Genomic DNA, 266,175 nt, shown 5'->3' with positions numbered 1-266,175 from the left:
TAATTGTGAAGCATCACAGTAATTGCTATAATCATGCTAAAATCCAGTATCGAGACTTAAATCAAGTTTTATTACCTCAAGTTTTATTACATCCAAATTTCAAACGCTAGAGGGGACCAGGTTCAAGGACATTGCAATGAAACATGTATAGAATATATAGAAAACTGGGTGGGCCATCTGAAGTGCATTCCTGTGAGAATTTATGGTCACAACCTTTTAGGGAAGTCCTGACTAGGACTGGTCCACATACCAGGCCACAATAAATTTCGCTGGGTGTTGAGAGACTGACCATCTGTAGCAGAAGTCAGACCTTTGTTCCACTGCAAAGAAGTCAAGCATAGCTCACGGCGCAGAACATGCCATGAGAACTTCCTGACCTGTAGAGCAGCTTGTGACAGTCCTTAGGAACAGAAACATTAAAGAGTATTGTGCTTTCACTCTCACAGGGCACCTCCCTGGCTGCACACAGTGTTTTATTTCTTGCTGTGTCTTTTTTCAAGGGAGATGAGGGACTGGTAGAGGAGATGCTTGGACCACAAGTAAGTTATTGTGCCAAGAGTTCATCTTTGATGTATTTATTTCTGAGATGTCATCATGACTTGATATATCCTTTCTACAAAGTCTGCAATAAATTTGAAGTTCCTCTGACAATGTGACTAGTTGGATCAAAAGGCTTCTCTCCGTCAAATCTTGAATAGCCACTCAGATGTAATTGGAGGAACAAAAACGGTGGTGATTCGAAACACCCTCAACTCATTTCTAGTTCTCTTTGGCATGTTGAGCATTTTGGCAGGAACATATATATTTATTTTCTACATTTTATAGATGCACAGAAGCTTAAAATTTTACCTGAGGCTTCATTGCACAGATGATGAAAGGGAAGTTTGAAGACCGAAAAATGAAGTACTTGCCTTAAGGTCACATAATTAGTTAATGAAAAAATCAAAATCAAAACCTCAGCCTTCAGGTGTCAAATTGCAAGCTTTGTGAACCATTGTAAGGATTGCATTTTATCGTGGCATTTCTTAAGAAAAAAAAAAAACTGGTATTTTCTGTTCTGTTCTCTTCTAATTAATGATTTCCTTTTAAAACGTGCAGGTTGTGGACGATGAGATCGACTTCACAACCCACTACAAAGTCTGAGCTGGCGTTTTGGGAACACTGCTCTAGATCAGAGTTATTCACATGCCATCCTGGCCAGACACCAGATGAAAGGGGTGCTTTCTTATGACAGTGTGAAAAAATATTTTCCTTTGGAAGGTTACATTTCTACTGGCACTTTTCACAAGTGAATAGAAAGAATTTGTGACTCTTTGGTTTTCTTGGGGGGAGGGAATTAAATATGCATAAAAAGCAAACTGCAAATCTGTCGGGTATTTTCAAACTATATTTAAAATTCACTTCTCCACGAATTCTTTTCAGACCTACCTCATGAAGCTCTGATCCTCTCAACACTGATATACACTGTTGCAATACATTCATTCATCCTAAACCTCATTTTTATCCCCTTTCTTCTAGGAAAATTGCCTCCCCCCCAAAAAAAAAAAATCCCGTTGGCATCTGGAAAACTTTCCTCCTTCCTTATTCCCAAATCTGGAAGGGGTGAGGATGGAGACTCATGTATATAATGCTGAATTACAGAGCTTCTATCTATCCATGTCAAAATATATCATGGGAATACAACAACAACAAAAAATGTCAAAATCAAATGGTACAAAATGGAAATTGGGCTTTATTTTTTAAAATAAAGATTTTATTTATTTATTTATTTATTTTACTTATTTTTATTTTACGTTTTGATAATTTATCTTAATTAGATATATGTGACAGCAAAATGCATTTTGATTCACTGTACACAATTGCAGCATAACTTTTCATGTCTCTGGTTGTACTCAATGTAGTTTTATTTTATTTTTTAAAATCAGATTTCTAATGCAGTTTTTGAAACTTTTTAGCCCATGGGGAATACAGACCCATCTGGATTCAACCTCTCACTTTTCCTCCTTTTCAAATATCCTTCAGAGTCACACACCTCCAGCAAGGATCCCTTTGAAATTCATTTTGGTTTTTCTCAGCCACCAAGGCTGCAGGAGACCATGGTTGGGAGGAGCAGAAGGGAGACAAGACACACAGGAGCAAAAGACTTGAAGCCTCCTGGCACTGCAGAAAAATGCTATGCATGAGAGAATGAGCCTGAAGCAGGAGATTCTTTGAAAACCTCACAAAATCACCTCAGGCCTGATCTGTTTCCTTTCCCAGCTTGAGCTGCTGTTTCCTAAAGTGGTTTCACTTTCCTCCTTCTCCAAGAGGCGGCAGCAGAAAGGAGGGAGAGGAAAGGCAGAGGCCACCCGTTCATCTCAATGGCTGCCTCAGCCATACTCTGACAGCCGAGCTGATGGGAAAATTGCTCCTAATTAAATCACTTCATAAAAAAGACACCATTTTCCATCTGAATGCACTCTGCAGTTCTCACGGTGGGTAATTTGTTGTTTTTAATAAGCTGGAGAGATTGAATTCCAAGGTTGTAGCCGCTGACAGTCCACAAAAGCAGGGACCGGATTTTGGCAATGCCCTTGCTCTGTGGAGAGTTCTGAGGAAAGCTGACAAATGACAGTTCCTTGTGATAATCCTGTTTGCTGGAGACCTGGGGGCTGAGATTGGTCCTTCTTAATCTGTAGGTTTAGGATGATTCTGGGCCAACATGATCAAAACAGAAAAGAAATCCAGAAAAAGCCTTTTCTTAACTGAAAAATAGATAGGACAAGACTTTCCTTTTGCAGATCCCTCTGGGATGGGGCAAGAGGGTGCCCCATCAGCTGCATTTGAACAGAAGCATGTTCATCTCTCATCTTCATCCAGCTCGGATTTTAGGGCAACTGGAGATGCAAGGCTGATGGTTTGAGGCTGTGGGCTATGAAGTTTGACCAAGTTCATTCAGTTCAGTTCTGAAGGCATCCTGACTGTGTGAGCCTGGAGAGCATAGTAACCCCTCTCAGTCTCTTTTTCCTAGTCTATCAAGAAAGAATAATACCTACTTCTTGGGAGGTGGTGGCAAAGAGTAAAGATTATCATATTTGTGCAGTGTCTGGCAATAGAAACTACTCATTAAATGGCAGAGGGAGAGGGGTTTCCCCACTTTACCAGTGAAAAATTGGAGGATTAGTGATAAAGGAACTTGGCCAAGATCATAAAACCAGTGGGTCTGGGTTCTGCATGGCTCAAAATCCAGGCACTGCGGCTGCACGTTGGTGGTACAGAGACAGCACTTAAGTACATACAGTTTTATTGGCTTTGAGCTGAGAACTATTTCTGACATACTTGTGCAGGGCAGGCCAATCACGCAGCACACAAGATTCTACTCCTTGCAATATATCCTGGCCCAAACAATACCAATCCCATTTGGATCTTGGGCCAGTTTACTGAAGGATTCTATTGCTGAGAACTCCTGAGCCTATTTTTCTTGAATTCTGGAACATTTGATCTTTGGGCGTTTTTTTGTAGCCACAGTCTGTTCCTTCAGTTTTTTTTTTTTTTTTTTTTTCCTTTAGCAACTAAGGAAAGAGAGGGGGAAAAAGAGATTTCTCCCTTAATTTCCTGAGACCTTAAAGAATATTGGTGGTCCTGGCTCCCTGCCCTCTGATTTCTACTTCTCTCCCCAGTTTCCATTTTAGTTTGACCTCAGTGGAAAATTCCACTGTGGTCTTCTATGGACAAATGCAGACTCTTTTAATTATATTGAATCTACAGAGATCCATTTTATAGTCCTAATAGGGTCAGCCCCTGGTTCCTGTGACCGCTGGATGATCCATTCTGCGGGTATAGGGGTCCCTCAGGGAAGCTAATTGACAGCGGCCATCATCTGTCATGAATCATTTCTATTGTGCTGGAAAAAAGGAATTTATGACTTTGATCAATAATTCCCCTTAGGGCTCAGCATCCTCTGGCTCCCTTTCTTTTTGGCACTCTGAAGCAGCAACAGGGTTGTTTTTTTGTTTTGTTTTGTTTTTCTATTAGAAATAGATTCCTCCTTGGTACAGTTTCTCTGACGGCCTTCATTGAAAGAAACCAGAAACCGTTATAATTTGGGTTGTGTTCAGTTCTTTCTCCCTCACTTAGATTTCCTTTCTCTCTGCTTCCTGCCTCTTTTCTTTCCTCCCTTTTTCCATCCTGTTCATTCTCTTCATCACTTCTCTTGCTTTCCTACTCTCTCTCTCTCTCTCTTTTCCTCTACTTCACTATATATATATATATATATATATATATATATATATATATTTTTTTTTTTTTTTTTTTTTTAACCAGGGATAGAACCCAGGGGCACTTAACCACTGAACCACATCCCCAGCTTCCCCCCACCCCCACCCCCGCCACCTTTTTTTCTTCTTTCTTTGATAAACAAAAAGCAATACATAACAGAGTTTATTTATTGTGATTAGTAACTATTCATGAGTAAGAATCACAGGCCCTTTGGGGGGCATACTGACCTAGATGTATATAGATACCTAGATACGGAGCTATACATATTTATTTATTTATTTATGGGTTAGAATTGCTTGTATTTTATCCAAGATTTCCCCTATAGATTCCTGAGGGATGGATATTGGCCTCTGATTGTTTCTTCTCTTGTATGTTATCATCGTCAGACTTTGTCTGGAAAGGTAATGCAAGTCTCATAAAATGTTTAAAAGTGTACACGTCTTCCTGAAAACCATTTAGGTCTGCAGCATTTCTTCTTTCTTTCTTTGAAAAATTTGGATGTATTCATGTTTCTTTGTGGGCAATTTTGTTAAAATTAATTTGATTTATGCAATAAATTGAAGACATTCAGTTCTTCTATTTCTTGTGCAATCAGAGTTGGTACCCCCAGCTTTTAAGGAGCTCCTTCCATCTGTCTTGTGAATTTTGTTCGCATAAAGTGGCTCATAGCATTTCTTTACTATTCTGTAATGTCATAGGCTTAGTACTGATATTTTCGCTTTAATTTCCTATGTTTGTGACGTATTCTTTCTGTTTTTCTTGTCCACAGCCCTTTTTTATATTTTATTTGGAGACAGGGTCTTGCTGATTTGCTTAGGGCCTCACTAAGCTGCAGAAACTGGCTTTGAACTCATGATACTCCTGTCTCAGCCTCCCAAGCCATGGCATGTGCCACCACACCCAGCTCACCATTCTTCTTAATTCAAAGACTATCAATTAGGCATTCAATCAATCGTGATAGGTAACTGAGTATCCAAGAATGAAATGGTTCTCAAGGGACTCCGAGTTTATAACCAAATTAAAAACTTTCCTATATTGTTTTCTTTATTCCAATTTATATGAAAGCCTAAAAAAATTAGATATTACTTAGGGTCATTAAATATTTTCTTATGAAAACTCAAAAATTCTTTGAGAATTCTGGCTTCATTAGTCATTCACACATTAGTATGAACTAATTCAATAAGATTTCTTTCTATATATTTAGTTAGGAAACTGCTTTGGGGTTGTGGCTCAGTGGTAGAGTGCTCGCCTAGCATGTTCGAGGCCCTGGGTTCGATCCTCAGCCCCACATAAAAATAAATATGTAAAGGTATTGTGTCCAACTACAACTAAAATAATTTTTTTTTTAAAAAAAAGAAACTGCTTTGTAAAAATATGAATTCTGATTGGGGAAGGAGAAATAGGAAATTATAGGTTACAAAACATCATTTGGAGATTTGAAAGCCTCAGAGAAGCCCTCACAAAAGCATAAGAACAATGCTCATCATGAGAGATTCTTTTCACCCAAAGCTCATCAGATGCCTCTGTGACCTATCGTTTTCATTTAAAACAAGATTGTATCAGAGAATTTGGAGGCTTTATCATTTTTATTTCTCCAACCACAAAAATCTCTGATCTTACTCTCAGCTGCAAAATGTGGAATGTTTTACTGAATGTCTTCCTCACTAGATAGTGAGTCTATGAGATCAGTGGGCTATCTGTCTTGTTGATAATTTTGTCTTCGTTGCCTGGAACGATGCCTAATCCATACATAATAGTGCTGAATAGATATTTGATGAATGAATGAATCCATGAAGAGTCAGATACAAACTGCTACAGGAGCACAAAGGAAGGCGGAAATTAATCAGGTGGAAGGTTTGGCTTGGAAAAAGCTTCACTAAGAAGAGTTTTTCGGGAAGAGCTAGTGAACTATTTGCCTGGAGCTCAAAGACAACAGAGGAAGAAAATACCTTTGCTGAGAACCAATAGGAAACCTACCCAGTTGAAGCAATAACACTTCAAAAGAAGGAACAGTCTGACAATGAACTCTTCCTTGAACACAATGGAAAGTGTAGCGGGGTGCGCACCTGATGAACTGGTGGGTTGATTCCACTTCCCTTCTGAGCAGTGTAGGAACCCAGGAAAGCAGAGGTAACTTTAGGTTGAGAAGAGGTTCCCAAAGGAATTAACCAACTGTGGTCCTAGAGCCACAAGGCAGAGCCTCCCTCGAGGCCTCTGTGGACCATTGGAATTCTCCAATCCAGGACTCTTCTCCAAATGGGTTTTATAGGGTCATGTCTTTCCAAAGTGAGCAACAGGGTGATCATGCAGTCTCTTTTCAGGGAAGTCTGCCCAACACCCCAGGCGGCATGGGTGTGAGGATGGATTAGCCCCCAAACAGGGAGAAAAAGCAAAAGTCCCTTGGTGAGCCCATTTGGCCGAGGTTCCATGGTTACCACACATGACTGGCTGCATAAGCTAACCTAGTTTTCAGTTCCCCTACTGCTGGCAGGTGTGGTTAACTCAACAGTCCTGCATCCTCTGCTGCACATCACTCCCTTCCCCAACCTGAACCTAGGGTTGATTCCTTCCTGGTGTCCTTCCTATTTTCTTTGTCTCAGAAATAACGAGGAGTCATGAGCCTGCCATACATCACCCTAGCAGCAGAAAGTGGCGGTTTCTGATTAGTGGGATCCACAGGAGTAGCAAGAGGACCGCGACAATACTGGCTGCTCTGCTTGGCAGCCCTGTCATCCCTCAGAGACTGGCGTTCTGTCTGTGTCAACAAGAATCCGTCTGGGTATTATTCATGTAGCCGGACATAATGAATTCAGCTGTTTGCTAGTGCAGCAAATGGTTTTTTTTTTTTTTTCCAGTGATATTAGGATCAAGCTGAGTAATAGGATGTGTCCATACCCAAGTAATGTCCATTTATTAGCTTCAGTGGGAACACACTCATTAAGAAAATCACATTTCATGTGGCTCTGGAGCCGAGAGAACTGCTTGTTAAAAATTTCCACTCAAGCAACCTCGAGCTAAGGATTTGTATTCCAAAGAGCTGGACCTATTTTACCAAAAGCATATACTTGAGAAGTAGAAAAAAAAAATCCCACAAGCTCAATGAGCTCAAATGACTCTGCCTTATATAAAATCCCTGTGGGGAAGTTAACCTTAGTGGAGGAGAAAAGCTATAGGTCTACAGAGAGGGCAACCCAGGGGAAATGGCTGACACATGCTGTCTTTCAACATAATGTCAATTGGCTTTTTAAAATGGTAACATGAGGTTGACTTTAATTGCCTGTGAGGTTACACTGGGGACAAGAATAGGCTTCTAAGTCATCAAGAGGAACACCGACCTACTTGATTCCAGGGACTGGGGGCAGGTTCCTATAGTCCTCAGAATCTTCTCAGCAGCTCAACTATGACTAAAATATCACCATTTTAGATTCATTTCTTGGCTCGAGATGTGCTTCTTTCCAATGAAAGATACCACTAGGATGTGCCACACACATCAAGACTTTTGACTTTGTACCCACAATTTTATATTGTGGACCTGCCCAGCATTCTCCACAATGGATGATTTGAAATTCTTCCCTGTGAATGAGGTTTGATGGAAGGGAGAGTGAAAATTGGAAGGCTCTGGGATCTAGTGGAGGGGAAAGATAGGGAGTGAGACAGAGTTTCAGAAAGGTAAGAATAAGCGGGGCAAACCCGTCTCTTCCTTTTGCAGCATAGAGGTCCCAGGGTAGTCCTGAATGAGAGGCTGCTGAACAACTCTCTGTTCTTCCACGAGTCTGTCAAGCATGTCTCCCACAGAAAGAGGCCCCCTTGGCACTAACATGGCATTAGTAGCAGTCACTATTTTGTGACCTGGTGAAACTAACTGTCCATGTTCCCTGGCAGACAGGTAATGCTTTTAGTTCAGACCACCAGGTCAGAAGACTCCAGGGTCTCTTGCTAGGTGAGCACCTCTTTCAACCCATCTCCAGGGCTCCTAGTTCCCCTTCCATTGCAGATTCTCCTCCAGGCATCAGCTTGCATTTTTTGCCCTTCTCAGATGTTGCTCCCACCTACTCAACTTCTGGGGTCTCCTTTTTCTATAATTTCTGAGTGGGTTACCAGCTCATCAGCTGCGCTCATTCTTCCTTGCTTTTCTAAAAAACAAGCACAGACCTCCCCAGACCCCTACCCCCAGTTTTTAATCACTTGCCACCAGGGGAAATCAGCCAGGATGTTATAATAATGGGGTGAATACAACGTTTCCAGAATTTTGCTCCGTCCTTCTGGTCACTGGCCCTCTGTTATGGTTTGTATGTGAGGTGTCCCCCTGGAAGCTCACATGTGAGACCATGTAAGACAGTTTGCAGGACAAATGATTGGGTTATAGCCTTAGCCTAATCAGGGAGTTAATCCCTGATGGTATTAACTGAAGTGATAGGGTGTGGCTGGAGGGACTGGGGAATAGGGGCGTGGCTTTGGGTATATATTTTTATCTGGAGAGTGGAGTTTCTCTGCCTCCTGGTGTGAGCTGCTTTCCTCTGCCACAGTCTCCCTCCATGAGGTTCAGCCTCACCTTAAGCCCTGGGGAATGGACCTGGCCTTTTATGGACTAAGACCTCTAAGACCATGAGCCCTAGAGTAAACTTTTCCTCCTTACAGTTGTTCTGTTCAGATCCTTCAGTCACAGCAGCAAAAGAGCTGACTCAAACACCTCACCAGAGGCAAAGCAGGTGCCAGTGACCCGCTCTTGGACTTCCCAGAGCCATGAGTGTGCTACAGTTTGAGTCTGGAAGGTCCCCTGAAGGCCCATGTGCTCAAGGCTTAATCCCCAGCTTGGTGCATTTGGGAGGTGTGGAACCTTTAAGAGGCGGGGCCTAGTGGGAGGTTTTATGTCAGGGAAGAGGGAGACCTTGAAGGGGATATTGTAACCCAGATACTCTTCTTCTTCTTTCTTTGCTTCTTAGTCTCTCTGAGGTAAGTAGCTTACTCTACCACATACTCCCCACCCTGATGTTCTGCCTTATGATAATCCCAAATGGAATGGGTCCGCCCTACCATGGACTGGCCATTAACAGAAGTAAACATTGCCTTTTTTTGTACTAAGGATTGAATCCAGGGGTGCTCAATCACTGAGGCACATCCCCAGCCACCCCCTGCCTTTTATTTATTTTGAGACATTTGCTAAGTTTCTTAGGGCCTCAGTGAGACTGGCTTTGAACTTTCAATCCTCCTGTCTCAGCCTCTCGAGCCACTGGGATTACAGGCATGTGCCACCAGGCCTGGCAATATCTCCTCTTTTAAAACTGATTATTTCGGTATTTTGTTACAGTGAGGGAAAGTTGACTAACACAACCTCTTTCCTTTATTTCCAATTACCCAGTCTCAGGGATTCTGTTGTAGCAATAGAAATTAGAATAAGGCACTTCTCAAATGGCAGATGATTGCTGTCCTGATTAAAACTCTACTGTGTATACCCCTTTTCCCCAGTATACAACTCAAGCTTCTTACAATGGCCTGTGAGGTAGACCCACAAAGTGTCTCTGCCTAACTCCCCAACCTTTTCTCTGGTGAAACTGCCCACCTACCTTGTCCCATTTTCCCCTTTGCCATTTCTTAGGCCAGAACATTTCTTCATACCTCTGTGCCTTATTTGTGGTATGCTCTCTGCAACACAGAGCATATTGTCACCTTTATCAAAAGATGGCCAGTAACTCAGGACAATTCCAATACTATTTTGTTGGACTGGCATGATGAAGATAGGCTCACTCTTTATTTCTAATATAATAGAAATATATTTTATCACATCTAATATGGTTTAACTAGATAAGGAAGCAACTCTCTGGAGTCAGCATTCTCAACTTCAACTGCTAACTTATTACTTAACCCTTAGTTTCTTTATTTTAAATGTGGGCATAATAAGAATACCTACTTTATAAGTTTATTGTTAGAAATAAAGGCATTAACAGAGAGGTCTTATGTCTTCAAACAATGCTAGTGGACAGCAAGTGCTTACTAAATGTTGGCTTTTGGTGTCAACATTACTAATAATATTTATAGAATTTCATTTTCCCTATTAAGTCATCAGAAGGATTTTGACCCCATAACTGTTGCAGAGATGATCATGTGATTCAGCAGCCATGCCCACATTCTGATTGGTGATAGAAACTGACTGACCGGAGCATTCACCAAAGGAAGGCATACAACCCATTTCTCCCACCCACCCTGCTCTATATTTTGTAAAGTGAATCCATGACCTGATAGATATGGTTTTGTGTCAAGTACTTTGCTCCTATTTAGTCTTAAGGCCAGGATTTAGCCAGAATTCCAGGGTACCCCAAATCACTGCATGATCCCACCTCTGTAGGTAATAGTCTAGAAATGCTCTTCTGTTCCCATGATTTCATAGGATCCCTAAGGTGACCCCCTAAGGCTTTGGACAGACACTATCACATGCCTCTGAAAATACTTTAGCTGCTATCTTTTGGATGGATACTGAGAAAACACTTAAAAAACACTTTTTTGCTTTGTTTTATCTAAATCATTTGCTTTGGTGGTTTTATACAGATGTAGTCAGAGAGACCGAGAGAGAAGCATGGTAGGTAGACTTAATTCAAACCACTGAGCAGGAAAATTCTAGGGAATTTGGTCTGGTTTTATAAGGAGAACCATACCATATTTTTCAGCTGAACAGAAAGCAACTTCAAAGGGGAAAAAAAGGGAAGATAGAAAACAAATGAGACATCTCTTTCTTCAGAGAGGGTGAGTCGCTCACCCAGTGGTTTACAGGGGCTGTAGCATCTGTCACACTTCAGTGACAACCAAAATGCCTTGGAGATAAGGCAACAATTATGAGACCTGAGAAGAAATGAAAGCAAACCCAATGGTAGCCAAATAACACTGCCATCTATTAACAAATTATTACAGGCTGAAGCAGGCTTTAATGAGATTTTAACAAAAGAAATCTAGCCGCATTCCTCTGGGGCACAGAGATTTTTATTATGATGTGAATGATTAAGCGGAAAGAGTCCCTCCCTGGGAGCGCCAATAAAGAGGAAATGTGTGAGCCCTGCCACCCGCCTTGCCCAGCTCTGACTCTGCGAGAAAAGGACCCATGTAGTACTGTCCCAGAAGGTTTAGTTCAGTACATGGTCTGATGAGCCACACAAATCTTCAGGAAAATTGCATTAGATCTTTGTGTGGTGAATCCAATAATCCACTGTGCCTATGGTTATCCTAAAGGGCAGCATGAAATTCTCAAGAGATTCTAAGTCAGAAGGCACAGTGATAGCACTAATTTGGAGGAACAATGAGACTAGCTAGAGTCGAGAACTGTCTGCCTGTGATCTTGCCAAACCACTGGGGTTTCAGAAGAGAAGACGTTAAGAGTGTAATGTTCCTGGTTCAAGAGGGGAAAAAGAAAATAGGTTGCAGGAGGAGTAGGTCAGAGCGAGGGAGGAAAATAAGCAATCCAAGAAAGTTAGATGAACTAGGCCTCCTGCACAGATTGAATCTCCCTTTTTTATTCTCCTACCCCTTCCATCTAGCCACTAAATAAAAATGCGTAGGGAGTCAATAATATCAGGAGAAGATTTAAACATTTCAATACTAATGTTTCTGTCATACAGTAATTTGTTTTATTTGAAATATGAACCTTCAAAGCCTCATTAAGGGACTTTGAGAAATAACTAGGGTGATCCAAAAAGGCCTGGACTGTTAAATAGCAAAATACCTTAGAAGAGGGACACTGGATCTCCTTCTGGGAGGAGCATTAGGTCCCTATCTGCTGATGAGTCAGGGACATTGACACTCAGCAGCTGGGGCACAGTATAAGACTAGGTCACCTTTTGTGGCAGAATAACAGCCAGAATAGCTACCTACTGTGATGGTTATACTCCCCTTGAGATCAATGGCAGACACGGGCTGTTAAAATATTTAGTGTCTGATAATATATGATAAATGGGTAAGGAGTAGAGCAGCACTTCTCTTAATGGCTCACACTGCAGGAAAGCATTTAATAGAATTGAAGATGAATTTAAGATGACATAGAAGATAAATCTTAGGAACATACATCTTTGGGATAGAGAGTTCATTTTGTTAGAATATAGTGCTATTTTTATTGTTAGCTAACATTTATTAAGCATTAAGTGCCAGGTGCTCTTTTAAGTGTCTTACATATGTTAACTTAGTGCTTCTCATGTTCTCAGTGATTATGAACCCATATTTTTAAAAAATGTTCAATTTCATGAACAAATACTTTTGTAGAATGCAATAGATTAATTGTTAGAAAAGTGAAATTTTAAAAAAATGCAAAATTCAAGCTCAATTTTTATTACTATTTATCACTAGATTTAAGATATAAAATTACTTTGGCAAGTTGCTGTAAGTTCTCATGCAAGTTTCTAAATGCATACTCTTAATTGCTGTTACTTATCTCTCCATAGATCAGTAACAAACCTTCACGGACTAGCACAAGTATATGGGCCATATGTTCAAGAGTACTATATTATCTTATCTAGATCTCTTTAAATTTTCCAATGGTATAGTTAATTTGTCCCCTCTACAAATAAGGACACTGAGGCACAAAGTAGTTATCTTGCTACTGAGGCCAAATTAGAAGTTTTAGCAGTCAATTAGCTTTGCAAAGAGAAATTTTCTATTTTATGATCATAGAACGTTGTCCTACCCAGTCATTGTAAAATTAAGAGTAGCTTAAGAAAAGCAAGCTTTAATGAGAAAGCATAAATGGAGCATTATAACTCAGGATTTTGTAGAAAAATCGTGAAAAAATAGATAACACTTTAGTTTTATTCTTTTTGTTTTATTAAACAACATAGCCAAGTGTTGTAGACTGTGGCTTGGGAGCTGCCTGAGTTTATTTCTTGGCTTGGGCACCTACTTGCTTTGTAAGCTTGTAAGTTTCAACCTAAAAGAATCATTGGAAAGATTAACTGTGTTAATATATATATTTTTAAAATGCCTGTCACATAGTAGATGCTCCAAAGATGTGCTGTTTGCATATGAAAAGTAATCCATTGTGATACATTATAGTCCCTATACACTTTCATCTGTCATGGCCTAACCTCAGCTGAACAAGCCAACCCTTCCTGCCTTGACTATAGTCATTGTTGGAACTCAGCACTGCTGCAGGGGCCAATGCCAGACTGGAATACACAGCAGGGTTTTTGAATGGAGGCACTATTGACATTTCGAATAGGATAATTCTTTGTCTTGGGGGGCTGTTGCATGTACTATACAATAAAAGCATTCTTGACCTCCACCTACTAGATGCCCACATCATCCCTTTCCAGTTATGACAATTAAAAATGTCTTCAGTTATTGTCAAGTGTTCCCTGAGAGGCAAATTTGAGAACTACTGATAGAGCAAAAAGAGAATATTAATAATAGTTGCTTATATTTGTACAGCTTTTCAGTTTCAAAAGCTTTTTGCATATTTTAGTTAGGAAAAAGAAAAAAAGGGAAAGAATAAGAAAATTTCAGAAGAGGAATAAAGAAAAGAAAAAAAGGACAGGGGGAGGGGGAGGGAGGAAGGAGGGGCGGAGACAATGCAAAAACTAGAGAGATGGCCTGTACTGGCACAAGCCTGTAATCCCAGTGACTCAGGAGGCTGAAGCAGGAGAATTGAGAGTTCAAGGCCAGTCGTAGCAATTTAGCAAGGCCCTAAGTAACTTGGAGAGAACCTATCTCAAAATAAAACATTAAGAGGGCTGGGGATGGGCTCCGTGGTTAAGTACCACTGGGTTCAATCCCTGGTACTAAAAAAAAAAAAAAAAAAAAGTACAAAGAGATGAAGCAAGGCAGACACTCAGTAAACAAAGGAATGACCAAACAGGTGTATGAATTTGTGTGATCTCCTGTCAGTGCATCTCCATCTGCACGTCCCGCCAGCACCTTCTACTGGAAACTGAACTCAGCAGGTTTTCCCCAAAAGACATGTTTTGTCTTTGTGGCTCCAGTTTGTCACTGACCTCACCATTCACCCAGTAACCCAGATCTGCAAATATAAGAACTCTTAAAAAAGACACCCCTTTCCAATCTTCCTCAGTTCCCAACACATAATCAGTTATTAGATCTGCCAGTTCCACTCCTCCTGTCTTTCTCAGAGTTAGGGCCATGCATCCAGGGGATGGGTACACTGAAAGGGTCCTCAGCACATCATTCCCATTTTATTTTTATTTTTTATATGATGTGTTTTATTTTTAGGTATAATTTTAAGCTTTCCTCACAAAAAAGAATTTGTTAATGATAGTTCCTTTTTCCCACACTTTTTATTGGCCCTCATTCTGTCTTTGGCCAGCCCAACCTAGCATTAGCAAAGAATTCTGCTCAGCCAATTTAATGAGAATCCCCCCACCATTTGTATATGATCTCCCTTGATATCCAATCAAATTTCTCATCCCCACCTTTGATTTTTTTCCCATATTTTTATTAGTGTATTATAGTTGTACATAATGGTGGGATTTGTTATATATTCATATATATGCACAATCTGAGAGAAAACATATGACCCTTGACCTTCTGAGTTTGGCTTATTTTTCTTAATATGATGATTTCTAGTTTCATCCATTCTCCTTCAAATTTTAATTTCAATTTTATTAAATTGAAATTAATTTCAATTTTATTACGGCCAAATAAAGCTCCATTTGTGTGTGTGTGTGCGTGATATAAATATATATATTTATATCACATATATAAACATATACCACATTTTTTTTATCCGTTCATCCATTGATGGATACCTAGACTGATTTCATAGTTTGGCTATTGTGAATTGCTGTTGTAAACATGGGTATGCATATATCACTATAGTATGATGACTTTAATTCTTCAGGATAAATACTGAGGAGTGCTATAACTGGGACATGTGAGATAACTGGTTCCATACCTAGGCTTTTGAGGAAACTCCATACAGATTTTCAAAGTGGTTATAATAATTTATGATTCTACAAAAAGTGTAAAAGTGTTTATTTTCCTCCACATCCTCTCCAGCATTTATTATTATTTGTATTCTTGATGGCTGTCATTCTGACTGATGGATGCATCATTTCCATTCTATAGATGAGGAAACTTAAGCCCACAGAGGTCAGGAGTGGACCCGGGGCAGATTACTTAGTCTAGTTTCCCCGATTGTAAAATGGGGATGATACCATGTGATTTATGGAGTCGTGAGCTGGTACAGAGCTGATCTATCACAGTGTGCTTTTGGTGATTCTGCTCCTTCCTGTTTATCTTGTGTCAGTTAGTTAAGGGGCTGTTCTTCTTCACTTACCACCCCGTCTGCTGGATAAGGTTCCTCTTGTCTGTCCCTCACCTGTACCCAGTGCTTCTGCCCATTTGACCTCATCGTTCCATCCCTCTTACTACTTTCTCAATTCTTGGCTAGCCCTCAACACTAACTATCTAATACCTGTGAGAGCACCCTATATGGTCTTTTAAGCTCTAAGCTCTTTGTAGGCCAATCCATTTCACTTGTCACTGAAAGATTAATGTTCTAAAATGGCATTGAAATCAAGTTGTTCATTTAAAAAAAGTTTCACTAGTTTCCCAGTATATAATCTAAACTTCCTGTCTACCATTATTCATTCTCTCCCTTTCCTCCCCTCTCTTGGTCCATCAAACTTGTCTTCCTAATCACAATCCTGTCCTTCTTATCTATTATCAAACTAAAAATGCATTTTCTTTTGTATACCCCATGCTTCCCCACAAATTCTCTTTTCTCATGGGCATCTTCCTTCGCTAAAATCCACATGTCCTACTTCTACCCATCCCTCAAGGCCTATTTTATTGTTCATGAAGCTTATTTTTATATTCCTGGTTAATGTGTTCAAATCTCCCTCTTCTCTGTTCTCTCCATCTCCATCTACTATATGGAATTCATGCCTTTCCACCTTGTGTCATAAATACCCATGTACTTATTCAATATCTCCCGATGAACTGGAGGCCCTTCAAGACTCAATATGTACAGATTGATTTATCCTTGTACCTTCCATGGGGCTTACTATAATAAATATTTACCCGGTCCATATAGGCCATATAAATGATATTAACTCTCATACTTATTTATCCCCCATGAAACTCATATCCATTCACTCATTTACCTAACAAGATTACTAAAAACAAAACGAAAAACCCAAACTATAGAAACATGAAGAAAACATAAAGAGACGTGAAAAGTCTTGTGTCTAAGGAACAGCCTAGCATGTGTGCATGCATGTGTGTACATTTGTGTGTGTGCAAATGCATGTGTGATAGGATAATATAGGGATGTAGTGTTCTGAAGTCATGCAGGACTGGTTTCCAGTCCTGGCTCTAACACTTATTAGCTATGGTAGGAATAAAATAAATAATACACAGAATTAATTTACCAAAATGCAGATACATAGTAATTATTTTAATAGGTTTAGTTTGTTCAGATTTAGCATTTGGCAATAAGAGTATTATTAGAACAGCGGCTCTCTTACACACATGTGTACATGTAGATAGATCTACAGTTACCAACTAAGAATCCTCATTTTCAAATCTAGATAGTCATATTTTCAAGTCTTACTCTTTAGTCAGTACTTTTGTTTCCCGAATTAGCCTGCATATATTCTATCTCTTTCATTCTATTAGTGTCCATATGCATGGGAAAATTCTAGAGCTATTAATAACACCATTTATCAAGTTTCTACTATATGCTATCAATCTACTAACAACTCTTTAAAGCAGATTAGCTGGTCTCCATTTTACGTGTGAAGAAACAGACTCAAGGAGGGTAGTATTTTTCTAGTATTTTCCACATAGCCTACTCCAATTACCACACTTGCTACTTGCCTTAGATTGTGCTGGCGAAGCAATCTAAATGCCAGGCCAAGTTGAGAAACAATGATGTATTTGCTCTATCAATTTCTCAGAAATTTTGGGCTTAGAACACTCTGAAATATTGAAACAAAGTTGATTTAAATTGTTAAAGAGTAAACAACATTTCCAAGTGGAGGGAAACTTTATAATACTCTCCTGAGACTCCCACCTATTCCTACAGAGGTGGTGGCTTCCACCAGCTGCTTAAGTCGTCATTCTGTATTGCTTCCCCCAAAGATAGGAAACCTGATAGATTGCTTTTGTATTTGTTTGTTTGTTTGTTTGTTTGTTTATTTATTTATTTTAAGTGAGCAGTGCTATTGACCTCAAAAAGAGGACGAGGCCCTGTAGGTCACCCAGTCCAGGCTTTCCCATCTATCTTCTTTCTACATGAAGCAGAGCCCATTTCCTTTCTCTTGCCCATGCAACAAAGAAAATTGGGGCAACCCTGCTTGTGATGGGGTGGGTAACAAACCTTGTGGCAGTTTTCCTTAGTGAACTCAATGCAGAGTTTCCCACCCTCTTTCCACTTCTCTCTCTTCTTCCTGGGATGCTCAAGCCTGTTTCAGTCCCAGTTGCAGTGAGGAGGTGAGAGTCCCTACTTTGGCATCAGATTCAAGCAGTTTTTCTTTGGTCCAAGTGGCATCATAGGTCCCCACATCTTGGAGATTATTGGGCACTTGCCAAACCATTAATATAATGGTTATTTTTGTTCCCTTTTTGGATGATGGCTCTTATGTTTTATCTAACAGTAAGAATCTAGAGAGAAAAAGAAGGTTGTTTTAGGGCCAGAGCTTTTGGCTCCATCGCTAGGACAGGGACTTTCTGTGTCTTGGTCTGTTCTATAGCAAAGCTCACCTCATTTGCATAGATCAGCTAAGCTGCAAGCAGTGATTTTAAGCCATGTGCATAATTGTTATCAACAACCCTCAGAGATGGCCTGCCATTAGGAATCTCATTTTCTAGTTGACAAGGTAGGGTGGAGAAACTTTGGGTAATTTTTGTTTAGGGTACCAGAGTTCAAAGCGGAAAAACTGCTGATTCTAATTTTGTCAGACATAGCTCATGCAAGTTAACAAGTTAATTCTGACAGAAGCCAGTCTAGGCAGATTTACTTACATTCCTACATACCATCTTAAAAATAAAGTTCTAGCCCCACCCCCAGAACAAATGCTCTGTGGTTTGGACGAGCAAGGCCTCTCTTTCTGGGCCACAGTGTCCTCATCTGAACAATGCATTCTTTGATCCAGATCATCAATGACACCCCATCTGCTCCCATATTCTGTTTACACTCAGAAGTTTAGGTATTTGGACCTTGGTTGGCTTCAGGACATATTTTGGTGGTTCTGAGGGGTTTGGGGAGACGAGTGAATCTAGAGGAAAAATCCAATGAATAAAAAAGAAGAAACTTGCCAGATGCAAAGTGGGAGTTTATTCCAGGCGTATTAAATTATCATGAAACACATCCATCTACAGTTATTAAGAACAGGAAACACAGCTCTGCTTGCCTAAAACCCTCATTTCCGAAGCAATAACAAATTATTCATTTCCTTCCTAAGTTCTTTAGTCCTTGGGATAGTGAGCATCAGGAGTTTGACCATGTTATGATTTATTCTCATAAACTGTGATAAAGATGATACTAAATATTTTACATCAGTGATTTTGCTTTTAGTATAATAGCTTAGTACTTTGCCATAGGCTTTTCCCCCTCCCTAAACAGGACATGTATGTCCCAGATTTGCAATATTTTCATAAATAAATAGCAAAAGCACTCTCCTTTTATGCAAATATGTGTCAAAGATCACTGAAATTAGAAAGTTTTACTTTCTGAGCCATGTAAAAAAATAAGACTTTAAAACAAGCTGCATCACTGTTTAGCTGTGTATTCTGCTGCTGCATAATAAATTATCATAAACTCGGAGGCTTAAAGCAACATCCATTTAGTATCTTCCTGTTCTGTAGGTCAAAAGTCTGCTTGAGCTTTGCTGGATTCTCTAAACAGGATCTGACAAGGCCAAAATCAAGATGTTTCCAGATGGTTCTTTTCTGGAGGATTTGGGAAGAATCTGCTTCTAGTCCCATTCAGTCTGTTGGCAGAATTCTGCTCCTGTGGTTGTAGGACTGAGATCTCACTTCCCTGCTGGCTGTTGATGGGTAACTGCTCCTAGTTGCCTAAGTCCATTGACGTTCCTTATACCTTACATCCATCCAGTTGGCTCTGTTTCTTTGGAGAACCCTAAGTAATACACAACGCTTAAGAGGTTAGAAAGACATTGATAAGGTTGAAATGTGTACAAAGAGAAACAATGAAAAGTATAGATTACTCTCATATGAAAAGGAATGAACTCTCATGGATTTAGAAAGGATGGTGTGATCAAAGAAGGCTTTGTGAAATATGAATAGATAGAAAAGAAGTGGGGGTTTCAAATAGCAACCCGGGGTGCCGGGCAGAGAGTGCTGTGTTCTGGGAGCAAGGAGAAGAACAGGTCAGATGGAGTTCTAAGGGGAAGAGGGAAATGATGTTTAAAAGGCCACCTGGAGCCGGTCTGTGGAGAGGCCTGATAGGCCCTGAGCATCACTATGTACAGAACACAGATGCAGAGGACCTTAAAATTTCACCTTTTTAAACAAATATCATTAAATGCCTCCCTGTGACAGGCTAGAATTCATATCATTTTGTCCAGGCCTCTATCTAGCAGCAAGGAACCTGAGACATGGGGTAGCCATCCTCAGGTCACACAGGAAATCACGGGAGCAGTGTGTGATCTCAGGAGGCCTCCGTCAGGCCCTAGGCACATCTTCCTGCTTCCTGCTTCTCCAAGTTCATCTCCTGCTTCCTCCCACATGCCTGCTGAATCCCAACCACATTTTCTTTCTTGTTGTTCCTCAACCAAGCCAAGTTCACTTCTACTCAGAGTCATGACACTTGTTCTTTCTGGCCCAAAGGGCCCTGTCTTGGATTTTTGCACACCAAAGCTTCTCGTCTCAGATCTTGGCTCAGTAGCTGTCTTCTCAGAATGGCTTTCTCTAGGCTCAGGCTCCAACAGTGTCTCCTCCAAACCGGTCCCATTGCCCCAGTTTATTTTCTTTATAGTCATTCATCAATATCTGGTTTTATTATTATTTTACTTCTCTATTGTTTGTCTCCCCAACTAGAATGTAAGTCCCATGAATGCAGAATTTGTTCACTGATGTGATGTACTCACCACTTTCAACACAGCTTGAACAGTACATAAGGACATTAGGTTCTCTACCAATACCAATGGAATGTGGAATACAGACCTCAACTCATCTTGGTCAAGCGATTGAGAGGAGACAGAAATATATAAAGAGGCACTTTCATGAGGTAGACAGAGATACCTCCAGCAACAGACTCTGGTCCCATGGCCCTGCCTTTTGTCTTCTTTTACTTTTTCTCAAAGCAGATGCCTCCAGACTGCATTTTTGAGGCAATGGTTCTTACTGGATAAATATCACAAGTAGTATTTGGGTGTGGAGACAAGAGCTTGTAGAGTCTACAGCTACTTGGGAGGCTGAGATAGGAGGATCACTGGAGCCCAGGAGTTCAAGAATAGCCTGAGCAATGTAGATGAGATCCTGTTTCTTAAAAAAGAAACACATAATGTGTCTTCATTTTAAAAATCATGCGTAGTACCAACTTCAGCTGACCACTCAATTCCCCCTGATGACAGTTTCAATGTAAATCTTATACACCTCTCCCCATCATCCCCTCTCACCTGAGAAGCCGAAGGCCAGATGATGTGAATTCTCTCGGTTTCCCTCTTCCACACTTCAGTTCCCTATCCTTTATCCTCCAATTTTTCACTTTTCCCTTTCTGCCTTCAAAGAAGATGTACCTACTTCTATCTAAAGAGTTTCTTCTCTATGTTTATTTAATCCTTCCTCAATTGATCCTCTTATTGCCTCTGATCTACACTTGACATTGCCAGCCAACTATCATCAATAAGCCATATCTATACATATAACTCTCTCCATCTCACCCCTTCACTGGCTCCTCAAACTCAAATTCTTGAGCCTGGTCTTCAAGGCCCTCACAAGGACAAGGCCAGCTTAGCTCTTCAACCTTATTTCTATGCATCCTAGAGTTAAAGTGATGTCAAAGTATATAGTTATTTGCTTGCAATTTTAATGCAGTGAAGCTGTTGGCTTGCAGCGGTGACAATAAAAGACATTGGGCCACAGGGAATCTGGTAAAAAGGCACTCTGGCAGAGCAAATTTCACATCAGTTTTACTGCTTTCCACGACTGGTTAATCCACCCTGCAGAGTGTCTGAATCAGCAGGCTTCTTCTTCTAAGACCTTTCTGGCCGCCTACCTGTTTATGCGTGGGTGTGCGGCTGCACTGCAGGGTGCAGAGAGCCTTTTGTGACATCAGTCATCTTGGATTTCATATTTTCAATTATTTTATGCAACCTTAACCCTGCCAGATAGCTGGAAGCTGACTGAGTGATAGAGTTTGCATGATGAGATAAATTCATTCAATAAACATTCAGCAAACATTTATTAAGAATCCAATGTGCTGGGCATGGTGGCACTTGCCTGTAATCCCAGTGGCTGGGGAGGCTGAGGCAGGAAGATTATGTGTTCAAATCTAGCCTCAGCAACTTAGGGAGGCCCTAAGCAACTCAGCGAGACCCTGTCTCTAAATAAAGTATAAAAAAGGAATGGGAATGTAGCTCAGTGGTTAGGCACCCATGGGCTCAATCCCTATACTATAAATCAATCAATCAATCAATAAATCAACCAAACCAACCCAATGTATGCTACGTGGGGATGATCATAATATGTAGGGGGACAAAATCATGTAAACATTATTTTAAAAGACTATTTACTATAACACAGGTATTTGCAATGTGATACAAACTGAGGGAACCTAGAGGTCTTCTCTGACAGTCTGAAGAGGATAGAGAAGGCTTTGTGGGCAAGGGGACATGGAGGATGTGAAGAAGAAGCAAGGCTAGGAAGGTAGGTAAAATTTCCAGGTTTCATCTCTCTTACATAAAATTTGAGCAGTGTTTTAAAATGTCATGATAGAACACATTTCTCTTTTTTAACTTTTCATGTGTGTGTGTGTGTGTGTGTGTGTGTGGTGCTGGAGATTGAACCTAGGGTCTTGTGCATGCGAGGCAAGCACTGTACCGACTGAGCTATATCCCCAATGCTAGAACACATTTCTTAATGGCATTATCTAACCCATACCAAATGATAATTGTGTGCATTTTTGCTCCTTTGCCCTACTTTTTGGTTAAGGGTCAACTGAGGTTTGCAAACAGCAGCTGAAAGGATGGTCAAAATGTATTAGGATGGATTAGAGACTCCCATGTTGTGCTGAAGCTGGTGGACTTCTGAGCTGCAAAAATAAGCCCAAGTTACTCAGACTGGGAGAGAGAAGCAGAAGAGAACACAGTGGGGCAGAGGAGAGAGCCCAGAGCAAGCCTAAGGCTAGAGAATTTTGAGGCTGCTGGCTGTTGCCCAGAATTTTTTTTTTTTTAAAGCAGGTCCATCATGATGTTTCAGAAGAGCATATAATTTAAAACCCATAGGGCTTATAAATTACAAGGCTGTGATTAATTATGCAGCCAAAGAGTTAGAGGATGGGAACCTCCTGTTAGAGACTAGCTATATAACTCCCTATTTAGCACAGTGCCTGTTGGTTCATTTGCAGGATTCAGAACAAAACATAAGAATATACCAAACATGGCATTCTGGTCAAACCAGAGTGTGTGAAGTATTAAAGGACCCTTCATGGGATCAGTAGTAGCAGCCTCTAAGGTTATCATCTCAAGTCACAGAAATACACATCGCTAACTTCCTTCTATGAGTCAAAAGCAGCATGCATTTAAACTACTTTCAATAACTATTCTATATTTTTTTAAAAAACTGTATTAATTTACCTTGCCATCATCAAACTCACCACAACCTCAACTGCTTTTAGTAAAAGTAAGTTATTGAGTGAATAATTGATGATATAGTATATTTGAAATGGCACCTCAAATTGGTTTCAATACATGTTTTTGATTACTGGAGTTATCTGTTCAGGCTGGCACAGAGCTATTAGAAAGTTTTTATGGAGTTACAATATTATACAGATAAGGGCATTTCCATTTGAATAGGGTGTTTTCACCAATTTGAAGATTTCTCCTTTTCTTTCATCTCCCATAGAAATCAACATGGTATATAGTCACTGCGTTCTTTTAAATCTCTCAAAGACCTCTTACATCTATCTATAAAATTATTTTTATTCCCACAACCATTAGCATAGTTCATACACCATAAAGCTTATATCCTATGCTACTACAGTTGTCTCCCTGCCTTCAGGTTTCCCCATTGAAATAATCACAATTCATTTACTGAAGAACTACTATGAGCAAAGCAGACTGCTATGAGTTACACAGATATCAGTTCTCAAAACAACTCCATGAGACAGAAATTAACTCCATTTTACAGATGAGGAAAGTGAGACACAGAAAATTAAGATTAATTGTTGAGCTTACATAAACCAGTAAATGGAAGAGCAGAATTTTATCCTGAGTTTGACTGATTTCAAAAAACTGTGCCCTCATTTAAATACTCTGTAATCGATCTTCGAACCTGTCCTGTGCATTTCTGTACTTGTTATTAAGTCACTGTCTTCTAGCTCCAAACCCATCCCTGCTCTGGGTTGCTAGAGCTGGAACTTTGCAAACCACTTTCTGCTTTGCCACCTGATTCTTTGTTGGGCTCTGTTAACTGAGACATTAAAAGGAGAACCCTCAAACCTGGAGTGGGGAGAGGAGTTTCCTATCTGCTTTCTGTAGGTTTCCTGTCTGTGGAAGTTCACCTCTGTAGTACTTCTTCACTCCACCCGCACACCCTTCACCAAAACAGCAGCTAAATTTCTAATATTTGCAGAATAAGTTTCATCACATCCAGAGGCTCCAGACTCAGCCAGCTGGTGCCCCTTTTCAGAGGTTGGGTCTCAGCCCCACCAAGGCCCTTCCCACAAGTCTCTTCCTCATCTGAGTTTCACTCCTCAGAGTCACTCCTTTTCCTTTCTAGGATTTAATAATTCCAACATCCTCCTTTTGTCTTCTCAGCCCTAAGAGTAAACAGTAGTTTTCTCCTATTATAACTTCATAGTATCTTAGAGTTCTTTTTTACTCTTTCAGCTACCTAGTTTGACAACTCTAAACCTTGTTAAAAATTCTGGAAAGGCTGTTTCCAGGAGGTACTCACTGCAGGAAGCAAGTAAACCTAAGTGATGCAAGACAAAAAATATAGTAGATATTGTGCTTCTGCTCTCAGACGCCTTCTTAGGGGCCAGAGCGCCCATCTTCCAGCTGCTGGGAACATTAACTGCTGGTGACTCACAGCTGTGTCCCCATGGGGACACACCCTCAGTTTCATGGAATTATTTCACTCTTCAGGAGTGGCTCATGGACAGTAGTTAGCTGAATGAAGGGGTACACAAGTCAAACACACCTTCCTTAATCTGGGCTCCAGCCTTCCTATAGGATCAGCAGAAGTCTCAGGGGCTATCTCATGGTGGGCCACATTCTCCCTTGGCTCCCTTGAGGCATGTTCCCTAGAGCGCTCCCAATAAACCTCCTATAGGCTGTCCATCACTGTCCTCTCCTGGGCATCTCCAATATGACAACCAAAATTAGAGATGCCTGGCTCTAGGGTCTACAGAGATTGAGGTGGGCACCATGATTGAGCCTGGGGTAGTGGAGGGATAGTTCTGAGAAAGAAAAACAGAATTATAAGAACAGTCATAATTCCAATTTTCATAAACCCAAAGCAAAATAAAAACAGTATGCAGGACTATAATTCCTGAAAAATAGCCTAATTCAGAAACAATGTAGCTAACAAGACCCCAGGAGCATTCTCAGGATATTTTTGTTGTTATATATTTTCACTTACTTTTTAGCTTTAACAAGTCAAATTGCTTTAATACCCTGAGGCCGGTTCAGAATACATATGCCACACTGGCACTAAAAATCTGCATATCTTATTTCTTTTTCATTGCCTGTAATTCTATAAATAAAAAGGAAAATAACATGAAATTGCAACTTATGTTCATTCACATTATATAAAATTTAGCTTTTGTAGAGAAGGAAATGATTTAAATCATTAAAACCCTAAAAAATCTAATGAACAAAACAGTCATCTCCCATAACATTATTATCCTAAGAAGTTGCTACTTGAGTTTTCAAAAGCTTACTCATGGACTAATTTTCTTAGTCTGAAAACAAATTAAAGTATTCATAAATGCTATCAAAATTATATACTGTAGTTTTGAAGTAATAAGCAATTATTTTTTTTATGAAAGGAAATTTAGACGAAGAAAATAAAATATTCTTCAATTAATAGATTTGTTTATACCTCAAGCACTGAATAAAGCCTCCTAAGACATTTTAAGAGAAAATGTACTATTCTTGGCTTATTCTTAGTATCATTATAAGCTATAATTACATTTAGTTTTAGGGAAATAAAAGTTCATAACAACTAAATATCTGGATACTAGAAATTTGGTTATCTGAATAAATTCAAGATGAGAAATATTTAATTTATGCTTAAAATTAATGACTTATTGGGAAGAAGTTCAACTAAATCCTAGGTAGAGCAATGCTTTCTCATGCTTTATTTAACCTGATATGGTATTATTAGTTTTTTTTTTTTTTTAAAACAAGGCCTTAAAACAGTGCTGTGAAACAGTCTACTTTCTATGTTTTTATAAACTCTGTGTTTTGTTTGGCTATATTTTATGATATTGCTTATTTATACCATGGATTATAGTCCCTGACAGGTTTTCATTATACATTAGATCCTAAATATCCTTCTCATCACTGTTTCTTGATTTTCCACTTTTTCTTTTTTTTTTTAATATTTATTCTTAAGCTTTATGTGGATACAATATCTTTATTTTACATTTATGTGGTGCTGAGGATTGAACCTGGTGCCTTGTGCATGCTAGGTGAGCACTCTACCACTGAGCCACAACCCCAACCCTTGATTTTCTACTTTTTCATTCCTTCACATTTTCTCTTCTCAGTAACCTCTCATTTTCTTACCTTCCTGGATAGCATAGAAAAGAAGACACATTGAAGAGGGGATGAAGAGAGGCATGACAAGGAGCTGAGGTGGAGGCACTGTGGTCAGTGGGGGATTTTTCCTGCCATCCAATGTCTTCTCTAAAATTTAGAAAGAAACGGAAAGCAGCTAATCTATAATAATAAGCTAAGAAAAAATGAACACATATTAAGAGAACTTAATATTTTAACCAAGTTAAAACTAAATTTAAATACAAGCACAAGATTAAATACACACCTGTTAATAGTCTACATAGCAACTAGGCCTGGCTACTAATCAGTACATATTACTAATTGTCATTAATTCCATGACTCCGTGTTTAAGGCCCCCTGAGAATATTTTTGTGTGTATGTGCATTCATAAAGCTCTTCAGTCTACAATGGATTTGAGGAGACTTCACAGAATTCTACATATAATGAAGTAGGAAAGTTGAATTTAAAACAAAGGAAAACAACCAATATGCTGGCATTTGCTGGCATATCATTTAATCTCCTCTTCCCTCCTGCTAACTTCACCAGTCTTTTGTTTTGGTATGCATCCCTCTTGAGTAACAAGGAGAAAACTGACCCCACTTCCAAATATAGGAGTGGGTCCTGATATTGTAACTCAATCAGGGTCATGCCGTCAGTCTTGTGACAGTGAGCAGGAGTCCCCTGTTCAGGTGTGGATACAGGACACTGTAGCACTTTAAAAACTTAGCCCTCTAATTCTCCAGTACCCCTCCTAGTGAGAGGTAGAGTCTGTGTTTCCTTTCCTTGAATCTGGTCTTTTTCATTCTTAACCAGTGAAATATGGCAGGGTTAACATTTGTTAGTAGAAATATAAATGTAGTGGCTGGGGTTGTGGCTCAGTGGTAGAGCACTTGCCTAGCATGTGCGAGACTCTGGTTTCAATCCTCAGCACCACATAAAAATAAATAAAATAAAGATATTGTGTCCAACTAAAAAATAAATAAATAAATAAAAATATTTTTAAAAAGAAATATAAATGTAGTAGTAACTGAGCTGGCAGCTATAGAGGACCATCTTGGAAGTAAAGCTTCCAGTTGATTATTGAGTTAAATAAGTGATTATTGTTCTTTTAAATCAGTAAGTTGTAACATAGGTTCATAATGCAACAATTGGTAACCAGAACACTGGTCTTCAAACCCTTGTATGTGAACTTTTTTTTCTCTCCCTTAAGAAATTGGGACCTTTTATCCATGAAGAAATATAATGTCATAATTTCTTTTTTACTTGTCTTTATTTTCTCTTCATTCCCTCCTGCTTTCCCTCCCCGTTTCTCTCTTCATAGCATTCAGTTTTCCTTTTCAATAAAAATGAATAATCTTCAATTTGGGGCAATATCCTTGGTAATCTTTCTTCAATGATTTCCTCCCTTTCATTTTCTCTGTTCTTTCTTTCTGGAACTCCACATGAGACAAATGGATCTTTTACATTGATTTTCTAATTCTCTTTCCTTCTGTTCATTTTTTTTTCTTGTCTACTTATTGTCCAACCCTGATGCTGAATTTTTAATCTCAGCTAGCAGATATTTAACTTCCAAGAATTGTCTTATTCGTTGATTTTATGTTTTAAGTAGGATCCTATTATTTTTTTCCATGGTAAAATATTTCTCTTTTCTTTCTGGGAACATTAATCTTAAAGATTTCCTAAAAACATTTCTGCTTTCTAAGTCATTTGTATTGCTTTGAAGTTTCTTTTCTCTGTTTATTTAGAACTCTCTCTTATTTTGGAGGTATTTGAGTTTTCAGTGCTTTTTATTATAATTATTAGTGCATATAAATTGTACAAAATAATGGGTTTCTTTGTGACATTTTTACTTTGATTATATTCACCCTCCCTGCTACTCTCTCTTGCCCTCCTTTCCCCCTCCCCTGGTTCCCTTCCCCTTTCCTAATGGTTCCTTTACTACTTTCCTGTGGCCTTTTTATTTCTTTCTAGATCCACATGAGAAAATACACGAGATACTAGTCTTTCTGAGTATGACTTATTTCAATTAATAGAAAATGTTAAACTTTCTGTAAAGTTGGTAGTAATACTCTTTCTTTCACTTTTGGTTTTAGTGATTCGAGTCTTCTTTTTTCTTACTTTTTTTTTTTCTTGGTCAATATAGCTAAAGTTTTGTCCATTTGTTAAACTTTTCAAAGGTCTAGCTTTTCATTTCAATGTTTTTCTCATTATTTTCTTCTTTTTTGCATTGAATATTTTCTAATGAAGCATTTCAAGTTTTTAATGATAATTTTTCTATCTATCCACCTGTCTGTATTTTAATGGTTGTTACAGGGTTTATCATATTTATGTTAATCAGAATCATCTTCAGTTTTATAATAACAATTCTAATGAGACATAGAAATGTTATTTCTTTAAACTTCTATCTCCTTTCCCCTCTTTTTGTGGTATCAGTTATACATATTATACTTATAAATGTTATAATCCCAACAATACAATAATACAGTTACTATTTTATTACTTTTGTACCTTTTAAAGAAACTGAGAAAAAAGGAAAGCAAGTATATCTTTATAGATTTTGTTATTTCTTGTTTATCATTCCTGGTTCTCTTTATTTATTTCTGTAGATTTGAGTTACCATTTGGAATAATTTCCTTTGCCTAGTACACCTTTGTTCTGGCCCATCTCCTTTGGGCTATTAATAGAAAATATATTGCATTCTTTATATTTTACATGTCCAGTTATTTATTTTGTACTATACAGGTTTGTAAATAGGGGCATGTATTCATTGGGCATGTCTTTGAGCTGTAACAGTTTATCATTTTTCCTTTCTCATCTCTTTATTGCTTATTTATGTGTGCTTAAAAAGTAGTAGAGGAAAAGGAAGAGACCATAACTGATTCATAGCAGGCCTGGGGAAGATTCATTCCCAGCAAGAAGAGACTATGGAAGAAATGAGCAGGTCAAGTTATTTCAGCAATATTGTACAGAAATTATGAGCATATGGTTTTTTTCAGTCAATTAGACTGCTACTTCCTAGCTTAGTGACTCTGAGCAAGTAAGTTACTTTGTTTTTCTGAGCTGCCATTTTCTCATCAGTATAATAAGTATACCAATATTTATGTGGCATTGGGAATTAAAAAGGGTGTGATATATGCCATGTGTTCAGCAAATGATGATTATAGTCAATCCAGAAATAAAGATTGAATGCACAACTCCACAGATCCTAGAGATTACGCTGGTGGAAGCACTATGGCCATCAGCAAGGGTAATGACCCATGGTTATTCTGACTGTTGTTAGTAGGGCTACTTTACTCTTCAGGGAACAGGGATGTAGGGCCAATTAATATGATGTGAAACTTTTTTTAGATATTTTTATCCTTGTCTTAGAATACTGCTGAACATATTTGGAAGACAGATGGTCAAAATCCCCTGCGACTCCACAGTGGGGTAGTTTTTGTTCGTTATTTCTATGGAAAAATATTTTATTTGTAGGTCTTCTATTTATATGCATATTTGCTGGAGAACTGTGAAAGTTAGCAGAATGAGAAGAGGGAATACTTGGCAATAACATACTCCTTTGTTTTTCTTGGAGTCATAGTATAAGTTGCTTAGGAAAAAAGATAAAGATGTTCTTTGAGAGAAGAATCTTAATGAACTGATTGTGGTGTATGCTAATAGCAGATAACAGAGCATTCAGATAATCATGAAAATCTTTTTTAAAATATTTTTTTAGTGGTTGATGGACCTTTTTTAAATTCATTTATTTATATGTGGTGCTGAGAATTGAACCCAGAGACTCACACATGTGAGGCAAGCACTCTACCACTGAACCACAACCCCAGCCCAATCATGAAAATCTTTATGAACTAGAATGTACTTTGAGGATTGAACTCAGGGCCTTGTGCATGCAAGGCAAGCACTTTACCAACTGAGCTATATCCCCAGCCCCTAGAATGTACATTTATGATGTGTTTTGCAATGACCATTACTTAGCCCCCATATATTCTCTTCCTCATCTTCCCAGTGTTTTAAATAATTCCTTTTATAAAATGTATAGATTGTAATAAAGTAAGTTCATAGGCAAAACTTTCAGCAATATTAATATTTTAGAAAAAAATTATCAGGAAAAAAAACATAAAGAAAACTGGGAGGTGGCATGGTCTGCTAAAGTAGCTGATCTTAGCTCATAGGACCTATCATGTCCCCCATGGGGGTACAATCATGCAGAGTCCTTTCCCCAACAAAGCAAGAGGTACCCTTTTAAAAGGTACGGCTTGTTCCTCCCTTGGCTGCTAGGTTAATTACTAGGCTTAAATCCTGGCATGCCCAGCTGGAGACATACTATGCCTGAAAAGGGAGAAAAGAGATTATACCCCAAAGAAACAGGAAGAATTAGCTAACATGTACTGGCAGAAGCTAGGCTGGTAGATCAAAGAAGCAAGAAAATAAGACTGAATAAGCAAGGGTTCATTGAATCAGGGACACATCTCAGTGGGAGAAGGGGCAGCTCTTCCTAGTAACAAAAACTGCCTGTACTGGCATAAAAAGAGACTCGTAGATCAATGGATAGAAGACACAGAGACAAATCCACTCAGCTACAGTCATCGGATTTTGTACAAAGTTGCCAAAAATGTTGGAGAAGAGATAGTCTCTTTAATAAGTGGTAGTGGGAAAACTGGATATGTAGAAGAATGAGACTAGATCCTTATCTCAACATGTACAAAAGTCAACTCAAAATGGATCAAAGACCTAATAAAAGACCAGAAATTTTGCAACTGCTTATTAAAAGAAAATATAGGAGAAACACACCAACATATGGGCATAGGTAACGACTTTCTGAATAGGACTCTTATAGATCAGGAAATAAAACAAGCAATTAATAAATGAGATGGCATAAAATTTAAAAGTTTCTGTGCAGCAAACAGCAGAGTGAAAAGACAGCTTGCATAGTGGGAGAAGATCTTTGCCAGCTATTCTTCCAACATGAAGCCAAAAGGCCCATTAGACGATTATCTTGTACAGAGGGCCTAGAAGTCACCCCATTTATCAAACTATCAGGAATGTGCTAATGCTCTAGGCAGCAGCGCTGCTAGGATGGTCAGTGTTGGCTCTTCTCTATAGATTAGGGCTGATGGTAGGAGATGTGATCACAGAGCTGGGCACTTTAAGAGAAATGGGGATAATGGAGTCCTGAAACAAACAAGCCAGTTACTGATGCTCAGTTGCTAGAAGCCAGAGGAAAATAATTACGATATTGATTGGCAAATTTGTAGAAATAGCCAAGGGAACTTAATCTATAAGGGAGCTGTGGAGATCAAGTGAACATGGTGTCCCTAAGGGCAAAATAAATGGAAAGTCAACAAGGGTGCTGCTTCATCCAATTGAAAGAAAGCGAGAATGGATGGGTAGAAGGCTAAGTGCAATTTTCCCATTAAACAGTATAATGTTGGGCTGGGGTTGTGGCTCAGTGGTAGAGCACTTGCCTCACATGTGTGAGGCATTGGGTTTGATCCTCAGCACCACATAAAAATAAAATAAAATTATATATATATAGTTGTAATGCCTTGTTTAATTAAAAAAATCAGAAATTAAGCCAATTTTCAGGCCCTAAACTTATTACCTGAAAAGGCCAGGAAAAATATATAGTAAAGATTTCTCTATGGGGCTGGGGTTAAGGCTCAGTGGTAGAGTGCTTGCCTAGCATACATAAAGCACTGGGTTCAAACCTCCACACCACATAAAGATAAAATAAAGATATTAAAAAAGAGATTTCTCTAGATCTTCTCCAAAGGGACTTATAGCTATTTACTTAGCAAGGAGAATGTGCAACATTTTGAAGACTATTGGATATAGGAACTAAGTTAACGTGGAGACCTACAGAGTCATAGTGACCCTCCTGATATAATGGTGCCATATGAAGGGCCATCAGGATGCATCCAACATGGAACATCCACGGAGTACTAGAACAAGTAGACAAAACGATTTGGCCAGTTGACATTAGCTAGCCTTGATCAAGGTATCCCTGAACTGACACAAAAGATGTGGGAACAGAATGATCATAGCAATAGTGAGGTTGATGCATGAATTCGGTGGCATAGAGACCCACCTACTAAGGCCTATTGAAGTACTGTCATTTCTGAATATTCACCCAGTCAGCAACAGAGAACAACATCGAGTTTATACATGGCATCTTTCCTTGAGAAACCAATTTACCATTGTTTTTAAGGTTTCTCCTGTCCTGGAAGGGCTGGGATTTATTGGCACAGAAAATGTTACTTATTCTGGGTATGGCTTTGTCTTTCCACCACTAGGAAGCTTATGCAGTACCTTATTCCTAGGCATGGGATATCTCAGCGTTCCACTGTGGCCAGTGAAGGAGCTGCACAAAGGGATTAATAACTGGCCACATCATACCATACAGAAGCAGCTGGTCTGACACAGCATTTGAATGACTTGTTCAAGACAGTATTGAAGTGTCATCTTGGAAACATACTTTGCAAGGGTTGAGTGACATCCTGTGTGATGCAGTATATACAATTACAATGAATCAGATATTGATATATGGTTTAGAAAGCAAGGCATGGAAACATGAGTGGCTCCATTTACCATCATTTCCAGTGACCCATTGGGGCACATTGTGCTCCTTGTCCCTACAATTCTGAGGTGTGCAAGATCACTCTCAAAGTGGGAATGATCTTTTCAGGGTCCCATTGAATAACAAACTAAAAATTTCCACCTGGGCACTTTGGATTCCTTTACCTAGAATCAGCAGAATAGAAAAGGAATCAAAACCTTGTTAGAAGTAATTATCTTGTTCTCAGGAGGAGGTAAGGCTGCTGTTACATAATAAGGGCAGAAGATGTTTATATGAAATGTAGGGTATCCTCTGATTGCTTCTTTTTTTCATAGCTTTATTGAGGTAAATTTAAGTACAATAAAATGCACAAACTTGAAGTATGCAATTTGATAAGTTTTGACATATATGTAACTAATATAATCAATATAAAAAGCAATTTCATTACTTTTTTTAAAATTTGAAATCATACAGACTGTGTTTCCTGCAGGATTTATTATATTAGAAATCAATCACCTTAGGGAGAGGAGGGGGAATGGGGATAGGAATGATAGTAGAATTAATTGGACATTTTTACCCTATATATGCATATATGATTATGTGATCTGTGTAACCCTATATCATGTACAACCAGACAAATGAGAAGTTATACTTCATTTATGTATGATGTATCAAAATGTATTCTGTTGTCATGTATAACTAATTAAAACAAATTTTAAAAAGAAATCAATCACGTTAAGATATATAGAACCCCACCCCCGCATGTCAACTATTTAAAAATTAAATGGAACACTTATAAATATCTCACAGATCAAAGAAGAAAAGCACAAAAAAAGTAAATAAAAAGTGCTTAGAACTAAGTAATAATAAAAGCTTAAAATATGAGGATCTTTGGGATGAAACAGTACTCAGATGAACATTTATAACTTAAAGTACTTGTATCAGAAAGAAGCTAGAATAACAATCAAATTATTTTCAAATTATGTAGTAGGAAGGGAAAAAATAAGAGTAGGAGCAGAAATATATGAAATAGAGAAAAAATAATCAGCTAAAATGTGATAAAAATCAAACAAGTCTAACCAACAAAAAAGCAAGAACTCAAAAGTTAATATCAGTGAAAAGGGAGCTATCAAAATAAACCTACAGATGCTAAAAATATATTAAGATAATTGTATGCCAACATATGTGATAGCTTACATAACATGGTCTATATTAGAGAAGGATCTGTGTGCTGTGAGAAGAGAGTGTATTCAGTCATCAAAGGATGAAATATTCTATATATGTCTGTTAAGTCTAAATTATCATTTGTATTTTTCACTTCCATAGCTTTTTTATTTAGTTTTCTTTTGTGTGTGAATCTATCCAGTGGTTACAGAGGCATGTTAAAGTTATGCAGCATTATTGTATTATGGTATATTTGATTCTTGAAATTGAGAAGGGTTTGTTTAGTGTACATAGATGCTCCATTGTTTGTGGCATAAATGTTTACAATTGCCATGTCTTGTTGAGGTATAATTCCCTTAAGCAGTATAAAATGGACTTCTTTGTCCCTTCTGACTTACTTTGGCTTAAAATTCACTTTATCTGATGTGAGGATAGAAACCCCTGCTTGTTTACACAAGCCATATTTTTCCCCATTCTTTCACCTTCAGTCTATGGATGGTTTTGCCTACGAGGTGAGTTTCTTGGGGATAGCATATTGTTGGGTCTTGTTTTTTAATCCAATCTGCCAGTCTGTCTTTTGATTAATGAGTTTAGGCTACTAATGTCAAGGTTATTATTGAGATATGATTTGTATTCCCAGTCATTGGGGTTTATTTCTAGTTTTTAATTTGAATTAGTTTCTCCTTTGATTAACTTTGCCTTTTGTGTAGTTCCTCCCCTGGCTGATTTTCTTTCTTTTCTTTTTTTTTTTTTTTCATTTCACCTTCATGGACTATCTTGTTGAGAATGTTCTGTAGTGTAGGCTTTCTAGCCACAAATTCTTTTAACTTTTGTTTATTATGGAAGGTTTTTATTTCATCTTCAAATCTGAAGCTTAATTTTTCTGGATATAGGATTTTTGGTTGGCATCCATTTTCTTTCAGAGCTTAGTATGTTATTCCAGGACCTCCCTAGCTGTGAGAGGCTGGGTTGAGAAATCAGTTGAGATCCAAATTGGTTTTCCCTTATACATAGTCTGATATTTTCCTCTTGCAGCCTTTAAAATTCTATACTTCCTCTCTTTGTTAGGCATTTTCATTTTAATGTGCCTTGATGTGGGTCTGTTGTAATTTTGTACATTTGGGGTCCTGTAGACCTCTTGTATTTGATTTTCCATTTTATTCTTTAGGTTTGGGAAATTTTCTGATATTATTTCATTAAAAAGATTGTGCATTCCTTTGTACAAAAAAGTATCTCTGCACCTTCATCTATCCTAATTTAAATCTTAAATTTGGTCTTTTCATATTATCCCATAGTTCTTAGAAATTGATTGCTTCTTAATACTCTCTTAACCACTTGACCATTAACCCATGATTATGCATGAAAAAATGCAGCAACTCTGACTTGATTGAGGGGTCAGAGCTCAGAAACTTCAGAAATGAGGGTTTATCTAAGCCACCAGGTAACCCACTAAGACCTCCAGAAACGATAGCGCAGTGTGAGTAAAATTTAGAATGGGTAGTAGAGAAGGAAGAAAATGATTACCAGATGCAAGACTATAATCCATGGTAGAAAACAGTGCTGCAGTTTATCCCATTAATTTTCTTTCTTTCTTTCTTTCTTTCTTTCTTTCTTTCTTTCTTTCTTTCTTTCTTTCTTTCTTTCTTTCTTTTAAGAGAAAGAGAGAACTTTTTTAATATATATTTTTTAGTTTTCGGCAGACACAACATCTTTGTTGGTATGTGGTGCTGAGGATCGAACCAGGGCCGCACGCATGCCAGGTGAGCGCACTACCGCTTGAGCCACATCCCCAGCCCCCAGAACATCCCCAGCACCCCCATTAATTTTCTTCTAAGTGTCTCCTCAAAAAGGGAAGCTATGCTAGTTAGTTTTTCGTGGCTGTGTCACGATACCTAAGCAAATCACCTTAAAGGAGGGAAGATTTATTTTGGCTTACTTCATTCCTTTTAGGCCTGTGGCGAGGCAAAATATCATGGCAGAAGGGTGTGATGGAGGAAAGCTGCTCACATGGCAGACAGGAAGCAGAGATAAAGAAAGGGGCTGGGGACAGGATATAGTTTCCAAAGCACAGCTCTGAGAATCTAATTCCTTCAACTAGTTTCCATGTACAGTTTCTATCACTTTCCAGTAGTCAATTCAGCTCTGAATCCCTCAAAGGATTAAGATACATTGATGAGGTTAGAGCCCTCATAATTCAATTTCTCTCCAAAATCCCATTTCTGAACATTGGTACATAGGGACCAAGCCTTCGACTCATATCCCTTTAGGAGACATTCCACATCCAAAGCACTATAGAAGCTAGTAGGAACCATGGAGATGTTGAAGAATTCACTACAGTGTTCAAGGCAACAAGTATTCTCCCTACACAGAGCCAGAGCCAGAAACAAAGATTGACTGACCATGGTGGCCAGTAGCGGTGAGTGCAGCAGGGAGACCTAGGGTTTGGCCTTTTCTACTCAAGGAGAAATTCCTCTAAAAGGCAGTCTTTATTCTGGAGCTTGCTAATAGAGTTAATGAAACATTCTCAGAATTACATAATGATTTGAAGCTCTTTCTACTCAATCCTCATTCCTTCTTCTTTCCGTTCACAGGGGTCAAATCAGTATTATTATCTGAATGCTTCCCCACTCTCTTTCATAGACATTCACATTAATAAATTTCTTGCGTTTCTAACTCCACTTTTGCTTTAGCTTCTAAGAGAGCTCCAACTGACATACCAATTTTGAGGCCTTCTTAGTTTGTGTATTTCTACAACTTGAGCAAATAAATCCCTTTTCTTATTTCCTTGACCTTTATCAAGATCATATGTGCACAGAATTTTTAAAGTAAGCTATGTCTTAAAGATTTACTATGAAAAAATTTTCTTTCTCCTAATTAGGCAACAATTTCCTCTTGTTTATATGATTAATATGAAATTTATCTCTATATATCTAAATAATAGGTTGCATTGCTCCTACTTGATTTTTCAGTTATAAACTTATCTATTCCATTATGGAAGATGAGGATTTAATTCTCTTTGCTTTTCCTACATCTATGCCCTTTGTATATGTCAAAGTTCTTATATTTTCCAAAGCATTCACTTGCAATTGTTTAAAATATTGTTGTTATATTTTGTTTTTATTTATAGATAGTATTGTTTCCATTTGCATGTGTTTGTGTGTGCATGTGTATGTGGTACTGGGTGGGGATTGAACTCAGGTAAGCTCTACCACTGAGCTACCTCCTCAAAGCATTAAATTATACTTTGGTTATATTCAGTATTTACATTTGATATTCAAAGTTTACATTTTCTTAACTAACTGATTGTTATTCAGAGCTAAGCCATGCAGAAAACATGTGATTACATTTTCTTTCTTGCAGACGGAAGTCCATCATTGTCTTATGTTTTTGTTGTTTTACTCTAGGATCTTTGTTATTTATGTTCCCATCTCTTCTTGTCTAAATAGCCTTTCAAGATGTTTAGGTACATCAAAAAATCTATCAATTTCATCTTCCTGAACGAGTAAGTCTCTCCCATGGAGCCTCCTGACTTGGTCCAGTAGAACTCACTGCCTTCTGTGCTTGATGCTCAGAAATTTCCAATTCTTCCCTTACCATCATTTTAGGATTCCAAGAGTTTCTCTTTTGCATTAGAATTCCTGTTTCCCATAACCTGTTTCTTTCTCTTTTTTGATTTATTCTCTTGCTATGTTGGGGAACTTTCTCAAATAGTTATTTAAGAAATGGTGCATAGCAAGAGAAAATTTTTTTGAGATCATACATGCCTGAAAATGTCTTTATTCTACCTTTCTATTCTATTTATAATATGGATGGACATAGACATTTAAGTTTGAGATAATCTTCCTCTAGAATTTTGAAGGCATTTCTTTATCACCTTCTCGTATATAGTATTGCTTCTCGGAAGTCTAAAATCAAACAAGATAATTCATTGGGTGACTATTATGTATCAGACTATTCCATATTTATTCTTATGATACATCTGATTTCTGATCTTTTTGCTATCCTCAATATTCTAAAGAGATCATGAGATGTGGTTTCATATAGGTCTCCTTTTGTCAGTTGTACTAGGTCTTCATAGTGCCCTTTTAATCTGTAAAGTCATGTTCTTCAAATGTGGGAACTCTAGGTTTTTTTCTTTGATGATTTCTTCTTTCTTCTTTCTGAAACTCCTTTTATTTGTAGATTAAAACTTCTGTGTCCTTACTCCCACCTCCCATTTTCTATATCTTTGCCATTTTGCTTAACTTTCTAGCAGATGTCTTCAACTGGATCTTTAAACCCTTTTATTAGGAGAAAATGTTTACTTTGGTTCAGATTCAGAGGTTTTAGTCCATGCTTGCTTGGCCTTGTTGCTATGGGATTGTGGTGTCACAGTGCATTGTTGGGGGAGCACATGAGCAAGGAGGCTTATTCACCATATGGCATCCAGGAAGCAAAAGAGGAGGGCAGGCTCCTAATATACCCTTCAAGGGCATAACCCAATGACTTGACTTCCTCTCACTAGGCACCATGGAACTTCAGGCCTTACCTCCAGAGACTGTGATTCATTTTGTATGAGATGGAATCTGGAAATTTGTGTTTTTAACAAACCCCAGATGATATTGAGGCAGTACTGAGTACCACACTTTGAGAAACACCTGTGTATAAAAATATATTTTCAGATTAAAAATATTATTTAGAGCAACTATACATTGGTTTTGACCTTTTTTCTTTTAGACAATTTTTATATTATGTGCTATTGTTTATGTCCTTTAATTATTATTTTGAATTTAGCCTTGCCTAGCCTTTTTAAACAATCCAATTTTATTTAAGGAGCCAAGAAACACATGACTATATTAAGACAGACATTTTAAAGAAAGACTTAGGTATTTAGTATCATGTCGGGGGACATTTTGTTTAACTCTCCAGTTTGGATGGCCACCAGAGCAAACCTTCTTGGCAAAGGTTATACACTTGCTGCCAAAAGTTCTTAGTGAAAATGCAAATTGAGAATGTAGGTCAATGAGGGCATGGAATAATATTATAATTATCACAGCCACCTCATCACCTGCTGGCCTAATCAGTTTCTGGAAAAGAAGTTTCTTATCTTTCAAAAAGAAGTCATTAAAAAAAAAAAAGATTCCTTTATCCTCAAATGGATCACTGTCCTAACAATGATATTGGACCTAATTTTTTTTTAAGGCAAGTGCCGGATATGTTATTATGTAACCCAGAGATGGATTAATGGAGGAAAAATTTAAGAACTTAAGGCATTTTTCCCTTAGTTTTATGAATGCTAGCATTCAATTTCCTTCTTTCCCTTGTTTTTTTTTTTTTTTTTTTTTTTTTTTTTTTTTTTTTTTTAGTAATTATAATGACATATCAGTAAGATTTTCTTCTTATTTTCCATTATAAGTCTTTCAGGTACATAAAATATTATTTAAAGTAATTATAGCTTTTTTATTATAACTTGGGTTTCTTTTAGAAAATATTTATGGTATATTCTATTGTTGTGTAGTTTAACTATTTTTTGAATTTAATCTTGCTCATGCTTTATTACAACAAATGAAAATCTAGCTAATTTTAACTAATTAGCAAATTACTTTGATGAAGGATATTTTATGTTAAGAACAAATTCACATAGGTTAAGTTTAAGAGTGCAAAATAAAAATCAGGAAATAATCATTTCATTACACTGCAAAAGCCTATTGTAGTGCCTTGATGGATTTTACATTTTTGTTTCAAGTAGCAAGTCTGTTCTGTATCTATATCTCATATCTGAAACCTCTCACTAAGGCTTTGATCTTTTATTAACCTTAATAATCTACATTATATTTTTGTTTGGGTATCCTGTTGTGACTGAATAATTTCCCACAAGATGTTTTTAATCCTCATATTTTTTGTGTGAATAGCATCATTATTTTTGTCCCCAATGCTTATGATATTAGAACTAACTGCTTTTTTAATCCTGTACTCAACCCTTTATCTGTTTTCCCACTCTACATATTAATCAGGACTCTTTTGGTTGCAAGTATCAGAGTTTGAAACTCCATTTATCTTAAGTGAAAAGAAGAATTTGCTGGGAGGATCCTGAGGTAGCTCACAGAATCAAGGAAGAGCTGCAGGAACTAGAGCATGTCTAGGAACCTTAAGAACTGTGCAAGCTGGTGCCACCAGAATGTGCTCTTTCTATTTCTATCTGGATGAGAGCTAGTTTTTATTATTATTTTCTACAAAGCTGGAATTTCAGGAGCAGACTAAGTCACACCCTATGGCCCTATGTACATTCAAAAATCTGTTTGTCCTCCAGTGTAAATTCAACCAGACTCAAGAAGGAATTCTGACTGGTTCAGCTTATGTTATGTGCCTATTCTTTGGACCAATTGTTGTGAATAGTGGGATGTTATAGTATTGAATTGGCCCAGCCTATTGGATTGGTCCAGCCTATACCTTGTGTTACCCTTGGGGTATGTGTGGAGTGTGTGTGTGAGTGTGGGGGGGATTGGGATTGGAACTGTCAGTTATGTTAGTTTAGGATGTTTGGGGGGGGGCAGGGATACTACGATGAAATACCCATTTGATGATAGCTTTATTGTTGGCAGAGTCCCGAAGTGGCACAGAGCATCATGTAGCAAGCTACAGGGAATGTACCTGTGTGTTTGTGTCTATGTCTCTTCCTCTTTTTGTAAAGGCACAAGGATTCAATGATGGAAGCTATACCCTAATAATTTCTCCTAAACCTAATCACTTCTCAAAGACCTCACTTCTAAAGCATAGGCAGATTAAGTTTCCACCCTCTTAATACCATTCAAAATTACTTTGAGGATTAAACTCCTGCATGAATTGCAGGGACGAATTATATTCAAACCATAGCAGCAGCTGTATTAGTTCATGTACTCTAAGAAAACAGATGCCCAAAAAAAAAAGGATTAAATGTGTAAGTATTTTATTAGGGGAAATACCTATGTGAAAGGAAATCTATAAGGAGGGAGTTAGAAATGTCTGGGAAGCATCAGACAATGATGTAATCTGACCCTGAGTGAAGACGAGCAAGAGAGAGACAGAGAAAGAGAGAAGAGAGAGAGCACACAGCTTGGATCTATATTGCTGTGCAGTCTATGGGAGGTTCCACAAGGTTATTGGGTAGTTCTGGAGGCAAAGTTGGCTGGAAAAGGAGTCTCAAGTCTCCTTGGAATGGATCTACCTTGTTATCATTGTGGAGTCATTGGCAGGAGCAGCCAGAAGGAGGAATGGCCTCAGTGCAAATATGGAGCTGGATTTCCAAGTGCAGCAGCCATGGCCCTTAGTCTAAAAAGGGTGATGTCATGGAAGCACACCAGTCCCCTTCAGAATCATATGGCTAAAGTGGGACAGGTACAACTCCTCAAAAAGAAGGCATATATATTTTTTTCTGGACAGATAAAACAATAACATCCAGCACACTAAGTATTGTCAAAATCCTTCTAACATGCCTGTCTCTTTTTTTTCCCATTCCCACAGTTGTTCTTGTTGTTTCTGCTTTCATTGTCTTATTCTTGGACTATCATAGCATCTTCCGAATAATTTATGCCTTTATTTAACCAGTTTTATATGCCACCTTATAATTTTCTTTCTATAATATCACTTTGGATATATCACTTTCTTGCCAAAACTCTTATGAGACTTTGAGAGTCATCTCAAATTCCAGAACCTTTTGATTCTTACTATTATTCCCCAGTGCTACTCCTTCATAGTTATAAATCTCACCATTCTTCAAGACCACCAGGATCAATTCCAACTCAAGCTTGTCTTAGAATCATAGGAACTTAGATGGGGGAAGGTCTGTATGTAAGCACGAATTGTTCTTCATTTTAGCTTCTTCTTTTTTTTTTTTTTTCAAAGAGAGAGTGACAGGAGAGAGAGAGAGAGAGAGAGAGAGAGAGAGAGAGAGAGAGAGAGAGAGAGAGAATTTTAATATTTATTTTTTAGTTATCCGCGGATACAACATCTTTGTTTGTATGTGGTGCTGAGGATCAAACCAGGGCCGCACACATGCCAGGCGAGCGCGCTACCGCTTGAGCCACATCCCCAGCCCTCATTTTAGCTTCTTGACCAGAAGGAGGCTAAAAGTGAATCATCTTTGGAGATTAAAACAAAAGTATAAATTAGGAGGAATGAAGAGAGAGAAAGGGACTACCTGAGTCTATTTTTCCTGAGACAAAAATAGCATATAGCCCTTAGGATTTTGAGAGCAGGTAGCTGTTCTAAAATGAAGGCTACTTAGGATCTGGACTCTGTGGGAGAGGGAGGGATGGAAAGGTTATAGGACAAGATTCCAGGAAAGGTCCTTCAGACAGAAGAAAGCCCACTGAGAAAATATCATCTTCAAATACCCCACCAACACAGTCTAAAAACAAACACACATTAAAAAAAAAAACACCAAGTAAGGAGGAAGGGAAAGGGATGGATGCTTCCCAAACCTGCCATTTGCCTAATGTTTTTGTTGACTAGGTCTGTTAGCATAATTCTGTTCCAGTAGAGCTCGCATGTAGGGTATGATTACAATCTGGTTTATTGTGGTAAAAATCCAATCGTTATACACCCTAAACCAAGAAAGACTATTCATAACAACAATAATCTCGGCACCAGGGCTTATAACAAGCCCAGATCAGTTTCTCTGCAGCTGCTACCCACTCATTTTGGCTCTAACTCTTGTGACCATACAGAGTAAGCCTGATCTCTTTTCATCTGGCAGTCATTCAAATATTTGAAAACAATTATCATGAAGTCCCTGAGTCACTTCTTTTACAGACTAAACATTATCAGCTTTTTAACCTTTTTCTCAGAATATAATTAGAAATGTCTTGCTGCTGAATTCACTCCAGGTATTTTCTTACCAGGGCAGAGAAGAGTGGAATCACTGCTTTCTTTGTGCTAGATAATAGGTCTCTAAAATTATAGCCTAGAATTGCATTAATAATTTTAGTAGGCACCCTATATATATATACTCTGAACTTAATTAAAACTCCAGGTCTATTCTATCTGTGCTGTTTCTGGTTTAAGTTTTTTTCTATTCTGTTTCATTCACTTATTGGAGGGCTTTGTTGAGGACATTTCATTAATTAAATACATTTTTACTAATGAGAGACCACTGTGGATTTGGTGCTGGGAGTCAAAAGAGATTTGCCTCTAGAGATCCTCTCACATTCCTGTGACCCAGGGAAGCCAGAGATGGCAAAGATCCAGGATCAGGACAAAAAGTAAGGTAAAGGAGGCACCTAGGGTACAAAATTTAAGGGACACTCACTCTCAGGTTTGTTCAAGTGTAGCACACAAGTGTACTATTCTGAACAGAGTTCTTCATACAGTTTCCTCTCTGGTTTATTGCTTTGGATAAGCTGAGAACATAGATCAGGTAGGTTAGTGCAGGCATTTGCCATTTTGGTGCAGAATCAAAGATATTTATACATATTTTATATTCTGCACAAAGGGCTTTGCAAACACATGCCCTTATTTAATATACATTAATTGAGAAATATGATAGTTGTTACATGAAACTGAATTTTGAATATAAAATCAGGTTTTCACCAGATGTGATGGCACATGCCTGTAATCCCAGTGGCTAGGGAGGCTGAGGCAGAAGGATTGTGAGTTCAAAGCCAGCCTCAGCAACTTAGCAAGGCCCTAAGCAACATGACGAGACCCTGTCTTAAAATAGAAAAAGGGATGGGGATCTGGATCAGTGGTGAAGCAGCCCTGGGTTCAATCCCTGGTACCAAACAAACAAACAAACAAACAAACAAAAAAAGAGTTTTCCAAGAGCACTGGAAGGAGAGAGAATTTTTGCCTTTACTACACAGGTATTTATACACAGGGGTCCTCTTTAGTCTGTGGATCCTTGATGTCATTGTCTAAGTTCATCTTCAGAACTATCACCAGGGTTTGTATTCTCCCAACTGCAGATATATATATATATATATATATATATATATATATATATATATATATATATATATCAGAACATTAAATGACTTAGCAATTACTAGCACCAATGGAAAAGCCTTATGTAGAAAACATGTTTGCAGCAAATGTTTTGACAAGTTTCGATGTAGGTATACATCCATGAAAACACCATCATAATCAGGATAACAAATCCATCATGGGTCTGTCCCATGTAAAGCTTCCTTCTGTCCCTTAGTAATCTCTCTGTCCTGCCCCTTCCTAGGCTTGCTTACCTTTTTCCTCCCAGACAACCATTGATCTACTGTTACAGTAGGTTATGTAATTCACATATTTCAGACTATAATTAAGTGGAATCACAGTATATTTGTTTTTCTCCATGGCTTCCAGTAATTCATTCCTTTTAATTATTGGGTATTATTCATTTATATGGATATACCATAGTTTGTTATCCATTTGCTTATTGGTGAACATTTGTTTTATTTTTTCCAGTTTGGACAACTTCAAATAAAAACTGCTATAGACACTCATGTACAAGTCTTTGCGTGGGCACATGCTTTCTTTCTCTTGAACAAATATCTCGGTGAAAATGATGAGATCTTATGGTAGGTATATTTTTAACTTCTTACCAAACTGCCAAATTGCTTTCCAAAATGTTGGTATTATTCTTTTTTTTCCCCCCAGGAGAAAATCACTGTATCCTAATTTACTCAAAGAAGAACATAAGAACAGCTGGCTTAAGGAGGCCACACAAACATTGGCCCAGCCCCAAATGTTGACCCAACTCAGTGAACTTCCATACAGTTAGCATACTCTTTCACTGCCATTCAGAAACATTGAGGCTATTAAGAGAGGTTTTACATTGCATACTTTCACTATCAAGTACATTTGTATGCTAAAGTAACTTGGTCATCAGAGCCTATTTTTTACTTCTTCATTTTGAACTTCTTGATTACACTAATCCATCAGCAATTCTGCACTGTTTCAATATCTTATTGAAACCCTTACAATCATGCCGGTTCTGGGCATACTCCAAATGTTATTCTACCTCATAAAAACAAGGGCCACCAATCTGCTGCTGCTGTGTTGCTTGGGTTCCCTGGGGCTCCTGATGTGATATCAGGCTTGAGGGCTCAGCAGTACTTCCTCTGCTGAAGCCCCCAGTGATGGCATGGCTCAGCAAGTGCCCTACAACAGAACCCACAGCCACACCAGCCACAGTGGTTGCCATCTGGGCCTTTCAGACCTAGCTGCTGGTGTACCGCTGCACAGCAGGTGAGCTGACTACAGATGGTGGGGCTGCAGCTGGTGGCTGAGCTGCTGGTGTTGGCCTAGGTGCAGCTCTCATCTGAGGGGCTTGGGGAGCCGACCGCTTGTGAGGTGTGGCTCTGGTTTTCATGCATCATGCTAAGTGTTGCAGTGGCTAGGCATCCAGAGTCTGTTGATACTATTACTGTTCCTTCTGATGAATGATCTGTTTCAATAATCATATTTTTAAACTTTAATAAATCTTTCCTATTCTTGGATTTCTCTTTCTTTCTGTAGCAGTCTTTGTTTAATGAGCTCTTCCATGTGCTCCTACCATGATGTGTTGCCTTGCCACAGCTTTAAAAGCAACAGGGCCAATTGATCATGAACTGGAACCAAAATAAACTTTTTCTCTATAAGTTGATTTTCTCAGGTATTTATTATAGTAACAAAAAACCAACACACAGATGGGGATTATTATTAGGCAATTACAAGTTAATTGTCTGATGCTTAAACGATTCAAAATTGGATCCCAGTGGAGACTTTACTATGTTCTAGTCTGTGAGTTTGAAACTTAGTATGCACTCAAACAATATTGAGTTTAATTTAGTAATGTAGGAATACATTAAATCAAGTATATTTTGGCTGGGTGAGAAGTCTACAGAAGAAAAAAAGATATGGCTGAGTACCTTAAAAAGGAGTACATTTCTACCTGTAAATATACAATATACAGTGGACAGAAAGTAGTAATAATGGCAGGTACCCCAGTAGTTATACCCATTATCTTATATATCATCTTTTCTATTTATTTAAAGATAAACAAAATATTTATGCATACAGTTTTAGGAGAAAAATTCAATTACTTAGGTAGTTACTAGCAAATGTATTTTTTAGAACCATATTTTGTAGTATTTTAAAAATTTAGTGAGCATCTTCATGAAGTGAAAATTTACACAAAAATTGAAATATAAATTATACTTAGAGTCTTACAATTCACTTTCCAACCTTAATATGTCATTTAAAATCCTGATATTGTATTCCTACAAATCATTGTTCTGTAACTGATTGTTGGGGCACAATTTTCTAAATCTTCAAAAGATGTTCCATAATTCCTGTAATAAATTATGCTAAACTTCAGAAAAAATTTCATCCATAATAGTAAGTTTCTGTATTAGGGAAAAAAATATTAGAAAGATGATAATGAGAAATACTATTCTGGATTAAAAATTCTTTATCTACTTTCAGTTCTTTGTAACAACTGTCAATGGCTATTTTATCTCACTGTTGGGCAAATATATACATCAAATTTTAAGAATTACTAATATGAGGGAGAGGTCCATGACACCTAGGCCTATTTCAATTTATTTATTTATTTAACAAAAATGAATTGAGCACATGCCTCTACTTTTATAGAAAGAATAATGGCTGAGGTTCTGATATTTGATAAATGTTAGCAATAAAAGCTCTTAGTGACCTTTACAGAATTTCTATTCTGAGTCAGGCCTATACATTTGTAGTTACATAAACTAAAGAGATTTCAGTATGTTTTTTGCAGAAGCAGATTAGTTTTTCATCTACTCAGATTATCAATTTATTTTAGTTATAGAATTAAATTTTATAGGTGTATGTTCTTAAGAACTTCTAAAAGTTGCTTCTGCTTTCTGCGTGATAGGTGGCTGCATTTACTTGTGGGTGACATATTTATGTTATTTAAAAAGGATTATGGCATATTTTTGACCTTTGAGTGAAAGTCATTATATAAATGTCACTTGTCATTATCATGAAAATATTCAGCTGTGGGGAAAAATGCTTTAAATATAGTCAAGTACTTCTACCTAGAACAAAACAATATATTTCTTGGTTATGAATAAGAATGCTTAGCTACTATATACTGTATCTACTAAGCATATACTTGCTGAGCATTTTGTGTTAAATTGATGTATTTGTTTAGAAGTTCTGTTTACTCCTTTATGCAGACAGACCAGTATCAGGCTGTGTTAGTGCTTTCAGAAAAAAAAAATGTAGTGTACTATTTCGTGTAGTTAGCCATCAGTGATAACCTCATTGAGCAATAATAAAAAGTAACAGATTATATTTACATAGATTATATTTAAATGTTACATATATAATATTATATATTATATTACAGAGATTACATTTACATATTTACAGAGAAAAAGGAAAAAGTGTAGCTGATCTTCTGTCTGCATAAAAGACTTAGATAATATAATGGAAGGACTTTAGGGTAATAAATTAATGTCTGTGCTATTTGTTTTCCCCTTTCTTTAGTAGAGCTGTGCTACTTATGAAACTTTAGGTGGCAGGAAAAAAACCAAACTACCATTTGATCTAAGTTATTAAAAACAGTTCTGGGGGGTCTGTAGTTGAGGCTCAGTGGTAGAACGTTTGCCTCACATGTGAGAGGCACTGGGTTCAATCCTCAGCACCACATAAAAATAAATAAATAAAATAAAGGTATTATATCCAACTACAACTAAAACAATTATAAAAAATCAAGTCTAGAATATTCCATGTTATTCTTTTGATTATTACTGTGCTGCTTAAAGAGGGCTAATTGATAATTCTTAAGAAAAATACTTGCTGGAAGCAAAGGAATAGAGAAAAAGATTTATTCTGATTTGTTTATCTTTATTTTACTTTCTTTCTCTATTTTTATCTCCACACAGTATGATAGATACATTTCTTACTGTATTAGGTCATCAGGTAGTATTGCCACACATAGGAAATTATTATGGTTCTCTTCACATCAGGGACATTATTGTTTATCTCACCAGTACCCACTAAATAATCCTCTTTAGTAGTCATTTCCTGAACATAACCATATCATTTCTGTAGCTCTAAGGCTATGCTGTCCAATAAAGCAGACATTAACTATATGTGACTCTTTCATTAAATGTAAAAATTAAATTCCTCAGTTGTACTAGCTATATTTTGAGTGCTTAATAGCCACATGTGGCTTGTTGCTACTCATGTGGTCACAAATAACAAAATAATAAAAGGTTTATTCAGAGGTATGCTCCTGACTTAAGCTGAACTAATTTTAGTATCTGGCTTACTGATTGGTCTGGAGTAGGTTAGTTCATTTAAATTAAGCCAATGACACCCAACCTTTTAATTTATAGATGTAGGGCCTAGAAAAATGGCAAAATCTATATATTATAAAGCTTGGGATCTCTCAAGCGTCATGTTTTTGTGACATAGGGAGAAAATTAATCTGTAGTAAATAAGCAAAATGAAGCCAACATGCAGAAAGAAGTAAAGATAAAAGACTCAAAGTGTAGGATAACATTTGGGTTCTCAAGTCTAGTTGATCCTGAGGCTCAGCTTTATTTATGTACTTATATATTCATAATTAATTTTCCAATTTCCTTAAGCAAGTCCAAATTGAGTTGCTCTTCTTTGCAACCAAAAAGGTATTAAACAAGGCAGAATTAATTGGAGACAGAGGATCTTGTTGGAATGTATGGATTTAGAAAGGCAAGTATAATTCAAAAGTTCACAACACAAAGAATATAAACAAAATAAGTCAATTACACATTTTGATATGTTCCTGATAATTACATTTATTTTAAACAGAAACTAATTTGTAAATGCAAAAAGCTGTAATATTTATTTTGTAAAAGTAATTTTCTGTCTTTTGTTTCTCTTTAAGAAGTATGGAAAAATTCAAAGTTATCAGAAAAAATAACTAATATTATAGATGCTGCTATGGCATTATGATTCATTGGCTAAGTGAATTATTACTTGTTTAAATTATTTTTTCACTGTTTTTATATGCTGCCACATCTTTTCAGATATTTGTAATTGCTAAAAAAAAAAGTTTATAGTGTAAAAATGTTATTTTCACTCAATGGTTTAAAATCCTGGAATAACAATTTAACATTGACTAAATTTTTTAAATGTATTTTTTGCATAGATAGGTGTTGTCTTTATTTCTGTATGTGCAACTATATGTTGCCAGATAGCATTTTCCTCATTCTTTTATAAACTTTGGTCTTTTTCAATTAGTAGTTTAAATTAAATAAAGGAAGATTCTAGCTTAAAAGAATGGGCTGGTTGTTGAAAATCCATTGGGGACTTCTAGTAGTGGAACATATTTTGACAGATGATATTGCTGTTAGTGGTAGTTGGTTATTTACCTGGTACACAAAAATTACTTAACTAATGTAGGTAAAATTACTTTTCACTTTTGACTTTTGACTTGGTCTTTCCAAATAATTCATCCTAACGCTCAAATTTTCCATTGATGTTTCAGTCACATTATTTGGTGATTAGATTTTAGCCCTCCTGGAAATCAAACTATCATTTAAAATAATATTTCTATGGAAAACTGATTTGAAACTTAAAATACCAAAGACATTTCCATTTCATAGTCACAAGAAAGAAAATTACTTTGACTTCTTATTTCAATTCCTATATCTATTACACATGATGGGAAAACTAGGTAATTGCTTGAATTATGTTTGTAAACTATTTTGCAAATAATTCATTATGAAGGAGAATTAAGAATTAAAAATGAAGAAGCTCTTGAACATCTAGTGTCTAAAAGTGCATAGCCTAAACATAATTTGGAGGTATAAGTTCAAGATTAGAAATAATTTTTGTCACTAAGCAGAATATGTCATTTTAAAAAATTAAAAATTTTAAGTTATAATTGAAATGTCCCCAAACTGAAATTATTGAATCCATGAAATACTTTAGAAATAGGAGTATATAGAGAAGCTACTTTAAAAAGCCAATTTTAAGTAACTATTGTCTTAGCTCATTTTCTGTTCTATAGCTGAATACCTGGGACTGTATAATTTATAAATAAAATAGGATTATTTTTACTCATGGTTCCAAGGACTGACTACTGGGTAGCTGCATCTGATGAAGGACTCATGCTGTACCCTAACAGGAGGGTAGCATCACATGGTGGGAGTATATGTGAGAATGGCAAGTGGGCAGGTGCAGAAGAGGCAGAGGACAAAGGAGTTGACTCACTTCATAACAACCCACTCTGCTGACAACTAAACAATAATTAATCCAGGTTTGGTAGTAACTGCATAAATCCCTTCATGAGGGTTCTGCCCTTGTTCTGAACACCTCTTTAAGGCTCTTCTTTTTAATACTGTTACATTCATTGACAGGTAAATTTCATCATGAATTTGGCAGGAACAAACCACATCTTAGCAATAACAGCTGCTAATCAAACTCAGAAGCTATTTGAAATGTTGGGAAGCTGAGGTAATTCATATAATATTCTCCAATATTAGTCTCAGAAATTTTCCAACTAATATTTGGAGAGCATAGCTTTTGTTTTTCATTAAAGACAACATGATAGGGAGAATTATGCATTTTAATCAAAGCATGAAAATGCAGCAGTGACTTAAGTTTCCAGGTTTGACAAGTTTGACACTGAAGTCCTCCCTGCCATCCCCCCAAAATTTTCTGAGCATACTAAGGTGATATTAACTTGGGTTATGAAAGCTCATGTAACTTGGTCTTATATACAGTAACTTGTATAATTGGTGATGAAATATAATTTTTTTTCTTTCAATATGAAATTCTTTTAAAAAGTTGAACAATTGGATTACTCAGAATCAGTCAGAAACCACAAACCCAGAACTGTGGTTTCAAATTCAGACCTATGTCGTGGAATTTAAGTTAAGAATTTAACTTAAATTTAAGTTTTAAGATAGGTTGCCTGGGAGAAATGTCCTTAATTACACATATTTTATGTGAATCCCACAGATATAGTGAAAACACATATATACTTGAAGTTTCCTAGCTTGCACTATAGACATTTTTGTGTTTTCTAGTAGATCCTTTAATAATAATTCTTGTTTGTAGCCAGTTTTCCAGTGCAGTGCCTGGCTGGAAAAGATATTCAATGAACTAATAAAAGAATGTCTATTGAACATAAACATGTGACTAAGGGAGAGGTTATGTAAAAGCAATGAAAGACAGTTTCTGCTCTAGATTACAGTCCAACCTCACTTACATAAGTGCAAAAGATTTTCTTCTTTGTGTCAGTCCCTAATATAGCTAAGGTGCCCTAGGAGTTATCATTTTCCTTATTCTGGAGAATCACGAACTCCCTATTCCTCAATGTTGTTTGTGCCCTTGTTTGTCAACGCCCTTAAAGTACCAAATGAAAATGAGAGTTGGGTGAAGAATTGAATGGTTCAAGCACCTCAAGTAAAAATTAAGTGGCCAATTGTTATTCTGCTGATGGTTGGGCTGTGACTGTTCATAAAGCCCTTAGATTTGCAAATTAAGAAAGAAAAAACAAATCTGCACGCTTTCTAGGCCTCCTTAAAAAAAAAAAAAGAAAGAAATCTATCTAACTCTTACTTTGTGTGGCCTCAAATGGGTGTTTACATGATGTAAAACAAATGCCAACTCATACTCCCAAGGGGCTCCAACCTGACCCTGGTGGTAAGGCTGATCAGCAGCGAGGCCGAGGGGTAAAGTGCGCGCGCACAAACGTGTGTGTGTGTGTGTGTGTGTGTGTGTGTGTGTGTGTGTGTGTGTCGGGGGGAGAGGGAGCGGTATCACGCGCGAGCGAGCAGCATGTCCTCAGAATCCCTCTCTCCTGTTTGCCTTTTGCCAACTAGCTGTCTCTATCCCACAGCGGAGATGTGAGGCGAGCATTTGGCAAAAGAAAACAAAACCAAAACAGACCTTCACCTAACCAAATCCGAGAGTCACCGGGTGGAATCCCAGAGCCCCACTTAAGGGAGAAGACCTGTCCATGGTCCTGACCACATCCTCTCCTACTCTCTTCCTTCCTCAGCTCGGGATGGGGCTAGCAACAGAGGAGCGGGCGCCCGGCGTGGTCCCGGCTCCGGGAGGCTCCGGGAGGCTCCGGCCCGGGCTGCCCACGACCCTCTGCGCCCCTCGGGCGGGAACGGCGCGCGGGGGCCACAGCAGTCCGGACTCGGCACCTGTTTTGAATCCCGGCGCTAGGCGCGGTGGGGGCGGCGGGTGGGGGCGGGGCGCGTCACGTGCCGCCGGCGGCGGCGGCGGCCCCAGGAAGGTTCCATTTCTTCCTCCTCCCGCACTCAGGGTGCTCGGGCCCCTCCCCGCCCCGCCCTCCCGCGGCTCCCCTCGCGGCCGCGCAGCTCGGAGACTCCGGGCCGGGCCCGCCCCTGCCGCTAGCGGACTCGGCTGCTCCTCCGTCCTCCGGCCCGCCGCCCCTGCCATCCATTTGGTGCGGTCCATGGCGAGCACATCATGGCGATTGAAGGTAAGTGGAGGCCGACCGTGGTGAGCGAAGAGGGGAACGCCCAGTCAGTGGGGGATCGAAGGGGTCCGGGAGGTTGAAGTGCGGACGGGGCGGTCTCCTGAGGGCCGAGGTGAGCCGACGGAGCGCAGGGGTCCCGTCGGCGCCCGGGGAGGCGGGTGGGCGGAGCGGCGCGGCGGAGACACTGGACCTGGTTCGCCCGCGCGTCCCGGCCCTCGCGGTTCCGGTCTCGACCAACGCGGGCGGGGGCGCGGGTCTGGAGCTCTGGTACCGGGTCGGGGCCGCCTCCTCCAGGCCCAACAGTATGGGCTCCTGCTGCGGCCCTGCAGACCCCGCGGGACGGGCTGGGAGGAGCGTGGGCACTGGGGCTCCGGCTGCACCTCTCCGGTTACATCGCCCCAGCAAACCTTCCTCCTGAGATACCTGCCTTTTTGCCAAACTGAGCCCAGTTTAGCTGTCCCTTCCTTACCCTTTCCCATCCCTGCTCGCTCTGGAACTGATTTTTCTTTCCATCCATTACCCTTCTCTTTGGTGGTGTAGGGGACCAGGAAATTTGGGGTGACGTTAATTTCCTCATCAAGTGTTTTTTTTTTCCCCCTTAACACTCAAAACCGCTTTTCTCAATGAAGGAGTAAATATATCTTTACAACCAGGGCACTTTTAGAATCCTGCAAATATCACTCTTCTGTTTTAGTGAGAACAGTATTTTTAAAAAGTAGCTTAATAAGAGTTAAGTTCCTACATAAGGTGGGTGGCACTAACGTGTACTTCTTTCTTGTTCTAAAAAACATGGAACTGGAATTAGTATCTGTATTTTGTCTTGCTTTTAAGGAGGATAGTGTGAAAATTAATATCATAGCTAGGATATTTTTGTGAAGCCTACAGCATCTTCTATCCCTGCCTCACTGTTATATTAACTCAGACAATGCAAGTGACTTGTAAATTTCCCTATGTATATACTCACCTGTATGTGCAAGGTGCCTAGAACTGTATCCTTATTTGTTTACACTGAATGTGTGTTCCTCCTAAGTATAACTTTTCTGAGTGCATCCCATATAGATGACAATCACTAGTAGCACACATATCTGGGGAGTTTATGTCAGATCCTGTGAGCTCCAAAATTAATGAAGCTGTGTGTTTGTTTCATTTAAGACATTAAGTACCTACTCTATGCAGGACACACATTCAGTTTCAAATATCTACTTTAGGTAAGATTATGGGAAATAAGATCTACTGAGAAATACGATTTACCTATAATCTTTGATATTCCTGTTATATGGAACAGTACTTTCAACTTCTCTTCCTCACTGTACTTTTTACTAGGGCTTAAAAGTTGTGTTGTATATTTTCTCATCCAATTTGTGGTAAAATGGTGAAGGTAATAAGCTTTGTCCAGAATGTGAAAGAAGGGTTAGTCAGATAGCATTAAGATATGGTCTTATAACTTGTAACTTAAAATATTTTCCAGTTTTTTTTTAGTTTGTCCATTCTTTCCTGTAGCAGTTAAATGTTACTGATTCCTTTTTCATGTCAACTGTTGGTATTTAGCTCTGCCCACTACTTGTATGTTTAAAGAACAAGATTTTAAAAATCATATTCATGGAATTATTCTGTGGTTTTATTATCATTTTATTTTAGTGCTGAGGATTGAGCCCAGGGTCTCATGCATGCAGGCACGCACTTTATCACAGAACTATACTTCCAAGCCTTTGATATGTTTGAGATACTCTCATAAATATTTTTATATTTAAGTATTTGTTTAGGTTTTGTGGTTTAAAGATCAACCAATTATGTCGTTCCTAGTTAGGCAAAGTAACTGTATTGATATATCTCAAAGATGTCAGGTTGATCTTATCACTAAAGCAGATTTTTTAATACACATCATTCCTAGACTGTATTATAAAGTGAGCTCTAGATGAAGATTTTGTACTAGAAACTGAGAATTTTAGATTCTCAGATCTAAATATCCAACATTGTTCTCAATGAAGAGATTCTGAATTCTGAAACATGGTTGCTCCATTCACCTGTTAATTTAACAGACATTGATTGTATGCTGGCTGCACATATTATTCTGTACTAAATTTCATGGGCCCATGAAGGTGAATAAGACCTCAGTCTTCTCCTCAAGAGTTAGCATTCTAGTGAGGGAAGACATATAATTTTAAACAGGTAATTATGATATAGTGTGAATACCAAAAGATGAATCTTAACTTCTGTTGTTTAAAAAAATGGTGATGAGTTCAACACTGGTTTGGAGACAGTAATTTTTATATTTGGGAGGTCTTTGCATTTGGCCCAAAGTTCTGTATTTGGCCTAAAGTCTGCCATTCAGTAACTTCTGTCTATTCATCTGGTTCTGCTTTCTGTAACAATAATTAAAAGTCCTCTGTTCTCTGCCTACACAGCATCCTCTCTACAACTTGAAAACAAATATACAGTGTTTTCTTTTTTAGATATACTATCCAGTTCCCTCCTTTGAAGGAATTATACTGTTTTAAAATTTGGAATATAGTGGTGGGCTATTCCATTTCAGTTGTACTGTTGAATAGTATGCATTAAAACTTTTATATCACCTTTGAATTGTATATAATCTTATTAATGTAGCTTATTATTAGAGTAGCCTTTTTGGAGCTTTATGTTGGCTCAAGATGAGGCTGCAGTCAACAAAAAGCAGTTTTTACCTGGATTACTCTCAAGTCATATGTCTTCAGTTGTTTGTATAACCAACGAATGTTTTTAATTAAAGAACAGGTCATTTATATCAGTTAAGTATACTCTGTCCCAGTGTTTTGGGCCTTTAGTCTAGACATGTAAGTATGAGGATTCACTTTTATTTCCTCCTCTCTGGAACCCTTATTTTATAGCACCAATTTATTTCTACTAAATATTATTCATATCCTCCTTTATAAGTCAGACATTTAACAGCTGGTCTGGCCCTCAAATAAATATATAATGATACCATGTAAGATATTACACTGAACTAACATTATTTCACTCAGATGTGAAGAATTTAGTTCAATCTTAATTAAAAGTGCAATTTTTAAAAGGTATTTTGAAATATTGAATAGTTTCAAGACCCTTCTTGTTATTCTAGCTGTTTGTTGATACCATGTTGGGAATTATGTTCTACCTGGCCTGTCAAAGCATGTAATTGCTATCCAGAATATTAACTCTTCTATTATTGACCTCTGTCAGTCTGACATTGTTGACTGCTCTTTTATCTTCTCTCCTGACAACATAGTTCTTAATCATCTCTTTGTCTCTCTCTTGTGGTACTGGGAATTGATCCCAGGAATGCTCTACCACTGAGCTGTATTCACAGTCCTTATTATTTTTGATTTTGAGACAGGCTCTTGCTAAATTGCTGAGGCTGGCCTTGAATTTGCTATCCTCTTGCTTTAGCCTCCTGAGTCACTAGGATTATAAATGTGCATCCCTGAATCTTCTCTTCATCTACTTGACCTCATGTTTTTTGTGTTTCTCTTCTCAATCCTCTTGCCATTATCTGCTTTATATGTACTGCACACATTGAACAATATTTTAATCACTTGTTTACAAATCTGTTTTTGCAGTGCAAGTGTAAATTCCTAGAGGATAACATTTTACTCATGTTAGTACTCCTTAAATTTTGAATAGTACCTGAACATAGTATGTTCTCAAACCATGTTTCTTGAACTGTTTCATGGAATTCTGTAGATATCACCATGGATTCCCTCCACTGCTCAGATGCATATCTTTAACACTAAATTTTCTTGACTTATATTTACAGATGGTAGCTAGATATCTTCACTTGGATGGCCTACAATGATCCAAATGTGTAGCTTAGAACATTAGGAATGTCCTAAAGTTGTAATTGCAGGCACCAAATCAGTTGTAGCCACCAAATCTCGCCTCCATACTCCCCTACTTCATGCACATTTACCAGCTGAGTGGCATTTTAAGTAACCAGACATTTAAGTTAGAAACCTGTATATCACACCTATGTTATAATTCACATTTCAAACTAATTTATGTTGCTTGGTGCTTGTGTTGTTTAGTTTATGCCCCTATTATGAGACTCACATTAGTTTCCTAAATAGTCTTATTTCTAGTCTTCAGTTTCCTTCCAACTCATTTTCCAAACTAGTACTAATTATCTTTGTAAAATGCAAATCTCAAAATTTTAAAACCTTAGGATAAAGCTGTTTCTTAATATCTGGCCCGTCTCCTCATTCAGTCTGCTTTTTCCCATCTTTTCCATAAGAATAACAAAAGACTCTGCAACATGTTTTGTGAAAGTGAAAAATGAACACCTTTATTGTTAACTTGGTATACTTAATTAAGTTAGTTTAACAACTTAATCTCTCTGGAAAGCAGTTTAAAAATTGTAAAAGAAGTTTGGAAAGATCTGTGTATGTATGTATAGATATATACCTTTTATTCATAGTGCAGCTTATATAGTTGGTCACACATTTCTACATATGCTGTATTTTAAACCTATTACTAGAATTCTGAGATGCTCATTAAAGCTTTTTTTTCCCCCCTAAGATTTTTTTAATTATTTATTTTTATTAGCTACACATGACATTATAATGATCTTGGCAATTCATACATCCCCAAGATTTTTAAGGCAGAATTTGGGCTTTCAGAAGCCATTTGAAATATTGAATTTAAAAAACCAATAGAAACATGTTATATATTAATCATGAGGGAGAACATCAAACCCATTTCCTGCTTTCCATGTTATATTACTAAAGAGGTAGACTTAGTGTATACCTATGTAGGGTCAGTGTGATTAGGATGTCGCACCTATTCACAGTCTGTAGCAGAATGAGGTAATTTATTTAATAGTTTATTTCTGGAGGAATTACAGTTCAGTTTAATCAATGATATTCTTAAAAGTGATACTTTGACTTGTGGCAAAAATAAAATTTCTAATTGTTTTTAAAAATATTTTCTGAGTTTAGATGAACACAATATCTTTGTTTTATTTATTTATTTTTATGTGGTGCTGAGGATTGATCCCAGTGCTATACACATACTAGGCAAGCATTCTACCAGTGAGCTACACCTTCAGCCCCCAAATTTCTAATCTTTGAGAGAGATTTGAGACATGTTTGTACATTTAGATGGGGTTGTTCAGAGATTTCTAGAAGTAATTTCTACTAATTTACAGTTTACTTGAGGTTCCTTTTCTAACTTACTAAACCAAATTTGAAACAAGTAGAAAACACAACAGTAATCGTTGTCTTTTATTTTCAGTTGTTTTAAGGTGGTAATAGAATGCAACAGTGCATACCAATGGGGAAAGGGCAGGGAACCATATATTGGCTTAATTTATACAATTTGTTGAGTAATACTGTTTGCATTATTACTTTTTTGGAAGACTGTGTTTATATATAGTATATATGTGGTAGTATAGTCACTTTCCTCTTAGATTTGATTTCTATTTAATTGACCTCACCCCTTCAGCCATTGAAAGTAGATGTATATCAATAATGTAAGATTGAACAAACTTATATAGATAGAATATTTCAAGCTTTTGAGTAAAATGACTAACTATATGGATATTTTATGTATGTAGTAATGTCTTAATTAATTGAAATCTAATTAATTGAAAGCATCAATTTACCATTTTGTAGGAGGAGGAAATAGTGACAAACAGCAAAGTGTTACTAGGAATTTATTTACAAATAAACTATATACACACACACACACACACACACATATATAAATATACACACACACAGAGCAATTTATTATTTTCACATTTTTAGGACTATATTCAGATAGATATTCAGACTAGTAATTTTGAGTCATCATGAGGTGATATAATGAAATATTATCTTAAGTATTCTGAGTTTATAAATTTAGTAATGCATATTTGTAGTTTAAAAAAATTCATCTGATGTAGTAGTCAAAACAAAAAGGTTTTGTTTTATTCTTATTTAACTCGAAAACTTAATTTAGTAGAGTGTATGTATGTGCACACATATTTATTCAGGGATTTATTGTGTTATGTTAATGAGCATCTAATAGTCAAAAATCTAATTAACAAACTAAATAAAAAGTGACACAATGATTGGGAAATAGATTAATTTGTGAATAGTGAATTTAATTTTATGAAATTTATATTTCTTAGGAAAAAATATTGAATAAATGCACAGGAGCTTATGTGGATCAAATAAGATACTGTATTGAGATGCTTTGTAAATTGTGAAGTACTCTAAATAAGACATTGTTATGAATAGAGTTTTATTTGGTTATAGGTGAGTATGTTCCTTAAAATTCGGACTACAATTGAATATAAATACTGTAGACAATATGAGTTTGTAAAAGTATAGAAAGAACTTGATTCATTCAGACTTTTAATTATACAATAATTGCGTAGTATCAACAAAAAACAAAGTGATTGCATTTTGGGAGATAAACTCCCAGAGGATTAGAGGCCTGAAGATTTTGTTTATTTTTTAAAGAAAATTTTAAGGAAAGAGAACAAGTTAAGTATGAGAAGGTTAACATTTATTTTTGAATATTTATACAGAAAAGTATTGATATTTAGTGATAATTCATGCCTTAAAAGAGAAGAAAACATTATACTGAAGTCTTCCCTGATTCCTGAGCTTGAACTCTTCAGTTTTCTTTGAATTTTATATTTTTCTTGTGGGGAATGCTAAGGGAATTAACCTTTTTCAGTGTCCATCATGGGCCAGTCATCACTTAGCTATACTCTCAGTTGTGGTTAGCACCACTTTACCTTCTCTCAACTGTAGTAGTCATCTGCTTTATGAAGGACTCTTTTTTCCTATCTGTTGTGGACTTGGTTTCAGAATCCTGGGCAACACTGCCCTTTGCTCTCACTCCAGCAGCTACTACTAACCCACGAAAATCAGTATGCAAGATGGGAACTGTTTTCTGTCCTGTGGTTATTTTTATTACCACTTCACAAATGACTGTTTTATTTTGTGGTACTAGGGATTGAACCCAGGGCTTCTCATTTTGAGACAATTTTGAGACAGGGTTTTGCTGAGTTGCAGAGACTGTCCTTGAACTTGTGATCCTCCTGCATTAGCTTCCCAGGTTGCTGGCATTATAGGTGTATGACACAATACCTGGCTTTTAGTTATTTTTTTCTTATCCTCTAGATTAAGTAACAAGCATAAAATGTTACAAAAATGGTGCTGGGTGATGCTGACTTCAGAGTTAAGTCTGGCTAAATTCAGGATCTATGATCTTTCCACAACACTGTATTTTAAATTAGAGATCAGAACTGGTATATTTGAATGAACGGCTAATTAGGGACAAAACTAAAATGTGTCTAGAGATCAGTGGTTAAATTGTTTGAGGGTAGTTGGCAGCATTAATAGAAAGTATTTAAAATTTCATCTTCATTATATATAGGTTTTTGCATATGAATTAACTATAACAATGTATGAGTGAAGGCTAACTTACAGATTGTGTCTATTTTAATGGATATGCTTTGAAGAAGAATCTTTAAATGAGATGAAATTTTAAGATATTTCTACAGTAGGCTTCTCATGTTTGATAAGGCAGAAATAAGTAGACCTGTAAATTTTGGTGTTTTAGGATAATGGTCAGAACAAGTTAGAAAAAATACAGTGAATTTTGAAAAGGACTCTTAAAGTAACTAAATTGTGGGTTTAATTCCAGTTTTGTATACCTGTATCTGTTTTTTTGCAGGGAAGGTACCAGGGATTGAACCTGAGGTGCTTAACCACTGAGCCACACATCCCCACCCCTTTTTAATATTTTATTTAGAGACAGGGTCTCCTGGATTGTAACATTTCTTTTCACATTCTCCTTTGTAAATGTGGGAAAAAATATGTATTTGTGCACATCCATGCACATCTGTTTCTTCTTATTTCCCCCCAATTATAAGGGGACTATGCCAGGTTACATTATGCTCCTACATGGGTTTGCCTGAGGGAAAAGATGGTAACTGACAAAGCTTATCATTTTTTATTGCTCATTTTTATGTTGCTTAGATGGTTATTTCAAAAGCAATGTTAATATTACCTGTAAAAAGTTTTTGCAAAATTCACTTCTATTTAAATTGCCTTAGAAGATTAGAAAACAATTCATAATTTTATTTTTTCATAAAGATGAAGAAAAATCAGTTTTTATTTCTTGATTATATTAAACATAATGTTTGAAAAATTTTATTGATAATTAGTTACCTTTAGTCTGGGTTAGTCATTTTATACTTTAAAATAACAAGTTATTTTTGAGTTTCTTGTTATATTGGTTGTGTGATTCTCATGAGTACTTTGGCAAATATAGTAATTATTTGACTAGCTGTTTTGAATTTATGAGGTTTTTAAATATAGATAAGTTAAATACTTATAAAAGGAAGTTAGCTTTCATTTGTTAATACTAAGCTTTGTAAAAACTATGCTGTTATATTTAAGATTGATAGTAAAACCTAACCAATTTATATTAAATATGTGAGAGAGCCTAGTTTTAATTACACGTTAAAAATTGCAGCCTGGCCGAGCCTGGTGTTGCATGCCTGTAATCCCAATGGCTCTGGAGTCTGAGGCAGGAGGATCATGAGTTCAAAGCAAAAGCAAGGTGCTAAAAGCAACTTAGCAAGACTCTGTCTCTAAGTAAAATACAAAATAGGGCTGGGAATGTGGCTCAGTGGTTGAGTGCCCCTTAAAAAAAAAAAAGAAAAAGAAAAATTGCAGCCTGGTTACATGGATAAACTACATAACTCAAACTAAGTTACCAATGTTAGCTTCTAAAGAATATACATTAATGATCACATAGAAGAAATATTTCTAAGTAACCTAAAAAAACATCATGGGCCTCAGTCTTTATTGCATTATTGTTATTACTTGATTCTTCTAATGTCTTGAAAATATGTTATAATTTGGTAAGTATCAACTTAATTGATTGGTGTCTCCTCAATTTAAAGATATGTTTTTATAGTTGTATTTCATTCTAGCCCTTCAGCAAATTATTTGTGTTTGCTCTTTGGTAGTATTCCAGTTAATACTGTATTTTACCCTGGGAATTTGCTAAATAATAATTCTTTTATAACATGGCTTAACATTATGTACTTTTTCTTGCTCTCAGTGTTTCTGATTGTGATTAGTCTATATTGCTGAGAAGAAGGAAACAGTGGCATTGTTGCAACCAAGTTAGTCTGTAGGTCTAACCTACTTTAGTGATAGAAATACTGTTTTCTAGCTTATTAGCTTGCTTCTCAGATGACCTACTTTTTTTGTTAGTGGATAAAATAGTATTTTATTTCTCATATAATTGCTGTAAGATATTCCTATTTCTTATAACTGAACTTTCATAATAAGCTTTTATAATGAATTAAAGAATTCAATTATTTTGCTTTGATTATATAAAGTTTAAAAGTAATTCACAGTATAATGATTCAGTCATACATATACAGAACAATACAAAATTTTATTGAGCCTACATTAAATTGGTGGCATTATGTTTTTATGTGAAGGAAATATGTATTTACATAGTAACCAATAAAATTACTTTAAAATTAGAATAATCAGTACATATTTAAGGGTATAATGTGATGTTTTAATACATGTATTAGTGGGATAATTTAATTGAGCCAATTAACTTATCTGTCACATCACCTACTCATTATTTTTTTGTGATGAGAACATTTGGAATCTACTCCCTTAGCAATTTTCTTTCTTTCTTTCTTTTAAATGTTTATTTTTTAGTTGTAGTTGGACACAATACCTTTATTTTATTTATTTATATGTGATGCTGTGGATTGAACCCAGGACCTCACACGTGCTATATGAATGCTCTACCACTGAGCCATAACCCCAGCCCCTGCTCCCTTAGCAATTTTCAATAATATAATAGCTTGTTTTTAACACAAGTTAAAAAGGATTATAGCAATTAGAATAAAAAAGGTTGATAGCAAAATTGTTTATAACCACCCAATCTCAACCCAAATATGTATACATTGAAGTTCATGTATGTATAATATACTCAGATGTGTGTACATATATATGTATATATACAGTGGAATTTTACACAGTGATGAAAGGGAATGGATCACAACCACAAGTAATAAAATGGATTAATGTTACAAATATTGATAGAAGCAAGACTCAAAAATGACTGCTAAATGATTCCATTTATATAAATTTTATAAACAGATAAAACTAAGTAAGATGTATTGTTAGTACTCAGGAGTGTGGTTACTTCTGGGGAATAGGGTTGTACCTATGGAGGTACATAAAGAGACTCTTGGAATGCTGGCCAAATTCTTTCTTGCCTTGTTTTATGGTAACTTGGGTGCATACTGATATGAAGAGGGTTTGGGTAGTGGTGATGTGATTTCTGCTCTTGAGAGGCTTGCTGTTCAAAATATCATGCTTGCATGAAGTGTCTTCATTGCAAAACTTAATTTTTGGGTTGTTTAGAAAAATTCTGAGAACCAGGTTATAACATTAATTTAGTTAAGTTTAAAGAGAAGAATTAGGGAATTTTTTTCCAAGATCATTTCTAGGTGCTAATTTAAAGTGTTTTTTGGTAACATTCAAGCTCAGGCTATTTTCTGTGTTTTTAATACCTCATAATTTTTTTTTTTAAATAGGTGGAGAGAGAACCTGTGGAGTACATGAACTTATTTGTATTAGAAAAGGTAAGTCAATGCTCAGTAAAGATATTTAAATACTAAATAAACACAGTGTACAATAAATTTTTGTGAGATGGCAGACAATTTGGATTTATAAGACATAACATTATTAAACATTAATGTTTGTTATTTGTATTATAGACTTAATTGTACATAAAGTACATGCTGATTGCTATGTGGCTCTTGAGAGTTGCTGCTTTATATTTAGTTTTGATGGACTGCTAAAGCCTGGTTTCTAGCATATTGATTTTTAGACATGGTGAAGAGGCAAAGAATGGAGGGTTTGATTTTTGTTCCCTTTCAGAATCTGGAATCTGAGTGCATGCTGAGCTCCCATTGACTTCTGTTCTATTACTGTGCCCCATCAGAGAGATGTGAGGAGTTGGTTGAAATTCAAATCGGGAATATATCAAAGACCACAACATCCTATGACACGAACAACTGTCTATGCTTCCTTAGACAACTGGGTGGTTCAACAAGGTGGCCCCAGGAAAGGTAATTCAGTTATTAGGTGGAATGCGAGGAATCAGGTGTTCTCCAGATTTGAAAGAATCAGGAGAACATTGGGTGTCCCCACAATTCTGTAGAAGTAAGCACAAATCTGTGAAATGGTATGAAGAAAGGAATAGATAGACTTGGGGAGGCCAGGGAAATAAATTCTTATAAATTTACTACTCTTATCTCTTTTAAAACTTGGAGTGCTTTCTTTTTCTTGCATCTCTTGAAAATTCACCTGATTTTCTTGAGTCTGGTCAGCTAGCATCTAACCTCACCCTAATATTTTACCTGCAAGAGGTTTGGAGCAGTGTTAGTGTCAGTGATACATGAGTGTGATTGGCATGTCAGGGAAATGTCAGTCTATTCTCAGCAAGTCTTTGACAGCTCTGAAAAATCTTAGCTTTTTTAGAGTTGAAAAAAATGTTTAGTCTTTCTTAGGTGAATTGATGTGGCTATTATTGACATGGTCATGTAATTTATCTGTGTATCACTGTCTGCAATTCCTTTTTATTTAAAAACAATCTTCCTTTATTAGCATGTAGCTTATCTGTACCTTTCCTCTGGTATCTCCAAGGAGGAAATGGAAGTCAGTTCTTACGTGGATTTGTACTTTTTACCTAAAATGGAGGAAGGAGGACAAATTGGTACATTGGTTTTTTTTTTTCTCCCCCCCTGTGTAAACATTTTTAGTCTTATATTCTAATGTTTTAATCTGGAGTTACTATAAATGTTTAAATATTTTTTTAGTTATTGCCTCATCCCACTAAATAAGACTTTTTATTTGATGGGACAGCAAAAGAAGCTGCTATACAGATTGTTATCAAAAGCTGTGAAAGCTATAGTGAGGTGAAGAGAGAATCGAGAAAGAATAGAGACCATTAGAAGGAAGGAAACTAAAATATGAAGAGGGTTTCTCATGGCTACAGTGGAAGCAGAAAGCTACAGTGGAGAACATAGAATATAAAAGTAATTATTTCACTATACACTTTTGCTATTCTTTATTGCTGTCTCTATTCCTGGCCAGGTAGTTGTCAGAATATGCTTTGCCTATATCTCTGTATGTTGTTCACATCTTTCTATATCAGTTTACTCTTTTTTTTTTTTTTTTAAGGTTTTCATTTGTTTTATTTTCTAGATCAGTTTACTCTTGACATCCTTCCATTTTTCTGTAGAATTTTAATTCTATGATAAAAATTTTTGAAAAAATTATTCATATTGTAGCCATGTCATGGAAAAGTGTCTGAATCTCTGTTTATATGTATTTCCTTGGAATTTAATGTAGTGGATGTTGCATAAGTATTTAAATATTTCTAGAATTAAGACTGAGGGCTAAAACTTTTGTATTTTAAGCTGGACTTTTATAAATTACAGAATATGAAAGTTATATAAAGTAGAATTATTTTAATTGTTTTAATGATATTTCTGATATTACACTCATTTTTTTAAAACATATTTGGCTATTTCTTTTCTGTCTCCTTTGCTGGCTTCTCCCTCTGTTAGACCTGTAACTATGGAATATACCAAGATTTGGTCCTCGACTTATTTCATTTTTCCATCTTTTCCGTCTTTTGATTTTATCTAGTTTTACTGTTTTGAATGCTCTGTGAATTTATAAATCCAGCTGTGGATTGTCTTTGAACTCTTCTTCTTCTTTTATCAAACTACTTACTTGAAATTTCTGACTGGATGTCTGTTAGAATAACAACTTAACATGTCTAAAATGCAAGTCTTGATTTTCTAACATGAACCTCTACCTTCTTCAGGCTTCCTCATCTCAGGTAATTAATAGCACTGTCTACTCAGTTGCTTACATTCTAACTTAAGAATCTTCCTATATTTCTCTCATTCTTTTATTTCCTACATTTATTAGCAAGTTTTGTCAGTTCTACCTGCAAAATGTATTTTGAATCCATACTCTTTTTTTTCCCATTCTGATGCTGTCATTACAGTCTGAGTCTTTTATTTTCTTTTGCCTAGACCACTGTTTTCTGATATACATATTCTTAGTTCTTTTCCTTTCTACAAAAGGTGGCATATTATATATTATTATTTTGTATCTGGATTATTTTAAAGCCTGTATCCTAGAATTAAATTCATACCAAAAGGATGAGATCTTATTTTTTTCTCTGCATTCTTCTCTAGTATGTGAACATATCATATATCACATATCATCATTCACTTAATTTCCCATTAATGGAAATTGCCATGTTTTCAAATTTTTGCTATTAAAATAATGTCACAGTGAATACCTTTGTTCATAAATAATAATGGAGGTCTGTTTTTAATTAGATTCTGAAAAATAAGATTGCTAGGTTCAAGGGGAATTACTATATAATTGTATTAGAAATTGCAAAGTTCCTCACCTCATGGATTGTATCATTTTACTTTCCCATCAAAAGGTTTATGAACTTGGGGACTGGGGATGTGGCTCAAGCGGTAGCGCGCTCGCCTGGCATGCATGCAGCCCGGGTTCGATCCTCAGCACCACATACAAAACAAAGATGTTGTGTACTCCGATAACTAAAAAATAAAAATATTAGAAGTCTCTCTCTCTCTCTCTCTCTCTCTCCCCCCCCCTCTTTAAAAAAAAAAGGTTTTATGAACTTGGGACTGGGTTGTGCTCAGTGGTAGAGTGTTTGCCTAGCATGTGTGAGGCACTGGGTTGGATTCTCAGCACTGTATATAAATAAATGAATAAAAGGTCCATTAGCATCTAAAAAAAAGTTATATAAACTCAAAAGTTCTTTCAGAGTGTCTTAGACTTTTAGATTTCTATTGCTGTTGCTGCTGTTAATCTGGCAAATAAAAATTGTAGTTCAATGTCATTTAAATTTTCTCTTGTAAATGAGGTTGCCTGTCCTTCAAGCTCAGTATATAGAGTATACAAATGTGCTTGGTATTATTTGAAGGACACCAGAAGAACCTGCTTCTTCTGAAATGTGTCTCATAAGTGTTCCAGGGTTTCTCCCCTTTTGACATTTGCTAAATTAGAATCTATCTAATTTTTAGAGGTTCATTTCAGAATATATATTACCTGGGAAGGGAAAGGTCCTCTGGCATTCTCATTTAAATACATTATCACAGTATATCAGATTGTTTCACTTTCACGGTGGAAAGCAGAAAATTAAGGCTTGATATCCAAGACAGTGTGATATCTGTGGGGAAGGGTGTTGGACAAGTGGGTGAAAAGTGGAAGTAGAACCGTCTTGGAGAGTGTCCAGATTAAGCAGATTTGAGATGCCAAGGGCAGACTATTTATAGAACACTGAAGACAGACTGTACCTGTTTTATAGTTTTGCCTGAGTTATTTTGCCTTGTCCATATATATATATTTTTTTCTCCTAAGCATAGAGGAGACCCAAGCCCCCTTGGCTGTTCTTAACTTTTTTTGACTTGGGATGAATAGAGGAATCCAAAATATGAAGAGAAATGTCATATTAGTAACTAATTCTTTCTGGGACTGTGAAACTGGAACCTTTCCATCCCTTTCTCAACAACATATAAATCCAAGATCTTAGAGTTGTAGTGGGGGTTGGCTTTTCTTTTCTTTTTTTAAAAATTGGCATCTGTGACCACTTTATTGTGTCTTCTGGTAACTTTATTGTTTCTTGGAATGGGTAGTAGGGGTTTCTAGGTTCAATTGTTATTTGTAGCAGTGCCAGATAGCAGTTTTAGTGGTCCATACCAATGTAGCCAGGTATCCTTGTGTAGTTAATGGGATCAAAAGCCCATAAAATGCTTATTGGTTATGAAGGTAGGGGATGAATTTCTCCTCTTAATTTTCTTTTTTGTGTCTTTGTATTCTTGTATATTTTATTTCTTTTTTAAAAAAAATATTTTTGTAGTTGTAGATGGACAGAATGCCTTTATTTTCATGTGGTGCTGAGGATTGAACCCAGTGCCTTATGCATGCTAGGCAAGCGCTCTGCCACTGAGCTACAGCCCCAGCCCTATATTTAATTTCTTTAGAAAATAGTTAAGTGTTGGGCACTGTATGGGATATCATATTCAGTAAGAAAACTTTCTTGCTCATATGAAGTTTATAATGTTCGGGCTGAAGGGAAATAGATAATAAACAAACAAATTAATTTTAGATAGCTAAATGCTGTGAAGACATAGAATACAATGATGATGTTGTGTGTTTGTGTGTATGTATGATAGAGAGTGTATGTGTGTCAGTATCAGGGCCTTCAGACAGAATAGGCAGGTAAGGCTTCTTCTTAGGCTGATTCTACATGATGAGAAGAAGGGAGAACATAGATCAGGAGAAGGTCATAGTTAGAGAACAGAGAAATGCATGCAAAGGCCCTGAGGTGGGAACAAGACTTTGCATGTCCAAGGAGCTGAAATAATTATGGCTGAAGAAGTAAGTAAAGAATAAGCCTAGGGAAACTCACAAATTAAGAAAGATGGATAGGTAGATTAGTAGGAGAGGTAGGTGGTATCCAGATTCTGTATGGATTTTCAGGCCATGGTAAGGGGTTTGTACTTAATCTTAAACATGATGAGATGCTAGAAGAGGGTTTTAAGCAGAGGAGTAACCCTAATACCTAAAAGTGCTGCTCGAACATGACCAGTAAGGAGTTGAAAATAAAGAGACCCTTGGGAAACTATAGAAGAAGTTTAGGTGTGTTAGTCATTGAGAGCATTTGGATTTAGGATGTATTTTATAGGTAGAACTGATGAAATTTGAAAATAGATTAATGTGCAGAAAAGCAAGGAAGACTCTTAGATTTTGGCAGCACTTCCAAATGGTGGTGCTATTGAATAAAGTAGATAGACTGAGCAAGAGCTGGTGGGGCAGGGTGATAGTGAATAGAAATCAGATGTTTCATTTTGGATATGGTGAGTTTGAGATGCTTATCAAACATTAATTGAAGATTTAGGGAAGACATTTGGATATCTAAATCTGGAATTTAGATAGAAACTTTGGGTATTTGGTATTTAAAGCCATGGTACTTGTTGAGATTACCCTGCAATTTAGCATAGGTAGAAAAAAGGGGATGGCCAAGTACAGCATTGACATGAAATATGGATTTGTATATAAAAATTATTCATGTTCCAGTCTTTGAAAGTAGTTTATCATCAAAATAATATAAGCTCACATTTAAAGAACATTTACTAGAGTTTTTACATACTTTCTTCACTTTTTTTACTTAGTCACTCTATAAAGTAGGTGTTATTATTATTTTTATGAGAAGAGCATCTTTTTATTGGCACAGTGTAGTTGTACATAATGCACATAATGGGATTTGTTGTTACATAGTCGTACATGCATATGTTATAACAACGTAATTTGGCCAGTATCACTCATCAGCACTCCCCGCCTTCTTCCCCTTCTCCCACGCCCTTGTCCTTTTTCTCTACTGAACTCCTTTTGATTTTCATGAGATCCCCCACCCCAATCTTTCTTTTCCTTTTTCCCTTCTAGCTTCCACATAATGAGACCCTTGACCTTCTGAGTTTGGCTTAATTCTCATGACATAATTGTCTTTGTTCTATCCATTTTCCTGCAAATGCCAGTATTTAATTTTTCTTTATAGCTTAATTAAAAACCCATTTGGTATATATACCACATTTTCTTTATCCATTCATCTATTGATGGACACCCAGGCTGGTTCCATACTTTGGCTGTTGTGAACTGTGGTGCTATTAACATGCATATGCATGTATCTCTATAATATGATGACTTTAATTCTTCAGAATACTGAGAAGTGGTATGCTGGATCATATGGTGGGTCCATTCCTAGATTTTTTGAGGAACCTTCATACTGATTTCCATAGTATTTGTATTAATTTACAATCCTATGCTAATAGTGTAAGAGTGTTTCTTTTCCTCCACATGTTCTCCAGCATTTATTATTATTTTGTATTATTATTTGTATTCTTTTAAAAATTTTTTGTAGATACAATATCTTTATTTTATTTACTTTTATGTGGTGTGGAGATTTAACCCAGTACCTCATGTGTGTGAGGCAAGTGCTCTACCACTGAGCTACAACCCCAGCCCATTATTTGTATTTTTGATGATGCCGTTGTGACTGGTATGAGATGAAATCTGTGTAGTTTTGATTTGGATTTCCCTAATTGCTAATGATTTTGGACATTTTTTCATGTTGACCATTTGTATTTCTTCTTTAGGGAAGTGTCTGTTTAATTAATTTGTCCATTTATTAATTGGGTTATTTGACTTTTGGGGGCATTAAGTTTTTTGAGCTCTCTATATATTCTAGATCTTAAACCTCTGTCAGTAGAGTAGCTAACAAAGATTTTCTCCATTCTGTGGGTTCTCTCTTCACATTCCTAATTGTTTCCTTTGCTGTGCAGAATATTTTTAATTTGATGCCATCTGATTTATTAAATGTTGGCATTATTTCCTGAGTTTTAGGGGTCCTATTGAGAAAGTTGTTGCCTGTGCCTATATGCTGGAGTGTTAAGCCTACGTTTTCTTCTAGGATTTGTGTAGTTGCTGGTCTAATTCCTAAGTCTTTTGATTCATTTTGAGTTGATTTTTGTGCAGGGTGAGAGAGATGGGTCTAGTTTCATTCTTTTTGAAAGCAAGTAGTTTATTAATTTAATGCATTTATTATCTTTAGATTAATACAGAAGAACGATTATTGCTTGCCTTGCATTGTGCTACGAATAAGTGATTTTCCAATGACTGTTAATTAGAAGCATTTGCATCAATATATATTTTCAGTTGATTTTATTATAGTGGTTCCTTTCAAGGTTGAGGTTTTGATGATTAGAGAAATAGCAAGGTAACAAGGTCTGATCTATGGAGTGAGAGAGTAGAAATGGTATAGTTAAATTTTACCCAAAATATCCTATTAGACCATGAACTTGATGAGGTGTTAGCTTTTGTTAGATCCACTTTTAAAAGTGAAACTACAGCACATCTAAACAAAACTATGACAGATGTAACATTTGTCTTAATTTTCTCTTTTCTTTAAAAATAAAAGTTCTGATTTTTTAATCAAAGAAATACTTCTTATATGAATGAGAGCATTCCCTTAACCCTTTCATTCTCCGCAACAGTCCTACTCCTCAGGGACAAAGACTTTTGACTCTTTTTAGTTGTCCTTTTTTCCCCTTCTTTCTGTTTACGTTCATATTCTAAAGTTTCCCTGTGATTTCTTGATTTTTGAAAATATTTAAATCTTTTGATTTCCTGTTGTGGTAGATTAAGGTTTTGCTCTTGTAGATTAGCATAGGTGTGGATTTAGAGTCAGTCTTCCTAGACTCGTATGCTGTCTTTCTGTTACTTAGTAACTGTGTGTCCTTGGGCAGGTTACTTAGCCCTGATGTACCTGACTGTCCTCATTTATGGAATGAAATAACAGTTTTGTCTTTCATATTTGTTGTTGTGAGATTTAAACTAGTTAAAACACATAAAGGCATAACAGTTGATTTGAGTTAAACCTATCAGTAACAGTAATTAATAAGAAAACTATAATATTTTAATAACAAAATATTATTTTATTTTTACATGCATTTCTTCATATCTCGTTTTTCTAGTATGGTTGTATTTCAATGTTGGTTAAGCCAATTTTCAGAAATTACATTTTTATGATGAAATATTATTTGTAGCAGAGATGTATTAGACCAGAAGTATATTTCTTGTTTTGTATAATTTCCTGTCTCCTCTTAAAATATCCTTTCCTGTCTACTTTCACCTCAGCTCTTCATTAGTCAGGGTTTAGAAGGCATGCTGATTTGTCTGTCATTCAGATTTTGTTTTTGCTGCCACCTTTCTGCGCATACTAAAATATACCTTTTCCATGGCCTATATCCTTAAATTAGCCTGTTTTGTTTCCCTAGGAAATGATTGGTCAGCCTATTGTATTATTAAATTACCGTTAACTGCTATACCAGGCAAACCTCAAACAAATGATTCCAAAAGGAGAGCAGTTTCTGCCTTATTTCCATTAAGTTTGAGTTAGGTATTCCGAATGGTCTTAGGGTATTCTTTCTGCAGTGATGCAGGGATTCAGGTGCTTTCCATCTTGTGACTGTTGACATTTTTTGTGTGTAGTTTTGAAGATGACTGTGTCCATCTTCATCAAGATGTAGGGAGTGCAGAGGAAAGAAAGGGAAATTAGGATTGTGCCTAGGAGATTCTTATGCACTAAGGCTTGGACATTCCTTCAGGTTCATATCCCATGTCAATAATTCAGTCACATATCTACATCTAACTTCAAACAGGCTGGGAGCCAGTGAGCCCAAGAAGTACAGTAAGCCATATTCTGCCAATATCAGTTAATCTACCGTAACATAAAATGCCTGCCTACTTTTGCATTGTCTTACATGTTCCATATATGTTAATGGTGATCAAGTGGGTAAATTGTCTGTAGATGTAGTTGTACAGATTAAAGGTATGGTTTTAGGGAGAGAGTTTTGAGGTTAGGTAGAAAGGGAGGTTAGTATAAAAACATACTCGAGGTTTTCATTGTATTTTATTTTGGTGGGGCAGAGTTGTGAATCCTTTGGCTTTGTGTCTGTTTTGTCCTGAAGGACCATTTCCCATTTTCCCTTCATGTAATATCCAGTTGCTGAAGGGTCTTCTTTCTTACCTGTTTCTTTTCCACAAGCTATGAGTTACAAAATCTGTCCAACTACCTCTTTATGTCACACTTGCCCCTTTAGCTTACCTATGCTTTCAACTTCCTCTGTGCTCTGATCTGCTCTTTTTGGTGTTAATATTTTCAAGTTTGGCTTGGTCTCATCTTCTACCAGTAGCTTCAGAGCAGCCTTATGCCCCTTTGCTATTTTCTCTGTTCATCTTCCTTGCAGTTTTTCCTTTGTTACAAAAAAGTCTTTAAGTGGAGCTGGAATGAGATGGGAACATGAGAGATTGCACTATACAGTTTGATAAGTTTTCTGGTTTTAGTCACATTTGTTTTGATATTTCCACATTGTTTTCAAGCTATTCTGAGGACATGATTTTTATGTAGATTTACTTTTCCCTTCTTGTTTTATGCAATTTTGAGGGGGAAATATTGAAGCATGGAGTCAGGCAGATTCCTTTGTGTGTGTGTGTGTGTGTGTGTGTGTGTGTGTTGCCAGGGATTGAACCCAGGGCATTGTGCATGTAAGGCAGGCACTCTACCAACTGAGCTATATCCCCAGCCCCCAGATTCCATTTTTCTTCAGATACTCAGAAGTATCTACGGTGTGTTAATAGACAAAATCGTTAATATTCATCTAACTTCTTAATATTTTTTCCCTTTTGCTCTGTTAATACTTTTGGAATTGATTTTTTAATGTGGTTGAGATATGAGCCCAGTATATGTGTGTGTGTGTGTGTGTGTGTGTGTGTGTGTATTTTTTTTCCCCTCCCAGTACTAGTGATTGAACCCAAGGCTGTCCACATGTTAGGCAAGTGCTCTACCATTGAGCTGCATTCCCACATCCCCCACACATTTGAAATTTTAATGGGAATTGCATTGGATCTTTAGATCATTGTAGAGATAATAAATGTCTTTAGGGTACTTGTTGGAGTTCTTGTTCTTCAACATGACATATCATGGCATTGGTGTAATGCCTTTCAATAAAGTTTAGGAAATTTCTGTGTAAAGGTCTTGCATAGGCTGGGGCTGTACTTCAGTGGCAGAGCACTTGCCTAGCATGTGTGAGGCACTGGATTTGATCCTAAGCACCGTATAAAAATAAACAAAATAAAGGCATTCTGTCCATCTACAACTACAAAAAAGTTAAAAAAAAAAAAGATCTTGTATATCTTTTGTTTGATTTATGTTTAGATAAGTCATTTTTTGTTGGTGTAATACGTGAATTAGGGTAATATAAATGTAATACTTTTTTATATATCAGTCATATATGCAGTCATATTAGTAAGCCATTTGAATATTTCTTTATATTATAGAGTTTTTTATGTATACAGTCATATCATATGCAGATAATTTCAGTTTTATGTATTACTTTCCAGTTGTATTTTTTTGGCAGCTTCTAGGGAAAAATAAGTAAAATAGAACTTAAAGAATACTGAGTAATTATCCTATAAATGCTTGTCTAAGGATAATCTTAAAAATGGACAATAACAAGTATTGGCATAGAATAGAACAATTGGAACCCCTATATGTTGCTACTAGAAATGTAAAATGGTACAGCTACATTATAAAACATTTTGAAAATCCTTTAAAAAATTAAACATAGGGGCTGGGGTTGTGGCTCAGTGGTAGGGTGCTCACCTAGCATGTGCGAGGCCCTGGGTTCAATCTTCTGCATCATATAAAAATAAATAAAATAAAGGTATTGTATATAAATAAAGAATAAATATAAAAAAATAAATCTGGAAAACAAAACATTGAAGAACCAGAAATATTAAAAAAAATTAAACATAGAATTACTATATAACCTAGTAATTACACTGATAGGTCTGTACCCAAGAGAATTGAAAACATGTTTATACAAAAGCTTATACATGAATGTTCTTAGCAGCAGTATTCATAATGGCCCAAAGTGGAAACAGACTAAGTATTTATCAGTTGATCAGTGAATTAAATAAAATGTGGCATATCTATACAATGAAATATTATTCACCCATTAAAAGGATAAAATATTGGTATAAACTATAACATGGATTAGTCTTGAAAACATGCTAAGTGAAAGAAGCCAGACACAAAGGCCATATATTAAATAATTCCACTCATATGAAATGTCCAGAATAGATAAATACATAGAGACAGAAATTAGATTAGTGGTTGTCAGGGTTGGGAGAGTGGGAGAAGGAAGTTACTCATGGGCTAATGGGTGTGGGGTTTTTTGAGAGGGTTGATGAAAATGTTGTGAAGTTAGTGTTGATGTCCATACAACTCTATGAATATACTACAGGTCACTGAATTATGCTCTTTAAACATTATTTCCCTATGTACATGTATGATTGCACAAGTGGCATGACTGTGCATTGTATACATCCAGAGAAATGAGAAGTTGTGCTCCATTTGTGTACAATGAGTTGAAATGTGTTTTGCTGTCATGTGTAACTAATTAAAAAAAAAGAAAAAAAAGAAAAAAATGACTTAATGACAGAGGAATGTAATTTTAGTGGTAAGATTATAGGAGGCTTTTCTGAGTTTTCAAAATTTAAATTTTTTTTTTTTTTTAGTAAATACTCATTACTTTATAGTTAAGTTCCATCACATCTCATTTCTTTATTTTTTACTTGGAATTCATTTACATTATTTCTTAGAACATTTTTCCATTTAAGTGAGTTTGTCAAATTCAAAATGTTAAAATGTCATGTGTAACTAATTAAAAAAAATAAATTCATGGCAAAAAAAACAAACAAAATATTAAAATGTCTAATAAAACATGCACTGTACCTATCAAAAAATAAAATAAATGGTGAATTTTATGGTATATTTATTTCAGCTCAATAAAAAAAAGTGCTGCTTATAACTTTAGTCTTGTGGGCTCTTCTTTTTGGGTAAAAGTTTCCATCACCTGACACTCTTTTCCTTTGATAGTTATACATCTTTTATGTCTTTGTGAACCCCAAATTAAAGTAATGATCATCAGAGATCTGGATGTGTATGTTTATGTGTGCTTATATGTTCAAATTGTACTCAGCTGGAAGGTGGTTTCTAGTTTTATGGCAGAGTCTTGCTTTATGGTCCTCACTTGTTAGCATTTTCTGTATACTAAATCTTTATGGCATTATTTAGTTTACCTTGGTTTATACAAATCAACTTTTATTTCTATATGAAGACAATCAGTTTTGGAACTTTTGGGTAAAAGAATCTTTTTAGTGGCTAAAGAATCGAAGATACTAGTGGTGAACTTGTTTTTGTATTTCAGGAAAAGTAAATATATATTTTTTAACTTTGAAAATAAAATGGCTTTACTAAGTCAATGAGGAAAATGTGTAGATGTTCAGATTTATTACCTGCTGTACTTTTTCCTTCACCAAAAGGAAATCAGTTATTTAAGCCATCAAATCTAAACAACATCTGGGCATAACTGGAAAAGAATAACATCACTTTTCTAATCTTTTCTCTCATTTGAATCAAAGACCGTCCTGAAGTTAAGTTGACCGCCTATGGTTCTTGGCATTTTGTTCCTTACTAGTCTAAATAATCTTTACAATTTTCTTCAAATGTGATCCTAAATAATAACTTAAACTTCATGAGTTAACATCTTGGAGTGAGTATTGCTATCTAAGAGCAATGATTTGCTCTCATATTGTTGATGTAGAATTGTGCTTGGTAGTGATAGGTTAACAGATTATGGGATTGAACTAGATAGTATTTTATATTCATCCAGTTCTTTTTAAATTTACATTTATATTCATCCAATCCTAATAGTTTCAGTTCTAATACACAATTGTGTTAGGATAATACAATTATAAAGTAGGAGAGTACCAAGCATAGAGAGTTTGGAGACGATAGCTAGAATGACTGCAGTTAATAGAGCTGGGGGAAAGGTTAAACCTGGTAACTTTCCAAGCTTATGACAGGTAGAGGAATATTTCTGTGTTGTTTTTTTCCCTCTGAACTGGCTGCCATTGCTTTGTGGCGATTGAAAATCCAGTAAGTTTTTTTTTATTCTTTTACTGCCCTTACTCTTAAATTCTCCTTTTCAGTTAAATAGATATGTTGTCTTTCTTCCTCTTCCCTCTTCAAGTATAACCTGGGCCCTTCCCTCTTTTGGTGGTATTTTAGCTATCTCTATTGGGTAAGCATCTGTAATTTGTAAAGTTGTTGCATTCTATTCTGACTTTTGGGGTCTGGAGTAGGATAGGAATTTTTTGCTTAGTGTACATACTTGATTTCAAACTTTTTGTTCTAATTATAGAGAGAGTAAAAGAATATATTAAAGTACCTTTTTTTCCCTAGTATTTAGAAGAAAGAATACAGGAAAGCCATATAAATTTTGCATTATATGAATCTGGAATTCAGGATACATGGATTAAATTTCCCCAATTTGCTTTATTCATGGTGTGCAACTGAATAAGTCACTAAATTCTTTGTATCTCATTTTCCCCACATATATAAAATGGTGACACTATTTTTATTAGTTTTGACTTACCACAATGAAATGCCTAAGGAAAGTAATTTAAGACAAAAGGTTTATTTAACTCACAATTTGAAAGTTCAGCATTTAAGATCAGGGCAGCTCCATTGGTCTGGCCTTTAGTGAAGGCAGATGGTGGCACATCATGGCAGTGGTGCAATTAGAGGGAGAGGTCACATCTTTGCAGCAGAGGGAGAAGACAGGTGGATCCCACAGTGCTTTGTGAGGGCATGTCCCCAGTGACTTTGGCCTCATCTTGTAAAATTAGTTTGCTCTCCCAAAAATACCACTTCAGGTACCAAACCTTTAACATAATGGATTTTTTTTTTTTTTTTTTTGAGGCGGGGGAGAGCGCATTCAGTATTGAAATCATAGCATTATTAATGTCATCTATACTTGAGAGCAAGACTTCTGTGGAGCCCAAATAAAGTATATGTAATCCTTTATACCAGTGAATTGGTATTATACATTATTATTATTGAAGAAGATAGGGGCAGTCGTAGAACCTGGAGACTCTTAGAGATGGGCCAAATGTACTCTATATGTATAAATTCTAGAAGGTATATTCTGATTATTTCCATTGTTTGCTTTTAAATGATGTGACATTTAGGATTTTGAAGATTTGAGAACTAATAGTGAGTTGGTAACATGAGCCTTCTAAAATGTTTCAGTAATTCATTTAAACAGTGGTGTATGAAGCACTTTGCTGATCTCTGAACAAATGAGTAATTCTTAGTGTGAAAAATCTGATCACTAATCTTTGGATGTGGCATAGAAGTAGACTTCCATAATCAATTTCTATGCAAATCCCATAAAAACATTTTTCTAGTGTTAGATTAACATTAGAATGTGAAGCGTACAGGGCTGGGGTTGTGGCTCAACGGTAGAGCGTGTGCCTTGCATGTGCCAGGCCCTGAGTTCATTCCCTAGCATCACATAAAAATAAATAAATAAATAAATAGAGTAAAGTTGTTGTGTCCAACTACAATTTAAAAAAAATTTAAAAAAAGAATGTGGGGGCTGGGGTTGTGGCTCGGTGGTAGAGAGCTCGCCTAGCATGCACGAGGCACTGGGTTCGATCCTCAGCATCACATAAATGTAAAATAAAGATATTGTGTCCACCTAAAGCTAAAAAGTAAACCTTAAAAAAAAAAAAAAGAATGTGAAGTACAGTGTACAGTAGTCCTCTGATGCTTGTGGTTTTGCTTTGTGAAATTTTAGTTACCTATGGTCAACCATGGTCAAAAATATTAAATGGAAAATTCAAGAAATAAACATGTTTTAAATTATAATATGTTCTGAGGAGCATGATGAACTCTCATACCATCCCACTCCATTTCACCCAGGATGTGAACATCAATTTGTCCAGCATATCCATGTTATATTCGTTTCCTGCCCATTAGTCACTTAGTAGCCTTTTTGGCTATCAGATTGACTGTTGCAGGATTGTGGTGCTTGTGTTCAGGTAGCTCTTATTTTACTTAATGGCGCCAAAACCCAAGAATAAAGATGCTGGCAGTTTTATTACAGTATATTGTTTTTATAATTGTTCTATTTTTATTATTAGCTATTGTTAGTTTCAGTATTATGTATAGGAAAAAACATAGAACATACATGTTTGGGTACTCGCTGTGTTTTAGGTGTCCACTGGAAATCCTGGAACATATCCCCCAAGCTAAAGTGGTGACTTCTGTACTAAAAATTACATAAAATAATAATTCTATGCTATTCTTCCCCTTTGTTATGTTCTAAGGAATATATAATGAATACTGTGGTCTTTTTCTAAAGATGAGAAATTTAGTTTGAATATATTTTTTAAAAATGTCCAAGGTGGTAATATCAGCATCTTGGGAGATTGAGGCAGGGGGATCACAAGTTTGAGACTAGCCTTGACAATTTAGCAAGGCCCTACACAACTTAGTGCAACTCTGTCTTTGGGGGAAAAAAAAGGCTGGGAATGTAGCCCTATAGTAAAATACTCCTCCCCTTGGTTCAGTCCCCAGTATTAAAAACAAATGTCTAGGGTGGGAGTGGTGGTGCTCACCTGCAGTTCCAGCTACTTGGGGAGCCTAGGGTGAGAGGATTGCTTTAGACCAGGCTGGACAACACAGAAACACTGTTTAAAAAGGAAAATCTAGAATTATTCTAATATACTGTTGGTGGGAATATAAATTCAAACAGCCAGTCTGGAAAACAATATGGAGATTCCTTAAGAAATTATAAATAGAACTAGCATATGATCTAGCACTCCCATTGCTAGGTTTTTATCCAAAGGAAGTGAAATCAGTATATCAAAGAGATACCTGTCCTTCTGTATTTATTGCCCGACTATTCACAATAGCTAACATATAGCATCAACTGAAGTGCCCATCAAATGATGAATGGATAAAAGAAATCTGGTATATATTCACAGTGAAATATTATTCAGACACAAAAAGGGTACAGTCCTGTCATTTGCAGCAACGTGGATGAAACTAAAGGTCAAATGTTAAATGAAATAAAACAGGCACAGAAAGACCAGTACCACATGATTTCTCTAATACATAGAAGCTAAAAGAGCTGAGCTCAGAATTAGTGAGAAGAATTATGGTTACCAGAGGCCAGAGATGGAGGAGGGGGGGAGAGATGGGGAGATTGCCTAACAGGTACAAAGTCAAAGCCAGATAGAAGGAATAAGTGTTGGTATTCTATTACAGGGAGGGTGATTATAGTTCACAGTATTGTATGGTATAATTTAAAATAGCAAGAAGAGAGGATTTTGAATATTTTCATCACAAAGAAATGCTCATTGTTTGAGACAGTGAATAACCTAAGTACCTTGAGTTGATCAACACAGAGTATTAATGTACCAAAACCATCACATTGTAACCCATAAAGATGTACAATTATCTGTCAAAAAATTTTTAAAATTCTGTTGTTATAATATAATAGTTCTTCCATTTACTTCCTTACTGTTTTCAGATTTTCTTTTTTTTAATTGACTTAAAAATGACAGCGGAATGCATTACAATTTTTATTACACATATATACCACAGTTTTTCATTTCTCTGTATATAAAGTATTTTGACACCCAATTTGTGTCTTCATACATGTACTTTGGATAATGATCTCTATCATGTTCCACCATCCTTGCTAATCCCCTGCCCCCTCCTTTACCCTCCCACCCCAAGACCTGAACACAAACTTTTCAGAAGAGGATATACAATTAATCAACAAATATATGAAAAAATGTTTTCAGATTTTCTGATTCTGGGGGTAGATAGCTTTCCCTTTGCTGTGGTTCAGTGATTTCTAGACAGTGCTAATAATAGATATTCTTGAATTGACGGGACCAATACATTTTTGTAGGTGCTTTCTTGGAATGTATTTTAAGCTCCTCCCTTCAAGGAATTTCAATTAAATTGTGAATTTATAGACTTGATGGTAGCAAGGAATAGGGCTTGTGCGACTATAATTAAAATGACACTTTCATTTACAATTTAATAGAAGCTGGAAATCATGGAGCTATATTTTCTTTGATTCATTCTTAGCTTCCTTGAACTTCTTAATGAAAGGGTTATGTGTACCCAGAGGGAAAGAGCCTACTGAATTGACTCATGCCTGATATTTTTAGTTTTATATTCCCAATTGAGGCTGCTATAAGTTATTATAAGCACTAAGGGTGTAAAGCAGACCCTCAGATTTGAAGGTGAAGTTCAGGAGACAAGGAGAAAGAATACATTGTGAAGGTTGTAGGAGTATGAGAATCTTGTAATAAAAATGGGAGCAGTGGGTGATAAAGACTTTGTGTGAGTGAGTCCTGTACCTAACCCATTTTCCTTTTCTCTGAATTACTCCTGTCATAAAGTACCATTTTTTTTCTGGGTGTGGTGGCATATCCCTGTAATCCTAGCAAATTGGGAGGCCAAGGCAAGAACATACAAGTTTGAGGCCAACTTTATCAATTTAGTAAGATCCTAAGCAACTGAGGAAGACCCTGTCTCAAAATTAAAAATAAAGGGGCTGTGAATGTGGTTCAATCTCCAGTACAAAACAAAACAACAAAACAAAAACTTTAATGAAAGTACCATTTTCTCTCTTATTTCTTTCCTAAAGGCTGTATTATTCATCAGTTTTGTGAGCATAATACTAAAGTTTTGCAGCATGATGTCTGTGGACCAATATGACAGGTCTATTTTAGTATAATACTCTTCAGTAACTCACATTGAAAAGGGATAGAAGGCCATTTACTGATACTAGAATAGAAGGATTAAAATGTTTTTGTTTGTCCAGCTCTTGGTCCAAGGGAAGAGGTGTAAGCACGCTTTTGCTCAGTGTTTCCCTGATTTGTATCTGAGTTGTCAGGGTCTTTTTATCTGTCCTTTTTGATCCTTGAGAGGAAGTGCAGGATTCATTCCTGAGGCCATCCTGACAGAATTGGTGTTATACATACCAACTACTCTTGTTTCTTTCAGTAGTAAAGGTCCAAGCATTTTACACAATGTCCCCTCTACCAGTTTAGTTTTGCTTTCTCTCTCCTAATATTTTTTTTCCCCACTAGATGGAATGCAGGAGAGAAGGAAGTTTTTTTTTTTCTTTTTTCTTATGATCTATTTTATCTTAAGCAGGCAGAGGAGGACATATACCAATTAATATATTAATAATGTTGGCTATATGTCATATGTACAAACTAAGTTATACATATATACTAACTATATTACTAATTAATGTTGGCTTAAGTACTTAATTTTACCTAAATTAATTACATATATTACATATAATATACATACATTTTTTTGTATGTATATATATAAAATATGCTTGTGGCTGGGCTCTTTTGATCCATGAATTTAATTTTTTGGTATTTCTGGTCTCTTGACTATTTTGAAGAGGAGGGAAAATATCTACTGAGGAGAGTTTCTATACATTAACTGAAATATGCTTCATCTTTCCCACATTTCAACCCCAGATGTTAGATACCTACATCAAACCTTTAAAAAATATATACACAAAATAAGAGTGATGGATCTGATGATATTGTTTAGATTTGAAGGTATTTTCCTCAAAGAACTGGTCATTGATCTCAGTAAATTTCTTTATTTATTATAAAATAAATACTCGAAACAATTATATCTTTAATCCAGTTGGAATTATTTGTCTAAGATATGAAGAAAGGATCTCAAAATGATAAACTAATTATACAAATGGTAGTTATTGAATGAGTCATCCTTTGCATGCTAATTTACAATACCATTGTTACCACATATAAATTATTATACATACTTGGATCAGTTTCTGTATTTAAATTCTTTTCTTTCACTGATCTGTAGGTGTTTTCTGGAACTACAGGTATAGTGTTTTTATTATGGTGGCTTTTGTTAGCCGCTTAGAGAAAGGATTTTTGCATTTGTGTTTGTTTAAAATATTTCTTGGGTTATTCTTTTGTTTATTTTCCCAGTTGAATTTTGAAATCACCTTGTCAGGTATCCTCTCTACAATTTATGTCCCACTCCCTTTTCCAAAAAGAAACTTGAAAAATTGAGTTAAATTTCTCAATGTATTTATCTTTTTATTTGGAAACATGATTATATCTCTGTTTTCTCTTATGTCTCCTAGTAGTGTTTTTAAATCATATACATTTCCTATTAAGTTATTCCTATTTTTTACATGTTTTGTTGCTGTAGTGAATGAGACTTAAAATTTCTTTTGTTATATTTTGTATATAAAAAGTTATTGATTTATTTTGAATAATCTATGTATATGATGTGAGATATGGATCAAACTTTACTTATTTAGCATATGGATATCCAGTTGTTTCATTATCATTTCTTGAAAAGACTGTTCTTTCTCCATTGAAATGCCTTTGTCCCTTTGTAGAAAATCAGTAGATCATATATTGTGGGTATATTTCTGTCTGAACAAAGGAATTATTTACATTCCAAGTAGGATGGCCCAATATTTTTCATCATCCTCCTCAGAGTGAGCAATTTAAAACTTATGAGTTTATTTCTGGAATTTTCCGTTTTTTTCAGACCACAGTTGACTGCAACTGAATATGGAAGGCACTATTGTATTGTAACTTTCTAATCAGTCTAGAAGTTTGGTATAGTGTGAGTTCTTAAATTTTGTTCCTTTTGAGTTTATTTTGGATATTCCAAATTTTTTACATTTCTGTGTGAATTTTAGCATCAGCTTGTCAATTTCTCCAGAAAAACTTAGTGGGATTTTGAATAGGATTATATTAATAAACCTGTAGGTAAATTGAGGAATGATTGCCATCTTAAAGACTGAATTGGCTTGATCCATATACAGTTTGTTTTTAGTCTTCAGAAATTTTATAAGACATGTTTTTTGAATTTTGTTAAGACTTTTCCCTGCACATGTTGAGATGATTCTGTGGTTTTTAACTTTTTATTTTTTAAGTTTGTTTAAATGGTGAGTCACATATTAAGCTAACCTTGTATTCTCAAGATAAACCCCACTTGGTTATGATGGGTTATCTTTTTAATATATTGTTGGATTGAATTTGCTAAAATATTTTCTGCATCTTTGTTATCATGTCTTTGTCTAGTTTTGGTATCAAGGTGATACCTTAGAAAATAACTGGAAAGTATTATTCCCCATACTTCAATTTTTCTGAGCATTTGTGAATATTTGGTGTTATTTCTTCCTTATATATTTGGTACAGTTCATCTGAAAAGCCATCTAGGCATGGAGTTTTCTTTGTGGGAATGTTTTTATCCATACTGTGAATTTTAAAAATATGTATTTAGCTTTTCTGTGTTTTTCTTGAGTTTTGATTATTTTTGTCTATTAAGGAATTTGTTAATTTATTTTAAGTTTTTGGATTTATTGACATGAAGTTGCTCATAATATTTCTTTGTTATTTCTTATTGTCTGTAAACTCTCTATTAATGTAATCTCTTTTATTGCTCATATTGGTAATTTTTGTCATGTCTTTTTTTTTCCCTCTGATCATTATTACTGGCGGTTTATGTTTTTTTAGTTTTCTCAATGAGCCAGGTTTTGGTTTTGTTGATATTTCTCTATTGTGTGTCTGTTTTCTAGCTTACCGATTTCTGCCCTGATCTTTATTTATTTCCTCTCTTCCCAACTGTGAGTTGTATTTGTTTTTCTTTTTCTAGTTTAATAATGTAGATGTTTCTTAATACTATCAAGTAGTCAATATTTTGTGATACCTCTTCTAGAATTTTGAAATTAAGTTCATAGATCATAAAACCTGATTATACACTAAATTGCAGTAAAATCAGTATATTGATGTAACTGAGGAACAAAACTTATACTGCAGGAATAGCTTATTTCAGTAGGTAAACAACCAAGTGGCACAGTTGCAAGTCAGTTATGCACTAAGATGATTACATTGTGTGGAGGTTCACTGTAAATATGATTGGTGAGCATGTGACCTGATTTTAGATATTTGATTTGACACTTTGTTTTCTTAAAATAAGCATTGAGTGCTATGAACTTTTTTTGCATTACTGTTTTAGCTATATCCCACAAATATGTTTTCATTTTCTCTGTTGAAAATATTGTTAAATTTCTCTTTGGATTTCTTCACTGATTTGTGGATCTTTGGAATTTTATTATTTAGTTTCCAAATATTTTGATATTTTCCAAAAATATTTCTGATTTGAGTTTTTAATTCCATTGTGGTCAGAAAATATACTATAACTTGAATCCCTTTAAATTTATTGAATTGTTTTATGAGTTGAAATATAGTATATTTTGCATTGTAGAAAGAATGTATATGCATTCCACTATGTTGAGTGGAGTGTTTCTTAAATGTCAGTTATATCAAGTTAGTTGATAGTGTTCCAATCTTTTGCATTGTTTACTTGTTCTTTGGTAATTTTGGATTGTCTTTTTCTTGCAATCTATTGTTTATTGTTTCACCTATATTGACATTCTGATATAAACATTTAGAATTATTATTTCTTCCTAATGAATTGATCTCTTGATTGTTATGAAATGACCCTTTTATTTCTGGCAATGTTCTTTACTTTGACATGTACTTTATCTGGCATAAAAATTGTTACTGCAGGTTTCCTTTCCCTTTCTCTTTTTTTTTTTCTTTTTTGAATTTAAGACAGTTTTTTAAAACATTTTTTTTAGTTGTAGATGGACACTATTCCTTTATTTTATTTATTTATTTTTATGTGGTGCTGAGGATCAAACCAAGTGCTTCACATATGTAAGGCGAGTGCTCTACCACTAAGCCACAAACCCAACCCTAAGACCTAATTGTTTAGAAGTTTAGATTCATAGCAAAATTGAGTGGAAAGTACTTCCCATATATCCCTTTCCGCCCACGTGTACACAGCTTCCCTCATTATTACTATCTAGCACCAGAGTGGTACTTTTGTTATAGTTGATGAAATTACACTAACATGTCTCTTATTACCTAAAGTCCATATTTTAGATTAGGGTTCACTGTTGGTGTTCTATATTCTAAAGGTTTTAACAGCTGTATGATATCATCTATCTACCACTATTATATCATACAGAATAGTTTCACTACCCTAAAAATTCTCTGTGTTCCACTACTTCATCCCTTGATACCCCCCCCCCCCCCCACACACACCCTGCTGGCTCAATCCCCACAGCAACAACTGGTCATAGTATGCCTGTTCTGTAATGTTATATAGTTGGAATCATGCCATGTAGAATGGAGCCTTCACAGATTGGCTTGTATCACTGAGTATACATATTTGAAGGTCTTCCTGTGCCATTCCATAGCTCAACAGTGAATTCTTCTTTGGGGCTGAATCATATTGCATTATCTGGACATACCATAATTTGTTTATCCATTTACCTACTGAAGGACATCTTGGTTGTTTCTAGGTTTTGGCAATTATGAATAAAACTGCTATGCAAGTTTTTGTGTGGATGTAAGTTTTCAACTCCTTTAGGTAAATACTAAGTACAGTTGATGAGTTGTGTGGTTGAGTGTGTTTAGCCTTGTAAGAAATTGCCAAAATATTTCGAATGGCTGTACCATTTTGAATTGCCACTAGTAAATGAGAGTTTCTTTCATCCTCACCAGCATTTGGTGTTGTCAGTGTTCTGAATTTTCGTCATTCTAATAGGTATGTAATGATGTCTGTGTTTTAATTTACATTTCCCTGGTGCAAGTTATGTGGAATATCTTTTCATATGCTGATTTTCTACTGTATATCTTCCTCATTGGGATGTCTGCTAAGGTTTTTGACCCATTTTTGAATCAGGTGGTTTTCTTATCATTCAGTTTTAAGAGTTTTTCATGTATTTTGGATCATAGTCCTTTATCAGATATATGATTTGCAAATATTTCCTCCTACTCTATGGCTTGTCTTCTCATTTTGGTGACATTTTGTTCCATAGAGCAGAAAGTTTAAATTTTAATGAAGTCTGAATTGTCAGTTATGTTTTTCTTGGGTTGTGCCTTTGGTATTATATCTAAAAAGCCATTTTTGTCCATTATGTCTTTGAAGATTTTTTTCTTCTTTCTTCTCTTTCAGAAACTCCTGATGCAAGTATATTTCTGCTTGAAGGGGTTTCACAGGTTCCTTATTCCTGTTCAATCAGCATTTTTTCTGTTTCTCAAAGTGGATAATTCCAGTGGTCTTATCTTAAAATTTGCTCATTCTTTCATGTGTTCCCTCAAAACTGCCACTGTGTTCCTCTAGTGAGTTTTTATTAATTCTTTTGGATTTTTACCTTAAAAGAATTTCTATTTGATTTCTTTTTTATAAATTTTCTCTGTTGACACTTCCTGTTCATACATTGTCATCCTGATTTTGGTTCTTTGTTCAATGTTTACTTTAGCTCTTGAGCATATTTAGAACAGTTAATTTAATATGGTTGACTAGAACCCTAATGTCTGGGTTTTCTCAGTGTTAGTTTCCATAAAATTGAGCAATGTACAAAACCCAGATCTAATCCCCTAATTCCTCAACACTGGCAGGGCAATGGGGATAAGAGCACATTTTCCTGGTGTGACTTTGTCTTTGAGTCAAACTTTTTTTTCTCCCCCTCTGAGAATGGATCATTCTTTCCTATGCTTTATAATTTTCTATCGAGCACTGAATATATGGTAACTCTGGAAATCAGATTCTCTTGCTTCTCAGGAATTTCTAATTTTTGCTTAGTAGACTATTTATTTCTCTGTTAGTGGCTTATCCAGACTATTTTTGGTGTAGTCACTGAAATTCTTTTTCATTATATATGCTAGTAACCTCATAGAGGTTTTCTTAAATATATGAATCAAACAACATGAAGTTGTATATGTCTTTAAATCTTCCCATAGCCACTGCTGGGAAGCCTCTGCAGCCTGAGGTGGCAAAAACAAAGGCAAGCATCTTTAGTATCCTTCAGGAATTGCCAGAGTGACCAAAATACACAGTCTCAGCAGAATCCTGACTGCTGGTCCCAGCACTAGCCCGTCACTTTGGGAAAATGAATTCCTGTTCCCTGCTAGAGTTGAGGAATTAGGGAATAAGAGCTGGTTCTAGTACACTGCTCAGTTTAATCAGCCTCTTTCTTCATCAGGAGTCGCTGGTTGCTCTAAGTGTCTGTCTGATAATCAGGTTTTAGAGTTCCAATAGTTGATTCTAATATAATTTTTCAACTTTAATGGTTGTTTCAGTGGAGAAACCAAATATTGAAGTTTTTTCTACGCCATCATTTACTGTCTTGTCACTCTGTTATCTTTTTAAAAAATATGAATAGAACAAATGGTATTGTGCTACATGTTTCTCATTTTTACTGCTCTGTATTCCTTTTTTTTTTTTTTTTTCCTACTTGAGGGACTTTTAACATTTCTAACAGCATGTTTACTGGATGAATTCTTTCAACTTTTGTGTGTGTCAAAGTTGTGTCCCGCCCCTTTATAAAATTTCTTCTGTTTTTCAGAGATATTTTACTGGTCAGGAATTGTAGGTTAGCAGCTGACTTTTCTCTTCTTTTAGTACTTTAAAGGTAGTGTTCTACTTTTTTCTAGCTCATACTGTTTCTGATGAACAATGTCTTATCAAACATCTTTTTTTCCCCTTTGTATACAGTCTGTTTGTGTGTGTGTGTGTGTGTGTGTGTGTGTAACTTTAAAAATTTCATCTTTATAACTGGTTTTCAGCAATTTGTGTATGCTGTTTCTTTGTAGACTTGTCTAAATTATTTTCTCAGACTTGGAATTTATTGAGCTGCTTTTCTTTGTAGTGTTTATTAAATTTGAAAAAAATCATGACCATTGATTCTTCAAACTTTTTCTTGATTCCTACTTTTCTTGCCTCTTCGTGGACTCCAGTTATGTGTATTTGTGTACACTCGAAGTTGCCCAAGGTACTGATTCTTTATTCATTTTTCAGTCTTTTTTTCTTGGTGTGTTTTAATTTATATGATTTCTGTTGATGTTAACGAATTCCTTATTTTGCAGTGTCCAATAAATCTCTCTATCAATATACTTTTATTTTTAGCTCAGACATTATAGTCTTTTACCTTTAAAAGCTTAATTTAAACTTATAAATATTTCCATGTCTTTGGACACATTCAATCTTCTAGTTTTTTGAATACATCATAATTGTTAGTGTCTTTGATTACTAATTTTGTAACTTTTTGGGAGTAGTTTTATTTATTTATTTATTTACCTTTGCTTCTTGGCATGCCGTATATATGTATATAAACATATGAATGGATGTCAAACATTGTTAAATTTCCCTTATTGAATTTTGGATAATTTTGATTGGTTCTTGAGCTTTTTTTTTTTTTTTTTCTGAGATAGGATGAGAGTACCTGGGAATAGTTTGTTCCTTTGGTCTTGCTTTTAACCTTTGTTAGGAGGAATAAGCCCTACATATAGCTTGCTATAGTTTGGATATGAACTGTCCTTCAAAAGTCTATGTATTGAAGGCTTGGTCACCCACCTGTGGTGCTACTGAAAGGTGGTGGAATCTTTAAGAGGAGTGTCCTCTTGGAAGGAAGTTAGATCATTGTGGGCATGCCCTTGGAAGGAATATTGGGACTCTGGCCCCTTTCTTAGCTTCTGGACTGCTGTGAGGTAAACTGAGCTCCTCTGCCACACAGACTCTCCATGATGTACTCTGACATCACTTATCCAAAGCAGCAGGACTGAGTTACCATGGACTGAAACCTCTGAAACTATGAACCAAAATAAAACTATTCCTCCATTTAAGTGGATTATCTCAGCTATTTTGTCACAGTGATGGAAAGCTGACTAACATATCACCTAAAGTTAATTTTCTGAGCCAAGGTCTTTCATAGTGTTCTAATAAGTGACCTATAAGAGATTTTTTAGAAATTCTGAGTCATGGGAATAATCACTATTTCTTGCTCTCTGTGTCAGGTTTGGTTACTTTTCCCTTTTCTTTTTAGGCAGTTCTTTTACAAGCCTCTGACTCTTTCTTTACACTTAAGTGCTCATGGTTAAATCAGTGTAGATATCTGCTTAGTTTTTTCTTATCCATACTTAGCCATGTGTACTTTAGTTTTTTGGGATTCTTTAGACTCCATCTCCCCAATCCAGGGAAACCCCTGGGCTCTTGGGTTACTCCTTCCTTTATCATAGATTATTATCCTCTTTCTCTAAATTGTAAGTTTGAAAAATTTTAACTGTATGACTCATCTCGGTTTTTTTCTTTCTTTGATCACTATGTTTGTTGGCTACATCTAATGTCTTTAATGTCATTATTTTACATATTTTGTGTGTTTTAGTATTTTTCAGATGGTATACTAAATCAGACTTTTGTTACTCTTTTTGCTGGAACAGAAAAAGTAATTATCTGAATGGGTTTGTTCTTGGTATTGAAATAGAGTATACAAAAATCTGGAGCAGAGATTTTTAGAGTAGATACTAGGAAACTACATAAGAAATGAGAGTTCTGGATTTGAGAACAAGATATAAAATCTAGGTAAGAATAGGAGACAGAAATATGATCATTAAGAAGAATCCGAAATTAGACAATGTAAGTTTATCTAATGAACAGTATTAAAAATTGATTTGAGGTAGAAAATTAGTTATGTTTATTTTTTCATACCAAGGATTATACCCAGAGGTACCCAATCACTGATTCACATCCCCACTCTTTTTTATTTTTTATTTTTGAGACAGAGTCTTACTATGTTGCTTATGGCCTTGCTAAGTTGCTTAGACTGACTTTGAACTTTGATATTCCTGCCTCAGCCTTCTTAGTTGCTGGGATTACAGGCCCAGACATAGTCATGTTTTAGATGACTAGAGGATGCCTTTGGTTTACCTTAAGGAAAGGCATTGTCTAACTGTCTAACATATAACTTTTGAACAAATGATTTCTGAATGAGATTACTTAACGTTTTAACATTATAGAAATGGTGAGACAGAGGTAGTTGCTTATATCATTCTCATTCATGGTTAACCTAATATTTAACAATGATAAAAGATAATGTGTTTTATATTTAATTAAAAGTTAAATGTATTTTTTATTATGTTTTAAGCATGTAGGGGTAAATTAGAGTTTAGTATATTATGTTAACCAGTAGATATATGGTGCCATCTAATGGCTAATATGAAAATCTTTTAGTAAATGGCATAATACTTTGCATTGCATGTATATGCTGATTAGATTTAACCTGAAATATTTGTTGCTTTAAATGTCCAAATTACAGTTATTTTTTAAACCCAAGACATTTATATTTCATTTTAATTTATAGTATTTTTTATATTCAATTTTGTCAATGTCTAATTTTTGTCATATTTAAAGCCATATGAATGCAGTTAGCTTATTTTAAAATGTTCAACATAAATTTTATATATAAAACCTCCCATCTTTATCTTTTGTTGTTGTTCTCTCATTCTATTCCCAATATATAGTTATAGATTATTCCTTGTGGAACCTCAGTTCTGTTGTGAACAGAATTTATTCTTTCTTCCTCCTCCTCCTCCTTTTTATATATTTTGTAAAATATATCCAACATTTGAGAATATTTGATATATTGACAATTTTTAAGTGGTGTTCTGAATTATTAGGGGTTCTCTGGAGTCACTTCAAGGCTGTTGAAGTGGCTCAAGTTAGAAAAGTAACATATTGAAGGCTGTAGAAATTCTGAACTGAAAAAAACACAGCTCTGTTTAGCCCACTGTTTCCTAAGCAAATTCATCATGGAACCCTTCCTTTTCTTTTAATATTGCCTCTTAGTGTCCTGTTGATGGAGTGCTCTTCAAAACCTCATTTTTAGAATTGTTCTGTATTCCCTTTGTAAAGATGAAGGGATCCTTCTTATTTTTTGTTTTAATGAAATAAAATTTTTTTTTCTTTTTTTTTATTTTTTTATTGGTTATTCAAAACATTACAAAGATTGCAGAATCACATCAGTTACACATCCACATTTTTACATAATACCATAATAGTAATTGTTGTATTCTGCTACCTTTCCTATCCTCTACTATCCCCCCTCCCCTCCCCTCCCATCTTCTCTCTCTACCCCATCTACTGTAAATAAAATTTGTTGGTTTTTAGTCAGATAATAATCCTTATTCTTTATTTAAATACTTAGCAAATGCTGAGAAATATTCTGAAAACAGATGCACATAATTCCATCTTCCACTGATGACAGCTTTTATTTTTAAAATATTTAAAAATATTTTAGAATAATTTCACATAGCCTTTTATAAATATATGTGGAATTTAAAGAAAATAGGAAAAAAAACTATTCTATAGCTTGTTCATATCCTGAATTTTTACTTATCTAATACTACATTATAAATATATTCTAATGCTATTAACTATTTTTCATTTTATTTTTTAAATATCTGATGTTTAATGACAGTATAGTTTTCAATTTATGGACATTATTTTTTGACATTATTTATTTATTATCTACTAACCAGACTGCTAATCCTGGAGTTTTAAATGCGTAAGTTCTTTACTATTACCAGTGGTGCTGTAGTGAGTAGAAAACGTTTAAAATGTTTTAGTTGTTCTGAATATTTCCTTATAAAGAAAGATCTTTTTATTGACAAAAAAATCCTGGAAGTCAGGCGTGCATATGTGTAATCACAGTGGCTCAGGAGGCTGAAGCAGGAGGATCATGAGTTCAAAGTGAGCCTTGGCAATTTAGCAAGACCCTCAGCAACTTAGTGAGACCTGTCTCTAAATAAAATACAAAATGTGGCTCAGTGGTTAAGTGCCTCTAGGGTCAATCCCCAGTACAAAATAAATAAATAGGTAGGTAAATAGATAGATAGATAGATAGATAGATAGATAGATAAAATTTCTGAAATAGATTATCTTGGTCAAAAATATCTTCATTTTTAATGACTTTTATAAAATTTTCAGCAGTTTACATTGATAGGAGTCACATTCGAGGCTTTGTTTCCTCTGTATTCTTGTCATCTTTTGTTTTAAAAGCTTTGTTAAATTGATACATTATTAAATTGATTATTGTTTTAAGTTGCATTTCTCCAGTTACTCTGAGGTTGTGTATTTTTTCAGTTTTAACAGTGATTCAACATGAAAAAGTTAAAGATAATTCTTTAGTAAAGAGCCTTCATAAAATGCTGTTGTAGATTTATGAATTTTCTTTATTTAAAATTATTGTGTGTAATAGTGATTGTTTTTTGCTTTAGTTATGTGTTAAAATTTGCCACTTGGTTGTTTGACTTTTATGGTATTTTTTTGATACACAGAATTTTCATATTATGTGTAGTAAAAATTTGATTTGTCTATTTTTAATTTTTTTATTTGTTCTTTTTTAGTTATATGTAAGAGTAGAATGTATTTTGACATACATACATGGAGTATAATAACTTCCCATTTTTGTGGTTACATGATGTGGAGTACCCCTGGTCATGTATTCACATAAGAACATAGGAAAGTAATATCTGCCTCATTCTACTCTCTTTCCTATTCCCATTGAACCTCCTTTCCCTTCATTCCCTTTTGTCTAATCCAGTGAATTTCTGCCCCCACCCAGCCCTCCCTCTATTGGGAGTTAGCATCTGCATTACTTATTTCATTTAGCATGATAGCCTCCAGTTTCATTCATGAAATTACCAGCAAATGTCAGAATTTCATTCTTCTTTATAGCTGAGTAGTATTCACTATTCTGTTGTGAATAGGTACCACATTTTCTTTATCCATTCTTCTGTTAATTCCATAGTTTAGCTGTTGTGAATTGAGCTTCCATGTAGACATTGATGTGGCTGATCAATCATTTTTATTTTGGTTTTATTTTATAAATTTTACCATAAAATCAAAATAAATCTAATTTACCCATTTTTTTGCATATAGTTAACATATAAGATATACATTCTTTTGGCTGTAAAAGAAGAGTGCATTTGCTATTAAATATTTGAGAAACAAGGAAAAAATAAAAACTACATGGAGTTGCTATACCTAGAGCTGATAACAGTATTTATTTTATGGCCATTAAATTTATTTATTCTTTACTGATTTGAAATGCCATCTTTATCATATACATGTTTTCTGTGCATATTAGGTAACACTGAACTTTTTTATGTTGCATTATTATTATATCCTCATATTAATACCATACAATTCAGTTGCACCTTTGTGTAATACATTTCAGTATTTGATTTAGTCAACCTCATTATACATCTATATAAAAATTTTCTTTCTAGACCTTTCTATGAATCCTTACAAATCTCTGATCTTGGCAAACATACCTTTATAGAACACATTTCATCTCTAGTAGCCACTATATTTTCTGTCTTCATAATTTTATATGTTAAATAATATTATATAAGTAGAATTATACAGTATGTTCTCTTTTGAGATTAGAATTTTTTTTCACTTACCATATCCTGTCCTTGAGGCCTCCCCAAGTTTGTTTGCATCAATCAATAATTTGTTTCTTTTTATTGCTGAGAGTATTCCATGGTAAGATTTAAATGGTAAGGTACCTCAGTCTCTTTAACTGTTTACCTCTTGAATGACATTTATGTGCTTTCCAGTTTTTAGTGTTACCCACAGGACTACTATTTACATGTATATATATGTTTTTGTGAGGACATGATTGTTCATTTTATGTGTAAGTTTTGTGCCCAGTTATATGATCAGAGCCAATGTAAATGTTGCCAGGACATTAGTAAATGTTTGAATAAAGCAAATTACCCACCATAATGTGTGTGGGCTCCATCTACTCTATTGAAGGCCTTACCAAGAAAGCCTGAGATCTCCAGAAAGGGAAGGAATTTGCCCTTTCTACTGTCTCCACACTCAAGAATGCAACTTCAGTTCTTCTCTCAATCACCAGCTTGCCAGCTTATGCTATGCAGACTTCAGATTCAGCAGCCCTCACAATCACATGAGCCAGTATTCCTTAAAAGTAATCTCTTTATATCTGTACATCCCATTAGATCTGTTTCTCTAGAAAACCCTGACTAATACAGATTTTGATACTGAGAGTGGTTCTAAAGAAACAGAATCTTAAGGATGAGTTTTCTAAGTTGGTTCTGTGGTTCCTGGAATTGGTTCTCTTAATATGATTTGATTTAAATAGTGAAACTATTTCCAGTAGTAGAGAGAACAATGGTGTGTGGATATAGCAATATGCAAAATATTACCAGTGGATATTCCTAATCAAATACTTAAAAGGGACAAGGTTTGTGGTAAATCTGTATTAATAGCTTAGAATATTGCAGTAAGCTATCCAGTATAATGAGATTGACTGGGTTGTTCTTAACTGCATGGACAAAGAGGTAAAAGAAAAGAATGAGCTCAAAGATTTGAATTTCCAGCCCAGGCACCATAATAAATGATCTGAAAGTTTCTGTGTCCTGCCAGAGAGCTACCAGAAGTAAAGTCCAAACCCAGAGTCTCATCCTGCAAGTATCTGAATTACTACGCAGTTAGATGCTCAACTTCTCAAAGGGCTGCAGGGCATTCCCAATTCTTCCCTAGACACACTTGCATCATCCCTCTTTATTTCAAGATCTATAACTAGACTAAACTTCTGATAAGATTTTAAAGGTGAGGCACCAACTGTGACCCATGAGGAGATGTGTTACACTCCAAAAGATGATGACTTTCCCTAATTTGTTTCATTAGAAGTCTGGGTAATGTGCATAGGATTTAAGGGTGTGGGATAATGACAGAATGAACATAAAGTTGGAACACACTAAATTTAAAATCTTGCTGAAAGTTTGATAGGAATTGTAATAATCCTCTATATCACTTCAGGAGTAATTGTCATTTTTTGCCAAGTTGAATCTTCCAATTCATGAACTCATACTTTGTATTCAGAAAATAAATCCTATATATGTTTTGTTGTCTTTATCATTATATTCAATTTTCTTTTGAGGTAATTATAAATGGTATTATATCTTAAATTTGGTTTCTACATGTTCATTGGTATATAAAAATACAATTATTTATATCTTATAACTTTGATGAACTCGGTTGTAGGAGAATTTTTTTGTTATTAATTGTAGATTCCTTAGCATCTGTAGTTTTCTTGATAGGTAATCATGTCTTTTGTATATAAGGACAGTTTATTACTTTCAACCCTTTTTCCTTTCTCTTTTCTTTCTTGGACTGGATGACACTTTCAGTAGCATGAAATAAGAGTAAGAGCAGACATTTATTTCTTGCCTTGTCCCCAGATTTAGAGGTAACACATTCAGTTATTCTCCACTAAGTGTGATGTTACTTGTAGGAGATTTTTTTAGACTTTTAAAAAATCAATTGAGGGGTTGGGGTTGTGGCTCAGTGGTAGAGCGCTCGCCTAGTATGTGCGAGGACTTGGGTTTGATCCTTGGCACCATATAAAATAAAATAAATGTATTGTGTCCAACTACAACTAAAAAATAAATATTAAAAAAAATCAATTGAGTGGGTTGGAGGGGGTCCAAGATGATAGAGATGAAGTAGGCTATAAATCTCAACTTCGTTGCAGTTTAGAATCAAAACAGTGAGAGAACAGCTGGTTGGAGAGGTGGGTGACAGGGGGAATGTACTAATTATTTCACAGCATTGGAAGGTCAGAGGCTTAGAGGGACTCAGAAATTCTGGTAACTGGAACAGAAAATATGAAAGAATTTGTTAATCCAGAGTCAGCACTTACATCATCAAGGCAGGTCTGTGAAACAGGGTAACAAAGGAAAAAACCAGAAGAGACAAAACTGACAAACTTACTTTGTAAAAGAGAAAATCAGATTGAGTTAATCTGGGACAGGAACTGCAAAGTCACTTGGTGAAAGAGAAGTGCTCCACATTTTTCAGTTTGCTAGCAGATAACTATGGTGGGCAGCCATTTGCAGAGATCATATCTTAAACTTACATCTCTGGAAGCAATTAAATCTCTATAACTTTATCACTTAGAGATACCAGTTAATACTATTACAGGGAATGCCTCTGAAATAGGCCACCAATTAAACTGCGAAGTGGGATCATTGCTAGTTACAGGCTACAACACCCACCCTCCTTCCTCTAATATCTGCGCCTGGAGGAGGACAGAGCAGAGCAGAGTACATGCCATTCCCAGGGAGTGCAGTGCATAGGGAATAGCAGTGTAGTGGTCTCCCCTGAGTGCCTCTCTCGGGGAGAGTGGTGCCTAGGGTACAATGTGCACCTCTTCTGCAGGCTGCCACCATGTTATCCAACTGCCAGTATCCACTGTGCCCCACAGGCCAGCTGCTCCCCCAAACCTTAGCCACCACCCTGTTCATCAGTTGCCAGGCAGTTCCACACCTCAGCTGAGTGCTACCTTTCCCAAAGCATGGAAACCTATAAGGGTGAACCCATACCTATTTTTGTAACTATGAGAGTACCAGAAAAATATCTCCACTTAAAATATAAATATCTCAGCAAGAAGAAAACAGTGTTTTTATGATTGTTGTTGTATTTGTTTTCTCTTATTATTTTTTTCATAGTTCCAACTGATTTTCTGTATTCTTTCTCAATAGTTCTTCCCCCCCATATTCTTCCCTTCTCTCTTCCTTCTTTTTCTCCTCCTTTTTCTCTTTGCTTCCCTACCTTTTTTTCTCTATTTTCTTTTTTTCCTCCAGTATAATTCACATTTAATATGCTATCATTAATGCTCAGTATATTCTATATTATTTCTCATCCACTTTTTTTTCAATTTGATTTTCTCTTCTACCAAAGTAAGTGGATGCAGGTGGATGCTGGCAGTTGGGGAACATGGTGGCAGCCTGCAGAAGAGGTATACATTGGTTAGTAGAGTTGTAGTGATCATTAGAAAAAAGTTTTTAAATATGTTGATCTATGGCCTACTCTTAAATCATGACTGTTAGGGTGGTTATGCTCCTCAAAGTGGTACTGGTGGTTGAACTTATTACCATTTTGATTTTATGTGTTGATGCTAATGTATATGTCCAGCCCAGGGATTATTGTAAAGAGACAAAATGAAAGAGGAATCCATCACAACAGAGGCGTAAACATAACTGAATCCATAAACATTGAAGTGGATTTAAATGCTGGACAAAGAATGCAAAAGGTAAATTGTTAAAATGATCAATGAATTTAAAGAAGCTCTAAGGAGAGACCTAAGGGAGAAAATACATATATAAAAGAATATTTCAATAAAGAAAGATTCTAAAAATGAATCAAATCAGAAATCTTGGAAATCAAAGGAATAGTAAGTCAAGTAAGTCAAGTAAAAAAGTCTATTCAATCGATTAGATCAAGTGCAAAATAATTTCAGAGCTTTAAGACAAGGTGGATACTCTGGAATATTCAGACCGTATAAGAAGAGAGAGAGAAAAAAATATGATCAATGAATATCCAAGAACTCTGGGACAATAGTAGGACACCAACTATTATGGACTTAAGGTTCATGGTTACTAAAAAAGAAGCAGAGATGCAGGCCAATGGCATTGATAACTCATTCATTGAAATCATAGAAGAAAAATGTTCAAACTTTGCGAATAATATGGATATCCAGAAACTGGAAATATTTAGAATCCTGAATAGATAAGACCAGAAAAGAATTTCTCCATGATGCATCAGAATTAAAATGCCAAAAATCCAGATCAAGGAAAAAATTTAAAAGCTACAGAAGAGAAATGCCAATTTATCCACAGAGTAAAACCAATCAGAAATACATCATATTTCTTAGCAGAAACCCTAAAATCCAGGAGGGTTCAGAACAATGTATTTCCAAAATAACTGTCAACCTAGATTGCTGTATCTAGCAAAGTTATCCTTCAGAATTTGAAATTTAAAAACCTCCCAACATAAGCATAAACCAAAGGAATTTATAGCTACTAAGGTAGATGATAATTACACTCAAGATGAAAACAAACAAGAAGTTGGAAAAGAATAATTCTTAGTAGAATATATAAGCAATTGAGAATCAGTATTGAATCATACATTAGAAATAAATCAAAATGGCAAGAAATAATACATACCTCTCTCTATATATAATATAGCATTGAATGTAAGTTGTCTTAATTTTCCAACTGAAAGACATAGTCTGGCAGAATGGATTAAAAAAAAAAAAAAAAAAAAAAACAGAGCCCAACTCTGTTTTCTGCAAGAAATACCTCATAGGCAAAGACATCTACAGGCTGAAAGTGACAGGATGGAAAATGTTATTTTATGCAGATGGAACCTGAAAACAAGTAGGATTATCTACTCTTATATCCAGTAAAGCAGACTTTAAACCAAAATTGCAAGAGATGAAGGTCAAAACATAATGGTAAAGGGAAATATCCAACCAAAAATATGGGGATGGTAAATATATTTGCCCCCAAGTCCAGGAATCTAATTACATGAAATAAACACAGTTTGACATGAAGTCTTAGGTAAATCCCAGTACAATAATACTGGGTGTTTTGAATGTACCTGTCACCAATAGATTAGTGTTCCAGACATTAAATCATTGAAGACCCTTAGACCTAAAAACTAATCAAATGGACTTAACAGATGTATAGAGAATATTTTATCCAATGACAGCTGAATATCTTTCCTTCAGCTGCTCATGGAATTTTCTCTAAAATAGATCCCATTTTAGGCCACAAAGCTATTCTTAGCCAATTAAAAAAATAAGATTGATATAATTCCTTACATCTTATCAGTTCACAATGGAATGAAATTAGAAATCAACAACAAGAAAAAGTACAGAATTTATATAAGCACTTGGAAATTGAATAATACATTTTTGAATGATGAGTGGTTATCAAAGAAATCAGGAGAAATTTAAAAATTCTAAGACTCAACTGAGGATAGAAATATAATATACTGGGCTAGACTTGTAGCTCAGTGGTAGAGCACTTGCCTTGCACATGTGAGGCACTGGGTTTAGTCCTCAGCATCACATAAAAGTAAATAAATAAATAAATAAAATAAAGGTAAAAAAAAGAAATATAATATCTGGGACACACAGAAGGCAGATTTAAGAGGGAGGTCTATAGCTATGAGGGCCTACATAAAAACATTGGAAAGATCCCAAATAATCTAATGATTCATGTCAAGACCTTAAAATAATAAGAAGAAACCAACTCCAAAACTATTATAAGGAAAGAAAAAAATTTCAGAGTGAAATTAATGAAATAGAGAATAAAAAACAGGACCAAGGATCAATGAAACAGAGTTTTTTTTAAAGATATGCAAGATTGATCAATCCTTAGCTAAACTAAAAAAAAAAAAAAAAAAAAAAAAAAAGACGACAACAATGACCAAATTAGTGCAGTTTGAGGAAAAAGAGCTATCACAATAGATATCACTGAATTCCAGAGGTTCCTTAGGGCCTATTTTAAAAACTTACCTTCCAATAAATTAGAAAGTGTAAAAGAAATGAATAATCTCAAGCACATTATGACTTACCCAAATTAAACCAAGATATAAAAAAACCTAAACAGACCAATATCAAGCAGTGAAATTGAAGCAGTAATAAAATGCTTTTCAATAAAAGCACAGCCCAGGACCAGATGGATTCACAGCTGAATTCTAACAGATCCTTAGAGAAGAACTAATGCCAATAATCCTCAAATTATTCCAAGAAATAGAAAGGGAGGGAACACTCCCAAACTCATGCTACAAAGCTAGTGTCACCCTGACACCAAAACTTGATAAGGACACACCAAGGAAAGAATACTACAAACTAATCTCTTTGAAGAACATAAATGCAAAAAAAAAAAATTTAATAAAATCAGCAATAGAGTAAGAATATTATACATTGTGATCAAGTTGGTTTCATTCCAGCAATGCAGGGATGATTGAACATAAGGAAATCAAATGTAATATACCATATGAATAGAATCTAGGACAAAAATCACAGCTTATTTCAATAGATGTGGAAAAGCCTTCAACAAAATTCAGCTCCTAGTCAACAAAAAATCTTGAGGTAGCCAGGGATAGAAGGAAAATATCTTAAAGCCAACATCATATTGAATGGGAAAACACTGAAAGAATTTCCTCTAAAATAAGAAACAAGACAAGGATGTCCACTCTCACCATTCATATTTATAAAGTATTTGGAATCTTAGCCAAAGTAGTTAGGCAAGAGAAGGAAATAAAGGGGATAAAAATACGGAAGAAAGAAGTCAAATTGTTACTGTTTGCAGGTGATATAATCCTATATTTAGAAGATCTTAAAGCTTCACCAGAAGACTTCTAGAGCTGATAAATAAATGCAGCAAAGTAGCAGGATACAAAATTACCATACAAAACCCAACAGCTTTTCTATATACCAATAATGAATCCACTGAGAAAGAAATCAGGAAAACAGTTCCATTCACAGTAGCCTCAAAAGAAATATTTTACTTAGGAGTAAATCTGAACAGAGAGGTGAAAGTCCTTTAAAACAAAAACGTCAAACACTGGAAAAAGAAAGGGAAGATGGCACCAGAATTTGGAAAGATTCTCATGTTTATGGATAGAAAGAATTGTTAAATATTGTTAAAATGACCAGATTACCAAAAGTGATCTACAGATTCAGTGTAATCCCTGTCAAAATACCAATGACATTCTTAACAAAACTTGGAAGAATAAAAGACCCAGTGTAGCCAAAGCAATTCTGAGCAAAAAGAGCAATGTTGGAGGCATCACAAAACCTGATTTCAAATTACATAACAGGGGTGTAGTAACAAAAACAGCATGGTACAGGCATTAAAAACAGATATGCAGGCTAATGGAATAGAGTGGAAGACACAGAGACAAAGCCACACAAATTCAACCATCTGATTCTTGAACGTATGTTGGAGAAAAGATAGCCTTTTTAGCAAGTGGTTCTGGCAAAACAGGATCTCCGAATGCAGAAGAATGAAACTACATCCCTGCCTATGAGTCTTTACAAGAGTCATTTCAAGGTAGATCAGATACTGAAGAATTGCAGACAATTTGAAATTACTATAAGAAAATGGAAATACTCCAAACTCTAGGTCCAGGCAATGACTTCTTCAGTTGGATTCCTAAAGCCCAGGAAATAATACCAAGAATTAATAAATGGGAAGGTATCAAATTTAAAAGCTTGTGCACAGCAGAAGAAACAATTAAGACCATGATGAGAGAGCCTACAGGATGGGAGAAAATCTTTGCCATTTACTAAAGCATATAGTTTGGGAATTTTACCCAACTTTCAAGTTCATGAAAATTCTGGAGCAGAGTTCGTTTGAGTAGAGCTCTGAAAGGCAAGAATTGGCAAGGTCAAGTGCAGGGAGAAGGGAGGAGCAGAGGTAGAGAAGGGTCGTTCAGTCAAATGTATGGGAAGACCTGGAGTGAAAGAGTAATTTGAGATGAAATGGGGTCAATAATTCTTGGAAATTATCACTATATTCAGAAATTACCACTCCTGATTTATATGGGATAAACTGTAGTTTATCTTGGACAATAGTAAAAGCTATGTCTAGTTATTAACAATAATTTTCAAGGGCACTGATTCTATGTTTTAATTGTAAAAGACCATTTGCATATAAAACGTACCAAAGAATTACAGTAGTATTGTATTGTTCCTTCTCCTTGATATTTTCACACTAAAAGACCTGGGGGATTATGTGATAAACTTCATTAATTATTAACCTAAGTCATCTGTCAAAGTCAAACATGTAGAGAACCTTTACTGTATAAAAAAAAGATTTTGTAAAAAATATTTTTTAATAAAATGCAGTTTTCCAAAATAGCATTATCTGATGAGTCCATCACTGTCCAATATATTTTCCTCATTTTTAGAAGTCCAAAAATTTGTCCTTTTTCAGGAGCCAGATGGCCTATTAAGGGAAAAAAATGAGTTTTCATATATGTTCATAAACAGAGAGAAGAGCTTTTATTTGGGAAGAAAGAATAGAATTGCAATCCAGGACATGCATGTGCAGGCTGCGGTGGCCTCTGGTATGTCTGGAAAACAAGGGCAATGTTGAGAGTTTTATTGGGACAGAATCATGCAAGTCACCTGTGACAGCTGGCAGCTCTGATTGGCGAGAAGCAGCAGTTACTCTATAAAGTTATTCTTAAGGCCATAGTTGATAGTCACGTCCACAATTGCTAAGAAGAAAATATGTAGTCTTGAAAATAAGGCAGGCTGTTTCATTGAAATAACAGTGAGCAGTTCCTGGGACAATTGATTCTGATCCAAGCGTATTCTCCCCCTGACTGTTGGGCTTGTGTGAGAAGAATGTTTTTATTTGTATGCTCAACTTACACACATCCATTTTAACTGAAAGAGTAACCTGTCCAAAGTTATATTCTAATAAGTACTTTTCTTTAGTGTTTTTTCTTTTTGTTGTTGTTGTTTAAAACTGGTGTGACTCGGCTAATTGGAAGAATATATATCTTTACGTGGTGAGAGGAGCAAGAATTTGGAAAGTCATTTTTCATTGATTTAGAGAGGTCTGGCTGCCACACGCCTGCATTTAAAACTGAGGGAGAGAGACTTCTTAAAGGGGAAAAGTATGAAGCCAGGATTCATTCCCTCTTATTAACCTGGTGGTCAGAGTGGTAATGGTCTCTGACCCTAGCCTTTAGGTCTTTGCTCTAGCAAGGACCAACAACTTTATTTAGAAAAGTTCAGTTTCTGGCAGTACTTACTCTGAAATGCAAAACCACACATCAAAAAATGTTGTTTAGTAGTTTTCTGAAAATTTCTATAAAAGGAGCCACATTGTATCTCTACCCTACTTTTGCTCTACTATGACATTTAAACTAGTTTTCCATCTAAAATTCATTAAATATTGCCAAATTCTTACAAATATCATTTATAACACACTTTTTTGGGGGCGGAGGGTACCGGGGATTGAACTCAGGGCACTCCACCACTGAGCCATGTCCCCAGCCCTTATTTTGTATTTTATTTAGAGACAGGGTCTCACTGAGTTGCTTAGTGCTTTACTTTTGTTGAGGCTAGCTTTGAACTCACAATCCTCCTGCCTGAGCCTACCAAGCCACTGAGATTATAGGCGTGTACTCCCAAGCTTGGCTTTATAACACTTTTTAAAAACATAACTTCCTTCACTTTTCTGTTTTTTTTTTTTTTTTTTTTTTTTGATTTGTTCTTTATTTTAAAATATTCTTCATATCTGTCCTTTACATGTGTTTTAATTTTTATGAATTAATTTAGTTTTTATGTAATTATAATTTATCACCTCTAATTTATTTGCCTATTTTGAAAAATCTCGAAAGTTTGTTTCTGAATTTGAACTTTAACAATATTTTTTATGGGCTGGGGTTGTGGCTCAGTGGTAGAGTGCTCGCCTAGCACACGTGAGGCACTGGGTTCGAGCCTCAGCACCACATAAAACTAAAATAAAGATATTGTGTTTACCTACAACTAAAAAATATATGTATATGTATATAATTTTTTATTATTTTTATGTGTTTTAAAAATATTTTTTGTTATTTTTAGTAGAATGTATTTTGACATATCATACATACATGGAGTATAACTTCCCATTTTTGTGTTAGTACACAATGTGGAGTTACACTGGTCATGTATTCATATATGAACATAGAAAAGTTATGTCTGATTCATTGGAATTTGAATTTTTAAATATTCTCATTATGGCTTGAAATAGGTTCTTAGCCTTTCTCTCAATCAAACTTTTAATCTTAGCCTTCAAAAATTTATACTCCCCTCTCCTTTTTTGATAGCCTGTTTTATTTTTGAATTCTCACAATTAAATAGGATTTCTATAATCAAATTTTTGGATATCATTATAGATAATTTTCTATTCTTAGAGTTCTGTATTAAGTAATTAATTGATCTGTGTGAACTAAAAACAGCCACCTTTTTACCATTTTTTTCTACAGTGTAGGATAAGTTTGCTTTTGGTGTAGTACTTTTTTTTTAATATTTTTTTTCAGTTGTGGGTGAACACAATACCTTTTTATTTTAGTTTTATGTTGTGCTGAGGAACGAACCCAGTGTCTCAGGTGTGCTAGGCAAGCGCTCTACCACTGAGTCAGAACCCTAGTTCCTGGCACATTACTTTTAAATATTTATTAAAATGAAGTTGATTGTTTCTCTCTGAACATTTTTGCTGTTCTTTTTATTTTGAAATTTGAGACCATAATTGCTTTCATTAAAATATGATAGCATAATAGAAGGCTTATGTTTCGCTTGTTAGAAACATTACACTGCTGCTTTCTCTTTGACTTATAATACCATTGTTTTAAATTTTTCTTGACACATTTTACTGAGCCAACTTTTTTATTAACACTTATCAGTGTTTGGCTTCTGGTGGGGTAAGTAACTTTGTAGTTATCCATATCAAACTTCATTTTGTTGCAACATATTATTTCTTTAATAAGGTCCATAGAATATCTTTATTTCAGTGAATTAGCAATCATGCCCAACCTAGTAGGACCTTTTACAAAATTAATGAACATATTCTTAGTTCTTTCAGGTCATCAGTAAAGATATTAAATAACAGTTCTGTGGAGTGGCTGTCTTTAAGCTTCTCTTGAGTCTTTTGAGTTTTAAATATGGTCTTATATTCATTTGTCTGTATCAACTCGGTTACATGTACAGCTGTTGCTATTCCCAACTTTAAGTTGCTGAACCAGGGAAACCATATTTAATTAGAAAGTGACTCTTGTAGCCTCCTTGGCATTAGATTTAGTCACCATTAAAGACAGATGTGATAAACTGCAGAGGTTGGCTTAAGGTAAAAAGGCAAAATTGGCACTAAAACCCATGTATGCCTGAGAGGTCTTAGAAGCAGCCTTGAATCATGAAGCCTAACAATGTACTTGTTGGGCTTTTAGATTTTCTTCTAGAACTTAGATTCTATCTCTAAGTTTGTGGATTAAACTGAAGTTTCATAGTAGAGGAAGCTGTAATGTTTAAGATAGCTAGGCATTTTATGTTTTCTTTGTTTATGTAACTACTCATTATTTCACAGAAATGATCTTGACTGCTTCGCTGAGACATAAAGGTTGTTCTTTTGTGTCAAATCTTTCTGTAGATAATTGAGAATAGATACTTTGATAACTTGTAGTGATATTTTCCCATGTAACTGTAATGGTTGTTTTTAAAAAATAATTAACATTTGGCATTTAACCCATAGTATGCATTCTGTTTACTTGAATATCAATATGACTTCTGTAGGTAGAAGATCATTTGGTAAGGCATATGCATGACTGCCACCTTTTCACAACAGAAGTTTATATTCACAAAATTAGTAAGTAATTTATATTTTGTTAGGTGATTATGATATAATACCAGGGGTTGGAAGTTCTCCATCATTGGAAATAAAATATTAGTGGAACAAGTAAAGAAAGAGCATTAAAAAATTAATATGGGGTATTCTGTGTTTGTATGTACATTTACAGTTTGTATGTGTGAGACAGCCTGAAAGGCAGACTTCAAAAAGGAACCTCTTCTCCTAGTCTGTTCAGTTAAGGTATTCCACATGGCAGGCCATCATCATTTCTTGCATGGATTACTGCAGTTACTTTCTAAACTGTGTCTTACCAATCCTTCTCCACTCCTGTTCTTATTTTTACTCCTCAGCAATCGTATCACCTAATCTATGTGTAAAATATGTATTGAGTCCCACTGCCTTCAGGACAAAGTTCAAACTATAACAATCACTGCAAGGTCTTTCATGATTTTTGCCTTTGCTTTATTTTGCTTTTTAGTCGACCCTTAGTGCATCATTCTCTTTTGCCTTTTTTCCTATAAATACTCTTCTTTATTATTGCTTTGGTCCCTTCCTCTTTCTCATTCTAGATTTTTCTTATCTTAGTTTTTAGGAGTTACTTCTTCCAGAAGTTTTTCCTGATCTTCTAAGCCACTGCTGTTTACACCTATAGTACTTTATTATGTGCCTGTATTAATAGATCACATTTGTTTTATTCAGTTTTCTATTGCTTAGTATATTTTGAATAAGTTAATGCATTATTAATATACTCAGATGTTCCCATGAGCAGGAAACACCTATACCCTAAAGACATGAAAAATTTCTTCTAAGAACATGAGAGTTTCTTAAAAGTTTTGTATTTTTTGTTTTAAATTTTAGCAAATTTTCTTATTTTGATTGGTGGATTGATTTTTTTTTTTTTTTTTTTAAGACTGGGCATCCAATCCAGTGCCTTGAATATGCTATACACGTGTTTTACCACTGATCAGTACCCACCCCCACCCCTAGCCTTTTTTGGTTTTATTTTTATCACTTTAAAATATTACCTTTTAGCTATATACTCTTTAAATCTCCAACTGCAGTGGATACTAATAGAAGATATACTGTGATACAACACAAATTTTTTTTCAATTTCATCGTTCCATTATGTATTTTTCTTTTTTATTGACAAATTCTTTCATCATCTGTGTGATTGATGCTAATTTAGTTGAGACACTTACCTTGAGACACTACTCCTTTACAAAATTTTTCTTACTGAAATTAGCCCATAATTTATTTTTATTTTTATTTTTACATTTTTGGGTACTAGGGATTGAACTTAGGGGCAGTCAACCACTGAGCCATATTTTGTATTTTGAGACAGGGTCTCACTAAGTTACTTAGCACCTCACTTTTGCTGAGGCTGGCTTTGAACTCAAGATCCTCCTGCCTCAGCCTCCTAAGCTGCTGGGATTACAGGCGTGTGCCACCATGTCCAGCTAGCTCATACTTTCATGGCCTAAACTTTGTATTTTCAGCCTCTCAGGACCAAGACAAACTGATTTCCACTTGATTCTGCTTCAAGAGTAATTTTTCTTTAAAATTGCAAATATTCTTGCTTTCACTGTGTTTGCTACAGATATTCTGTCAGTGCAAAAGGTTTATGTGTAGGTATCACTTTGCAAATAGAACACCATGGCTTTTATTCAATATGCCTTGGAAACAAAAGTGAATAGTCCTTAAATTTAAATTGCTGTTTTTAAGAAGGCATACAGTACGCTCTTGATCTCTTGTCATCACTAACTAAAGTGTGCTGGACCTGTTTTCTTTCTGTGTAAGTAAACATGATAAAGATGGCAAGGTAGATGAACCGTTGATTATATGTGTGTAGGTTCAGACACAGTAAATCCATATGCCTTTAACCATTTAGTATTTTCAGCAAAGACAGCATCTCTTCAAAATGCATCAGTCTTGGGGGCGGGGGAGTATGTTTTCAGAATAAGCAAAAGATGTTTTGATCACTTTGAGAATAGAACTCATTGGCATAACATAAAATTTTAGGAAAAAAGTTGGTCTCTCTGAGATTTGAAAGGAACTGCCTTCTGTTTTTCAGAGTTTTGACAGTTTTAAACTAAATTTTGTACTAAGCATATCTGAAATTGTGGTTGACATCACAGATTGGCTTTAACTGGAAGTTTCTCCTGCAGTTGGTGTTAAAATTTTCAAAATCTTGCCTTTAGTAGCTTAGCAATGAAGGTCTCAACTGAGAAGAAGATCAAAGAATCATTGAAAAAGTGAAGCAGAGAAACAAATGACCTTATATATTGCTATTTATCATTTAGATAATTTCAAACTAAGTGATATGTATTGAATAGACAATAAAACATTGGAAGTGGTTAACCCTAATTGGTTGTCCAAAAGAATGCAATACTTTGCTATAGGGAGATTTGTCAGAAAAATAAATTTTCCTCTAAACTTCATTAGAATTGTAATTTTGAAGCCTAAATTGAGACTGTTCTTGAAGAAAAATCTCAGAGAATGTGTGACAAATTATTATATTAAATATTTGGTTTAAATTTATTATTATGGAGCATTACATACTATTAAGTCCGAGTACTAAGTATTTAGTTTAAATATATTATTATTTTTTTTAAATTTATTTTTTATGTGATGCTGAGGATCGAGCCAGGGCCTCATGCATGCTAGGCAAGGGCTCCACCACTGAGCCCCAGCCCCCAAGCCCTCGGTTTAAATGTATTATGAATTTATTTTTCCATACTTAATAAAGTCTGAGTTTTCTCGTTCTCTTTTTCTCTGTTTTTTTTTTTTTGTTGTTGTTGTCATTATGATATTTGAATGAAAATTCAGTTTGTCTCATTGTACTTGAAGGAGTTATAGCTCAACCTGTTGATTGTTTGACATGTTAAACAGATTAGATACTATCTTTATCAATATAGACAGGTACCTTTCTCTCAGATACTGTCTTGGTATCTTAGCACTGTTTTTGCTAAGCACTTAATATTCCACATTACTGCCATTTGTGCCTTCCCTTTGGTTTTCCCTCTGAGTTACTAACAATGAATTATATCACTTATAAGTAAATGCTCTTTTTAATGTTATTTTAAAAAGAGTTAATATTATATTTTATTCCTTTTTTGGTTTATATATCACCTTTCCAGTTTTGCATCATTTGTATCATAAAATAAAAATTCCATGGGAGATTTATGCAAGCAGTTGAGATGTTACAAAAGGAAATTTAAGCAAAACAAATTAAACCTTTTCCTAAATGGTTTCTTTGAATCACTGATAATTATCTAATTCTGCCCAAACCAGAACAAAACAAACTACAGAATTTTTCTGATTAAAATATAAAAAAAATAGGCTTAATTAAATAGAAAACGAGTATTTCTTTTAAAACGAAAGTTGATTTCTGCTAGGCACTGTTGCATATGCCTATAATCCCAGGAGGCTGAGGCAGGATGAGCAGAAGTTCAGTGGCAGCCTCAGCAACTTAGCTAGATCCGGTTTCAAATTTAAAAAATAAAAAGAGCTGGGGATGTACTCAGTAGTAGAGCACCCCTGGGTTCGATCTCTGTGATAAAAAAAAAAGTAAGTTGATTTCTTTCCTAGTTCACATTTTGGTCAAGAGATAGAATTGCATCTATTAAATGAATTATTAAAGTCTCCATGACATCGAGTTAGAGAACTAGGGTTTCATGCTCAGCAGGACAAATCAGCAATATATCCCTTATAATGTAAATTGTGAGTTGTGCTTTTTATCCTTTTTGTTTTAAAGCATTATATGAAGCCTAGGTATGTTTTGTTTAATTTTGCATAAGTATAATGAATAATGAATAGGATAGTATTTTAAAGTGTCTTTAAGGAGTTTTGTTTTGATACAAATGAATGTAACAGAGTATGATTGTGGCACAGGCAAAATTGAAACATCAAAATTGAAAATATATTGAATTAGTACATAAATAGTTACTTTATATTAATTATTTGTATGTGTAGTCTTGGTATTTTTCTTGGAAACTTTACATAGAAAATGTTATTTTGTGAAGAAATGTAAAGAATTTATGAAACTTAAAGTTGAAAGTCAAAATGGATTTTTCTTGCTTTGATCTTTATATTATTTTATGCTTTTTTAAATGATCAGTTTTCTGTAGAAATTAAAATGAATTTTACCACTATTATGGAAGCTTCATGATATCTTTTTAAAGTTTGATTTTTTTAAGTATATATATATTCATTTCTAAATATAGAGTAAAGATAACTGCCCAAGCCAGTTCTATTTGCATGGCATAAATAATCATTAATCTGAGACAAACTAAACTATGTATTTTTTAATGAAATATTATAACTTTGTACCCCTTTTACTTTATAGTATGGTTTTAGAAATTCATATAGAGGATCATATGTTTAATTATATTAGTTATTCTTTATTGAACATTATTAATGATTCTCAGTCTTATTGTTCTATAGAATATCTTTAGTTTAAAAATTCTTAACTTTTCAAAATGTGGCAAATAATGTAAGAATGTACTATTAATGTTGGGTTTTTATGTGTTATTCTAAAATTAATTTTAAAATATTTTGAAAAGTATCTTTAATAAAAAAAATTTATTTCAGTTATAATTTATATACTTATTTTGAGAAACTCGAATCAGTTGCTATCTTTTAACTTAGGTGAAAGCTAAGCAGTAAAATATTTGTTCATAATATATGTAGTAAGCTATGTAACTTTGGTCACATAGCTATCTCTTATTTTTTATATGCAAGTTGGCATTAAGGAGCAATATTGCTTGGCGTTTGAGATCATGGACTCTGGAGTCAGAATGTCTGGGTTCATAGCTATATGTTCTATGTGACCTTGCACAAGTTAATTACTCTTTGAACCTCAACTTACTAATCTGAATTCTTAGATGATACTTATCTATCATAAAATAGTTTTGAACACTGTATTTTAAAATGAAAGAGAGTATAAGAGTACCTGGCAAATGTGAAACAAAGAGATTAACAGTTAACGGTTTGAGTTCAGGACTCGGTGTGCCTGACAAGTTCAAATCCAGATTCTGTCACTGAATAATCATATTAAGATCTTGAAAATTGTACTCAGTCTTTCAGTTTCGATATCTGTATCAAATTGGATTGTAGTGAGAATTAAATGAGATAATGCTTGTAAAACAACAGTTACCTATAAAAAATAAGCATTCTTTACGTGTTAGATATTAGTAAAAGTTGTTAATAGTTTGTCTTGGTTTTGTTGTAGAGCACATTAAAATTTTGCAAGTTTGGATTATGAGGGAAAAATACACTAATGAATTTTGAGTTATTGACTACATTCATCAAATTTAATCTTCAAATGTGTATTAATCTAAACCAGTTATTGACTGCATCTTTTAAAATAGAGATTTAAAAGGCCATTCTTAGGAGGTGAGAGGCATCTTCAAATAGATTTACTTGCCTACAGTAGATAATCTAAAAGGCTTGAAAAGGTTTATATATAGATAAATTAACTGTATTAGAAGTACTTATGCAGAATGGCTCTGTAAACAGATTCATAGTATAAATAACATTTTAAGGGAAATTCCATCTTACAGTGAATGAAAATGTATTTTTTTAATTAGTGAGGTCTAATTGTAATTTAGTTTTTTGTTGATAATGTGCAGCATTCACATCTTTGATCTTATTGTATCTTCTATCTCAGTCCTATGCAATAGAAGTGAGATTTAGCAAATCTTTTTGTACTCAGAACTATTACTGGCCATCTTCTGGTATTATGTTATTTAAAATAATGTTATTTTAGCCCAGCGATGACGATGACAATAGAAATTTGAAGATTTTTAATATTTTCTGTTCAACATGCTATTTAATTTTTTATAGCAGTATCACTATTTAAAATCATAAATACATATTTTATATGAATGGAAAATTGACAAGTGATAGCTTCAGAGGGAGTTGTGTGAGTAGTATATTTACAATAGGCTATTGTACATTTTCCTTTTCCTAGTGGGAAAAGCTTTTTTTAAAAAAAAATCTAAAAATTTATAATATTTATAAAGGCCACTACCTACATTTGTTGATTTGACTTTATTTAGTGAGTGAAGTTTTTCACATGGAATTAGAGGAGCAAAAGGGAAAAATCCCAATAGTTTTATAACTAAGCTGACCTTTACCAGGACACCATACTTATATTTTCCTCTGAAATACTCTGTTGATGTTTCTAATGTAACTTGTTAAAAGCTAAAGTAATAATTTACCTCTCTTCTTTTAATTCATTCTTTCCCCCCATGCCCTAAACCATATATCTTTTCTCTAAATTTTTTTTTATGTTTGTTAGTGGCATTACTATTTACTCCATCACTCAAACTGGGAACTGTAATTATCCTTATTGCTTCCTCATCCTAATTGGGTCATTATCAATTTTCCTTAAACAAGGTCTAGAATTCATTTCTTTTCTTGGCCACTGTTGCTACCATTTAGTTGAAGAACTGGTCACACCTTTCCATATTCACCCCCTATCATTTTCCAGTTTTATGAGTGTTTTATCAATATGGTTTTATAAGGCAAACCTGTAACCATGTTGTTCCTTAAGTATAAAATCTTTAGGATGATAATCAAGGTTCTTAAACAGTTTGGAGCTTGCTTTCATTTTCAGTCATAGCTCCTAGAATATATTCTTTGTCTTTCCTGAATACTCATTCACTAATTCATTTATTCATTTATTTACATGTCTGTATGTCAGCTATGTGATGCTGTGCTATGTGTGTTGAGGACACAGACATAAATAAGACAGTCATGATTGTTGTTCATTAGTGCTTATAGAATTGCCATTTCCGTTATTTCTGCCTTTATGCTTTGTTATCTGTCCTTTTACTATTTATTGAGTTTGTATTAGTCTTATTTTTTTAAAATCAAATGTATCTCCTTTCTAAGTCATTTTGTGACTTTTTCAGATGGTGTTGTGTTCCAGTAATAATTTATGTTTGTACTTTTATTATAGTCCATATTATATTATATTATATTATATTATATTTACTTGTTTATAGTTTATTCTTCCCACTAGGTTGAAATTTTTAAATAAACAAACAGGAAGGAGGAAAACAAAAGAGTAACACAGAAATTTGCTGGTTGAGTAACACAGAAATGCAGTTTCAGGTCAGGGATAGGAAAAGACAAGAACACAAGAGAAGAAAAACAAGAGAGGCAGGATGAGTCATAGTTGAAAACAGACACCAGAGCCACACAGGGTTTGAATTCTGACTCTCCACTTATTAGCAGGGCACGTGGTTTCATATCTCTGTATCTCAGTTTATAATGGGGATGTTAATAGGATCTTTGTGAAGATTAAGTCAATTAATATTTGTAAAGTGCTTAAAATGATGAACAACACATAGTATATGCTATATGTGTTTGTTATTTTTACTAGCAGTAACTTGCTTTATTAATATAAGCAAAGTTTTGTCATTTAGTTTTTGAAGGATGCAAGATTTTAAAGCTACATAATATCTCATCTTGTGTGGCTAGTTAAGGGCAGTATATTTCTGAGTGTATTTTGGGCCTGGGCTAAGAAGAAAACTCCTATATGTATTTGCTGCTTACAGTATAATATCAAAGTTATTCTTTTACCTCTTTTTTTTCTTTTTTTATTAGCTGTTCAAAACATTACAAAGCTCTTGACATATCATATTTCATACATTTGATTCAAACGGATTATGAACTCCCGTTTTTTACCCCGTATACATATTGCAGATTCACATTGGTTATACATTCACTTTTTTACATACTACCATACTAGTGTATGTTGTATTCTGCTGCCTTTTCTATCTTCTACTATCCCCCCTCCCCTCCCCTCCACTCCCATCTTCTCTCTCTACCCCATCTACTATAATTCATTTCTCTCTCTTTGTTTTTTTCCCCCTTTCCCCTCACTTCCTCTTATATGTAATTTTTGTATAACAATGAGGGTCTCCTTCCTTTACCATGCAATTTCCCTTCTCTCTCTCTTTCCCTCCCCCATGGTGTCCCTGTTTAATGATGATCTTCTTCTCATGCTTTTCCTCCCTATTCTGTTCTTAGTTGCTCTCCTTATATCAAAGATGACATTTGGCATTTGTTTTTTAGGGATTGGCTAGCTTCACTTAGCATAACCATATTCTGTCCTGTTTCTGAAACTATGAGAAATGCTAATGATAATTCATCCGTTTTCCTTTTTACCTCATCCTTCAAGCTTGATGCACACCACTGTTTTCATGTCATACCTTAATATGCTGAGAACAAGGCAGGCAGGGATGATGTCTGGGTCAAACTTCTTAGTTGTAATAATGACCTGTGTCTCAGCGCCAACCTGATAAACAGCTGGCAGTTCTACCATTCCTGATTACCTCTTCCCTAAGAGATTAAAGTCCTTACCTCTGACCAGTCAATGACTTCATTATTAATAAATAAATTAAATGCTGATTGCCATGGTACATCTGTTTTTAGGAAGACTTAGAGGAGATAACATGTTGAATACTTTTTGAGTGATAAAGAAAAAAGGAGTAAGTTGTGGTTTGTAGGGGATATTTGGGACTTGACATTCCTTCCTAATACTTGTTAGGTACTAGAGATTCAAAAATTTAGTTCCTATTTGGCTCTAAAGACCGGTGTAGTGACTGGAGTGAAGTTGAAAGGAAAGAGAGATGGCTGGGGGTTGGAGAAGTTGCAGGAGAGTTGTATCTGTTCTTACTCTACAAAATCTCCCCAAGTGGTTTCATGTATTCTTTTGACCAAATTCTTTTTGAGAATCTTGGTAGTTATCAGAGCAGTTTCATTCTGTTTCTGGAATATACAGTGATCTCTTGTCTCTAGAACATCACACATGTTCTTCCTTTTGCATGAAATAACTAATTCTTATTGGTTCTTAAAATATAATCATGGAGGTCACAACTTTGAGAAAAGCTTACTTGGTCCTTCAACACTGGATGTAATTCTCAGGGTTCTTATTCTTCTCCAGTTGTAACCTTTATTATGCTGCATTGTAACTGTTTTCACCAGATTGTTCGAGAAAAGCAGAGAGATGTGTAAATAACTATGCATGGTGAATGGCTGATGCTCCAAAAATATTTGTTGGTTGAGTGAATGAGTGTGATATGGGAAAGAGAAGTGTTGGCTCTTCAAGGCAAGGGAAAGAGGCTAAACAAAAAAAGGAGTGTGGTAGTTAATATTGCCGATTCTAAGGCAATATTGTGGATCCCCTTTGACTAAAGTATATATTGAAAAGGAAGCAGAAACTTTAAATAATAATATGTTCTCAAGAATTTGATAATTCTTGTACATAAGAAATAATTTTTATTGATTCTTGTTAAAAATTTTGTAATACTCTTCAGTGGATTAAACATTTGCTAACTGCCTATTTTGTAGACTCTTGTTTTTCTTTTAAAATGGTTTCATCATAATTTATAGAGAAACTTTTAGAAAATTTGAATGAGTGCTGTTGATTGTATTTAACAGCTGTCATTAAACTTCGGGCTTTTCTTATAAACTATTTTAAACTATGATGATTTAAAAATATAGTTCAAATAAGGCACTAATCTAACTTATGTATGAGGGTTTCCTTTTTATTTGTAGCTTAAAGAAAAATAAATGCTTACAGCTGTGACTTTTTTTTCTCTTAGTATCTCCAGAGGCAGTTGGATTTTTGTCAGCTGTTGGGGTGTTTATTATCTTGATGCTGCTCCTTTTTCTCTATATTAATAAGAAGTTCTGTTTTGAAAATGTTGGCGGGTTTCCAGATCTTGGTTCAGGATACAATACAAGGAAGAATTCACAAGACAAAATGTGTAAGTATCATATTACTTCTTTTCTTTTTATCTGTATTCTTTATTTATTTTAATACATACAATAAGAAAATTGGCTTTGACATATAGTAAACTTATATTTAAGCCTCTTCCTTGTAAAAAATGAATAAATTATGTTCAGACATCTGTCTGTTGGCCATGAATTGCTAAGTTATTACATAAGATGAATTGTCTACTATCACAAAATAACATTTTTATTTTTCATTTATAATATATGCTTTTAGAAGAAGGAGATATCTGATTACTTTATATAGCTCAAATACATTGTCACATAGATTTCCAGAGACCTTTCTCCCCATACCCCCAGAAAGTTTTTGATACTAGTCACACTTTTTCTTTACCTGCAGTATAATTTTCAACTGCTGGATAATTTTATTGCTTGGAGGAGGTTATTTTTTCCTACTAATTTAATGTATAGATAAATTCTGATTCTAAAAAGCAGTGTTCACTCCCTCCCTTGGCACTATAGGCATTATATTACTTAATATTTACATATTGGGGAAGGCAGTTTATGATATTGTTCTTTATCTTTTGCAAAGCTTTTTTATAGGGTTTTTCTTTTGCTTCTTTATTAAGTAAGAATTTTTTAATTTTCAATTTCTAAAGATAAAGGATAAAATTATTAATTGAGAAGGGTTTCCGTGAGTGCCTGGTGTGGTGGTGCACGCCTATAATCCCAGCGAATGGAGTGGGGAAGCTGAGTCAGGAGGATCCCATGTTCAAGGCCAACCTCAGAAATTTAGTGAGGCCCTAAGCAAGACCTTATCTCAAAATGGAATAGGACTGGGGATATGGCTCAGTGGTTAAGTGCCCCTGGTTTTTTAATCCACATTACCAAAAAAAACAAAAAAAAAGTTTTGATGAGTAATAGCTTTGATGAGTAATAGCAGAGAAGCCTTGCCTTTCTTATCTGTGTACATATGTTGGAGACATGCTTTTTTTTTTTTTTTCAACTTAAGTGGTGATAACCTCTACTTATAAAAGTCTATTAATTATTAAATTATAGTTTGTGAATTTTATGTTAGAAATGGTCATACTTCATGTGGTTTTGACTTGGTTAATTTCAGTGTTTCTTATACTTCCTGATTTTTTTTTTTTTTTTTTTTGTACTGATGATGAACCCAGGGGTGCTTTACTACTGAGCTGTATTCCTACCTCTTTTTATCTTTTGTTTTAAGACAGGGCCTCATTAAGTTGCTAAGACTGGTCTTAAACTTGCAGTCCTCCTGCCTCAGCCTGCTAAGTTGCCGGGTGATAGGCAAGCACTACCTAGCCTAGCTCAGTCCTGCTTTTTGATCATTTGTATGAATGAATTGGTTAAAGATATTTCTTTTAGTATCTGTTGGTCATTCTCTTGTTCAGCATTTCTGATTTTTCTTTGGTCAAATAAACCCTCTTTATCCCCATAAAAATTATTAAGGACCCTGAAGAGCTTTTATTTATGTAGGTTATATATATTAATGTGGGCCATATTAGAAGTTAAAACTTACAAAGTTTAAAAATATATTTTGTCAATTAAAAAATTAACAAGGCTATTGCATGTAATTTAAATAACATTCTTAATATTTTTAAAAAATTATGTATTTTCCAAAACCAAAAAAAAAAGTATAGAAAAAAAGAGTGAGAATTTTTTTTTTTTAATTTTTACATTTTCTTGCAAAACAAAGAAATTTATTATAACCGGCATAATGGGAGACAGCTGAATTCTGATATCTGCTTCTACATTCAATCTGTTATATAGTCTCTGGAAAACCCCACTGTGAACCTGTAAGCAAATTAGAGTAGAAAAGTTAAATATTCCCTTACTGTTAAATAACAAGTTTGACCTTGAGGAGCTGAGGTGTCAGGGACTTTCTTAATTTTTCTGAGTCCTGTTTTTTCTTTTATTTATTAAATAGGAAGAATATTTATCAGATAGAGTTGTTATAAAATCAAATAAGATAAAATTTTCAAGTTATAATACTTTGCATGTGCCACTCAACAGATATCCGCACCTGCTCTCTCATTCTTACCTCTGTGCAAAATTGTTAATGTATTTTCCCCATAATATTTTTTATTTGAAATGATGTTGGTAGTTTGTTAATAGGGTACTTCCCTTATGTAGACTATTAATAAATAAACTGAAAGTACATAATAAAAATCCTTTTTATATTCTTCTTTCAGGTATAGAATAAAAACCAATAGTGTTTGAGGGGAAAATATTATCTTGCTGCTGTTGTGATAGCTATGGAGTAGGAAAAAAATGTCATTACATTTAAACCAAGTGGTTTGATTTGTTTTTGAAGAGTCTTTACTTCAACATATTTCTACCAATGCTTTATGAATTTACAGAAAAATTTAAAGGCACTGTATGAAATACTAATTGAGCTAAGGAGTAGCAACATTTAAGTATTAAATCCAAGTTCCAAAGTAGTTGATATTTTGAGAAGAGAAAATTCCATTGTTGTACCTTTTAGGAACAAGGAATTAGAAAATGGCATTTTTCAAAAATTTTCAACAGAATCTGCAGGGAGTGTCCTCCCTGGTGGACACAATCAGTAGTGCTGTAGAAGACTTGACCACTGCTGTTGGGGAGGTCAGCCATGCTTTAACTGACTCAGTTGCTGAGCAGGTAACAAGTATGATAAATGGCTTTCGCCCTGAAGAGGAAATTTCAGCCATAGAAGAAACTGTGAATACTTTTGAGTCAAAAAATACCATGTTACCAGAAGTCTCCAACAACACTGCTTGTCAGAAAACACGGTCCAATTTAGAGCACAGAGCAAAGGAAATAAATTGTAATAATACTTTTGCTTCTCAAGAGCAAGGAATGCATGAAGAAAGACCATTTAAACACACTAATGATAGGCCACAGACTCTATCAGAGTTTCAAGAAACTGGTAATAGTAGTGATTCTTCTTTGAAAGGCTACATGAAAAATGATGGGATCTCAGTTATGAAGCAGAATACAAAAGCTGGATCTACTTGTCATGGACTTGAAAGTATTGACAGATGTAAAAAAGTTGGATTAGGAATCTCCGATGATGGTAAGAATGATTTAAGGGAGGTAAGATATCAAGAAATGAAAGAAAATGAGAATACCACCAATGGAATAAGCATACTGTATGAAAAAAAGAAATATATTGTTACAGATAATTATAAAAGAGAAGAATATGCTAAATCTCAATATGCGTTTTTGGGACGAGATCAAGAGAAAATCGGGCATTTCAATAAAAGTGAACGTCTTATTGATTTAGGGCATTCTGATCATTCAGAGGAAGCTGAAAAACATATTAAAGGTAAAGAATTCAAAGGTAATGAATGTTCTCCAAAAGATATTTTGACAAGCAATAGACAGAAACCTACTATGAAAGAAGATATGTATCCAGCATCATCAACTAATTCTAAAAATAAGTTTTATGGAAAAATCAATCAACAAATAAACCTAACAAAATACCACAAAATGAAAGGAGACATTAAAACAAAGAAAAATGAAGCCAATTCTTCCAAGAAAGGAACAGCAAAGAGTAAAGTTGAAAAATATTCTAAGATAGTACCAGAAAAAGGTGAGGTCTCCTAATGTTGGTTTGAGTGATTAAATTTCCTCCTGAGTTTTTGTTTTTGATTAGGAAAACAATATCCAAATTTCTTAACTTTCCTGTCTGTGCCTGTGTATCTAATTAAAAAATTTCTTGAATCTTCTTACTGGGAAATATTTAAAAGTCTTTTTTAAAAATAATCATTTCAGGAGCCTTTGTGTTATTGGTATACCACAAAGTATGGCTGCTGATTCCTACATCATTTGGTCATATTTTCTCCCCTTGATACTGACATTGAACCCAGTGGCACTCCCATCACTTAGACACATCCCCAGTGCTTTTTATTTTTTATTTTGAGACAGTTTCTCCCTAAGTTGCCTAGGCTAGCCTTGATCTTGGTTCCTCTTGTCTCAGCCTCCTGAATTGCTGAGATTGTAAGCACCCAGCTATTTTTTCCTTATTTTCTTTTTTTCTAGGGATTAAACCCAGGCCCTTGTATTTGAACTATATCCCCTGCCCCCTAACTTTTCTTAATGGCCATTTGTTTTATAACCAGAAACTCCGTGGTTTTCTTCAGGAAAGTGTATATTTCAGTCAGTTTATTTGGTATCCTCTACTTGTATTTTAAAATTTTAAATGTTTAACTCATAAGTCCTTTATACAGCATTGTTCTTCAAATCTGACCTAGTAAGAATCTAAATAAAATGTTTTCTATTTTTCCTTGAGAGCAGATCTTATTTTATTGAATAACATGCTTCAGGATATGTATTTATTCATTTAGCCATACTTTAAAAATTTTATGACTACTTAGTTCAGAATGAGTATACATGAACAATAAATTATTATTCATAAGTTCTTTATATTGAATTAAAATTCTGTGTAAACATTTATAGTTTTCCACCATAGTATTTGTGAAATTTTCAAAACGTCATTGCAGTTTATACTGTACTAACTGCAATATGCTTCTGATAATCCTTAGTCATTTTCATTTATTGCTGGTCTAATCACAAGACTAAAAATACGCTGATTTTTATGAAATATGCATCTGGAATTTTCTGTAAATTCACTTTCTTATAAAATAATAGTCTATTCTTATAGTAGTTTTTGAATGTGAGATTCAGTAGTTTTTGGCAATTCTGGTTTAGTAGCCTTATTATTCAAAGTAGCAAAAATAAATAAAATTAACAAAGTAAAATATTTTACATAATATTTTATTCAGAAAATAACAATATGATAAACATCAGTAATGAATCCATTACACATAGAAAAACAAGGTTTTTAATTTTGTTTTGCTTTGTTTTCATTAGAAAGCATGTTATTACCTAAAGAACCCAAATATCCCTCCAGTCTTCCTGAGTATAGTTAGTACTAAACTTAAACATGTTGTATTCCAAAAATCATTTTGAGAGTATTTTGACCCACAGATTAATCCTATCTTTAGCCACACTATAGTATTACTAATACCTGTGTTTTAGGTCTTGGCATAGGAGTTATAAGATACAGAATAAAGAGGAAGAGTTTCCTTTTTTACTTCTGAATGTAAGGCTACTTCAAGTAGCATTTTATAATAGATGAAGTTTGATTACAGAGTAGGTGCCTTCACAGGGCTTCAATCCTCCTGCTGCCTTAAACCCACCACTGTAGTATCTTCATGAACAGGGAGTCAGAAGGCTGTGGTTCTAGACCAGCTCTGCCATCTTCTTGGCACTGTTCAGTAGGACTTTCAATGGTAAGGTTCTGCATGTTGGCATTATTCCTTACATTACCCATTAGCTATATGTGGCTATGAGCCCTTGATATGTGGCTGATAGTATAGAAACTGGGATTTTAAAATTTGTTTAATTTTAATTAATTTAAATTTAAATAGTCACATGAGACTATTGGCTACACAATGAGTAATACGTTTTATGAAATCATGAACTATTCTAACTGCTGCTAGTGATTTTAAAAATAATATAAAATTTATATCTCTTGGAAATTTTGTTTGAAATTTAGGTATATTTAAGTAAAAATTTTCTAGTAAAACCCCTTTTCACAGATAATAAATGTTAGCAGTTTAGTATATATCTTTCCAGACATAGATTGAATGTCTGTGTACATGTATTGCATGAAGGAGTATATAGAATGTATGTGCGTCTCTGTGTGTGTGTGTGTGTGTGTGTGTGTGTATGATATGATAGGAATATAACCATACCTTGTATGATGTAACTTCCTCTTTTCTCTTAACATGATGTTTTAATTATTGTCTGTGAGTACTTATGAATTTACCACTTTACTTCTAAGACTGTATAGTAAATATATCATTGTATAAACACATTATAATTTATTAACCAATGCCCAATGATGGACATTTTGGTTATATATTATTTTGTTTTTCTTCTGCTATTAAACATAATGCTGTGACTTGTCTCAAACATATATCTTTGTTCACCTGTCAGTTTTCTTTGGCTGAATTCTCAGAAATGGACTTGGCAAATTCCTAGAAATGAATCAAAGACACTTGGCAGATTTAAGAATTAGATATGTTTTGCCAACTTGTTCTCTAGAATCCCAGAGGCTTGGGAGTCTGAGGCAGGAGGATCTCTAATTCAAAGCCAGCCTCCCCAACGTCAAGGTGCTAAGCAACTCAGTGAGACCCTGTCTAAATAAAATACAAAAAAGGGCTGGGAATATGGCTCAGTGGTTGAGTGCTTCTGAGTTCAATCCCCAGTACAAAAAAAAAAAAAAAAAAATTGTACCAGTTATAATTCCACCAATAATTATGTCTGCCCATTTCTGTTTCACTGATAGTACTGAGCATTGCCAGTTTTGAAATTACTGTCCAAAATGAAAATAAAAATGTATCTTATTAACTATTTGAATCAGTTCTATATATACGGACAGCAACCATAACTTCATTTGTTTGTTACCTGATCCTTTTAAAAGGTTTGTAAAATGGCAAACACTGTAATTTCCTTTATATATCTCAAGATTGAAAAATTCCTGGAACTAAGATTATTTAAAGAATTAGAATACACAAATTGATTTTTTTTCCATTAAAACATAAAAATCTAAAGCTTAGATGTCTTACATGAAAAATTATATTTCTCTAAAGCTGAAAATTCAGGGATTTGGGGTGTGTACATGTATGTTTGTGTATGCACCTATAAAACACTATGCTTTAAAGGACAGTTTAAGGGATTTTCAAGGATTTCAATAATTTCAAGGATTTTAATTGATTTCATCTATATACTGACATGTATATGTGTGTCACACACATATGGATGTAAAACTTTAGCAAATTTGTAATGTTATATTGCATTAAAATGATCATTTCCTCTTCCTATTATTCCAAATAGATAATTCCTACATGGACAAAGATGAGCATGGTTCATCCTCTGAAAGTGAAGATGAAGCACTGGGTAAATATCATGAGGCCTTATCCAGAACACATAATTCTAGACTACAGTTGGTAGATTCTAGACAAAAGAACTACGCTTGGGAAACAAGACAAAAATACAGTCCTTTATCTGCAGAGTATGATGGATATAGTAGTGAAGCATCAATAGACGAAGGTAAGACGGTTTATTTTATTTTTTTTTTAAATGACACTCTATTATCTTAGATTCTTTTTTACATCTAAAATTGTAAGCATAAGTGGTCGTACAGTAATCAAGAAGAGGACTTTCAGAGTCACCTTTGTGAGAATATAATTTATTCAAATCATTGGGCTCAAGCTATAAATCAAAACTAGTACTGAAACACCAAAAAGTAAAACACTGAATAATATAAGTAATATTTAGATTGTAGCCCTCATTTCACAATGAACATATATACCTAACATGCATGATATAGAAGAAATGAATGTGATGTTCTCGTGGGTGGAATCAGTTCTCATTTACTGTTACAGAAGCTTATAGTATCTACATATCTCACAGTGTTGAATATGACTCCAGTATGTTAATGTTAGCTTTTTCATTCAGTATGCCCCTGAATATCAGCCAAATGCTTCACATGGTTTGCAGCAGGAAAAATTGTGATCTGTTCTGTGCAGAAGGAAAAGATATTCTGAGATGAATTTTTTGATGGCTGATACTATATTACATGATGCTTTAAAAGCAATTTAAGGGATTTTGAAGGATTTCATTAATTTTAAGGACTATTTTGTCTCTAATTGGTTTCATTTTATGTGCTGACCTGGACTTTAAAACACAAATCTTTTTTATATCTTTCTGTAATATAAATAAAAAGGTTTTGCCATTAATTAAAATATTTCCACATTAAAAATACATTGTTCACTTGCTTGAATGTATGATGGAATATATGACTCCTTCTAACAATTAAAGTCTTACCCAAGAGTATAAATTGTCAAAGGGGCCGGGTCATCAATTTTTGTTTTTGGCTTCCTGCTAACTGAAAATTGGTATGCCTCAATTTTGTTTCTGCTAATACATAGATATAATAAATTAACCAAGTACAAAATGATTATTATATAGAAGGTTTATTAGGAGACACAAAGGAAGAAATAAAAAGTATCAGATATATCTAAATAATACAAAGCAGTAAACCCAGTCCCCAGTTTATGTGTACCTCTGGCACATGAATAATAGGGCAGAAAGAATGGATTTTAAAGTCTGACCTTTGTAGACATTCTGGCTGTCTTTTAACATATTAGCTAGGAAACCTATCATCAATTTTTTAGGTGTTTCATTGGGTCTAAAACATGGTTAACACCAATCTGGTAGGATTGTCTCATGAGTATCAATTGATATATGTAGAACAGTTTTTAGTTAGTGTCTGGTACCTAGTAGGTAAGCTATCAGTCCGTGTAATTGAAGATGGGGATAGTGAAAGCACAGTGATGGTGACGGTAATGAGTAGTCATGAGCAAGGCTTGAGTTTGGGGTCTGTGACCCTAGATACTTTCCTTTCTGTAGATGCAGTTAAGGATTTTTTTTTTTCCCTACTCACTCCTTCTTGCCCCTCACACTCTGTTCCCTGCTGTCTTGCTTGTATTTCGCCATAGTCCTATTATTCTGACATGGCTCTGGAACTGGTACACTTGTCTGAGAGTCACTTCATTTCATTTTCCCTAGATATTTAGTACCTAACCTGAACTCCTACAAATTTCTATTTGAAATTGTTTGACAAAACACTCAGAGTAGATTAATTTTAAGTATTCTCAAATTAGATTCATTAATTTAAAAACATTTATTGAAAACTTTTTATTATGCTAGATACTGTGTATATAAAGATAATTATAAAACAAGCTTGTATCTCACAAAAAGTCTACAAATTGGAGGAGGAAATCCAGTTATGCAGCCACATGAACAAAGTAATGTAGAAATATGGTGGAGGAAATTTTGGGAGGTGGGGATGAAGTCTAGGTGAACTGGACTTGGGTGACAACTGTATAAACAGCCACAGAATAGTGTTCTTATGAAATCATGAAAACAAAATGTATTTCAGGGCCTCTAACTTAGGATCTGTGTGTGGAGAAGCAGCAGGTAATAGGGCTGACTGCTCCACTCAGTAGTTTGAATATTGTCTTATATAAACTACGCCAGTGTTCTGGCAGTCTGGAAGACTGGAAGATTTTTAGGTAGGACTCTATGGCACTTTCAGATCAATGCTTTTAGGGAACATTATTTAACTACTATAACAGAAGAATTGGAAGGAAGAACAAGAGGAGGCAGAAGGCACCAGTTAAATAGTGATTACATTTTTACTAGCGAAAATTTAGGGATGAAACATACATAGCTGTAGGGATGGAGTCAGTATATCTTGGTGAATAATTAAATGTGTACAGTGAGTGAAGAATCAAGATATTTAGGCCAGATGCGGTGGCGCATGTCTGTAATCCCAGCAACTTGGGAAATTGAGACAGGAGGATTATGAGTTCAAAGCTAGCCTCAGCAATTTAGCAAGGCCTTAAGTAACTCAGCAAGGCCCTGTCTCCAAATAAAATTTTAAAAAAGGGTTGGTGATGTGGCTCAGTGGTTAAGTGCCTCTGGGTTCAATCCCCAGTACCAAAAAAAAAAAAAAAAGAATCAAGAAATTTAATTCAGAGTATTAGAGAAGTAAGTTTATGGGAGAAGATACTTAGTTTTGGCCATGTTCAGTTTGATGTGCCTGTGAATTATCCAGATAGAAATATCTTTATTGGGATTTAAGATGGGAAGGGAACCAAGTGTTAATGTAAGATAACAATAGACTGGGAGAATAGTTTGTATATCCTAGGTTATTTATTTATTTGGTACCAGGGACACACAATCACTGAGTCCCATCCCCAACTCTATTTTGTATTTTATTTAGAGACTGGGTCTCACTGAGTTGCTTAGAGCCTCACTTTTGCTGAGGCTGGCTTTGAACTGGAGATCCTTTGAGCTTCAGCTTCCCGAGCTGCTGGGATTACAGGCATGCGCCACCATGCCTGGTTTATCATCGCTTATTGCTTATTGAAAGATCAAAGCCCAAAACAGGCTCAGTGGCGTTGGAGAGGAATAGAAAGGCATATTTCAGAGTTCAAAATTTTAAGGTGAAGCAGTTTCAAATGAGAGTACATTATGAACACACAGACAAGGATGCAGAAGTACTACAAAGTGCTAGAAGATTTTAGGGAGGGAAGTGAAATAACATTCATTGGGGAAAAAATGAAGGATCCTCAGAGAGAAAATGGTATTTGGCTTCAGCTTTTAAGAATGGGGAGAAAATTGGTGAGAAGACTAAGTCTAGATATTTAAGATAGACAGACTTTTATAAACTCCAAGGTATAAAGTGGTAAAGTGAATATGGGGACAAAGAAAAGTTCACTTGACTCAAACAGGGGTATATATGCATATAGTGTATATATGAAGAATAGGAGACAAATGGGAAAGGGAAATGAGGGCTGAAACCTGCTGTGCCTTCCTGACTAAAAAGATTGGGTTGAATCTGTTCTGCAGTGAGAAGTTACTGAATGTTTTTCAACAAGAAACATGATCAGGGATGTGCTTTAGAAAGATTAATTTAGCAACAAAAAGGCTATAGGAAAAGATATTAATTAAGTGGGTCTTTGGAGTAGTCTGTATGGAAAATGATAAAAATTTTAATTATAGTAGTCGCAATAGGAGAATGGAACAGAAATCAAAGTAATAGAATTTATAGAGTTAAGGAACTAAATATATTTTGCATATTAGAAAAAAGAAGATGCTAGTTTCCATCAAATATGATTAGGAGAATAATGATGTCATTAACATAGATGTGAAACCTGGAGAGGGATCCATTCTTTGTTGGAAGTGGGGAGTAAGTAGGAGATATGATATATAGTTGTTTTGTATATGTGGTAAGGCAGGATGTTTAAGTAATTGGAAATGGTTATTGAGTTTGCAATCATGAAAGGAGTAAGGGAGAAAGATTCTCAGATTATATATATTTAGTCATAGAAATCATAAGAGTGGTCTAAATGAAGGGAGAGATTATGGAGAAGAAATATCACATAAAGAAACAGAAGAGACAGTAAAAGAGATACAGAAGAGAATCAGGAGAATGTTTATTTTATTATCCATAGAAGGAGAGACTTAAGGAGGGTGGAGAGACTGTCGATTTTGAGAATGCAAGTAAGCCTACATTTCCAATAGAAGTTGATCAATAACTTTCAATGTAAGTTTCAATAGGATAGAGTAATAAAGAAGTGAGATTTACTGTTGTTAAGGGAGGAATACTTGATAAAAAAGTGTACATTTGCTGTCTACATTTTCTTATCAACTACTCGCCCTACCAACTTTAAGGAAGAGAAGTAGGTTAAAGGGGTTTATAAACCAACTATTTGCCCTTTCTCTCCCACCTGCCCATAATTACCCTCTTCTGGTATGTATTTGGGGAGGATGGGAATACACATTCTGCGCTACTAGGTGTTTGCACACCTGCAGAGCTGCCTCTTTGGAAACTGCTCACTACATGACTGATTGCAAAAGGCTCTTGGGAACAGTTTTCTGGGTAGGATGTGGTTCATTTTCCCAAGGCACAAGTAAAGACATGAAGAGAGTTTGCTATTCTTCTCCTTAGTGCTCTGTACCCTTTTTTTCTGCATACTATTGTTACCTACATTTATGAAGATTAGACTTGACTACCATGGGTTGAGGTGATAACCAAAGAGAATTATAAGGTTGAAGAAAAACTATTTTAAAATGTACATCTTTCATGTGACATAGTACTACCTCATTAATGCTAATAAAGAACCTTCAGTCCAGTATTCAGCACCCTAATTCCAGTACAGAATCTTTGGAACAGCCAATATTGGAAGTAAATATGCTAGTCTTGGGTTAGGAAGGGCCTGAATAGGGGACTCTGAGAGACCAGTGCAGGAGAACTTTAACCAGGTAGTAAAAACTACCATTTATTCAGCTCCTACTATGTGCCTGTATGTATGCATTGTTATATTTAGTCTTCTCTACAATTCATTATGGTAGGTAAGATTATCTATCCCCCTTTTACAGCCGTGAGGAAATTTTAGATGGGTCAGATAATTTTTAAACTCAGAATCTCATAGCAAGTTATTAAGAACTATACTTGTTAGGTCCAGTACAAGATTCATATTATTTGGCTTCTGCTATTTTAATATCTCCCTAAATTTATTTCATCAAGATGATCCCTCTCAGTTTTTTTTTTTTTTTAATATTATAAATCTGAAATCCAGATAGTCAGAGAAAAGCAACAAAAAATGTGATGGCATACTTGTTGATTTTGTTTTCTCCTCTAGGTGGCCATATTAATCTTTTATTTTTATTTTTGGAAACTACAAAAAAGAATGATATCTTCAAGTATATTTTGTAGGAAAAAATAAACATTAAAATAATTTATTTAACTCTTTGTTCACAATTTTATTTTTACTGTGTCATTCTTAATTAAAGATATTTTATTATTAATATATCTTATTTTAAAATGGTCAGTCCTTGAGCCTCTCTTGCTCGTCCAACTCTGCTCTACCTTTTGTTACTTTTACCTTCACCTTCATGCCTGTTAACAAAAAAACAAAACCAAAAAGAATAGTATATAGTTTGCTGATATTTAAATTAATGAGCTAGACCAGCCTTTGAAGTTTCATTCATGCTAATTAATACTTTCCATTTTCATATTAGAATTCTATTTAAGATAAATAGAATTATAAAGATCATATTTAGTGTAAAATTATTGGAATGTCTTTATGTTATTTATAGCTTTTCATTCTTAATTCACCTTAGAGATTACCAAGCTGTATCTATATATTATAGAAAGCAATATTATTAAAACTGTGTTATTTAAAGTTAATTTAAAATACTATTAAAAATAATTTCCAGCACCGCTGTGTCTTAGAGATATACAAGTTCTATACACATCCTGTCATTCTTTTCCCTTATGGTTACATCAGAAGCTTCATGCAATTAATTTTGATGTTATCTTAAAATTAGGGTCACTAAAACATAGTTCTTTATTTCTTTTAAAATTATTCTTTTATTGCTTAAAATTAGAGCCATAAAACATTTTTTGTTTCCTTAAAAATTATATTTAAAAAACAATTTAATATTTAGGGCTGGGGCTGTAGCTCAGTGGTAGAGCACTTATGCAGCATGTGTGAAGCACTGGGTTAGATTCTCAGCACCACATAAAAAAATAAATACATAAAATAAAGGTATTATGTCCATCACAACTAAAAATTATTTAAAAAATAATAATTTAATATTTAATAGAAATGGTTTTATGCTTATGTTTTCTTTAAGAATTTTTAAACTAATTTATAAATTAGCTTGTTCTAATTTCTGTAGTTTCTTTGTGAAGAGGGTATTCTATCTGTATTTCCCAGAATTTTTTGATATAAATTTAGTGACTTAGAATAGAGAGAGTTAAATTTATTATATGATTTATTTAGATATTTGGAATACTTTTTCTTTGATTTCAGTTTCTTGTTGATGAATGTTTCTTTTTTGAAGTATTCTTTCTTGTGTGTGAATATTTTTTAAATAGGACCAATTAGAAGGGTAATTGATCTTGAAGACTTTTGTTAGCATTTGGAGATCTTTTTATATAATGATATATTTCTCCCAATACTATTGAATTTTTATCTTAAAAAATTAATTTTACTTTGAATTTTTATTGTAAAATATATATCCATAAAACCATTCTGATAATTTTTTAAAAATATACAGTTTAGTGGTATTATAGTACATTCACATTGCATATAGGCCATTTCCATCTCCAGGACTTTTTCATAATCCTAAACTGAAACTGAAATCATTAAAAAAATAAATCTGCATTGTCCTCTCCCCAGCCCCTGATAACCAATATTCTACTTTCTCCATGAATGTGATTACTCTAGGTACTACATTTAAGTGGAATAGCACTATATTTGTCCTCTTATGTCTGGTTTATTTTACTCAGCATGATGTCTTTAAGGTCCATTTTATGTTGTAGCAATGTATCATAATTTCATTTCTTCTTTTTTCTCCATTTTTTAAAGTTGTGGTAAAATATAAGTAGCATAATGTACTTTTGTAGTTGTTTTTAGCAGTGTTAAATACATACTCTTGTTGTGCATCTTCAGACCTCTTCATCTTGCAGATCTTAACCATATATCCATTAAACAGTAATTCCCTATTCCCCCCATTCCTTAACTCTTTACAAACCAGCATTTTTTTCCCTGTCTTTATGATTTGGCTTCTTTATCTCATATAAGTGAAATCATACACTATTTGTCTTTGTGATTGACTTGTTTTACTTAGCACATTGCACTGAAGTTTCATTCATATTGTAGCATGTGTCAGAATTTATTTCCTAAAAAGTAAGGCTAAATAATACTCTGTTGGATGTATGTACCACTTTGGTTATTCATTCATATGTCAAGAGATACTGAGATTACTTCTACATTTTAGTAATTGTGAATAATGTCCCTCAACTTAGAAGTACAAATATTTTGGGGGGACCAAGCTTTGAGTTGATTTGAATAAATACCCAGAAGTGAAGTAGGTAGGGTTTTAGTTAGCTTTCTTGTCACTGTGACCAGAAGACTTGACAAGAATAATTATAGGAGGAAAAGTTTATTTTAGGGATCATGGTTTCAGAGGTCTCAGTCCATAGATACCTGACTGCATTCATTAGGGCTCAAGGTAAGGGAGGACAACATTGTGCAAGAATTTAGTGGAGGAAGGTAGCTCAGTTCATCACATGAGGAAGAGGAGGGAGGGAAAACACAAAATATAAACTCCAAAGTCATGCCCCCAGGGACCCACCTTTTCCAGCCACAGCCTACCTGCCTATAGTTACCATCCACTTATAGCTACCAGGGGATTAATATTACTGTTAGGTTAAAACTCTCATAGCCCAATCATTTCACCTCTAAACTTTTTTTGTATTGTTCCACACATGAGCTTTTGGAGGACACTTCACATCTTAACCATAACATTCTGCCCATGTCCCCACCCCCAAGCTCATGCCCATATCACAGTGCAAAATATATTTAGTCCATTTCCAAGAGTCTCAACAGTTCTAGGATTGCCAAAAGTCCAAGTACAAAATCTTCTGTGAGACTCTTTGCAAACTCTTAGCATGAGCACCTATAAAAACCAAAAACAAATTACATGCATTCAATATTTAAAGGTACAGAGTAAACATTTTCATTCTAAAAGGAAGAAATAATGGGCATAGAATAAAGGGGTGAGACCAAAGCAAGACCAAAATCCAGTTGGCAAACAAGTCCTACAGTGTCATATCTAGCATTTGGGGCACATGGCATTCTGATGTTCTCTCTAGAGGGCTTATATAACTCTGCCCCTTGGCTTTGCTAGTTACAGCCCATGTGGCCTCTTTCTGCTTCCTGCTACTATGTGCTGAGCTGCTTTCCTCCACTGCACTCCTCTGCCACAATTCTGCCTCACCTCAAGTCTGGAGGAATGGAGACAGCTGTCAGTGGATTGAGAAACCATGAGTGTCCAAATAACCTTTTCTCTTTAAAATTGTTCTTCTCAGCTTTTTTGGTCACAGCAGTGAAAAAACTTACTAAAACAGGTAGATGATATGGTAATTCTGTTTTAATTTTTTGAGGAACTACCATACTGTTTTCTATAGTGGCTTAACCATTTTACTTCCAGTAGTCCACAAAGGTTTTAATTTATATACAGCCTGAACAACACTTTTTATTTTCAGCTTTTTTGATAATAGCTATCCTACAAGGTGTGAGATGGTATCTCATTATAGTTTTGACTTGCATTTCACTAATGATTAAGTGATGTTGAACAATTTTTCACATACGTCTTTTCATGACATATTGGCCATGCATGTATCTTCTCTGGAATAATTCTATTCATATCCTTTACTTGTTTTTGAATCAGGTTGTTTCTTCGTTGAATTTTTAGGAATTATTTAAATTCTCTTCATAAGGAATATTAAATCCTTATCAATAGTTTATAAATATTTTCTTTCTATGGGTTGCATTTGTACTTTATTGGTAGTGTTATTTGGTGCACAAAATGTTTTACTTTCTATGAAGCCCAGTTTATCTGTTCTTTCTCTTTCATTATCTGAACTTTTCATGTCATATCCAAGAATTACAAATCCAATGTTGTGAAGCTTTTCCTGTTTTTTCTTCTGAGAGTTTCATGGTTTTACATCTTATATTTAGGACATGATACAGTTTGAGTTAATTTGTTATATAAGAGTGCAACTTTATTCTTTTGGATTCTTTCGCCATTTGTTGAAAAGATTCTTCCTCCCATTGAATGATATTGTCATACTTGTCAAAATTATTTGAACATGTTTTTGAGGGTTTATTTCTGAAGTCTTTGTCCCATTAGTCTGTATGTTTGTATTTACTTTGGTATTACTCTGCCTTGATAGCTAATATGGTTTGAAATCAAGAAGTATTATACATTCCACTTTCATTTTTATTTTTTTCATATTGAGGGCCTTTGAGATTTTAATTAATTAATTATTTTAATTAGGTATATATGACAGCAGAATGAATTTTGATTCATTGTACACAATTGCAGAACAACTTTTTATTTCTCTGGTTGTACATGATGTAGCGCTGTACCATATGTGCAGTCATATATGTAACTAGGGTAATGATGTTCATCTCATTCCACCATCTTTCCTGCCCCCATACCCCCTCCCCATCACTCCCTCCCCTTTGTCCAATAAAAGTTCTTCCATTTTTCCCATGCTCCTCCCCCCTCCCCATTATGGCTCAGCATCCACTTATCAGAGAGAACATTAGGCCTTTGGTTTTTGGGGATTGGCTTACTTCGCTTAGCATGATATTCTCCAACTCATCCATTTACCTACAAATGTGTATATTAAGGGGAATTTTTCTATTTATACAAAAAGCATTATTGGCAGTTTATAGAAATTGTATTAAATCTGTAGATTGCTTTGGGTTTCATTTTCACCTTATATTAAATCTAATCCATAAACCTGGTATGTCTTTCCATTTAGTTGTTTTAAATTTCTTTTGGTAAAATTTTGGTGAGTAGAAGTGGGATTATTCTTCATCATAGCCATCCTTTTCCTCCTTCTACTCTTTCTTTTTGAAGTGCTGGGGATTGAACCCAGGACCTCCTAAATGCTGGACAAGCACTCTACCACTGAGCAACATTCATAGCTCTCTTTTGGAAAAGTTTTGTAGTTTTCACTCTTAAGGTTTTCACCTCCTTAGTTAAATTAATTCCCAAGTATTTTATTCTTTTCGCTATTTGTGAATAGAATTACTTAATTTCCTTTTTAGGTTTTTTATCATTGGTGTATAGAGATGCAACTGAGTTTTTGAGTGTTGATTTTGCATACTCCTTTGTATACCACTTTGTTACTGAATTAGTTTTTTAGTTCTAGTGTGTGTGTGTGTGTGTGTGAGAGTGTGTACTCTAGGGTTTTTTATGATAAGATCATATCATTGAGAACAAAGAAAATTTTATATCTTCCTTTCCAATTTGGGTACCTTTTTTTTTTCCTCTTGCTTAATTGCTCTAGTCAGCACTTCCAGTATTCTGTTGAATAGAAGTGACAAAGTGGTTGTCTTTGCCATTTTCCTTATCTAAGCTTTTAATCTTTCATCAGCTGAATATGGTGTTTTCTGTGCCTTTTTCACAGGTAGCTTTTTTTATGTTGAGATACTTTTCTGCTGTTCTTCAGTTAGCTGCTTTTATCATGAATGGGTGCTGGATTTTGTTCAGTGCCTTTTTTGCATCAATTGATGTGGTTTATTATCTGTTAATGTGGTTTATTATATTGATTGAATTTTGTATGTTGAATCATTTTTATATTCTAAGAATAAATCCCACTTGGTCATGGAGTAAAATTCTTTTAATATGCTACTAAATTCAGCTTGCTGGTACTTTGTTGAGGATTTTGGCATCAACATTACAAGGAGTATTAGTCTGTACTTTCCTTGTGGTGTTTTTGTCTGGCTTTGATATCAAGATAATGCTGGCCTCACAGAATGAATTTGGGAATGTTTCCTCTTTAGTTTTTTTTTTGTTTTTTTTTTAAAGTTTGAGAATGATTAGTGTTAAATCCTTAAATATTTGGTAGAATACACTGGTGAAACCATCATTTCTAAGGCTTTTTGTTATTGGAAGATTTTTGTTTACTCTTTTATTCAGTGCCCTTACTTATTTTAAGTCTTCAGGTTTTTCTCTTTCTTGGTAGATTTTGTGGTGCTAGGAATTGGAGATGGGACAATAATTCCCAGGACAGGCAGGGTCATGAAATCTGCTTTTATTTTAGGCTTATTTATATTATTTATTAGTATAAATATTCAGCTTTGAGAATGTGACCCAGATAAAAATTTTCAGCTTTTCAAAAATATTTTTTAAATTATTTGAATAATAAAATAAAAAATATATATTAACAATCATAGAAATAAAAGACTTGGAAAACTATATAATGTGCCAGGCCTTTCCCCTTACTCCTAGCACTGCAACTTTCTAGTGTTGACTTATGTGTATTCCTCCAGAGAAGGATATTGGGAGTATGTGGAGACCTTTGCAGGAACAATGAAGATTGACTGGTAGAAAATGGGGATTGGGGATCTCAGCTTAAATGTTTGGCAAACAGGTGGGAAACACCAACTGAAGTCTGCTGTAAGGGAGCTGAGGAGTCTTTTAGGTAAGAATTTCAACTTTGTCTATTATTGAGTTACAGAGATGTAATGTGTACATAGCTATTGGATTGGGGAGAGTCTGAGAGATAATTTGCAAGAGCAGTTTCCTGAGAGAAGTTAAAAAAACCGAACATGGCTCAGTAATAAAACCTTGTCAGTAAGGGAAGGCAGTTTTGGTATGGCTTGACATCTCCATCCACCTCCATCTACTGATGGCATTATATGAAATTCCTTTTTTAGCCCATTGATGTGATGGATTATATTTATTGATTTTTTATTAATTCATTATTGTTATATTTTAAAATGTTGAACCAGTCTTATATGAGAAACATTGTAGTTTTTTTTTTTTTTGTAATGTCTTTGATTTTTGGTCTAAGGTAATGCTGGCTTTATAGTTAGGAAGAGTTCCCTCTGTTTCTATATTCTGGAATAGATGTAGATAATTGATATATTTTTTAAAATACTTATTTACTTTTTAGTTATAGTTGCACGCAATACCTTTATTTATATGTGGTGCTGATGATTGAATCTAGGGTCTTGCACATGCTAGTCCAGCACTCTACCGCTGAGCCACAAACCCAGCCCCGAGAATTGATATTTTTTATTCCTTAAATGTTTATTAGAATTCACTAATTTAACAGAGTCATGAGGTGGGAGGGAAAGGGAGAGAAAAGGGAAATTCCATGGAAATGGAAGGAGACACTCATTGTTATACAAAATTACATATAAGAGGTTGTGAGGGGAATGGGAAAAAAAATAAGGAGAGAAATGAATTACAGTAGATGGGGTAGAGAGAGAAGATGGGAGGGGAGGGGAGGGGGGATAGTAGAGGATAGGAAAGGTAGCAGAATACAACAGTTACTATTATGGTATTATGTAAAAATGTGGATGTGTAACCGATGTAATTCTACAATATTTGTAATGTTTTGAATAACCAATAAAAAAAAGAGATAACAACAATCAGATTTTGACATGAAATCTCACATTTCAGATATGCTGCCTACTTATTAAATTTTTTTCAGAAACACAATGTCAGTGAATAAAATCATTAAGAATTCCACCATAAAGCAGACTAAAATCCTGAAAAGCCCATGGAACTGGTCATCAGAAAAACTTGGGTTCTTGTCCTACTTTAATTTAACTGTATCCCATTTAACTTTCTTGAGACTCATTTTTTTTCATATTATTAAAAATAATAATTTTCATTCAAAAAAAAAAAAAGAATTCACTAATGAGGGGCTGGGTTATGGCTCAGCAGTAGAGTGCTTGCCTTGCACATGCAAGTTCCTGGCTTCGATCCTCAGCACCACATAAAAATAAATAGTTATTGTGTTCAGCTACAACCAGAAAAAAAAAAAAAAGAATTCACTAATAAATCCAGTTGAGCCTGGTGTTTTCTTTGTTTGGAAAACTATTCATTGTGATTAAATGTTTTTGATAGATATTGGTCTGTTCAAATTAACTATTTCTTCTTCTATGTGGTAGGTTGTGTCTTTCAAGGAATTGGTCCAGTTCGTCTAAGTTATCAAGCTTGTAGACATATTGTTTTTCATAATATCCCTTCATTATCCTTTTTAAGTTTTAATCAATACCTATTTGTATATATTTATTAGGTATAATTTGACACATGTATGTAGTGTATAATGATCAAATCAGATTAAACAAGTATCATTTCATGTGTGTATGTTTTATACACACACACACATATATGGTTTGTTTTAAAGATAGTGTCTTCCTTTGCTGCTGACTACCTCACACTCTTGGGCTCTAGAAGTTCTCCTGCTTCAGCTTCCTAGGTAGCTGGAACCACAAGCATGTCACTCACATCCCCCATATATTTAATTCTTTTAATGTCTGAGTAATATTCTATTGGAGCTACATATACACACCTCATTTTTTAAAGTCATTCATGATTGGTTCTATAACTTGGCTGTTGTGAATAGTTCTATGATAAATCACTGTTAGAAGGTATGTCTTTGTTATGATTGTTTTATTTCCTTTAGGTACCCAGTAGTGAGATTACTGAATCATTTGTAATTAATTCTATTTTCAGTCTTGAGGAAACTCCGTACTGTAATCCATAAAGGCTATACTATTATACATTCCCACTAGTAGTATATAAAGAGTTTCACTTTCTCCAAATTCTTGCTAGCATTTGTCACCATTTTTTTCCATTTATTTTATGGTGAATTTATTCCCATGCTGTAAGTTTTGGTTTCTTCAGTTTCTTCTGGAATATCTTTTTGTTATGTGCAACTGCCTCTTCTGTTTTAGGAACAATTTGTTCCTTTTCAGTGAGGATCATCTCAGTGTGGTGGGAGCTCATGTATAAGTTAATATGACTATGAGCTCTGTAAGTGCATCTCAGGGGCTTTGTTCACCTGGATATATGTTCATTGACCAGAGAATCTACATCTAAGTCCTGAAGTTCAGCATTACTCTGCATTTTTAAGTGTGTGCAACAAAAATTCAGCATTCTTTTTGGTATAAATTGACCCTGTGTCCAGCCCTGCTTGTTTGGCCTGAGCATACCTCTCAACTCTTCCATTGTAATGCTGGAATGGCACACATGGTTTATTTAAAATGACATCTTTCAGATACTTACTTGGTAGCTTTTGGAATATGCATACCCATGATGGACTGGGCAGTTAATGAATGTTCTTAATGTAAACATGAAGATTTGAAGGTCTTTGGCTGGGGTATAGCTCAGTGGCAGAACGCTTGCCTGGTATGTGTGAGGTAATGAGTTTGATCTTTAGCACCACACATAAATGAACAAATAAAATAAAGGCATTCTGTCCATCTACAACTACAAAAAATTTTTTAATTTTTTTAAAAAAGATTTGAACATCTTGATTTGTATGATTTTGTGGGGTGTTCTGGGTCAAGAGAGTTGTGACCCATTTTCACAGATCACCTCAAGCCACTTACTGGTGGAACCATTCTTTACTTTTCATCTTGTTGATATAGACATTCCAACTGTGATGAAATGATAGGTCATTGTCATTTTCACTTTCATTTCTCAGTTTATTAGTATGTTGAGAAATTTTTGATGTACTTGTTGGATATTTGTATATTTTGGAGGGATAGCCATTCAGATCATTTGCCCAATTTTGATCAGATTATTTGCCTTTTTTTATTGAGTTGAGTTCCTTATATATCCTGAATATTAATTTCTTGTTGGATAAATTCTTAGCAAATGTTTTTTTCCCATTTTTGAAGTTGTCTCTTCATTCTGTTTTTTTCTTTGCTGTGCAGAGCTTTTTAGTTTGATTTAGTCTCATTTGTCTAACTTTTGCTTTTGTTGCCTATGCTCCAGGAGACATCCAAAAAATATTCGCCTATACTAATATCTCAGTGTGTTTCTCCTATATTTTCTTCTAGTAGTTTCATAGTTTCAGGACTTAGGTTAAGTCTTAGAACCATTTGAGTTAAATTTTGTATATGGTAAGAAATTGGGCTCTAGTTTTATTCTTCTGCATATGTATGTCCAGCATTTATTGAAGAGGCTGTTTTTTCTTCATTGTATATAATTGGTATCTTTGTGGAAAATCACTTGGCTGTAATTATATTGATTAATTTCTAGCTTTTCTTTTCTGTTTCATTGGTGTATGTGTTGGTTTATATGCCAATACTGTGCTGTCCTTTTGATATCAGTGGGATTAGTAGTAACAGAGAATGGTATTCTGTCCATTAGATTATTTTCTTTTAGGTTTCATTTATGTTTGAGTTCTGTGGAAAGCAAGACATGAAAAAGCTTTTTCAGTAAACCCTGTAATATCTACTTAATGTTGTTTTGCAACTCTTTCTAAAAGAAAACATCCTAAAAGAGAGAAAGCCATTCTTCCCTCTCTGCTGTAGACTTCAACACACACTGTCTAAAAGAGAATAACATAAAGGAGGAAAGGCTATTTTTGCCTCTTTACTATGGACTACCTTGCACTTTGACACCTTGAGAGCTCAAGGGAACCAGCAGAGAATAACTAGGCCTAAAAGTACAACAGGAGAATAGTGCCTGGTGGAACACTTACATGTCATGGCAGAGTTAAGTAAATCCCATTTTCTTCTCTCATATGGTTATTCCTTTTCTCAGAGAAGGACATCTTTGGAATCACCTGAATATGCTAAATTATGAAAGATTAAGCACGTTGCCATTATTTACATCCAACAGTCATTTTTATACAGTATCAGCATGCCAAAATGACATCAACACAGGTGAATTTCATGGCATACCAGATGCCCTCAGAGCCTTAGGAAAAATAGCCAAATGATCAACATTTTCTACCAGGTCTTTCTACTCTGTCTCTTCTGTTTCTACTAACATCTATTACCCTTACGTTACTCTGGGCACTTCATCACGTTTATCCAATTCCATGTATTTTTTGTTCTCAAATCTAAGAATATGGTTTATAATTAGGGGTTCTAAATGATCAGTTATTCCCTTCTGAAAAAGGAAGAGGGAGAGAGGAAACCTAGTTAATCAAATTATTAAAACACAAAATTCTAATTGTTTATGAGATTGATTCCTTATACTTTAAATTTTCTTATAAGTGACTCTGATTCTACTACTAATAGAAAAAACCCTCAACACTGAAAAAGAGAATGTAAATAATTACAAATAAATACTGGAACTGAAGAATGTATCAATGCTGCTTGCTGTTAATTTCTTATTTACACATTTATTGTGAAGAGTATATTTAGAAACAAATTAATCTCTTTGTACTGTCCTCCCAATTTGCCCTTCATGTTTTCCATCCTACATATTAAATGTGTTGAATATATTTTTGAATTTTTCTTTAACATTCCTGAAATTATTGGCATTATTTTTATAAAAGGAATTTGCTTTAAAATTAAAACTTAGAATGGGAAAAGATCAGATATTCCTTTTTCAAGTTTCTGCTGTAATACAAGCTAGAATTGGGGAAGGACAAAACGTAGAAGGTAGTTACGATAGTGAAAGCATAAACAACTAAATTGTTTAAATGATAATGTCCAAAGGACTTGTCCTTTCTATCCCATGTCTACTTAAGATTTGAGTTTTGAGAAAAAGAAAGAAAATAGACCTGACTAAACACAAACTTTTATTGGGCAATGAGGATAGACTGTGGGAGTTGTATTAGTTGTTTATCTATAAAATTATGTTATGGTAGTATAGATCCTCCTTCTGCTTCATTCATGTTGAATAATTTCTTAGCACTTAGAAGAGGTTAAATACCAATAGCATTGTCAGTTTTTTGGTGAAATGAAATTAAGTTTCTGTTTATTTTAATTTTAAAATTCTGGGACTGCAGTTGTAGCTCAGTGGTAGAATGCTTGCTTGGCACTGGGTTCAATCCTCAGCACCACATAAGAATAAATAAATAAAATAAAGATGTTGTGTTCATCTCTAACTAAAAAATATTTTTAGAAAAATAACTCTGAAAAGTCTCTCACCTATATAATTTTAATGTAAAACTCTTTTTTTTTTTTTTGAGGCTTCTCAAAAAATCTTTCTTTGAGAAAATAAATTACCTTGAGAAACTAAGAGGTGTTTTGATGCCTTGGCATATCTCTTTCATTTACTTCATCTGTACTCAAAAAGATAAAGCCTTTCTTAGAAAATATGGTTATATTTAAATCTCTGAGATGGTGAGTAATGCCATCAACAAAAGTAAGGTAATTTAACTGGATTTTGAAGTATCTAATATTTAGATACTTATGAAGAAAGGATTTTGCTTTTTTTATTTTAAGCAATCTTTTAGTTATTATAGTTTGTTTTAGTAGTTAAATGAAAAACATATCATAAAATTTTATTTATTAGTTACTTTGGAAATACCTTTAATTAAGCATAAATTTAATGAAGCATTGATAACTATGAGGAAATTATTTATACTTTTAAAATTTTTTTATAATTCTATAGTGAATAGCTTTTTTTTTTTTTTTTTTTTTTTGTATTAGAGGGGGCTGGAAGCCAGGGCCTTGTGCATGCTAAGTATTTGTTTTATCCCTGAGCTGCACCCAGCCCCCAGTGAATAGCTCTTTATAGTTGATAGATTATTTTATTTTTCCTACATCAATCAATGGTGAAATATAGTTCTATAAATAACAATAGCTGTAGTTTATTGATTGAGTAATAAACTATTTTCAACACTATATAAATTTAAGTTTTTGAATCTTCACGCTAACCCTGAGACAAGATCTGTTACTGTCCACATGTTGCAGGTGAGGCATCTTGTTATGGTTTGATTTGAAGTGTCCACCAAAAACTCCTGTGTTAATTCAGGAATATTCAGAGGTGAAATGATTGCATTGTGAGAGCTGTAACCTAATCAGTCATTCTGGTTCGAATGTGGTGATTGTAACTGACTGGGAGGTAACTATAGGCAGGTTGGACCTGATTGGAGGAGGGTGGATCTCTAGGGGCATACCTTGGAAGAGTTGTTCTTCCCTGCATCCCCTTTTCCCTTCCTCTCTACATGCCCTTCTGCCATGATGTTCTGTCTCACCCTGAACCCAAAGCAGTGGAGTTGGCATTTCATGGACTAAATCACTGGAACTGTGAGTCAAAATAAATTTTCCCTCCTCTAAGTTGTTCTTGTCAAATATTTCCATCAGAGTGACAGAAAGCTAACTGACACATAACCGAACCACAGTTGAGGTCAAACAGTGTTGTCAAAGGTTGTATAGCAAGTGTGGTGAGAGCCAGGATTCATTGATAAATGTTCTGTCTCAGAGCTAATGCCCTGAACTCTTCCATTAAAATGTCTTGGACAGGGCTGGGGATGTGGCTCAACCGGCAGTGCGCTCGCCTGGCATGCACGCGGCCCGGGTTCAATCCTCAGCACCACATACAAATAAAGATGTTGTGTCCGTAGAAAACTAAAAAATAAATATTACAAAAAAAATTCTCTCTCTCTCTCTCTCAAAAAAAAAAAAATGTCTTGGACATCTGTTCTTTTGTATAACTTTTACACCCCAATAAATTTTTTATTGCTACTTTTATTACGTAATATGTGTTTATCATAGAAAGTCCAGACATTGAGGTGAACAGAAAGAATAATTATTCATATTCCTACCATGAGAGTACATGAAACTTTTTTATACTTTTATTAACATTTTTATTTGCATATATTTTTTAATCAAATAGATTTCTGCTTTATGTAGGTTGTTGTAATCTGCTTTTGTTTCACGCAAATACAATTTTCCATGTCATTATCTAGTTTTCATAACATCAGATGTACAGATTGTACAGTGTTTGTGTTTACTATATTTATTTGGAAATTTCTAATAGTGGCATTTTGTTTTTACTTTTTTTCTTAAATGAATGAAGATGTTCTTAATAATTTCCTGAAACTTCAATCCTTGGTATCCTCTCTTCCTTTAAGACTCACATGAACTTCGCGGCTCAGAGATGTTCTTTTCATGTTGTGCTATGGGTTGTTTTTTTTTTGTTGTTGTTGTTGATAGACCTTTATTTATTTATACATGGTGCTGAGAATTGAACCCAGTGCCTCACACATGCCAGGCAAGTGTACTACCGCTGAGCCACAGTCCCAGTCTCTGTGCTTATGTTTTTTAATAAGTGCTCTTGATGTGGCTTGTGCATGTTTGTGTTTTTTATTATGCTATAAATAATTGAAGGTGTGAGGAGATTACACTGAGCTGGAGATGATATTAAAAATACTTAACAACTGGTATGATAATATAAATAAATGTATGTATCAAGAATAAATAAAAATTGAACAATATATTCTTTTTAATTCTCTGATAAATTAGGGCTTATCTATTATAAAACTAATTACCAAAGGGTATAAGTTATAGAAAAACTATCCAATCATTCTAGTAATTTCAAAATCATTTAACTATTTTTTTGGAATGATTGCTGCTATTTTTAGCTAATCTGCTTTCTCAAACTCTTCTAAGTAGTTTCATATTAAATTTGTAGTTGTTAATTGACTAATAGTCTCAATAACCAGAAACTTTCTCTTCATATTAATGATAATATTCTTGACATAAAATTCCTTATCAGCTTCTGCTGAATGAACCAAATGACAATTAAATGAAAATACTTTTTAAACTGCATAAAACAAAGATATTGTTATTTTAGTACCATGTAATGCACAAAAATAATTTATTGGAGTTTCATATTTAAGAAGACTGAACTTGGATAGATGTCAACATGAGAGAAAGAGACCAAAGACAGAGGCAAGTAGAGAAAGACCTAGCACAGGGTGGAAAGCTTGGGCTCTGTTGTTGAACTGTCTCAGTTTGAATCCTGGCTTTGCCATCTTTCTATTTTTGCTATATTTTTTTTTTTAAGAAATGGGTCTGATTGTAAAACATTACAAAAACAAGCTAATATTCATTTATAGCAATGCCAGTCATTGAAGAAATGATCAGTAAAGGTTAGCTCTCATTTTGTCAATAAAGTTAATATTATTATGTTGGTTTTGGCTGGATATTCAATGAGTTTGTAAAACCTAGAGCATTAAAAAGGGTTCCCTGGGCTGGGGTTGTAGCTCAGTGGTAGAGCATTTACCTAGATGTGTGAGGCACTGGTTTCCATTCTCAGCATATAAAAAAAAATTTTTAAGTATAAATACTAAACAAATGAATGAATGAATTATCAGCATATAAATAAATAAATAAGTATAAATACTGAATGAATGAATGAATGAATAAAATGAAGGTCCAATAACAACTTAAAAAAAAAAAAAAAAAAAGAATTCCCTATCCAGGTCATCTCTAACTCCAAATTGCTGAGCTTCCAAGATCTCTATTAGGGAGTTCCTGTAGAACACCACCTGTGATAACTTCCATTAGCAGTTCTGTAGAGGCCATAGTTGCTGTAGGATGCTCTATGAGGGAAATGTAGACAGATAGCAGGTGCCATTGCCAAGGCTGTCTACTCTGGCATCTGTGGGTAGATATAAGGATAGGGCCTAGAGGACTGGTGGATGATAGGGAAACCCTGTCCAGGGCTCCTGAGGGAGATGAGGAAGACATCAGACTGTACAGGTTACTTGTTTAGGCACCAGATATCTTCAAAGATTTCCAATTGAGAAACCAATACTATATTGACACTATGTGGCTAAATGTCAGCATTAAGCTGATCACTGATTTAGTTTGATTGTTCGCAAAATAAGTGAAGCCCTACAATTTATCAAAAAACAAAACCAAAAATATTCTCCCAAAACACAAAAAACTTCCCTATAGGGTGGGATGAGTACATGAATACTTAATATTTAAACTACTGCTGAGAGAGGTCTAATATATATTAAGTGGAAAAAAAAGTATAAAACAATTTCTATATTCTGCTACCTTTTATCTTAGAAAATGGGAATATGTTTGCATTTGGTTATATTTAAAAACAATGGTAGGAAAAACCCCAAACCTTTAAAGCTAAAACTGATGTATCTCTACAATTACTCACTCTGGGTTTTATACCCCAGATGCCACTGAAAGCATCAAGTCAAGCATTGCAGGATATTCTAGGAGAAATGATAATATAGCCCATGTTGTTCTGGATAGATAGTTCTTCCTTAGCACAGAATCTTGCTTTCTGGTTATGTATATTCTGTAGCTATTCAAGAACGAGGTCAACCAGAAAATCTAAAGATCTGTTCTTATCTTCCTGCAGGGGCAGTGGTAGAAGATAGTCTTCTCTGATAAATCCTGTATTACATAACAATTAAAAATTATATTTTAAGATATATTTCCTAAAATCCAAAAGTATAATGAAACAAATGAACCTAACTATGTATTATGAATTAGCCTAACCATTCAGAAAAGATGTTAAATTTAAAAAATAGAATTGGAAGTTGATATTGTTATGGTAATCTAGGACATTACAATTATCTTAATTGTATTAGTAGCAATAGGGATAGAAATAGGAAGTGTTTTTTTTTATCAAAAATATTTTATTAGTTGTTGGTGGACCTTTATTTATTTTTATGTGGTGCTGAGAATCGAACCCAGTGCCTCACACATGCTAGACAAGCACTCTACCACTGAGCCACAACCCCAGCCTGACATAGGAAGTTTGAGTCATATTTTAGAATCAGAATCAACAAAATTGGAATTCATGAGGGCTGACAGAGAGTAAAAAATCTAGGATTGATTCCTGGGTTTGGGGTTCAGTCATGAAAATGAAATAGTATAAGAAAGACTAGCATCGGAATTAGGACTTTCTGAACTTGTTAAGACATTTTTGAAACTATCCACTTAGAAGATCAAGTTGACAATTCACTGTATAAGTCTGGATACTCAAAGGAAGGCTCTGAGCTGGAGATAGGATTTGGGAATCATTATCAATATAGTTGGTATTTAAAACTTGGTACTCTATTATTATTATATACTACACTGCAATTAAATCTGCCTCAAAGACAACTTAGATTTCTGATTAGGATGATATTAACAAGGTAAATTTCAGTAATGTAGGCAATAGTATAATTTTTAGAAAATACTAATAAAATATTATACTACTTTTGTAGTGGCTTCTCAACTTATCAGTTTGAGTAATTATTTACTAATCGGTAATTATTTACCAAAGAGTAAATAATTTCTGGGTTGGTACTTTGAGACTTTGTGACTATCCTGTTCCCCAGTACCCTTTGTTTTTGGCATTCATTTATAATTCTTGCCTAAATCAATTATTATCATTTTTGTTTTGTATTAGTACTCATTGACTGTTTTGATTCAGTGTTGCTCATCCCTGTCATTTTTCATTTATATTCTCAAATTATCCTAAATTCAGGTATTGGCAGTCAGTCCACACAGACTGCTATTCCTTTTTGGCATGTCCCCATCAAATTTTGAGCACTTCCTTACTTTAAGTGCTTTTTTGGAATAAAAATCATATTCTCATCTTGTATTTTCCCCTCTCAGCCCAAGAATCAGACATTTTGCTTTTTTATGAGGAATATTATTTAGAAATCCAGATCTAGGTTGCTCGTTACTACTGGGTGTCATTGCTTGTAGGTTCTTTGTGAAGAATTCATTTTAATACCACAAATTTAAATCCAATACCAGAGAGTTCTTCCTCATTTTATATTTGTGTTACTGATAGCTCAGTCCTTGTTTTCTGCTGTCAATCCAATAACAAGGACATGGTTTGAGAAAAAGGAAAAAGAAGTTTTATATCTTTGATAGCAAAGGAGAAGCACAGGAGACTCCTATCCCAGAGGCTGTGATTCTCCCCATCAAGGGGAGCAGGGGACTTTTAAAGAAGGGATTCCAAGGCTGCATTTCACCTGTACTCTCCCTAGGTTGTAATTTACTTATTAATTTGGGAGATAGTCATTTCTGAGATCTTCTGGTACCATCCCCAAAGACTAAATTACTTCATTCCTGTGGTGGGTGTGTGATCAAGGACCTATAACTGCCTGGGATGGGGAAGAAAGGTAATCCTATTTGTCTAAGATTAAGGAACGGGAGAAATTAGAGAGGAGAGAGAAAGAAAAAGGAACATGTCTGTTTTAAAAATAAGTGGCAATGGCACAGCAACAAGGGCTGTATTCAAAGCATAAAGTGGGCCATTGTTACATTTGTACCTCCCTTAACCGGTAGAACCATGGTTCCTCCACAGATTTATGTATTTATTTATTTGCTCAGTTCTCCAATACATTGAAAATAGGTTGGAAATTGCTACACAAACCTTTGCCAACAATAAACCTATTAAATAAAGTTCAAGTAGTTTTTGCAATCTATATGTCCTTAAAATATATCCCACTAAGGGTGTACAATGTACTGTGTTTGCAAGTTACCTAAATTAATTATTTTTTGGTTAGTTGTGTTTGCTGTAAATATAATTCAATTTATATATTTTGTTTCATTGAATGTTGGGTTTTCTGTTTGTGTCAGTTTAACTCTGTATTTGAATATGTAAAGCAGCATAGACTAAAAGTAAAAGTCAAGTAGAAAGGTGTACTGAGAGAAAACCCATTTTTTTCTTTATTCTTTTTACTTTATTCCCATTCACCTTTGCAGGTATCTGCTTCTGTTAGTTTGTAGTTGAGCCTTCTGTGCTTCCTTTTGCAAAAATTTGTATGTGTTTTGGTATTTTTCCTTCTTTGTTATATAAAAGGTAGTAAGATAGTATCTTGTGTATGTGTATGTGTGTATGTACATACATACCTACATTTTCTTTTCATCACTTAATATATCTGGGAAATTGTTCTGTAAGTTCATAGAGATCATCTTCTTTTTCTACTTTTGCAGGGTCCACTCTTGAATAAGTAAAAAAATTTCAACTGGTTTTCTTCATATAGGGTAAACATTGACCTCTCAGAGGACTTTCTATAGAATATCGCTATCAGATTTTTTTGAGTTTTTAGATACATATCCTTTTCACTGTTTATACTTAATGTGAGATGAGACTCCTAACTATATCCTAGTTGTTTTTATATTTTAAAACTTTCTATTGTCTGCTACTTCTGTTAACTTTTGGACCCTCTTTGCAAATATAATCCAATTTCTATTCTAGATTGTAACCAGTCAGAAGCACTCTGTTGTTCAACAAATTGCTAGCAATAACTCATTAAATTCTTTTCAAGATTTGGTTAAGTTACTCTTACAAGAACAATTTGTTTTGATTTTAGTTATAGAATTTTTTTAGCACATTCAGGCTCTTGAGGTTTTTCTCCCATGGTGAACTATTGTGACCAATTTTAGATTTTAGAAGGTAAGTGTAGAACTAAAGTATTCTAAGGCAATTTAATCAGTAATAATAAATGATAGAGAGCTGATAGGCAAGAAGCATCATAAATGCCCAGGAGTCCATTCAAAAGATTGCTAACATGAAATTAATGAGATGTATTAAGTTAATGAGCCATATTATTTTTTAATTTTTTTTTTTTTAGTTTTAGATGACCATTTTATTTATTTATTTATTTATTTATTTATTTATTTATTTATTTATATATAGTGCTGAGAATCTAACCCAGTGCCTCATACTTGCTAGTAAAGGGCTCTACCACTGAGCCACAACCCAGCAGCATGTTATTTTTAAAAATAAAAAGTAACTGAAAGGACACTTGCAAAGTCCACACAAAGTCCAAGGACCACACCACACATTGGAATCCCACTTGAGAGATTGATTGTCAGAGAGAGGAGCAAACTGACAAGGCAGTCCCTCCAGGAGAGCTGCAGCCTGAGGGCATTGCTTTATAGCCTGTGAGAGGAATTTTTCACAAGCATGGGCTGAGATTAACCTTTTAGCAAGCACATTCAGAATCAGAAGCCTGGAAGTCCCGAGATAAAATGACTCCTAAATCCAAACCTGGAAGTCCCTAGATAAAAAGGCTCCTAAATTGAAACTTAAGTGTCCCTAGATAAAAATGGCTCCCGACCTAAAATGGTGGATCTGATGCCAATAATAATTTCATGTGCCTATTCAGAGTTATGTTTCTCCTTTATTAAAATTTAATCCATCTTTAAAATTATCGTTGAGTTTTAGGTGTTATTAAGTGCCATGATCATTCTGCTGTATTCTTCGTTATCTTCTTATGACTATGTACTCTATTACAATATTGTACAGCATCCTACATGACTATAAATGATTTACTATTCTTTATTTACACACAATAACATAGCCTAGATCAAAGAAGACCAAATTAATCTAAAACATGGAAATTTTATATACATCCATACAGTATCAACATTTTTTACTTGAACAGCTTATGTTCATACATAGCAGAATATATTGTAGACCCCTTTTGCTCCTTTACTATAGTAAATCACTACTGTATGCCATTGTATTTTTTTGTATGACTACTATACTACTCACAGAGATAGAAAAGTAACTATTTAAGAGAATTCTTAATTCTGAATTTTGGGGAAGCTGAGAAGGCTTGTGTGGCTGGGGTGGTAATAGTAGTAGTAGTATAAGTACCAAAATTAAGTTTCTATAGATCATTTAGGGACTTAGCTGCTGGGCCAAGCAATTTGGGCTTTTTTTTTTTTGGCAATTAGAGACATTACATCCTAACCTTCAATAGACAGTTCTACAAATTTTGCTTCTAATGAGTGCTTAAGCTTAATTTCAAATTCTGTTATAAAGCTCATTGAAGTCTCAAAGGCGAGTGACTCACCTCAGATGGAGATTCAACCAAGAGATTTTATTGGGGGGCTGCCTGAAGGAGAAGGAAGGAGAGGCAGGGAGCAGCTGTATGAGCCTGCAAGCTTTGCTTAAGAAGGGTTGCTTTGGCGATGTGGCGGGTGCTGATTGGCAGGGTGACTCAGGAACGGGCAAGCAGATACTGTGTCCCTGGAGGGATTGGTAGAGAAAATTGACTTTGGCGCCCTTCGGAGAGGAGGGGGAGGGGTAAGAGATTACGTGAGTGAGTGATGTTCTTGAGGAGAAACCCGATGAGGGAAATAAAACCAAAAGGCAAGGTCTCCCACACAGCCAACAAAATCTAATTCTAGTCTTATCATCACAGTACCTTTAATTTTTTATGAAAGTAATTCATGCATATAAGTATATTAAAAAAACATTAGATTTCTTTTTTGTCTTCCTCATTTTGGTAAGGAGCATATTGTCTAGTAGGTCCTGAGAAACTGTGTATTAGAAGGTGAGCTTTTTGAGGTACTGCACATAAGAAAAGTATCTTTATCCTAACTTCCTAATTGATGATCTGACTAGATAGGGAATGCTAGAGTAGAAATCATTTTCCTTGGGGATTTGAAGTTGCTGCATTTTGTCTTTTTATTTTCAGTGCTGCTGTAAAAAGACTCTGCCATTTTGATCTTTGTTTATCTTTAGTTTGTTTTATTTTCTCGGTAGATTTAAATATATTCTTCTCACTTATACTGTGAAAACTTGTAATGAGGTAACTTGGGTATAACTTTTTTCATTCTTAATGCCAGGCACTTGGTGGTCTCTTTCATCTGAATACTCACTACTTCAGATAGAGGAAGTTTCTTGAATCATTTCTTTCATGATTTCTTTTGATTTTCACTTTTTGTCCCCCTGAAATGTCTCTTAGTTTGATATTAAGTATCTTAATTTGCTTCCATACTTTTCTTATTTTTTCACTTATTTTACTCCTGGACTTTTCTACTTTGTCTTCCAATTTATTTATTGACTTTCTGCTCTCATACTTCAAAATATCAAGGTGTTTTTCAGTCTGCATTCCTTTCTTAAATCATTTGCTTATTTTATGATTGTCATTTCTTTTCATAACCAAGGATGTTCTTCTATCTAAAGCCTTTTTGTTACTTATGTTACCTGTTTCCTCTTGTCTGTTTTGTTTTCTTATCTTTAATGTCACAGGTTTTCTCACAAATGTGGAGAATTTTTGTCACTGAAAAAAGTGATACATCAAACAGCAAATTATAAACTGTGTACTATGGGCTGAACTTGAAGTGATTGGGAAGGAATGTGACCATTCCCTTGAGACTGCATGTGTCAGTGTTTACCAATGAAGTCTGAAGTCATTCTGTTTTTTAGAAGAATCTTTTATTATCTTCCTCACCCTGCTTTTGTTGAGAAGCATTCCCCAGTGCAGCACCTCCTCTGGAGAGGAGGTCAGGAGCTGGAGCCCCAGGGAGTGAGGATGTCCTGCCCTTTTATAGATCTTTGGGTCCCTTTCTTCTCCTGCCCCCTCCTCCCATCCTGCACAAAGGTGGAGTGACCAAGGGTAGGAATAGAGCCACCCAGGGAGTACTCTTTAACAACTCCTTGTTGGGAGGAACAATTCCCTGAAGGCAAGTGACCTTGGCCACTGGTGAGGAGGAGGAGGAGGAGGAGGAGGAGGAGGAGGAGGAGGAGGAGGAAGTGTCCTGAGGTATTAACATTCCAATTCCTTTGAATCAGCTTCTAATCTTCTACCAACCAGATCATCTATTTACTCTAACTGCCTGTTTTTTGTTCTTACTTAACTTATTTCCCTTAATTAAATGTTTGGATACTTAGTATGAAGGGATGTGGTTAGGGGTGGAAGTGTTGGCACACAGCCCACCTACCACCTTCCCTGGCACCTGACACCCCTAGTTCTTAGGCCTTTCTAGGCTCTTTGGAGTGAGCTGGCCTACTCTTCACCATCTGTGATTTGGTCACATCAATCAGGAAATGAATAGACTGTGGACAACTTAATTCAAGTTCCATCTTTGATGAGTAGTATATGTGTGAATCGTTAACTTTTCTGAGTCTTAAATGTGAAATATGGCTAATAATACCTACTTTAAAGAGTTTTGTGAGAACTAGACAAACTGCATGTCTTAGGATGTGTTAAACCCTAGGACTGCAGGAGACCCATCACACTATTTACCGATCCCAAAGAAAGAAGATAGAGAAGAATATGTTTGGATAAGCTACAACCCAATCTGCAGGTGGATTTTCTCTGATGTTTTATCAGTACATTCTTTTACTTTAAAATAAGAATCACTCTGCTTTGAGTCTCACCTAATAGGAGATAAGGGAAGTAGGGTGCTTTCCCTCTTCATTTCCATCATTATAACATTTTTTAAAGAGTCCTCTTTATCTCACTGCAAGCTTTCCTAGGCATTGATTAGTGTTTAACCCAATAGGATATAGTGATTCTGAATAAATGGTATTAATATAGTTGCATATGTGAAAGATCTTTATGTATAAAATTAAATCACAGGTGTAATTATTATTCATTGACTGTGTTTAAAAAGTAAGAATTCACAAACTATCTAAAAAATAAGAATAACTGATTTTTGTTGATATTTTGTTGGTTAAGAATTCAGAAAATGTTTTCTTCCCTATCAGAAAAATAAAATAGAATTGTCTGCAGTCTAACAAAATAATTCCAGTTATAGTTATTGGTAACAAACACATCAATTAAAATGAGTTCCCAGTTAACATCATCAGAGTTCACCTCTAACCTCTTAGAAACCATTTCTAACCAAAGGTAACATGACCCCTCTTTTTAATTTTTGGTAGCAGGGATTAACTCAGGGGCACTCAACCACTGAGCCACATCCCCAGCCTTGTTTTGTATTTTATTTAGAGGCAGGGTCTCACTGAATTGCTTAGCACCCACTTTTGCTGAGGCTGGCTTTGAACTTGGTGATCCTCCTGCCTCAGCCTCTAGAGCTGCTGGGATAACAGGAATGTGCCACCTGCCTGGTGACCCTTTTCTTATAGACCATTTAGAAACACCATATAAATAAGATCTTTGATGCTTTACTTAAAAACTGCTCTTTTGCCTAACACTAATCCTGGGTTTAGATTTAAAACTTTGTATTTAAAGTTTGCTTAAATTCACTTAAAATATTGATAGAAATTATCATCAATTGCTTTATTTTCATATTTCTGTAAAGGCACAGTATTACAAAAACTATACTAGTTTAAACATTTCCACCATTACCTGTATGGAGCTGTTGTCGCTTAAGACATTTCAGGGAAAATATGGGTGAAGGAATCTGTGGGGCACACAATGAGATGAGAATTAAAACCACTAAATGGTACTGGAGAACCGCAAAAAGAAAGAATTCCGTAGTAGTTTTAAGCTATGCTCTATAGTGGGTTCTGTGGATTCATGGTAATGTTTTGCTCTAGAAGTAAGACAAAATGAGGGGCAAGGAGTAAAAATGACAGGGACAGACATCTAGCCCCTTATTTTGTATTTTAGTGGCTTAAATAAGTTAGATTCTCTTTGGACAAAGGATTTTATAACTAAAACATTTTTTGAAAATTTCTAATTAATAGAATTGATAGTTGAAACTACAAAATTGAAGACAGACTCAAAGATAAGGTCATATAAGGATCTAAATTAACCCTTGGCCAGTTTCCTGTGATCATCATGCTTATTCTTATCTTTTGTTCCTTTGTTGATACTGCAATGCATTTTGGAACATTATACTCTCTTTCTGTTTGTTTAGCTCTGCAACTCAAGGCTAAAGTTAACTCCAACTCCTGCCATGAAGTTTCTTGCTGACACTCCCACAGATTGATCTTTCTATGCCCAGAATTTCTATACCTCTCAAGTGCTTTGGGTATTCTTTTTGTTACATACATTAAATTATTTTACTTCACTTTAATGTGAATTCCCAGCATATCACATAATGCTCATTGGGTAAAAATTTAGCAAGTCAATAATTTTTGTATTTAATTGAAATAAAATCATGAACCCAATTTTTCTAATTAAAAATCTCTCTGATTCCCTATATTTGGACTTCTTGTGTTTGATTCCTCAATATGCTTTATGCTTTCCCTTGTTTGCATTCATCTTGATTTGTCCACTACATGGATTATTTGGATTATTAAATTTATTCATGTTTAATAGTAACTATACTCCTGCTTCTCTATAGCTTGACAACAGAATACTTTGCTTACATAGGTTTCTTTCTCTCGCGCGCGCACTCTTTTTTTTTTTGTTCTGGGACTCGAACCCAGGAGTGCTTAACCATTGATCCACATACCCAGCCCTTTTTAAAATATTTTATTAGAGATAGGGTCTCTCTGATTGCTAAGTTGCTAAGACTGGCTTTGAACTCGTGATCCTCCTGCCTCTGCCTCCTGAGCCATTGAGATTATAGGCATGCACCACTGCACCTGGCTTGTATATATAGGTTTTTTATGACTATTTAGGGGTAAAGAGGGTCATCCTTTAGAATATATAGAATATATGCACTTTCTATCCCTACCTAGTCTCTATAAACATTTAATTATACCTAGTCTCCATAAGCATTTAATTAGGTTATATAAAGACATAAAATTACAACAGATTACTGTGATGTTTGAAGAAAATAGTTAATGCCTGCATTAATTGTATTTATATCAGGATGTTGAGTGGTGTTTCTTGAGGATTTTTGTTATTCTAGAATTGGTGATGAGTGACTAAAAACTGGAATGAGGAAGGGATGATTCTCCATCTCCCCACTCTCCAAAATCTTTTTTTTTTTTTTAAATATTTATTTATTTATTTATTTTTTAGTTTTTGGCGGATACAACATCTTTGTTTGTATGTGGTACTGAGGATCGAACCCAGGCCGCACGCATGCCAGGCGAATGTGCTACCGCTTGAGCCACATCCCCAGTCCCTCTCCAAAATCTTGAACTAAGAGCTTCTGACAGTCTGTATCAGACTCATCTCTTTTAAGTATTTATTATGAGATGACCAAAACTTATTACTCTCCAAAACCATTCTATCTGTCATGCGCCTACAACTGTCCTATAGAAAATAAATAGGAGATGGGGGAAGGAAAAGAAAAGAGAGGTGGAGTGGGAAAGTTGGAGATAGTATGTTAAAACAGCTCTTTTACCCCACTCCCTTTCTCAGTGGCAGTTGAAGTTCTTGGAGGACATAGAATTGGATGTTTATGTGGCTTCATGTAGGGGGACACAGAAAAGTAGAAGAGGAACTAACTGGGCAACCAGCAAATCAGGAAATGCTCCACCTAATTAGGAGACTAGGAGCATGGACTGCTGACAATAGAAGACTTGTCTGCCCTATTTTGAGAAGTTCCTTGATGACTGAAGCAACCAAGATGAAGAGGAACATCATACAGACAAATTATGTGCATTATTTATGAAGAAACCACCATATCAGCGAAAGTCATCACAGCTGATAAGGCTAGAGTGAGGTTTAGGATAGCTTCGTACCATCTGCAGGCAACCAGGAAGACCGTCCCAGCAATTCGGGTTTTTCCTTTTCCTTATTCTCACACATCAGAGTAATTAGAGACAGAAGAGAAAGGGGAAGAAGGAATCTTAGTGAGTCTTAGTGAGGACTGAGTTCAGTCACCAGGATGCTGGAATAGGAGGATTGAACTTGCAGACCTCACTAAATCTCCCACTGAAAGGTCCATGAGCAGATGTTTAGTTGGCATCAGAGTCAGGGAATAATAAAAGCTAGTATTCATGTGGTGCTGTGTGTAGCAGGCCGTCTTTATTAACTCACTTAATGCTTTGTTAGGATCATGAGCTATGGACTATTATTCTGTTTTACAAGTTGGAATCTTTGGGTATAGACATGAAATTTACATTACCTCTGAGAATTTTAAAGTCTTCTAGCCTGAGAATCTTTATTAATGGAAAGCAGGAATGGATGAACTGTGCATTAAGATTGGATGATGGGGGAGCTAGGGTTGTGGCTCAGTGGTAGAGTGCCCGCCTAGCACATTCGAAGTCCTAGGTTTGATCCTCAGCACCACATAAAAATAAACAAATAAAATAAAGGTTAAAAAAAAAGATTGGGTGAGGGAAATTCAGTATCATATAATTTAAAAAGAGAGATCAGAGTAAAATTTAAGCTACTTTATATTATATTCCACTGAGTTAAGACTATTTAATAAATTATTTAAATATCTGAATATAGTTTAACTTAGTTTTAGTAATACATATATAATTACATGGAATATCACAAAATGCTAATGATGTTATACTGTTCTAAAATTATGAAGACCAACATTAGAATTATATGAACCATTCAAAATTTAGTAATTTGAGAATGAATTTGGTGGTTGAGACATAGATTCATCCCTACTAACCTAAGAGAAATTATATATTATATGCCTGCCCACAATAAACAACATACATTTATCTCTATATTATATATAACCTAAATATTGCCAAGTTTTCCCAGCTTATGGACACAAATTAATTAACATTAATTCCCAAGTAGTGGGCATTACTGATTATTATAAATAGTCTCTTTAATTTTTTTTTTTTAGTTTTTATTAATTACTAAGGTGTATAATTTATGGGGAATAGTGTGATAATTTATACATATGTGCAGTATATAATAATCAAATCAAGTTAACATTTACATCTCCTTAACCACTTAAAAGTTTTTTGATTAATATAAAGAACATGTTTTGGGGGTATAACATCATATTTCACTATGTGTTAAATGCATTCTGATTAATTCAGGTTACTTAATGTTTCTGTGTCTTTATCGTTTTGTATTTGGAGTCTTTATACTTCTAGTTTTTTTTTTTTTAATCAGATATACAATACGTTATTGTGAACTGTACTCCTCTAACTATGCTGTAGAACACTAGACCTTATTACTTCTTTCTGTGTTTGGATACCTATTCATCCTGCTATCCTATCCGCCCACTTTCCAAGCCTCTAATAATCATAATAATATTGTGAATAATGCCAGCTTTACCTACTCATACAGAGACTCTAATCTCCTGCATTTCCCATTCCTTCTATTTTTTTATAGCTCACAAGGGGTGCCATTCAATCACTCACTCATACATTAGGCCAGGCTACAACTCTTTTTTTTTTTTTTAAACCTCTGTTCCAAACTGATCTTCTCTGGTCAGTTCTGCCACCCAAGACATATTGTGAACACTATACTAAATTGTACTAGTTGGTCTCTACCATCATGGCAATCAATTGTCCATATGACGTAACAGCTCAATTCTTTTTTTTTTTTTTTTTTTTTTTGAGAGAGAGAGAGAGAATTTTTTTTAATATTTATTTTTTAGTTTTTGGCGGACACAACGTCCTTGTTTGTATGTGGTGCTGAGGATCGAACCCGGGCCGCACGCATGCCAGGCGAGCGCGCTACCGCTTGAGCCACATCCCCAGCCCCAGCTCAATTCTCTTGCACGTGAAAGAATTCTCCTTTTGCATTATACTTTTAGTGTGGGTAAATCGTTTGTCAGACTTAACAAGAGTTTTAAGAGTGTGTTCTTTCAGTTCATGCACAACACGCATGGGGAATGAATAGATTGCCAGAATAGTTTTGTAGGATGGAAACTTTTACCAACCATCACCTTGCACTGGGAGTCACTACTTTACTCAGACCTTAAGTCCTGTGGCCTCAAATGGTTTTCTATGACACATATCGCCTTTCTTCTAATTGTGAATGTTAAGAATCTGATCATTAGCTGGGTGCAGTGGTGCACACCTATAATCTTAATGGCTCAGAAGACTGGCTGGAGAATTAAAGGTTTGAAGCCAGCCTCAGCAGCTTAGTGAGGATACAACAACCTAGTGAGACCCTGTCTCTAAAAAATAAAAAGGGCTGGGGATGTGGCTCAGTGGTAAAGCACCTTGGATTCAATTCCCAGTAACCTCCCCCCTCAAAAAAAAGAAGAATCTCATTGTTTCTTTCAGAACTTTGGATTGTTTGATTCACTTTACCCTCTAATTTCCTTGGCGTATTCAGACCCATCTGCATTTAGTCTTAACTCAAAATGTTTTCCCTGGAGTTTTCCTACTCTCTCATATAAATCAGTGGATTCAAGTAGATTGAACGGGGTTTAGGAGTGGGTATATAGGAGTTGGGGACTGAGAGGTGAGAAGTGGAGTAAAGAGGGTGTCATCTAATTTCATGTGTGAGATGTATCTGAAACTCAACTCCAGTTTAGTTTTGCCTTCTGCTGTGAAACTTTGTATGCAACTTCATTTTCTTTTTTTCTTAAACCTACTTAAGGTAAGTGGTTAGAGCCACCATGTGTGGTTTTGATGGTCTGTGTTCAGCAGCCCTGTAAGTGCCAGACATGGCTTCCAATCCTATCCTACTATAAACTTTTCCTTTGGCCCTGACTCAGACTTTGTTCTTCCTTTTTCAGGTAAGATTAGGTAGTATGATCTGGGTTCATTCATTTTTCATATTCTGGGGTCCTGTGTTCCTAACTAGAATGGTTAAGATTTTCTCTATTTAGATATATATGTTTTATTGCCATTATTATTTCCAGTGTAATACAGAAAGTTAGTTATGAAAAGTAAGGTAGGTATGCAGTTTATATTCATCTTTCTTAAGTTCTTTTGTGTTAGCTATTTTTCTAAAACTTAACCTTAGTCTCTATCAAAATTAATATGAAAATACTATGCTTTTTGATCTCTGGTGCTTATACTACAAATATTCCAAAGTAGGGTTGTAAATAAAGGAAAAAAATTCAGAGCTAATAACTTATCTTTAGAAAGCTTTAAAATTCTACTTGGTTGTAATTGTGGGTAAGAAAGAAAAGGAAAAATATGTTTAATCCAGTGATTCATGCTGTTGTTATTGCTTAGTGTAACTGGACTTTTTTGGGAGGTGGAGGGAAAGCAGTTTTGCATTTGCTGTTCCTAGTATGATTTTGAATTTCTGTGCATCAGAGTTTTTTTTTTTTTTTTAAGCCTTAATTGGTGGTTGAATTGTTATTATTTTCCTGGTGTTTCTTATAGAATACTTACTGAACAGATTTGGCCAATAATATTATGTATCAAATTCCTAATTAAATTCAAGTCCTAACAGATGAAAATGTCTTTGATTTATCCACTGTCATCTGTCCATTTGTTTAAGTTTTCCATCCCTATAAGAAAACAAAAGATATTTTCTCTATACCTGAACTAGATTCTCTTTACTAAACAGACTTCCATGCCTTCCTTGTATTTCCCAAAGGCCTGCCATTTAATCTTTTTTTCATTATCTCCAAAACCAATGAATCCTTTTTCTCTGTTCCACTAATTTAATTCTTCATATTTCTGACATTAATGGACTGTCATTGTAGAGGATATTATGTTTGGTATGTCTGTAATATTGAGTAGGACTAATATGAAATTTTCATAATTCAGTTGGGTTGCATGAACAATGATGTTCATATTCTAGAAGGTTTCTTTAAATGAATTATATTTGAAGCTTCTGGGAAAAGTTATCAAAATATATACATTTATTCTTGCTTATAAAAATTTTAATCCAGAGATTAGTCAATTATGTGTTACATTTTGAGTTATTGGTAAACATTTGTTTTTAATAGCCTTAAAATCAGACCTTTATAGACTATGACATAGTGTTCTTTTTTTTTTTCTTATTATTTGAAAAGCAAGCATCTACTGTGAAGGTTACAAAAAATAGAATCCGGTATAATGGATACCCAGTGTTGAATCTTTATAAGCTTACCCAATAAATATCAGTTTAAATTTGATAGATTCAAGCTTTTCTAGATCTAGACCATTTCTAGACTTAATGTTCATTTTAGAAATTTAGTAATTGAATTTATATTTAAAGTATTTAAATTAGGCTAACTTTACTGATATAAACTATAACTGAATTAAAGTGTAAAAAATAAATCTCAATTCATGGTATAACTAACTTAGAGCATTGATTTTGTAATTTTATGTACATTTTGGTTGTTGGCAAAACTTAATATAATTTATTGTTGAATTGTGAGCTTTTGAATCTTATTCTGCCTTGTGTCTTTCACTGTTTAGAATAATTTTCTAAGACTACTCTTGCCTTATTTTTTCAATTATCTCTTTTTAGTATTATAAGATCTCTTCTACAGTGGCTTTGCATTTTTGGCATTCTATTCCAGAAAGTATCAATTTGTCACATAAAAAGAAAAATTAGATATACTTTATTCATGTTAAAGTCACACCCTAGCTTTTTTAAAGGCAGCTTTGACTTAGATTTGCAAGCCTGAGGATATTGATTTGAATTATGCATGACTGTCTGGTGTGCAGTTGCATTAGCCTGCTGGATGGATAATGTAAACATGTTCTGAATTTTAAGTACATGACAGTATATGAGTAGCAGGTTAAAAATAGAACTAATAACCAAGAACATATTTGGAAATTTGATTCTCACAGTGTAAAACTTACAGGAATGATATCTTCAAATGATTGGCTGTAAATAGAATAACTTGTTTTGTATTCTACAAATATAAGATATTGTCTGATAAGTATATTAGGTCAGTGATTTTCTTCCCTCCAATTAGTTGAACTTTTGACAGTAAAAACAACATAATAATGTCAAGTGAATAAGGATTGCCTTTCACAGATTATTAATTGATTGCTTAGGCATAATGTTTCTAATACATTTTTCAACCAGTAAGCAGGAAGTTTTAGAAGGTTGTTATATCACCTTGCCATTGACACATCTGTTTTGAATTCTGGATTGCAGTGGGCACAACTAACCATTGTAGTTCATAATGAAATGTGATATTCTAGTCTCATAAAATTCTGTACCTTTTACTCCCATTTGAAATAGGGAAAAACAATCAATTCTAAATATAGTTTGTATCTCTGACACTTAATATTTTAATTTTATATTTCTAAGTATAAATTTTACCTAAAGTTATAATAGATGTTTAATTGTGAAATAATAGCTAGTTCTAGACTTTGATATTAAATGATATAGATTTTATAGGTCATATACTTATAAATAATATGTAAGTATATACATATTTTTTAGATAAATTTGACCCGTTTTTGCATTTTACTGTTTTCCTTATTAATTCATAAGAACTCATAGGTATTAAGAGTATTAGACTTTGTTCTATGGAATATTTTTTCTAGTTGATTTTTTATATTATCAATGGTGATTTTGCCTATCCAGAATTTTAATATTATGGCAGATTTCTCAGATTTTTTTTTAATGGCTTCTGGGTTTTATGTTATATTCAAATCTTTCTTGTTTTGAGATTTGAAAAATTATTTTCATGTTGTCTTCTAGTATTTTTTTCAATGTTTTTACTGTAAATATTTGGTCCAGGTATAATTTATTTTGTTTCAGTAGCTGAAGTGTAAATTATCTAGCTTTCTTTTCCAAATTCCCAGCCATTTATCACCATTATTGACTGAACTTTTTTTTTAGTACTGGGGTATTTAACCCAAGGGCACTTTATCACTAAGCCACATCCTCAACCCATTTTTATTTTTTATATTGAGACACAGTCTCACTAAATTGCTGAGAGCCTCACTCAGTTGCTAAGGCTGGCCTTGAACTTAATATCCTCCTGTCTCAACCTCTGGAGTCATTGGGATTACAGCATACACCACCTGGCTGAAAAATCTTTTTACTTACTGACTTGAAATGCTTCTTTTGTTATGTGATAAATTCTTTTTTTGCATTTGTGTCTATCTTCAAACTTTATTCTCTTCTGATAATTTCTCTAATATGGTGTCTAATTGTAACATGTTAGTTTTGTCAGAATTTTAATTGTTATTTTTATACATTATTTATTTCAGATGAACTTTAGAACAGTTCTGATGCTATTTGATTGAGATCATAGTGGACTTATATTGAATATGTCTTGATTACTTTTTAATGCTGCTGATGATTACCATTATGAAGCATTTCAGTGCCCCTTCTTTCCATTTCAAATTATCTTTTTATTTTTATCCATCATCTCTATATTTTAGTAGTCTAATTTTCCTATGCTTTTGTTGGTTTCTTCATTTGGCCTTAGCTGGGATTCACCAGCAGTCACTTCCCTTTTTTATTGTGACTTAATTTCTTCTTCTCCATGATTTACTTATTTCTACTCTTAGCTTTCCCTATATGAACATTGTTCTATATCTAATCATCTGTTCTTGAGAGATTTTTCAGTATTTTACAAAACTCATCTCAATCGAGATGTAATATCCTTATAACCATTTTAGTTATTCTATACAACACTCCCTTTCTTTTCCTTATAAATTCTACGTAAAGGGGATGCTTCCATATCTTTGCTATTTTTTCAAATCACTTGAAAGTTAAATTTTAATTCTCTCATTCAAGTGAAAAAATTATTATTTTTTTTTTTTACTAAAATTTACCCCATATAAGTAAATTTTGTAAGTGGAATTGTCATGGGAGAACAGATGCTTCCTGAGAAGGGTTTGAGGAGTTCCAAAAGGACAGGGAGAAGCAGGATTCTTGGCATATGTGAAAGGGAGGAATTTCAGCAGGAACCAGATAAAGGCATAGACAGGTTTATTTAGAAAAGTAGGTGCGCATTTTGGGAGAATGTGGGCTATCACTAGAGAAGCAGTCCTGGCTTGGGCTGAATGTCCAATATATATAGAAAGCTTGTATCAGGGGCCAGACTGGAGGTACATCCAGGGTGGAGCTGTACAATTTTGTGCTAGTTTTCCTTGCACTTGCGTATTTCCCTCATTTTACAAGGTCATGGGCCACGGGCACGTTGCTCAAGATTTACAACTATGCTTTCTACATCTCAATGACTTGTGGCTGCCTTTCCTTTAAGATTCAGTATTTCTCTCTTTATTTTAAATCTCTGTCTCAGAATCATGTAATTTTTGTCTTTATGTGTGTAAGTGAAATAAGCAGTTTTCAAAGTATATCCATGTTAAAGGGTATATCAGAATTTCATTGTGTTTAAATCTTTGTTTCTTTTAGTGTGGTTAAATACACAAAACATAAAATTTGCCATCTTAGTCATTTTTAAGTGTATAAAACTTTGGCACTAAGTACATGCACATTGTGCAATTATCACCACCTTTCATTTCCAGAACTTTTTCATCATTTCACATTTTTTACCTGTTGAAAAATAACACTTTATTTCCCTCTTCCCTTAGTCCCTGATAATTGCTGTTCTACTTTCTCTCCCTAGGAATTTGCCTACACCTGGTAACTTATAAATGGAACCATACAGTATTTTTCCTATTGTGTTGGTTTTATTTCACTTAGCATGATGTCTTCAATGTCTGTCCATATTATAACATGTATCACATCTTTATTCATTTTCATGGCTAGCTGATACTCCACTTACTGTATATATGCCACAGTTTGCTTATGTATACATCTACCTTTGATCATTTGAGTAGCTTCTATCTTTTGGCAATTGTAAACAATACTGCTGTGAATATTGGTATACAAATATCTAATTGAATCATTACTTTCAGTTCTTTGGGGTCTATACCTAGGAATGGAATTCCTGGGTCATATGCGATTTCATGTTGAACTTTTTGAAGAACTGCCAACTTTTCTGCCTCTTGTGAACCATTTTATATCCCCACCAGCAATCCATGGGAGTTTGTTTCTGTAAATCCTCACCACCATTTATGATTTTCATTCTGTTGTTGTTTTGTTTTTAATAATAGCCATTCTAATTGTGTAAAAGTAGCATCTTTTTGTGGTTTTTATTTGCATTTCCCTAATGATTAATAACACTGAACTTTGTGTTTATTGCCTATTTCTGTATTTTCTTTGGAAAATTGTATATGCACGTCCTTTGCTCATTTTTTAATTGGTTTCTTATATAATTATTTGAGATTTTCTTTCATAGTGTGGATTATCTTTTCACTATCTTGATACTGTGCTTTGATATCCCAAAGTATATGATATTTTTTTTTTGGTGTGTGTGTGTGTGTGTGTGTGTGTGTGTGTGTGTGTGGTGCTAGGGATTGAATCCAAGGCTTTGTGCATGCAAGGTAAACACTCTACCAACTGAACTATATTCTCAGCCCCCACAAAGTGTATGATTTTTGATAAATTATAGTTTATATTTTTTTCTTTGTTGACTGTGCTATTTTATCAGATACAAGAAGTAATTCCCAATTCCAGTGTAATTATAGTGTTCTTCTATTCCTTCTAAGACTTTTATAGTTTAAACTCTAAAGTTTAGGTTTTTGATCCATTTTGAATTAGTTGCTATGTATGGGGTGACATTTGAGTAGCTTCTACCTTTTGGCAATTGTAAACATTGAATGTCCAATTTCATTCTTTTGTACATGACTATCCATGTATTCTAGCAATATCTATTGAAGTCTGTTCTTTCTCCATTGAATGGTCTTAGCACCCTAATCAAAATCAATTTGGTTTTATTTCTGAACTCTCAAGTATATTTCACTGATCTATATTTCTTTCCTTATGCCAGTACCATACTATCTTGATTATAGCAATTTATACCATGTTTGTAAAGTGTTAAGTTCAAGGTTTTCTTATTTTTCATGATTTTTTGAGTGTGTCGCTTGGTTATTTTTTAATGCTTCCATTAATGCACTATAGATGCATAGTAGTGAAGTTCATTTTGACATATTTATAATTGTGTATAACATAGTTTGTTACATTTGAATCCCCAGTACTTCCCCCTTTTCTCCTCTTCTTTCTCCTCCTGGATACCCTTCCTGTACTCTATTGGTCTTCCTTTTGTTTACTTATTTTTTTTTAAATTGGTGCATTACATTATAATTATAAAATCAGAATGCACAATTTGGTCAGCTTCATTCCCCAGTTCTTCCCTTTTCCTTCTCCTTTTCTCTGACCCTACCACTCTACTCTATTTATTTCCCTTCTGTTTTCACAAGATCTCCCCTTTCTTTTATTCATTTTTTTTCTATCTTCCACATATGAGAGAAAACAGTCTGACTTTCTGAGTCTGTCTTATTTCACTTACTGTGATGTTCTCTGGTTCCATCCATTTATCAACCAACGACATAATTTCATTCTTCTTTGTAATTGATAGAACTCCATTGTGTATATGCACCACACTTTCTTATGCAATTATTTGTGGATGAGCATCTAGACTGTATCCATTGCTTGACTATTGTGAATTGTGCTGCTCCAAACATTGGTAGCATATATCACTATAATATGCTGATTTTAGTTCTTTAGGATAAAGTGGGATAGCTGGGTAATATAGTTCCATTTATAGTCTTTTGAAGAATCTTGATACTTGACACTGCTTTCTAAAGTTCTTGTACTAATTTGAAGTCATTCCAACAATAATACAATGTATAAATGTACTTTTTTTCTATGTCCTCACCAGCAGTTATCATTATTTGTACTCTTGATGATTACAATTCCAACTGGGGTGAAAGGAAATCTCAGTGTGATTTGTTTGATTTGCCTTTCCCTAATCAGGGATATTGAACATTTTTTCATATATTTGTTGACCATTTGTATTTTTTTCTTTTGAAAAAATCCATTTAGATCTTTGCCTGTTTATTGAGTAGGTATTTATTTATTTATTTATTTATTTATTTATTTATTTATTTGAGTTCTTTATATAGTCTGCTTACTAATTCCCTGTCAGAAGAGCATCTGGCAAAGATTTTCTCCCATTCTCTATTTTCTCTTCTCATGCTATTGTTTCTTTTGCTGTTCAGAAGTTTTTAATTTAGTGCCACCCAACTTGTTAGTTTTTGGTTTATTTCTTGCATTTTAGGAGTCTTATTAAGGAAGTTGATGCCTTTGCCAATATGTTGGAGTGTTGAACCCATCTTTTTTTTTATCTTCTAGCAGTTGCAAAGTTTTTAATCTAATTTCTAGATTTTTGATCCACTTTGAGTAGATTTTTGTGCAGAATGAGAGGTAGGTATTTAATTTAATGAACATGGATATTCATTTTCCCCACAACATGTTTTTAAAAGACTATCATTTCTCCAATGTATGCTTTTGGCACCTTTGTTAAGAATTAGATTACTATTTATGTGGATTTATTTCTGTATCTTCTAGTGTATTTCATTGATCTTTATATCTGTTTTTATGCCAATGCTATGCCATTTTTGTGACTGTACCTTTCTGGTATAATTTGAGATAAGGTATTCTGATGCCTTGCTCTTGCTCCTCACGATTGCTTTAACTATTCTGGGCCTTGTATTCTTTCATATAAATTTTAGGACTCTTTTTTCTAGTCATGTGAAAAATGTTATTGGTATTCTGATGAGAATCACATTGAATTTGTAGTTTGCTTTTGGTAATGTACCCATTTTGATGATACTAAATTCTGCCTATCCATGAACAGGTAGGTCTCTCCATCTTGTATTCAATATTTTTCTTAAGTGTTTTATAATTTTCATTCAGAGCCTTTTACCTCCTTAATGGAAGACCTTTAATCCTACGTATTTTATGTCTTTAAGGCTAATATTAGTGGGGTAGTTTTCTTTGTTTTTTTTTTCCCCTTGGAAACTTCATTATTAGAGCATAAGAAAGCTATGGATTTTTCTTTGTTGATCTTGTGTCCTGCTGCTTTGCAGAATTTTTAAATCAGATATAGAAGTCTTCTGCTAAGAGTTTTTTTTTGGGGGGGGGGGGAGGGCGGTGTTCTCTGGGTACAGAACCATGTCATCGGCAAACAGTTTGACTTCTTTTCCTATTTCTATCCCTTTAATTTCCTTCTCTTGCTTGATTGCTCTGGCAAGAGTTTTCAAAAATAATATTAACTAGAATGAGTGAGAATAGACATTTTTGTCTTATTCCTGATTTTAAATGAAATACTTTTAGTTTTTCTCCTTTCAGTATAGTGTTAACTTTGGGTTTGTCATAGATAGCCTTTATCTTTTTGAAGTAAGTTCCTTCTTCCCAAGTTTTTTCAGGGTTTTTTAAAAATGAATGGGTGGTGAATTTTTTCAAAAGCTTTTCCTGCATCTGTTGAGTTGATCTTGTGATTTTGTCCTTGATTCTATTTATGTGATGATTTACATTTATTTATTTTCATCTATTGAACCAATCTTGCATCCCTGGGAAGAATTCAACTTATCATGATGTACAATCTTCTTAAAGTATTTTTGAATGCAGTTTTCTAATATTTTAGTAAGTATTTTTGTGTCTGTGTTTTCATGAGGGATATTGCTGTATAGTTTTCTTTCCTTGATGTGTTTATTTGGTTTTGATATCAGAGTGATACTGGCTTCATAGAATGAGTTTCAGCCTTTAAATTGTTTCATTTAAAGCCCTCCTGACTTTTAGAGTCTGAATTGAGAAGTTTGGAGCAAGCCTTGTTGGTTTTCCTCTTAAATGTGACCTGACATTTTTCTCTTGCAGCTTTTAGCATTCTGTCCTTATTCTTTGTTAGGCATTTTGATTCTAATGTTTCTTGGAAAGATCCTTTTAGGATCTTATCTCTTTAGACTTCTGTACACCTACTGTATGAGGATGTCCATCTTATTCCTGAGATTTGGAAATTTTTTTATTATTTCACTGAAAAGTTTATTAATACCCCTAAAACCTCTTCTGAATTATCTGCCCTTTTCTATCCTGATGATCTCTTAATGTTGTCTCTGGGTTCTTGCATATTCTGCTCATGGTCTTTTGTTTTTCTTTACTACCTGCTCTGTGTCTAATTCAAATACCTTTTCTTCAAGGCCTAAGGTTTTGTTTTCTATGTAATCTAATCTGTTGACAATATTTTCAAGTGAATTTTTTATTTGGTTCATTGTGTCTTTTATTTCCAGGAATTCTGATTGGTTTCTTTTCAGAATCTGTATCTCTTTATTGAAATAATATCTTACTCTTGTATTTGCTTTCATTCCTTATATTAATCATTTTAATGATTTTTAAAATTTCTTTGTCTGAAATTTTATCACTTTCATATCTGTTGAGTTTTTTTTTTTGTTGGGAGATTGATGGTGAGACCTATTTGCCTGTTTCCTCATATTTTTAGAAGTCTTGGACTTCAGCATCTGTTGGCATGGATTCCTCTTCCTCTTTTAGCTTTAACACATAGGTTCAGTATAGTCCAGTTGTTAGTTTTCATTGTCATTGTCTCAGTTTGCCACTTTAGAACTGTTGATTTTATTTGCTCTTTAAGAACTGTTGTAACACTGTAGGTTCCTCTGAACCATGATTTTGGAATCTTTGATTTTGTTATAGGAGTAGATATCTAAGAATGGGGCCTGACATTCCCCCTCATCGTTCCTACTTGTTGTTGATTTGGGGGTTTTTTTGTGTGCTCTATTCCACATGTGAAAGTATTGTTGAAGCTTGAGCAGGGTTAGTTTGTGTATGGAGCAAAGTGCACTGACACTTGGCTTAGTGCTATAGCTATTCTGAGTGATTGCTTTAGCTCTTCTGGATATTATTTACAGTTACATGTGTATTTTGGGTTAGTGTAACAGTTTCTATAAAGAATTCATGTGAGATTATTAAAGGGATTATATTCAATTATAAATCAGGTTGGAGAACATCACCATTTTAACAGTGTTAAATCTTCTAATCCCATCAACAGAAGATCTTTGTCTGGTATTTTAGATTATCTTTAATTTCTTTCAATAATTGTTTTTGCAGTTTTCATGGTTCATCATGTTTTCTCATGTATCAGAATTTCAATCCTCATAAGACTGAGTCATAATACATTTTGTGTATACACCGCATTTCATTTATTCATTTATCTATTTATGAGCATTTGGGTTGTTTCTGCCTTTTGACTTTTGTGTATAAGGGTGTTATGAACACTGGGGTGCATGTATCTATTTGAGCCCCTGAGTATATTTTTAGATGTTGTATTGCTAGAATCTGACAGTTTTTGCTTCATTCATTTTTGTGCATTGTCATTAGGTACATGCATGTAAATTATTGTTACATCTTTCTGATAGATCATCCCTTTTTAAAATGTCCCTTTTTATGTGCAGTAATTTTTGTTTAAAAAATCTATTTTTCTGGTTTCTCAGTGCATATAAAAGTCAGGTTTATAATGTATTGTGATTTGTTAAATGTGAAATAGCATATGTCTAAAAAACAATATGTATACATTAACTTAAACATATTTAGTACTGAAAAATGCTAATATTTATCTGTTAAATGCTAATATTTAACTGTTAGAAAAATAGTGCTGATGGACTTGTTTGATGCAGGGTTTCCATAAACATTCAATTTGTGTACTATGAAGCACAGTAAAGGGAAGTGCAGTAAAATTAGGTATACCTATAATTGTATTGTTTAAAGTGTATCTCCTGTAGATAGCATATGGTTGGATCATGTTTTTTTGTTTGTCTTTTGTTTATTTGGTTTTGGTTTTGATTTTGATGGTGCAATGAATTGAACTCAGAGTCTTACACACATATTAAGCAGGCACTCTACCACTGAGGTACATCCCCAGCCCTTGGATCATATTTTGTTTGTTTGTTTGTTCATTTTTTAATCCAATCTGACAATATCTGATGGTTTGACTGGATTATTTAATCCATTCACATTTCATGTTCTAAATATGATTTTATTTCTATTTTCTATTTTTTCCCCTATATGTCTCAAATATTTTTATTTTTAAACTTCTTTCTTTTATTCCTCCTTTACTGCTTTCTTTTATATCCTGGGAATATTTTCTAGTGTAGCATTTTAATTTCTTTAAATTATATTTTCACTATTATTGAGTTCTTTTAAAAATTGGTTATCAAAAGACTTTCCATATGCATTTTAATTTATTTAAATCAGATTGATATTATATTTGCTTAATTCCGGGTATGTATAGAAACATCATCCTCATGAGGCTCTATTTTCTTCCCACTTTTCTGTTGTATTACTTTTATATGCATTACATTTATTCATATAATAAAGCAGATAATACATTATTACAAATTATCAATTTATCATTATAATTTTTTCTTTTAGACTAGTACAGATTTGTTCCCACCTGTCTCCTTATTTTTAAATTTTTTATTCTAATTTGTTACATATAATAGCAGAATGCATTACAATTCATAATACACATATAGAGCACAATTTTTCATATCTCTGGTTGTATATAAAGTATATTCATACTATTCATGTCTTCATACATGTACTTAGGATAATTATGTTCATCTCATTCCACCATCTTTTCTACCCCCACCTGCCTTCTTTTGCACTGTCAGTACCAAATATATTACATTTGTGTTTGTTACAGGCCTAAGTATTTATTAAATAAATAGTATTTTATATGAGTGTTTTTAAAATCAGTTTGTAGAAGTAGGAAAATGTGTTTTTACTGTCTTTTATGCTTAAGTATCTTTGTATTGAAGTGTTTTTATCTTGATTCAAATTATCATATGATGTCAATTGCTTTCAGTCTGAAGAATACTCTTTATTATTTTTGTAAGACTAATTCTACCAGAAATCAAATTCTCAGATTTTGCTATCTTGGAAAGTCATTATTTTATCTTCTTTTTAAAAAGATAACTTTGCTTGATATAGATTTCTTGGTTGATAGGTGTTTTTCTTTGAGTGCTTCGAATATGTTGTCCCACTTCCTTCTGATCTCCATTGTTTTTCTTTGAGAAGTCAGCTGCTACTCTTACATGATTCCCTGTTTCATGTGCTGTTTTTCAACTGCTGCTTTCAAGTTTTTTTTCTTGTTTTTGACTTTCAGCATTTGTACTCTGATGTGTCTCTTTATGCATCTCTTTTCCTTTATATTGAGTTTGTTGAGTTTCCTAGATACATACACTATTGATTGTCCATAAATTTTTTTCCATAAATTTCAGAAGTTTTTTGATATTACCTCATTATTTTTTCTGCTCCTTTCTCCTTTCCTTCTGATATTACTGTTACTTATATAGTGGTGCACTGAATGATACCGCATGTTTTTCTGAGTCTCTCTTCTTTTTATTATTTTTCTTTCTGTTTCTTAGCTTATATAATTTCTACCAATCTCATCTTGAGTTTACTTACTCTTTCTTCCACCATTTCAAATCACTTTTTGAACCATTCTAGTGAATTTTTTTTGTTGTTTTTATAGTTTTCATTCTATAATTTCCATTTGTTTCTTTTTTTTTAATAATGTTATTCTTTTACTCATGGTCTTTATTTGATGCAATGTTCTAATTGTGCTTGCTCTTATTTCTTTAATCATAGTTTCCTTTGAAAATGTTTATAATGACTACTGTAAAGGTTCTTCCTCAGAAGTGAATTATCTGGTCTCTCAGGTTTCTGTTACATCTTTCTTCCTTTCTTATGTATGGATCATAATTTCCTGTTTCTTTGTATGCCTCCTAATTTTTTATTGAAAACTGGACATTTTAGATGTAATATAGCAAGTTGAGGTACTGGTACCTTCTACCCCAGGGTTCATTATTGGTATTTGTTTACTTATTTAGTGAGTGACTGGGTTATTTTAGTGAAGTCTTTCTCTCTCTAATAAGGTTTGACTCTGATTTTATTCTTCATGAAGGCCCAGCTTGAAGCACCTTGAGATGTTAGTAGTTTAGGTAGGGCTCTCCTCTCTCCCTCTAACCAGAGACAGCTGTTAAAACTCCTAATCGCCAGCTGTTTCTTTGGTGCTTTCAGCAATACCTCAGAGCATAAATTGCTCTGTAAACTAATCCAATCAAACTGCCTCCTTTGAAGTACAGTTTCTGAATTCACTGACTTTAGTTATCTTATTCCTCTGTTTTTGTAGTTTAGCCTGTATCCTCCTGGAATCTATTAAGCTCCCCCATTGTCTTCCTAGTGCCCTCCACTGTTCTTGAGAGCGCCTTGAGGCTTGAACTCTTTTTTTTTTTTTTTTAAAGTCAGATCTTTTGGGAAGAATATTGGAGCTGTTTTATGTCTGTTTTCTTCCTCTAGGCAAAATCTCTGAATGAGGGCATTGGAGATGGGGTTGGGGACAATGGCAAGCCTCTCTCTGATATTCCTGCTCTAGTTGCTGAGCGTTCACTGTGGGAGCAGCAGCAGCCTGAGGTCCTTGGCTTGCCTTTCCTGGAACCACTACCTTACGAGCAATGGTAAGGGTAATGGGGCTCCAGTATTCTCAGCATGCAACATCCACAGCAAAGCTCTCTGCTCCATGCTTGGGGCTCTGTAAAAGAAAGATATTTCCAGCTCTCATCATGCTCAATAAGACTTAGCCTCAGCAACAGGCTGCTGGGGGACATGATAAGAAATGTTGACATTCTGCTCCTCCCCTGGGGAAAAAAAAATCTTCCCTGAGTACTGAAGGGTTGGGTGCCTTATGTTCTTGACTGTAGCAGTCTGCAGTAGTTTGTACCTCAATAAGCTTAAAGAGAAAAGAGGAAACAGTTTAGACTGCTCACCATAGACTCTCACCTTTCCTACTGAATTTTTATAGATGTTGTTGATTAGCCATTTCTTCATTTGCTGTTCATTTCTATAGGCTTTAAATTGTGTTTTCATTATATGTAATTCTCACTAGTTTTACTGAGGACTATACTATATCAGTGAATATCCATATACCATCATGGCAGAGATCAGTCTCCTGTTTGTTTTTAAACTAAATGTTTTAAGCGTACTTTTTTTTTTTTTTTTTTCTGGAAGTAGAACATTAAATAGATCTGAATACCTCTATGTACATCTTCACATTTTATAATTTGGTATTCATGCTTGCCTTTTTTACATGTTAAAAAAATTTAGCTTCCTTTAACAATATGTAAGCATTATTATTGATCTGTAACGTCCTCACCAATCCTTATGGTTGGCAGACTTTTGCATTTTTGGCAGTCTTATGGGTGGCATTCTAATTATGAAGTTTCTGGGAAGAACAGATAAGAAATGTGAGATGTAAAGAGTGAAAAGAATGAAAGAACAGTCACTGTTTGGGATATGATTGGTCAGCCTAGAAAAATAAGAAGGATTCTATAAGCAAATTATTTAAAATGGCATTTTATCCAGAAAATTTGTTCATTATATCTAATAATTTATCTATATTTCAGACTATGAACTTCATTGCAATGTGTAATATTAATGAATTTACCTGTTCTCCCATTTTAAAGGGAATGCTTATAATGGTTTTATTTTAGAATGTTTGCTCTGAGAAGGCATTTAATGAATTAAGGAAACTATCTTCTGTTCCTGTTTGCTAAAACTATTTTTTTAGTCATATATTGATGTTTAATGTTATCTTTTGCTCTTTCTGATCTTTTGAGATAACATGGTATTTATATTTTAATCTATTTATATTATGAATTATACTAAGAGATATTCCTTTGATTTACTAACCTTGAATTTCTTAAATAAAATAAAATTTGTCATGCTGTATTTTATTACTCTTCTGTTGTCTGTAGAATGTTTACAATTGTACTCTTCAAGGAGTTTTCTGTAAACATGTCTCATATTGTTTTTGAGCTTTAGAATCAAGGTTTTCCCACAAATTGTTTTTTGTACAAATTATTGGAATTATGGTTCTAAAATTATCAATGTTCTTTTATTTATTTTTTATTTAGTCCTGTCAAAGTTTTCTTTAAAAAAAAAGGATTTTTAACTCTTTCAAAGAAATTGGTTTTGGTTTTGTCAGTCTTCTCTATTGAATGATTTTTGTTTTGTTATTAATTCTATATTATTCACTTCTTTCTATTTTTTTGGATTTATACTGTTTAACTTATTCAGCTTGATGCTTACTTTATTATATATTTTTTTTTTGTTTTCTAACATGCATTTAAGACAACACCCTCTTTAACTGCACTTTAATTTAATTGGGGGTACACATTAATTTCAGTATTTTATCTTTTTCTAATTTTCTTCCTGTTTTGATTTTTTTTCATTTTCTAATTCTGGATTTTAAGATATTAATGCATTAAGCTTGTTTCTGAATTCTAAGTTAAATATATTGTCTCAGATAAGAAAATCTACATAATGACAACTTTGGCCATTTCTTAAGATTACATTTTGTGGCCAGAGTGTTTGCATGTGTTGGGGAATAAGTGTTCAGTGTGTCAAAAGGAGTATGTATTCTTTAATTCTTGGTTGTAAGCTTCTGTTAATGTCCCTGAGTCAAGCATACTGTGTTCAAATTTGCTGTATCTTTTAGAAATTTTTCTGCCATTTAATCATTTAGAGAAATATATTAACTCTACCATGAACATTGTGGATTTTTAAATTCTTTTTCCTTGTAATTTCTATTTTTCTATCATTATTTTAAAGTTATATTAAAAAAGAATATGTTTACAAATTTGTATTTTTCTGATGAGTTGTCCTATAAAGTTATTTTGTGGCTTTAATAGTTTTAAAGCATATCTATTCTCATGCTTTATTATTTAACTTTTATTCATAGTTTTAACTATCTATTGAACATTCAGTTCCCACATATTTGTTACAGTATTTTAAATTATTTTTATGTTTTCATTTATTTCAACCATATTTCTTTGATGTATTTGCCCTACTTTTTCCATGCTTCCCCTCTCCCCCCATCATGATGTGATTTTTAGGGGCATGATATATAGTGTGCAAAAGTTTTTGATGGTGTCCACATTTGATGGTATCCATGTCTCTAGATTATTCTCTCGGGAAACATCACATTTTCAACAGCTTTAGGAATTTTAGAAACATTGAAGCGAACTATTGTTTCACATTAAATGTGAACTTACTAATTGATGTTTAGCATAATGTTAATATAAAATGTCACAAAATACAGTGCTCATTTATATTACTTGGCATAAACATTTTATTCTCTGGCTTACTCACTTATTTTAACCTCGACATGAGACTCCTTCTGCCCCATTCTCCCTCTTCTTTTTCATTGTGCATTTGCCACATATTAAATTGTGGAATCATAGAGCCAACCAGGATGAGAGAGCTTTTATATTTCAGGAAGGCCTGAAAATATTAAAAGGTAAAACCCTGTTGAAGTGACTCTCAAGAAAGGAGATTCTCATTCATAATCTATTACAGCTTTAGCAATTTTAACTTTAAAAAAATCAGTCATTATTCTATTTCCATTTTAAAATGGAACAGTTGAATGTTTTGGATTTGTAATAGTTAAAATTAGAAGGATCTTAGCAATTTGGTTTATTCTCTACATTTCATAGACATCCGACCAGAATACTGAAATGTTCAGTTAGTTTCTTAGCAGCAGTCTATGGGTTCAAATTCAGGTTTCCTTCCTCCTATTCAGTGTGTTTTGTTTGTTTGTTTGTTTTTTATGCCTACTATAATAGCTTTATAAATCAGAATCTCTTCTGCATGTCTTTGGCATTTCAGTACTTGAATAATGCTTAGCACAAAGTAGATACTAAAATAGATGCTTGTTGTTGAGAGAGAGAGAGAGAGAGAGAGAGAGAGGGAGGGAAGGAGGGAGAGAGAGAATATTCAGGTAAACCTGGAATTGCTGTGTTTTAGGTGGGTTGTACATTATTGAACATGTGCACTGAGAGGGACACTGAAACAGATAGGTGCTTCTCAGTACAGGCCCTTAATACTGTCCCCCCACACTCTTAACAGAACCTGACATTGAGTTTCCATTAGTAATTATGAAAGAAGCTGATTTAAGTAGATACATTTTGTCTGCTAGTCAGTAAGGGTAGTCTGATTTCTTTCTTTTATTTTTTTAGTTCAGACATGAAGAAAATTAGATATTAAATATTTCTTTTGAGTCCTGATATGAGCTTCAGAGATGTATTATTTTTTCCCTCAGCTAATTCTCATGTCAGCTGTGTGATCCTACTTCCTTTGTTCTTAAGGTTTCTATTTAGGAACTTGATAGACTTTGAATAACTACAAAAAATGCTTTCCATTTTGCAGATGGATAAATTGAGGCATCATGGGGTTTGGAACCTCTGTGTGGACTGTATTGTATCAGATTGAATATGTGCTACTTTTAAATTAAAGAACTTTTCTTTAGTTAACCATATATTGGGTACTAAGACTATTTTTGTTTACTCAATCCTGTGTCATCTTTACATCACAATTCCTTGGAGAAGGAATAATATGTATTACTGCATTAATTTTTCTTAATAGTAAAATTTAAAATAGTTAGATATTTATCAGGCCACATTTATCAATTCTGTGGATCGTTAAATCATGTGATGAAACTGAGACATGATTTGTGTGTGTATGTTTGTCTTCAGAGATAAAATATATCTCTAACAGAAAGTCTGCCTCACCACCCCATACATATTTATACTATTTTTTAAGGTGTAAGTCACAAGAGGAAATGCTGAAAAATATTTTTAGAAGCCAAGTTTGATATTCAATTATTGAATTTTTAAAAAGGCCTTATATTTGGTAAAAAATTTTAAATAATTAAGAAATGTTTGCTGCAATAAGGAAGGAAGGAAGGAAGGAAGGAAGGGAAGAAGGGGAAAGTATAAGTCAAAATGAGATGATTTCTGACATAGTTCAAATAAATTTTGCTGATAATTTTGCCTGGTAATGAAAAACTCAATTACATTTTTCACTGATGTTTTTGTTATAAGCCAACATTTAACCATGAGCAATCCATGTGGTCTCATAAATGAGCTCTTCTGAAAGTTTTACTATGTGTTGTATGATTTGAATATATCAATAAGATACTACATTTAATATAGTTAGAAGTTTTATTACTAGATATTTTAAAATACAAGTTTATTTTGACCTTCAGGTTTCATTCTGAATTGTCATATAGGCTTATTTTTATGTTTATATCTTTTTTTTTCATAGTATGTCATATTTTCTGTCTGCTGAATTAATTATGAATTTTTAAAAATAATTTACTGGCTTGCTGATTTATTTAATTAAAACATATTCTATTATTTTAAAGCATGAGTAGTGGTACAATTAGAAATTCATAGTGTCTAGATGGCTTGATTCCTGCCATGTCAGTTTTCTTGTGTTTGATGAGACACATAAAGCAGTTGTAGGAGAATGCTTGTCATTGGTATCCATGGTAACACCAAAGATACTTTGGAACTCAGAGGCATGGAGTAAGCCACAGTAATAGGTCTCATTATAAGGGCAAAATACATAAAAGGTTCAGGCATATGCTTTTAATTAGTTGCCAGAAATAGCTAGAACTGGAAATGATGCAATGAAATAATTTTTTCACTGTTAAAAATATTATGGGCAACGTTTGACATTTAATGATTGTCTATTACTAAAAGTAAGGAAGAAATACAATAGCAACTCATAGCAGTGTAGTTTCTTAATCATAATGTGGACATGGAAGTGCATGTTGATGAAAGGGAGACCTAGTTTTATACTTATAAAAATGTAAAATTTACTTATCATTTTTAATTCTTATCCCTACAACATAGTTTACCTAGAACAGTACCCTTTAGGCTTTTTCTCATAGGTTCTGAACTATCCAGGAAGCATACTATCTTTCTATACAACGTGCAAGAATGATATTATGTATTTTTGTTTTAAATGCAAATGAAACAGTAGCCAAAATACTTATTGTTCATATATATTACATTTTCAGTCTATTTTGGAACATAAATTTGAATGCAATAAAGCAAGATTTTTAAAAAGTAGAGTAGAATAATTAAGTATTTTCTGTTTAAAAATTATGATGGATTAAAGATTAATAACCCTTTTAAGACAAAATTTTTTAAAGATTTTCTTTTGAAATGCAATCTGTAAAGAATAATCTTGTATTGCATTGCAATTCAACACATTATTTCTTCCTGTTGCTATAGAAACTAATTCTGGTGCAGCTGTGATTGCTAATCAAAATTCTAACATTATACAACCTTTCCCCCCACTTAGTGCTTCATTTTATTTTTAGTTACAAAATAATAAATTTCAATGGTGAGTTTATAACAATGGTCAAAACACTAATGCAGAGATTTTCAGAAATTTGAGCCCATTTCTTTGAAAATAAGGAGATTTTCTTATTGTATAGTTTCAATATGAATAACAAGAAAACAAAGCCTTTTTGCTGAATTACAAAGGTCTATAATTGCTGTATTACATCAACATTGTGAAGCACTTAACTGCTTCATAATCCTAAATTGCTACTGTTTCAACCATCTATTTTTGAAGTGTCTGGTTACTTGGTGTTATAAAAATGAAAAAATATAAAGTCCTCAGAATGCCTGAAGTCTTTTACACAAAATGGGAATGAAACTTCCTTATTATCTGCAAAGTATTGAGATCACACCCCAGTTAATATAATAAGTAAAGTCTAAATAGTTATTTTCATTTTTGCCTTTATTGGTATGTATATGCTCCAACAAACTGCACTGTTAACTTCGTCCACTGTAAATCTATATGTATTTTACAGGCTAGAACTGGAGTTACTTTTTTTTTCCCCTAAGCACATTGGTTCTTTGCTATCTCATAAAGCAAATATAAAAACTTATACCAACCAATTTATAGCAAAAATGCCCCCCCTTTTATCTTTTAACTGGGTTTAAACAAATTCTAGAATCTTTGGTATGTAATACAATATCAATTACCATATATAATTTGCATATGCTATCACAGAATTTTATTTTCTGATTTGGTATATGAAGTACCGAGGCAAATGAATATGAAATTTATTATTTTAAATTATTAATTTGTTTTAAATGAAAATTCAGACATGTGAAGAACTATTTATCTTTTATATCAATTAAATAAAACATGGGAAAGTAGGAGATATGATTTAATAATATAAATATATTATTTTTTACCTCCATTTACTCATACATATATTTTTTATGCTGATTGACAAAGAGCACATAAAATTGTAAAGACATAGTAATGTTGGCAATTTGAGAAAGTGCTAAATATCTAAAATTTTTACCTGAAAATAATCTGATATAATCTGAATACTATATAAATCCTTGGCTATCTGTATAGCTCAAAGGAAATTAATTTCTTAAGCATAATTCTAATTAATTATGGAAATATTTCTGATTTGTATTTTATACTTAGCTTAATTGAATATTTAATCATAATTTGGGGTCATGATTAATATTGATTACTGGGTAGAACCAAACTAAAACTGCAAATTAAGATGCCCATACTAATTTAGATGGAATGGTGTGTGTTGCAAAATGAATTTTGGTTTAAGCAATAATTCTATATCTTGTTGTCTTTTTTTAAAATATTTATTTTCTCACTATTTTTTATTTGTTCTTTTTATATATACATTATAGAATGCATTTTGGCATGTTATACACACAAGGAATATAACTTATTCTAATTAGGATCCTATTCTTGTGATTGTACATGATGGGAGTTACCCTGGTCATATATTCAAATACAAGGATAGGAAAGTTGTGTCCAATTAATTCTACTGTTCTTTCTATTCCCCACCTTGTATCTTGCGTTTGAAAAACTCCTGGTTTGATTACATTATGTTAAGGTTTCTTGATTATTGGAGTAAGGTAATATATTCTTTAGTTTGACAGGCAGAATTTCTCCAAATTAATCTAAAACACATTTAAATGTTCTTTTGCTTTTTCTTGGTCTAATTTATTTAAAGCCCATAATAGCAAGATCCAGATATACAATAAACCTAATAGAAATATGGACATAAATAATTTAAAAGTAAAGGAAAGAAGGAAATACATACCATGTAAACATCTATTCAAGCAAAGCTGAGATGGCTATATTAATATAATACAAAGATGATTTTTTTTTTTTTTAAAGAACCCGGGCCACACGCATGCCAGGTGAGCGTGCTACCACTTGAGCCACATCCCCAGCCCCTACAAAGATGATTTTAAAACAAGGAATTACCAGGTATAGAGAAAGACATTTTCATTATATTAATCTGTTTACCAGGAAGACATTAAAAGCCCTAAATGATAGTTTCAAAAAAACTTGAAGCAAAAGAAAATTGACATTGACAACTATATTTAGAATTTTCACTACTTTCCCTTAGTAATAGTGAATGGAAGTAGACAGAAAAACTATGAGCGTGCAAAATAATTAAGCAACAGTATCCCAACTCTTTTAGTTAACTTTGATAAACCATACTACTTAATGGAATACACATTCTCTTCCAAGTATACGTGAACACTTTCCATGAAATAACCATGTTCTGGGAACATTTTAAAAGTCTGAATAAATTTCAAAATATTGAAACCCCATAGCTGAAGTTCTCTGTCTAAAATTAAATTAGAAATCAGTTGCAGCCAAAAAGAACCAATAAATGGACTGGGATGTGAATTAGTGGTAGAGTACTTGCCTAGCATGTATGAGGCATTGTGTTTGATTCTTAGCACCACATAAAAATGAATAAATAAAATAGAGATATTGTGTCCATCTATAACTTAAAAAAATTAAATTAAAAAAATAACCAGTAAAAATAAAATTAAATTTAAAAAAGAACCTGTGATTACCCAGCTTATGACTATCAATCAATGAATACTCAATGAAATGCAATTGATAAAAGTCATGTAGCTTATGCATTTATTATTATTAAATAAACCATGTTATTATGGAAATAAAAAAATAATGAAATGAAGCCACACAAAATCTGGTGTAATGCTAAATCTTTTAAAAATATTTTTAACATTTACTTTTTACTTTTGTGGTGCTAGGGATTAAACTCAGGGTTATACACATGCAAGTGCTCTATCATGAGTTACATCTCCAGCCCCAATACTAAATCTTATAAGCAGATTTTGTTTACTTTCTTGTCATGAATTATTGTAATTATATTTTGTCAGATTTAGAGATGTCAGGTTTCCTGAGAAAAGGCAACTATAATATAAACTCCTGAAATATAAATTCTCACTGCCAGAAACATGTTTAACTTATGAACAATCTTAAAAGGTCCCATTTATTTGTTTACTGTTTTATGGTAAAATAGAGTATTTGTCTAGACATAGCTTGCTGACTTTTATTTTTTAATATACTCTGAAGAAAAAAAAAATCTGTTACCTAAGGTTATAATCTCTAAAGAATAGGATGAAAATGAAAGCATCAGATATGACTAGATGAAGATAGATTTCATTATAAAGTGCTATTAGCAAAAATTAAAAAAGTAAAGAAAAATCAGTTGTAGTAAGATATCTGGAAAAATGTGCAATGTTTTTGACCATCAAAACCAAATCCTAACATTTCATCACTTTGTTGCATATAAGTTATATGATATTTTTTTAATTATGAAAGAGAATAAAGAAATTAAGCAACGAAAAAAATCCTAATTTTTGAAACTAGTAAAAATGAAAGCATATGCAACTAGCAGTGTTTACATGGAAATTTATAATATTTATTGCTTATAGTAGAGAGGTAAAAAATCAGTCATAAAAACTTGTGCTCTCAGAAAGAAAGAAGCTAAAAACCAAAGCATAATGAATGAAATAAAAAAGGGCAGAAATCAGTGAAATAAATGAATGAACAGACAAAAGAGAAAACCCCTGAAACTAAAATTTGGTCTTTGGAAAAATCAGTAAAAATTTATAAACCTCTACCTAAATTGACCAAAACAAACAAACCACATATACCCACTCACAAATGATCAACATCAGGAATAAGTACAACATTGCACGTCCATATTAAAAAGAACAAGAAGCAAATATTGTGAACAACTTTATGCCAATTTTAGTTCAACAACTTAAAAGAAATAGACAATTTTCTTAATGACAAATGACCAAATCTTAATCAAGAAGAGAGAGAACTTCAACAACCCTATATTAATGCTTTAAAGCCTTTCCACAAAGAAAGCTATGGGCTCATAAAGTTGTTTTTATTGGTAAATTCTCCTAAATATTTTAAGGAAAAAATATTACCAGGTCAGTACAAGCTCTTCCAGAAAAAAAAAAAAAAAAAGACACACACAGAGAGAAAACATTTCCCAAGTCACTTAAATTCATAATTCTTTAGGAAAAAACAGATAACCAACAATACAAGGGAGCAAGGAGAGAGGAAAGAATAAAGGAGATCAGTGTTGCTCATGTGGCTAATTTTTAAGAAAACCTTGTTAAAGTATTAGCAATTTAGGTCCTGCAAATAAAAAAGAGATACTCTATCCTAACCAAATAGGGTTCATCCTAGGATTGGAAATTTAGTTCAACATCAATCAGTGCATTTCTACACATAATAGAAGAAAGTAGAAAATCATATAGTAATCCATTCTATTTGATGGAGAAATGTGTTTGACTCATTTAATTTCCATTCTTAACAGAAACCTTCCAGCAAACTTTCAATCTCTGTATATAGATAGGCATCTTGCAAAAACAGCAACAACAACAACAACAAAATAGCATAAGGTAAACACCATTCTCTGTGATGAAACATTGAAGACCTTTTTTAGCAAAATTTAGCAAAAAGCCCAGGGGATTCACCATTACTCTTTTTGTTCAGTATTTTAATCAAGGGCCTAGCTAGTACAGTAAGGTAAGAAAAATAAGTCTGGAATGAGATGGACATTATTACCCTGGGTACACATATGATTGCATGAATAGTGTGACCCTACTTTGTGTACAACCTGAGAAGTGAAAAATTTTGCTCCATTTTTGTACAGTGAATCGAAGAGCATTCTGCTGTCATGTATAATTGATTACAACAAATTTTAAAAAAAGAAAAAGAAAAATCATAGAAATTAGAAAGAGGTCAAGCTATTTATTTGCTGATGGCATGCTTATGTAGAAATATCTAGGAAATCTACACTGAACTTTAAGGATACAAGTTGAGTATCCTTTATACCAAATGCTTGGGATCAGAATTGATAAGAATATTTTTTGGGAATATTTGCATGCACATAATGAGATATATTAGTGACGAGACCCAAGTCTAGACATGAAATTTCTTTATGTTTCATACATACTGGAAGCACATAGCCTGAAGGTAATCTTATCAGTATTTTTAATGTGCTTATGTTTTGATTACAGTCTATTAAATTAGGTCAGGTGTGGAATTTTCCACTTGTGGTATCATGTTCAAAACATTTGAGCAAATGTTTTGGATTTTCAGATTAGGATGCTCAATTGTAGTAGATCAGTACACAGACTAATGTATTTCTCCATACTAACAAAACAACTATAAAATACTATTTTAAAAACAATACCACTTATAGTAGTAACATAAAACAAAGTTCTTTAGGAATAATAATAATGGGCAAAACTTTTCCACCAAAAACTGTGAAACATTATTTGTAGAATTTTAAAAATACTAGTCATATTTCATGTTCATTGCTTGGAAGAAGATTCAGTATTCTTTTTTTTTTTTTTTTTTTTAAGAAAGAGAGAGAGAGAGAGAGGTTTTTTTTTAATATTTATTTTTTAGTTTTCGGCGGACTCAACATCTTTGAGGATCGAACCCGGGCCACGCATGCCAGGCGAGCACGCTACCGCTTGAGCCACATCCCCAGCCCCAAGATTCAGTATTCTTAATGGTGGGAGATATCTGTTATTCCACTATTGATGTATAGATTGATGATGGTCCTAATTAATGTCCCAGCAGGCCTTTTTTTTTTTTCTTGGCAACATCTGACAAGCTAAAATTTTTGTTGAAATGAAAAGGGCATTCAACACTACCTACCTTTTAGCGTGTCCAAAATGCACAACACTGGCAACACCACATGTTGGCAATGATGTGGAGCAATAGGGACTGTCTCATTTCTTATTGATAGGAATGCATAATGGTACAAACACTTTGGAAGACAGTTTGGTAGTTTCTTAAAATACCAAACATACTGTTACTATGTGACCAAACTTTCACACTCCTTGATATTACCCAAACATGTTTGAAAACCCTTGTCTACTCAAAAAGCTACATATGGATGTTTGTAGCAGCTTCATTCAGTATTGCCAAAATATGGAAACAACCAAGATATCCTTCGTTAATATGGAAATAAACTGTGGTTCATCCAATGGAATAGTATTCAGTACTAAAAAGAAATGAGCTATCAAGCCAGGAAAAGACTTGGAGGCCATGTAAAATGTATTACCACATGAAACCAATCTGAAAAGACTACATACATATTAGATAATTCCAACTGTATGACAAAAGGAAAACTGTTAAGGCAACAAAAGATCAGTGGTTGACAAGGGTGATGGGAAGGAGGAATGAACAGGCAAAGCACAGGGAATTTTTAGGGTAGTTGAACTACTCTGTATGGTACTGTAATTATGGATTCATGTCATTATACACTTGTCCAGACTTACAGAATGTCCAATACAAAGAGTGAGCTCAAGGTAATGATGATGTGTGGATGTAGCTTCCTCAGTTTTAACAGATGGGTCCCTCTGGTGGAAGGTGGGTGAGGAGAGGCTGTGGATATGGGAATGCTCCCTCAGTTTTGCTATGAACCCAAAATCACTCTAAAAAATAAAGTCAATTTTTGTTTTTATTTTGTGATACTGGGAACTGAACCTAGGGGTGTACTAACACTGAACTAGATCCCTACCCCTGTTTTTATTTTGAGACACAGTGTCACCAAGTTGCTGAGGCTGGCCAGGAACTTACATTTCTCCTGATTCAGCCTCCTGAGTAGCTGGGATTATAGGTGTGTGCCACCATGCCTGATTTAAAGTCTGTTTGTTTTTGTTTTTGTTTTTAAAGTGTCCATAAACGTCAAAACAATTTTTGAAAAAGAACAAATTTAAAGTATTTATCCTACCTGTTTTCAAACTAAGAGTAAAGGTTTACTAATCATAGAGCATGGTATTAGCATAAAACTAGCCATATGTATCAGTGAAACAGAAAAAAGTGTAGAAATCAGGCCCTCATTACCCAGGCCCAACAGCAAGGTGCCTCTTTCTACAAAAGGAACTACAAAAACTGGGTATCTGCATGGAAGATAATGTCTCAGGCCTTATGTCATGCACAAATATTAATTCCAGGGAGTTCATGTACATAAATGTAAAACAAAACTTAATGATTACAAGGAGTACACATAGAAGATGTTTGTGATTTTGAATTAGGCACAGATTTCTTAAATAGGATATAAAGTCATGAATCATAAAGGAAAATTTGATGGCTACATTTAAATAAAAGCCTTTTGCTCTTCAAAAGAAAATGAAGAGGCAAGGCACAAACTGAGAAAATATTGAAAAACATGATTCATAAAGGACCTGTGTTCAGTTTGCATGGAGAACTCTTACTAATTAATAGTAAGAAGCTCACAACTTGATTTTAAAATTATACAAGATTTGGACAGATGCTTCACCGGAGATTTCTGAGTGGCCAATAAGCACATGAAAAGATGCTCAAATCATTAGTTATTTATGGAAATGCAAACTAAAACCGCTATGAAATATAACTACACACCCCCTGGAATGATTAAAACTTGAACTGTCTAGCAGCACCAAATACTGGTAAGGTTATGGAACAAGTGGGATTCTTATGTGTTGCTGGGGTTTGGCTTTCTGTTGTTTTTGTTTGTTTGTTTGTTTGGTTTTTTTTTTTTTTTTGCTTATTTGTTTGTTTTTAGTTCTGGAGAGTGAACCTAAGACCCCACATATGATAGGCAAGTGCTGTACATACCACTAAGCAACATCCCAGTCATTTTATTTTGAGACAGTGTTTTCCTAAGTTGCCAAGGCTGAACTCCAAACTTATGATCCTCCTGTCTCAGCCTCCCAAGTAGCTGGGATTACAGAAATGCACCACTGTGTCCAGCCTGCATTGCTGGTTTGAATGCAAAATGGTTCATCAATTGGAAAGTAGTTTGAATAGATGAATCATGGTATCCTTACAATGCAGTACTACTTAACAATAAAAAATTACAAATTCCCAATAGACGTAACAACATAGTTTTCTCACAGATGCATTTAGGTGGAAAGATGCTAGATGGAAAAGATTATATACTGAATGATTCCATTTGTATGAAATTCTTAAAAAGGCATAATTTTAGTAGAGAAAAAATAAATAAAAAAAGATTAATACTTGGTCTGGGGCTGAATTTGTGGGAGACAAAGGGACATGAGGGAACTTTTTGGAATGTGGAAATGTTCCTTATCTCCATTGCAGCAATGGTTACTTAACTACATACATTTGTCAAAAGACTACATTTAAATAAAAACCTTTGGCTCTTTAAAATCTAATCTATCCAATCTATCAATGTGGATAGGTTTATTTTCTATAAATTATTAAATTTATAAAGTAAATTTTTAAAATAGAGGACTTCATCTATTGGCCAGCTCCAAGTATCCACAACCCGAAGGAATTCTGAATCTCCCTGCCCCTGCCAGCACAGCCTTTTCCCCAGCTTTTAATGTCTCTATGTTGAACTCAATGCATAACAGTTGCTCTCTGGTGAGCCTTAGGTGCGCTGTCTGGGTGCATGTACAGCCACTTGAAGAGCACAGGCACATGTGGGTCCTTTACCCAGGCTCCTGGGGTCCCTTTCTCTTTACAGCTTTTTCCTTTTCATTGTCGTGACACATAGTTTCCAGCCATTCCAACAGCTTCAAACCTTTCTCTACCTCAACAGCCCAGATGGACTGTATTGCCCTGCTCGCTCTCTAGTTTTCTGCAGGCAGAGAGCTGGCCAGTTCCCTTCTCATTCTTCATGTTTGCCCAACACCTGAAAACATTTGTTTCAATACATTTTGTTCAGTTTTATTGTTGTTTACAGGAAAAAAACTCATCTACTTCTTCTTGGATAGAAAATGAAATTTCTTGGTATTCCTTTTAATCATTCATTATATGTTCTGTAGGGTAAAATCCAATTGTTTTGAACATGATAAAATTATATAACTGATAAATGATATAACTGATAAAATAATAAGTAAAATTAGCAAGATAATTTTTAGACAATGTTTCCAAATGCAACAAGGAATTTCATTTGCAAAGGGTGTTATAGTTTCTATAATGTAGTTGAACAAAATAAAAAGAAGAAATTCTACTTACTGCTATTGATACCGAGTTGCCTTCATATTGTTTTAAAGGTGATAAAATATAAATTTAACCCTAAATTTTCTGTTTTGGTATTATGAGAGTTTATGAGAATTAACCATCTTTTTATCTAAAAATTGCTATTATTTAGCACAATTCTGTAAATTTATAACTATGGATTTGAAATATCTATTCAGTATATTTAATATCAAATCAGATGACTGGGGGGTGTAGCCAAATGGTAGAATATTTGCCTAGCATGTGTGAAGCCCTGGATTTGATTCCCCAGCACCAAGTAAATAAATAAAATTGGTTTTATAACAGGAACACTAATAGGGATTTCCTATATGTCATCTTATTAAATTATTTAGGCAATTTTGTGAACAGAACATCTTCCAGTATGCCCTGAAAGAAATCCTAAGTCATTTCCAAATATATAATATTAGTTTGTAGATTATTTTAGTTAGCGTGTATGGGGAGAGGTGCTGGGGAGCCAATTCAGGGCCTAATCTGTGTTAGTTAAGTACTTTACCACCAAGCTACAACTCCAGCCCCATTTTAATTACCATTTTTAGACTTTTTCATATTTGTTTCTAGAAAGAAAAAATTTGGTGGTGATTTCCCCCCCCACAACATTATGGAATATCTCTAACATGTTTTAATTAGAAAAGTTCTAAAACTTGGGCAGTGAGTAACATCCATCAATAAATATCATCTGCTTTTCTGTTCCTTAATGTTAAAAACAAAAGGAAAAAGACTAAGTTCATGGTCTGTGAACCCAGATGTCTCACTGCCATACCAGTCATCTTGAAGAAATAGCTCTGCCAAAATTATCTTGCCCCTTATTCAATAAAGCATTTTAGTTATTGTGTTTTAGCAACTGTGTTGATAGGCACTGTAGGTGTAGAGATAAGAATGAGTACCTACTTTCACAGGGAGCTCACAGTGACAACATCTGAACAAATAACTGCAATGCATTGTGAATGATAAAAGCAAAGTATACTGTAGAAATAATAACAAATACTTAGCCCAGTGTGTATGGTAAGTACATGTATTTTGGATGTGTGATACAACTGGAACCAGAGGAGAGAATGAACCTTTCAAAGAGGTAATATCTAAGCTAATTCTTGAAGGACACTATTTGAAATTACCTAAGTAAAAGAGGGGAGAATGTGAAGGATATCCTAGGTGAGGGAGGAACATATATGAAATTCAGCATAAAGGAATATGACACAATCGAAAAAATTGCTAGTGTATTGCCTTGATTGGATTGAGGAGTGTAACAGTCCTGGGTGTAGGTTCCTGGAAGATGAAGCTGAAATAGGGGCTTGGTTACTGAAGATTTTTTTAAGAGCATGATAGAAAACAGGATATTGTCCTAAATGTGATATAGGCTTTAAAGACTAAAGAACTGGTTCTGTAGAACTGTAATACTATACAAGAAAAAAATATTTTGTGCCCAGAACCTGGGAAAAGCTAAGTCCTATCCTGGACATAATTAATGATGTAGTTTTTAATATGGTATATAATGAACACAACTGGAGAAATGAACATATGGCCTCAGCCTCATGAGCATCATGAACTAGCCAACTATTTTAACCCACAGTTAACTACAGAGCATCTAGTTACACAACACTTTCACAAAACACAATATACAAAATTGCAATGCTTTAATTATAATAATACTATATAGCTTATAGGGAGTTTGAATTAGAACCTGACATGTATATTATAGTGAAACATTTGAAATCTCTTTTGATCAAAAAGTAATGTGATAAGAATAGGGATTAGAAATTCATTTGGCGAGAAGTCATGCTGAACCCAGTTGTGGAAATTCTTGATGCTATTCCTGGAATAAATACAAGTTTAATGATAAATGTTAAGATTTTAAATTGAGGTAGAGTAAATGCAATTGTTATAAAATTTATAAACTTTTCCTATATTAGAAAGAATTTAGTTTGGTATATATGGAGTAAAATTTCAGAAATTATGATATTTGACACATACTTGTCTTTTCATGTATGTAAATATTTTTAAACCCTAAGAGCCATTCCCGTCCACACCACATCAGTACTCCAGTCTTTCTCCTCTTGAGTTCTTTTGTCCAGCCAGATCATTGGCAGCTACCAAAAAAATGAGATACTGCAGGGATTATTTCAGATTATCAGAAAAATAAACCAAGCAGAGATAGGGTTTCAAGGCATGGTACAAAAATAATCTGACCCTTGTTTTCTGATAAGCATTTAAAGGTGCAAAAAGAAAAATAATTTTTAAAAATCTGGAGACTTCCACTGCAACTATACCATCAGAGTTTGCCAGTGATATTTCTTTATATCATGACCTACTACAGACATTTGAGTACCGTTTGGTTTAACAGGTCTCGATGGTCAAGTGTTGAGCTTCCTCCACTCTCCTCAGTCATCTGGAGAAATTTATCTTTCTCTGAGCAGTATTCAAAGATAATAGCTGTTTATCTTACCTGTGAGTCAGAGCTCTATAATTAAATACATAATGTGCTGCTTTCAAAATGTAGAGACCAAATAAGCCTATTGTCTCCTTTGTGGGAGACAGACCCGGAGTAATAAACCCTCTTTGATTTTGAGAGGAATATTCCATCGCATCCTTGGGTCCTCAGGAACTTTATTGAGATGGCAAGCTCTCCCCCAACCTTCTCATCAGATTTGATTCTCAGTTTCATCTCAAACGACATTTTACCCCAAGGTACTTCATCCTTCAGCTCTTCTACTCTTGTTTGCCTAAACCTGTTATTATCCAATAGTGTGGAAGTTTGCAGCCAAGGACACAATAGACTGTGGCATAGAAACAATACTTTTGTTTCCCTGATGCAGGACAATAGTTATATTGCCAAGTGAAAACAGTCTCTTAATTTCTGTTCTCTCTGGATTGTTACAAAGGAAAATTCTCTTGTTCTCTTAAAGCTGCATCTCAAAATACCAAGGCCATCTTAATTTACTCAATTAGGATACTCCATCTGGAGTGGTAACTGCAATTGAAGTCATCTTCTAAGTTTATGATAATGTGCCATTGTTTTTCAACGCTTTTAGCTTTTGCATTGGCCAAAGTAGTGAAGGCATTTACCAAGCCTGTAATTCTCAAGTGTCTGCTTTTCCTTTGGGACACCTTGTTGCTGAAGAAAGGAAGCTTTGCTGATTTCTACCTGTCCCTTCCTAAATCATATAGCCATTGCTTAGTAATCCAGTTTGGAATCCACTGATTACTAAAAGTATACATTCTAGTTATAAACTCAAGAATTGGAAAAATAATAGCAAGCTGGTTTGTTGGATTTATTCTTAGTTATGTGATGTTCTGACACTATTATATGTGGGATTGCTTTTAAATTTTACTAATTGCTCATTTCAATTCAGTTAATTTTTAAAATATTGATCTCATATCCTGTGACCTTGCTGAATTTACTATCTCTAATAGATTATCTCTAAATTATTTTTGGTTTTTTACATCACAATTGTCATCTGAGAGTAATGACAGTTTTATTTATTTATTTCCAATTGTTTTACATCTTTTTTTTTTCTCACCTTATTGCACTGGCTAGGACCTCCAGTACATTGTTGAATAGAAGTGGTGATAACAGGCATCCTTGTCTGATTCCCGATCTCAGAGGTAAAACTTTCAACATTTCATCATTAAATATGATGTGTACTGTAGGACTTTCATAGATACCTTTTAGGAGATTAAAAAATTACCTTCTATTTTTAGTGTGCACAGAAATTTTAGCACAAATTGGCAATGGATTTTATCAAATGCTTTTTAAAAAGCCATTACAATTATCATATTACTTTTTACCTTTATTCTTCCATTGCAATGAATTAGATTTGTTATATTTTGAATGTTAAATCCATGTGGAATAACCCCATACTCTTAGTATAAACCCAATTTTTTTGTGATACAGTCCCCTATTTATACAACACTGGGTTTGGTTTACCAACATTGTGTATAGAGTTTTTGTATCTGTGTTAACAAAAGAAATTTTCTTTTTTTCTTTTTCTTTTTTTTTTTTTGCCTCTCAAGATACTTTATCAAGTCCTGGTGTCAAGGTTATGCTAGCCTTCTGAAATAATTTAAGAAATAGTCTCACTTTTAAACATCATCTGAAATATTTTATGTAAGATTGGTGGAGTTTTGCTTTCCTAAAGAGATAAATTCACCAATGGAGCCATTTGGGCCTGGAATTTTCTTTTTGAGGAGGTTTTCAATTATAGATTCAATTTTTATAAAAAAATTTAAGTTGCATAATTTTCCTGGGTCTACTTTGATAGGTCTTGGAGTTTATTCTATGCAGGTATTTATTCTGTTTTGTGAAAGTATGCCCTTTGCATCTTATTAGGTATGGCAGAATTTTGAATTTTCCCTTCTCATAAGGTTCACTTTTCTTTCTTCATTAAGATAGCATCTATCAGACTTTTTCACTGTAAAGTTTCCCTTTATAATTAATAAGTATTTTATGGGAAGTTACTTTGTAATTATGGATGTATCTTGTTCCTCAAAAATCCTTCAGTTTTGTCTGGAGTTGAGGCTCAGTGGTAGAGTGCTTGCCTAGCATGTGGGAGGCACTGGGGTCAATTCTGAGCACCACATAAAAAAATAAATAAAATAAACATATTGTGTCCATCTACAGCTAATTTTTCTTTAAATCCTTCAGTTTACTCAAATGTAGACACACAGACTCTTTTCTTCAATGAGTTATATACTACTATAGTTACTTATTTTAAAGCTCAAATTGTTAGTGGAATTTGCTAAGAGTGGGAGGTTGGGGGAAAATGCTCCTCTAAGTTGGCTTGTTCTTTTGACATGTCCTCATCATTGCTTAAATATGACCTTACTTTCAACACAACCATTTTTTCTCATCTCATATTATACCTTCCTGGGCGTAGATCTGGATTAGCCAATTCTTCAAGGAATCCTGATTCCTTATAGTGGAAAATAGATTCAGAAGCCAAGATCTGAGTCTAGGTATGCTCATCACTACTGAGGTGGTGGTGTCTCAAATCTCAGTGGATGAAGCTAGGGTATTTGTATATGGGTGCATATGTAAGTATACTCACATACATATACATTATACTATACTATATTTATATGAATAGTGTGTTATCTCTAATTTTAATCCAACATCACAGAGCTGGATCTAGTTTTTTCCCTTTCCATATTTCTAATACCCTTCTCTAACAGTGAGAGACCTGGCTGCCATTAACCTTAATATATTACTTATCTGAACAGTCTGTACACATGCCCTCCCATCTGTCTGCTTGCATTCCTTTTGTGTTCTGATATCCCATGAAGCTTTTCTCACTTATGGGTATCCTCATGACCCTCAGAGGATGGGCTCTGACCCCTAGGGCAGTTTGCCCCATATTGGATGCCCTCATTGCTTATATAAGCTCTGACTCCCCAATAGAGTTCAACAGCGTGGACCAAGACTCCTCCTTTTCCCTGCATAGTTGCTTTCCTTACCCTCTTTGGGCTCTGTTTTAGTCAGCCTTGTTATCACTATGATCAAAAGATCTGATAAAAACAATGTAGAGGAGGAAAAGTTTATTTGGCTCACAGCTTCAGAGGTCTCAATCCATAGATGGATGACTCCATTGATCTGAACCAGAGGTAAAGCAGAACATCATGGTGGAAGAGTGTGATAGAGGAAAGCAACTCAGAACATGGTACCAGAAAGCAGAGAGAAAGAGCTCTGCTTACCAGAGAGGCACACCCCTAGTGACCTACCTCCTCCAGCCACATTCTCCTTACCTGTGACTACCACCCAGTTAATCCATTTAACTGAATCAATGCATTGATTAGGTTAAGGTTCTCATAGCCCAATCATTTTAAAACTGGAGTTTTGGGATGAAACTAGATTCCCTGCTTCTGCTGGCAGATAGGGTTTATGCAGGCTGTAGGCCTCACCAGTTTTCTTCTGGATTGTTGTCTGGCAAATGTGAAGAATAAAATCCAGGACAATAACAAAAGAGAAGAGTTAACAAAATAGGATTTGAGAAGAGAGAGAACTTCCTTAATGCACTTGGGATCTGATAGGATTACAGGGCTGAGGCCTTCCAGGAAACTGTGGCAGCACGAAGACCACTCTTCCTTGATACCCCGTTGCCAGTGATCAAGTCAGAAACATTTCAGACTTGTCACTCAGAGCAACAGATATGAGTTTGTTGAAGGGATAGGAAAAGGGGAAAGGGGACACTCTCAAGGGAAAGTGTAGGTCCTTTCAGAGGAAAAGGACAGCATGCCTTTCTAATACTCCAGTTTATTGGGGATTTCAAAGAAGTTTCCAGAAAGTCCCACCCAGGCCTATGTCTTGAATTTTGACTGACAATAGGATAACATCAGACTTTCAAGTTTCCACTACCATGACAACCCTAGATCACCTTGGCCCACACTGACCAGTTCTAATCTTCCTGTTCTTAACCATACTTTCTTACAGGTTTTGTGGTTAGAAGGAATTATCCTCATTTCTCTGAGTTTTGGGATCTGGTCTGTGAAAAGGTCCCAAAAGTCTCTTCCTTCAGAGTAACTTGGGTTCCTTTTATCAACACTGTTTCTCACCTGCATTTCCCTTGAAGATAACAGGTAGTTTGCTGAGAAATGTGACATGTCCTGTCCACTTAAGCCAGGCAGGCTGCAGGTAAATTACTTCTTGGAAAAGAAAGCATGTGGGCCTCAGTACAGTGGGCCCATTTTATAGAATTATTCTTTTAACTTCATATTCTATTCATACCACTCACATCTGTCTCAATTTCCCCTCTAAATTGTCTTGCATTTTCTAACCCATGAACTTTTGGGTAACTCTTCATACCTAAACCATAACAGGCCTGACTCTTCAGACTATCCTTATACATGGACACCCTCCTATGCTGCTTAGGCTTTGGTTTCCTATGCCAGGCTGCCCTTCTGTGCAGATGGACACATTACCCTTCTATGCTCTACTACCTTTCACCATGTACCTTTCTGCATGGAAACCCTTCTCACCCTAACTGGATATTCAGGACACAATACCAGGCACCTGGCTCCATGGTTCTAGTCCTTCACAGATGATGACTCCACTTCCTTCAGTCTGGACAGACTTTTCACTTAGTCTCGGCTCTGTTGCCTCAGGCCAGACTACCTTCCTTGGGAAACTGCCTTATCCTGTTAAGATTCTGAATCCCCTTACTGGACCTTTTCACCCTGCCTGGGCTCTAACACACTGCGTAGGGCTACCTCCGTTGTCCTCTCTTCCTTCTTGAGTTCTGACACCTCACTTGAAGCTACTCCCTGAAATGAAGGCTCTTCTCATCGCTTTTGGGTTCTGACACTGCATGCTGGCTACCTTGCTTCCTGTATGGCCATGGACACACTTCTTATGTGGCTTGGGCCCCAGAATAGCACAGTGTACCTCCCACACAGATAGGCATCTGTCTCCCTTTTCCCTCTTGGGCTTTGACATACTTCTCTGTACCTCTGGCTTCTCCTGCCACCACCATTAAAGACCCCTGCTTTCCTCTGTCCTACTCAATAGCATTAGGATAACATTTCAAAGGAGGGAAAGACAGGGAAAACCCAGTATCTTTTGAATGTCTATAGGATTTGAAATGTCCTTAATACTATTCCTGACATTAGTAACTTATTTCATCTTTTTCTTTCTGACTACATTCTTCAACCAGTTTATCAATTTTAGTTGTTTTTTTTTTTCAATTAATTGTATGTTAGTGTGCTGATACTTTCTAATTTATGCATATTTTTAATTTATTTTTCTGCTCTTCATTATTTTGTAGACCCTATTTGTGTTTTAATTTGATGATTTTTTAAAAAAAATGTCCTCAAGTAGATGCGTAGGTCATCATTGTTTATCGAATTCCCCCCCTCAATATATTCACTTAAAATTTTCTCCTAAGCATGGCTTTAGCCACATCCCACATGTATTTATGAGGATTATTTTAAACTTTCTCTTCATTATATAAGTTAGTTTTAATTATTATTCCTTTTGATTCATGAGTTATTTAAAGTATTTTTAATTTCTAATTATTTTTGTCTAGTTTTTTTAACTAATATTTTTGTTTCTGATTTCTAGTTTAATTCCACAACAGTCAGATAAAAACCTCTTTGTGCTTCTAATTTTGTAAAATGTGTTGATCCTTAATATATTACCCAGCTTGTAATGAATTTTGGCATATTTTCACAGGTACTTGAAAAGCGAATTCTGCAGTTGTGAATATTCACCATTTTTTAGAACTGTGGTTCTCTCCACTATCTTAAAACATAAGGTTAAGAGCTATTGGTCATATTCTGCATATGCATGCATACTGTTTTTTCTAGGTTAAGAAAATATTTCAACTTATTCTGCTATGCAGTATGCAGAGGATAAATTAAAATGCTTTGACATATTCAGGTTGAACCCTTTTATGGACATATCATTTCCATTAAATAAGGGTATAAAATTAGGTAGTAAAGCAAAACCTAAAGTAACGAGAGAACATCATAATTTTGGTGTTTGATAGTCCCAGTAGAAAGATCTTCTTAAGGTTTATGTTTACTGTGTAATTTATTTGCCGCACTCCAGCTGCAGCAAAATAGCCCGGGGGCAGCGGGGGGTGACAAACAACTTGTTTACGTTAATACAGCAGGAATGGGAGCCGTTTATTGTAGGACTGGAGGGGTATTTATACATTCCACACTGCTTATCTTAATTAACATAAACTAGATATAGCAGTCAACCAATAAGGAATCTCCACACTTACTTCACAAACCACTCCCTCTGGCAAAATGCCAGGCGCCATCCAGACTTGTTTACAGACTCTAACATTTAATAATATAAATTATGTTACTGTATAAACAATTGTTGGAAACTTTTTCTTGTGACAATTAAATTTAAGCCACATCTTAGTTATCACACTATGTAGACAACCAGGAAATAGTTGTCATTTAGACTATGAAGAGATAATTGCAAAACTTAAAAAGGAAAATTCTTTTGACTATATATTTCAATGAAATTTGAATTCCATATACATTAGCATGTTCTTTGCTTTGGAAAGTAAAATATAAAGCAAAGATAAAAGAAGAAAAGTGGTACACTATTATTTTCAAAACTTTGAAAATGTGGTGTGGCCAAAATAAACTTTTTAAATTTTTTTAAAATTATAGTTGGACACAATATCTTTATTTTATTTATTTATGTTTATGTGGTGCTGAGGGTCAAACCCAGGGCCTCGAATGTACTAGGCGAGCGCTCTACCGCTGAGCCACAACCCCAGCCCCCAAAATAAACTTTTTATTCTGGTTACAACTTTAACATAATATTGTTTTCTCCAAATTTAAAAGATAGTAGTGAGGTCTACTCATTGATCCTAGTTAGCATATTCACATATCACAAACTTATTTTGTGTAATTTGTGCCTTGATCTCTGAATCAAGAGTTATACTAAATCTAAACAAGAGCCAGATGACAGGAACTTAGTTGTGAAAATATGCTCTAGTTGATTGGCAACTTAGCAGGAATCTAATAAAAAGTAATAGAAAGAAGGAATACCATTATTACCACAAAGAAATTATACCATGCTGGTAAGAGCAAAAGGAAAGTTAGGGAATAATTATTATAGAACAGTTGTTGGGGGTAGGAAAGCCACAGAGAGAAAAAGTATTTTGATTAAGATTAAAAACTGAGATCATATGATCAAATTGAGGGATAAGGAAGACAAGGACTGGATCATATTTGTTTTCTAGCCAATATCCTCTCTGTCTTCTTCCTTCCTTGACCTCTCATTGTTCTGTTATCTACTCTTTTACATATATATGATTAGGTACCTTAATCCATCCCTACCTTTAAATTTTGATGGCATCTGATTAATTTAAACCAATTATAGTAATCCTGTTTCTCCTACCAGTGATGGGTTTAGGAATAGGCATGTGATCCACTTCTGTCCAGGGTGATCTATGAGGCAATATGCTGAGTTTTCTGGGAAAGATCATCTCTCTTCTCAGAACAAAGGTAAAGGACACAGACATTATTACCCTATATACATGGACGATTATACTCCTGGAGTGACTCTGCACCATGTACAGCCAGAGGAATGAGAAATTGTGCTCCATTTGTGTACACTATGTCAAAATATATTCTATTGTAAAATTAATTTTAAAAAAAAAATGGTACACTGACTCCTAGAACCACTACATTGTGGAATTTTAATTAACTTCTGTTACAGTAAGTATTTAGATATGGCCACTTAATTTAATTTATGGCTGATTAAGCATTTTTAAAGGAGAGGAGGATATTGGTTTAATGATTTATAAGTTCTATCACTTGATACTGTATTTAGAAACAATAGAAACTCCAACTCTCCAGTTGCTCTTTTTGTTTTTTAACAAATAGGGATTTATTTGTCTCACCCATAAAAGTTTAGAGCTATTCATGATGTTTCAGATAATTCAACTCGTATTTTTTTTTTTTTTTTTCCATCCTTACTTTCATTCTCATGCTAGTTACTTCATGGGCACTAGGCAATTACTGCATCCTCAGGCAGGTGAAAAGGGAGAAGTAAAGGGGGTGCCCATAGAGTTTGACTTCTTTTATCAGGAAAACAAAAGCTTTCCTGGAATTCTGATTGGGAAATCTTCTGCTTAGATCTCCAGCCTAGTTGGATTGCTGCTCAGGAGAGGTCACGGTGTGATAGGGTTCAGTCAGCCCACCATGCACATGTTCACACCATACCTACTGCATGTGAATGGATGGCTTAATCCACATAAATTGTTGATAGCCACTTGTCTCTAATATTCTGGAATTGATTTTTTGGTTGCTGCTTTTAATGTGTTTAATCTATCTTCTTGAATTTAGCTTCAACTATATTAACTCAGCCATCCTTTTTTAAAGTTAGTATACTATACTCACTAGTTAGACATTTAGTTTTCTTTTTCAAATTTAGGGCTTTTGAACAAATATATAAGTTTTTGCTAAGTTAATACAAATTAATATTTTTCATTTGAGCCAGGCATTATGGTAATTTTAAAATGAGGTTTTTAGTTTTTATGTAAAGTTGATCTTAGGAAAAACACAGGAACTGTATTGAATTTTGAAGTTGAACTCCTTAACAGTCTTTTGTAAGGGTCCCATTTGTAGAAGGAGATGCATAGTCCATTAAATAAAAATAAGCATCCCCAGCACTGAAAAAGAAGAAAAAAAAGAAAGTGTTTAAATTCAACATTAAGTATTGCATTCAGGTTTATCTGTACAGACTCAGCAGTTTTTAAATTGTGTACTGGACTCTGTCCTTATCCCTTTCCCTCTTCCACCTCCAGCCTTCTTCACAGTTAGGTTTATTCTTAATCATTGAAGTAAAAATTTAAATGATCTTTTAAGAGTAAAAAACACTGGTTCAAATTATTACTAGAATTGGAGATAACTCATGTAGACCAGGAGGAACCATGCTTTAGGAGGGCTACAGACTCAAGGAATGGGGACATGTAATGGAGAAAAGACAGCAGAACTCTAAATTTTTGCTGTGTGGTGGAGATTAACAAACAGAGTTTGGATCTGATTCATAGGGCACATCATTTTAGGATTCTAGATCCAGAATAGATGTGAAAAAATAGTCCTGACCCTGCTGAATCAAAAGCAGGTTTACGTTCTTCTCAATAACTAAAAAAAAAAATTAAAAAATAAAAAAAAATGAAGGTTTTATGTTTGTTTAGCCTACCATGTTTTTATTGCTTTGGCTAAGAGGCCACAAATCATAGGGAAAAGACAAAGTATGTATGCTGCTGGGTTGTTTTGAGAGAGTGAACCAAATTAAAAAACCTATTCAACAAAAACTTATTTTTATGGTGTATAACAGGGCCTCTCTAAGTTTATGATTTGTTTTTTCTGATCTTTGCAGGAAGAGAGGAGTGGAAACAAGATTATTTTGTTTCTGCACCTCAACTAGGGAAGAAGGACACTGATTTAGTAAATCTAATAGTTACATTTCTGCAAAATTTTTAACCCCATGTTTTTAAGCTATTTACAATTACTGTAGACCGTACTGCATTTTGAGGCTAATTGGAAACAGTGACCAGATTCTTAATCATTATCAGGAAACTGCATTCAGAGAATGAGAAGAACACCGCCGCTGGATGAATTGCAACCACCACCATATCAGGATGACAGTGGTTCTCCTCATCTCTCATGTACACCTTCAGAAATTGGGGATGGTAAATGTGAATTTTCCCACTGCAGCAACAGTCCACGATGCTCATATAACAAGTGCCCAAGTGACGGAAGCACAGGTCATGAAATAGAAAGTTTTCATAATAAAGGATATGAAGAAGATGTTCCAAGTGACAGCACTGCAGTCCTGAGCCCTGAAGTAAGTGAAGCACATATAAGTTTAAAAGTGGATGTTATTTGGAAGATACTAATCTTGTGATTTTCTTTTTGGTAAGGAGAATGGGATTCATCACAGTCTAATCTCTTTGTAGTTTATGGTACCAGTTTCCATTCTTAAGCTAGTCTTTACCAACAAACTGACCAGGGATGTCTCAACTTGTCTTCAGCTCCCTCTGCAACCAAAGGAAGATGGATAGTTCAAGATACAGAGTGGTGGTGGTTGTTAAACACTTTATATAAAATATTCTGGAATTATTTACCTTTTTATTTCATCTCAAGGTTACAGTTTATGTTTATTTGGATTTTTTATTATTATTTATTAATGTTTTATAAGTCTTTTGAAATCACTTTATTGTATTTTCATTTATAGAATATGAAAGGGATAATGGATAATGATGGTCAGCCTTACTAATGCAATTTAAATTCAAAGTATCATATATCCAGAGTGGTTAGTTGGTTAAATTTAAGTAACTTTTTTTGTAACAAAAATGTGAGAATAATAGAAAAAGTAATTTTTGCTATTTCAAAGTATTGCCATTGGATTTGTTAAAAACTAGAACAGTAAGGTGTTTTCATAAGGTAGTATTTATTTTTAGGATTTACTTTTTTTGATAGTTTTAGAGTGTAAACTTTTACAACTTTTGTTCCTGACAGCATTCCTGAAAGCATGTTTGTGTCCCTACTAGGTAAATTTTCTGCTTTGCTGTCAAAATTAAATAAGGAAGGTAGTTTACCAACACACAGAATAATTAAGTTGTAGATAGAATTTCTTTAATTTGGGAGTATTTTTTAATAATTTTAAAAATCACTTTGCTAATTTTTTTAAATATTTCTGATGTTATAATATATCTGACCTAGAAGAAAATTCTATATTGATATTTTAAATTTAATGTATTAGTGTTTTATGATTTTCCACAAGGAATGTTTGTGTTCTACCACATAAACAAAGTTAAGATTGCTGCTTTGTGACTTTTCAAACTGTATACACAGCAAGCTAACAGTGAAGCCTAGATTCTAAAATTAATAATAGTAACAACTATCATAGGTGTCCTGGGAATTTTGCTGTGAACTTTACATAGCTCATTTAGCTCTACCAAGCATATCCTCAGAAGTTATATTTCTGTTTTACCAATGAAAACAGTAAGACTGAGAGAGTTAAGCAATTTGCCCAAGTACATGCAGCTCTTAACTAGTGGAACTATAATTCAAACCCAGGTGTGTCTGACCACAAAAATGATGCTCTTAACAACTGTTATTATATTGCCATTCTTAATCTAAATTGTTGTGTGTGAAATTACTTGAATGTAGTGGTATTCTCTAACGTACCACAAGGCAAGTCATCACAGGGGACTCAGACCAAATTAAGATGCTTAAATTACATGTGGATGCACACTTGTGTATGCATGTGTTTAAATCTATTTCAGATACAAAGCAAGAAGTAAGAGGATTATGGTAAGGTACGTTGACACACCTACCTCTGTCATTATAGGATATCGATAGGTATAGGTAGCAAGGCCACATCATGGTTTATATAGTGCCCATATATCCTGTTCCACTGTCTTTGTTCCATCAACATTCCTATTTATCGTATGGTAACAAAGACTAGAGTAGAGATTTAAATAAGGGTATCAAGACCCAGCAGTACACACTTGCTTTAGAAGCAAGTACACCTGGCCACCACTGGACCTTGCCAGTGAGCCTACTACACGGATACAGATTTTTATCTGCATTTCCTAAGTAGAAACATGGGAGACAAAGCTCTTATCTCAGAGACAACATGTTCATGATTTGGGTTTGCCATCATTTTCTATAGGTAATAGTCATTTGTTTCATCATATTTTCTATTTAATTCATCTATTTTTGGTATGTTATTAATTACTACAGTTACTAATTACTCTTTTGGTATATTATTAATTACTACAGTTATTAGTTACGGTTTTAATATATCATGAATTCTGTCTTGTCTCACAAGTTGCTTTCCTTACACATTATCTATAGTTAACACCTATATTTTTACCCATATTTTAGAAGCTGCTGACTTGCTATCTTTGTTAACACTTACTTTTGAGTTTCCTCTACTTGGTTTTGTGTCTTTTATAGTATCACAGAATATAATCAAACAATTTAGCAAAACTACATTGCATAAGTACTTTAATATAGAACATTAATAACCTATGCAAGTATAGGGTATAATTTTAATATAAAAATTTTATTTTTCAAATTTATTGTAACCCTGTAATTGATAATATGTGTCGATTAGAAAAGTCTTTCCTCCTGGTTTAATCCAGGCTGCAGGTGTCTTAGACACATGATTGAACTAAAAGAGGGGAAGAGGGCACAGAATAAATCTGTGGCAAGTAGTTTATAAACTCTATTGAGTTTATGCAACTCTGTTGCTAGCTAAGTTTTTCTAAAACTTTGATCCAGGCACCTTGAAAGGGAATGATTGTTTGCTAGTTTCCTGTTTGAAGAGTGCAAATAGTAGTTTTTACCTGTTAAGGTTATACCCTTTAAATTGTGGGTTTCACATTCTTTTTTTAAATTTTTAAAATTTGTTCTAATTAGTTATAGGGTTTCACATTCTTAACATCGGAATGCTCAGGGAAAACATAGGAAAAAAATGTTCTTTTGAATAAATGATAGAAGGAAGACTTGGGGCATTAATATTCATTGCCACAGTAAGCACTGAGCACATGCTTAGGAAATTTAAGAAAATTATAAAATTGGTCCAATGAAAATTATTTAAGATTTATTAAAATCCCCACAGGGACAAAGTGACATAGTTAAGGTCAAAAACCTGACTTTGACATTGTTGGTAAGTATATGAAATTCCCAAATGTATTCCAGACAATTAGACTGGCAGGAATTTGAGACAATTAATGGTTATAATTTCTTTTAATGTCATAATTAGTATGTATAGTTTCCAGTATTCAACTTTTAAAATGTGTATTCTTCATTTTCAACAGTAGGTAATATTGGAAAATAATATATTGTTTTTAATTTTAGTTAACAATTGAAATTTGGAGGATACTTAGTTGCAAAAATATTTGAGACCTTTTTATACTTCCATATTTCACATTTCCTTTGGTTTTTAAATCGAAGTAGATTTATGCTCTTTCATAGATGGGGAATTGTATAACAAGTTCTAATAATGGAAACAAATTTTTCAGTAGCACTATACTTTATTTATGTGCACTTACTCTGCAGTTTAATATTGAATTGCTGGTTGTGTTCTTTGTAGTGTGAAGGTAAAATTTAGTAGTATCTCACTAAAGGAACAGAAATAACAATAAAATATATTTAAAATTTTAAATTGTAAAACATATGTCCAACTTTCTTAAAATGGTAATGGTGTACAATACATTCTAAATGTGTCTTTATTTAATAAGTGTTTTAGTTTAACTTACCATTTCTAACATTCTGGCCCTATATGGTAGATTTTGATTGTAGTTGGCTGCTAATTATACTTTTTCTTTGAGGGCAAATTAAAATTGTTTTCCCATCATCCTCATAAAGACATATCAGGCATATATGTGCTAGATTAAATAATAGAGTTAAAAATTGAAAACATTTTAATTTGCTTTTCCTAGGATATGTCAGCTCAAGGATCGTCTTCACAGCTTCCTAAACCTTTTGATCCTGAGCCAGAAGCTAAATATGGCACACTGGATGTGACTTTTGACTATGATTCACAAGAACAGAAGCTTTTGGTAACAGTGACAGCTGTCACAGACATCCCAACATATAACAGGACAGGTGGCAACTCATGGCAAGTACACCTTGTTCTTCTACCTATAAAGAAACAGAGAGCAAAAACCAGCATCCAGAGAGGACCATGCCCTGTCTTCACAGAAACATTCAAATTTAATCATGTTGAATCTGAGATGATTGGAAATTATGCAGTTCGGTTTAGACTTTATGGTGTACATCGCATGAAAAAAGAAAAGATTGTGGGGGAAAAGATTTTTTATTTAACAAAATTGAATCTTCAAGGGAAAATGTCATTACCTGTGATACTGGAACCTTCTTACAATCATTCTGTAAGTATCTCATCATATGACCTCAATACAATGTATGTTTATGGAATATAATATATATATATATATATATATATGTAATTTTTTAAAATCTTTAATCAAGCAATAAGTTTGTCACCATATTGTTTGTATAGTAATCATACCTTTATACAAATTTCTAGGCCTTGAATCGGTAGGTATAATTTTTTTTCTTTTCTTTTAAAGTTCTTTTTGAAGATGATGAGGTATAGGTTCTTTCTTGTAGTTCTGAAGAATAAGACCCATGGACAATTCAGGATGAGAGTAAAGTAACAGAATTTATTTTTGAAATAGAAAGGAAGTGAAACTTCCAGAGAGAGGGTTCCAACTGGTATGCCCCAGAGTTGCTGCTGTCTAGGGGTTTATATGGTATTGCTAGAGGTGACCTTTAAAGCTATTGGCTATGGAATTGTTGCAATCAGGGCTCTGCTCTGCCTATAATATTTCTGCTCCTGTTCTCAGTGATATATGATTTATGTATTTTATTCTATCCCCTTTCTAGCCAATAGTCTTAGATTTGTTCCTTTATTGAAAATGTATTAAATGTAATCTAAACTATTTATAGAATTAAATTTTTTTCCAGGTTAAAACTAGGTGATCAATTAAAATCTATTTATCCTTCTGTCTTGTTTGCTATATTGCAGAAATTTTCTGCTCTGACAGACTGTATACTACTGCCTAGATCATGAGTTATTATCTTTCCAGAACTGCCATGAAATTATTTTAAAAGTTCAAAAACTATGACCTCATTGTACTTTCAATATTTTGAAGCATTTCTGGGTGAATACTTTTAACTTAAAGACTTCCAACCAGTTTTCACTTTTTTTTCCAGGTTATTCACTTTCAAATCTCTATCCATATTTTTAACTAAATTCCCATAAAGCATTGCATGTCACAGGAGAGAAGTGTCTGCACTATTTGTTTAAACCAAGGAGACATATTATGCCACATATGCCAGTTATTTAGATTATGAGAAAATTTGTTATATGTGCTATAAGTGTAAATTGTGATTTATATTTATACCTGTTATATTTAACAAAAAGCATTTTTGCAGTATCTATTTCAGGATGGATTTAAATTTAAAAATAAAGGTATTATATTTTAGCATTGTTTTAAGATTTTTAAATGTGTAAGCATAAGTTCAAGGTTAAGGTTTCATTGCATTTACATCAGGTAGTATTTGATTTTGTGGGACTTTCATTCACAGTCAGACTATATAATTTAACTAGATGATTTCAGCATTTGTAAAAATAAAAAGATGGTGGTAAACGTGTGTGTGTGAGTGTGTGTGTGTGTGTGTGTGTGTGTGTACACATATATCCCCATGTGTGTTTACAAGGTAAGAAGCTTTATTGATAGAATTAATAGCTTACTATCACATCAAATTTTAAGAATTACTTTTTTTGGGAGAATGTCTTTTTAAATGACACTAGCGGTTTATAAAAAGAGAAATAAAAAGAAAATTCAGATAATATATTTTTGAGGAAAGTATAAATTTTCATAAAATCGAATATTCTGTAGTTATTAATGTGATTTTTAAATTTTTATTATTTGATCTGAGTGATAACTATTTTTTCTGTGAAAAACATAATATTTTGTACAAATAACTGCCACTGATTTAAATTAGAAGAGAAAGACTATCATCAAGAGGTATGTATTTTATATCACTTTATTTATTTTAAATTATCTCTCTTCTGATTCCATATTCATTATATTCATTGTCCAAAGAAAATGAAGCTCTAAACATAAGGTTTTATCTCTGGTCAAATTTCTGTATATACCTATGTTGTTTGTGTTAGGTTATAGTCATTGATTCTATAATTTTTTTTTGCCAACTAATATTGTAAATTTCTTTAGAATATTTACAAGAAGAATTTTTAAAAAGTTCTAGATAAGTAGCTTCTAAGATTTAATGTTCAAATCTAAACAAAACCATCTTCTGCTCTTAGAAAATGTTTCTTCTGCACTGACATGCTTCTCAAATTTAATACCTATAATTTTTCTTTTCTCTTGCTTTCTTCTTTCTTCACTTTCTTAAAATCTTGTTTGTTTTACAGCTACTGAAACACCATGGTTGTGAGGTTAACACTCATAAATGTCAGTTGTCTTGTCATAACTATTGATAGAATATATGTATTTTCTGTATGTAATGTTCTCTTTGCTTAAATTTTAATATTACATGGAGGAATCTTGTCATACTTTACCTGGGTGAGTTTGGCTCTAATTTTGTTAGATGTAAAAATGTGTGTATAAGGGTTATATTCATAATTAAATATTTATTCTAGTGGCTTTTGAATAATTACTTATTATTGCTTTTGTTACAAGAGCATTTGTCTTTTGGCAAGGGAAAGTTTTAACCCAGCCAAAGAATTCACAAATCACACTTAAAATATTTTTTAAATTTCTTGGTTTTTTTCATGGATAATGATAGAATAGAGTCCTGCATGTAGTTTAGCTTCACAGCTAGTTTTTGAAGAACTGATTGAATCAACACATTGAGAGAAATAGACAAATGCCACCAAAATGACTTTCTGAGAACTAAACAATGAATTTCCTTCAGGGTAAGATTAAAATTTAACATTGAGATATAGTTTAAGGTATTCCTCTTTGATGATAAAAAATACATCAGAGTGAGAGTTGTAAAGCATGTGTTCTTACTACTAAATAGCTGTGTAAGTTTGGTAAATTACCTAATCATTGTGGGTATCAGGCTTCTCATTAGTAAAATGAGAGGATTAGAACAAATGATATCTGAGGTTCTATTCATCTCTGATGTTCTCTGGTTCTACTAATATATATCGTGAAAAGATTTAGGCAAGAACAGAATTGAGTGAATTTTAAGTCTATTTTATATGCTTGATACATCACATTTTGTGGTGAGCACGTTTTATTTCCTCCCTCTTTCATGCCTTTTCAACAACTTTCTAATGATCAGGGAAGTTCCAACTAAAGCTTTCCATCTTCCTAAGAGCAGCTAGAAAATTCACTTTCCTAATCTTGCTCATAGGTAGAGCATGAGCTTTATGACTAGACTGTACTACTTGTGTTCATTTCTGGTAGACTTCAAAATAACTGAACAGAGAAGATACTAGGCTCATATTATGTCTCCATGAAGCTGATGGCAGAGGCATTGGAGGTGAAAGACCATAGTAACTCTAAAATAGCTTTGTTGGTGCAGAAACAATGTTAGTGCTGGGCCAGTTACAGCTGTAGTAAAGAAAAGTCCTTGACACAGAGAGTCCTATAGGAACTGCAACAAAGTTCCTGTAAGACACTGGTCCTGCCATATGAGTTTAGACTTTATTCTTGAGAGTCTTAGCTGTTAACCTGATTTCCTGTGTGTCCCCATTCTTTTAATAAATTGCCATTCCACTTTATGAGTCAGAGTTAACTTCCAGTGTTTTCAAATAAGAACTCTGAAATAACCATATGGTTTAATATTTACTTGCTTCTGTCATTTCTTACTCCATGCTGATAACTAGAGTGTTAGCAGTTACCCTTACTACTCTCTCATAATTTGATTTCTCTTACATATTCAACTTAGTTAGCATGGCACTCTTTCTTAGTGTATAAAACCAATTTCTTCACTTGAATTTTTAATAGTGTATTACACACTCTGTAGTAGTTGCCTGGAATAGCCTTTCCTTTTCTTCTTCCCAATTTTATTTTTTCACTCAATTTACTTGATTTTTTAAATACTATTAGGTTTACTTTATGGTTTATTAAAATAAAATCCATGATTTTTCTAATGGATGTAACAGACAAACCTTTCTATACAAATAATGCCTGGATAGCATTATCTATACAGAATGACTAGTTGGGATGATAGTTAAGATTCCTGCACATTGCTCTAGTTACAAAATATAAGAATTTTGATTAAATCCTTGATGTACTTCAAGTAATTTGTGTAGTCTTGGTGAATTGCTATACAGCAAAATTGATGTTTAGCAAATAAATGTGGTATGTTTCATCTTGGGATCAGATGTTTTAAATTGATATATGAACTGCAGTTCACCTGTTAAAGTTTCCTATAGAGAAATGATTCTCAAAGTGGATCCTGGGCCAGCAACATCAATGTTGCCTAAGAGCTTGTTAAAAGTGCAGATTCTTAGTCCCTATCTCATACTTACTAAAGAAAAAAGAAAAAAAAACTGTATTCTTTCCCAGATCCTCCTAGTAAGAGCACAGCCCACCTAAATCTTTTTTTTTTTTATTTTATATTTGTTCTAGTTAGTTGTACATGACAGCAGAATGCATTTCAATTCATCGTACACAAATAGAGTGCAACATTACAATTCCCTGGTTGTACACGGTGTAGAGATGCACCATTCATGCCATATATGTACCTAGGGTAATGTTGTCCATCTCATTCCACCATCTTTCCTATTCTCATAACCCCTCCCTACCTTCTCCTTTGCCCAATCCAAAGTTCCTCCATTCTTCCCATGCCCACCTCCATTATAGATTCGCATCCACTAATCAAAGAAAACATTCAGCCTTTATTTTGGGGGGATTGAAAAAGCAATCATAAAATTCATTTGGAAAAACAAGAGATCTGGACTAGCCAAAGTAATCCTTAGCAAGAAAATTGAAGCAGGAGGCATCACAATATTTTTGCTTAGCATAATATTCTCCAACTTCATCCTTTACCTGCAAATGCCATAATTTTATTCTCTTTTAATGCTGAGTAATAGTCCATTCTGTATATATACCACAGTTTCTTTAGATGGACATCTAGGTTGGTTCCACATATTAGCTATTGTGAATTCCGATACTGTAAACATTGTTGTGGCTATGTCACTATAGTATGCTGATTTTTAAGTCCTTTAGGTATATACCAAGGAATGGGATAGCTGGGTCAAATGGTGGTTTCTGTAAAATTTATATAAGACCTACAAAATTCTTGAAAAAATCATGTCAGCATATACATTATCACCTTGAACTGAGAAGAATCAGGAATATGAAATGAAAGGAAGGGTTTGGACTTCCAAAATTCTATTGGTAGGAAGCATGCTGGTGAAACTTCCTAGCAACAGATACCTGCTTGCTACTTTTCAAGAAGGATGAAAAATGACAGAGGACAGAACTGAGAGCACAGAGATGGAACTGAAGACTCAGGGAGGCTTGTTCCCGAACTTTAATATCTATTCAGGGAACTGTGGCTATAGTTTGCCCATCCATAACTGCCTTGAACAAGTGACTGTCATTCATTTTTCCCTTTGTCATTCATTTTGCCCTTTGTCTGTAATTATGTCTGTCTTCCCATTGTATATTGGAAGTGTTAGTGGCAGTGTTAGTGTTTCTTTAGTTATACAGATTCATAAGGGAGAAGAATTTTTCCCAGGAGCTAAAATTGTTCACCTTATGTTTAGATAAAATTTTGTCATTTGAGATTATAAGATTTAAATTTAGATATTGAGTTTTTTTAATGATATGAAATTTGGGGGTCCTTGGGCTGGGGTCAGTGCAGTTTGCTCATAAGAAGTGTGTGGTAGCATGGGGGCCAGATGGGCAGACTGGAGTAGGCAGAATTCTAAGCTGGTCTCATGGCCTTTATACCTCTGGTGTTGTTGCTATACTTATGTTACATGGCAAATGGATTTTGAAGATATGATTAAGGTTACTTATAAGTTGACATTAAAAGAATGTATTGCTGGACATGGTATGCACACCTGTAATCCCAACAACTCTAGAGCCTGGGGCAGGAGGATCACAAGTTCAAAGCCAGCCTCAGCAGCTTAGCAAGACCCTCCTCTCAAAAATTAAAAAAAAAAAAAAAAGGATAGGCATGTAGCTCAGTGGTAAAGCACCCCAGTTTCAATCTCCTAACAAAAAAGGAGGGAAGTCAGTCAGAGGAGATCTAGACTGTTCACATGAGAATTTTCTCTTTGCTTCTAAGTGCAAATTAAAATGCATAAAAATATATTCAAAGCTTGAGGCAGATAGAGGGAGCCTTCTGGGAGGACCCAAAAGCAACTTTTCATTGCTGAGAGGAGGCTTCTAGCAGCTCTGGTCAACTGCCACCAAGAATATGGGAACCTCAGTCCTACTCTACAAGAACTGAATTTAGCCAACACCTAAATGAGGTTGGGAGAGATTCTTCCCCAGAGCTTCCAGATAAGAGTCCAACTGAGTCTATATGTTTATTTTGTTTTCTGAGATCTTCAGCAGAGAACCCAGCTAAGTTCTCCCAGACTTCTGAACTATAGAGTCAGTAATGATAAGTAGGTGTAAGTTTGTGATAACTTGTTACACAGAAATAGAAAATTAATATGGTCCATAGGGCCTAAAATATGTATTCTCTGGCTCTTCACAAAAGTTTGCTGACCACTCCTTAAAATAGCTGGGAAATGAGATTGAATATCAAATATGCAAATCACTGCTTATACAATCAGATTACATACTGAACATCTACTTTTATGTTGGGATATTCTTTACCAATCCATGGAATCTTTAACAAATACCATTATACAATTGTAAACATATATAAATCAAATTTGCAGGGACTCTTTGTTTATGACTATTTATTCCCCTTTTATTATGCTTTATGACTGCACTATCAGTATAGGTACGTTGCTCTGGTACTTATTAGGCTTGTTTTACAACTTTCTAAATATAACTAGCTCTCTATAATTAACATTATTATTTCATGTTTTGATCCATAGTGCTTCTCATACTCTGTTCCAGAGTCACTGTTATTCTAAACCCTTTCCACCAGGAGGCTTTCACTAACTCTAGTTTATTCAAATTCTGTTTCTATAAGTCTTATAACACCTTTACTTTTATAATTCTTTATAGTACTTACAATTCTTCATAATTGCTTACTGTCTTAATTGTTGTACCCCTAGCCTTTAGCTCAATTACTGACCTATAGACACTCCACAGTAAATATTTTTTTAGTAAATAGACATTAAAGTGTTTATTCATGGGGCTGGGGTTGTGGTTCAATGACAGAGTGCTCGCCTAGCATGCTTGAGGCACTGAGTTTGATCCTCAGCATCACGTAAATGTAAAATAAAGGTGTTGTGTCCACCTAAAACTAAAAAAGTAAATATTTTTTAAAAACAAAAAATAAAGTGTTCATTCATTTTAATATGTTACAATATGAACATAAGGGAAACTATAATAGCTGTGAGAAAGTTACTACATAATTAGATTTTAAATGTTTATGTTCAGGTTTTGCCTTAAAGGTTTAGGAAAGAAGAAGACAGTGATTTTTTTTTTAATTGAATCATAAAATACTACCACTTAGAGTTTAGTGATCACAGAATCCAGCTATCTTGTCCAGTAAGAAAATACTTAACTTAGATCAAATCATTTGGCTAGTTTCTCCTGGCCTCTTGGTTCAAAAGCTTGGGCTGGAATGCAGTGGTCCTTCTACAGCCAGTAATTTTCCAGAGATTTTGGAAGGGCCTATTTGGAAACTTCAATTTAATTTAAAAGGATTCTGAGACCATTATTATGCACGATTTCTGATACATAAACTACCTTTAAAAAGGTGTTGAGTGGAATTTCTCCACAAAATTTTTCTGCACACATACCCAATGAAATGAGTAAAAAAGTATCAAAACTACCATAAAGTTTACAAGAGCAACCACTCAATGGAAGAAATATCTATAATTCAGAGTGGCATGAAGAAACATATAGCAAAATAATACTTAAAACCTAATTCCACGCACTATCCATCAAAAGACATGCAATAAAAATCTTAGAAATTTTAATTACAGTTCATAGAAAAACAAATTATTGAGTAGAATGTTTTAGTATAGTAGAGTGTGTTACTACATACAAATATTTAGTGACCCTTCTTGTAGAAGAGTTTTGAATTTCTGTCTGTTGAAATTGTGCTGTTTATCTCAGTATCAACTTACTCTGATACAGAAGTTGATGCAAAGATTGATGTTGCTACATCAAAAGCTCAAAATATTTATGACATTGATTTGAAGCTAGGCAGTAGAAAAAGATGAAACTTGAATTGATGGTTGCTAGTATGGTGACCTGTTTATGTAGTGATAAAGTATTTCGTAAATTGACTCCTAAACTAATGTAGATGGTAGTTAACATAAAAAATGAACTTACAGCTCTAGGCAAAAAGGGTAGGGAAAACAAACTAATAACATCAACTTATTTACTATTTGCATTTGACTGCAAAAGTATTATAAGAAAAGGAATTCTTAGAGGAACAGACAGGATTGTAAGCAAGAGTAAAAGGAAATAGAGCAAATATAAACATTCAAGGATCTGTGGGATTGAAAGGTACAAATGAGTGGTTTCCAACCCATATATGATAGAGCTGACAACACTGAGCTACCAAAGGCTTCAGAAAAATCAAGGACCAAATTGAGAGCATTGCCAAAGCATCCAATGTTTAAAATATTTGTGTTGGGTGTGGTGGTGCATGCCTATAATCTCAACTACTTGCGAGGCTGCGGCAGGAGAATAGCAAGATTGAGACCAGTCTGAGCAACTTAGAGACACTGTCTCAAAATAAAAAGCAAAAGACTGGGGATGTAGCTCAATGGTAGAACACCTTTGGCTTCAATCTCCAGTACTGGGGTAGGGAGGGGAACAAAAGTCTAAGTTGATTATTGTGGTACCCAGAAAGTCATTTCTTTTGGACAAAATGGTTCTAGCAAAAGGGACTAAAGGTGTGGTGCTCCTTCAAAGAGTGGGAAATGCATAAAGAAGGAGAATGAGCAAGACAACGTCTGCCTTGTCTGATTTGAGAATTATAGCAGAGCAGTTACTATCTTGTGGTCCTTAAATGGAAATGGTTTTAGCAGTTTTTTTGGGGTCCCTGGTTCACAATTGCATGCCGGATGTTTGTATAGGGGACAACTCACCTCTTTAGTTCTGTCTCCAAATGAGGAAAAGCCACATCTGTACTCAGAGTATTTTATACCTATCTTCACTTTTCACCTTAAAAAGGTGATTAAGGAGTTGGGATATAGTGGTAGAGTACTTGCCTAGCGTGCCCAAGGCATGGATTTGATCTGCAGCACTGAAAACAAACTAAAACCAAACAACAACAAAACAACTAAAAAACAAGACCCATGACTGTTAGCATTTTGGGCTTATTTTCCTTAGGGCAGCATGGGAGTGTTTTGCATATGGGAGAATGAAGGAACTGAATGCTCGATATCCAGAGGAACAGGCATTATGGTCTTGGATATCATGCGCATCTATCCGCTTGCTTCTCCCTGCAGAAGCAGCATGCATTATTACCCTGTTGAACTCAGATGTGGCTGTGTAATTTGCTTTGATCTTCTTTTTATAACTTTTAAGAGCCAGAATAATGTTTCTGCTATTATAGAAACTTATGGAAATGGAGACTCTCTCAGCTTTGAGGAGAGCCTGTCTTGCTAATCCAAAATTGATAAGTTGTGTAAGATCGAAGTAATTCACTATTGTATTAATGTGTAATTATTTATTACCACAGTGTAATGAGCCTGACTGATTGGCTCTTTTTAAGGAATGTGTGAGCTTCTATAACAGATAAGTGGATGAAGCAGGGGAACTGACTGGTAGAATTGCCTTCTTTTTGAAAAAAATCTAAGTCTACATATTTGCTAGAAATTGGACTTCCCGGAAATAGACCCTGAAAGGGAGCTTAGGGTACTACATGGTTCTTTTTTTTTTTTTTTTAATATTAAGTTTTAGTTTTTTGGCGGACACAACATCTTTGTTTGTATGTGGTGCTGAGGATCGAACCCGGGCCGCACTCATGCCAGGCGAGCACGCAACCGCTTGAGCCACAACCCCAGCCCTACTACATGCTTCTTAAGGCATGTTCTTGGAATCAGTACTTGTGAAAGAAAGGAAAAGGAAACAAGACTGGAAAGAAGGAAAATTGAAGCTGAAGGGCATGCCTAACAACAGCTTCAGCAACACCATGGGACTCTGGAACTAAAATAGTTCTTCAGAGTTGTCCCCAGTTGGGCCAAGATAGAGATGGCAATGCCTCTCAGTCTCATTGGATATGGACTGCGCTGGAGGATGTAAAGGTGAGGCACTTCCTGAAGACTACAATTGAAGGCTGTGTTCCAACAGCACTCCTGATGGCTAAGATGATAGTCTCTCCATTAATAAGGAATCTTGACGGTGTATGACAGTGTCCACCATGGCTATAAACCAGTACAGTATAAAACCAGTACTCTATTTGATTTAGAAATCAGAAGGGTGGGCATAGGGAAGTTGGGAAGAACACTAAGAATGCTAAAAGTGAATATAGTTAAGAAAAATGACGACCTTCTCCTTATGTAACTAAGAAATAGATCATATAGAAGATAATCTTTCTATTAAGCGGTTTTAAAGTTTAATTGTATTTTATTTTCTTTTGTTTATGTAAAAAATGGATTTCTAAAATAAAATATCTATAATTTGATCTCATTTTATAAAAGTAATTTTATTCCTTTTTTTGTTTCATAGAATAATGTCTGCAAAATATTTACCAGAAAGCAATTTGTGGATGGTAAAGTTCAGGGTGAATTTTTTTTTAACTTTTATCTTTATTTTTGCATTATTTATGATAATCAGTTTTCAGGATTTTTGTTTGTTTGTTTGTTTGTTTGTTTAGGGTTTTTTTTTTTAGTTGTAGAACACAATATCTTTTTTTTTTAATTTTTATGTGGTGCCGAAGATAAAACCCAGTGCCTCCCTCATGTGTGCTAGGCAAGCACTCCACCACTTAGCCACAACCTTAGCCCTCAGTTTTCAGTTTTTTTTAAAAAAAAATGGAGCCAGAAAGGTCCAGGGAATTTGAACCCTTGTCACTTTGGTTAGGGTGAACAAAAGGTAAGTTGTTAGCTAGATTCTTTAGGACAGCAGAGGAATAAGACAAAGGATAAGGATATGGTGGAAAACCTTAAGTTTTCTTAGATTTTAATGTTAGAGAATATATGCCTAAGTGCATATGTTGTTAAATATGCTTCTCTATTGTACTTTTGTGCCAACACAGCAGTTCTGGAAGTAGACATGAGAGTGGATGAATTTTTCTCAGGAGTGAGAAGAGCCTCAGGAACTCCTAGAAAAAGATTGGAGATAGGAGAGGTAAGATAGGAAGAAAAAAAACAATTAAAATATCACAAAAGACAAGAATGAAGTTCATGAAGGAAGAAATAATCAATTTTGTTAGATGCTACTTATAAATACAATAATCTGAGTATTGTACAATCTACTAGATTTGAGCTGTGAGGTGATAGGTAGCCTTAAAGGGACATTTAGGGTGGTGAAGGGACTAGAATCCAAACTGGAATAGCAATCATGTAGGTAACTTTTCCACCAAGTTTATAAAAAAACAGGAAGAAAGAGGATAGTATTTGGAAAGTTGATGTTTAAAGAGGATGTTTTTGAGGCTAGGAAAAACTTGGGCGTGATTAAATACTAATGCAAATGATCTGATAAAAAGATGGAGTATGAGATATAGGAGAGGTGATTGAAAATATTAATCAAGATGACTAAAGAGATGAGATGAAAAAGGGGCAGATGTGTTGAGTATTTTCAAGAGATTTATTTAAAGGGTGGACCATGAAATTGAACAGGATAAAGACAGAATTGAGAAAGGGGCTGATGAATGGAGGAAAGATAACTGGGCTAAAAGTCTTCAAGGATTTCAAGGAAGAGATGTGAGAGGAGTAAGTAAGCAAAAAGCATGGAAAGTTAAGGAACTGGAGTTGAAGAGAGAAATGTTTTCAGTAATACGATGTGAAATGACAGGGGTTCAGAGTGTGAGGGTGGGAGTGGGCATCTGCAATGGAGTCAAAGGTAAAATCGCTGGAGATAGATAAGTTGGTCAAGAGAGTCCAGGTTCTTGGATAGACTATCGTATGGATATAGAATTCACAAAAAGATAATGCAAGAAGTTGAAGTATAACAAAAGATAGAATCAGGGATCATTTTCCTCAATGAGTGAAGAGAACCTGTTCAGGGAATGAAGAAGAAATATCTAGAAGGACAAAATGACAAGAGGAAAATAGTAGTTCTTTTCCATGATTTTTAGGAATAATGTTTGTGAAAACAGAGGATAACTTTGTTTCCTGACTTTGGGGTACTTGGAATATGAGGGAATATTTGGGATGAAAAGTCCATGGGGAATAATGTGCCTTCAGGAAAGAAATGGATTTTGATTAAAGCAACATGCTGGGGCGTCTGAGCAGAAACTAAAGTTCAGGAATTTATAATAGATCAGAGTATCAAGAAGTCTCTGGGAAAGACTCTGGAAAGGAGAAACATAATAGGAAGAAGTTCAAAGAATAAAAGGATTAATGTTAAAGTAAAATAGATGAACAGTATCATCAGCATCTACCTTCATTTGTATTATGCCAAAGTGTCAATCCTAATTATAATTTTACTCCCTATTTTAAATCTCAATTTTCATTTAAAGTCTAATTTGAATTCCATTGTTTGTAGACATGTATCAGGTCTTTTCTAATTTAGTTTAAGCTACTTAACCTACCTGTTTTTGTGTACCCATGATAGATATGGTTATTGCTATAGAAATGTTGAATGTACAGATGGACGGATGGATGAATAGGTATATATTTGGTATATTATCATTTGGTATATTATCATTGATATGATGTATGTTTTCTTTCTTACTAAACTTTTTTTATGAGTTTATTCCAGATTTTAAACACTTGAAGACTGGACTATTTACTTATATGGTATTTTTCATAGAACCTGGTACATAGATGTTAGTGGCCACTTATTAAATTGATTCGCCATGTTGACTCAAGGAAGCTTGGATTATTCTTAAATTCTTACCCATTTCCATATAGCAGTATTCCTTGATAAGTGTCAGTATCCTTAAAAGAGCCCTAATAAAAATCTTTTGGCCGGGGGCAGGGGCTACCATAGATTGAACTCAGGGGCACTCAACCACTGAGTCACATCCCCAGCCTTTTTTTTTTAATTTTATTTAGAGACAGAGTCCCACTGAGTTGCTGAGAGCCTCACTGAGTTGCTGAGTCTGGCTTTGAACTCAATCCTCCTGCCTCAGCCTCCCAAGCTGCTAGGGTTAAGGGCATACACCACCACGCCTAGCTCCTTATAAGAATCTTTTAAAACCTAAAATACAATAAGCATGTATCTTGAGGTAATTAAACAGTTTTTAAACAATAATTGATTAATTAGAAAAATAAATGGTTATCCTGTTTCTTATTCAACATATAATACCATAGTCTCCTATGAGTGATCAACCTTCCTTATGATTTACTATGATAATATTCTCATTTGGATACTTACCATTTCAGCCTTTAACTTCTGAAATACCTAGATCTCAAAAATAGTCTACCTTTTATGTTAATGGACTTAATCAATTCAATTTGATATTTGTATTGCTATTAATGTGTGTGTGTGTTTCTGTGTGTGTATTGCTAGGGATTAAATACAGGACTTCATGCATGCAAGAAAGCACTCTACCACTAAGCTATATTCACAGTCTCTTGTTAGTTTTATTTTTAATAGAGATAATTATTTCTTACATTCTATAATTGAAATGTGTATATTTATAAGAATCATACTTTACATTGTTAGCAAATACCTTTCAGAACTTAGTTTCACCCATTTTCATATATTCACAGCTAACATTGTCTGTAAAAAGTCTACATTTTCCAAATGTGGATTATTATTATTTATTATAAAATAATTGAAAACACCTCTTGATAAACTAATGATCACAGTTAAAAAATACTGCTTGAAGGACAAAGCTGCATCTGTTTAATTCAGTTTCATAAAAACACAGTAAGATGGAACATGGCTTGCTTTAATAAAATTAAATAGAGACAGTTATTCAAAGAGAAAGTAAATGAGCATATATTATTGATAGAAAACAGTAGCAGTAAGTCTCACATGAAGAATTTTTATCAAATATTTCAGAGAAAGGGAGAAGCTAAAATTGGACACAAATGGGAGCCTTTTGTTTAAATCGTATTTTTTTAGGTAAAAAAGAAGTGAAGTTTAAATGTCAGGTCTAAAATTTTGAACATGCAGGAGAAGTTGCATGAGAAAAACTAATTTTAGTGAATAAAACTGGTTTTGTTATCATTGCTGCTATTCATTTAACAATAAAAGACATCCAACAATTTAACCCAGACTTATTTTACTGAACCATCCAAGTTCACTGTCAAGAGCCAACGTATACTTCATTCTTGTTTAGTATTTATTTGGTATTTATTAGTACTTATTTCAAAAATAAGCCAGAATTGAAGAAGATCTTTGAAGATGGAAAGACCTCCCATGTTCTTGAATAAACAGAATTAAGATAGCAAAAAAATATGAAAAAATGTTCAACATCCTTAACAAGTAGGGAAAGACAGATCAAAATTACACTGAGATTTCATCTCACTCCAGTTAGAATTGCAATCAGTAAGAAATACAAATAATGATAATTGGGGAAAAGGTACACTTTTATGTTTTTGGTGAGACTCCAAATGAGTACAACCACTCTGGAAAGCAGAATAGAGATTTCTCAGAAGACTAGGAATAGAACCACCATATTATTCAGCTGTTTCACTCCTATTTATCCAAAAGAACTAAAATCATGAAAGTGATACAGGCACATCAGTGTTTATAGAAGTACAATTCATAATGACCAAATTATCCAGCCTAGGTGACAATCAGCAGATGAATGGATTAAGAAAATGTGGTATACAACACTCACACACACAAAATGGAGTTTTACCAGCCATAAAAAAAACAATGAAATTGTAGCAATTACTGGTAGATGGATGGAACTGGAGAATATCTTAAGTGAAATAGCCAGACTCATAAAGTCAAGGGTTGAGTGTTTTCTTTCATATATAGAAGCTAGAGCAAAATAAGGGAATAAAGGGTAGTGGGATTCCCATGCAAATAAAAAGGGAGATCAGTGGAGTAAAGGAAGGTGATTGATGGAGAAGGGGTGGGAAAGAAGCAAAACAGTGGTATGAAATTATGCTATGAACATGTATGAATATACCACAGTGAATTTCACCATGAAGTATATCTATAAAGCACTAATTTAAAACTATAAATAAATAGAAGTAAGATTATTAGTGTAGAGGGAAGGGAAAGAGGCAGTATTGGGAACTGAAGTGGAGCAAATTATATTCCATGTTAGTATGATTATGTCAAAATGAACCCCAATATTATGTGTAGCTATAGTACAGTAATAAAAACATAGAAGTCAGAAAATTAAAGAATAAGTTTAAAGTACATTTATTTTCCTGTACTGCTCTATATTTTGAAGTTTATTTCCCCAAGATAGCAGTTTCATTTGTTTGTAATACTCTTTAGTATTAGCAAGGACTTTATGAAAAAGAATACTATTTGATCATTTTATGGTGTAGTAAACATAACAGGTAAACATGTCCAAGTGAGCAGCATGTTCTATAACTAACCATACTCTAAAGTGTGTAAAATAGAACAAGAAGGAACAAAATATTGTTCTTTATGGAAACATGAAGATATATACACCATTCAAATTCCAAATATTAATCATTAATTTAAAAATGTTCCTTTTGGGAAGTCTAGATTATTGACATCCTGAACATATGCTTTGTTTGTTATTATCAAAACCTGTGAAATTATCTAGATTTTTCTCAATAGAATCACTTTTGTTTCCCTCTTGGTTGTTTTACAGTAACAGAATGGTTGTATCCACTGTACTACTTATCATATCATTCATTGGATAGATGAAAATTAATGAATAATAACATTCCATGAGGTTGTTCTTGAGACCTACCTATAAAAATGAAAGAAAAAGCAAACAGAGCAATATTTTATTTTTTCCTTAGTCACCTTCCTCATCTTGATAATAATTGTAGAAAACTAGCCAATGAGCAAATATGTTTCCAAATCAAAATTGTTAATCCTTATATTTTCACATTTTAAATCTTGGCAGATAATCTAAAATAGTAATTGTTTCATTTAAAATGTTTAAGGTGGTACTCATTTTTAAATGGTACAGATGAACATGTATTTCATCAGAATATGTGTTATAAAACAACTAGTAGTAACTATATTGCTCATAGTCGTATCTCTGTATTAAGGATATTTCTTCCCAAAAGGTTATGATTAGATCTGCTGAAGCATTTATTTTGAGTTGGACAGGGTTTAATACTACTTGGGCAGAGTAGTACATATTTAGGTAGTAAGAATTTAAAGAGAACTGAAAAATACTAACTCATATATATGTTTTTCTCTCAATAACTTGAAATTTAATTTAGAAAGAAGTAGCTTTACATTTGATATATAATGAAATATGAGCTTAAGAAATAGGTAGGACTAAAGAAACAATTTTCAAAGTTAAAGTAGAAGGAAGTTTTTCTTAGATTTTTAGTCTCAAAAATCACATTTATACTATAAGGTCTTGTAATGAGCTGGCAAAATATCAATTTGAAAGTTAATTTTATGAGAAAAGAACAATTTTGTTCATAAAATTATTATATATGATAAACCAGTATATAAGTTCCTGTTGTTTATTTTTAAGCAGCTAGATTTTAAATTTCTGTTGTTGAAAATGTCCATGCTCCTTCAAGGACCATGTATACAGTGAATAATGAGGTCTCCTGTTAGTCTAAATCCCCATTTTTAGGCATTAAGTATGCAACAGAATTCTGGTAGAAAGGTTAATTCCCTGTCCACATGCATTTAGCAACTGGAATGGAATAGCAACTATCTTGAGTACTTCACAAGGTTATGATAATTAAACGAAATAATGTATGTAAAAATCTTTGTAATAACTAAATATTATTTGTTATCCTGAGATTAAATGGGTGTGCTAAAGTTAATTTGAATAATTCTAACATTTTTATACATACATATACGTGTATTTTAAAAATACTTTCTGGTATTATGAAAAATGATAATTTTCTTTCCTCTATTTCTCAGATCTAGAATTTTTATATAGCCTATATCTTAGCTATTTACTCGTCAGGCACTTTGGGGCAGCCAGTGATTAGAATACAACTAAAATACATTTTTTTTTTCTAGTGGAAAAAGATAGTAGGAATAGTACAAATGGAAAACTTAAGTTTGGGGAACATAGTTCTGGTCTATTTTGGAATTACCTGATGTATAATCAAGTGTGTAACTTGTATAGTAAAATTTGTATCATGGTTCTTTTGTATTTTACACTAAAAATAATCAGTAAACTGATTAGACTTTAATTTGGCTCTCTTTTAAGGGACTAAAATTATCTGTAGATTAAAATATAATTTTCATATCAAGACTTTATAAATAAATTATTTTTATAGTATAAAAATCTGTTAGGACATTCTCTTTTAAATCTTTTTTTTTTTAAAGAGAGAGTGAGAGAGGGAGAGAAAGAGAAAGAATTTTAATATTTATTTTTTAGTTATCGGCGGACACAACATCCTTGCCTGCATGTGGTGCTGAGGATCGAACCCGGGATGCACGGACGCCAGGCGAGCACGCTACCGCTTGAGCCACATCCCCAGCCCCCTCTTTTAAATCTTATTTAAATAATAGATCTATATAACAAAAGTCTTCCCTAAATGCTTAGCTCTGTCCAAGTATCATAATTTCAGAATTGAAGTTATTAATTTATAAAATTTTTTTGAACTTGAGAAACTTGAATATGTGACGTCTTAATATATTTAAGCAAGTTGGCCTAAACTGGCACTTAAAGTAATGGTTTGTTTATTCTTGTAGTTAAAGATAGTGGATTAAGCACATTTAATTGTTTCCTCTTATTTCTGTAATCACCACTAAAATAATAGTAACATAATTTACAAAATAAATACACAGACATATTCTCATTCAAGTTCATACACAAGGTCAAAGTTAGTTGCAAAGAGGGCAACAGGAGAAGAGATACCAGCCTCTGGAAGAGTTGTAGATGGAATTTGGGAACTGATTCAGTAGAATGGCAGAAACCTAACATAATAGAAGACCACTAATCTGATCCACAGAATCATCTAGGCACAGTATAGGACAGCATGAGCAGGAATCTTACTAAAAGGACATTGTGTCTCCATCCAGCATGAATTGTGGCAGACTTGTAGGTAGATCTTGAGCAGTCTTCTCTAGAAAAACATAAGATTCTAAACAAAGACCACCCTATATGGCCACTTAGGGGCCTACTGGCGAAATAGCCTGGTCCCCATCTATTCACTTTTATGACCATCTGTGAACAAACTGCTTTGAAGTATAGGGTTTTTGATAAGCTTTTAGTGATGTATTCTTAAATATCAATAGGCAATTGTGCCTCAGAAGACAAAAAGGGAAAGTCTCTAATAGGAAAGAGAAAACTCAGGATAAAATAGGGGGGAAAATTACTCATACATAATGAAAACTACATAATGCAAAGATGCAAAGAAAATTTAAAACTAATTCTAAACAGTATTTTCAGGAAGATTTGCATTATATACATTTTTAATAAGAGAGAAAATACTCAGAAAAAGGGATCTTTTGTAAATTATAAATATAATTGCCAAAATAAAATATATACTAGAAGAATTAGTATAGGGATTTATAAACTATTGGACCTTTGCCTATTTTTGTAGAGAAAGTTTTATTGGAACATAGCCATGTCATTCATTTACATATTGTCTTTGGCTGCTTTGGCAATACAAAAAAAGTAATTAGTTTTTTTTAAAAGAATTTTAATATTATTTATTTTTTAGTTTTCGGCAGACACAACGTCTTTGTTTGTATGTGGTGCTGAGGATCGAACCCAGGCCGCACGCATGCCAGGCGAGCACGCTACTGCTTGAGCCACATCCCAGCCCAGTAATTAGTTTTGATAGAGTTAATACGGCTCATGAAATCACAAAAACTTACTATCAGGATCATTACAGAAAGGGTTTGATAACCTGTTTGATTAGAAGATAAAGATGAAAAAAAAAAAAAAACAACCTCCAGAAATAAAAATAAGTATAGAATAGAAATACGTAGAAATACACAGGACCAACAAGAAAAAAAGCGGAAGGAGAAGTCATCATACTAAAAATATAAGATAATTTGCCAGAGCTAAAGGGCTTACATCTTCAAATAAAAGACCTGAACAACAAATGAAAAAGTCTAGACCCAGACCCAAAATTGTAAAATTTCAGAACACCAAGAGTGAAAGATAAGATATTAAAAGATCCCAACTAACAAAAATAAATGCAGATCAGAAGGGCATCAGACTTCTTAATTATATAGCTAGTTACTAGACCACTGTTAAACCAAGGCTTCAAATTGCAGGAGAAAGTTATTTTCACTATATTGTTTTATATGTATAATTTCCTTAAATCCTCAGCACAACACTATTTTGCAGATGACAAGTGTTGAGAATACTTTAGTAACTTTGACTTTCCAAAAGTCACTTCTACATTGATTGCTTTAGCATTCAGCAAATATTTCCCCTCTCCCCTGTTTTCTAGTTTCTTTGCTATATTTAAGAGGTGTACATTTTGGAGATTGCCTAGAGTTGTCAATGCTGATCAGGTTCTGTCAATTAAATAAATGCATTTGTGCATAGTTTACAAGATGAAAGTGAGGCGGAGGCCATCTTCTTACTGCTTCAGGCAGGCAAGTTCAAGGAAAGATGTTTCGCACTCCCTACCAACATTCTAATAGCTAGTTTTCGGCCTCATGAATGCTAACAGGTAATTGCAGAGGCAGTGGCAGTGACAACTTCGGATACCTTGATCAAGCTAAGCTAGCATGTTTTTTAACTCGTTCTTCCCACCTTGTTGGTTAGCATAGTATCTCCTATGGTGGGTTAGTCTTTCAGTGTTCTAGAAGTCATTCCTGTCAGACCAGCCTAGCCTCTGCTCATGCAGCGCTTCTGACAATTTTGTAAGTACCTGATTTCCTGAAGTAAATCTGAAAATATTCACAGTGATTTAGTACCTTCACTGAATGCTTTCTGATGCAATTCATTGTAAAAGCATATCATTAGCATTAGAATATGAGGCATGAGATTTTTTTAGATTTTTTGCATTTCTTCTAGACTGTCAATGCTATCTATATACTATATACTAAGACGCTGAAGATATAACTAGGATTTGATTCTAGTTAAAATGTTTTTTTTAACATGCTGACTGAGAATATTTACATTGATAGAAAGAGGTAAAGAAAAGCAACCTTCGTTTATTTATTTAGTTTGAATAGTGTTTCCATATGCTGGGTACAGTTTTAAGCACTTGGTGTATATTAGTTCATGTACTCTCTTAGAAAGGTACTAGAAGTTTTCTCAGTTTATAACTGAGAAAAACAGGCATAGGAGGGTTAAACTGAATTACCCAGAGTCACACATGTAATAAGTGGCAGAGAAAAATTTAGATTCAGCTATCTCCACAGTCTGTGCTTTTGTTATTCTATACTTTATCATTATGCCTTATAATTTGACCTAAAAAAGTTGAATTTGTCTTGGAATGGCGATAGAATCAAACTTGATGTATGAACATGTCTTTATTCCTGTGTACTTTGTTTTTGGTAGATGTAAAAATCTCTAGAATCCCTAAAATGACAAGATAGTTATTTTTAGGACAAAAATACTATATTAAATATATTTTAAAATGAAAACTAAAAGTGCTTTTTTTATCATCAATACTTATGTGTTCCTGAAAATACCTTTTTACTGTCCTAGGAAGTGTGATACAGTAGTATCACATATATTTTACATATAGTCCCCACCTAATGAATATTTTGTGGTCTGATGTTCATTTCTAAGTCAAAAGTTCATTTGTTGGGACTGAGGTTGTAGCTCATTGGTAGGATGCTTGCCAAGCACACGTGAGGCACTGGGTTCAATCCTCAGCACCACATAAAAATAAAGGCATTGTGTCCATTTACAATTAAAAATATAATTTCAAAAAAGTTCATTTGTTAATCAGTGTTTGGACAGTGTCTCTAAACTTGAACTGAGTCTAACTATTTAAAAAAAAAAAGCATTAAAGATTCTAGGGGAACTTAAGTACAACTTAGACTTTATTTCCATTGAATAAGATAAAAGATAATGTTTCCCATTCTCACCTTTATTGTAGTGGCAGTGGCTTTACCAGCCTAGAAATGCGGATCCTTGGGGAGTTAATAAGAAGACTCTCCATTAAGGATTTTGATAGAGCAGGTGGCAATCAAAGTATGACTGCATTGGTGATGGCCACATTAGGTTCCCTAAGCTGATATCATCTGAGATTTCTTTGGCTAGAATTTGTTGGCAGTGGCTACATAACAGGCAAATAAGTGTGTTCACTGAGGTTTATAACCAGAAATTTAGGCACCAGGTTTTGAGTTTATATAAACTTGAAGTTCATAAGTTCAAATTTAGCTTTTATGTTAAAATATCTTTTTGGAAGAAGTACATAAAATGAATGATTTCATCTTTAAATTTCTCCTGTCTTTCCAGTATTTCCTGTCTTCTAGTAGTTCATATGTAAAATCAGATGATTGGGAAGTTAACTATACTCCATGTATGTGTAATATGTCAAAATACACTCTACTGTCATGTATATCTAAAAAGAACAAATTTTAAAAAATTTTTAAATCAGGTGATTTGATCCATTATGTGACCATTAATCATATTCAAGATGAGTATAAATACCTACATATTTATATTTTTTTCATTGGAGAACCACTGTCTTATATTGTAAAAACAAACAAAATTCACAATTCTTACAGTATTTTTTTTCTTTTTTTCCTTCTGTTTGCCAGTCTACTTTCATCTTCTTTTAATGGGAACTTGGGCTTTTTTGCCTTTGGAAAAAATCTTTGTTTTTTAAATTTTTACATTACATTATAAATACCACTCTTAAAGGAATCAATACTTAAAATGCAGAATTAAAAGCTGAAACTTTTTTTTCTGAAGTGCATTCTACTACCATTTTTCCTAGCTTGGAGCAGAATTTCTCAAAGTAAGCCCTACCAGCCATTTGTATCATAATCTCTTGGAATATTTTTTAGCACTGGATCTGCTGAATCAGAAAGTATTTTGTATCATAATCTCTTGGAATATTTTTTAGCACTGGATCTGCTGAATCAGAAAGTAATTTTTCCTTTTTCAGTAGGGAAACAACTGAAAAATCTTTATTTTAAACAAATTGCCTTAGTGGTAATCGCATACACTAAAATTTCAGAGCCACTGATAAAAGTGTTTTCCCAAAGAATATTATGGGAGTGAGTTAGGAAATATATATTTGTCTGTGTGTTCCATCAGATCTTTTCATCTTTTATTTTTCTTTCAAATATTTAGCTGTGAATATTCACTAGACATCCAAAAATTATTAAAGGGAATAGAATTATAACAGAGATTATAACAAGGTATAAATAAAATTATAGTAAGAATGAAGAGAAATTTGCATTTTTTAAATTCTCTTACCATCGTTTAATTAATAGATGTTACTTATGAAGAAACATAGATCACATTGAGTAAATACTTTCATCGGTTGAGTCTGTCAGTTCAAGTGACTCCACCCCAACTCAAAGTAGTTTAAACAATAAGGGAAGACCCAGAGGGTCGGCTTTTCTTTAGTCAGGACTTAATAATACCACCACAAGATGTGTTTCTCTTTCTGCTTTCTGTCCCACCCTGCCTTCTTTTCATCAGCTTCATGACCAAGTTTTACATAGTGGCCCTGTTGAAACTCATATCTTACTGGGTTACACATCCATTGCAGAACCAGTCACTTGACTATGAGGACAGGCTGCACTGATTAGCTTAGGCCCAGGAGTTGGGCTATGGGTTGCCTCTCAAGTCACATTAGACGGAAGTTGGAAATGAGTAAATTCATGGGATTGGAGGTAAATGATGCTAGGGAGATCACCAATTAATGTATAATATAATGTTTATTTATACTTGTTATTATTATTTAGTTGTGACTAGAGATTGAACGCTGCCACTGAACAACATTCCCAACTATTTATTTATTTTTATTTATTTTTTATTTTCAGTACTGGGAATGGAACCCAGGGGTGCTCTACCATTGAATGATATCCTCAGTCCTTTTCATATTTTATTTTGAGGCAGAATCTCATTTAGTTGTCAAGACTGGCCTCTAACTTGCAGTTTTCCTGCCTCAGCCTCCTGAATTGCTAGGATTACAGGAGTTCACCACCACATCCAACTTATTTAAACTTCTTGAAAATAAAGTTCACCAAAGTTCACTATAGATGAAATCCTCTTTTCCCAGTCTAATCTACATTGGAATTAGGCTGACTTTTTGTATATCCCTTTAGGAATCTGGAGTTCTGCTTCACACCATAATTGTCTTTCTGACCCACTTAATTGGCTATGAGTTATGTCCTGAAAGGTGTGATTCTCAATCTTTTCTATGTTAGGATGACTTGAGGAGTTTTTAAAGTAAAAATGCTCAGGCCACCACTTGGATGTGTTAAATCAGGGTACCTGAGTGTTTGTATGGTTTTAAAGTTCTGTAAGAGACTTGAACGCCTAGATGATTTTGTTCTATAGAATCTATCTTACCCAATTTTTATAAGGATAGTTTAATTTGGTTTCCTTTTAGAGAAACTTCATAGTTCATTTTCTTCATAATCCAGTTATCACTATTAACATTCTATGTGAATAATTTTTAGAATATTTCCCTTTTATATTGATAGTCTTATTAATATAAAACTTATTATAAAATATGAAAAGAATATGTAAGTTTTTGAAATCTTTCTTTTACACTTACAGAGTGTATACCGTGCAAAGTGGCTTTCATAGCTTATACTCCTTTTTCATAGAATATTATTAAATATCCTATTTTTTATTCTTTGGCATGTATATATTTACATACATATTGACATTTATATTTCTTTCTTTATCTGTGAATTGAAAGCTGTGCATTCACATTGAGACTATCAACTCCAGTCCAGCACCATGGAATTGATACTAATTTTCTTCCTTTTGATTATAATAACTACCTTTTTTGATAGAAGTATGGCTCCTGTTACCTCTAATGTATTGATTTATTTGATCATTTTCTTCATATATAACCAGTGTTCTGTTGTAGCTCTCCCCTGCCCCAAATTAATATAACTTTGTCATCTTTCTCCTTTGTCATCTTTCTCCTCCTATATGAAATCTTCATTGTGCTTGGCCTCTGCCACACACACCAGTCTGCACCCCAACCCTGCCATTGGGTAAAGGCATTCCTTACCCTGCACACACTGACTCAGAATCCCCATGACAGTCTGCTTCTGATACAGGGACAGCTCCTGTACCCTGCTTGGGCTCTGACACCACCCACTACATCACTATTCACTCTCCTTACCCTAGTTGGAATCTGACACCTTCTGCTGGCCCACCTATGAATCTGTGAATGGAAGTCCTTCTCACTCTGCTAGTCTCTGATGGCCCACTTTCACTTCTCATTGTTCTCCAACAATATGGCTTCCTTATCCCCACAAAAGTCCAAGTGTTGAATACTTGGTCCCCTGCTTGGCACTACTGGGAGAAGGAGTGGGGAACCTATAAGAAGTGGCACCAGTTGTTGTGAGTATGCCCTTGCAGGAGACTCTAGCCCCTTTCTTTTCCTCTTTTTCACTTCCTGATCATGAGATGAGTGGTTTTGGTCCACCGCATTCTTCGCCCATGATGTGCCAACAGGCCCAAAGCAACAGGGCTGACTGATAAAGGACTGAAACCTGTGAAAGTGTGAGCCCAAATAACTTTATCTCTTTATCAGTCAAGTATCTCAAGTATTTTTTGTAGTAACAATTTACTAACACAGGCTTTTATACCCCAAACTAGGCCACCCCCCTATGGAACTTTCTTTCTCATCCTGCTCAGGCTCCCTTTATGGCTACCTGTCTGGACTTTCTCCTGCTGTGTCTTCCTTCTCACTGCAGTTTAGACTCCCTCTTCATCCTGCTTAGTCTTGGGTGCCACTCCTTTATAAAGATGCCCTCCTAACCCTGCTTGTATTTAATAGATTTTTGTAACTTAATAACTCCTTGATGATCTCTCCATAAGGTTTAAGATGACAATGATGGTCATAATGATCATGTGTACACTGGTAGTAACGATAGCCACTAACTGATATTGACTAATACTGATAAAGATATGGTCATACTCTGTGTAACAAATGATTGTTATATTTCTTCTTTCGAAGTGTTTATAGCATACCAAGTATGAACTTCAGAGTATTGTATATAACTAGGAATTATTTTAGGCCCTCCAGGATTAAAGACTCACTGGTTGAGTGGTGGAACTATCCATGGTGCTGATCATACACCCTGGCTTCTCTTCTGGAATCTAGTGTAATAATCATGAGCTCTCCTGTCTTGAATCTTTCCCACTATTACACATCTAATATCTCTTTATCTTTTTCCAAGTTTTTTTCCTAAGCCCAGTTAAATCTAACTTCGTTCTCATACATTGATGAGGCACTTTCATAAATCAATCTCTCTCTCTCTCTCTCTCTCTCTCTCTCTACACACACACACACACACACACACACACACACACACACACACATTCTCTGAATTTATTATATCTTGTTCTGATCTTTTTTTTTCCACAATGGTCAGAGGAATACCTTCCTCTAAGCCAGGTAGAGGATAAATGGTTTTAAAGAGTAACATCTTCTTTTAACTAATTGACACACAATTCTAGACTGACAGCCCTGCTGTAGTTTGAATCTTACCTATCCCCCAAAGGTCCTTGTGGTAAAGGCTTGATCCCCCAGCATGGCGTTATTGGGAGAGGGGGCCTAGTGAGAAATTTTAGATCATTGAGGGCTGTTCTTGGAAGGGATAATGAGACCCTGGTCCCTCCAAGTCTCTTTCATTTCCAAGTCATGAGGTAAGCAGTTTTGCTTTGTCATGCACACCTACCATGATGTTTCACCACAGGCCTAAAGGAACAGGGCTAACCAACTATGGACTGAAACATCTCAAACTGTGAGTGACAATAAAACTTTGCTTTTTATAAATTACTTATCTCTATTATTAGTTATAATAACATAAAACTGACTAGCACAAGTTCTGTTGTTGCAGTTATACACCTGTTAGTGGGAGAACATTCTAAAAGTACATGTATGTTTTTAGTGAAGCTTCTTAGGTCAGGTTTTCTAGAAAATCAAACCTAGTTTGGGAGCTGCTTTTCTTCTATTCTGCTGGGATATATGTTCTTTAGATCTTGTTTTCCATGAATAGCTGCTGTGATAGTAAGCCTGAGACTTATCAGAAGTTGCTTTCTATAGATGTCCTCAGATTCATGTCTTGCTCTTCATATATATGAGAATATAATAAGAAATGAATAACAGAAATTGTATAGCAAATGGGTTTATTTTGTTTAATAACCGAGTGCACCAGTAAATGTCTAAATCTGCTTGAAAGTTCGCCAGTAGTGGTACCAATAACAGCAAATCTAGTAGGAGTTTCCAGTTTTGCTTGCCTTTCATATCCTGTTAATATAGTCACATATGCATACCCAGTAGACAAACAGAATGATCAAAACCTTTGTATTTTCTGAAATACTTTTTTTGGCCTACTTGTGAATTGGTGGAAGAAATAAAAATGTATAGGAATCCTAGAGCTGAGTGCTAATTTTGACCTAAGATCCCAGCCCAAAAGATATCTTATTCTCATCTTATTATTTTACTCTTAATTAAGGCTTACTCCAGTCATTTGTTTGGGGGCTTTTCCTTTGTTTTCACATCTGTGTTGTGAGTTTTGTCTCAAATTAACATTCGCCTGGAGTTATTAGCTATGGGTCATTAGTATTAAGTGGAGTCTTGTGTTTCTTGCTTTAGTTGAATCCTTGCTTAAATAATTTGTAAGGCAGTTTCAAAATGCCTTTACTTCCTATATATCTTTATTTAATACTTATTTTTTAGTTATAGTTAGACACAATACCTTTATTTTATTTATTTATTTTTATATGGTGCTGAGAATTGAACCCAGGGCCTTGCACATGGTAGGCAATACCATGTGCACTCTACCACTGAGCCACAACCCCAGCCCAACCTTCAATATATCTTTTAAATCTTCATACCTTGGTTCCTGATGGTACCTTAAATTCAGCATTTACCATATGAATTCCTTTCTTCCCCTACCCCTAAATATGCTTCTCCTCCTTAAATCATTTTATAGCATGATCATACAAATAGTTGATAAATCAATTAGCCATAAGCTCATCACATGTATCTACTCTTGTTTTGGGGTTTCATCAAACTTTTCAGAGCTGTAGGTTTATAGTTTTAATTAAATTTGGAAATTTTCTGCCATTACTTCTTCAAATATTAATTCTGGCCACCTAACCAAACTGACTACAACTGTGTTAGACTCTTAAAAGTCATCCCACAGCTCACTGATAATGTGTTCTTTTTTTCTCCAGCTTGATTTTGGATAACTTTTATTATTATGTCTTCAGGTTCATTAATCTTTTCTTCTGTAGTGCCTACTGCTTTGATAATTCAATCTAGTGTGTTTTTCATCTCAGTTGTATTTTTCAATCTCAAAATTAAATTTAGGTCACCTTAATCTATTGTCTCTCCTAAACATGCCCATACTTTATTCCATTATCTTGAACTATAGAGAATATTTATAATACCTGTTTAGTGTCCTTATCTACAGATTCTATCATGAATGCATGCAGGTGCCACTTCTGGGTTGTTTTTTGTTTATTAATTGTCTTTTTTCCTTATTATGGTTGTATTTTCCTTTTATTTTTTTCAAGAGAGGGTCTAAGTTGCCTATGGTCTCACTATATTCCTGAAGCTGGCTTTGAACTTGGGACCTGTGTGCCTCAGCCTCTCAAGTGGTAGAATAACCATGCCTAGCTATATGTTCCTTTTTCCCATGCTTAATAACTTTTTAATGAATGCCAGATATGGCAAATTTTACATTTTGGGGGTGCTAAATTCTTTTGTCTTTACAAACTTTTGGGCTTTGTTTAATCTGAAATACTTTGATCCTTTTCAGCTTTCTTTTAAGTTTTGCTGTAGAAAATTAGACATTATTTATTTAGGGGCTAATTTCCTTCTAAGTATGCATTCCAATACTCCATATATTACAAGTTTTCTCCATATTGTCTGTTTAGAATGTGAATTAGCTATCTGAGTGTTGGAGATTGTTCTGCCTGATTCTTTCTAGCACATCTTTCCTTAGCCATAGATACTTGGGATTTTTTTAAAGACACTTTTGAGATATGAGCAAGAATTAAGCATATTTAAATATGGATGAGACAGATTCATTGAACAGTGATTATTTAGGATATGAGACAAAGAGAAACATTAGAACAGTTATGTATCTCTTAATGATGTGTACATGGTCTGAAAATGCATTGTTAGGCAATTTTGTTGCTGTGCAAACATTATAGAGTATACTTACATAATCCTACATGCTATAGGTTGATCATTCTATGTCTTCTTGAGGTAATGAAGAGACAAAGTAAGCAAGACATGTGGAAAGCTGTTACTGGTGTAACAGCATATTGCTTTATAGTAAACTGTTTTTTATAAGTAAGAGTACACTCTAAAATAACTATTAAAAGGGTAGTAAGTAGGTAACCTAGTAACATAGTTGTCATTATTGTGTGCTGTACATAATTGTATATGCTCTACTTTTAAATGACTGGCAACACAGTTAGGTTTGATGTTCACCACAGACGTGTGAGTGATACATTATGCTACAATGTTATAACAGCTACAGTTGCACTAGGTGATAGAAATTCTTCAACTTCATTATAATCTTACCAAACTACTGACATATATGCAGCCTGTCATTGACCAAAAATACTATTAAACAACACATGACTGTATTTTTAAGAAGACTGGAGAAAAATAGAATCTAGACAACAAGTGGAAAAAGTGATCTGAAGTAAAAGGGATGCTTCCTCTTACAATGGTAAGAAAGAAAAGGATCCAGATGTAGGAAAGTTTGTAGAAAATTTTGACAGGACATTGAGGAAGATTTCACATATTGAGGGGTATGTGTACGTGTGCGTGTGTATATGTGTGTGTGTGTGTGTGTGTGTGTGTGTGTGTGTGTAGCAGAAGGTAAGAATGAATAAGGAGAATAGATACTAGATCACCTCAGGAAGGTTCCACTTCATCACATTGTACAATGTTTACCCTAGTATAGTCTGTAAGGACAGGCACCAGTGACCAAAAGGAGGCAGATTAAAAGCTGCTGAACTAGGCTTTATTGAGATTCGCTCCCAGGCGAGACCCTCCAGTCCAACAGAGCAGGTTCGGGGGAATCGCATCCAGGCTCAGCCAGATTGGAATTTTATTAGGCTTAGGGTAGGAAGGGAAAGCTTGGGACAGGAAAAAGAGGTTTTTAGAGTCCTTTGTCCTCCTACAGTTGGTCGGGGGATCTTGCTGAGATTGATGTCCTTCCAGGATCAGTGAAGTGACCCCACTGATTGACAGGTGATTATCACTGCTTGTCTGTTGGCACCTGATTGGTTGTTTTTTCACAGGCACAGATTGCCTGGTGCTTTGTTCCCTTAGCCACCTCAAACCAACCTAACATCCCGACCTTTTTGATGATATAGGGCGCCTAATTCCATCTGGCTACTTCCTGCTGGCTAGGGGTAAAGAATCTCATTCCTGTAAAGGGGTCAGGGAGAGTTTTAGGTGGGGGCAGAGTCCCTGGATCCAGAGGAGTTAGTCATGAGTCGTAGGTCTCCGTCTTGGGCATCAGGGGCTGGTAGTTTTGAGGAGCTAAGGCCATACTTGACTGAACATTCTCCATGGAGACTGATGGCCTAGTTGCCGTCTCCTCTTTTATAACTGTTCTTATAGTTGTTTGATCTTGTCCTTCATTATCCCCAGAAATGACTGTGTTCTGATTTAACTGTTTTTGCTAGGTGTTTAAGAACAAGCTGGTCAAAACTGACTTTGTTTCTATCTATTGTTAAGAGTCAACTGAGTTCCCACAGAGGTCACTTATGGGGGAACTTAGAGCAGCTTCTTAGTACTGCTAGTGCCAGTTGCGTTAGGATAGGTTCACATCTTGCTTAATCATGTGGCTTCCCTTGGAAACATCAGAGATGTCTCCCTTCTCCAATGATCCTCTGATTCATAGCAAGTGTACTGATTGGCTTTTCATTCTCCAGTGGTCTCATTAATCTCCCTGATTGAGAGGTTATATGGCCCAGAGTTGCAAAGCTCTTTAGAGAAGTTCCCTGTTCCCTGGATTCAGACTGACTCTGAAGGCAAGAGCCAAATATTGGTTTTCTTGGCCCTTTTAATTTAACTTTAATTTTTAAGTTTGATCTTAATTTGATCTAGCAAATCAGTCTTTCCAGACTTAAACTAAGAATACTGGGTTTTAACTCAACTCTGGCCTACTTGGACTCATTCTGACATGTAGTAAGATGGGAGGCAGAGCCTTATGTCAGGTAAGGCAGGGCTCTTCTTAACTTAAAAATACATTTAAATTGTATCCCAGTACATAGAACTTTATATTAATCTTACTGATAACAGGTCCAGTTATATAACATTAAATTATATAAGTAAATCTCCAATATGTTATTCTCATAAGCCTAAAATTAGCATACAATTTTTTGGAGAACATCAGCTTGATATAAAGCTTCTACCGTAAAGACTTGTATACCTGGAAAATATGAACACATTTAATATTCAAAGAAGACTAATAGCACCACAATTACATTGATGTTTTTATATTAATATTACAGTATTACAAAATAACAGTTGTTTTTAATCATAGTTATATAATCCTTAATTCCTTCAAGATTATTTGCTCAAAAAAACTTAATAAACACAATGTTATGGGTAAATTAATGTTTTAAGAAGTTCTTGTCCTTTTAAGATAGATTAAACTTTGGTTTATATCAGAATACTAACATTTGACCTTAGGGAAAAAACCTTACTTATATAACCAACTTATACAGACCTTCTTTATCACTTACTTAAACCCTCTTATTTACTTAATCACATAGACTTTCTTATCCAGAAACACTTTTTTACCTCTATTAAATATAATTTCCATACCTAGAACCTTCTAATTTCTCTTTCCCATCTGTTAACCCCTTTTTTTGAAACAATCCCTGTAAATTTCTGAATTTAGATAAATTATTCCATTTTAATAAGAAATTCTTTGTTATTTACGGTACAGTTAATCACATTAGTTTACCATTTCATGAAAACATAAACAATGTTTAAGTGTATAGAATTATACCTGTTGGGACTTTAAACTCTTAGTAATCTTGTTTTCAGTGATGACAAAGCAACTTTAAAGGACATTTTCATCAGATATCGGAGAGGGGTCTTAGGGCCATCCTCAGCTTGTTTGAGCTTTGGGTTAGCTGGTAAGAGGACCTGGTGGGACTAGGTGTGGGCACTGACAGGAGAAGAGAGGAGTGAGTGGGTGGAGGGATTCATTGATGGGGGAGGGGGAAGGATTGTATCAGTAGAAGAGGTGGGCAGAGGAATTATGACTGCAGGAGAGGAGGAGGGAGAGGAGGGGAAGAGGAATGGAGGGGAAGGGTTTTGGAGGAGGGGAAGGAGGACCTGTGGTAGCAGGAGCCGGGGAGGGAGAGGATTGGCCTGGGTAAGGAGGGGGAAGATGGGAATGTAGGGCTGAAAGCAGTTTGGGTGGATCTGAGAATGAGGAAGGAGGTGTGGAAGAACAATGGGAAGGGGTTTGGGATTTTCCCCCAACAAGGAAGACTTAGCAGTAGAACAGGTAGAGCAGAGAGTAAGACAAGAGTGAATCTCAAAAAGCCTGAACGTTTCTGCCCACTTCCCTGTCTGGCAACAGAAATTGTCCAAATCGGTGAGGATTTGAAAATCAAAAATTCCTTCTGGGGACCATTGTGACCCATTGTCTAAGTCACACTGGGGCCACGCCACAGTGGAGTAAAAGACCAGGCACTTACAGCATAGGTCTTGAGTAAGTCCTAATTTGGCAAAATTTGAACATAGACAACCCAAAGGAGTTTAGGGGTCTAAGGAGGACTCGGTATTTCCCATTACCTTCTGGCACCCTCAGGGGTAGGTGGGAGCAGAAAAAGGTGTCCCAAATTCTGATCATACTCGAGGAACGGATAAGGGCCAGGCAGGGATTAAGGCATCCCTACAACCCATGGGGGCCCAAATGGATCAGAATGGCTCACACAAGGACTGGGATGTCGCCACAGTTACCGGGGCCTTGAACGGAACTGGTGGGTGTATGGCATGCTCATGACTTATGGATAGACCCCTTGGATGGAGAGGGGCTGGAAGGTCGGTAAATGAGAGAATTTACCCAACTCCTGTGGCCCAGATGAATGGAGAGGGAAAAAAAGAGCAGCTTAGGAATTTCCTGGTTCATTTGAAGGAGAGGGTGGACCTCAGTGTCTATGGGAGAGGCCCAAAAAGCCCTCCCAGGTTTCAGCACCAGATGTAAGGTCAGGCACTGGTGACCAAAAGGAGGCAGATTAAGAGCTGCTGAACGAGACTTTATTGAGATTCGCTCCCATGTGAGACCCTCCAGTTCAACAGAGCAGGTCCAGGGGAATTGCTTGCAGGCTTAGCTGGATTGGAATTTTATTGGGCTTAGGGCAGGAAGGGAGGGCTTGGGACAGGAAAGGGAGGTTTTTAGAGTCCTTTGTCTTCCTAGGGTTGGTCCGGGGGATCTTGCTGAGATTGATGTCCTTCCAGGATTGGTCAGGAGACCCCACTGATTGACAGGTGGTTATCACTGCCTGTCTGTTGGCACCTGATTGGTTGTTCTTTCGTGTGCACAGGTTGCCTGGTGCTTCGTTCCCTTAGCCACCTCAAACTGATGTAACACAATCAAGGAGCTACAAGCTTCATCCAAGCTTAGCATTTTACCACCCAATCAAGTATGTTGAAATGACAGAGAAAGAAGTTTAAGGCATTTACAAGTAAATGATTGAAGGCTATATTGAATAATAGCCTTCATGGAGGAGGAAGTGAAGTCTGGAAGGAGCTGATAAGCAGAAAATATAGGGACAGGGGACTAGAGAGACAGAGTGAAATGGGTATTGAAAACTAGAATTGGTCCGTTCCCTGGTGTTGAAGATTGAACACCTGAGAAATGCTGAAGCAAGAGCGAAACCTTTTATTTAAAGGATAGAACACACATACACACGCGCGCGCACACACACACACACACACACAAACAGAGACTCCTTGAAGAGGAGGGTTCTAGAGCTGGTGCCCCAGGGAGAGTGTGTGTCTTGCCCCTTTTACCCCTTTTATAGATTTTAGGTTTCCTTTCCTCTTATATCCCCTCCTCCTCTTATCTAGCTTTTAGTCCTGGGAAAGAAGCCTTCCAGGGGTACTTCTGTTTTTCTACCTGCCCTGAATATCAGGAAGGGAGCCACCCAGGGGGCACTCATTACCAACTCTTTGCTGGGAGGAACAGTTCCCTGGAGGGAGATCATCTTGGCAACAGGTTGGAGGAGGGGGAAGAGCTCTATAGAGGTATTAGCATTTTATTTCCTTTTGATTCAGCTTCCATCTGCCTAACCCAATCATTCATTATCTACACTGACTGTCCTTTTGCACCAGTCTCAAAACTATGGCATTGTGAATGTAGTTGAGTGAACAGCTTATATTAGAGAACAGAAGTTATGGGACTTCTACTTAGTAATTTTGGCAAAAACCTAAGCACACCTGTAATGACATTCAGGTCCAAGAGTAATGAAACCAGGAGAGAAAAGTTACTAGAGATGAGACAATCAAACAGTCTAGTGTCTAGGGTATTTAGAAGGGTCATTTACAGGAAATTTAATCTTCAGGTATTTTAACTCAAAGAGAAATTAGGGTGAGGGAAGGTCTGTGAATGAAGTGGCAGTCATCAGTAAATGAGCAAGCCTTAGCAGGTAATTAGTGGTAGAAAATGTTGCTGAGAAGAAAGAATAGTAAATTCAAGTGTCAGGAGCTTCAGACTAGATCATTGTCTGCAGAAATGCTTTGTGGAATCATAATGTGTTTTAAATTTTTAGAAAAATAAGTATGTGTCATTATTATAGCAGATTTGAAGGGACTTTATCTAATTTCACAATTTTTATTCACCTTCACTGGTAGTTATCACCCAAAATATGGGAATTCTAAATAGGAAGAGGGTGTGGGCCCCATGTTTATTTTTATTATTATTATTATTATTATTATTATTATTATTATTATTATTAAATGGAAAGCAAGAAATGAAAGAGACCAGGCAAAGATACACAAAAGGGTTTATTTGTCAGAGCTGACAAATAAAAACCATTTCTCTAGAGCAGAGAAAGGGGCAAAATAGGCTTGGGTTCTGGGACTTTTAAAGGACAGGCTCGGGAATCAGAGCTGGGTGGGTCCTAATGCGGATAGTTTGGGGTTGGTTTGGTCTGAGAGAGTGGTGAGACTTTCTCAGAAATGCCCTTGGGTGGGAAAGCCAAACTTAAAATGGTGGCTGTTACTTAAGATGACTCTCCAGATGCTAAACAAGGACCTTATAATTATAGTGAAAAAAAATCACATTTTTTATTGGTACAATATAGTTATATATATTGATGAGATTTTTAATTATATATTTGTACATGCACATAATATAACAATATAATTTGGCCAGTATCACTCCCCAATACTTCCTCCCTCCCTCTGTGCCTCCCATCCCTTGGTTCCTTTCTTCTACTGATCTTCCTTTGATTTCCCTGTCGTCTACCCCCACCTTTCTTTTCCTTTTTCCTCTCTAACTTTCACAAATGAAAGAAAACATAAGTCCCTTGAGTTTGACTTACTTTAACCTAACATTATGGTCTCTAGTGAAGGGACATTTGCAAAGTCCACACAAAGTCCAAGAACCACACCACACACTGGAATCCTACTTGAGAGGTTTATTGTCAGTAGCATGAAGCAAACTGACAAGGCTGACCCTCCAAGGACAGCAGCAGCAGGCTGTTGACACTCACAGGGCAGCTTTATAGCCCACAAGAGGAATTTCACAAGCATGCTTAGGGGTTACTCAAGGGCTGGGGTAGGTTCAACCCTTTAGTAGGCACATGTTCTTACAGGAAGATAAGCAGCATTGCCTCAGGATCTCTAGATAAAATGGCTCCTAAATCGAAACCTGGGAGTCCCTAGATAAAAATGGCTCCTGATCTAAAATGGCGGATCTGATGCCAATATTGATCTGATGCCAATATCTAGTTTCATCCATTTTCCTGCAAATACCATAATTTAATTTTTCTTTATGGCTAAACAAAATTCCATTGTGTTTATAAAATGCCACAATTTCTTTACCTATTTATCCATTGATAGACACCTATACTGATTTCAAAGTTTGGCTATTGTGAATTGTGCTGCTATAAACCTGGGTATGCATGTGTCACTGTCATGTGATGATTTTTTTTTTTTTTTTTAGGATAAATGCTGAGGAGTGATGTAGCTGGTCATATGGTAGTTTTATTCCTAGTCTTTTAAGGAACCTCCATACTGATTTCCATAGTGGCTTTACTAATTTAAAATGCCACCAACAGTGTAAAAGTGTTCCTTTTGGGCCCCATATTTGAGAGAAAAATACCATAGCATGCAGACTTCTTCACTGGTTGGTGGCTCCTGGTCTCAACTGGCTGTTGCCACACCCCTGTTAATGTTACTAAGATCATCATCCAACTGGTGTTCTTCAGTAGAAATGTGAGGGCCTCACTGCTCACAGGGAGCCAAGGGCTTACACCTGTTATCAGTAGGGAGCCGGGGCTTACACCTGTTTAATAAGACATGTTTATGGGAACTAAGAGTCTAGAATCTTGATTCCTAGTCTATTTTATATGAAATTTCTAGATATAAACCTTCTTGAAAGGTATTTGTCCTTTTCAGGCCTTGCTTTTCTCATCTTTAAGGTAAGCAGACTACGTAAAATACAGTCATACACAGCATAAGAATGTTTTGGTCAATGACAGATGATGTATACAGCAGGGATCCTGTAAGATTCTATCTCCTAGGAATATTGTACCATCTTAATTTGTGTCCCTACACTCTGTGATGTTCAAGCAACATCAGAATCACCTGTAGACATTTCTCAAAACATATTCTGTGTTTACTCTGATATGCAGCAGCAAACTCACAATAATGGAGGAGGGGATAGAAGTTCAGTCAGTAGATTAGACAAAGGGGAATAAAGAGAAAAGGAGGGAGGATAAGAAAAGACAGTGGAATGAATCTGACATAACTTTCATGTATATATACAGATACACCACAATGAATCTCACCATCATGTATATCCACAAGAAATTATTTTTTAAAAAATAATAATAACTACAGGTAAGTGGCAGAAAGATCAATAGAGGGAAGGGAGCAGGGAAAAGAAAAAGGGAATGATAAGGAGAGGTACTGGGGTCTGAATTAGAATCAGATATATTCCATGCTTGTATAATTTTCTACTGTTATGTATAACTAAAAATAACCAGTAAAAAAAAAGCCTTATTCTGTCAAACAACACATGACTATAGATGAATTTGAGCAGAGTTCTATAGGAATACTCTGGGATTCTGAAAATTATTGCTTCAAAAGGTTTTTTTAATTAAAGTACAGTAGCTGGGTGTGGTGTGCACATCTATAATCCCAGCCAACTGGGAGGCTGAGGCAAGAGGATGGCAAGTAGGAGGCCAGCCTGGGCAACTTAAGAAAACCTGTCTCAAAATAAAAAGGGTTGAGAATGTAGCTCAGTGGTAGAGTACTTGCCTAGGTTCAATCCCCAGTACCAAAAAAAGAAAAAAAAAAAGTCTAGTTTAAAATTGTGTAAACTAGATACTACAGCAACACACCCACATCAATGTTTATAGCTGCACAATTCACAATAGCTAAATTATGGAATCAACCCAGATGCCTTATCAATAGATGAATGGATTAAGAAATTGTGATATAGAATAGTCAACAAATTATGAAAAAAAGTTCAACACCACTAGCAATTAGAAAAATGCAAATCAAAACTATACTGAGATTTCATCTTACTGCAGTCAGAATGGCAATTATCAAGAATACAAGCAACAATATGTTGGCAAAGATGTGGGCGAAAAGGTTTTTTTTCTGGTAGGACTGCAAATTGGTATAATCACTCTGGAAAGAAATTGTAGATTCCTCAGAAAACATGGACTGGAACCACCCTTTGACCCAGTTATCCCACTCATCAGCATATACCCACAGAGCTTAAAATCAGCATACTATTACTGATGTGGCCACATCAATATTCATAGAAGCTCAATTCACAATAACTAAGCTATGCAATCAATGTAGATGCACTTCATCAGATAAATGGATAAAGAAACTGTGGTATATATATATACACAATGGAATATGACTCAGCCCTAAAGAAAATGAAATTATGGCATTTGCCAGTAATGGATAGAATTGGAAGCTATCATGCTAAATGAAATAGGCTAATCCCCAAAAAAACAACAGTTGAATGTTCTCTGAGATGCAGATGCTGACTCACAGTAGGTAGAGGTAGGGACCGGGGATAGGAGGAGGACTGCAGGTTCACCTGGTTGGAAAGGGGGCAAGGGGAAAATGAGTGGGTGTGGGAATGGGAAAGACAGTAGAATGAGTCAGATATAACTTCCTTGTGTTCATATATGTGTAACTCCACATCATGCATGATCACAAGAATGGGAAGTTATACTCCATGTACATATGATATGTTAAAATACATTCTACTGCTATGTATAACTAAAAAGAACAAATAAAATTAGTAAATTAAAAAAAAAGGGGCTGGGGATGTGGCTCAAGCGGTAGCGCGCTCGCCTGGCATGCGTGCGGCCGGGGTTCGATCCTCAGCACCACATACAAAGATGTTGTGTCCACCGAAAACTAAAAAATAAATATTAAAATTCATTCTCTCTCTCTCTCTCTCTCTCTCTCTCTCTCTCTCTCTCTCTCTTAAAAAATAAAATAAAAAATAAAAAAATATATATAGTATAAGAAACAAAGAAATAGAAATTGTGATAGATATATGTATACACACACACACACACACACACACACACACACACACACACACATATACAATGGAGTTCTACTCAGCCATTATAAAGAATGAAATTATGGCATTTGCCAGAAAATGAGTGGAAATGGAGAATATCATGCTAAGTGAAATTAGCCAAACTCAGAAACTCAAAGGTTGAATGTTTTCTCTCATATGTGGAAGATGAAGTAAAATAATGGAAGGAAGAGGAAAGGATAAGATTTTTTTTTAAAAAAAGCAATCAATACAAATTAATAGATGAGCAAAAGGAATTCTAGTAGAATAGAGGAAGGAGAAGGGAAAATAGGGGGAGAATGGGAGGGGAAAGGTGTATTGTGAACTGAAATCTATTAGTTTCATGCATGTATGAGTTTGTCGGATGAATTCAACTACTATGTATAACCATAAAGCTCTAAAAAATGTAAAAAGGAAGAAAAGAAAAATAAAATTGTGAAAGCCATATAAACATATCCTATATATTAAATTTTAGTCAATTGGAAACTATGTGTTAACACACTGCCTACTGTTTTTTTCTGTAGATTTATTAATAAAACTGTGATAGATAGATAGATGTAAAATTTTTATAGTTGGGGCCTTGCTTGGGAATAATATAGTTTGGCATTAATATAGTTTGTGTTTGATTTAATCCTATAAATATCTGCCCATATAAATTTATCTAAGTTCACACATCACAATCAGTGCTAGTCAATGCTTTTTTTTTTTAATATAGTAATCACATAATTTTGAGTTCAGGGTAATTCTTTCAAATGTAAGCAGTTATTAGATATTAATAATGATTTAACTTGAAAAGTTTCTTTAATGTTTTATAACTATTTTTTTCTTTTAGCACTGGGGATTGAACCGATGGGTGCTTTACCACTAAGCTACATCCCCAGCCCTTTTAATTTTTTTTATTTTGAGACAGAGACTGGTAAATTCTGGGGCCTCACTAAATTGCTGAAGCTAGGATCAAACTCTTGATCCTCCTGCCTCAGCCTGGGATTACAGATATGTGCCACCATGCCTAGCTTGTGAATTTTTTTGTTTGTTCAAAAGATTATTCTTTTTTCATTTAAATATGTTGGTATCCTTGCTGAAAACAAATTGAGTATGAATATGGACTTTCAATTATATTTCACTCATCTATACGTTGTCGCTCCTTATGACAGTACCACTCTGTCTTAATTACTATGGTTTTTTTTAATTGCATATGGACACAATACCTTTATTGTATTTACTTATTTTTACGTGGTGTTGAAGATTGAACCTAGTGCCTCAGATGTGGTAGGTAAGCACTCTACCACAGAGCCACAACCACAGCCCCTTAATAACTGTAGCATATAATAAGTTTTAAAATTGGAAAATTTGAGACCCCCAACTTGGTTTATCTTTTTCAAGATCATGTTAACTGTTCTATGTCTCTTGTACTTAACATACGAATTTTAAGGCCAACTTCTCTATTCCTGGGAAAAAATCTTTAAAAGGCCATTAGGGTTTTGATAGGAGTTGCATTGAATCTATTGGGAAGTATTTCTGTCTTAATAATATTAAGTCTTCCAAACATAAAATATTTTTCCATTTATTTAGGTTTTTAATTTCTTTCACAAGTGCCTAGAAACTTTCACTGTATGAGTCCTACACTTCTTTTGTTAAATTTATTTCTGATTTATTCTTGTTAATGCTATTGTGAATGGAATTACTTTATTTTTTCCTATTGTTTATTGCAGTGTAGAGAATATGGTTGACTGTGTATTGATCACACATCCTGCGACAATACTGAATACATTCCTTTTTTAAAAATATGTATGTTGAGATTTATTGTGTACAAGACCCTGTTGTGAATAGAGATAACTTTACTTCCTTTGCTATGTGAACGCCTTGACTCTCCTAGAGCAAACTTTGATCAGGCTCCTCTAAGACCTCTTTTCAACTAGGTCTTTGGCCAGCCCAACTTAGTACTAGTAAAGAATCATGCTCAATTTAGTGAGAATCCCCTTACCATTGATATGTGATCACCCTTCATATTTAACCAAGTTTCTCATCCTCCACCTTTGATTTTTTTTCCACATTTTTATTGATGCATTATAGTTGTACGTAATGGTAGGATTTTGTTATGTATTTTTACATGCACACAATAAAACAGTATAAGTTGGCCATTATCATTCCCCATTTTTTTCCCCTTTCTTGCCTCTCTCCCCCTGGTTCCTTTCCTCTACTTCTTTCAATTTTCATGAGATTCTGCCCCCATCTTTCTTTTTCTCTTGTCTTGCTTCCACATGTGAGAATAAGCATATGACCCTTGTCCCTCTGAATTTGGCTTATTTTACTTAACATAATGGTCTCAAGTTCTATCCATTTTCCTACAAATGACATAATTTCATTTTTCTTTATGGCTGAAAACTCCATCGTGTATATATACCATATTTTCTTTATCCATTTATCAGTTGATGGATACCTAGGCTGATTCCCTAGTTTGGCTCTTGTGAATTGTGCTGCTATAAACATGGGTATGCATATATTGCTATAATATAATGACTTTAATTCTTCAGGATAAATACCAAGAAGTTGAATAGCTGGGTCATATGGTGGTTCCATTCCTAGTTTTTTGACAAAACTTCATTACTGATTTCCTTAGTGGTCGTGCTAATTTACAATCCCTTTATCAGTGTAAAAGAGTTCCTTTTTCTCCACACCCTCTGCAGCATTTATTATTATTTCTATTCTTGATGGTTGTCATTCTGGAGTAAAGTGAAATCTTAGTGTAGTTTGATATGCATTTTCTCTTCACATTCTTAATTGTTTCCTTTGATGTGTAGAATCTTTTTAATTTGATGCCATCCTATTTATTAACTATTGGCATTATTTCCTGAGCTTTTAGAATATAACCCAATTTCAGTCTTCCATGGAGATAGTCTTGACACCTATTGAAATAGTCTTGGATAAAATAATGTCTTCTTTAACATTTTAACAAAGTATCAGAATTTTTTCTTTAGCAGCATTTCATTTTTCTTACCTATTTACCCTTACTACATCCTCTAGTATAATGTTGAATTGAAATAGTGAAAGCAGAAACTCTTTCCATATTCCTGATCTTAGAAGGAAAGTATTTAGTCTTTTATCACTAAAAATGATGTTAGCTGTGGGGTTTTGTATATGTCCTTTATTTAGTTGAGGAAGTTCTCTTCTATTCCCAATTAATTGAGTGGTTTTATCATTAAAGTGTGTTGCATTTTGTCAAATGCTTTTTCTGTATCTGTTGAGATGATCATATGGTTTTTGTCCTTGGATCCAATTATGATGTATTATGCTTGTTGATTTTTGTACATTAAACTAACCTTATGTTCCTTGATAAATCTCATTTGGTTATGACATAAAATCCTGTGTTAGTTTGCTAGGTACAGTGTGCTAGTGTTTTATTAAGGATTTTTTGAATAGTCATAAGAGATATAGGTTTTTAGTTTTCTTGTAATGTCTTTGCTTTATTTTGGCCTCAAGGAATGAACTGGGAAATGTGTCCTTTTTTCTTTTTTTCTTTTTTCTTTGAGGGGAGTGTCCTCTTTTGGGTGGGAGAGTTTTTAAACATTTGGAATTTCTCATTGTCCTAGGGTTGCAATAAAATATCACAAACCAGGCATCTTACAGCAACAGAAAGTCATTCTTTCTAGAAGATGGAAATCAAGATATTCACAGAGCTTGTTCCTTCTGAAGTCTCTGAGGGAGAATTTGTTCCTTGCCTCTCTGCTAACTTCTAGTAACAGCTACAGTTCTTAGTGATCCTTGGCTTGTAGGTGTGACACTGCATTCTTCACCTCTATGTTGAAATGACATTCTCCCTGTGTGTCTGTGTCTCTGTTTTCTCTTCTAGTAAGAGCACCAGTCCTATTGGATGAGGGGTCTACCTTAGTCCATTAATTTAATTTTAAAGTACATCTTAATAATTCTACAAAAACCCTATTTCCAGATAAGTTCACATTCATAGGTAGCAAGTATTAGAATTTGAATGTTCCTTTTGAGGAAGCCATTGAATCTACAACAGATAGAATTTGCGAGTGAAGCCACCTGAGCCTAGACTTTACTTTGTGGGAAGGCTTTTCGTTACTAATTCAATATTGTTATAGATGTATTCACCTTTTCCATTTATTCTAAGACCATTTCATCATTTATGTCTTTCTATGAATTTTTCCATTCCATTCATAAAGTATTCCCTTGTATTTTTTACTTCTAGCAGGTTAATAATGATAATCCTCCTTTTGTACTTAGGTTTAATAATTTCAGTGTTCTATTTTCTTAGTCACTCTAGCTAAATGTCAATTTTGTTGGTCTTTTCAAAGAATTAATTTTTGGTTTTGCTGATTTTTATCTATTGTTTTTCTAGTGTTTCCACTCCTTTCTTCTCTTTTCTTTGAGTTTAATTTACTCTTGTTTTTCTAGTTGTTTTAAGGTGGAGAGATAATTGATTTGAGATCTTTCCTTTTTCACAATGCATGCATTTGACTACAAATCTCAGAGTATTTTTTTAATTTCACATTTTATTTCTTCTTTGATCCATTTTTTTGTTGTTGTTGTTGTTTAGGAGTGTATGGTTTAATTACACATTTGTAATTTCCCAAATTTCTTTCTGTTAGTGATTGCTAATTTGATTCCATGGAGCTTGGAGAACATATTTTGTAGGATTTCTATCTTTTAAAATTTATTGAGATGATTTTTTTTGTCCTAATAGTGATCCAGTCTATCCATGGAAAATGTTCCTTGTAACACTTGAAAAGAACGTGTATTTTGCTGTGTTCTGTAGATATCTTTCAGATCCAATTAGTTCATAATGTTTAAATCTTCTCATAACTTATTGATCTTCTGTCCTCTTGTTCTGTTCATTATTAAAAATGAAGTATTGAAGTCTCTGTTATTGTTGAGTGGTTTCTTTTTTCAATTCTGTCAGTTTTACTTCTTATATTTTGATGCTACATTATTGTCTATATGTTTTTATTTTTATATCTTCTTGATATTTGGTGTATTCTTTGTCTCTAGTATCAATTTTTATCTTAACATCTATTTTGTACAATATTGGTGTAATGACTCTACCTCTCTTTTTGTTTCTACTTACAAGGTACATCTTTTAGTAATTTTTTCTTATCACCTTATTTTTAAATCTAATATATTATTCTTATAGACATCATGTTGTTGGGTGTTCTTTTTAATCATTCTGCCAATCCCTGCCTTTTGAGTGAAATGTTTATTTCATTGATATTTAAATGTAATTACTGATAAATAAAACTGCCATTTTGCTCTTCATTTTCTATATGCTATTTGTCTTTTGTTTCTCCTCTTCTCCATTACAGCTTTCTTTGGTGTTAAATATTTATTTTCTAGTATGCCATTTTATATACCTTGTTTCTCTTACTGTTTTTCAAGTTATATTCTTAGTAGTTTTTCTGGGAATTACATTTAATATCGTAATAACTAATTCAGATGAATACCAGCTTATTTCAGTAATACATAAAACTTTGCTGTAATATGGAACTTCATTCCCTTACCTTCTCCTTTTTGCTCTTATTGTCATACAACTTACATTTTATGTATAAGTTCATCAACAGATTTTTATAATTATCACTTTTTTCACGTCTTTAAATCAAATAGCAAAAAAAAAAAAAAGGTATTCTGTACATAACTGATAGTAAAAGAGTTATTCTTGCTGTAACAAATTACCACAAACTTAACAGATTTATTATCTTACAATTCTGAGAGTTTTAAGTCCAAAATATGTCGAAGATATTTCTTCTTCGTTTTGTTTTGTTTTGTTTTTCCATCTTATAAAAGCCACTTATATTTCTTGGTTCACGGCCCCTTCCTCCATCTTCAGAACCAACAACATCAGCAACATGGTTTTTCAGCATCTGTCTCTCCCTCTCTTTTCCTCTCTGTCTCTTTGACTCCTGCCTCCCTCTTACAAAAGCCGTTTTGATACCATTGGATCCACTCAATTATTACAGAATTAACTTCCTATTACAAGATCCTTAATCACATTGGCAGAGTGCCTTTTGCCATATAAGGTATATTTACATGTTCTAGGGTTAAAATGTGGACATCCTTGGGAGGCTATTACTCAGCACACCAAAAATTATAAACAAAAATACTTTTATAATGCCATCTATATTTACCCAAGTAGTTATCTTTAGAGTTATTGTTTTGTGTCTCTTTATTTTATCCTAAAGAATTTCCCATTAATGTTCACTTTAGGACAGGTATGCTAGTGACAAGTTCTCTTAGTTTTTTCTTATCTGAGCTAGTCTTACTTTCTAACACTATTTTAAAAGGATAGTTTTTGCTGGATGTTGAATTCAGCACTTGGGATATGTTGTTCCACTGCCTCCTGGCTTCAGTGATTTCTGATAAGCCATCAATTGCTAATCTTTTTGAGAAGCCCTTATATATAATGAATTGCTTTTATTGTTGTCAAGATTCCCTCTTTGTATTTTACTTTTTACAGTTTAATCTCAAAGTGTGGATAACTTTAGTTTATATTATTTGGAGTTCATTGAGCTAGTCGGACATGCACGCCAATGTCTTTCATCAGACTTGGGAAGTGTTCAGTCATTATTTATTCAAATGTTTTCTAAATTTTCTCTCTCCTTCTGGGTCGCCTGTTACATGTTATGCTTTTATGTTAATGTCTCACAGTTCTTAGAGGCACTTTTCATTTTCTCATAGTTTTTTTCTTTCTACTCCTCAGACTAGAAAGTCTCAATTGACCTATTTTAAAATTCACTTGTTCTTTCCTTTGCCAATTCAGATCTGTTATTGTTCACCTCTGTTGGATTTCTCATTTCATTTATTCTTTTCAAATTCAGAATGTTTTGCTTTATAAAAGATTTTTATCTCTTTACAAAGAGTCTCTATGTGGTAAGGCATTGTTTTCATACTTTAATTATTCTTCAGACATGATTTCCATTGTTCTTTTGAAAGAGCTTATTTAAAGTCTTACCTAAAGCCCAGTATCTGGCCTTCTGTGGACAGTTTCTAATGACTGTTTACTATTTATGAACAGTGTTTTCCTGTTTCTTTGCATGTATTATAATTTTATGTTGAAAACTAGAAATTTAAATATTCTAATGTATCAATTCTGGAAGCCAGCTCCAGAGTCCACAGTTGGTTGTTTTTTGGGGGGGGGTGGGAGTGGGAACCAGGGATTGAACTCAGGGATACTCAACCACTGAGCCACATCCTCAGCCCCATTTGTATTTTATTTAGAAACAGTGTCTCATGAGTTGCTTAGCGCCTCCTGTTGCTGAGGCTGGCTTTGAACTTGCCATCCTCCTTCCTCAGCCTCCCAAGCTTCTGGGATTATGGGCGAGCGCCACTGTGCCTGTGTCCATAATTTGTTGCCGTTGTTGTTGATTTTTGTTTGGAGACTTTTTAATTCTATAAGATATCTATTATTTATCCTTTGCTGCCATTGAACTCTGTTTAGTTTGATTAGTGGTCAAATAACTGGACCAAAATTTCCTTAATTGCCATGGACATGGTCTCCCCTTCTTGAAGTGGATCTGTGTACTGGGGCATTCCTTCAGTGTTCTAATAGTGAGTATACTGTACCTTAGCCTTTGCTTCTTGCATACACAGAGCCTCAAGGTCAGGTAGAAGTGAAAGATTAGGACCTTCTTAGGTCTTTTCTGGGTTTATATGTGGCCTAGTACATGTGCATGGACTTCTAGACTTCCAGGAATATTTTGGAGCTTTTCAGAGCTTACTATGAGTATCTCATTCTCCATATTTTCCTCTTTAGTTTTTCATTAGTTGCCACTGATGTTTGTACCAATTATGCTAAGGATAGAGCTGTTCAGATCACATAGATCAAACTCTGAATCAGATAAAATCAAAACAAAGCCTTGAGAATGGAGCCTTGCAGGGAAGTATCAGACAAGTAGGGGGTTGAGCTACTGGGCACTACAAACCCATTCTTACTGGGCACTACAAACCCATTCTTACCCCTCCAGTATCTACTAGGCAGTTGATTTTCATAACTACCACATTTGAACTTTTGATTTCAAGGCTGCTATAGAATTGGAGGCAGGGATGGATAGACCGGTGTGTAGGTAAATTTAAATTGTTGCAAAGCTTATTGATCTTAGGATATTTAGCTATTTTTCTTGAATAAACACTTCTTGGGTTGTTACATGCCTTCAATTATATGAATCTCTGAAAAAGTTTATTTTGACAACTTGTGCCAGTGTTTATGTTCCTTTTTTTGGAGAGAACAGACTTTCAGAGGTCCTTATTATTCTGGCCTTAAATAGTTTTGAATGGAAGTATGTCACTGTCAAAATCAACTTTGTAGAAAGTCTAGTTTATTATATCTGATGTCCATCTCTAGCATGGAGATTGTTCATTGGAATGTGATAAGCTGATCCAAATGGTCATTCAATTAAGAAAGGCCTCAGAGTATTATCAGAAAGCCAAAAGTTCAAAGAATCAAAAGTGAATAACAAATTAAGTGGACATGGAAGATGACCTGACCGAGTATAGGCGATCTCTCTTATGCCTGCTTCCTCTTTCCCTTCTGCCTGCCATTTCTTTTCATGTATATCCATGGCAGATTGTATAGATACTGCTAATTCAAGAAACACTGGAGGGGGCTGGGGTTGTGGCTCAGTGGTAGAGTACTCACCTACCATGCGTGAGGCACTGGGTTCATCCTCAGCACCACATAAAAATAAAATAAAGGTATTGTGTCCACCTACAACTAAAAACAAATGTATTAAAAAAAGAAGCACTGGTGGGCCTGGGGATATGGCTAAAGTAGTAGCGCGCTTCCCTGGCATGCGTGAGGCACTGGGTTCAATCCTCAGCACCACATAAAAATAAAATAAAGATATTTTTAAAAAAAAGAAGCACTGGAATGGAGAAACAATAGCTAAGATAGTATTACAGTATGGAAAGAAATAAACTATCTTACAGTTATCTGTTTTCAGAACACCATATGTCAGCTCATATAATCTTATAGCTGGATAGGATATGAACAAGAATCTTTCTTTTATGATAAACAAAAATTAGACTCTCAACAGCTAAATTACCCTAAGTCATAGGACTAACAACACAAAGAGTTACTCTTAGCTCTTTTGATTTATTAAGTACTCTTTATACTAGGTAGTAAGACTCTTATTAGAGGAGTTAAGTAGTAAGGAAGAACCAATTTTGAGATGTTTTCTAGAGGAAAAAATTACTAGGATATGTCTGGTCCTTATGCAAGATTAAGAGGAAGGAAAATTCCAAGATTGGAAAAATGTAATGCATGGAAAAGATAATTTAATATATTGCAACTACCCAGAATACAATGTTATTCTAATGTGGGAAAATGAAGATACAGTTGCTGTTAATTCAGTGAAGAATCAGGGAAATAATTACTGAATATTTGAGCCAAAAAAATATATATATTGCTATTTTTACACGAGGTGTCAGCAGCACTTTAAACAACAGCAATTGTAAGGGTTATTGGAGGTAACTATCTAAATTTGTTAAATATTATATTGTTGAGAGTATATTTTCTTTCTTTGTTGCCATTATGAGATTGTTTATACTTAAATATCTTGAAAATTATAGATATTGTTAGATATATTATTCAATATAATATTATATTATTCAATATTATTAAATATTGAACTTCATTCAATATTTTACCATCTAAATTAATGGTTTTCCAGACTATAGGATTGATTAACAACTGTTAAGTTTTCACTTCTCCTCGGGAGACTAAAAATATTCTGAAGAAACTGGGTCAGCAGGGGGCAGCATAATCTTACAGTGTTTAAAATTTGGTCATTTGAATGACCATTCAGAAACAAACGTAAAAATAGTGTGTGCATAGATTTCCAAGATTTTTAAGCACTCAACCTGTTTATTTCAAATGAAAAATTTATTTATAATCCAAATATATAAAGCAGATTAAAAAGTGATAATTTTCTAGTAGAAATCTTATTTTATAATATTTCATTGTAACATTGAATACTGAAAGTAATAGAGTTGTTTTGATGAACAAAAAATTTAGAATAAAATTTTTTAGAGGGGTCTATTACTGTCTTCCTTTTATAGATAAGGAGACAGTCCCAAGGAAATTGTAAAACATGCCCAAGGTCACATAAATGGCAAAATGTTGGAACTTACACCTAAACTCAAAAGTGTAGACTCCTACAATAATACAATTACAGATATGTTTTAGCCTTACTGTTGCTGTGAAATTGAGTCCTCTTTTTTTTTTTTGCTTTGTTTTAATTACACAATTTAGATAAAATTTTGATTCACATAAATAAGGAGTTATAAAGTAACTTTTTTAATATTTATTTTTAGTTGTAGTTGCACAAAATATCTTTATTTTACTTATTTATTTGTATGTGGTGCTGAGGATCGAACCCAGGGCCTCACATGTGCCAGGCGAGCGCTCTACTGCTAAGCCACAACCCCAGCCCACAAAATAACTTTTTAACAGCCTGCTTTACTATCCAAATATTTTTCAGTGAGAGAAAGTTGGACAGGGAATCTTTAGGTGCAAACAGTAAAACATTAAATCTGCAATACAAATAAATGTGATGATTTTCTTTAATGTTAACAAGTAGTATATTACTAAGGATGTAGGCACAGTTATTCCACATTTTATAGGTAAAGTGAAATGTGGAGAAGCTAAACGCTTTCCCGAAGTCACATTCCCATGGAAATCTGATCTAAAATTTGCTTACCAGTATACTGTATTGCCTATTTCAATACTCACTTATGTACTTGTATTGCTTTTATTTTAGTTTTTAAATAAAATTGTATTTTTAAAATGAAATTTAATAGGTTCTACTAACCACAGTTGAAAAGCCAGTAGGCTATGTATAATAGAGAATGATACAAAACATAGATAATATTTGGAAACAATTCAGGGCTATTATATTCTAATTGGCATTCTCTTTACTATTTTAATAGTAAAGACATATAAATGCACACACACACACATATAAATATGAATTCAGATCTTATTTAAAACATTGATTAATAGAAACATTTTGTGCCAACTTGCATAGGAATAATTGATTCTAGCACTCTATAAGCTTAGTGACCAATTTAAATAAGTTCATACCTCCCTCAAATGTATATATGTGAGGTCATTTGTGCAGTACAGAGCTTAACTACCTTAGCAACTCACTGTATGTCACCAGGGTCTCTTTTATTTCACAAAGCAAGCTTTTGAGGTCAGAAATGTTCTAGACCAATAAGAAGTCAGGCAAGTCAGTTATATTAATTTTAAATCAAAAATCATAGTTCTTTCTTAATATGTGCTAATGCTAATAAGTTATAAAAATCTTATATAATGTCTCACTATGTATCTAGATCTCTATGACTAATTATAATAAAAAAAGGTACTTTAAAAATCTGTTTTACTACAGAGTAAAAAAAAGTGCAGGTTTTTTTTTTTTTCCCAAGATGTAAAATGTATGCAAACTACAAGAATCCTCTGAGGTAGACTGTCACTAGCACAACTAAGTAAATCATAATCCCTGCCCAAACACTCAAGTCATGCCACATGTTCAGCCTTATGCTGTTATTTTTCACAGACAGATCTGTTACTTCCCAGTTCAAAATGCTTCTTTTACTTCCACTGGTTAGGATATGTCCAGTTTTCTAACCACCACATTTCATGGCTTTCATTATTCATTTTTTCATTCAACAGTATTTATGACATGTCTGCTGAGTGACAGGTACTGTAGTAATTTTCATACACACAAAGAGTGGCAAAACAAATATCTTCCTTCAAGGAACTTACAGTCGATGGGTAAGACGTTCAAAGCAACACTAACAATACAGTATAGTGAGTCTCTGATAGAAATATTCACATAGTGCTGGGTGAGTATACTTTAGCTTCAGTTTCCTTTCTAGCTATATCTTCACCCCTACCCATATACGCCAGCCACGCTACATCACTTTACATTTACCAAATGTGCTGTCAACTTTGGGACCTTAGCTCATACTTTTGTTTTGAAATGCCCTTCCCTGTGCCTATTGAAATTCTTTTAAAACCAGTGTCAACTGTCTCTTGTCAAGATATAGTTTCTGTTGTCCAGAGTTTATCATATCTATCATATTTTCTCCCATAAAACCTCTCTAGGAATTTTCTCATAATCTGCCTTGAAATCAATCCATCTATACCCTAGTAGAGTGCCTTGGGCAGAATAGAATAGCCTTTCAACGAACTTTTATGCTGCCAAGTTTCTAAATAGTTATTCTGTTTTGAATGTGTTTCCTTCAGTAAGATAAAAAAACGCAGTCTATCATTTTAGCAACTGGCCTAAAGTCCAGTCACAAATAAAATAAATTGGGATTATGAGATGAATATGAATGTTTCTAAGTTATTAAACAAAGTGAGAATAAAGATATTATATTAAATAAATGGATATATTGCTTTTCTACCAGAGTACTGTCACCTCTACTTTTTTCCTGAATAAAATCCTGTTTTGTTCAGGAAACCACACCGAGGCCATACAGAATTTGACAGGAAAAAAAAAAAAGCTCCATCAAAGGTGAATCCATATTTTAAAAAGCAGAAACACAAAGAAGTGATCCACTCTGAATGACAATCAGCAGGCCTAAAAGAAAGATATATTGGCAGTTCTAGAACTCATAGAAAAGAACTCTTTATAAAAGAAATTATAAAATAATATGTTTTAAAAGAATAAAGAGATAAACTAAGAGGGAAACCACAAAGAATAAGACAGTATGAGCAAAGAGGCAGACTTTAATAATGACCTCTAGAATAAAAAAGAAGGTCATTAAAAAAGAGTCCATAAAAATATAAAAAAGAAGATGAGGAGGGCATAACGAGAGATGAGAAAAAAAAATGAGAGCAAGATCTGAAATACACAACTCATCAGACTGCAAAAAAGCAAGGTCCTAAGCCGCAGTTTTTAAAAACCCATAAAAACTGCAGTGAAAAAAAATGAACACCAAAGATGAAATAATAAAAGTGACTGCAGAGGAAATATAAAGGAATAATAATTTGACTTACAGAAGGCAGTGCAGCAGTATGATATCTTTAAGGTGTCAAGGCAAAGTAACTACCAGCTTGGAATATCATAGCCACCTGAATCATTAATCGGTAGAGAAAGCAAATGCCAGATACTTTTAGGCCAAGACCAAGTGTTTATCACCCATGGATCATAGCTATAATAATTACTTAAGCATATACTTTTGTAAGAAAAACATTGAATTCAAAAATGAAGAAATAGAAGAAGTGATGAGCCAGGAGATTGTTAAACATGTAGAAAGGTCATATAGAAAAACTAAATAAGCAGAGAGAGATAAATTAAGCAGAAAATTGTTCCTTAAGATATGGACAATTTCAGTAACACTTAACCAATTTAATTTAATGGATATTTGTGGGACCTCTACCCAATTAATTTAAAAATATGCACTTTCTTTAAGCATATGTAGAACATTTACAAAAGTCAACCATATGCTAGACCACAAAGGAATTCTCCACAAATATCAAAAATCAATATTATATAAATTTCATTCTTTGACTACATTGGAATGAAATTAGATATTTATTCAACAAGTATCTGTGAGGCACATACTACATATATACCAGATGTTCTGGGAATTCAGTGTACATTAATGAAAAATTTTGACATGCATAAAACTTAACTCTAGGTAAGAGAAGGAAGGAGAAAAATAATACAGTAAGTATGTGGTGTGTAAGAAGGTGAAAAGTACTCTGGGATAAAACAGAAGCAGGGTGAGCAGGATCAAGAATGCTGTTTAGAAGGATGAGGTCAAGTTAAGGCTCACTGGGAATGTGACATGTGAGCAAAAATAGGCACAGATATTAGCCACTTGCATATCAGGAAAGAACATGTAAGTGAACTGAACAGCACACCCTGAGCACAGAGTACTACATGGTGTTCAAAGAGTAGCAAGGATGGGTTTGGGGTTGTGGCTCAGTGGTAGAGCACTTGCCTAGCATATGTAAGCACTGGGTTCAATTCTCAACACCACATATAAATAAATTAATAAAATAAAGGACCATCAACATCTAAAAAAAATTTTTAAATAAAAAAGAGTAGCACAGAGGTGCCGTTATTTAGCTAGGACTCCACGATTGCAGAGTAGAGTAGTAGGAGATGAGGTAAAGGAGGCAGCCCTCTGACCCAACCCCCCAATACTTGTAATTTTGGATACTCACACATATTAAGAACTTCGTGAATTAACTTGCAGTCAAAGTATAAGATAACAGAAATTCAAAATATTTATAGTAAAAAAAGAAAACTGTTAAATTTGTGGGGTGCACTTCTAACAGTATTATAATCAGATGTATACCCTTAAATATATTTGTGACAATATACAAGCATTCTTCAACTGAGGAAGTTAGAAAAGGTAAATAGTACAAAACTATTAAAGAAAAAAATGTAAAAAAGGTTTAATGAAAACAAAATCTCACATATGTCACATGCTAAATAGATGTACCTGTGTGTCTTTATTCTTCAAATTGGTATTCCAAGACAGCATGAGAAAAAATTTTACATTAAGTAAACTGTTCTCATAAGCATATATGCAGAAATGTCAAATTGACCAGGTTTATACTGATTACAGCAAATAATAATGTGTATGTATAAATTTTGGTCACAAAAGGAATTTTTCATGACCATTTTCCACATGATGCTGTAGTAAAATGCTGGAGATATGAAATATCTTGTTTCTATTTGCTTTAAAATTAATTTTTCTTTTAAACCTTCCTATTAAATGCATTAATTTCTCAGTGTTAATATGTAGGACTTATAAAAGAAAAAATGAGAATTTTTACTTTTGTTTTAAAAGGTAAGAGTCTATCAGATTTGGGGAACAAATCTGGGAAATGAAGATAGGGAACTGGTTCCTCATGACAAAGGTTGAGGCCTGGATCAGTGAGTACCTGAAGCTACTATTGTACGAACTGTTGTGATTATATAGTCTAATAAGTTCCCTTGTGTTTCTTGCCCTGAGGAATAGTGTGAAGAAAGATCCCACCTGAGCATATATATGTATAGTTTTATCTTAAAGTTGGATATTCTGTCACTTGCAACTTAAAGTATGCTAAAAAGTGTACAATTTTAGTGGTGTTGTTCCAACACCACTCTGAAATTTAAACTGTCCATCCATCCACTGCTTTCCTGGGTAGGCTATCCTATTTATTTATTTATTTAGTAATACTAGGGATTTAATCCAGAGGCACTTTAACCATTGAGGCACATCCCCAGCTCTTTTTATTTTTTATTTGTTGAGACAGGCTCTCACTAAGTTACTTAGGGCCTTGCTAAGTTGCTGGCCTTGAACTTGTGATCCTCCTGCCTCAGCCTCCTGAGTCTCTGGTATTACAGGCATGCACCACAGTGTCTGGCTATCCTTTAGATTTACCTGGTGTTTGGACAATCCCTACCAAAAATACAGACTGTCTTTCCTTTATACTGGATGTTCAGAGCAGAGGAGGCAGGATTTGGAGCACAATGCTGTTCCTGCTTTCTCTCTTCTGAAATTGCCTCTGGTTATCTCCTGGGTACCTAATTCCCTGAGGCTAGGAAAAGGCCCTAAGGAGGGAGAACTGCTGCTGGAGATGAAGCTCACTTTTGTGGCAGTTCAGCATTGAAGCAGGTGCCTTCCCCAGGTTTACCCTTCATCATCCTCAGTACGCCCATCACCCCCATTTCAGAAAAGTGTAATGGAAGCATTTCATATATGAATACAATTAAAAACCTAAACTGTCTTCCAACTGTAGTGAATAAGTTAAATAGAAAAATCTTTAATTTTTTTATAATTATCATTGTATAGTTGTACCTTAAAAATATTGAGTGTAAGTAGATACAAGTAAGTCAGAATCAGTTCAGTATTCATGGAAAGCCCAGTATGTTTACTTCTTAGGGATTCTGTTGTATTTTAAACTGTATGGCTCTTCTAGATATATTTATAAGTTCTCACCTAATTTTAACCCGTTAGCACCATTAAGGAAATGTATTGGCTGGCATAAGCACTAATTGTGGTTATGATAAACATTATATAGTTTATTCATTTGTCTGAAATTTTAAATAGATTTTTTCCTACTCTCATAGAATTGCTTATAATCCTTCACCCTGGGGCAAAAGACTCAGGAAAGGAGGGGAAGTCAAAAAGAAATAAAATTGTATGCAAGATTGTAAGTTTTACTTTGGGGAGCCTGTGGGACTAGTCCTTTAAGTAGATCTAGTTATGACTGGAATTTGCTTGACTTTGGGTTAATCACCTGCCCATTACTGCCACCAGCTGTAAATTAATGACAGGGTCTGCAAAGATTCCTGAATATACACTGAATGGAGCAGCATGCCCTGAGGAATAGTGTGAATAAAGATGCCACCTGAGCATATGTATAGTATGTGTGTTTAATTTGTTTTTGCTACTGTGACGCTGTTTGTGTAGTTGTTCCACCTGCTTTTGTGCTCAGGGATCTCCTTGGACTGCCACAACTCTGGTATCTCAGTGGGCAGGCACGTTGATGGCAGTGGAAAGTCCTTGAGATTAGCACTTTTTCTAAAGTAGAAACTCAAAGTGAACTCTCTTAAAGAGTATTTTTTTCTGTTATTTAAATGTTAGAGGCTCTTGATGCTCTTGCTTTTTGTTGTGCTTGGAGATAAGAATTTTCACAGCACAGTGGAGAGAGAAGGTGGTTGTTCTCCTTAGGGACAAGAAAAGTTTTCACTTATCACTTCCTTTGGGGAGCATTTTATTGCTCAAAGGTAGCAACAAAATGTGTGCTGATATGTGTGCTGATACACAAGTCTTAGGTTCACATTTTATTATATGACAGTAGGTTAATGTGAAGAATACTATGTTATGAAAAGTATTTCATAATATTCTAACAGATGCTGCTAGTATAATAGCCTAATGTAACAAATGCACCAAATGTGTTCAAGCATGTTTTTGACACTATTTTCATAAGTGATGATATATCCTAATTGAAACTTACTAAAATTATGTTTTCTCCTCCAACTGTCATGAAAACATACCAAACTTGGTGTTTTGTGTACCCATGATTTAGGAATATAAAATGTATATTCCTGTGGCTTTCCTCTCTGAGATTTAGAGTTAGATTTGAAAATATGAGATATTATTCTTCTGAAGATTAGTCCATTGAACTAATTCAGTCTCTACATGTATGTTAATTCTCCATCATTACTTATATAGCCAATAGCAGATTTAAACTTGAAGATTTATCTGAAACATTGTTACAAGCAGTAGTGATATAGCCCCTTTGTTTTCTTTCTGACTGGTGGAATGAATACCTTTATGAATATTCAAAGGAAATTCTAAATATTTATTTTACCATTGTATGTTTATTTGTGCACATTATGTCCTTGTATCATATAATTATTTTCTTAAACCATTTTTTTCCTGTGAAACCCAATACACATTAGAAACATGGAAATAATAGAAATTGTACTACCCATTTATCGCAAATTAACTACCATCCACATTAAGGAATTAAAAAATACCTAGTACATCCAGAAATCTCTGTCATGCCCTTCCCAGTTATTTTACCTTCTTTCCCACCGCTGGAGTTAACCACAATTTTGACTCTAATATTAATCGTTTTCTTGCTTTTCTTTATCTTTTGCCACCTATTCACACTTCTGGAACACTATAGTTTAGTTTGCCTAGTTGTTTTTGTTGTTTGGTTTTGGGTTTTTGTTGCTGCTGCTGTTGTTTTGAAATTTACATAAATGGAATTTGCTGCTAGGATGTATCCATCTGAACCCACCCTTTTTCATTCAGTTACATTTGTAAATATATAATGGTTTTCATGAACTTACCACAAATTATCCTTTGTATTGTTTGGGTCCAGCATGAGCAGTGCTTCTGTGGAAATTCTTTCATATCTCTTTGATGAACATTGGGTATATTTCTGAGCAGTATATATGTAGGCGTGAAATTGCCAAGCCATAGGTATGTGTATTTTTGACATTTTTAAAAGCAGTATCACTTTACACAGCCACCAAGAAATTATGATAGTTCCATCTCTCTGTATTGTCACTACACTTGGTATTCTTTTAGCCCATCTGTTTGTTGTATTACCTCATGGTTTTAATTTCCATTTCCCTGATTACTAATGAAGTCAAGCAAATGCAAAGAAGCCTGTTGAGATTTTTATTAGAATAACATTTAACCTATAGATCAATATGGAGAGAATGTTACAAAACTCAACTAATATATTAATTTATCTATATAGCACTTTTCAATTTCTCTCAGTAAAGTTCATTACTTTATGCGTAGAGGCTTGCATATCATTTGTTCCATTCATTCTTAGATATTTTATACTTCTATGCTATAATAAATGCTATTGGGAGGGGAAAGTTGCTGGGAATTGAACCCAGGGCCTTGTGCATGTGAGACAAGCACTCTACCAACTGAGCTATATTCCCAGCCCTATAATAAATACTATATTGGTAAACTTGTTTTCAGATTTGTTGCTGACATATAGTAATACATACATGAATTTTTAAATTTTACCTTTGTACGTAGTTTCAATTCTTCTTTAGATTTGTTTAGATTTACTGTATACATAATGATATGTTCTCTACATAAGTACAGTTTTATCTGCTTTCCTTCCAAATTATGACACTTTTAATTTCATCTTCTTGTCTTTAGTAAGACTAGGACTTTCACTGGGTGGGATCTGCACTACAGTGTGACTAGGAGTGGTGATAGCAGTTCCGCAGAGAAAATATTTTTTCTGTTTCAAAGGGGAAATCATTTTTAGTATGGTATTGAATATTGCTGAATTTGGTTTGCTAATAGTTTGTTTAGCATTTTTTGAATCTACTCTCATGAAACAAAATCCTGTAATTCTTTTCTTTTTATGTCCTTGATAGGCTTTGGTTTTAAGATTTTGCTAGATTCTTAATGGAAGTTGAGCAGTGTTTTTTCTTCACTCCCTGGAAGAGTTCATGGAAAACTAGCATTTTTTTATAATTTTTTTATCTTATTTTAATTTTTATTCATTTATTTGTTTTTGTAGTTGTAGATGGACAGGATGCCTTTATTTTGTTTATTTTTATGTGTTGCTGGGGATCGAACCCAGTGCCTCACACCAGCTAGACAAGTGCTCTACCACTAAGCTAAAATAATTCCAAATTTGCATGCATTTTATAACCTGGGCTGAAAACACAGAAAGCCAAACTAGCCACAACTAGAAAGAGAAACAAATAGAAAAGAAAGAAAGAGGGGGGGGGGGAGCGAGAGCGAGCCCAACTACAACTAAAAATAAAAAAAAAAAAAAAAGACAGTATGAACAGATTTCTTCCAATAAGTCGGAAATTTAAGTCCTGAACACACTTATAGAAAACTATAGCAAAAAGGGACACCAAAAGAAATGAGTATCTGAATATTCTTACTGAAAAAATTGAACTTATAATTAAAAACCTTTCCAAAATAAACACACGCAAATGCAAAAAACTTTAGCCCAGATGGCTTCACTAGTGAATTTCAATTAATAATACTAGTTTTTATTAAGTATACTACTTCATCTCCAGTATTGCCTTGAAGTCAACCCTGATAAAACTAATGTAGCTACATCAGTTTCCTTTTGGTTGTTATATACATGGTAAACTTTATCACCTTTTTAACTTTTGCATATATGTATGTTGTCTTATAAATAGTAGATCACTTTGTTTACTGAAAATGTGCCAATCTTTGTCTTTAAAGGCACAATTAAGACATTTAATTTAATATAATTGAATCTAAATTGGTGTAGTTTTTTTTAAGGTTGAAAACTTTTTAGGCAATATTTCTTCATATTCCTAAAATAGTTCACTAATGTATATGAACTTAAATTTTATCTTTTTTGATATGTACATAAAAATTCATATTCTATTACTTCTTTGACTCCTGTAAAATGAAGAGAGATCTAGCAACTAAAATATCTAAGGACAATCTTTTTTAATCTAGTGTTTGGGGAGTTCAGTTTGCAACTCTTGTCTTTATCATGATTTACCTACCTTATTCCAATAAGCTTGACATAACAATATATCTCTAATAAGTCTTTCTTGAAAAAATACTATAAAAATTTCATTTTTATTAACAGGGTTGTGACTCCCAAGTGAGCATGTCAGAAATGTCCTGTAGTGAAAGTACATCGTCTTGTCAATCTCTTGAACATGGTTCAGTTCCAGAAATTCTCATTGGCCTGCTTTATAATGCCACAACTGGAAGATTATCAGCAGAAGTGATAAAAGGCAGCCACTTCAAAAACTTGGCAGCAAACAGACCACCCAGTGAGTGAAAAAAAATTTTAATTGTAACATTTTCTGCACTTATGGGACTCTCAGCATTAGGGGCTTCAATCCTATCATTTTAGTCTTAACCAATCAAAATGAAATGGTGAATCATCAGCTAATCTGTTTCATGTTTTCTATTTCCAGTCATTTGGGAAGTAGAAAAAATTTGAAATTCAAAATATTGTGTGGTGACAGGAATTTTAATTTTTCACAGTGTCTACAGAATAAATTATCCCTATCATAGCCATTATCTTTTGATGGAAAAAGTTACAGGGTTTTTAAAAGTGAGTAATATTCATAAGTATGAATAAAAATGTGTACAGTGTTGTTAACTAAAAAGTAAAATTGTTTTCTATCTACATATAGTGCTTTGAACTAATGTATTTACTTCTATATTTCCCCTTCTTTTTTCCTTAACAATGTAAGAGGAACTGTTTCTTTAGATTTTCTTCTCATTTAAAAGTATAGGGGGCCAAGCGTGTAGCTCAGTGGTAGAACTTATGCTTAGCATGTACCAGGCTTAGATTCACTACTCAGCACCACAAAAAAATTAAAAGTTTAAAAAAATTAATTATAAATCAGTACTGCCAACAGTCTTTTCTTAGGTGGAATGCGCTTTACCTTTACCAGACAAACAGAATAAGAAAGTTTGGAGGTTGATCCTAGATGGTCAGAAGTGAGATCTAACAACATACCTCTGCCCTGTGTTCCTCTCAGCTTCTCTTACCTTCAGTTCAAGGGGGTGGAGATAGATTATAGAAGTATAAAGAGATTGTCTTCCAATTTTAATCCAAAACTTTTTGTTGACAGCTATGGGAAGTATACTGGGAACAGAGCAACTTCATTGTATATTTTTCTAAAATTAAAGTTGTTAATGCCCTGAACTAAAAATTGGAAAGAAAATCTTGAATAAAAACACCTCCTTAAATTTACCTAAAGGTTTCATGAAGACTTGTCTTTTACTCCAGGTATCAAGCAGTTATTAAAGCACCCTTGAATTAAATTAACTTGACTTCTCCGTGTCAAAAAAATTCATTATTCAATTAAGGTCAAAAGTCATAAAAATATATTTGGTCTGCCCATAGTAATGTTAAAGATCATAGAATCCATCTATCCCTGAATTATAAGTCTGAAGGCCAAAATTGTATTCACATTTCTACCTTAGACAAATGACCAAGCTCTCTTAAGTCTGTTTCTTTATAGGAAAAGCTAAGGCTGTGTTTCTCAGAGTAATTGTGAGATCCAGATCTGACAAATGTGCATAAAAGGATAGAATTAGTATTATCCACTTTTTTATTTGAAAGGAAATATTCAGTAGAAGGAAAGAAGCCAATCCTAGCATAAACAGACTGCCAAGTGTGATTCAGTTATCTTCATTCATACACACTGTGAATGCAAATTAAAATGGCTGGAAAGATAAACTATAGAATAAGACTTGTAGATAAAAGGAAGGATAGTGAGGCGTAACAACCTCAGGAGTGCACACTCTATGAAAATATTCTGATTTAAAGATGTTTTAACATAGTATCAGATATAACACCATTTGGGGTCTTATTGAGCCACAAGTAATCAATGTGCTATTCATAGTTTAGCTAATAGTTTAATAATTTTTTGACAGATAATTAACAGGAGATGTTTTAAAAGTAGCAGAATGAAATGGTTCTCTGATAGAAATAGAAAACAGGACTAAAAAGGAATCAGAGCTCAAAATTATCTGAAGGGCAAGATTGGGTAATAAAATTAAGAAAGATTAGCAGCCACTACATGGAGTTGATTTTTTGGGTTTAAGAGTGGATGATAACAATTGTCATTGTTTTAGAGTTAGATTTTCAGCATAAGGTTGATTAATGATATTAGCTGAGAGGTAACTAATAAGCAAATATAAGTCAATTTTAAAAATAATTATATGAAAGTAGAGTATTTATAAAGGAGATGTAAGATATTTAAAAAGTGATATGCAAGACAATTCTATCTGTTCGTCCTAAATTCTACATATTACATAAATTGTAGCCCTACACATATACCTAGGTTCTAAACCTTGAACCATGTTGTAGACTGAATAATCCCAATTTAATCCAAAGAAATAGCAATATTCAAGAGCAAAAGCTGTGATAACTGTATATTATTTGCATAGCTTAGTTTTATATTATGTTGGAGTAATAGATCTATTTCAAATATTAATATTGTATGGATAAACTTAAAATTTAGCATAATAATAATGATGATCCTATAATGACTTTTATTCAGTCTTTTATAGTCTAATAATTTGCATGATTCTATGTTCAATGTGCTTTAGACCAAGTTATCATTATAAAGATGTCCCCCTTTAAAATAGTGTAATTTTTATTTGAGATTACACAATGACCTTAAAATTTTTCATTCCATGAAATTTACCCAACAACCCTTTTGTTCAGCCCTCTACCTGAATTAAAATGCTAAAGTTTTGTGTTTTTCCACTCCAGTGAACAGTGTTTCCTCTTTAATTCTGACCTTTGACCCTCTTTCACCCAACGATTGACATCTGGTCATTATTTCTTTTACTGCTTTCCACCCCCTGTTGTCAGATGGACTGTTCTGTTGTCTAAAACACTTGATAGGTGGACAGGTTTATATAATCCGAGGTGAGTTCTTGTAGAGGCTAATTGGATGTTGTCTTTTCATGCAAAAAAAAAATACCCTAAAACTTGCCAGCAGTGAAGCTGTCCACCATGTTGGTTTCTGAAAAAATGCACATTTATTATCTGTGATACTTTAAATAAAACTAACTTAGAATTTATCTCTGATTATGGATGATGGTATTCAGAGTATCAATAAACAAGCCAAACTTTTTAAATAAAAGTTTTTATTTTTCCGTTTATTTGTATTTTGAATTGTATAACAGAAATAGCTATTTCATGAGAAATACTGCAATTGTCTTTGAAATTAATTGAAATTTTGATATGAAGTACACATGATGGATCAACATGCTGAAGATCATTTGCATGAGTCTAAAGAACTTGAAACATAATCTTTTAAAGAGAGGACTTATCTTTGATTTAATGAGGCAATGAAGTGTTATTTTTCACTTTGTACACTAACATCCCATCAGTTTTTTTTTAATGATTCATGAAAATAATAAGATATCATACTTAAAATTTCACATTGAATTGTATCTAAAAGAAACCCTATACTATTTATTTTAACTACTTAAAAAAAAAAAAAAAGAAGAAGAAGAAGCACATTAAATGTATCGTTGCATGAAACCAGGAAAGTTTTACTTGGTTTGCTAAACTTTGAACTCTTAATGCATTTGGCTTTATTATGACCCATAAGTGTTTTAAAATATATTTAAAAACCACATCCATGCAGAGATTTTTTTGACATTTCATCCTAAGCTGTTTTGATGTCATCTTTGCATTCTTGTCTTCCTCTTTTCCTCTTCACCATTTGCCTTCATTTCTATTTGTTTGTTGATTCTTATTCTCTGAAAACACAGTGGAATGCTTTACAGTGTTGTGGCTAATTGAGCTTGCTAAGTGTTTATTAATGCCATGATGTCCTGCTTAGTGAAGCTAAATGGGAATGGGAATGGGCAGGGGAGGTAGTGGGATGTCAAAGATGGGATGGGAGGGTGGAGGAAGGATTATGAGGTATACCTTTAAATTCTATTATGTAGAAATAGAGAGGTTAAGATATTATTACTCCCAAGATATTTTCAGACTTACTCAGCATTCTCTGTACTTGTCACATTTTATAAGTATCTCTATCAAAATGGATTGGTTGAATTTCTTAAACATGGTATACACCATATCCTTATAAAGTATAAATACTGAATCTTCTCAGCAATTGTTATAAGGAAATTGTTCCAAGTTCTTTGCAAATGATATTTGTATTATGTCGGTTTTTTTCTTTAGATACATATGTTAAGTTAACTCTACTGAATTCCATGGGTCAAGAGATGTCCAAGTGCAAGACATCCATCCGCAGAGGGCAGCCAAATCCAGTATACAAGGAAACTTTTGTATTTCAAGTGGCCCTATTTCAACTTTCTGATGTGACACTTATACTATCTGTGTATAACAAACGCAGCATGAAGAGAAAAGAAATGATAGGCTGGATTTCTTTAGGTCTGAACAGCTCTGGAGAAGAGGAACTCAATCACTGGACTGAAATGAAGGAGTCGAAAGGACAGCAAGTATGTAGATGGCATGCATTACTAGAGTCGTGATGAAGAGGATGAACAAGCGGTCAGTCAAAGGCAGAATTATTTCTTATTACAACACTGCTGTTTTTACCTGGTCACCATGAGAAGAGCTATTCTTTAAAGAATAATATTCAACTCTACCAAAATTCTTTAGATGCGTGGAAAGATCATCTAATACTGACATAAATAAAGAAAAGATGTGTCTCTCGTAGAGCTTGTCTGGAAACTGAGAAACTGACATCATTATTGTTAAACTAACGGTCCTCCAGAGATTTAAAAATATGCTTTTGATTTGAAGTTACTTTTACTTTAGCAAAAGAGCCAGTAATTTTATGGAAGATTATAAGTGATTTTAAAAAATCAGAATTTTAGTTGCAACACTATTTTAGTATCACCCTACACATTACGTAAAACATTTTAAATGGCCAGTCTTGGTGTTTATAATGTTATTTAATATAAAAAAAATAGTTCTCCAGCACTATCACAAGTCATATTTAATGGTGAAGGGTTTCAATCACATTTAAAATTATTTTGTCTCAGACATGTTCTTTGTGCCCTTAGTTTCATTGTGCCTCGGTTCTTCTCCATAGCACTAAATCTAAGTGCAAGCAAGTATTCATTTTCACAAAAGAATTTTGAAGCTTTGTTGTTTTTCAAAAGTTTATTTCTTTATTTGCCTTTGCTTTTGCCTGATCCAAAGAGACCAAGTCATGTTCTGGTCCCTTGCAAGCCTTCTAGACAGGTTGTACTGTAGAACTATGTAACTTTCTGTTGAAAGCACTTCCTGTATTCTTGTATTCCAATGTAGGAAGCCAATAGAACAGGACTTTATTTTAGAATTTCTTTCAGTGATTGACTCTTTACAATTGTAGTAATGTGAAAAACTTTTTTTTTACAAACTGAAAAATAAGCTGAGCTGTTGGAAATTGAATGTGATTCAAGTTAAAGAAAAATTTAATTGTCTGCTCTGAGTATTTAGTAAGTAACACTGCATAAGGCAGGTAGCATTCAAAATAAGAAACTCTTCTCTGTCACCCTCACTTCAGTTTATATGATGATGTAAAGACTATCCTGTTCAGTTTGATTCAGAACATCAAGTTAAAAACAGTTCTGAGATTCCTTATGAAGTTTCTAGTGACTTGTGACTAGATTTTATGAAATTTACAGATAACGTTCTTCAACGTGATGTCATCTTGTGCCTTTCATGTAAGTTCAATTTGCTCATACAGCTTGGAAGTTGTATTTGCAAAATTAGGCCTTCAATTTTTTATAAATGTAAAGATTCCTCAGAACAGTGTCACAAGATCTGTATTTCCTCTGACATATGTAAAAGTTATACAATGTACTAATTTTTTTTAAATGGCAAGGCACTTTTATTTGTTGTTTTTATATTTAGGAACTCTGAATAATCAAGAATATTATAAGCTATTTTCTTTTCAATTTTGCTTCTTATCTAATATATAATTTATGAATATACTTTAGTAAATAGAGTATGTTTTGTATATATGAAAAATATTTTCTTTTTTTCTTTCTCATTTTTAGTAAAGCTAGACAAAAGTGTACTATTTACCAATTACTAAAAAGCAGAATATCATTGTTCCTAGTCCCCACTAAGTACAATATGTTATTGTAAGGTAGAACTCATTATTCCATAATGAAACCATGCATAGATATTACTACTTCAGCTTGGCTGTACTGAAAGGCCTTAAAAGAGATTTTTAAAAACCCATAAATTCATATTTTTTAGTTTAAAAAAGGCAGCTCTATGCTTTAATACTTGTGAGTTATAAGAAAAAATGCAAATGAGCAACATGGGTTTTAAGAATATATATTACAGAGTTGCATTAAAGAAAAAATTCATTCTTTGTTACATCAGTGCACTTTTTTCCAGGATTTTTTAAATAAATGAGTTACAGTTAGAACATGAGTTGAATGGCAAAATACCTCATTTAAGTATTTTCATCAACAATGCAAGAAAAGTTTGAAGGGGGATGTGGATTTTACTGAAAAATTAGATTTAGGCATTTGATGCTACAGTTATCTTTCCTGTCTTTGAAACAACTGTCTATGTTGTTAACACCTGGTATCTTTCTAATAAAGAGAGTTGTCAGTCTTATCTGTAGCTGTAACAAAGCTTAATCAAACACATTAATAAGGCCAGTTTGGTGCTTTCACCTTTAGTAAGAAAAAGACAACTGTTATTTGTTAAATCTGCCTTTCTTCAGACAGAATTGTGGGTGTGATCTGATACCTCTTTAGAGGCTTATCTAGTATAAGCATCAAATCTTATGTAGCCCAAAAACTAATCAACATTTTTGTAAATTTCAGGGAGGACCCTCCTCCACCCCAGCTGCCAAGTCCTCAAAGATAATAAGTCATCTATATGTGTGTCCGTATATACACACATGCCTACACTCACACACAACATACATATGTACACATATATGTATTTATAATGGTGAAGGTGCCCTGGCTTTTTCAGACTACTGAATAGAAAAATATTCCTCAAATTTATGGATTGTTTTTCTCCTTTATATAAATTACTAGGTCTTATATTTGGTTTTGAGGCTATTTGGTACCATTCTCCGCCACACATAGCAAAATACACATCTTTTCTCCTTGTGGCTTGACACAACCTAGAATAATTACTCCCCCAAAATTGTCTATTTTTTCCAAAAAGGATTAGAGTTCAAGAGATAGCACTTCATTCTGCTTCATCTAACATACAAGACAGTACTACTACTTTTTTTGTTCACTTGAATTTACATGAAAGCTTCAAGGCAAAATTTTATATCTCAGTAATTATAGCAAATAGGTGCCCACTGGTGGGCAGCAGGTGTTAACTCAGAAACTTAAGACAGTCGACTTTCTTGTTGTTCTGCTAAAATCCCCTAAGCTTCATAATTAAATGAGCTAGTCCAAATATGAAGTTGACCAGCATTTATAGCAGCCCCTGAAATCACACTATCCCAAAGGAACTACAAAATGTAGTAGTTTATTATTGCCCAGGAAACAAAACATATTTCAAATCAGTGAAGAATTTGTTTAGTATAATATCATCTTCCCTTTCAGAAGCCTTATTCTGTAATCTGTATTCCCAGTACTGTTCAATTTGCTTGAAATCCACTTGTACATTATCTTATCATGTGTTCAGTGAATTCTTGATAGTATAGTATTGCCTGACAAAAATAATATATTAGACCACAATTTAAGAAAAGAAAACCCAATGAGAAGATATTTAAAGTATCCTGATTAATATACACATGATCTCCCAGTCTC

General features: G+C 34.4%; 1 protein-coding gene across 3 annotated transcripts; it reads left to right on the top strand.

Annotated features, from left to right (window-relative positions):
- The first annotated feature begins 114,619 nt into the window (after positions 1-114,619).
- Syt14 (synaptotagmin 14) lies at positions 114,620-262,920 on the top strand. 3 transcript variants are annotated; one of them, XM_076831651.1, is made up of 7 exons: positions 114,620-114,779; positions 121,654-121,869; positions 196,216-196,487; positions 200,098-200,547; positions 258,521-258,710; positions 261,278-261,334; positions 262,607-262,920. In XM_076831651.1, the coding sequence occupies exons 1-7, from the start codon at positions 114,668-114,670 to the stop codon at positions 262,918-262,920; spliced, it is 1,611 nt and encodes a 536-aa protein (XP_076687766.1). In that variant the 5' UTR covers positions 114,620-114,667. The 3 variants fall into 3 exon arrangements, with proteins under 3 accessions (XP_076687766.1, XP_076687765.1, XP_076687764.1); XM_076831650.1 differs by lacking the exon at positions 261,278-261,334 and having other exon boundaries at positions 114,668-114,779; XM_076831649.1 differs by lacking the exons at positions 114,620-114,779; positions 261,278-261,334 and adding an exon at positions 117,271-118,342.
- The last annotated feature ends 3,255 nt before the right edge of the window (positions 262,921-266,175 follow it).

The sequence above is a fragment of the Callospermophilus lateralis genome, chromosome 13 (assembly GCF_048772815.1).
Source record: "Callospermophilus lateralis isolate mCalLat2 chromosome 13, mCalLat2.hap1, whole genome shotgun sequence".
Classification (NCBI taxonomy): Eukaryota; Metazoa; Chordata; class Mammalia; order Rodentia; family Sciuridae; genus Callospermophilus; species Callospermophilus lateralis.
Note: the sequence above shows the minus strand (reverse complement) of the source record. Positions and strands in the feature narration are given on the sequence as shown.

Coding starts and splice junctions, on each gene's coding strand:
- Syt14 (XM_076831649.1), top strand. CDS start 117,271: ATGGCATTTTTCAAAAATTTTCAACAGAATCTGCAGGGAGTGTCCTCC. Junction 200,548..258,520: donor AACCTTCTTACAATCATTCT/GTAAGTATCTCA, acceptor TTTTATTAACAG/GGTTGTGACTCCCAAGTGAG. Junction 258,711..262,606: donor GGCAGCAAACAGACCACCCA/GTGAGTGAAAAA, acceptor TTTTTTCTTTAG/ATACATATGTTAAGTTAACT.